This window comes from Mchenga conophoros, linkage group LG12, assembly GCF_057382185.1.
Source record: "Mchenga conophoros isolate Kocher_MC1m ecotype Shallow Benthic linkage group LG12, M_conophoros_male_GT1.1, whole genome shotgun sequence".
NCBI lineage: Eukaryota > Metazoa > Chordata > Actinopteri > Cichliformes > Cichlidae > Mchenga > Mchenga conophoros.
The window spans coordinates 792,815-1,037,449 of NC_140537.1; the positions used below are offsets into that span (position 1 = coordinate 792,815).

Here is a 244,635-nt window from a genome sequence, read left to right on the forward strand (position 1 = left end):
CCTTTAACATCTCCTTTGACTTTACAAATATGAATTTTGTCAGTGCTACCAGGTGAGTCTAGTTCAGTATTGCAGTTCAATGTTCAGTTGTGGAGCCCAACAAAGACAGCACTAAAGTATTTAGTAATCTTTGTTTGAAGAGCTGTCTACATGTGTGTTGTAGACTTGGAGAAGGTATTTGACTGCATCCTTTGCTATTTGGTGGCCTCACAATCTCATCTCCAGTTCCAGTTTGGTTTCGGGAGACAGACACTATCTCTACTTTTAAGATTAGGCTTCAAACTTTCCTTTTTGCTAAATCATATAGTTAGGGCTGGACCAGGTGACCCTGAATCCTCCCTTAGTTATGCTGCAATAGACGTAGGCTCCCGGGGATTCCCATGATGCTTTGAGTTTTTCCTTTCCAGTCACCTTTCTCACTCACTATGTGCTAACAGACCTCTCTGCATTGAATCATATCTGTTATTAACCTCTGTCTCTCTTCCACAGCATGTCTTTATCCTGTCTTCCTTCTCTCTCCCCAACCAATCACAGCAGATGGCCCCGCCCCTCCCTGAGCCTGGTTCTGCTGGAGGTTTCTTCCTGTTAAAAGGGAGTTTTTCCTTCCCACTGTTGCCAAAGTGCTTGTTCATAGGGGGTCATATGGTTGTTGGATTTTTCTTTGTATCTATGAAGCGCCTTGAGGCGACTTTTGTTGTGATTTGGCGCTATATAAATAAAACTGAATTGAATTGAATCTCTGCTTCTTGCAGATAATGTGATTCTGTGGCCTTCATCGGGTGGAGGCCTCCAGCTTGCACTGAAGTGTTCAGCATCAGGAATTAGAATTAGCACCACTAGCAGCTACTCCGCTCAACTCTCTCAGTTTCAGTCGTTCAGTAACCACCTCAGTGCAACATGGCCCCAAAGTCCTGTGACATCATTTGCAGGTGACACAAACAATAAAACAATAGATACATCAAGGCAATGACATTCTTGCTGCTAAACCAGTGGTAAATGTCAAAATGTGGTCATCGGACCACAGTTATGGTTCGTGTATAGCCATTATTGCTAGGTTTTAAAAAATGGTTGGCATCGCTCCCATGACTTATTCAGCGTTGCCACTTCCTGACCAGTCTGTTGCGACACTCTGTTGATGTGATGTTTTCATCTTGACTCAATTCGCTTTGAAACCTGGCTGAGTAGGAGCTAGTACCAGTAGGGCTGTATCGTCACTGATTTCTAGAATCGATTTGATCCACAATTCGATTCGATTTGAATTGGGGAAATTTTGCCTCAGACAGTCAGAAATATTATAATTCTGATCACTTATCAGTACATATCTATATTTTTATATCTATAAAAAGAAAGCTGACACTTGTGAGACTTTATCAAAGGTGTGAGCGTCACAGCAGACGCCTTTGTGTCAAAGTAACTGAGGATAAAACACAGAAAAACATGAAGGCGACTTTCGTGGCCTGGGATTTTATAGCAGATGACTTTAATAATATTGTGCAGTCAAAAACGAAGTGAAGCAGAGCAAAGTTACAGAGGTTTGATTAGAGACACAGCTGAGCATTTTGAAATTTTCCATAATTTTAAAAAGTTTAAATTTGTTCAGTATTGACAAACAAATGAGGCTTTCTTGTCAGAAGTAGACTGGTGGGTAATAAGTAGGGGTGGGATTGATTGTCGATTTAGAGAGAGAGAGAGCTCTACACAAAGTGTGATTTTATCGTGGTGGAAGCAAAACAGCAAAAGTCAGAGTGAATTCATAACAATGTTTATGTGAAGTGTAGTTTGGATCGTCTTTGGCTGCTGGTTCAGTCAATATTTTCTGGAGAGAGATAAAACCTGCAGCTTCAGAATCAGCGCAAAAAGGACATAAACACAAAGTGCCCACCGACGCTTCAAAATCAGTGAGCTGTCGGTTTCAGCCCCAATGGCGTGCCCGTGTCCTGCTCTCATTTACTGTTTTAGCTGTTTGGTGGTTGTAGAAATTTTGTGAGGTTTAACCTGAGATTCTGGCGTTTCGGGCAAAATAAATTTATATTTAAAAATCAATTCAGGATTTTAGTGAATCGATATCACGTTATCCAAGCTAGAATCGATTTTAATCGATAATCAAAACCCAGCCCTAAGTACCAGTACTACCACATTATGTTGAAAGCCTAAGAATCAGATTGATGTGTGTACGGTTTTTACTAAGCTAACTACCTTTAATTTAGTAAACTGTGTTGTAACTGATGAAACTGTGTCATACTCAGGCTCGGACATCTGATTGCTGCCTTTTAGAAGCTTTATTGCACAAGCATAAGCTAACACCAGTACAGTAACCGTGCCTTTACAGAAGCCAGGTAATCAACTGAAAGACACAAAATAAAACAACCATACAACATTTACAAAGCAACCCTATTAGTGACAGTACAGTTTGGTAATAGTCATATTTATAGCTTCAACACATTATTTAGTCAACAACTCACCAGCTCGGCTTCATCAGTCATAACAGCAATATCAATGAAAAGAAGATCCGGCAGGTAGGATCTATGAGCGGCTGTTAACATGTACCATCCCAGACTTACATAAATCACGTCTTAGATAAATTTGTCATTTAAAGCAAATATGGGTCTGGTTGACAATAAATCACAACAAAAGAAATTGGCATGCTAGAAATATGGGAAAAAACCCCACAATGTGAGAGCCGAGTAGGTACTCTGTGGAACCAGCTCCCAGTTTCGATTCATCCTCAAACAACAAGTTTTTTCCTTTTTGATAAAACATACAGCTAGGGTTGGATCAGGTGACTCTCTATTACAGCGGTCTCCAACCTCTTTTGTGCCACAGACCGGTTTAATGTCAGACAATATTTTCATGGACCAGCCTTTAAGATGTGGTGGATAAATACAACAAAATAAAATGACCAAGACAAAAACGGTGGTATTTTGTAAATATAATCATAAAAGCGAGTTCACTGTGTAACTGTGTAACTTTATTAGCAGCGTCCTCCTGAAATGCACCAACAACATTGACAGTAACATCCTCCTCTCTGCCGCTTAATGCTCTCTGCTCGCTATGGTAACGTGTAAATATTTCTTTCAAAACAAGACACACAACTACAACACGGGAAAGACCCAGGGAAACCGAGTTAATGATAAAAACCCTGAAAACCATCAATTTCACAGCCGAGCCTCAACTACTTCTTTTAGACATTCCCCACAGTTTCTCTATAAAGCACCGATACTGGTGGGAAATCACTGAACATTTGATCTGCACCTCATCAGTCAGGTGTAGCATGCGTTACTTTAAACTGTGATTGTAAGTGTGTTGTATGGGCTACAGATCTTAACCTGGGTCAACACACCTGAATCACATGATTAGTTCATTACCAGGCCTCTGGAGAACTTCAAGACATGTTGAGAAGGTAATTTATCCATTTAAATCAGCTGTGATGGATCAAGGAGACATCTAAAACCTGCAGGGACACCGGCCCTCGTGGACTGGGACTGGGGACCCCTGGGCTACAGTATTTAGTCTGCTCACCTTGTATGATTGGGCATCTGTCTGTTGGCAGCCTCTGAGATTGTTGTTTCCCTTGTTTCTTTGTTCTTTGGTTAAAATGTTTCTGGGAATGATTCTGGACTGCAGCAGGGCCACTAGTTCCCTTAGAGTGACAACAGCCTTTAAACGTTGCCTCCACTGCTTCAGGCTACAGCCTTGGGTCAGCTGGGGACTGGACCTCCACCTCATGGACCTCGTGGCAGCCATGGTCCCTTTAGCTGTCTTTATATGTATCACCAGTTCAATAATGCCTGCTGAGTCAACCTTGCAGAACAACAGTCCATGTCTGGGTTCGGTTGCCATAGTGCACCCATGGCCCCAGACTCTCCTGTACAGTTTCCCTGCATCCAGCCAGTTCTCCACCTGTGCAGAGATGAGACTCTGCAATCTGGACCAGCACTTCTTTGGCTGCGCTTGCTGTGGTTTTCAGCAGTCCCACAAACCTTGTATTGAACCCTTGTTGTGGAAGCTTCTGCTTTAGACTTCTGTCTCAGGCAAGCAGGATGCTGTTCCATCCCTCCTCTGGGACCAGGTTGATGACCACAGCACACAGGCAATTCTGCAGTTCCTGCAGGTGTCCAAATCTGCCATTAGCCTATGGCAGGCTAATAGCAGGCTAATAGGCTATTAGTTGTTATTGCTGACTGAAAGTTTCTCTGCCTCTTAGGCTTGGACTTCATATCTAGCAGGGTCTTGGCCTGGTTGGCATGTGAACATGTACACTACCAATCAAAAGTTTGGATACACCTTTTCATGACTGTTATAGCCACCCTTTGCAGCACTCCATCACTCTCCTTCTTGGTCAAATAGCCCTGACACAGCCTGGAGGTGTGTTTGGGGTCATTGTGCTGTTGAAAAAACCATTATACCTCCTCCTTCCTGCTTCATGGTGGAAACCATGCATATAGAGACCATCCTTTCACCCTTTCTGTTCTGCACACGGCAGGTGGAACCAAAGATCTCAGATTTGGACTCATCAGACCAAAGCACAGATGGTCTAATGTCCATTCCTCGTGTTTCTTGGCCCAAACAAATCTCTTCTGCTTGTTTCACCATAAAGGCCTGATTCACACAGTCTCCTCTGAACATGCAGAGATGTGTCTGCGACTGGAGCTCTGTGAGGCATTTATCTGGGCTCTAATCTGAGCTGCTGTTAACTTGTGATTTCTGAGGCTGGTGACTCGGATGAATGTATCCTCAGCAGCAGAGGGACTCTTCCTTTCCTGGGGCGTCCTCATGTGAGCCAGTTTCATTGTAGTCTTGATGGTTTTTGCGACTGGACACATTCAAAGTTTTAGCAATTTCCCAGACTGACTGACCTTCAGTTAAAGGTCATTACTTAAAGTAATGATGGACTGTTGTTTCTCTTTACTTAGCTGATTGGTTCTTGCCATAATATGAATTCTAACAGTTGTCAAATAAGCCTGTCAGCTCAGTACCAAGCTGACTTTTGCACAACGCAACTGATGGTCCCAACGTCATTAAGAAGGCAAGAAATTCCATAAATGAGCCCTGACAAGCACACCTGTGAGGTGAAGCCATTTCAGGTGACTACATCAGATTTTGAGACTTCTGGTCTGTTTCAGACCAGAAGTCTCAAAATCTGCTGGCCATCCAATAGATTTTTCTAAACACTGAAGAATCCATCGCCCACCTCTGGTGTCAGTGTTCTCTGGGCTTAGTGGAGCAGCCAACACAAGTGAATGACAAACCATGGAATGTGATCTTATTAGTAGGAGGTCACTAAGCACTAAAGGTGTTCAAAGCCTTTAAGCCTTGGGTTTCATAAATATTCTCCTCCTGTAGTTTCAAAGGTATAAATAAAAAAGAATGCTTTGGATTATGAGTGTGTAGATTTCTCAGCAGCATGCTCTAACTGAGGTTTCTGCGGAATTGTCTTTGCATATTTATTCTTTCCCTTACCACCAGAGAGGAGTTTGACACATTTGACCAAGAAAAACAAACGCCAAAAGTTATGTAGCTGTTAAATTTAGATTTCATTAAGGATCAAAAGATCAAGAGAAAGCACGACTTGTTTTGAAATGTAAACACAATTGAAAGTCAGATAGCAGATAACAAGATAAACACAATGCATGTGCAACATGTTAACATGTTGTAGCATTAGGCAGTGGAGTGCATGTGTAAAGTAGGTGGTTGAACCATATTAATGAGAAACCATGTTGATTTACAGCAACTGTTCCTGCAGCTCCAATTACCCTTACAAGAAATGAGGTGAACAGCAAATAGCTGGTCAAAATGCTTCTTTGTCAGCACAGCCAATTGACATTCCTGTTGTCAAAGTAACAAGTCAAGAGGAAACTGATGCATGTAGCAAGCATAACACTCTGTTCCCCTGGTAACGGTTGGTGTGGAGGCAGCTGTAGGCAATTCTCAATAATGACCAACTCTGTTTGAACTGCTTATGAGTGGGCTATTTTTGCTTACACTGAATAGCTTTGTGAGTGTAAGTATATATTGGGTAAAATTCCAAGTATATTTGGAATTTTACCCAATGTTTATATATGTGTAATAGTACTTCTACAAATGTGTGAAATATCCAAATAAGATTTCAAAGGTCAAAAATAAACTCAGACAGATGTTAGATTTTGCAGTTTTGTATGTGTTGTAAAACTCTCCAATATAACGGAGGATGCAAACATGAAAATACACTTTTAACAACCACAGTTTTGTATATTTTAGTCAAATATTCAAGGACTAGTGTTAACAACAAGTCTTTCCTGCCTCATTGGCATATTTTAACCTTATATTGGCTTACATCAGGATGCTACTGCTGTTTCTGGTCCATTGGAGTGAACATACAGCAGTATGTATCCATGTATTGGTGTTTTTCTAACTATTAGAGGGCTCTGGGCTACTTCTTGTCAATCAGTACATAAAGTTGTATACGTGTTATCAACACTAAAACAGGTAGGGTTTGAGCCATGTTAAAATGGGACAGGTAGCTGATGTGATACCACTGCAAATTAGGCTGATATGTTTTCTGTTGTGTGGCTGTGATGGATATCAAGTGTGTTGAACACCAATTAGAAGGCTGGAGGTTTGATTCTTGAGTCATCAGCGCACATGTGAAAGTGTAAAAACCGAGCTACTAAACCCAAAATACCCTCTCAATAAGTTCATGGGCATGTGATAAAGCATCTGCTTGCTTCTAAGAAACTGTATGATTGTAAAATAAGATGAAAAACACACTATAATATGTAAAGCTTTAGCGTGTGACTGACTATTGTTTCTGTTTGGGGTTTGCTGTAGACATTTGCTCTACTTTATTGCCTGTTGGTTTTATTATTTCTGCTACTGTCACAATACAACATGATACAACATCGCAGATGCAGCATTGCCCCCTGAACCTCTGCTCCAAACCTCACCTGCAGCTGAGCCACAAACCACACCCAGGGTGTGGGTACCAGGATGTGGACAGATGTCAGAAAACAACAGCCAATGCATCCTGCCCGCGTGCCAAGACCAAAAAGGAGGTGAGACGGTTCTTGTGGCTGGCTGGTTACCACCGCTGGTTTGTCACTGGATCTGTAGAGCTAACCAACCTCAAGCCCTACTGTGAAGTTGGTGGTGGTGAAGATGTTTTTGGCAGGACACAGCTAGTGCAACATGAAATCCACACTAAGTTCACTACCCTATAAGGAGATAAAGACACTGGTGACGGGAACATTGGAGAAAGGTGAGAGCCACTGCCCGTACTGGCACAAAAGAAAGATGGTCATTGGTGGCTGTGTTCATTATGGGAAGATGAATGCTGCTACTCACAAGAATGCATTCCTTCTCCTTAGGACAAAGGAAACTCTGAGCCACCTGACTAAAGGAGAGTTTTCCAAGCTTGTGCTTGCTGGAAGGTACTGGTAGGTAGAGATGAATTCTAGAGATGTGCAGAAATTGCAACCCTTCTGGGGGTTTGAGTTTGAACCTGTGCTTTTCCCCATGTAATGCCCCTGTAAGATTCTAGTGGTTCATGCAGCAGTGTTTGAGTGTCTAGTTAGCATACTCCCTTCTAGTATATTTATTTTATAGTATATTTGACACAATATACTCACTTGACTTTCCCTCATACATTTCAATTCAATTCAATTCAGTTTTATTTATATAGCGCCAAATCACAACAGAAGTCGCCTCAAGGCGCTTCATAGATACAGAGAAAAGCCCAACAATCATATGACCCCCTATGAGCAGCACTTTGGCGACAGTGGGAAGGAAAAACTCCCTTTTAACAGGAAGAAACCTCCGGCAGAACCAGGCTCGGGGAGGGGCGGGGCCATCTGCTGTGATTGGTTGGGGTGAGAGAAGGAAGACAGGATAAAGACATGCTGTGGAAGAGAATACCTACAGCATGTTCTAATCGCTCTAATAGGATATTATGGTCGACAGTATCGAACGCTGCACTTGAGGTCTAGCAGGACAAGCACAGAGATGAGTCCACTGTCAGAGGCCATAAGAAGATCATTTGTAACCTTCACTAAAGCTGTTTCTGTGCTGTGCTGAGCTCTGAAACCTGACTGAAACTGCTCTATGTTGGTACAGGGCATTGGAGATGATAACAGTGGGTGGATTATATTCTTAAACTTAGTTACAGCGCTTTCAGAAAGACATCTACTTTGATAAAGTCTACTCTCCACCGCTGTGTAATCAATTATTGTAAATGTAAATGTTATCAGGAAATGATCAGACAGGAGAGGGTTTTCAGCGAGCAGCGGCGAGAGAATTTAAGATTAACGAATCGATGGTTCGCAAATGGAGGAAGCTAGAAAACGAGCTCTGGCAGGTCAAGAAAACGCAGCTGAGTTTCTGTGGACATAAGGCGAGGTGGCCCGAGTTGGAGGAAAGACTCGAGCAAAGAACGAGCAGGAGAAGCGTTTCGACGGTCACCATTCGGCTAAAAGCGGTTTCACTAGCTGAAGAGATGAACATTGAACATTTCCAAGGAGGTCCGTCTTGGTGCTTTTGTTTTATGAAACGGTGCTATTTTTCCATCCGGACCAGGACTACGGTAGCGCAGCAACTTCCAGCGGATTATAAGGAAAAGCTGGCCATCTTCCGCTCCTACTGCAGCAAACACATCGGCGACAAAAACATCCAGCCCAGCCACATCACTAACATGGACGAGGTGCCGCTCACTTTTGACATCCCGGTGAGTCACACTGTGGAGAAGAAGGGGACCAGCACGGTAGCGATACGCACAACGGGGTATGAAAAGTCTTCTTTTACTGTTGTGCTTGGCTGCCATGCTAATGGACAGAAACTGCCGCCTATGGTGATTTTTAAGCGAAAGACTTTGCCTAAAGAGAAGTTTCCAGCAGAAATCATCATTAAGGCAAATGAAAAGGGCTGGATGGATGAGGAAATGATGAAAGACTGGCTGAGGGAGGTGTATGTAAGGAGACCAGGTGGTTTTTTCTACGCATCACCATCGCTCTTAATCTGTGACTCTATGCATCTCACAGCCGATGTGAAAAAACTAGTGAAACAAATGAACTGTGAGCTTGCTGTCATTCCGGGAGGCCTGACAAAGGAACTCCAGCCGCTGGACATCGGTGTGAACCGCCCGTTCAAAGTAAGGCTGCGAGCGGCCTGGGAGCGATGGATGACCGATGGAGACCAGTTTCACCAAGAGTGGAAGGCAGCGCCGGGCGAGTTACGCCACAATTTGCCAATGGATTGTAGATGTGTTGCATCTTCAAAAAATAAAAATACAATAACTGAGACTTACAATGAAGTATCGTTGCCACTGGTTTACTGAACCTTTCCTTCAGGGCATGTACAGAACATGTGCATCCATTTTCTACTGCCTCCTACAGGACACACTCTTCTTCCACTTCCTTACACATTAATGTAACACAGAACTAATACTGCCTCTCCTGGCATTACCATTGTACGACACACTCATTCTGTTTCTTTCAGAAGAATAACAGGAACTTAGGATGTAGGTATCTATGAATAATAACTATTATGCATACTCATATATTCATATAACCTACTAATTTCTTGCGATACCACAAGATGCTTGGGCTAACATGTCTGCTGGCACTGTTGTTCGAGCTTTCGCAAAAGCCGGCATCATTTCCGAGGAGCCGCACAGCACGGAAAGTGACTCTGACAGTGAAGAACGTGAACCTGGCATGTTTGATGGAGATTTAGCGCAGCTGTTCAATTCAGACGCAGAGGATGAGGACTTTGATGGGTTTGATTGATGATAAAAATGTGAGTACCAAACTTTGTTTTGCTCCTGCTTTATTTTTAAATACGCATACGGTACTTGTATGCGCCCTATGATCCAGTGCGCCTTATGTGTGTGTTAAATACAGTAATGGCACACATAACTGAGACTGCGCCTTTTAGTACAGTGCGTCTTATGGTCGTGAAAATACGGTATTTAGAATGACTCGGGGGTGTTGATTCATTTAAACTAACATAATCATCCTGCTGCAACCAGGTTTCTGTGAGGCAGAGTAAATCAATTTGTTGATCAATTATTAAGTCATGTACTAACAGAGACTTGGAGGAGAGAGACCTAATATTTAATAATCCACATTTCACTGTTTTACTCTTTGGTTCAGATGTGGATACTGTATTGTTCTTTCTTTGTAATTGTTTATGTTTAAGTTGTTTGTTTCTGGTTTTTAGTTTGTTTTTTGTCTTTTTGGAAGCTGACACAGTCTCTATGGAGATGGGTTTTTGGGGGGTAGCAGGAGGAGAGAAGCTGCAGAGAGGCGTGTAAGACTGCAACTCTGCTTCCTGGTCCCAACTCTGGATAGTCATATTTTGGGGGGGTTTAATAAATTTGTCCATATTTCTAGAAATGAGAGCTGCTCCATCCAAAGTGGGATGGATGCCGTCTCTCCTAACAAGACCAGGTTTCCTCCAGAAGGTTTGCCAATTATCTATGAAGACATGTACATGCTTATGTACATGTATAATATGTTCATAAGCATTCACATATTTGGAAGACATATTCCAGAGGTTATGGTGAGAGTGACTGAATCAAAGGTTAAACTGGCCCACTCCTACTGCAGTACACCAGGTTAGAGCTTTTTTTAGCCTTGCTGGACACTTTGTCCCTAGCTATGGTGAACTAACATCCCTTAATTCCTAATCTCAGCTAATGAAACACAGTAACGAGTGGTCTCATTTGAGCTTTTATATGCATCTCTGACACAACCTCCTGTTTTTGTTTTTGATTGGTTTTGTAAAATGTAGCATTTATTTACTTTCCAGCTCTTTGAAAATTTGCACAAAATGTTGAGGAAAAGCACAGAGTTTTATCTGGAGCTATCTGCAGCATGTACAAACTGATATTAATCTTTAATAGGGCTGTCAAAATTGAGAGCAAACAAAGCAACTTCTGTACAATGCTGTACGCCATCTTAGTTGAATTGGTCACATGACTGCATCATATGACTACAAATAATTCATCGTTTTCGAAAGCCTCCATCTTCGCTGTCCACACTGCGACGCGAAAACAACGTTTTCAAATGTCTCCACTTTGGAGAGCGTTTTCAAAAAGCTCAGTTTTCCTTGACCGAAAACGCCGTCTCTGTGTGGACGGAAGGCCAAAACGGAGAGAAAAGATGCGTTTTCAAGCAAAAACGTATTATGGACATGGCCTCAGTTAGGATTTTTGTTGTCTGTTTCAATTACTGCATGCTTTTGTTTGGTCATTTATGTGTCAGGCCACATCATGTGGGAGTGGAGGTGCTACTCTAGTCCAGCTGCCAACTATTTGGATTTGACTACAGTGGGAAGTTGACTGGTGTGGGTTTGGGACCCTTCATTTTCTCTACAAAGGGGGAAGAAAGTTGAAGACATGTACAGAGAGACAGGAAACAACGGGCTGTATAGCACAGCTGGAGCTTAGTTGTATGGAGTAAAGGACACTTTTAAAGGAAAGATTTTTAGCCTGGCCTGTCTGTTTATTAAAAAAAACTAAAATAAAATCAGGGTTTTATAGAAAAGAGAATACATTTTTAAATCAGGGCATATGTTGTGTTATTAATCAAAGACCTGGACTGGGAAGTGCATGTAAATGGCCTGTAAATGGTCTGTATTTGTATAGCGCTTTTCTAGTCCCTAAGGACCCCAAAGCGCTTTACACATCCATTCACACACACATTCACACACTGGTATGTAGGAAGCTGTGTGCTATGCGAGTCTAAGGTGGAAAAGCCTACTTCAAAACTGGGAGATGGCCCACCTGATGGATGCACCTAGAGCCTGGAGAGAGAGAGACTGAGAGTCGCTTTCCCAGGACCTAGCATGGAAACTCATTCCCCACAAACACAAGTCTATTAAGGAGGGTGGAAATGCTTTTGTAGGAAGATCTAAGACTAACATGTGATTGGTTATCCCCTGAATGGCTCACCATTTTCTGTCAGTAACCAGGCTGGTAACTCTGACTCCCAGCCCACTAGCCTGTAGCAAAAACACTTACAATTTTGATTATTTATTAATTTGTTTGCACCAACAAAGTTACTCTCAGCACTGTCTGTAGTGTGTCCTTGAAAACAAACAAACAGACGACAGAAAATAAAGTGAGAGCTACTTTCGGCTGCTGCTTTGCTATAAGGAGTCCCCGCACAAGTAACTCTGCATGCTTGATTTGAAAGAGTTTCACACCAGATGCATTTGGGTCTCTGGCTGGAATCAAACCAGAAACCTTTCCCTTAATATGTTTACAAATACATAATTGAAGGCACCAAAGGACAAACGTAGTGGCAGCCATGTCTGCATCACTATATATGCAGCACATGGACAGTTTCTAGCAAAACAGGGAAGAAATCCAGCAAAGACCTGACACACAACCCAAGAGATGCATATGTCAGTGGCAGGGAACTGTCAAGAAGCCAGATTTAAGGAAGGGAAAGTGGGAGAAAAGGCTTACCAGATTGGCCAAATTATCCAGGAACTGGACTAAAAATAAGTGGCAACCTGATGAAGTGATCCAAACTAGAAATGTTTGCTTCAAATCATCATGTATGGAGCAGGTTAGCAAAAATGTGCAATACAGGAGGCTGGTGGAGGTGGAGTCAGTGGTTGAACAAAAACTCTGCTTTCAATAATGTGTACATATTTACAACACCAGTGTTGGTCAAGTTACTTGAAAAAAGGAATCAGTAACTAGTTACTAATTACTCCCCCCAAAAAGGAATCCCGTTACTTTACTGATTACTTATTTTCAAAAGTAATTAATTCCTTAGTTACTTAGTTACTTTTTAAAAACACAATTTACAACCTGAAGAGGTGATAAAGTGATAGATCTTTCAGCCCAATTCTACTTTTTCTGCATAATCCATCATACAAAATGTAATCAAATGGAAAAGTCTCTTTTTTTAAACTTGTTTTATCAGTTTTAATCTTTTAACTTTATGCATCAAGCAAAAATTTAATTATATGCAACATTCTCTGACTTGAATTCAATTCAATTCATCCATCCATCCATCCATTCGCTTCCGCTTATCCTTTTCAGGGTCGCGGGGGGCGCTGGAGCCTATCCCAGCTATCATGGGGCGAGAGGCGGGGTACACCTGAATTCAATTCAATTCAATTTTATTTATATAGCGCCAAATCACAACAAAAGTTGCCTCAAGGCGCTTCATAGATACAGAGAAAAACCCAACAATCATATGACCCCCTATGAACAAGCACTTTGGCAACAGTGGGAAGGAAAAACTCCCTTTTAACAGGAAGAAACCTCCAGCAGAACCAGGCTCAGGGAGGGGTGGGGCCATCTGCTGTGATTGGTTGGGGTGAGAGAAGGAAGACAGGATAAAAGACATGCTGTAGAAGAGAGACAGAGGTTAATAACAGATATGATCCAATGCAGAGAGGTCTGTTAACACATAGTGAGTGAGAAAGGTGACTGGAAAGGAAAAACTCAATGCATCATGGGAATCCCCGGCAGCCTACGTCTATTGCAGCATAACTAAGGGAGGATTCAGGGTCACCTGGTCCAGCCCTAACTATATGCTTTAGCAAAAAGGAAAGTTTGAAGCCTAATCTTGAAAGTAGAGATAGTGTCTGTCTCCTGAATCCAAACTGGAAGCTGGTTCCACAGAAGAGGGGCCTGAAAACTGAAGGCTCTGCCTCCCATTCTACTTTTAAATACTCTAGGAACAACAAGTAGGCCTGCAGAGCGAGAGCGAAGTGCTCTAATAGGGTGATATGGTACTACAAGGTCATTAAGATAAGATGGGGCCTGATTATTTAAGACCTTGTGTCATGGTCGCTGTGTGGCAGGCAGGATGAGGACCCAAAATGCAAACTCACGGACTCAGGGGATAAACTCAAAATGCAGCTTTATTGCTGACAGGTGACAAACGAAAGCAGTGATACCAAAGCAATACAAAACTAAACTACACTGGGAAAAGCTAATGTAACATATACCAGAAGACACGGGGAGAACCACACACAGCATGAGGGAGAACGCGACGCCGAACAGAGGGAGACGCAGACAGAAATACACAGAGGGTTAACGAGGAAAGTGGGAACACACGGGGAACACAGCTGACACAGATAACCATAACGAGACAGGGCGGGTTGAACATAACACTGACGGGAGACGGGCAGAGTCAAACAGGAAGTACAGAGGTTCAGACAGGAGGAGAGAGAGCACGGGGAAAACACAGACATAACGGGCTGGGGAAACATGGAATAAAACATAAGGAGAGACGAGGGCTCACAGATACACAGAGGGGCACACAGGGGGTAAAAGCCACGAAGGGAAAACACTTAGGGAACAACACAACAGGGCAACTCAGAAAACATGGCCTAAATAGGGAACAAAATACAAACATACAAGAAAACTAAGAATACTGGGCCAACATGGCCCAGGACCACGACACCTTGTATGTGAGGAGCAGGATTTTGAATTCTGGATTTAACAGGAAGCCAAAACAGGAGAAATCTGCTCTCTCTTTCTAGTCCCTGTCAGGACTCTTGCTGCAGCATTTTGGATTAGCTGAAGGCTTTTCAGGGAGTTTTTAGGACATCCTGATAATAATGAATTACAGTCGTCCAGCCTGGAAGTAATAAATGCATGAACTAGTTTTTCAGCGTCACTCTGAGACAGGATATTTCTAACTTTAGAGATGTTGCACAAATGGAAGAACGCAGTCTTACATATTTGTTTAATATGTGCATTGAAGGACATGTCCTGGTCAAAAATGACTCCAAGGTTCCTCACAGCGTTACTGGAGGCCAAGGTAATGCCATCCAGAGTAAGAATCTGCTTAGATACCATATTTCTAAGATTTTCAGGGCCGAGTACAATAACCTCAGTTTGATCTGAATTAAGAAGCAGAAAGTTAGCGGCCATCCAGGTCTTTATGTCTTTAAGACATTCCTGCAGTTTAACTCATTGGTGTGTGTTATCTGGCTCCATGGACAGATAGAGCTGGGTGTCATCTGCATAGCAGTGTAAATGTATGCTATGTCTTCTAATGATGCTGCCTAAGGGAAGCATGTATAATGTAAACAGAATTGGTCCTAGCACTGAACCCTGTGCAGCAACAAAAAAGCAACATTTTACAACTTCAACCTAAAGCGCTCTATCTATGCAAGATAGCATGGGTGCTGTGTAGGAGTAAAGTCAGTTTCAGTCCACTTCACAAATAAATTTGTTTAACGTTTAAACTTATTTTCTGCACATTCCAGCACAGAAAATAAAATATTTTTTGTGTTTACACTCAGTCTTTCAAATAGATGCAAGTAAAACACAGCAGAAAATAAATAAAGTCAAAGACTCAGCGGTCCTGTTGCTCTATTTTCACCTGTAAAGCAGGAGTGGGGCAGGCGGAGGTTTACCCTGGTGCAGGTGTGCCGCGGTCAGTGGAAGAATCCGCGAGTTTCTCTGTGAGTTTCCCATTACGTCGTAGCTACTCGGTGCTTGTTGGAGGTTTAGGGGTTTTTTTGCTGTAAAAAGAAGTTTTCTTCCCACGCACAGCGGACACTAATGTTTTTGTCACTTTTTATGGGATCAAACTCAAAGTAAGGTCAGTACTTCCACGCTTTAAACGCTGCACGCTCATACTCTCTCCCATAATCGATATGTGATCCACTGTTGATCTGCACACAGCTGTTGTCACTAACGGCGCACTCACTTACGTCACTGTCGTGAGACATTCTCGCAAAAAATCACTGTTTTAGTAACGCAGTAACGCAGCGTTCCTACGGAAAAGTAACGGTAATCTAATTACCGTTTTTGCAATAGTAATCCCTTACTTTACTCGTTACTTGAAAAAAGTAATCAGATTACAGTAACGCGTTACTGCCCATCTCTGTACAACACAGAGGTAGGAACTGATGACCCACAACTTTTCATTTTAAATGCTTAAATGGTTCACATATACAGTAGACTGTGACAAAATCACATCATGTTAGGGTCATGTTTGATCTCTTTCAGACTGCATCTGATGCTGCAACTGCAAATGTGCCTCAAGTATTTTTCATAAAACCAAACAAACGTATTACACTTGCCACTTGGATTGTGTGTATTCTGGTGATTCTTAATTCCAAAGAAAATAAATGGACATTATCAGATCTGCTGTGGCAGTAGCCTAAGGCCTAACAGCACAAAACAATACAGCTCTGATTTACTCTGTGGTCCCCAATACCAGCACATACACAAAGAAGGCATTAATGCTCTCATGCATCTGTGCCAGAAGTTTAATTTGCATCTACATGATTTTAAAGGCCATAAAAATGTGATGCTGGTGATACAGTAAAATTGGAAATTGAAAGAGGAGTGAAGAAATTAATGCAGCATAAATGGATTGAGTCTGTTTGTACGAGGTATCAGTGTGCACAGAGTATGCATTCAACCAGCAGCCCATTCGACATGGCATTTATTTGTTGACAGTAAGGTTAAATAGTACGGTTCCTACGTTTTACTTATTTATACTTAATTTTAAAATGTCATTATAAGCTGTGTGGCAGGCCAGTATAGGACCCAAATTCAGGACTCTCAGACGGAAAACCTGACTGACTGACAGATGGATGGATGGGGAACAGGTGGGAACACAGCTGGGACTAATCTGACATAACGAGACGGAGGGGAACGAAAACTGATTACACTGAGCGCAGGACAAGGACTATCAAAATAAAACAGGAAACAAGAGACACGACAGATGAATGAACGTGAGTTTGACACAGTGACTGACAATGAAACACAGAGCTACAACCTAACAGAAGCTAAATGATCAAAAGTACAAGAAAAGCAAACATGACAAAAAAGGTATACACGAATGAAAAGAAAGTTACTGCATGACTTATAAATACAACCCAGGTCTTTGCTCTAAGGACTGTCACAGCCTCCCTATTTACTGCCTGCTTTAGGTAGGTGATCACTGATAAGACTGTGGAGCACTGCTTGTTTTCCCTTTCCTCGCTCGTCCCCTGAGATGCTAAATGCAGGGAAATGAGCAGCCAGAGCTGTATTTGATGTTCTAAGATTTGGGGAACAAATGGGAGCACTTTATCCTTGATGCACTCAGAGATTAACATGGCAAACATCAGACTTTGATGTATTAATGAAACATGTCTAAGTAGACAAATCCTGGTGGAAACATACATGCAAAACAATTTAACTTGTGGAACTTCTGCAATAATCGGTGCTGCTTTCATATTATCAGAACTATTCGGTGCATCTGGAAAGTATTCACAGCACTTCACTTCTGCTGCCTCCTGTCATGTTGCTGTCTTATTCCAGCATAAATTAAATTCATTTTTCACCTCTAAATTCTACACACGACACTCCATCATTACAGACCGAACTAAGTTTCATTCAATCATTAAAAATAAAACACAAAAACGTATACACAAGAATTCACCCCTTTTGCCATGACACTGAAAATTGGTGCATCCTGTTTCCACCGACCATTAGTCATGTTTCTTTAACTTGGAGTTCATCTCTGGTCAATTCTACCAAATGATGTGGTGAAATGCATACATCTCCATATATATAAGTTCCCATAGTTGCCACTGCATGTTAGAGCATAAACCAGTCCCAGTCTGTAGACCTCTGAGACAGGATTGTACAGAAACATTGTACAGCAGCACTGAAGGTCCCAGTGAGCACAGCGTCCCCCATCATCTGTAAATGGAATACGTTAGGAACCACCAGGACTCTTCCTAGAGCTGGCCGACTGGTCAGTCTGCACTTTGGAAGGACTGTAATCATCAAAGTCACCTAGAACCCAATGGTTACTCAGACAGAGCTTCAACATTGCTCTGTAGAGACAGCAGGACCTTCTAGAAGGACATCCTTGATGACAACCTGCTTCAGTGCTCTGGACTTGGGACTGGGGTGAAGGTGAAGAACACAGCCAACATTACAAAGACAATGTTGTCAAATGGCCGAACCAAAGCCCAGTCCGACTGAACATTTCTCAGAGACCTGAACATGGTGTGCACCGACACAGCAAATCTGCAATGGGAGCTTGAGAGGTCCTGCAAAGAAGAATGGCACAAACTCCCCCAAAATAGGTGTGCTGAGCTTAAAGGACCATACTCAAGAAGACTTGAGGCTCTAATTGCAACAAAGTATTGAGCAAAGGCTGTGAATATATGTGTACATGTTTTATTTTATTTATTTTGAGTAAATTTACAAGAATTTCAAGCAAACTTTTTTAAAACTTTGTCATTGGGAAATTTTGAGGTTAAAAGAGAATTAAATCTATTTTAAAATAAAGCTGTAACATGACAAAGTGGAACAAGTGAAGCTGCCTCCACATGCACTGTACTACACTGCAACAAGCCACATCCAGCCATTTCCCTCTGCAATAGATAAAAAATACCGGCTTTTTTGTCATTTACAATATACACCAGTTAGTGCATTAATACGATATGTATAAACAAACCCAAATCTAAAAGTATAAAATACAAAAAATCAAATATATACTAACTGTACAGGAAATAAATACACAAATATAGCAACAAAAAAAAAAGCATACATCATCATTCCAGAAATATTGCACTGCCTAAACGTTCAGTCATTTGAACAGTCCGGGAGCAGTAAATGTGCACTCAGTATAGTTGGATGAGAGGGTAAGCTGGCTTTTCTGTTCCTGATGCTTCTTTCTAGGCACAGGGAGAACAGTGTGTGGTGGGGCTGGGCGGACTCTCTGATGTTGTGGGCTCTGCTGAGACAACGTTAGGTCCTCACCACTCTCTGCAGTGATATCTCGGAAGACTGGAACTTCCAAACCAGACAGATATTCAGCAGATCATCTCTATGTTGCCACAGGAGAGAGTGGTGAGGGTCTGAGGAGAAGGTGTGCAGGAAGTACAGATGCTGCTGAGCCCATTTAACCAGTGACGATGTGTTTACTGACCCGTACAGACAATCAGTTATCTGCACCCCCATGAAAAGGCTGCTGACTACCTCCACAGCTCTGCTGTCAGCTAACGAGGGCTGAAACACTTCAGGACTATGTCTGAAGTTGATTATCATCTGTTTGATCTTCTTGATTTTCAGAATGAGATTTTTATCATTCCTCCCATCATTAACCACCTGTCTATAGGATAACTGTTGTCTCTAATGTCCCGTCCCCATCCCTGATGATGTCATTGAAAGCAGATGAGGTCTGTTGGTGAGGAAGCCTAGCAGCCAGTTAGAAATGGTGACGCTGAAACCCAGGAGATTCAGATTTCTCACCAGCTACTGTGGGATAGTACTCAAGTCCAAAAAATACATTTGTGTGTAAGTGAGCTCCTCCAGAAATGCCAAGCTCAGGTGAAGAGCAGAGGAAATTGTGTCCTCTGTGGAGCATTTTGGCCAGTAAAGCTCAGTCAGATTAGGTGCAGGTTAAAGACTGGCTTTTATTGCAAGGGTGTTGTTTGTTACTGCAAATCAGCAGAAAACACAGAGACACACAGAGAGCCTCCAGCCACGTGGTGGATTTGAACTCAGGTCCTTCTGGCTTTGAGGCAACAGTGCTAGCCACCGCACCAGCATGCTGATAGCTCAGAGTTTCAAACTAATTTTAATAGTAGACACAGCTAACCTAAGAAAATAGAAAACCCAGGTTTTAAATGATGAATTCATTGACAACAAGATCCCAAAGTTGGACTCCATCACTCTGTCCGTTGGAGTCACCTCGCCTGAAACTAATAGCTGTTAATAAGAAGAACATCATATCAACAGTCAAACATGGGACTGTTAGGACTGTTCTGCTGTTTCAGCATCTGGACAACTTGCTGTGGTTAATGGAACCATGTATTTTGCTCTCTGCCAAAAAGGAGAACAAGTGAGTCAGGAAGTTAGTGGGGGGTCAGAATTTGGGGTCATTGTGCAGTTCATTGTAGACTTTAAGTACTTCCCAGTGCTCAGAGGGCAACTGGAATGCATGGATACACATATACATGTAGTATATGTATACATGTAGTTAAATTATGTAGTTAAAATGTATTGATAAATCAGATATTCAAGATATTCAAAATAGTTTTAACTTCAAGCCTTACCTGTGTCCTCCACATATTCTAAGTTTCAAAAAGGACAGAATAAGGCCTGTTTCTTATTATAACAAGATATACAACAACTCCTGAAAAACAATGCTACACCATAATAACCCCAACTGTCATACTCAGCACTTTGTGGCTGAGTTGCTGTCATTCCCAATCACTTCAACTTTGTTATAAAACCCCTAACAGGAAATTTCACAATCGGTTAACTAATTGGAACGCGTGAATTTTGTCATTTTGGGAATATACTGGATGCCAGACAGATATAATATTAATCCATAGTGTGATAGCATGTGATGCAGAAAATTTCTCGTATCTGCCGCTGCTGCAGTGGAACTGAATTAGTCTGTTAGAGAAGGGGCTCTGTTGCCTGTCCATCCATACGAGATAACAGTTTGTTTGTATCAAGAAAACAAGATTTATACACCAAAACCAAAGCAAAACACAAAAATCAAGCAAAACACACCACAGGCTGGAAAGAAAAGCTGCGTAAAGTAACAAAGCGACTAATTTGTCTGTAAGAATCGTGGAGTCAGTGAAAAACAAAGAGAAAAACATAAAAACACAAATGCTGCTGCAACAAGCTGCCACTCCGCATGGCTCTGTGGTTACTATGGAAACTGAGCGCTCATGGGTTCAGCTTATATTTGAAAGGAAAATTCTCAGATACATTTAACAGCATTTTAATACAGTAAAGTCACAATGACAAAAACTTTCTATTGATAGTTACATTTAAGTTGGTTACATGGATCTGGATTCATCTGAAAAAAATCTACATATCCTTTCATAAAATAGCAAATTATGCATAATAAACACCGTTTATTATGTTCAAGAAATTAGATGAAGTTCCATCGAAGGCTATATGTTCACCTAGATGTCTTTTCCCCCCCTCCTTTCCTGTTTGGTTCTTTTGCCATCAGAATTATTGTATAAAGGCAAAGAAAGATGCCCAACGGATTTACTTTACCAAATGGACCATCCCAGCCTTGTCGTATTGGTCTATTTGATTCACCTTTGCTTTTATTGTTTATTTTATTTTATTTTCACTTGCTAAACACGGGACAAACTTGACTGGGGAAAAGAAAGAGGGAAAGAAAAACAGCGGGGAAGAGGGATGGTGATAAAGGGCAAAAAACAAAAACTAACAAAACAAACAGACAACAAATACATCTATCAATCACCTGGGTCACCTGTTGAGAAAGAAAAAAGAGAAAACAAGCAAAAAGAGAGCACCCTGGTGACACACCTTTACCCCGAGGGCCTGTATGTGTGGGTGATTGTGGTGGAGCGGGAAGAGGGAGGCAGCTCACCAAGACATCTCGATAGAGTTCTATTAAACATAATCAATTTCATTATAGCCATTTGTGTTGCCATGGCAGATTTAAGATGTTTTCAAAAATCTCTTCTGTTCTAGGGACTGCAGATCTACATGTCATGTTCACTTCATGTGCATTGTCAGCGATCTTAAAACTCTGCTGTCCATGTCGTCTTTGTTTTACTCATAATTCAAAACATTATAAAGGCTGATGTATGCAGTTATTGCACCGGGGGGGGGGGGGGGGGCAGCCAGTTCACAAGGCAGTGGCAGGGATGCTGTTTGGCACAGCTGGTAGACACCTGGGTTAGGGTTAGACACTAATTATGACTCTATATTTTATGCAGTAGTGTGTGTGTGTGTGGGGGTGTGTGTGTGTGTGTGTGTGTGGGGGGGGGGGTGTGTGTGTGTGTGTGTGTGTGAGTGTGGGGGTGTGTGTGTGTGTGAGTGTGGGGGTGTGTGTGTGAGAGAGTGTGTGTGTGTGTGTGTGTGAGTGTGTATGTGAGTGTGTGTGTGTGTGTGTGTGTGTATGTGAGTGTGTGTGAGTGTGTGTGTGTGTATGTGAGTGTGTGTGTGTGTGTGAGTGTGTGTGTGTGTGTATGTGAGTGTGTGTGTGAGTGTGTGTGTGTGTGTCTGTGTGTGTCTGTGTGTGTATGTGTGTGTGTGTGTGTGTCAGCAGGAGAGAAGATGACAGCTGGAGTTGTGCAGGCAGAAGTACAAACATTGTGTCAAATTAGCAATGAAGAGTTATCCTGAGCATTAGTGCCCAACAAAGGCGGCCAACCCATTTATCCAGCACAGACATTGGGGTAGGTGGTGGCAGAATTGGCCTCCATGCATCAGGAGCAGGAGGCAGCGCAGAGAAAACAGCTTCAGGTCTTTCAGGCCAAAGTCAAGAAGTGCTGGAAAACCTGCTGGCTCTGTGTGGTTCCACGTTTCAGCCGCCGTCACGTCCCCCTACCATCACACACTCATCAGATGGGAGAGCCTGACCACCTACATTCCTTTTTGGATACGTTTGAGGCCACAGTGGTGGCAAGCAAGTGGCCAGAAACTGAGTGGCCATTCCAGCTGCTACCCTTTGGTCTGATGAGGTGCAGACGGCGGTGCTAAGATTACCACCGGCAGCATGGGGGGCAACTTCACACACAACTTCAGGAGACACACACCCTCTTCCACTTTTAAGATTAGGCTTAAAACTTTTTTTTAATAAAGCATATAGTTATGGCTGGAGTTCAAAAAAGCCATTCCTCTGCAGATGATCTGTTAGCTGTTTGACAACTACTCTTTCAAGGATGTTTGATATGAAAGGAAGGTTGGAGATTGGCCTATAATTAGCTAAGACTGCTGGGTCTAGAGATGCCTTTTGAGTAAAGGTTTAACTACAGCCAGCTTGAAGGCCTGTGGTACATAGCTGATTATTAGAGATAGGCTGATCATATTTAAGATTGAAGCATTAATTAATGGCAGGACTTCTTTGAGCAGTTTTGTAGGAATGGGGTCTAAAAGACACATTGATGGTTTGGAGGAAGTAATTATTGAAGTTAACTCAGAAAGATCAATTGGAGAAAAAGAGTCTAACTTAACATCAATGGTACTAAGAGTAGCTGTAGATAATATTACATCTGTGGGATGATTACTGGTAATTTTTTCTGTAATGGTAAAAATGTTATTCGTAAAGAACATGCAACACCATACAGAGCAGGCTGTGATCCTGAGTCTTGACGCCAGAAAGGCATTTGACTCAGTTAGTTGGCAGTACCTATACAGAGTACTGCATAAATTTGGTTTTAATGATCTGGTGATAAACAGTGTAAAGGCATTATATGGCAATCCAACTGCAAGGCTGAAAATAATGGTTACATACAGTGGGGCAAAAAAGTATTTAGTCAGCCACCGATTGTGCAAGTTCCCCCACTTAAAATGATGACAGAGGTCAGTAATTTGCACCAGAGGTACACTTCAACTGTGAGAGACAGAATGTGAAAAAAAAATCCATGAATTCACATGGTAGGATTTGTAAAGAATTTATTCGTAAATCAGGGTGGAAAATAAGTATTTGGTCACCTCAAACAAGGAAAATCTCTGGCTCTCACAGACCCGTAACGTCTTCTGTAAGAAGCTTTTCTGTCCCCCACTCGTTACCTGTATGAATGGCACCTGTTTGAACTCATCATCTGTATAAAAGACACCTGTCCACAGCCTCAAACAGTCAGACTCCAAACTCTGCCATGGCCAAGACCAAAGAGCTTTCGAAGGACACCAGGAAAAGTATTGTAGACCTGCACCAGACTGGGAAGAGTGAATCTACAATAGGCAAGCAGCTTGGTGTGAAAAAATCAACTGTGGGAGCAATCATCAGAAAATGGAAGACATACAAGACCACTGATAATCTCCCTCGATCTGGGGCTCCACGCAAGATCTCATCCCGTGGGGTCAAAATGATCATGAGAACGGTGAGCAAAGATCCCAGAACCACACGGGGGGACCTGGTGAATGACCTGCAGAGAGCTGGGACCAAAGTAACAAAGGTCACCATCAGTAACACACTACAACGGCAGGGAATCAAATCCCGCAGTGCCAGACGTGTTCCGCTGCTGAAGCCAGTGCATGTCCAGGCCCGTCTGAAGTTTGCCAGAGAGCACATGGATGATACAGCAGAGGATTGGGAGAATGTCATGTGGTCAGATGAAACCAAAGTAGAACTTTTTGGTATAAACTCAACTCGTCGTGTTTGGAGGAAGAAGAATACTGAGTTGCATCCCAAGAACACCATACCTACTGTGAAGCATGGGGGTGGAAACATCATGCTATGGGGCTGTTTTTCTGCCAAGGGGACAGGACGACTGATCCGTGTTAAGGACAGAATGAATGGGGCCATGTATCGTGAGATTTTGAGCCAAAACCTCCTTCCATCAGTGAGAACTTTGAAGATGAAATGAGGCTGGGTCTTCCAACATGACAATGATCCAAAACACACCGCCCGGGCAACAAAGGAGTGGCTCCGTAAGAAGCATTTGAAAGTCCTGGAGTGGCCTAGCCAGTCTCCAGACGTCAACCCCATAGAAAATCTGTGGTGGGAGTTGAAAGTCCGTGTTGCTCGGCGACAGCCCCAAAACATCACTGCTCTCGAGAAGATCTGCATGGAGGAATGGGCCAAAATACCAGCTACTGTGTGTGCAAACCTGGTAAAGACCTATAGTAAACGTTTGACCTCTGTTATTGCCAACAAAGGTTATGTTACAAAGTATTGAGTTGTATTTTTGTTATTGACCAAATACTTATTTTCCACCCTGATTTACCAATAAATTCTTTACAAATCCTACCATGTGGATTCATGGATTTTTTTTTCACATTCTGTCTCTCACATTTGAAGTGTACCTCTGGTGCAAATTACTGACCTCTGTCATCATTTTAAGTGGGGGAACTTGCACAATCGGTGGCTGACTAAATACTTTTTTGCCCCACTGTAACTCAACATCTAAGACTGGAGAGAGGAGTGAGACAAGGCAGTGGTTGGTCTCCTCTCCTTAATATTCCTGGAGCTGCTAGTTCAACGCATGAGGCAAAACAGAAAAATCACAAGTATTACAATTAGCGATGTAGAACACAAACAAGCATGTTATGCTGATGATGTACTTTTATACTCCTGCTTGTCCTTGCCAGAGGTAATAAACTTAAAAACGTTGGCCCGATAACAGGATACAAACTGAACCTAAGCAAAACTGAAACCCTTCCCTATAATTATAGACTATCCAAAAAACTCAAACAAGCATACCCACTGAAATAATTAAATACCTGGGGGTAACACTTATTAAAGATATAAAAATACTAATAAGACTATTTGATAAAAACTACAACCATTTATATCAAAGAGTCAAAGATGGACTCACATCCCATGTTTGAGCATAAGCTCTATCTGGCAGATACAGATCTACAGGACTTCATGGTTAAAATAAGGAATCCACGGGTATAAAAGCCACAGTAAGGGTTTGGAAAATGGTGATAAAAGAAAATAAGCTGGAGAAGGAATTAAAATATTGAAATGGTGTGCATATGATTTGGAATTTACCAAATCAAATAGACTCTACTTTTAAGAACTGGATAGAAAAAGGAATCACATCAATATGTGGCATTGTAAAGGAAGATGAGTTTTCAAACTTTAAAGCAAAGTTCTTATTTGGAAAATCAAGAATATCATTTATCCACAAAGGACTGTCCTCTCCCCCTTCCTCTTCACCCTCTACACCACAGACTTGTCCACTGCACAGAGACCTCCATCTTCAGAAGTTTTCTGATGACTCTGCGGTGGTTGGATGCATCAGCAGGGGTGATGAAACAGAGTACCGGGCTCTGGTCGACTCCTTTGTCACGTGGTTCGAGCAGAATCATTTGTAGCTCAACGTGGCAAAGACCAAGGAACTGATCGTGGATGGGGCTGGACTCGGTTAAGGTGGTGTTGGAGAGGTGGATGTTGTCCAAGATAAAGACAATGTTGGATAATACCTCCCAACCACTGCATGACATGCTGGTCAGTAACAGGCGCACGTTCAGTGAGACACTGAGATTACCAAAAGTGCACCACTGAACGACACAGGAAATCATTCCTGCCTGTGGCCATCTCCCTGTACAACTCCTCCACTTAACACACTGTATACTGCAATAGATACACCCTTTTTACAGAAGAAGAATGGCAAGACATTTGTTCATGTCATTGGAAAAGCACTGAATCACATTTAGTGCTTTAGTGGAGCTCTGCTGTAAAAGTCTTACCTGTGTTTTTATTGCCCAGCTCTAAAGGCGCACTCTGATGATGGAGGCTCTGAATGGCTATGAAGCAGCACACCACTGCCATATGTTTTGGGACTGTAACGATATTAAAAATTACTGGAGAGATGTTCATAAAGTGATGCAAAACGCATAGTTAGGATAGGATACACACCCTCAGACATAAAGGGTATAGATATATACTTGGTGTGCTGCTGGCTGCAAGTAAAAAGGCGAGTGAATGCAGGATCCACCAACATTAAACAGCTGGACTGAAGTAACTCTAGAGATTTATAAGATGGAAAAGATGACATTTTTAGTGAATTTAGAGTGTGAGACATGTATGAAACACTGGGGACAATGGCGTCAGCTTCCCCTGCAGGAGGTTTTGCCCGCCCCACCGGATGTGGTTTTGCCCGGCCTGCCGGAGCCGTCTGCAGGGAGGAAGCAACGATCACGCCGCCGTCGCGTCACCCCACAGCCGGATGTTGGGACTTCAGAACTGCCGGCTGTGGTGAGTGAGAAGGACTCTTTTTCTGTGTTGGACTGTGGAACATTTTATTCAGGGGCTTTGTTTTGTGAGCAGATAACAAGGAGAATAGTTTATTGCCTGTTCATTCTCCTGCTCAGCTGTCTTTACCTCAGTTAGCTGCCCAGCAGCCACCAGCTCTGTTAGCTGCCCAGCAGCCACCAGCTCTGTTAGCTGCCCAGCAGCAACAAGCTCAGTTAGCTGCCCAGCAGCCACAAGCTCAGTTAGCTGCCCAGCAGCCACAAGCTCTGTTAGCTGCCCAGCAGCCACCAGCTCAGTTAGCTGCCCAGCAGCCACAATCTCAGTTAGCTTCCCAGCAGCCACAAGCTCAGTTAGCTGCCCACCGGCCACCAGCTCAGTTAGCTGCCCAGCGGCCACCAGCTCTGTTAGCTGCCCAGCAGCCACCAGCTCTGTTAGCTGCCCAGCAGCCACCAGCTCAGTTAGCTGCCCACCAGCCACAAGCTCAGTTAGCTGCCCACCAGCCACAAGCTCAGTCATCCTTTCTTTCACTAGCTTCAGCAGTGGCTTCGGCCTCAGATGCAGCTTCAGCCTCATCCTCCTCCTCGCCTGGTACTGCTGCTGGCATGCCGCCATCCAGCCTGCGTTTGGCGCCTCAACATCACCGGCCATTTTCTAGGCCGCTGGCTGATCATCATCGCCACCCTCCTGAACGGGATTGTCGCCGCCACCACCTTCCGCGTGGACGGTCCCCGGACTTCTGTTGCCGCCACCACCTTCCGCGTGGACGGCCTCCTGAACTGTTTGCACGCCGCCACTGCCTTCTTCATGGCCGGCCCCCTTGAACTGTCTCATCTTGGCCTTCTGTGCTATTGGCCCTGAACTATGTTTCGGATCTGCTCACCTCTGTGGTTTGTGAACATTTTGTTTGGGACTCTGGGGCCTCCATTTTGGTCCTGGTCTGGATATAGTGTGTGTTTGCCTCTGTTCCTCGTCATGTCGTCTGTGTTCATCCTCTGTGTTACCCTGTGTTTCTTGGTATGCTGTTCCTGATTTCAGGTTTGCTCTTTAGTTTTGCCCAGTTTAGGTTTATGTTCAGTTCTGCCCTCACCTTTGTTGTTTTTCACTGTAAATAAAGCTCCACTCGCATCTCCACTGCCATCTGCATCCTGGATCCGCATTCATTCAACCACACGACTGCTGCCCAGCCGTGACACTTCTTGATGTGATGTTCTTCTGTTTCCCTGGCTGCTGTGTCTGTGGGGATGGTGTTGGCTCTGTGTTGTAGCGTCCTGATGACACCCAGTTTATGCTCCAGTGGATGATGAGAGTCAAACCTTAAATACTGATCCGTATGCGTAGGTTTACCACAATATTTTACTACAGAGATTAGAACACACTTTTGGTATTAAAGGAACTGTGCTGCAGTGGTTTGTAACATATCTGATAGAGTCCAGTGTGGTTGCGTGTACAGTAAATGGGGAGTCTTTTTCCACAGTGTGTAGTTGTCATGGATCGCTGTGTGGCAGGCAGGAGGAGGACCCAAAATGCAAAAACTCACAGACACGGGGATGAACTCAAAAATCACAGCTTTAATGCTGGAGAGGCAGAACGTAGGAAATACAAAACTAAACTGGGAAAAGTAAATTAACACCCGGAGAGAGACACAGGGAAATCCACGCAGCATGAGGGAGAACGCGACACAGAACTGAGGGAGACGCAGACATAAATACACAGAGGGTTAACGAGGGAAGTGGGAGCACACAGGGAACACAGGTGACACTGATAATCATAACAAGACACGGCAGGAGTGAACGCAACACTGATGGGAGACGGGCAAAGTAAAACAGGAAGTACAGAGGTTCAGACAGGAGGAGAGAGAGAGCACGGGCATAGTAGGCTGGGGAAACATGGAATGAAACACAAGGAGGGGAGACGAGGGCTCACAGATACATAGAGGGGCACACAGGGGATAAAAGTCACAAGGGGAAAACGCATAAGGAACAACGTAACAGATCAACCCAGGAAGCATGGCCTAAATAAGGAACAAAATACAAAAATACAAGAAAACTAAGAATACTGGGCCAACATGGCCCAGGACCATGACAGTAGTACTGTTTACATTATACATGCTTCCCTTATGCAGTATCATAACAATTTCATTGCTATGTAGATGATACTCAGATTGATTGATTTATTAATCAATGAAGCCAGATAATACTGATCAGCTCGCTGAATCTTGACATCTAATTTCATTCTAAATTCAGACAAAACTGAGGTTATTGTCCTCTAACCTAAAATCTTGGAAACATAGTGTCCAATTGGATTCTTACGTTTGATGTCGTTACCTTGGTTTCAGCGATAACACTGATTAACCCGGGAGTCATTTTTGACCAGGACGGGTCGTTCAGTGTGAACACTGAGTAAATACAAGGTTACTTTCTTAGTGGGCTTCCCATGATGCAGTGTGTTTTTCCTTCATCTTTTTTTCATGTGTTTATACACCACTGCTGTGTTTGACTCGCAGTCATTTTAGCATTCTGTCTCATTGTCCCACAGTTTGCCTCGTTTCCTCTCTCCCTGTGCTCTCTTGTCTTTGCCCTCACAGTCAGTTGCTGCTCCTCCCTGAGTCTGATTTTGTCAGAGAGGTCTTCCTGTTAAAAGAGAGGTTTTGCTTCCCACTGTTGCCAAATGATTGCTCATAAGGGCTTGTCTGATTTTAATATTGGTGAGTCTCACAATATAAAGTGCCATGAGCCAACTGTTGCTGTGAATTGCTGCTATATATTGCATTAATTTTCTCCTAAAAATTTAACTTTGCGATGGCTTAGGGTTTGGGCTAACAGGCTAACAGCTTATTCAGTTCAGGGATATTAAGGGAAGCTGGAACCTATTGTAGTTGTCCCAGGGCAAAAGACATTGCACATCCTGGACCGGTCAGCAATACACTGCAGAACTGCATTATAGTGCAACTTGTCTAGGGCTGGAAGATACAAAACCAAATTATATTGACTGTGTTTTTACCGAAAGTGACCGTGTTGGGCAGACATCTCTGTTTACAAACGACTAAAAACAAGAATCGGCTTACATCTATACTTAGCTGCTATAATTCCTGAGTGGAGCTTCCATGTTGTTCCACTCTTAGAGGTGGTTGGTGGTCATCTAATTCCTTAACACTGACCAATACTGCAGCAGTGAGCTCAGCATTTTTATGCAGTTTATTGAAGTTCCAGCTGAGTTTGGAGCTGTGAATGTTAGACCACTACCAGGTGCTCTGTGTTCACTGGGAATGTTGGTCTCTGCACTGGGAGTATAAGCCTAGAGACGCTTACTGGAGGCTTCTCTTTGCTGTTGCAAAGGGAGCAACATTTTATATACAAATAAATATAATATATACAAATATAAAGTTTTGTTTTTACTGATTCACAAAAATATTCATTATAATCCATTCAAAACAAATCTGTGAAACCTCATAGAAGTATGGGTGTTTTGTTTTTTTTAAACTCAGAAACACGGTGGTCTCAACACACACACACACACACACACACACACACACACACACACACACACACACACACACACACACACACACACACACACACACACACACAAAAAACGGAAAAAACTCAAACAAGCATGAGGGTTTGTACAGGACTAATGGGAAAGGAAGCATAAAGTAAAGAAGGAAGGAAACTATTTCTTCCAGAGCTGAGAGGGAACGCATTCCGCTGCAAATCATCAACTTGGCCATGTAGAGTGTGAGAATTTTATCTGATTAAAGGTTTTTGACGTCATCCAAGTGGGCAGATGATGGCTAGATGGAAAATGTCTGAATCAACATCATAATAGGATGATAAGGAAATGGGCAAAATTAGTCTTCTTTGTTGAGGCCAATGCTGAATTGCTTCTTTGGGGATGTTTACAACACTGATACTAATCACACGTCAGTTATCAAGCCAAACATCCCGCCTCAGTGCCAATGTTTTTCAGCCTCACATGCAACTGCATGTCAACTGAGGGCTTTATCTTTCACTGTAAAGTCCAAGCACCACGTGCTCTAGATAAATAAATAACTAACTCTACACAGAAAAATCCATGAACAGCAGCACTTTAATTTATAGTTTTTTACAGACGCTAGGACACATTTCTCAATACTTAGGTCACGTTTGCAAAACTCCTCACACAGTGAGCACAACAGAAGTCTATGTGGGCTAAACTGAGGACCAGTTATCATTGTTTTGGCACAAAATGCATTCAATGACTACATCTCTCAAATTTCATGAATCATCTTCTCACTCAGACACAACAACTGCCAAAAATCTTTGTACGTACAGGACATTTTGCATGTGCTTACATACTGTTTTCAAAACTGTTAAACTTATGGCCAAAACAATAACACAATGCAAAACTTGAAAAGACAGCAAAATCCAACAGCAATATTTTATTGAAACATATTTTAAATCTAAAAATGCAGTTTAACCAGCCACAGCTGATTCTCATTGTAGATGAACATCTACACAGGTGTTACTCCTTCAATTTTTCAACTCCTTCAATTCTGGCAGCCAGAAGATTCTTTCCTAGGTGTGTTGCCCTGGATGACATGAGATGTGATGTGGATGAGAACCTGTGGCCAAATGGAGAAGACCGAGTAGATTAGCATTACTATTGTATGTGTATCAGTGGATGGTGTGTATACAAATTCTTGTATTTTGGGATTACTTAGTGCAAAAAGATAAAAATACATAAACAAATATTAACGAATTCTGCATGATGTCTGATTCATTCCAGTAACATATATTGAAATTATAAACAGAGATGTGTCCTTGTTTTACACAAGGAAACACTGTAATGCTACATGTTGTTAGTGTTTTTAGGTCATTGTTTTGTGGGTGACAAAGTGTGTTTGTCGGCTGTCAACCTTTGCTAGTGTTCTGGAAGAATGAGTTTATTTGAGACCTGAATAAAGTGTTTTGGTAGTTGTAGTGCATTTTGAATGTGAAATGAACTGCTTTGCCAAGCTGACGGTCAGTTAGGAGGATTGTGTGAAGAGTTTTGCAAAAGTGACCTAAGTATTGAGACATGTGTCCTAGCGTCTGTAAAAAACTGTAAGTTCACATGTCTTGAGTTCCGTCAGTGTGTTTCCTGTTTTACTTTCACAGTCTGTTCTATGTTAATGTTTCTAGTTTTGCTTTCCTTGCCTCGTCCTGCTTACTCTCAGCTGTGCTCTCCTCCTGTGGCTCATTCCCCCTCGTTATCCCTCAGTGTATTTAAGCCCCATGTTTCTCTTTGTCAGTGTTGCGTCCTCCCTCATAGCTGTGTGATTTTTCCCTGTGGCTCCTTGTGCTTTAGTTTTCCCAGTTTAGTTTATTTTGTATTGTTTTTCGTGTCCCACTTCATGCCAGCAATAAAGCTGTGTTTTTTGAGTTTACCTTTTGACTCTGTGAGTTTGCGTTTGGGTCCTACTCTTGCCTGCACACAGCCGTATTGTGACAAAACCTTACCCAAGCACGGTGTCTTTTACTGATGAGTTTTAACAAATCACTAGAAAAACATGATTCTGCACCTTGTTTGAGTCTTTTCTGCAACAACATCCAAGACTTTCAACAGATTTTCAAAGAAGTTCTGCCATGCTAAATTTACATCCTTTTTATTAATCGCTTCATGCAAGTCTTGAGCTCTCATCAGGTCGGTGAACATATTAATATCCTAATTTCATATTGATCTAATTTGTACAGCACATATTATGATCACTGAAATGTAATTTTCTGCTGTTGTAAGCAGTTCTAAATGTTCCTCCTTATATTGAGGCCGTAGTCAGGGATGTATACTTCACTAGTGGAAATACACTCATCTAGCCAAGTCTGTGAGACTGTGACGACCTCTGTGTAACACTGATGTAGCGCTAATGAATTAATACAGGCTAGGGATTGAGTGTAATTTTATGGTTATTATTAATCAGAAGATTTAGGGACGCCACTGGAGCTGATGGGCAGTAATTAATAAATACACACAACACAAAATGGTTTTGCAGGTACCATGTATTTAACCAAACCCCAAAAAAGAATAACAAGAAAAGAAAAACTTAAATAATCACTCCTGCTGCAGCTATCCAATTAATCAAAAACCCAGTGAGGGTACACAAAGACAACTAAACAGATTTGTCTGGCTTATACCAAGCAATACAGGTTCTCAAAAAACAGTTCCCCCATAAACACCACATGTTAATATCAAATCCACTGATCCACACTGAAGTCCATGAGTTTAATCTGAATGTCCATGAGAGATGTCCAAGCGCTATTGTCCATAAATGAAGGGAATGGTGTGTATGATTGCGGAAATCAGTGTATTTGGAAAATGGGGACAGAGCGTTGTCTTTGATAGCTTCCTACCCAACCGGTGGAAGCGTCAATTGCAGAATGTGTCCTGCTCCTAGCCGTTCATTGGCTCGCCATCCTTTTTCATACCCCAACAAGGTTCACCTGGCCAATTCCGTTCTGTTCAGTGCACAACAACATTATGGCTCTGGCTCACAGTAATCAGCATCTGCAACAGCTCTGTCACCTGGCTTGCCTCCACGCATCTCACGGGAGGAAGCCGGGACAGGCTTACTATGACCTACATGCCATCCGATTGGCTGAGCAAAGTCATGTGGTTGGAGTCATGCATTTGTGATGCGTTCAATGGCAGGAAATAAGTGCAGGAAATTACTCTGGGTTACACCTGCATTTGAACACTTGCTGTGTGATGGATGTTTACACCGAATATTACAAGCTTTGATATGAAGGAAACCCTTTTTGTAGAAAACAGTTATATTGATTTACCTGGGGAATAAGGGTACAGAAGGTCCCAATAATCACAGTGGCTTCCATCATGTGCAAAAATCACCAGGACTCTTGCTAGAGCTGGCCATCCAGCCAATCTGAACAATCGAATGCCTTCATCTCCTCCTCCTCAAAGGCTTCTTTAAATCACCTTCAAGCTGTCGAAAATGTGGCAAGACTCTTAACTCACAGTCATGAATTCCCACATATCACTCCGTCCGTTAGGTACAGATATCAGTTTGAAATCCTCACTCTTACTTTTATGGCCTGAGGAGGAGAGGCCATACCAGATGCTTAGATCCACTGATCGTCTGCAATTCCACGGACCTGTCTGAGAACAGTTTACCTCCCCCTCTATGCACCATTGACTCTGTGGCTTCTTTTGAAAAACGGCTGAAAGCTCATCTATTCAGACAGGCATTTGGGTAATGTTCTTGTGTAATATGTTGTTTCTGTCTGATGTATTTTTAAACTCCCTGTAAAGCATTATGTAATAGATTCCTGGCTTAAAAAAGTGCTATATAAATAAATTTTACTTACTAAAAGATGTGTGGCCATAAAAGATGGACATGGTCGGCAATAACACTCAAGTTGGCTGATGATACTCTAATAGTACCAAGGGCCCAAAGAAAGCCAAGAAAATATTCCACACACTATTACACCACCAGAAGCCTGAACCAGATGTATAAGGCACAGGGGATGCACGCTTTTATGCACTGTTCAAGTCTGACGGTGGCTGTTGGTGGTTGCATGCTCGGCTGTTTCTGTCTGCATGCCAAAGCATCCCTGAGCAAGATTCATTAGAGTGTGTGTGTGTGTGTGTGTGTGTGTGTGTGTGTGTGTGTGTGTGTCTGACGATTAGATAGAAAGCACTTAGATGTAGACAAGAGTGTGTGTTTGAATGGGTGAATGAGACAAATGTGGATAAAGTGTTTATCTGTGGGACCAGCTGTACAGGAAGTCTCTCTGTTTAACTAACCCTATTCTCTGATCCTATGGGTCTTACCCAGTAGGCAGTGCAGAGCTCAGATGGAGCTGATAAGAAACAGGAAGCCCTGAGTAGCCTTGCAGGCTCAGTCTCCATCAGCCATATCCGTTAACAGCAGCTCTCCTCTAGATCAGTGGTCTTGGAATATGACATTATTTAGTTCAGTGGCCTGGACAGTCGGCCCCAAGGGTCAGTTACTTAACTTAATTAATTAAATTCTGATTTTGTCCTGATCTTTGGGAAGAGAAAGGTTGGAGAGAGAACAGGCAGACCCACAGCTGAAGATGCATCTATCCCCATGAGCCATGCTGAAGATAAGAATCCAACACGGAAAACTTTGGAAATCTATAATCCACGACGGCACATGTGAGCGGAGAAAAAGCCAAAAAATACAAAACCAGTTAGCAAGTTCACAGTTTGGGCAGCGGTTGATTCCTCTGTCGTTGCACCTGTGAACTCCTTAGATCCAATCTGCTCATCTCGCAGAAGACAAAGGGAAAACTGATTTATATTTTACACCTGGTCATTCTTTCTACCTGCTCTTCTTCTGGACGTCACATCTTCTGTGATGACATCTGGTCTCACCTATTTTGACATCCAATCAAGCCTTACCATCCTCTCTCTAGCTATCTGGCTTCTCCACATACATGATTTAAAACACAGTTTATACTTTAAAATCAGTTTATCACATTTTCTTTCTTTATATGTTCTATATGATTTGTCATACATGTTTCATTTAGTTTATGCAACTTTACTTGAAATGAATCTGTGTAGGTCATTCTCACAAGGAGATTTTAACATGATCCATTTTTAATTCAAATACAGCGGAATACTTTCTCTCACATTTTCTCTTCCTGGCTCTGTTTGTCAGTCACAACATACACAATACAATTTATTTAATTAAATCATGTTTAAAAAATCTGACATTCTTTGAGATCATGTGTCTCTCTCTCTCTCTCTCTCTCTCTCTCTCTCTCTCTCTCTCTCTCTCTCTCTCTCTCTCTCTCTCTCTCTCTCTCTCACACACACTCACACACACACACTCACACACACTCACACACACACCAAGTGAGAAGTCTACACTATTATATTATTCAGTATATTGATTGAATTTACACCAGATTACATTCTGTTCAGCATTAACCAATTAAGCATAATTAACTATCAGCAAAATTGCATATTAATTATGGTTCTGGGTGCACCAATCTTAACACTTAATACCATTCCTCTTATTCAGACACAGACCGGCTGGAGACACATTTCTTTTTTATTTCTTTACATTCTTGCAGAAGAATGTAAAGAAATACATTCTTTGGCTGCAGAAGATCCATGCAGCCATGGATCTTCTGTGGATGGATCTTCTCTTGTCAAAACCAAGTGCTCAATTAAAGGAGAAAAGTACAATTTGTGCCAAATTCTGACCATCTACCATCTGAAGCTGCAGCAAATTTTAAGACTTATCAGACCATGCAATATCTTTGTCCAAACATCTAAATTATAGCCTCAGTTTTCAATTCTTAGCTAATAATGGTGGCACCCAAAGGTGTCTTCTGCTGCCGTAGCCCATCTGTTTAAAGGTTTCATGGTTCTTGTGCGTACGGAGATGGTCCTTCTGCTTGGTTGTAATAAGTGGATATTTGAGTTACTGTTGCCTTAATCTCAACTCAAAGAATTATCTTCTGACCTCCGTCATTGGGTGGCGCTGTCACTTGGTGGTCGCTCTTTCTGCCATAAAGTATCACTTCCTGTTACAACACACAGTGGTGTTTTTGTGTAGCTTATCTACGTAGCAATTTATTAAAAACTTATAGATAACTTCTTGTGTCATAGAGTAATCTTCATGTGCTTTTCTGTGTATTCACTCATTGTGTCTTTACTGTTTCGCTAGCCTAGCTTAGCTCATAGCTGACTCGCTAGCAGCATGGCCTCTTCACCTGTCCCTTCTGCACTTTCCTGCTCATTGTGTCAGATGTTTAGTTACTCCTCGGCCTCCTTTAGCAGTAATGATACTTGTAACAAAATTAGCATATTTGCAGCTCTGGAGGATTACTGAATTGGAGACTGTTTGTCGTAGGGCTAACACATAGAGACACAGACAACTATTCGCACTCACAATTAACCTATCCCCACCAAATGTGAATTCAGTAAAATTATAATTTTACGCTGGCAGTAATGACACCCGGTTACGCTAATCGGAGGTCACTAAAATCAATATTGAATCGGTGTGTACCTTTGCCAAAACAATGTGGGACTCTGTAGTTTTCTCTGGTCCCCTCCCCAATCAGACCAGGAGTGACATGTTTAGCCGCATGTTCTCCATAAATTGCTGGCTGTCTAATTTTTGCTAATTGGCAAACCTTCTGGAGGAAACCTGGTCTAGTTGGGACGATTGTGGCTCAAGAGTTGGGCGTTCGCCTTGTAATCAGAAGGTTGCTGGTTCGAGCCCCGGCTCCGTCGTTGTGTCCTTGGGCAAGACACTTCACCCGTTGCCTACTGGTGGTGGTCAGAGGGCCCGGTGGCGCCAGTGTCCGGCGCCTCTGTAAGTGCGCCCCAGGGTGGCTGTGGCTACAATGTAGCTGCCATCACCAGTGTGTGAATGTGTGGGTGTGTAAAGCGCTTTGGGGTCCTTAGGGACTAGTAAAGGTGTCATGAATCGCTGTGTGGCAGGCAAGCAGGAGTGGTGGACCCAAAATGCAGAACTCAGACACGGAAGTGAAACTTAAGGCGCAGCTTTATTGCTGGGAAAAACCTCGTACAAACTAAACTCACCAAAAGAAAACCAAAAGTCAGAACAGAGGAACCAAGGACTGAAACACTGGAAAGAAACACTAAACTGGAGCAGGAGACCAAACACTAGGGCCATAGAAGCAGAACACACAGCTAGTTGAGGGTACGACGCGACACTGACACAGAGAAACACAGGGCTTAAATACACAGACGGCAGTAATCAAGGGATGAGAGACAGGAGGGGAACACACCTGGGAGAAATCACAGCTGACGAGACTGACCACACTCACATATGACACAAACCTTCACAATAAAACAGGAAACTCAGACACATGGAACCAGACAAGACATTGAACTAAACAGACAGATTCACAAACAGATGGGGTGACACCATAGACAGAGACAGACTCAAAGGCAGACCAAATATAACACACAGAACTCAAACAATAATAATAATAATCATCATCATCATAAACTAGAAAATGATAACTAAAAGCGCTGGGTCACCGACCCAGGACCATAACAAAAGGGCTATACAAATACAGACCATTTTTTTGTTAGGAGAGCTGTGAAACTCAGAAACCAGTCTTACTTGTTATCATCTATCGTCCACCTGGGCCTTACACAGAGTTTCTGTCTGATTTCTCAGACTTTTTATCTGATTTAGTTCTGAGCTCAGATAAAATAATTATTGTGGGTGATTTTAACATCCATGTAGATGCTAAAAATGACAGCCTCAACATGGCATTTAATCTGTTATTAGACTCAATTGGCTTCTCTCAAAATGTAAAAGAACCCATCCACCACTTTAATCACACTCTAGATCTTGTTTTAACATATGGCATAGAAACTGAACATTTAACAGTGTTTCCTGAAAACCCTCTCCTGTCTGATCATTTCCTGATAACATTTACATTTACAATAATTGATTACACAGCGGTGGAGAGTAGACTTTATCAAAGTAGATGTCTTTCTGAAAGTGCTGTAACTAAGTTTAAGAATATAGTCCACCCACTGTTATCATCTCCAATGCCCTGTACCAACACAGAGCAGAGCAGCTATCTGAACACCAAACCAGACATGCACGAGGTTATGCAGGCTGAGTCGGAATGAGGCAGTCGTGTGGCAGCCACAGAATCAGACATGGCAGGACCACACGAGGCAGGACCAGACAAGGAAGGACCGGACAAGGCAGGACCGACGAGGTAGACGAGGGCGCATCAGGCAACGGTGCAGAAATCGCAGGTGGTTGCACTCCCTCAGACCCTCCAGCGGAGGCAGATGAAAGCTGCAGGAGGCCCTTTGGTCCCTCCAACGGAGACAGGCTGCTGAACGGGCCCCTCGGATCCTCCTGCGTGGTCCCTGGTACCTTCCAGCAGAGGCAGACACAAAACCAGCAGGGCACTGGCCCTGCCCAGGGATCCAGAATCACCTAAGGGCTGAAACCCAGCCTCTGGGGAGGCCCTGGAGGGAATAACTGTTTAAAAAACTGCCAGTTCACGAGAAACACCTGTGGTTGGAGTGAGACTTTCTCCCTGTATAGAATCAATGGGTGAGGATGGTGGCCGAATGGGTGGCAGAGCTGCGGGCTGAATAGCAGGCTCAGCTAGGGGCGACGGAACAATTCAATTCAATTCAATTTTATTTATATAGCGCCAAATCACAACAAAAGTCGCCTCAAGGCGCTTCATAGATACAGAGAAAAACCCAACAATCATATGACCCCTATGAGCAGCACTTTGGCAACAGTGGGAAGGAAAAACTCCCTTTTAACAGGAAGAAACCTCCGGCAGAACCAGGCTCAGGGAGGGGCGGGGCCATCTGCTGCGACCGGTTGGGGTGAGAGAAGGAAGACAGGATAAAGACATGCTGTGGAAGAGAGACGGAGGTTTTCAAATTGTCTAAGACCTAAACTACCATCTTTTCTGAAACCCAAATAAGTGTTTGTTGTCTAGACCAGTGTTTTCCATCCACTGTGCCATGGCACATATGTGTGCCGTGAGAAAGATTATCTGGTTTCACCTGATTGGTACTCTACCATATTTTAGATCTCACCCTGGGTCAAGATAAGATAAGATAAGATAACCTTTATTAGTCCCACACGTGGGAAATTTGTTTTGTCACAGCAGGAAGTGGACAGTGCAAAAGTTATGAGGCAAAAATTAGAATACAATAAGAATAAATACAGTACACAACTGTACAGAATAGAATAAAATAAAATACTATATACAGTAGAATAAAATAAAATAAATATACAATAAGATAAAAATAGAATACAAATACAAATACTATATACAACTGAGTAAAAATACAACGATGACAGAAAGGATTATTGCACTTAGTATTATTGCATATGTATGGATGTGTGTGCTTGATCAGTTAAAGTCTTTATTATGGAGTCTGACAGCAGTGGGGAGGAAAGACCTGCGAAATCTCTCCGTCCCACACCGTGGGTGCCGCAGTCTCCCACTGAAGGAGCTGCTCAGTGCTGTCACAGTCTGCTGCATGGGGTGGGAGATGTTGTCCATCAGGGATGACAGCTTAGCCGCCGTTCTCCTGTCACTCACCACCTCCACTGGGTCCAGAGGGCATCCTAGAACAGAGCTGGCCCTTCGGATCACCCTGTTCAGTCTCTTCCTGTCCCCAGCAGAGATGCTGCCGCCCCAGCAGACCACACCATAAAAGATAGCAGAAGCCACAACAGAGTCATAGAATTTCTTCAGGAGTGGGCCCTCCACTCCAAACGACCTGAGTCTCCGCAGCAGGTACAGCCTGCTCTGCCCTTTCCTGTAGAGGGCGTCTGAGTTATGAGTCCAGTCCAGTCTATTGTTCAGATGAACACCAAGGTACCTGTAGCTGTCCACAGCCTCAATGTCCATACCCTGGATGTTCAGTGGTTGCAGTGGAGAATGCTTGTGCCTGCGGAAGTCTACCACCAGCTCCTTGGTTTCACTGGCGTTGATCTGGAGGTAGTTCAGCTGGCACCAGTCCACAAAGTCTTGAGTCAGACCTCTGTACTCCTTGTCGTCCCCATCAGTGATGAGGCCGACTATTGCAGAGTCATCAAAGAACTTCTGCAGGAAGCACTGGGTGGAATTGTGGGAGGAGTCTGCAGTGTAGATGGTGAAGAGGAACGGAGCCAGAACCGTTCCCTGTGGGGCCCCCGTACTGCAGACGACCCTGTCCGACACACAGCCCTGAGTCCTCACATACTGTGGTCGGTCGGTGAGGTAGTCCAGGATCCAGGTAGTGAGGTGATGGTCCACTCCAGAGTTCACCAGCTTGTCCTTTAGAACCGAGGGAAGAATGGTGTTGAAGGCACTGGAGAAATCAAAGAACATGATTCTCACAGTGCTTCCAGCGGTCTCCAGGTGAGCGAGGGAACGATGTAGGAGGTGAATGACGGCATCATCCGCTCCAATGCCAGGCTGGTAGGCAAACTGAAGTGGGTCCAGTGATGAGCTTGTTAGGCGCCGAAGCTGAGCCAGGACCAACCGCTCCAGGGTCTTCATCAGGTGGGATGTCAGAGCCACCGGCCTGTAGCTGTTGAGGTCCTTGGGGCGTGAAGTCTTTGGCACTGGTACAACACAGGAGGTTTTCCAGAGCCGTGGGACTCTTTCCAGCCTCAGGCTCAGGTTGAAGAGGTGCTCCATCACCCCACACAGTTGGTCCGCGCAGGACCTGACGACCCTCGAGCTGATGCCATCTGGACCCGCTGCCTTCTTGCCATTAATCCTCCTCAGTTCCCTCCTAACCTGGGTGGTTGAGAGAGACAGGCTGGAGCCTTGTGTTGAGTGTGTATTGGATGCTGTTGTTGGGGGTGGGGAGGAGTCAGCAGGGTGAATAGAGGAGGTGTGAAGTGTCTGAGGTGGAGCAGCAGCAGTGGGGGTGGGTGAGTCTGCAGCCGATGTTGCAGACTGCCTCATGGCTGAATCAAATCTGTTGAAGAAATGATTCAGTTCATTTGCCCACCTCACATCCCTCCCAGGCAGAGAGTTCTGCTGTTTGTGGCCCGAGATGGTTCTGAGGCCTCTCCAGACTTCACCAACGTTGTTTTGTTGAAGCTGGTTCTCCATCTTCTGCCTGTAGCTCTCCTTCCCATTCCTTATCAGTCCCCTCAACTCTCTCTGCACCCTTTTCAACTCCTCTTTGTCTCTGGATTTGAAGGCCCTCCCCTTCTGCTTGAGGACGGTTTTAATTTCTGGGGTAATCCAAGGTTTGTTGTTGGAGAAACACCGTACAGTCCTGGTAGGTACAGTGTTATCCACACAGAAGTTTATATAGTCAGTAATGCATGTAGTAAGGCTGTCGATGTCCTCACCGTGGTCATCACAAATCACCTCCCACACAGTCGACTCAAAACAATCCTTAAGAGCCTCCTCACTCTCCTCTGACCATCTCTGCACTGTGCGGGTGGCTGGTGGCTCCCTGCGCACTAAGGGCTCATACACAGGGACAAGGTGCACCAGGTTGTGATCAGATCTGCCCAGGGGAGGGAGAGGTGATGAACTGTATGCCTCTTCTGCATTGGCATACAGTAAGTCCAGTGTTTTATTGACTCTGGTTGGGCAGGTCACATACTGGGTGAAGGTGGGCAGTGTGGAGTCCAGTGAGGCATGATTGAAGTCCCCTGATATTATGAGAAGGGCTCTCGGTGATTGTGTTTGCAGTCTGCTGACCACAGAGTGGAGAGAGTCACAGGCTGCATCCGCGTTGGCCGAGGGGGGGACATACGCTGTTATCGCGATAACATGCGAGAACTCCCGGGGCAGGTAGTACGGACGCATGCTAACGGCTAACAGCTCAATGTCTCTGCTGCAGAGTTGCTCTTTTACAGTGATGTAAAACACCCCTGAATCAAATGATTAGTTCATTACCAGGTCTCTGGAGAACTTCAGGAAATGTTGAGGAGGTCACTTAGCCATTTAAATTAGCTGTGTTGGATCAAGAACACATCTAAAACCTGCAGGACACCGTCCCGCGAGGCCTGGAGTTGGACAACCCTGCTCCAAGCGAACAGGCAGAACAATTACATTCTCTTCCACTAGAGGGAAGTACAACTTCTTGCTCCAATTAAATAGGTTGCCAACTGCCAGTAAAACAGAAGACAAAGAAGAAATTGCATAAAAGTCATCCTGTGAGTGAGACAACGCAGTGCTTATTAGCAGTAGATATTTGAAAAGAAAAAGTAGTCAATCTGACCTGGGTCCTGGAGAAAATTCCAAACTAGTGATGGGATTTCCGGCTCTTTTTGGAGAACCGGCTCTTTTGGTTCGGCTCATTAAAAAGAGCTGGCTCTTTCGGCTCCGAACCGGCTCTTCAAGTTATTTTGTTGCTTTAATTAATTAATTATTAACAATAATATAACATTATGCACGAAAGGAATTACTAATGTATTTATATATGTTTATATATAAAAATATGCGGTGGCCCCTAGAGACAAAGCACGTACAAACTCCAAAACACATTTCTAGCGTTAACTGAACTTCCACAACAGAGCTACCTAGATCATTAAATTACACAATCGAAAGCATGCGTGTATTGTTTGTGTATTTATACACAGGCACTCATATATATTCAAATAATTTAAAAAAATGTTTACCTGTTACTACCACACACCAAATCCGGTCGTTGGTACTTGCTGGCTTGTGTAGCCACTAGGTAACAAAAGCTCAACACTGCCCCTAGCATCCTGGAGGACTTCTGTTGTGTTTTGTATGTGTTTTGAGTTTTTATGTGCTTCTGAGTTTTTACGTGTTTTGAAGTTTTTACGTGTTTTGGAGTTTGGACGTGTTTTGTCTGTAGGGGCCACCGTAAATATACTTTTATTTATTCACTCCACATAAAATGTAATAAATAAATCATATAATACAAAAACCAACTATTTACATTTCAACTTTTAACTATTTACATTTTCAGCTTTTTCCTTTGAAAACAAATTTAAAGTGAAACAACACAAAACACTGCAAACCACAACACAATTAAATATAAATATGAAAAAATATAAAACAAAAAGAAGATGCACATTCTCTGTCATATGGACCTGCATGAATAAACTTTCTGAATCCTTTATCATCCGCATCTGAAAATAGTTGTGGATGATTACTATACCTTTCTAATGTGACGTTGTTGTCCCCGGCTCTCTTTCTCTCTCTCTGTCTCCCGCTCTGTTCCTGTGCTACTGCGAGCCTTGTGCTTTCCCAGTGCTAAGCACAAGGCTGACGTGCGGAGTGGAGTGGAAAAAAAGTGTGAGAGAGAGGGTGAGAGAAAGAAAAAAAACCCACGGCTCACGTCGTTCACTTCAAAAAGTTGGCTCTAAGAGCCGTTTCGTTCGCGACCGACGCATCACTATTCCAAACAGGATGAAGGCCCTAGCATGAGTAGTGGTCAAAAGAAGGCAAAAAAGATATACTGCGGACAAACTGAGCCAACTCTGCTGAACCTGGTGTGCGGGGAAAAATTATCAACATGCTTTTTGTGACATTTTTGTTTGCTGGTGTGCTGTGTGATTTTCCTAATGTGAAATATGTGTCGTGTCTCCAAAAGGTTGGGAAACACTGGTCTAAACTGAATCAAAAAGTAGAGGGAAAGAAAAGGAAAAGAAATAAGATCTCTTAAAAATATCATTAAACACAAAGCACTCAACTTGTTTTTTAATCACCTTTTAGCAGAAAACATTCAATTTCTTTCTTTTTGCATTGTATGTTGTAGGTCCCATAGAATATTATTTCCCATGTGTTCATATGCATTTGCCATAAAACCTGCCTAATGATAAGTTCTGTTACATCACTGGAATTTACTTCCGTTTGCTGCTTATCTCGTTTCACTAAACAACAGTAAGTCACTTCTTGTCCTCTTCTTTGTCAAAGAAACATATTGTCAGTCGGTATGATATCAAATAGTTTTATAACTTTAAATTTACTATGAAATGTGATAAACCTGCTCCATCATTGTCTTGTATTATTTGGCCTTTGAATGCTCATAAAGAATTCAATATCACTTTTTATTCTCATTATTCATTATTTGCATGTTATTAAACAAAACAATGTTGATGACATTTCAGACAAACCAAAAGTTTAATGACGTAGGATAAACTGTATTCCTATCACAACGTATACTCTAATTAAAATAATATCAACATTAACACTGGCTTATAAAGAATTCCCTATATTTGTATTATAAGTGATACGTGAGAAGTATTTGTAGGGTACAACTGAACTATTATTGTAGTAAAAGTATGCTTTAGAAATAATCATAACAAGAAAATACAAACTTATTATAAATTCAAAATTGAGAGAAATATGTAACATAATAGATGTTATAATTTACAAGAAATAAATTAAACACACTGCGTTCAATGTTCAGTCATCCTAAACAACCACATGCCAGGAGTCATTATAATAATATTACACACAGATTAAAAAAAATAACCCAGTGCTTAAGAATAAAATTGTTTTTGTTTGCTTTTTTTAACGAAATGATAAACAATAAATCAGTTCTTGCTGAAATGATTTTCCCCTGCGTACAACCTCAACAAGTAAGCTAGCAACCTTATCTATAGATCTCTTTATTAAACAGCCTGTAGAAAAGAGCTTATTTATGTTACTAAAAACCACGACTGTACTAATATAAATAAACCACTAACTAATTAATGAATGTCTCAACAATACGCCCTTAATAACAATAACTTACTTCTAATAACTTATTCTTGTTTGGCAAAAAACTTGGCCTTGGTGATCATGTGCTGTTGGGCTCCTGTCCAGATTTGTGTTTACGGACATCAGTTCATTGAAAGTGAGACAAGTGTCAAAAATATCAGGTCGCCTTTCTCTTCTCTTTGCAATTTATTTACAGCCTCAAAGGCGATGTAGACACACAGAATGAAAGAGAGCACAGAGGAGAACAGCAGGGATGCTGAAAGTAAGTAAATATGAATAAAGTATTGTTTTTACTACTTTGGGTTTTGGGGCTGAGTGTACTCTGTCATCTCACTTTCACTTTCACGTGTCTCTTTATGAACCAGAACAGTGTTTCAAAGGTAAGGACTCGTGAAATGTCATGTATGAGACGCTTGTATTGCAAGACACAGACAGGAAGTGTGAAGTGATTCTCTGCAATTATGCTTTTATACACATCTTTACACAGAAAATATTGTTTACTGCTATATTAAAGTTTCATAAAGAACCAGTAATAAAAATGCAACGTAAAGTACACATTATCAGTAAAAATATCTTTAGTATCTTTTCAGGTGGTGAATTAATTATATGAGGAATTTTTCAAATAAAATTATTTAAAAGAAAACAATCATTAGAAATCAGCATGATTAGAAAACTGATGGAGCATGATTTGTATGGAGGCTACCAGACTGCAGCAATGTTGTAATGGACTGAAAACCTTACAGTATCTGTAGCTCAAGATCAGTAGCTTATCACCTATTGATATAGATCGAGTCTATACCCCTGTAGCTCTGTTATATCCTTAAAGTGTTAAGATGACATTTAGGTTTACTACATGTATACACTGTTTTTAAAACTGCAAGGTAAAAATAGATCTCAACAACTCTGCTAGTAGTGCATGCCAATATAGTGTTAAATATGCCGTCTGTTTTGAATTATTCACAGTTATTAGTTAGAATGGTGTGAATAATAATAATAATAATAATAATAATAATAATAATAATAATAATAACAGATGCCTAGAAAAACCTCAAAGAACATTGTGGCCAAATATCATGAAACACCAATACAATCATTTACCTTTGTGTGGGGGAAAATCCAAGTGAGTGGTGCTTTGTGACTGTTACAGCTGTCCTGAGTTATAAGTCAAAACATCAAAGGACACAAAAACGAGTGTCTCATGATTAACACTGTGGGTCTACTGACAGCCACTGCAAAGTCTTTGGTCACATGTGCGATTCTCCATGGACTGTGTCAGCCTCTCATTATGCTGCTGAGAAGTTTGACCTAATGGAGTCTTCTCGTAGCTGACGATGCTTCCCAGAGTCACATTCTTCGCCGTGTGTGCGACGCTCAATGGTAATTCTGTAGTTTTTTCTGCACAAGAAGGATTCAAAATAAAGTAGAAAACGATGTCTTTCAATATGTTTGTTTTTCCTCTACAACTTTTACTTTAATTCCTCTCTTTCACCATTAAATCATACTCAGCAAAGTCATGGAGACCTCTGAAAGCAGGGGCTAAAGTTAAAACGCTATAACATGCAAAATAAATCAGGAAAATCTAATATGAAAGTCCTTCACTTGAGTGTTTGATGATGTGACTGCTGATTAACTCTGAAGTTTTCATTTCTTCTTAATTTCAGTAAGTAAACCAGTTTTGAGTCAGTAAGGTTTCATTTGAGATATAATTCCTGAAGTGTACATAGTTTTTATCCAAGGCAAAATTACACCAGAACATGCCACTGTCCAGAAGAGCTGACTACATAGTTTTTTACCTGAAAAAGTAGAACGCTACGAGGATCACAGCCCCCAGAACAGCTCCGACTATGACTCCAGTCAAAGCTGACACTCCTAGTCCACCTGTTTGGACGAGCACTCATTAGTGAAAACAAACACTGCACCAAAATATTGTTCATCAATGTCACACGTGTCATTAACATACATTTACAGGGTGTGTCTGATTTATCGGTTTTCTCAGGGTGGTCTTTATCCCCTCCTTTCAGAGTGAAATGCTCAGTGTTGAATGCTGGCAACAGCTGAAAAGTCCCATTTACACCAAAGTAATTGGCCACCACCTGTAAATGAGTCAGATTGTTGTTGTTATTAAGCTGCACAACACATTCCCAATACGAAGCCTGTTAGAGATCTTAGAGCTTCTTCTTACCTCATAGGTTCCTGCTTCAACATTTATCATGGTCATCAAAGAGAAATCTCCATTTCTATCACCATTGGCATCTATAGACACTTGGCCAGCAATTCCTGCAACCCATTATGAAGCAGCATTATTTGACTACAATCCCAGAAATGTAGAGGGAAAGATACCTCACTACCTCATAGTGCATGAAAAGGTTTTTGTTTTGTTTTCCTTTTTGGCATATTTGTCACGTTTACATCTTTCAGATCACAAAATAAATTGTAGTACTAAACAAAGATTTTAAATAATCTTCCCAGGAGTGACTAACCTACCAAAATTATTCCAAAAGTGCATCGACATCTCCTCCAGGAGGTCACAAAAGAACCTAGAACAACATCTAAGGAACTGCAGGCCTTCATTGCCTCACTTAAGGTCAGAGTTCATTATTCAACAAGACGCAGAGCAAAAATGGCATCCATGGGAGAGTTCCAAGGAGAAACCAAAAACAACACAAAGGCTCATCTCACCAACAAGTATCCTGATGATCCCCAACACGTTTGGGAAAATACTATGTGGACTGACAACCAATGTTCCCTCTGCTGGCACGTCTCTGTGTTGCGCACAAAAAAAAATCTAACCTGAACTGAAATTAAGATTAAAACTTTAACAATTCTGCTCTGCAGTGTTAGTCAGTGACTGGCTGCTCCCGTATGGGATCAGAACGATGCCACCTTATCCCACAGTCCAGCCAATGATGCGATTCACATTCTAATCAACGTGGTTGACAGGCTGTGACAGCGTCCTTATGTGCCGACACCGGTGTTTTAGCAAAGCGGCTGATGTGGAGTGAAGCCACGTTAATGACAACGTGTACAACCACTGGAGATGTGAGCAGGACAGACGGAACAACTGACGGACAAAGTGTGGACTTTATACCAGTTTTTAAATTGTGTTGATCGGCCACGTAAAACCAGAGTTATGATAAAAATATCTGCAATGTTTGTTTTTCTTCCTGAATACTGTCGTTGTTTATATTTACTGCAGGAAGAAACGGTAAAAACGGCGTTTTATAAGGAAAACGCTCGAAAGCCTGCGAGCAAAGACAACACCAAACCCCTCCCCCAGCCTGTGTGTCAGAACAATGAGGCGACTGCTGAGTGTTACAGGTGTTACAGCAGTGACACATCTGCTGCTGTCAGGCCTGCAGGTATCAGGCTGTTGTTCTCCTTCATCTCATAGTGGACAAAAATTATTTTTTGGAGCGGCACAAATAATTTGTGTGGCATCAGATTTGATGCAGAACAGCTGATTGTTCTGTAAATAGTTTGAAATGTTTGTTTAAAAAACGCTTTGGCTGCATTTTTAGGTAAAAGCTGCAAAAAACTCTGTTTGCAAAACTCAGTTACTTTTTTGAAGAAGTAACTATATAATTAATTGCCCAACATTGGTCATTATTTACTGTATTTGCAGACAGAGTTACAGACTCTCTCCCAGACCACAGACTCATAATACAAGTCAGAGCAAAAAAAATAAAAAAGAAGGTTGTGTTTTCAAAATTGGAGTTCAAGTTATTTTTACGTCCAATAGTGTTAACATGCTGCACAGGTCATGAACAAGATTTTTTTTGTAAGTGGGCTAAAGCAGTTAATTAAAAGTAGTCTAACATAAAGTTGGTTCAAAAACTGCTTCTCAGATTTGTTAGTTTTCTAGAGAGCAAATGATTTCAGAGCGATCATTATCATTTTGCACAGTACCTGCAGAGTCATCAGTCACTGTATTTTCTGTACAATGGTATATTAATGTCAGTGTTAATTCCACGTCAGCCTGATGTTTTTTTACTCCTTTGCATCAGTGGCATTTAAAAGTTCATTCTTCATTGCTCTTGTTTTGTCGATGTGCAGATGTTGCTTTAGAGTTAAGCAAATATGAAGTCTGCAAGTTTATATTTGATCATATACAAAATAACATCAGACTAAATGATGGTCACATAACACCATCTCGTGTGTTTACCTTCGAACGTTCTGTTCCACATACGTGAGGTGATCTCTGTTCCATTCTTCTTGCTGTACCCATTTTTCATGGCTTCATGCAAGGCGATGGTATACAGTAACAGGGCATCATGGAACCCCTCCACAAACATGTTGACCTGACATGAAACAAATTCATGAAGTGACTGTGCTGTTCACATAATCACGATGGCTTTTTAGGACAGATGTCACGATGCTTTGCATACATTTATCTTTTGAAGAACTGACAGAATATATTATCAATTTACTCAATATGCAAATGGTAAATGGACTGATTCTTATATAGAGCTTCTCTCCCACAGTACTCAAAGCTTAATACAACACACAACATTCACACAGCACTTTCTTCTTTGATTTTAAGTGCTTACTAAACTAACATTCATACTCCGATGGACACATCGGAGAGAAACTTAATGTCTTGCCCAAGGATAGTTGACATGCAGACTAGGGGGAGCCAGGGATCGAACCACGAACCTTCTGATCAGAATCTACCTTCTGAGATACAGCCAGACAAAGAGACTAAGTGTAAGTTTCTTGATGCGTGCACAATCATCCAGGTAAGTACATCCCAAAAAGTTGATTCTGTTCATCTGCATCTGTTTTCAGTGGGAAAAACGTTCCATCACTCATCCAAGTGACTTCTCCAGTGACTGAAACCAGCCCACTGAATGAACAGTGGACTATAGTTTCATTCGTTGTGCAAATGTCCTGTTTATAAGGTTGGAAACCTGCAGTCAGCTGAGACTAAAGAAGTCACCTGCATGAGTGTTGAAACGTTTTTCCCACTGAAAACATCCAATTATTTCTCTTGGTGGTTTTATTATGTAGTCTTAATCTACTTTTAGAACCTCTACAAAGTATCCCATTTTAGGAATTTTCTGTAGTTTAAATAGCACTGCGATGTAAAACACATTTGCTTCTGCTAGTCTCTGAAAGAAGTGGTACACACCATTGTATGAAATCTTGCTGCCCCTGGGGCTAAAACTGGGATTCTGACAGGCTCCATAAGTGAGTTAATTCCCACAGACTCCCATGATATCATGGTCCTTGGTCTTTGTCCAAGTATCTTTAGTTTTATTCTGGACTTATGTCTTAGAAAGTTATTAGATAATGAAGGTTCTAATTCCTAAATATGTTATTTTTACTGCATGTGTTTGTTATTTATAGTTCTTGATTTTTGCTGCTTTATTTTAGTTCCTCTTTTGTGTCCAGTCTGTCTCATCTCTGTGTTCCAGTCTCCAGTGTTGCTGATGGCCCGACAATCAGCTGCAGAAAAGAACAAAGTTATAACATACAAAGGTTGAAGTGAGAGTCCACTGCAGCCTGTCTGTACTGTTCATGTTGTATATTCTTCATGTGGCTTTTTTTGTTGTTGTCATTTTTGGCACAATTTGTTGTTTTTTTTTTACTTTTTCCCAATTTGAACTTCCCTAAAACCTCTGACATATATGGAAATAATGCTTGGGGTTTTACTCACCAGTTTGACGTTGTACTTGCTCTGAGGGGGTCGTCTAATTGTTGGGGTTATCTGTATTATTGTAGGATCTTTACCTAGACGGGTTTTTTGTTGTGGTTTGACACTATATAAATCAAACTGAATTGGAATAATCTTAACAGCAGTTTTAGTGTGAGCTAATATGCTAAACTGCTATTTTTAACACTAGTCATATATTATTCTAACCCTGGAAAAGTCCTGTAAGGTTCCAGTTATCACACATATTTTTTTAGTTCTGTTCACTTGACCCTCCAAAATCACTACCTAAACCATGAGGCAAACATATCAGCATTTACGCTCAGTTTTCTTATGCCGTACACTTCTTTATTTTAGTCTGATATTGATAGACATACTTACATTTTCACAGTCGTTGCAGTCATGAAGCCCTACTTTTTCAAAAGGCATTTTCATTTCTATGGAGAAGTTCTCAAACTCAGGCTTGACAGTTCTCAGAAGAGTCACAGTGTTCAGAGCAGCGTAGGCTTGCCTTGCATCGTTGTCGTATTCATCACCTCTCTTCCATGAGCCATTGCCTAGAATTTAAGTTTCCAGGGACAAAAAAAAACTACATTTACCAAATAATTTACAAATGTAATGCTTTGCTTGTTACATAGAGCATACATTTACACACAAACCCCATCAAATTAAACCTGTGAAGTAGAACTAAGAACTACTGAGTCTTTCTTTAATCGTTTCACATCTACTGATGCCTCACAAAGAAGAGAACTTGTGCTAGATCAATAAAATTGAATTAAAGTGAACTAAAGTAGTCTGCAATTATTCTAATTTGAATGAATTAAATGGGTAATGTCACTAATATCCATCCATCTATCCATTTTCTTCCACTAATCCAAGGCTGGGTCGCTTGGTCAGCGGCCTAAGCAGAGAAGCCCAGACCTCCCTCTTCCTGGCCACCTCCAGCTCGTCCGAGGGAACAACAAGGCATTCCCAGGCCAGCCAAGAGATACAATCTCTCCAGCCTGTCTTGGATCCCCCACAGGGCTTCCTCCTGTGAGACATGCCTGGACCACCTCAAACAGAAGGCACCCAGGAGGCATCCTTGTCAAATTTCCAAACCACCTCAACTAGTTCTTTTTGATGTGGAGTAGCAGCGGCTCCTCACCCTATCTCTAAGGGAGAGGTAACTCGTCCCTGACCCGGAGCCTCATGAATGCAACGACCACTTCGGACTAAATGATGTTGTTTTTGTGCTTTTTATCACACACACATTTACACATCAAGTTACTTTTTGCACAATGCTCCGTCTTTATGTAGTCCTGTGTTGATTGTCTGTTGTATGTAGCACCATGGCTTCGGAGGAACGCTTCACTGTGTACACATGGTTTTACTGACAATAAAGCCACTTGACTTGACTTGAGTGGGCACTCCATCATTTTCCGTCTGAGGACCATGGCCTCAGATTGGAGGTGCTGATTCTCATTCCCTCACGTATCCACGAGAGGATAAAGAGCTGGACCAGTATTCTCTGACGGGAAAGAAAACTGCATTGTTTCTCCTGTATCCGAGGTTCGACTAACAGACGTAATCTCCTTTCCAGCACCGTGACATAGACTTTCCCGGAGAGGCTGAAGAGTGTGATCAACGTATAGTTTCAGCACACCCTCCAGTCCGTCTTCTAAAAGATGGGAACCACCACCCTGGTCTGCCAGTCCAAAGGTACCACTCCTGATCGCCATCGTAGAGGTGTGTCAACCAAGACAGCTTTACAACGTCCAGTTGAAGTCAGCAGTGCTCCACCAGCACTTGTACCCCTCCTGAGTCGCCTGAGTTTGCCAGAAACTCTTCAAGGCAGTCCACAAGTCTTTTTCCATTGCCTCTCCAAACTCTTCCCACACCTGAGTTTTTGGTTCAGTCATTGCCCGAACTGTGTTCCTCTTGGCTTGTCAGTACCTGCCTCTGAAGTCCCACAGGCTAACCAAGCCCGATAGGACTCCTCCTTCGGCCCAATGGCTCCCTTCACCTTTGTCCACCTGGTTTGGCGATTACCACCACGCAGGCACCAACCACCTTACTTAACTGGTACACACTTTAACAAACCTTGACAGACAATGCCAGTGCTTTCTAATAATTATTTACCTTAAATATGTATGTTAGACACATTTAAGGTAATGGATGTTAACTTACCATAAGAAGAGGCATTAAAGAGTTCAACATTAAAGAATATGCATTTGCCAGTTGTCATCTGTCGTTTGTGTGCAGCCAGCATGATCTCTCTTATTTTTTCTGCTCCCATGCACATAATCACCACTGCAGAGAAAATCAGACAGAGACAAAAAGTCATTTAATAGGCTCATCAGTTTATTTGGACACAATAAGTTATGAAAAGGGAAAATTAATTTAGGTAAGCTTTAGTGTAATTTACGTTAAAAGATAACCCAAGCTCCACAAATAATAGTGAAAATAATAACAATTCAGTCGGATTCACAGTCGGGTGGGTGGTGTGGTTTTGCCACACTTGTATACATTTTTCACACAGTCATCAAATAATCGTAGTTCCTGACAGATTTTCATTCCAAGCACATCAGATATTTAATGCATGTAATTTACTGTGTAGCCAGTTACAATCTTTCTCGATGTGCAGGTTAGTGCTCCACAATAGCATCGAACCCCACATGTCCCAGATGTAATTCTTTTTTGAGGAGCATATCATGTTAATCAAATTCTAACACACATACCTCACATAGCTTCAAATGATGAAAAGAACCATCAAAGTGAAAACAGTAAGAAATTTACTACAAGCCTATCTCCAGCACAGCTGCTGATAATTATTACTGTAAGCATCAGGCCTGATGTGCACGTATACACAGAGCGCTCTGTGGACTATTTCCAACACAAAATGTAACCAGTGGATGTGTGGTGTGTAATCCTGGATGCACGTCACTCTGATTAGAGCCTGCAGATGGAGCAGATACTGGACCAGCTGCCGTCAGAGACAGCTGGCTAAAGCTAATCAGCTGATGGACTCCATGCAGTGTGCTGCTTTTGGGCCACATTGGCACAATCAGTGCTGTTACTTAAACTGTATATTTTCAGTTTAATCAGTCATGTTAGTCAGACACCGTCCTCACATCTGATGGAGCAGATAAGCTTTTAACTTAATCAAGCTGTCTGTACAGAGTGCATCATGACTCATATTTCATTTCAAAATGTGATTCGATCTTCAAGATTAAGAACTTACTGATCCTGCTGGGCTGCTTGATGTCGCTGCACAACAGACTAAGCATTTAGGTACACACTAATGAACTGTAAGGAAAAGATTCATTACAGCAGCCCAGCTTCTTCCATTTCTCAGTATTTGGTGTTCATATGGAGATGTGGACAGGGGCCAGCATGGTACCAGCTGAGCATGCCTGAGAACACATCCTAAAGAGGAAGGTGCTCAAGAGGTATGTTGATCAGATACTGAACTGCACAGCTGACTCATATCAACACAAACAACCAAGTTGTCTCCAGATGTACAAGCTCCTGTTTCTAAGATGGAGTTAATACACTACATAGATGAAACCTATATTTCGTAACCTTTATATACTTAATATAATGTGTTGGTTTACCACCTCAATCACTGCCAGGGGCTTGGACTGTAGAACAACCAGGAAAACACGCAACACATCAACTACACATTTAAATAGTGCTTTTCTACTCTTGCTGAGCACTCGGAGCATTAAGAAGCTGTGTACCGATGAAACACAGTCAAAGCTAGGTGCAGGTTCACTGTTCACTGTCTTTCTCAGGAACAACACTCCAAGACTCCTGCACTTAGGGACACACCTCACTTGCTTTTACTGTATGTAACTGTATCCACTGCCACTCATTGTCATTTGATCAACATTATTGGATTATTATTATAATTATTATTGGATGTTTCAAGTTCTGTTGAGTAGTGGACTTCTATAAAATTGAAACTGGTACTGGTGCTTTTCTCCAAAGCACCTTCTAGTAAAAGTCTTATTCGTCCAGTCTCACACGCTTTCATACCAGGACTTTAGTCTAAAACTAAAACAGCTGCACTGGAGGCAACTTATCTCTTGAAGGCAACTTCAGCATCTTGTCTCGGAGGAGCCAGCGATCCTTCTTTCACAACCAAAGTAGTTGCATTGTGCAGACCATTACAATGCAGAGTTTATATGAGTCCTACATTGTTTCACTTGTTATAAGAAGTACCAGCTGCTTGGTGGCCTGACACACTAATATGCCCTGAGAAAAAAGAGACATGTGTGTAAGCAGTAAACCATAACAAGCTGATTAGAGGACGTTTAAGTTTAAACACAACACAACTGTGTCTTTTTCCCTTTTGCTCTTTGGAAAAGCTGTGATGTCCGTGGCACGGGTAAGCACATGCTTTGGTAGACTGGTGCTGAAATGGGAGTCGTATATGTCAGTGCTAGAAATGGACCACACTACGTTTTTTACAGTTTGATTCACTGCAAGTCAGGATCAGTGCTGGATTTGTATTTTTCTCAAAAGAAGAAAGCTTTACACACATACAGTGTGGAGACATTATTGTAGCATCTTTAACTTCAAATATAAAACGTCTTGATCCTGTTGTGATTTGGTGCTGTACAAACTGAACTGAGACATGCTCAGGAGATGCTGGTTCTCTTTGGATGCACTTTCATGTGTAACTTAATCTCAGCGAATAGATGAACAAATACAGATGCAGCTTCTTCTCATCTGTCCACGCTGTCCAGTGCATTTGTTCAAGCTCCAAAACGAACTCTGGAGTTAAAGTTAAAGTGCAGAAAAAGTCACTAAACTATGAGTGAAACAGCAACAGCACTTTGTGAGCAAGTGTGCACACTTTATTCACACTTGTGGAATACTGATTTAATATAAAATTAAATTATTTTACATTTGACTGGTCTTCACACTCCAACACGCTGGGAGTCGGTGTTTCTCGAATGCCTTTGAAGTAAAAACTGACCACTTTTCAAATTGTAATTGTAAAATTTTTATTATTATTATTCAATTCAACAATGCAAAGTCCTCGAAAACTAGGAAAAAAAATTAATCAAATTAATAGAGTTCATATAAAGCACCCTGATTTGCATATTAATTGCAGGAATTTAAAGATAATCATCTGAAGAATTTAAGAAATCCATGTTAGTAAAGAGACTCCTCACTGCTCTGTAGACCGCAGAGCCTTTTCTGTTTACTTTAAATATTTAATGATCAAAATGAGTGAAGTGAGCCGAGGAGGAAAAAGTCAAATGTAACGAAGGATTTTGCTGGGTTGTATAAAAGGGTTTTTTTCCCCTCTGGTGTCCCAGTGATTAAAAATAAATAAACCAACAAACACATGGCTGCACAAACAAGGCTTGCAATTGAAAAACAGTAACCCCAGCGCCCCGTCTAATAAGGAAGATTCAGAGTCTCGCTGGAACATTCCTCACAACTCTGTCACTTAAACACACCTCCTGAAATATCCCTTGAGTCAGTGGGACAAACTTCACCTCAGTACTGCCAGCACTGTAGCACCCTTTAATTACACTGGGCTCTACACACTACTGGCCCTGTATATGCTCTGCAAGCCATTCCACGGGGCAGCGCTTGCAGCCAGCAATATTTCAAAACTTCTGGATTTTCCTTTTTGCTGGAGCGCTGATGCTCGTTACAAATGAACTCAGGAATGGGCCAGCACATGGAGCACTTACTGAGTGCCCACACTGTATTTCAGATGCCCTGTTTCGCCTGTTAGCTTTCGAAATATAACATAGTGAAAATGGGCAGAGGCAAATTGCAATGCCATTTCCATAAAACAACAAGCAGTGATGTTGGATGTGCTTGTCAGACAGGTGAACGGGATAAGGAAAAGAAAGGAGGGTGGAAATTAAATATGTATATGTAGGTCAGTTAAACAGAGTCCTTAAGATACAGAAATCAATATTTATTTCCTGACTAACTGTTTCTCCTTATTATTATAGTCCTGGGGTACATATCACTGTCTGAACCTTGCAGCCTGATTATCAAGTCACTTGTGGTCGCAGAGTCAAAGTGGATCTCGAGTCCTACCGGAGCCCTGGAGGAGTTCTGTCCTTCATACAGATTCAGGATCAGAGTGCAGGTCTCACATGGACTAACAGTGGAAATGAACCAATCACAAGAAAGGTGCTTTATTTTCAGTTTGTGTTAGAATCTTTATGATGTGATGTTACAAAATCATCTATAACAAATAGTTTGGGTTTTTTGTTTGCATATGTTGGGAGAAGCACATAGTTTTGAATTATTGGAGATAAATTATGAAAATTTCAGGGGCGGATCACGCCTCCAAACACGGCCCTTCCGTGTATTTTCTATATATGACCCGCACCCCCGGCCCAGTTCTACAAGCTGTTCGTTCGCGTTGATCCCCCCGTGTTCTCTCATTAGTACACGGGGGGATCTGCCAGGCCCGGGAGCTGCCGCCAGTCCCTATCGAGGACTTCGAACAACCGCAGCTCAATTCTTGATTAACCCTCTCAAGGCAGGTGTTGCCAATTTACAACAGTTAAAAACTAACAACCTGATTACCCCACATACATATTTTATGAGTTTTTTTTACTCAGAAGTACCACTGGAGGACTTGGTTGTGCATTAGCAACAAAAGGTTTAATTTGAGCATGAGAGCCATTTGCCTTTATATACTAAAACTAAGCTAAAACTAACCCCTGACCCTAACCCTACATCTTACATTGTAATTTTATTTGCATTTCAAACTGAGTATGAAACAATAAATTTTTTCAGATATCAGGAAAATCAAACTAAAGGATCAAATTCCAAATGACATCACCTCAAAAAACCAATCAAATCTGAGAAGCTGGATCGTCAGATTATAACGGGCAAAGCTGACGACAGCCTGAAACTGAAGCTGATAAACATGTGATTCACTGCCTTTAATATTCATGGTTTAAAAGCATAAATGAAGCCTTTAGAAAAATAATATTACTCTTCAAATCTGTGCTTCACGCTTCATTCAACATAGAAACATGACACCCAGCTTGACTTAAGGTTTTATTGTACAATATCAGCTCTGGGAATTTGGGACACGGTCTAAAGTAATAACCCAACATGTGGCTCTCAGTCAAACAGAGGAAACATATCAAATCTTTAAACTTTTACATTTGATGAAAATCTCATCTGTGTCTTATTTTTCAATGGCAACACATCTGAGAAAGCTGGAAGAGTATGAAGGAAACTGCATATGTCAACGTTTACCTGAAGTGGGTCTGAATCTAGTGTTGTATACCACAGCCACAGCTCTATCCATAATGCAATTACAAACACACAGGCACTGCTTTTTCCAGACCTGGTGGAGAGAAACTGATGGCTGATGACATATTATTAGTTGCCTACGGTAACCTGAACATGTAAAGAGGAGCAGATGGTGCCCAGGAGGAGTATTAATGTCATGGTAGTGTTTCAGTTTTTGTACTTCTCACCACCATTCCTAGAGGAACTGATGAGCTTGGACTGATGAGCTGAGACTGTAGTTAAGCTGTAACAGTGTATAAACCTTTTTACTCTAACAGTAAAGAAACATTATTTCCTTACTGTGTAGATGGATAAAAATACATAGTTAACATTTTTAGAAAAACACAAGAAACAATGTAGAACCAGGTTTGCAAGCTTTGTTTTAGAAAACACCTGTTCAGTCTCACGTGATAAAATATCTAACCATGGCGTAATTCCTATTAGCAACAAGAACAACAGGAGACACCCAGAGAGGAGGCAGCGTTTAGCATTTAGGATAATATTAGCATATGTTAATCACATAATTTAACACTGATAATTAATGTTATTGGTTACAGTTTTTTTCAGTCGCTAACAAGCGTTTGTCCAAACAGTTGTCACATTTGCAAAACTCTAAACACAATTAGCACAGGATCGGTCTGTTGTGGCCATACCATTCACACATTTCATGTCGTGTTCACCCAATATGCAGTCAGTGAACACATTTCCACAATGCTTACATTTTCTTAACAGACAAGCTATACCTCCCAACAAAATTATGGACTGTTTTTGTAGTATCTACGAATGTTAACACACAACATCCCACAATCGCAAAAACAATATTCCAAACCTTAGATACAGTATAAAAACCTCTGCCTCTGCAATGATATCAGTACAAAAACAATATCAATATCAAAAACATATCTCAGCTGATAATAAACAAACAATTGAATAATTGACACACAGCTGATTTATGTTGGGTAAATTGGGCCAACCACAGCTTCTTCCATTCTGGCTTAGACTCAGTGGGGTTTATAAGGCAAGACCTTGAGGAGTGATGTTTTTGGAAACAAAAAAAAGACAAACACTGTAATGTCTGATCGAGGAAGAGTAAGAGCAAGGGGCCCAGGGAGAAGAGCAGGCCCAAGGAGAGGGCAAGGTAGAGGTGTAAGAATGCGTGGTGGTGGCATTCCAAGGGCTGCAAGAACAGTAGTCAGTGATGAAATTCATGCCACTATCATTGACCATGTAATCAACCATGGTCTTTCACTAAGAGAGGCTGGTGAAAGAGTGCAGCCCAATTTGAGGCGGTCAACGGTTGCCTCCATTATACGCATCTTTCAACAAACCAACAGGTAAGTATTGCATTTTACATGGATTGTTTCTATTCTCACTTGACATGTCAATATTGTCATACAGTAATGCATATGTTGAATTTTTTGTCTTTCTAAAGAATGCAACGTCTTCCACCCTCTGGGGGAAGAGGAAAGCTCCTCAGTAATGATCAGGAGCTTGCCATTGTAGAAATGGTTACTGCAAATAATGCAATAAAACTGCGTGAAATTCAATTCAATTCAATTCAATTCAATTCAATTTTATTTATATAGCGCCAAATCACAACAAAAGTCGCCTCAAGGCGCTTCATAAATTCAAACTAGAATTGTGGCGGACCATGAGATATTTGACAATATCGATAGAATCAGCCTCACAACCATTACGCGGACATTGTCCAAACACAGAGTGCGGATGAAGCAGCTCTACACTGTTCCCTTTGAGAGGAACAGAGAGAGGGTCAAGGAGCTACGACGACAATATGTCCAGGTATAGTGTATATTCAATCCAATGTCCAGTTCTATAAGCTTTGCACTTTGCAAGTAGGTAACCTAAACAATACTAGGTTACAGTACAGTATGGTATACAGTACTAACATGACTTACATAAACTTTGTTTCAGAGAGTTATGGAATTGGAGGCCAACCAGGCCCCTCATGAATTCATAGACATTGATGAGGCAGGATTCAATCTGGCCAAAAGGCGTCGACGTGGACGAAATGTAATTGGAAAAAGGGCCACAGTTGATGTGCCAGGACAGAGAGGGGCAAACATTACCATGTGTGCAGCAATTGCAAATGCAGGATTACTCCTTCACAGATGTCAGGTTGGACCCTATAATACAGAGCGCTTGCTTGCCTTTCTCAATGATCTCCACCAGCGCCTGGTTCCAGAGCAGGGTCAGGAGGGTGAAAACATGAGGACCTTTGTAATTACCTGGGACAATGTGGCTTTCCATCACTCGCAAGCAATAACAACATGGTTTGAAGTCCACCCAAGACTGGTAAGTCTCTTCCTTCCACCCTATTCACCTTTCCTCAACCCCAGAGGAGTTCTTTTCTGCATGGAGGTGGAAGGTTTATGACCATCAGCCACATGACCAGATGTCCCTCCTTGAAGCCATGGATGCTGGCTCCAGGGACATCACAGTTGACGATTGCCAAGGGTGGATCCGACATACCAGGCGGTTTTATCCCAGGTGCATCGACTTGGCTGACATCAGATGTGATGTTGATGAAAACATGTGGCCTAACCCTGAAGATCGCAGAGATTAGATGCAAATTTTTTGCCTTTTTTTAGCCCCCCTCCCCCCCTTTTTATCTTGGCTTTTTGCTGTTGTTTTTTTGTTCAGAATGCTCTTGTGTGTTTCATGGATATTTTGTTCACTGTAAGCAATACTGTAAAACTTTCTCTGTCCTATCATACCGTGTTTCTACTGTACCTCCTGTAGTAAACAGTAAAGAAACAAAAACTTGTTTGCTTTTTACTGGAATGCTTTTGAATGTGAACATTACTGTACATGTGGACATACAGTTACCAACCAAGACATTTCTGGTGTCAAAATGGTGGATTGCATGTTTCGCATGCAAATACCTGTAAAACTGAAACATAAAAGTCTATGCAGTTTTTGTAATGTCAATAATAGCCAGTATTTTGAAACCTGGTGTACTTTGATTGACTGCATGTACCTTGTGAAGTGAAAACAAGTGTTATTCTTTGACAGACTAATTTCATTTTGAGTCAGATTCATAGTGTTTTTGTACAGTTAGTGTGTGCAGAGAAAGATGTGTTCTGTTTTGAAATGAAGAGTTAGTATATATTTAACAAAATGTATTTTTGAGAAGGAAATTATCCATTTGGCCAATTGTGTTTTGTAGGTGTGAGTCTGTGTTAAGAGTTTAGAAAAGTATCTGAAGTATGGGTAGGCGCTTGTTAGCGATTGAAAAAAACTGTAATATGTGCTCTCCTAACCAGTTTCACATAAATGAAACTCCTGCAGACAGGTTTGCTTGCCACATTTATTGGTTTACAAATTTTCAGTCTATTGAGGCTTCATCAGGTATAGGGTAAGGCAAACGTAAGGCTATAGGAAGCAACACCTGTAGAGCAGGTATTGCTTCCTGGATGGATGGATCATTTTTAAACTGTTGCAGTTTAAAAATGTTTAAAAAAGTTAGCTTGCACTTCATGTTGCATGAAGTGCAAGCTAACTTTGGGCGATACGTAAACATGTTCCAACAGAAAATCATCAGTTGCACATGCGCAGACTTTTTGATGGGCGGAGCAATGTAATCATGCACGGACTGATTTGCGCGTTTAGAACATAGAAAAAGTCCAAACATGGACGAACTAATTGCCAAATTGCACACTGGAGGAGAAGGCGCAGATAGAAATGGACTGTTACCTCAGCGAGGAGGTTGTAGACGGAGAAGACGATCCACTTGTTTGATGGAAAGTACATGAAAAACGTTGATGTCACACATGGCACAGGCTGTGTACACCAGCCACAAACACACCTTCAGAACACGTCTTCATCACCGCTGCTAATATTGTTAACCACCTGTGCACGCTGCTGAAACCTGATGAAGTAAACATGCTCGTTTGCCTGTCACAGAATTTTGTTTAGGGGGAATATTTGACCTTCTTTTCTTGTTTGTTTCAGTATTAATATAGATACTTTTTGGATTATGTATGTATGTATTTATTTATTTATTTGAGACACGCCGAATCGCACAAAAAACGTAGCTTTACGTCAGAGATTTCTTTTTATGATCGCTGCAAGAGACATTTTGATTTTTTATTTATTTGTTGTTTGGTCGAGTGTGTCATACAAACACTGGAACGACCTGTAAACACGTTAGTGGAAAAAAGAAGCCAGTTTCTGTCACAGCGGGACTGAACAGACTCACGCGCAGGCTCTGAATAGAGAACACAAGAGTCTTTATTTACAGCAACACCAGGTGATCTATTTACAAACTGGGGAAAGACGGGCTCCGGGGATCCGCACACGAACGGGGGACAAGACGCTGGAAGTCCACACACACTCCTAACTCCACACTCCGTCCACGCTCCACGCCTCACGCTCCTCTTCACACTCCACAGAAAACACAAAAGCTCACTCCAAACTTCACTCACTTCACTGTGTTACCTGAACTTCGCTCAGGTAACACAGGGGTTGGTCCAGGGAAGTCTATTCACAGAGACACGGAAGGATCACTACGGGTAGATCGCTAAGAAAACACGAGAGTAAGCTGAGCTGGGTTTACACTGACGAGAGTCGGCAACGGTCCAGCGACGAGAAGCACGGTGCTGCCATCTTATAAAGGGACTGGAACACTGTCGGGTGATGAGCCACAGGTGTGTGATTGCGACCAGGTGCGTGAGCCAAAGGCAGGAGCCCACAGGTGAGCTCCACCCAGGCGGAGGGAAAGAGAGGGAGGGAGAGAGCAGGAACAAAATCTAAACAAACACACATGTAGCCACGATGAGCCAACCAGGTAGACCAGGGGTCGGCAACCTTTCTGATGACGAGCGCATCTAAAATCTCCTCAGAGGTCAGTGTGCCATATGGTTGCATTAGCAATACATTTAATAATGCTCTATATTAACAGTTACGCACTATATAGAACCACTTTATAGAATCATATTTGTCCGCAGATGTTGGCAGCTGTCAGCGAATAGTTATCAGCTATTTGGAAACAAAAAAGACTTTTTAACCATAACAACAAATGAACTGTACAACAGAAAATACAAATGCTATTTATGGTCTCCTCACAACAATGATAAGAAAAATAAACTGGGCCAATATGGCATGTTTGTTATCTCTGAGTGGGAGACCATGTGATCTCTCCTCTCCCACTCAGAGACACAGGTCTCCCAGTGTCCAGCATTCAGAGGCTACCTGAGGAGTCGTGTGAGAGACAATCTGCTCACACAGACATGTAGAGCCAAATACTGTCAATAAGGCCTCTGCAATGTTCTGAAGACAGTTAAACTTGTCAGATAGTGACGTCCAGCAGGTGAACATGCAGCTCCATGAACACACACAGCTGTGGATTCCAGCTGCATCTGTAGTTCTGCAAACTTTGACACCACAGAGTCGAGGTTTTTATTTCAATCAGCTGCATTTTGATGTCATATTAACTCAGACAGTTAATGCGAGACAAATCCAGCTGCTCATTAAAGCTTCTGGTTTGATCAGAAAAGAAAACATTGGTCCAAACACCTGAAAGTCCCAAAAACACATAGTGAATTCTGTCTCGAGTCTACGGATGTATCCGTGTATCTCCGCGGTGCTGATGCTGCGCTGAGCGGAAAGCTCCTGAAGCTTTTGAAGTGTTGGAATGTAGAAAGCTAACAACGTCCCTCTCACCAGTAGCTAAGTTATTTTAACCCAATTACAAGTTGAATCTGGTAGTTGGGGTTGTTAGCTAAGATACCGTCATTAAGAAGCAGCACAACTAATGTGTCTATGCGAGCTGATTTGCGATGTGCACCGCTGGCGTGGCCATTTATTTTCTAATGCTCCTTCTCAGATTAACTCACTGCGTGTCGTGCGCAGGGCTGGACTGGGACAAAACATCACATAAATATTTAATAACAGCGAGACATTTTAAATGAGAATAAGAAAGTATATCTTTGTGCCCCCCTCTCCCTGTTAATGCCCTACCTGCCCCCCTGGCAAAACTTTGCTTGATCCGCCCCTGCACAGTTACCAGCTGTCAGCTACACAGAAAAGGATCCTGGTGTTATTTGTCTCTCAGAAACAGTTCATAACTTCAACTCTTTCATGTCACCTAAAAGGTAAACCAACTCTACTAACTAACATTATGAATAAAGTTCACTATCAGTAACTTCATAGCACCACCCAGCTGTAGAAACTCCATCATGCTAGCTAGCACGCAGTACGAAAAAGTCAGCACAACGAAAATAAACTCCACCTAAACTTGGTTCATATCTGACCCAGAGAGACTGCAGGTCATAACTTCTTACCTGAAGTTCAGTTCACCTGACACTCGGACCGGCGGCCGCCTCGCGTCTCTCCTCCTCCTGCCTCCCCTTTCTCTCATCCACCAGCTGGCCTCTGTGGAAGAGTTTTTTTTACACACTGGCCAGCATCTGGCCAATCCACCACCTCTCATTGTTTATTCCATTACAAAAAAAATCATCAGCCCATAAAATCGAAAAATCACCATCGGCCCACCGAGCAAATGCCCGGTATCCCGATGGCCAGTCCAGCTGTGGTCGTGCCATTTGTTAACCCTTCGTGTGCCGACTGTGGCACGTGTGCCCAGGGGTGCCGACCCCAGGGTAGACACAGGGACCCTGACAGTTTCTCTTTGTTTCCATTATTGTGGTTTTTATTTATATATAATGCTTTTTTTCTGAACATAGGCTGCTGCTGTTCTTTCTTTCTGTTATGAGTCTGAGTAAATGAATCTCTGCATTTGGGCACACTCTGAGGAGGAGGCTGTTAAAACAGTGCGTTTATTTACTTCTGTTGACTGCTTCTGTTAGCTTCAACCACAAACTTACTCATGGACAAATAAATAAATAAATGGCTCTTGTAAAAACTATCAACGATAGGGCGGCCTATCGTCGATATATTCGCCCAATCACCCAACCTTAGTGCAAGCACATCACAAGATATTGTGAAATATCAATATCTACAGCCTGAATCTCATACATTCTACAAGAGCCTGAGGTTATGGTTAGGTGTGGAATATACGGCTGGAACATTTGTTACCGCGGGAGTGTCATCCTAATCCATTTCATCCACAATCCGGCAGGTAGCATAGGAACGTGGAAGGTCACCTTTCGCGTTCCCATTGAATGCCTCGGGACGTGACAAATTGTCGGTATATTACGTGTCGTGAGTGAGAACGGGCTGAGGTCATGAGCTACCTCCACCAGCTGAGCCAAGGCAGCATGGATGCATGCTTTCATATGTTGCAACAGAATTTGAGACCAGACAATATTTCTTCGGTCATCTAACGGAAGTCTTCTAGCTAATGGAAGCACCTGTCATCTTATTACCTGATATGGGGGACAGGTAACATCTGAAAATAACACTAACTCTATTTTGAGTGATTTCATCAAAATGTACTAATTGGCTTTCATGAATAATAAAATGGGATTACCTGTGAGACAACTTTACACCTTGACTCTTACTGCTGAGCCGTACTGTTGGAATATATGCAGACTGTATTCTGATGCTATCAAAATAAGAACGGTCTGTTCTGAAAAGCACATCAAGCGTTGGTATGTTTATGCTGTTCTCCATTAAAAGTTAAGGTAAATTCACAACAAAAGCAGATTAAAGGTTATTAAAGGATAAACCGACCTTTATAAATATGGGTCTTTATAAATATAGTAAAAGAACACAAAACTCAAAATACCACAACACAAGAATCTGATTCTGTGGCTTTTCCAAGTAGAGACATGGATGTGAGGTGGTTGTAGCTTAGGAGGTAGAACAGATCATCTATAAATTAGAACAGCGGTCCCCAACCCCCGGGCCTCGGACCGGTACCGGTCCGTGAGTCGTTTGGTACCGGGCCGTGAGAGTTGAGGCTCAGGTGTGAAATGTCTGGTTTTCAGGGTTTTTATCGGTTTTCGGCGTTATTTTGTTATCGTTTTTATCGTTTACTCTGTTTTCCTGGGTCTTTTCACGTGTGCTATGAATAAATCTTCTTTTTTTCAGTACCGGTACTAGTTTTATTTTGTTATATTTATCCGCGACACCTCACGTGTCCGTGAAAATATTGTCGGGCATAAACTGGTCCGTGGCGCAAAAAAGGTTGGGGACCGCTGAATTAGAACATTGGTGATTTAATCCCTGGCTGCTACAGTCAGCATACCCAATGTCTTTGAGCAAGATCCTATCCCCAAGTTTCTCTCCAGTCCATCCAGAGAGGGATGTTGGAAAGTAAACCCTTAACCATAGAAAAACCTCATGAATGTGTGAAAGAGATATGTTGTATAAAGTGTTTTGAGTGCTCAGAACCAGCCATTTACCATTTACCAGTACTACAGATAAGAAGCTAATGACTCGGCAAATCCCTTTGAGTAAGAACTTTGCACTGGGAGAAAGAGCACCTTTTAACCGGAGCTCTCTGTCAAAACAAGCCTCAGTGAGGGCAGGTATTTGACATTTGAAAAGTTGCAGCATCAAACGAGAAAGCAGAGAGATAAGCACAGAGAGTCTAACCACTAACAGCACAAAGCACACACAAAAGTCTGTACTAGCTGAGGTCTTAATGCATCGATCATCCAGGTAAGGATATCCCAAAACTGGACGTGGTGTTTTCACAAAATGCTTTTCAGTAATGATGGGAAGTCCCCCAGCAGCCGGAGCTTATATCAGAATAACTAAGCTCAAAGTCACCATCACTCAAAAGGAAAGACTGAAGCTCGATTTTTAAAGTAGATGACTATCTCCTGGACACCTAAAGGCTTTGAATCCCATTTTATTTTTGGAAACTGCGAGAAATGCAGGACAGTATGAGGTCTTTAAGACATAACTGACCTGATCATTCAGGACTTGATACTGGATGGAGAAGGATTTTAAATTTAATTTGAGAGTAAGTCAGTAAAGAGAAGCTCATATGGGAGAAATATGAGCTCTCTTTTTAGTTCCTGTTAATATTCTGCCTGCTCTGCTATTAGAAAATGGCAACCAATACTACATTTGTCATGCGCCGCGGCGCGCGTGCACAAAAAGGATCCAGACGCAGACACCGCGCTAACAGAAAAGACACGTTATTGTAATAATGAAAGGCGACCCGGGAAAACTAGGGAGCAAAACAAGAAACTAAAAACCCAGGGAAACAATGACACGAGGCAGCCGGGATCGGGACCATGGGAGGGATAGAACGGGACCGTGGGAGGGAAGTGTGGCAGTCCGTGAGCAGGAAGTCCGTGGGGATAGCGAATAGGCCAGATGATGCACCGAGTGATCCAGTTGAGCCGGAGGACAGGCAGGTGGCAGACGCCGAGTAGAAACCACTGTGGGGGTGACTAACGGACTGGCGTGGAACATCCGTCAGCGCCGGGTTAAGTAGATCTTCGTGTAGTCACCGTGATGGAGAGCAGGTGCGCCAGTGATGGCCCAGCCCGGGGGTGTGGCTACCCGAGCATCACGCATTCCACAGACACAGGACCACGGACCATGACAACATTATTATTATTAAGGAGTTTCTATTACTGAATGATCCTATTAACGATTGTCATTGGCTTCACTCTGAGAGTCACTACTAAGCAGCATATTAATGATGCTACATTTGTGCACATTAATTGGATACAATGTGGTCAAATGTCTGTGTTTGTTGTATCTCCCCTGTCTGTTGTGATCAGTGCTGGGGTCGTCATGTGTTACACACATTACACAACACTGTTCTTCAAAGTAACGCAGTGTGTTACTTAATTACTACCAGGAGAAAATAATTCATTATGCTACTTGTTATAATAGTGTTGCATTTCTCCATAAGATGACCTGAAACACATTTAAATCCAAGGCTACAGTCCTACACAACAGCCTGTAACGTTGAGTTGTGTTGCGTGGTGGAGCGGAGGCGGCAAAACACCTAGCAGGCTAATCGGAAGAACACACACTCACGCTGGTATCGATAATCCACGGTGGTTCTTTAATACGCCTTCTTCAACAACCATATAAAAGCCCGGCTGAACGGCTGCGGCTCAACAACATAACGCCCAGCGTTCATACAACCCAAGCGTTGCAAATAAAACAAAAAAAGGTCTGGAGAAGAAAACATAAATCTGTCCCTCGTTAAGCACAAGCGTGAAGGCACGTGTCCTCATAATCCCGGAGCGAGAGAGAGAGACCAGTGGCACACACTGATGACACCATCAACCCTCGACTTGGGTGTCTTAAAGGGACACCACACCATAGTGGCTGTTACAAGCCCTGCCCTAATGAGGACACACACATGATTTTTCTCTCAGTATTTAGGTATGAACAAACACAAAGCAAAGATGAAAATCAGAACAAACTTTATCACCACAGTGACTCTAACTTAGAAAGAAGAACAGGTCGAAACAGAGGCTGCAGTCCAACTGCTCACCTGTTTGTCACCTGTTGAAGTTCAGGCTCTGGCTGCTGGGGTAGGGTCAGCATTCGCCCAATCTAACATCACTTGGCTAGCTTAGCATTAGCATGGCGTCTGTGCAGATAGATGCAGCTTGCACTTTACCGTCGCGTTCTCGTCCTTTTATGTAGTAAAATAACGTCCATATCCATGCTGTAGACTGCAACAGACTGAAACCAGCTGATTGTAGCTCGAGTGCATGTCACACTGATAAGCAGACTAACTGTTAACCCGAACTGAACTACTGCGATTCAGCTCTGCAAAACTGAGTCTCATCCCTACTGTTTATACAAGATATTTGGACATTATTAGTGTTTTAATAATGTAATAACTCACTATTTACCACAGACGTCATCATTTTCTTATTGCTGATCAAGCACCTCTGTGCTGTCAGGTGAAAGCAACACCATACAGCAAAAAATAACGAATAATATGTAATTATTATCAAGTTGACCTATTCCTGTTGGTGCCAGGACACCACTCTGGTTTGTTTGGGCCCATCCTGAGCCCTGGTGATATTTCGCAGTACAATAGTTGCTTTGCAGGCTGTAACGCTGCACTGTGACAGGCCAACAACACCATTTATAAGATCATGTTGGCAGTTGTTTTACACTGAAGTAGTTGTTCATCTTGAACAAGTTGTATAATATGCAACAGTCCATGTTTGTGGGCATTTCTGTTCTTCTGAACTCTCCATACAGAGTTTTGTGTAAAAACTGATCATTTCCTACAAACATGACTATGACATCATAACAGATGAGAGTAGCAACTGAGTGCCAGCACGGGGAAAAGCTGAGAGCTGTCACAGCATCATCAGACATGATGCCTCTCACTGGAAGCTAGTTAGGAAAGATTTACATTTCTTAGAAAAGCCTGCTGTTCACATTGGTTATTGATGTTTTTGTGTAGCCACACATGAAACATGGAGGAGCGTTCAGCTCTGCCCACTGCTCGGCTGTTGAATCCCATAAAATATCTCAAACTCATGTCTTGCTATCAAGTACCCTTAGCCTCTCGTCACCATTTAAAGTTTATCACAGGCAACTCTGTATGACACCGGCGCAGCTACTCTGATATGGTTCCACTTCCTCAGGGCTGTCATGACCACAGCAGCGGTGCCAACAACCTGCTTATCAGTATTTTAGCCTCGCGCTTTAAGCACATATCACATGGGTTCAAATGTGTTGAGTGAGTCCCTGGATTGATTACTGGGTGGCCCTATGATTTGCTGCGCTTCATTACCATGCTTTATTTACCAACAGTAATCCCACTGGTTTAAATGGTTTTGGCTTACTTTACTTTCCATTGGCAGTTTTTAATGGCTCCATGCAAAAACACCTCTGGACACACTCGCAGAGAAGAAGCTGTGTGACACAGTGATGAGCAGTGAAACACAGTGATACAGCAGCAAACAGAGCAATCGTGTAGAAATGACAGCATACACGATGCTAGTTGGCTGGTGTGGTTCAAGGTGAGTTGGAAATGTTCCTGGAGAGAAGAAGGAGTCCAGATTGTCAAGTGAGAAGCAACAAAACCATTAGACACGAGATGATGGACCATGCAGACAGCATGCAGGATGTTATGTAAGTCTGTCTAAGCAGTGGAGGCAGTGGGCGGGGTGAGGACAAACAAACACACACATGCCTATCACCACCGATAGCTTGTGGTACACGAGGGATGTTTGCTTGGATCTGAAAAGGAACAGGCTGAAAAATCGCGCATGTTTTCAGAGCTGTGAGGAATCACTGCAGAAGCAGCAGAGCTATATCTGACAGGGTTTCTCTCAGTTACAGGACAGCTTCCTTCTGTATTCATCTTAATTTTCTAAAAACACCAGAGATCTTTAAAAATCTGGGATTATGATTGGATACATTATTATAGATGTTACATTATTTACTGTAGATAGTGCCATGCAAAAGTATTCGACCTCTTTCTGATTGCTTAGTTTGTTGCATATTTATCACACATGATTCAGATGAAACAAATTTTAATAAGATAACATTGTTGGTTTTTAATAATGATTTCACTGTAAGATTAAACATATCAGATGGACTTTGAATAGGCCACTAAAAAACCTGTTTCTTAAAAACTATTCAGAGGAAGACACTCTGTGTGTGCTGCTGCAGGACATGAGTGAGCAAACTGACATTGTCCTAGAATTCATGGTTCCACTAATTACATCCAGATCCTGAAGCATGAAAGCAACCCCCGACCATCACACCACCACCACCATGTTGGACTGTTGGTGTGATGTTCCTGTTATGAAATGCTGTCTTAGTTTTACATCAGCAGTGATGTCCACAGACTATTTCCTCCAAAAATAATCAAACATCATCGTGAGATGAGCCGGCGTTTCTCCTGGAAATCGCCCGTCGATGCCGTTTCGCTGTCTCTTTCTTATTGTTGAATCACAGGCTTTGACATTAAAGGGGTGTGGCTAAGGAAATTAATAATGATAATGGATTGCATTTATATAGCGCTTTTCAAGGCACCCAAAGCGCTTTACAATTCCACTATTCATTCACTCTCACATTCACACACTGGTGGAGGCAGCTACAGTTGTAGCCACAGCTGCCCTGGGGCAGACTGACAGAAGCGAGGCTACCATATCGCACCATCGGCCCCTCTGGCCAACACCAGTAGGCGGTAGGGTAAATTGTCTTGCCCACGGACACAACGACCAGGACAGAGAGCCCGAAAATCGAACCTGCGACCTTCCGGTTACAGATGCGCTTCCCAACCCCCTGAGCCACGGTCGCCCCAAATTAAACCCAGGTCTTAAAAAATGATGTGGTTGATCACATGACTCATGATTTATCAAATTGGGGCTTAGGGCTGTTCGATATAACGATATATATCGGATGACGATATAAAAACGTCTGTCGTTTCATTTTACCCTATCGTTTGTTTCGTGGTGTCGCAAAATAAACTGTTTACGGCAATATTTGTTCATGGTTCTGATGTCGCTGTAGTTATTATTAGTTTCTTAAAGTTCTCTCTTTCTCTTATATTTAATATAACCACACTACGATGGACAAGCGCCTGTTTTTATGCGTTGTCGTTAGCAACAACGACAGTAACACCATCGCCTGTCCGCTTGTTTTCCACATAAACCTTTCACAATAAAGCTCAAGATCCTGTTGAGACTTTTCAAAATAAACTGAATCACGTGAAAGAATATGCAGAGAGTTTACGGATGAGAAGCAAAAAAGAGCCACCAGGTGCTAAAAAATAAACCTTAGACTCAAACGTTAGAACAGGCTTCTCCCCGCAGCACGCCGTGTAAGAAATACTCACGCAGCAGTTACAACTTATGTCTAAAATGTGTCGTTTCATGCATCGGTATGATAGATACACGAGATCCAGATACACGACGCCCAGCTGGAAACACTTCAGCTGCCCGAGATTCACAGAATTTACAGAAAATGTTACATTTTTGTGATTTATATCGTTATCGGACGATAGATGTTTTACAGCGGGATATGAGATTTTGGTCATATCGCACAGCCCTATTGGGGCAATTACTTTTTTTAATACACAGGACCAGGTGGGTTTTTTAAATCATCATTTAAAAACTGCATTTTAAATTTGTCTAATATTAAATTTGTTTGATGATCTGAAACATGGAAGTTTGAGAAATGTGCAAAAAAGTGAAAATGCTTTTCATTGTATTGTCTAGTATCATTTCTGAAGCACTGCCTTTTGTTATGTGAATAGTGTAGTAAGAGAACAGGACAGAACAGTGAATAAGAGAAAACATCTCTCACAGCTTCAGGTTGCTTATTGTGTCTGATAAAACATTTAGTTGATTCAGTGAGCTGTCAGTTAATCCCTGTGCATGAGCAGATCGTGCTGCTTTTGGTAATAATGCCATTTATTGCGTGTACTGAGAGGCTGCTGTGGAGGAGGAGATTAAAAGAGCCACAACACTGACCGAGTTCAGACTGCTGAAGCTGAAATGGGCTGAAACGTGAAACTTGGATAGTTGTTAATGTACAGACTGTGAATACTAGTGTGACAGTGCAGGTATATACTTGTACTTACATTTGCTGGCAGTGGCTAATTTAGCCCATTACGATTGTTGCATTCACTGAAATCTGCTGTAGAGGAGGACTATGAGTGCATGTACAAACTGATATGTCAGATAAATGCAGGCTTGTGAAGGGCACGTCAGTGTAGGGCTCATTGGTTTCATCAACTGAAACTCGCTGGCTTTCATACAGAACACAAACCATATATAGTCTACACCGAGCTATGAATGATGGTTAGCTGTCAGCCAAATCCAGTGACGATGAGCTAAAGTCAAGACTTATTTCAGCTGTCATTAAGCACACTGTAGACACCGTCTAATTAAAGAGTAAGGAAAGCTGCTTTACCTTCCATGTCACTGATGCTTCGCAGCAGCTCGTCAGTGTCCAGGGGTTTGTCATCAGTTAACACATAGCTTTCAATGTTATAGTTACTCATCAGATGGTATACTCCTTCTAACGTGAAGTAGCAGTTCCGCTGCTCCCGGTCGTCCTCGAAGACCAGCAGAGCGCTCCTCCAGGAGAAGTGTTCAAACATCGCCGTGAAAGTCTCTGCCATTTTCACGTATGGCGGGGCGATGCGAGTCAGGTGGGAGTATTCTTTGTTCTTGTTCGCGAAACCTGTGGCCAGGGCACCTGCCGAGATCACCGGGATGTTCCAGTGGGACGCCAGCCTTACCACTGCCGCAGCCTCGTACTCGCACACAGGACCCAGGATCAGGTCGGGCTTCTGTCCGCAAGACCTGTCCGCCAATGTGAAGAAAGCATCATAGAGGCAGTCGGAGTTTTCAAACTGGATGTTGAAGTTGAACCCGGAGTACTGACCCCCGTCTGCCTTCAGCCTCTTTTGTGCGTAACGGATCGCCGGTGCGACTCGTTCATATGAAAAAAGATAAGAATTATTTTGTGGCAAAAATACCAAAACATCTAAGTCCTCGGTCATGGTGTTTGTCATAACTGGGCTCAGGGCTACCAAGAAATAGACACATAGTGTTCTCAAATGTGGCATGGTAGCACTTCCTCTTCAAGACAGACAGCCAAAGACTTTTAGAGAAATATTCTTCCAATGTTCCTTCCCTCAAGTTGGCTCTCGGCAGCGCACATAGAGCTGCAAACAGAAAGCCCTCTGTCGTTAGTAAATGCCTTAATAGTAAATAACTGTATTTGTCTTTTGGAGAAGCCAATCTACCAGAATGGGTGTGTTTTATTCTGCATTTAGAGTCGCTTCCCAAGCTCCTGAACCTGTTCAAACTATTTTCTCAACAGTTGATCGTGCCAGGCTCGGAAATTCTTCCAGCTCAGTCAACAGCCATCATACACGCTGGCTCCGGCCTGGAGTTTAGAAGCGTCTTTTCAGGATTATTCATGCGTCATCGGAGCGCTGCCCACCTCCTTCTTAAAGCTACACGGCTCCCGAGCGCACAATGAGCCACTTCAACGTAGCGTGACTTAATGCGCTCCAGTTAATGCAGATGACGCTCTTTACTTTTTGTTGATCGAGCTCTAACCATCTGTAACACAGCTATAGATCATTTATTTAGACAGGGTTTAATTAACAACAACACAAGCCATCAAACTGCAGGTGTGCATGGACTCTGCAGTGACCAAGATCTCTGTATAGACATTTTCAGCATTAGTAGCAAATAAGTCGAAAGACTGGTGGAAAAATGTGACCAAAAATTAAAATTGTGATGTTGATGGTATACAAACGATTTAAATGAAGCCCTAAGTTCTTTATTTTTTTAAACCTTGGGAGTGAACTGGCAAAGAAATCATTTTAATCTCAGCAATGCATGCTGACACTGCCGACAAGCCTCTGGCAAAAACACCGTAAACAACAGTATAAACGACATATTACAAGTCATGTCTGTGAGAAACAGGAAGAAACCCAGCAAAGATCTGAGAGATGCATCCGACCCTCCAGTGGATCCATCTAACGTCACCGAGGCCTCATCAGAAATGGTCCCAGTCAAAGTGTGGTTGTCAAGAAGCCATTCTTAATGATACAGGGAGGAAAGGCTGAGGTGTGCCAAATTACTCCAGAGCAAGAAAAAACAAGATAAGGACAAACATAAAGCAGAGATGTGTTTCTGTCAGAGGGGTTAATGTGTGGAAGAGTTATGACAGTGATTTCAAAAGATCTAGTTCATTTTCCTTGTTTAAAAACATGTTTAAAAATAGAGCCATAATAATACTGAAACTCTTTTTTGTTTTGCTTTGATTATTGTTATGAAATGTGATTTATTATCTAAGGTGGAAGGTTTTTGTTTTGATTTTTGTTTGTTTTACTCTTTTGCTTCGAGCCCTGTGTATATGAGCTGCACGCTAAATGAGCTTTTGTTAAAAGGCTTGGCGTAATAAGCATCTTTTGATTAGCCTTGCCTCGTGCTTTCTTGCTTTGTGGTAGATCTTAATTCTGTATTCATTGATCTATTTGAATGCTAATCAAATAAAAACACATTTTAAAAAATCACTGGAAGGCCGCATGGAGTGGTGAATCCAGATTAGCCTTTTTGGATCCAAATCGCCATCAGTATGTTCAGAGGAGCTCAGGATGGAGCTACCACAGTGAGGGTCTACAGTCATCTGTGGAAAACAGTGGAGGCTCAGTCGTGGTTTGGGGCTGGGTTTCAAAGCCTCTGATTGGACAGTGATCCCAAAGATGCTATCAATGCAGTAACAGCATATCAAGGTAGAAAACACACAACAGAACATTATCAGTAATAGACTGGCCTGGTCCAGATCTCAAAATCATTGAATCAGTGTGCGATCATCTTGACAGAAAAGCTTTGAACGTCCTTCAAGAAGCCTCGAAAACTATTCCTGGAGACGACTTGGAGAAATTACAAGAAAGCTGCCAGAGAGAGTTCAGTCTGTGTTGAAGAATAACTGCAGCCATCCCCACAATGATTTGCCATTTTCCATTGTAGTGGTGAAGCCGTATGAAACAGATAAATTGTAAATAAAATAGTAGACAGGTAGAACAAGTGTGTGCACAGTGATGGAGTTCACGGCCTGTAGTAACAGCAGAGAGATCCAAGCGAACAGAGTGAGCGACTCCTGTGAATGAATAAACAAAGCAAACCAAAAAGCTTCAGCTTATAACCTCTGCACTTATCATGGCTCATTAACGTGTCACTAATGACCCGCCCGCTGACGCTGTCTAAAGACACCTTTTGTTTGCTGGCATTCAGACTGCAGTCTGCTGACGTTAGTGCTGATGCTTTCCACAGATTTTGCAACATTTAAAATCATTACATGGAAAATGATGTGAAAAGCATTATACAGAATGTAAAGAATAATTCTGCACATCTTTATTTATTGTACAAATTATACCAATTAGACCACTGCCTAGAAAAATTATGAAATTATGGTCATTAGGCTCAGCTCAGCACACATGCAATCTCATCTTTTACGTCTGGATTCATGTTTATTTTGAGAAGGCAGTCTGAGCAGACATCCTGCTGAACCTGCAGGCTCAGCTGTGCCTCTGCTCTTTTTGTTGTTGATCATTTCTGACATCAGAAATATACAGATGCAGTACTGAGTGCTGTGTGCATTGTGAAAGAAAACGGCCAATTAGATTTCCACGGCTGTGCGTTGATAAGCATGACTGCACTGACTCAGAGCACTGATTCAAGAATATCCAACACCTTCAGGATGAACATGAAAATCAGTTGTGGCCAAGTCCTAATTGCTCACGTGATGTTCCTGAAATGATTTCATGTGATACACATTCTAATTGTTTTATATGTTTTATGTTATATTTACTATTAGTTAAAGGCATCAAAATACAGTATATAGATGACATTTTGCCAGTGATCCATTGCACAGTTACACAGCCTGACCTCAGCGGTCTGCTTCATTAGTCTGGCCATAAATGTCTTTAAGATAAATAGATTAAAACAACTAAAGCTTGCTTTCCCGTGTTTTTCACATGCTGTCATAGCACTGATGTACTGAAGCAACAGTATCTCACACACAGAAGTGTGTGATTTTACTCCCCTCTGCTGGTCTTACACCTGGACACTGAAAATGCAGCCAATTTAAAAAGAAGTGATTTACTGTAACATTTAAATTCAGTGTTCAGAGATGCACTGCTTCACACTGTTGCCTCACAGAAGGCCTTTAGTTCAAGCCAGTTGGTTTTTCTGTGTGGAGTTTCATATGTACTCGATGTGCCTGCATTGGTGGTGGGTGTACTTTGGCAGAGAGAGAACTCCAAGGATCAGACAATCCCACTTCACAATGACGGGTTGGAGGAATTCCTTTTTAACTGGGAGAGAGTAGACAAAAGTAGACACGACGTGCAGCACTGGCATATAAAGGCAATGGTACTGAAATGAGGTTAGTGGGGGAAAAATGCTCAGTGCATCATGGGAAGTCTCCCACAGCCTGAGCCTCAGCCTGTGCTCTGAGACCAAACTGCTGGGATATACACCTACAGGGGGAAATAGTACCATCACAGTGGCTACGTCCACACTGGCCTGGATACATACGAAAACGGCATTTTCGTCTGAAAGCGCTCCGCGTCCACACTAGTGTTTTCAGTTGTTTTCACAGAGTTGTGCGTCCACATTGAAACGGCCAGAAAACACTTATGTTCCAGTCTTACGCATGCGTGAAACGCAAGAAGATTCGACCGGCCTCATTTCTGTCTGCCGCTTATTTACTTTCCTGAGTTTTTTAAATGGACTCACAATGAGGTGGAGTTGTTGCTGCGAGTAACACAAAAGTACAAAGTTGCAAAAGCGAGTGAGAATTAAAGAATTAGAAGAAAAGCTCTCTGGAGCAGACTGATATTAATCTTTAATAGGGCTGTCAGACAAAACAACTGCTGTATAATGCCCTCCGCTATCTTTGTTTAATTGGTCACATGACTGCATCACATGACTAACATGCGTCTCCGAAAGTCTCAGTTTTCACTGTCCACACTGCAACACGAAAGCACCGTCTTCAAATGTATTTGTTTTCGAGAGCGTTTTCCAAACGCTGCGTTTTCGGGGAAAACACCGTCTCAGTGTGGACGGGAGGCCAAAACGGAGAGAAAACGATGTGTTTTCAAACAAAAATGTATTAGTGTGGACGCAGCCTGTATCTGAATCAGCATGCTTTATTAATCCCTGGGAAAGTACGTGGTTACAGTTGCTCCAGACAGTAACTGTAACTGACTGAACATTAAATAATACAATATATTACATAGTTACAAAATATAAGAAATAGCTCTAATACATACAAATAGTTCAATTATAAATATCAAGAATATTACAGAGATATATAAGAATGGCATTTCGATGAAATAACTTCCTGTGTCGCCAAAAGTTGATTCGGTTCACCTGGACGTAGCGTTTTGTGGGAGAAACGTTTCGTCATCATCAGGTGACGTCTTCAGTCTCAGCTGACTGCAGGTTTCAACCTTATAAACAGGACATTTGCATTTGACTGAAACCAGCCGTGAAGGAACAATGGGCTGGGAGGGCAGTTCCTTCATCATAATTACGCAAATTCTCATGACCATTGATCAACAACCACTGATCAATGGCCATGAGTCCCATTCACAGAGAGTTGGGGAATGGCTGCAATCACAGCATTGTAAGATGGTGACAGATGGACCCTTAGGCCCCTCCTCCATTCAGAGATGGTCTTTCCCTTTTCACGTAAATGGCCTCCTTGACTCCGCGCTCAAACCAGCGTTCCTCCCTGTCCAGGATGTGTACATGTGGTCTTCCTGTCAGGTAATTAACAATCCAGGACACGGGAGAAGCATCCACCTGCATCGCTGTTAACTCATCACCCAGGAGGATCGGCCTGATGGTGTTAAAAGCACTGGAAAAGTCAAAAAACACGACCCTCACAGTGCTCGTCGGCTGGTCCAGGTGGGTGTAGGCACGATTGAGCAATAGATGATGGCGTCCTCAGCTCTGAGGTGGGGCGGGTAAGCGAATTGAAGGGGATCCTGATGTGGTCTGCCAATGGGTCAGAGCTGGTCCAGGATGAGTCTTTCCAGGGTCTTCATGATGTGGGAGGTCAGGGGCACAGGTCTGTAATCCTGGGAGGCACCGGGACGTGGCGTCTTCGGTACAGGGACGAGGCATGATGTCATTGGGACCCCCTGCAGACTCAGACTCAGCATAAACAGTTTATCCACTGGATCAGCTGCTGGAAGAAAAAAGAAGAAACACACAAAAAGAGAACAACACAGCAGGGAGACCACAGCAACAACCGAGATAAGTATAAGTATCAGTAACTAATAAAGTGTGATAAGTAAGGTGTGAAGACCTCTCAGCCCACTCATATGTGTTGTTGCTGTGTGCTGTTTTAAAGTGTGTTTAAAACACAGCAGGGCATGGTGCCTCCCCTGCACCCCAAGGCCCTGCTGTAACCATATCATTGTTCTGTAGTATGTCAGGGTTGTTCCAGATAGGCGAACGTTTGCATGAAGACTCCGTCATTGTTACAAACTCCCACCATGCTGTCAGAGAAGAGCTGATGTTGATGCTTTTAAAGCATCATGTCGTTTGATGTTTGAGCTGATAAATGGTCTGAAATCTCTGGATTAGTGCAAAGTTTTACATCTGCCCAGGGCTCATCTAAGAGGGTGTGTTTAAACCATCCTGAGATGAAGCCTGTGGGCTAAGAAGTGTTGTTGAAAGTTAGGCAGATCTAGTCCTTTGTCCTTGGTCCTTTGGGTAGAGATTTCCATGTGGCCAGATCGTCTTTTTCTTTCTCTAAAAGTGGGATGTGGTTTAATTTAGTTAAATCTGCAAGCTTAGGAGAGACATTAAATAATTAATATTTAATATTTCCAGATTGCAGTGGGGTAGAAGAAGAATTATGGAAGGAGAAATTAATCAGAAGAACTGCAGATTTTAACCAGTTTATTGAATAATCTGAAACTCTTGAAAAACAATTTATTAATACAATTACCTCAGAGAGATTGGTTTGTGAGTTTTGGAGAAAAAGCAACACATTATCTGCACAGAGACTGACTTTATGTTCTACATTCTTGCATCTGATGCCTTTCATTACTGCAGCCTGTCTAACTGCTGCTGCTAGTGGTTGGATAAAAACTGCAAACAGTGAAGGGGAGAGTGGGCATCCCTGCCTGGAGCCCCTCAGGAGACAGAAGCTGGAGGATGTTTGGTCGTTTGTTCTGACACGAGCTGTTGTTATATTTTTAACTAATTAATGAAAGAGGATCCAAAACCAAATTTGTGTAAAGTTGCAAATACAAATTTTCAGTTAACTCTGTCAAACGCTTTTTCTGCATCTAGAGACAATATTGTGGTTTTTACTGCATGAGTAGTCTATTAAATTAAGTAATCTACGTCTGTTTTTTGATGAGTGTCTGCCTTTTATGAAACCAGTTTCATCAGGAGGAATCTTCTTTAATCTCTTTGAGAGAACTTTGCAGATTATTTTGAGGTCTACATTAATAAGGGATATTGGACGATAGCTTGAGGGATATACAGTGTGTTGCTTATTCTTTCAGGGTCATATATTGTGTTCCCAGATAAATCTTTAACAGCACATATACTTGTTTTTTCTTTCTTTATTTTTAGCTGGTTAGCCAGAAATCGACCGGATTTATTACCATGTTCAAAATTCTGCAAGTGAAGTCTTTGTACTAAGAACTGTTTTTTTTATTAATGATTTCATTTAATTCTAGTTTTGTTTTGAGTGTTTTGTTCAGTATTTCCTGATCTTGACACGTAGGCTTCTTGTAAATATTTGATGGTTTTTCTAGTAGGGCTGGGTATCGTCACTGACTTCTAGAATCGATTCGATTCCGATTCACAAGGTCCCGAATCGATTTGATCCACGATTCGATTCGATTCGAGGAAATTTTGCCTCAGACAGTCAGAAATATTATAATTCAGATCATGCATCAGTACATTTCCATATTTATATATCTATAAAAAGGAAGCTGACACTTTCCAGACTTTATCAAAGGTGTGAGCATCACAGCAGAGGCCTTTGTGTCAAAGTAACTGAGGATAAAACACAGAAAAACATGAAGGTGACTTTCCTGGCCTGGAAAGAAACGAAAGAAAACCATTAATCAACATCTGAACATTACCTGATGTTGCTGAGGTGAAGAAGAGCAGAGTTACAGAGGTTTTAGAGACACAGCTGAGAGTTTTGCAATTTTGCATAATTTTAAAAACTTTAAATTTGTTCAGTATTGAACAGCAGAAATGAGGCTTTCTTTTCAGACGTAAGTAAAAGGAAAAAAAAACAGCGTCCGACAGCCTGTAAACAACGGTAGACTTGTGCGTAACAAGCAAGCGAATAATGCAGAAAACAGATTTTTAAGAAACTGTTCTTGAAGTACAGAGAGAGAGAGAGAGAGAGAGAGAGAGCTGTGCACAAAGTGTGATTTTATCCTGGTGGAAGCAAAACAGCAAAAGTCAGAGTGAATTCATGACGATGTTTATCTGTAGTTTGGATCTTCTTTTGCTGCTGGTTCAGTCAATACCGTTTGGAGAGAAATAAAACCTGCAGCTTCTGAATCAGCGCAAAAAGGGTGTAAACACAAAGCTCGACCCGCCGAAACACCGGAATCAGCGAGCTGTCGCCTTTCAGCCCCGACCGTGTCCGTGCCGTCGGGTGAGAAGGGCGACATCTCACTGATTCTGATCCGTCGGCGCTTTGTGTTTACGTCTTTGTGCAGAATCCGTGTTCCTGCTCTCGTTTACTGTTTTAGCTGTTTGGTGGTTGTTGGAAATTTGTGAGGTTTAACCTGAGATTCTGGCGTTTTGGGCAAAAAAAATTATATTAAAAAAGCGATTCTGTATGTATTATTGTAGGGTCTACCTTACAATAACACGCTCCCTGAGGCACCTGTTGTTGTGATTTGGTGCTGTATAAATAAAACTGAATTGAATTCCTAGAGAACAGATGCTGATGTTCCACACAGCTCATTATAGTCTAAATATAAAGTCCACTCTTTAAGCCTTCATCTTTGAGCAGTGATGTATTAAATCCCCAGTTTTTACGTGGTGTAGTATTCTTCTTATGTCTTAGTGTTAGAAATACAGGAGCATGATGGCTAGGGTGAATCTCAGTGTCTAAGATGTCACTGAGCAGTGAGCTGCTGATGGGAAATAATCCAGATGAGAGTAGGAGTGATGGACATGTGAGAAGAAAGAAAATTCCTTAATGTCGAGGTGAAGGAGTGCCATGCATCGCAAAGCCCAAAGTCGCTCATGGACTGTTTGATTATATTTGTGGACTGCTGACAGCGCTGAGGTTCTGCTGTGTTTCTTCATTTAGTCCCAGGCTGAGATCACCCCCAAGAACAAGGCTGCAATCTGGAAGAATGAGGGATCATCAACATTTGGGCCAATACATAACTTATTTGTGAAGTATCGATTTTTTAATGATCTAATCATTAAATATATAAATATATTTCACCTTTTAAAAGGACTCCTCCGTGAATCACTCCTCGAACACTTTCAGCCTTGCACTGGATGCTGCAATTGCAGGCTAAATTTCCAGTTGCTCCATTTTAGCTTTTATCTGTGTTTGTTCAAGGTCAAGAGCTAGCTTCTTGAAGCTGAACATCTTTAAAACAAAATAACTCATAACTGACTTCAGGAGGCACAGACAGGTCCACTCCCCTCTCATTATACATGGAGAACAGGTGGAGCTGTCTCCACCTTCAGGTTTCTGGGTACCAACATCTCAGCTGATCTCACCTGGACCCACACCTCCATCACCCTGGTGAAGAAGGCCCAGCAGCAGCTGCACGTCCTCCGTGTCCTCAGCAAGAACAACCTGCTGCTGCTGGCCTTCTACCGGAGCACGTGCTCTCCTACTAGCTGGGTGTGCCACAGCTGAGAACAGGACAGCTGCGCAGAGTGTAATTAACACTGACCAAAAAATGTATTGCCTGCCCTCTGCCACCCCTCGAGGCCATCATCAGATCTTCCTGTCTCAGGAAAACCAGGGCCATCACAGGTGACCCCTCGCACCCCACTCAGCACCTGTCTGACCCGCTGGCCTCTGGTTGGCCCCTCACATCAATCACCTCCCACACCAACAGACTCAAAAACAGCTTCTTCCTGTGGGCCATTCAGGCTGCTGACAAACATTTTGTGCACTTTAGCGCCCTCCAATGGTCAATGTCAGAAATAATCAAATCAAATCAAATCAAATCAAATCACTTTTTATTGTCACATCACATGTGCAGGCACACTGGCACAGCACATGCGAGTGAAATTCTTGTGTGCGAGCCCCACAAGCAACAGAGATGTGCAAACACAACAACACAAACGAGCAAAATACAAGAATGGCCAACCTGAAACTAATAAATATATGTACAATATATAATAGTGTATGCATTTCTGGATGTGTATACTAAATATTTTCCTACGTGTGTGTGTGTGTGTGTGTGTGTGTGTGTGTGTGTATACACATTTTTACAAATTAAATAGTAAAAAAATAAAATAAAATAATAATAATAATAATAATAAAATATATAAAATATACAGAGTGAGACATGTGCAAAACAAGTGGCATTTATATACAGTGTGGAGTGCATAATGTTAAAGTTCCAGTAGTGAAGCTGAGGTGTCTATGACGTGTTCAGCAGTCTGATGGCCTGGTGGAAGAAGCTATCTCTCAGTCTGCTGGTACGGGACCGGATGCTGCAGAACCTCCTTCCTGATGGAAGCAGTCTGAACAGTTTATGACTGGGGTGACTGGAGTCCTTGATGATCCTCCCCGCTTTCCTCAGGCAGCGCTTCCTGTAGATGTCTTGGAGGGAGGGAAGCTCACCTCCAATTATCCGTTCAGAGCACCGCACTACTCTCTGGAGAGCTTTGCAGTTGTAGGCGGTGCTGTTGCCATACCAGGTGGTGATGCATCCAGTGAGGATGCTCTCAATGGCACAGTGATAGAAGGTCCTGAGGATGCGGGGGCTCATGCCGAATCTTTTCAGTCTCCTGAGAAAGAAGAGGCGCTGCTGCGCCTTCTTCACTGTTTTGTTTGTGTGTACTGACCACGTAAGATCCTCAGCCAGATGTACGCCAAGGAACCGGAAGCTGCTCACTCTCTCCACAGCAGCGCCGTTGATGGTGATGGGGGTGTGTACTTCTCTGCACCTCCGGAAGTCCACTATCAACTCCTTTGTCTTTGCGACGTTGAGGGTGAGATGGTTGTCTTGACACCAGTGGGTCAGGGCGCTGACCTCCTCCCTGTAAGCCGTCTCATCACCGTTGGTGATAAGACCCACCACTGTAGTGTCGTCCGCAAACTTCACAATGATGTTGGAGTTGTTAGTGGCTGTGCAGTCGTAGGTGTAGAGGGAGTACAGGAGAGGGCTCAGTACACACCCCTGTGGAGCACCAGTGTTCAGTGTGACGGGGGATGAGGTGATGCTGCCCAGTCTGACCACTTGGCGTCTGTCAGACAGGAAGCTAAGGATCCAGCTGCAGAGGGAGCTGCTCAGTCCTAGATCCTGCAGTTTCCTGTCCAGCTTCGAGGGAACGATGGTATTGAATGCTGAGCTGTAATCTACAAACAGCATCCTCACATACGTGTCTCTCTTCTCCAGGTGTGACAGGGCAGTGTGTAGTGTCAGGGCTATGGCATCATCAGTGGACCTGTTGTGGCCGTATGCAAACTGTAGAGGGTCCAGTGAGTCGGGTAGTGCAGAGCAGATGAAGTCCCTGACCAGCTTCTCGAAGCATTTGCTTACGATGGGGGTCAGGGCTACAGGTCGCCAGTCGTTCAATGAGGAGATGGTGGAGGATTTGGGTACAGGGACGATGGTGGCCACATATATATATATATATATACACACACGTATACATATATATATATATATATAGGGATGGGTACCGGTGTCCGGTGCCATGGTGGCACCGGTTCTGACATAAACGGTAGTAACCAGACCGAAAAGCAGCGCACATTTCGGTGCTTTATTTCGGTGCTTTATTTTCCTGAGCTGTGATACACTTTGAATTCTAGCCAATCATTTTACGTTTCCAATGATAGTAGGCGGGTCCAGGTACGTACGTTCTTTTAGAGCAGAACTACAGATTAAAAATGCCCAAGGCTAAGCGGTCAAAGTCTGGCTGTACTTCACAGCAAAAGATGCAAACTCAGCAGCAACAAGTGCTTTAAGCTGATACTGTGATACTGTCAAAGGAGGTAACACCTCGAATCTGATGAAACACCTGGCGACGCATAGCGTTTTTTTTAAAAGCCGAAAAATGCGCCGTATTTGATAGCTTGCTGCGAGACCTCACACCGAGCACATCTACTGCGGGTGTGGTGCCTGTTATCGGACCGGAGTTAGCAACATCCCCCAAAAACCCGAAGAATAGAGTCCTGGCCCCTAGCCCTGCCAGTGTAGCAGAAATGATGAGGATGATGATGCAGCAGCAGCCGTTCTTCTCTGCGTGAGTAGCTTAATGTTGTTCGTGTGTAATTTACGTTGAGTAGGCTAACCACGTTATTACATTAATGCATGTAAGGTGAACTAGCAAACACCGTGGTAGTTTCATGCAGCTGTCTTCTTGTTTGATGGCAGATGCTCCCTTCACCCTGGCCAAAAAAGGCTAAAATGACCAAAGAAAAAGTGGAAAACAGCTAAACATGAGAGGTTTTTGGACAAAGTTTGTGTTTTTTCCATTGTTTAAGCACTGCTTCCAGCCAAGAGTGATACCATATATGCCCTCTAGCTGTATATACATGTGTATATATATATACATGTGTATATATATATACATGTGTATATACATGTATATATATATATACATATCTGTGTCCAGCACCGGAAAGATGGCTGCAGCACCGGATGGAGCCATTGTCCATATCGGCTACCTTCATACCCGATACCTGAACTCCTCCATTAATGGCAAAGAGCTCCCTCGTCTTGATGTCCATATAGGTGAATAGGTACAGAGGCATATAGTGTGGATGTATAAGCTGGAATGCTAGAGCCACAGTCACCTGCAAATTTTCTGTCAACATATCAACTTTATTTTAAAAAAGGAATGCCTTACAAATGTATTATTTCTGAGTGTTCAAAAGTTAATTTATTATAAATAAACTGAACTCTTCATTCGAAAAATCATAATTACGTATTATGCACCACAATAGTGTCCAGCCAATTATTAAATACAAAGATATTTTAAAAAGGCTAACCAAAAAGTCCAACCATCAAAATGTATAACTGCTTTTTTTAAACGTATCCGCTTGAACAGTAGAGCCTGTCAGGACTCCGTTTCCTTGTTTTTTACCATCACATTGCTCTGCTTGCGTATGAGGAGCTGGTTAGGCCCTTCATTAGTGGCTTTGATCATTTTCCAGGCATCATGGTGCATGAGTCCCTCCAGAGAACCGCCATTGATAGACAGGACTTCATCGCCAACCTCGATAAGTCCGGAAAGCTCTGCAGCTCCTCCTGTGTTAGACATGAACAGCAATTCAGACTCAGATAAAGCTCCTTATTTTACTCTGGTCTACTTATGATCTACACGCTGAAGATATATTCAAATTATAGCTATGATTTGAGAGATGGCCATTCACCTGGCTATAACCAATCGTCCCTGTCAGTGTCTGTTAGATTTAAGCCTCTGATTTCTCCACTAATATATGCATATCTCACAGACTCTCATTATTTGAATTAAGTCAAAGATTTGTGTTTAAATAAATAATAAAGGTACTTTCACACAGGATACACTGCAATCATTACTTTCAGTGTGGCCGTTCCAAGAAAACACGCATGCAGCTGTCATGGTCACTGAGGTCAAAGTTCAACAAATGTAAAGTTTGATTTTGTTGAACTTTCCAGCGTTCCATCTATTCATCCTCTTCTGTTTATCCTTATCATGGTCGCAGGGGGGTGGAGCCTATCCCAGCTATCATAGGGCGAGAGGCAGAGTAAACCCTGGACAGGTGACCAGTCTGTCACAGAAAGACAGACAACCATTCACACGAACATTTACACCTGTGGACAATCTAGAATCACCAGTTAACCCAACCCGACTGACTGCATGTCTGTGGACTGTGGGATGAAGCCGGAGAGAACCCGGGCAAACACGGGGAGAACGTGCACACAGACAACTGAATTCAGGACCTTCCTACTGTGAGGTAACCGTGCTAACCCAAGTGCCACAAATTTTAAGTTATGCAACAAATTTTGACCACAAGAGGAAAATGCTGTGGGGGAAACAAGTTTCCATCCAAACAGAAATGTCAATGCTGTTATAACAGTCACGTTGTTTGATTTAAGGCAGACACAGTGTAAACAGCTTAGATTTTGTGTTTCTCCCAGTAGCACTACAGCTATTAAAGCTCTTAAAGAAATTAGGGGTAAAGAAAATAAACTGATCTCACTGTGATGGCTGTGTTTACTTTCTCTTCTAATGCTCAAACACTGCACTGAAGTCGGCTTCAATCACTAACTTTTACTGAATGAACGAACACAAAGGTAGCGTCCACTCTGTGTCCCACTGATGAAAGTATCTGTGTCTGTGGCTAAAGACCCGGAAAAATATACGTTAAGTTTGTGCAAATGCAAGCAGAACTGCTGCTGTAGCTTCATGATTAAAGTCCCAAGAATTGCAGTGAGTGTGCCCTATCCCCTGATCCCTGCTGTTCATTACAAATGCACCTACAAAATAAGAGAATGACCTTTTTGGGATTTTTTTTTAAGAAAGCATGAATGAAACCAGGAAGGAGTGTACACTGAAACACAGGAGGTGGAACGACTTTAGTCATGTTCCCTGTGATTCACACCAGGCTGAATTTGTTTGCTAAGCTAGTTATCTATGTAGCATTATGTTTATGTTTGAGCCCGAAGGTTTATGTGATAAAATCTTTAACAAACAAGAATCAGTATTCATGTTAACATTATCGTCTGTGACACCAGCAGTTACAAAGACACAGTTTACGTCACATGGAAACCTTGTGTTCATTGTTAACAGCGGCACACACACTGTGACGTCACAGTGTGTGTGCATTTTGTCTGAGAAGAAAAAGTCACCTTTAAAGATGCGTTTGACAGTGAGAGGCCTGTCTCCGTGGCTCAAAGACCTGCCCCCCTCCAGACTGAAGCCCAGTCCAACAGAAGTATTATGAAGCTCCACTGTTACAGCACCATCTGGACTGACATCCACAGCTGAAAGACATCCCACACCAAGAAGGACAGAAGTTAGATATAAACCTAAGAGAGGATGCTGCTGCTGACCGCTGGACTTCAGCTGATTGCAGAAACCACACCACGGGCAGAGCTGTTTGCAAGGTTAATGTTTGTATTTAAAAGGGTCAAATGCTCTGACGAAAGAAGTACTCTAAGTCAGACAGCATCAGAGTGATTTAAAACCGACGTTACAGCCAATGAGAATATTACAGGAAGCTCTGTGTACCCACTGGAGATGGAAACCTACCTCCGCTACGCTCCAAAGACTTCTGGGTAGCCGAGGCTTGTCTGTCAGAGATACACTGCACACTGTCTTTGTCTCTGTGAATGACCACTAAGACCTGGTTGGACTGCTTGGCTTGATGAAGACAGGATCTAGCCTCTGCGTGTGTTTTACCCTCCAGACTGGTGCCATTTATGGATAAAATGCTGTCATCTCTTTGGATTGTACCTTCAAGACCAGCTGCACCTTTCGTGAAGACCCGATGAACCTGAGGACAAAAACATATTAATAATACATATCATTCAGTCATGTATTAAATACATTTATTATGTGTTCATTAAGCAGATGGGTCTCCTGAATTATTGGAGGATCATGGCCTTTACAAAACTGTGAGAGGTCACGGTGAGTTGGTGCAACAGTGACAGTTACTCACTGAGCAATATGTGACTGATTTCAGTCGATCACTGTTGCTCTCAGGTTAACCAGTCCTTTCTGCATCTGCCATGAACTAATAAAGTGCACTGATCAAACACAACATTATGACCACCTGCCTAATATTGTGTCAGTCCCCCTTTGCTGCCAAAACAGGGCTGAGCCATCAAGACTCCACTGGACCTGAAGCTGTGCTGTGGCACCAAAATGTTAGCAAAACATCCTGTAAGTCCTCAAAGGTCCTGTGAGTCCTCAAAGATCCTGTAAGTCCTCAAAGGTCCTGTAAGTCCTCAAAGGTCCTGTAAGTCCTCAAAGACCCTGTAAGTCCTCAAAGATCCTGTAAGTCCTCAAAGATCCTGTAAGTCCTCAAAGGTCCTGTAAGTCCTCAAAGATCCTGTGAGTCCTAAAACCTCCTGTAAGTCCTCGAAGACCCTGTGAGTCCTCAAAGATCCTGTAAGTCCTCAAAGATCCTGTAAGTCCTCAAAGGTCCTGTAAGTCCTCAAAGATCCTGTAAGTCCTCAAAGGTCCTGTAAGTCCTCAAAGGTCCTGTAAGTCCTCAAAGACCCTGTAAGTCCTCAAACGTCCTGTAAGTCCTCAAAGGTCCTGTGAGTCCTCAAAGATCCTGTAAGTCCTCAAAGGTCCTGTAAGTCCTCAAAGATCCTGTAAGTCCTCAAAGACCCTGTAAGTCCTCAAAGGTCCTGTGAGTCCTCAAAGACCCTGTAAGTCCTCAAAGATCCTGTAAGTCCTCAAACGTCCTGTAAAGCCTTAAAGGTCCTGTAAGTCCTCAAAGATCCTGCAAGCCCTTAAAGATCCTGTAAGTCCTCAAAGGTCCTGTGAGTCCTCAAAGATCCTGTAAGTCCTCAAAGGTCCTGTAAGTCCTCAAACGTCCTGTAAGTCCTCAAAGATCCTGTGAGTCCTAAAACCTCCTGTAAGTCCTCAAAGACCCTGTAAGTCCTTAAAGATCCTGTAAGTCCTCAAAGGTCCTGTAAGTCCTCAAAGGTCCTGTGAGTCCTCAAAGATCCTGTAAGTCCTCAAAGGTCCTGTAAGTCCTCAAAGACCCTGTAAGTCCTCAAAGGTCCTGTGAGTCCTCAAAGACCCTGTAAGTCCTCAAAGATCCTGTAAGTCCTCAAACGTCCTGTAAATCCTTAAAGGTCCTGTAAGTCCTCAAAGATCCTGCAAGCCCTTAAAGATCCTGTAAGTCCTCAAAGGTCCTGTAAGTCCTCAAAGGTCCTGTGAGTCCTCAAAGACCCTGTAAGTCCTCAAAGGTCCTGTAAGTCCTCAAACGTCCTGTAAGTCCTCAAAGATCCTGTGAGTCCTAAAACCTCCTGTAAGTCCTCAAAGACCCTGTAAGTCCTCAAAGACCCTGTGAGTCCTCAAAGATCCTGTAAGTCCTCAAAGGTCCTGTAAGTCCTCAAAGATCCCGTAAGTCCTCAAAGATCCTGTAAGTCCTCAAAGGTCCTGTAAGTCCTTAAAGGTCCTGTAAGTCCTCAAAGGTCCTGTAAGTCCTCAAAGATCCTGTAAGTCCTCAAAGGTCCTGTAAGTCCTCAAAGATCCTGTAAGTCCTCAAAGGTCCTGTAAGTTCTCAAACGTCCTGTGAGTCCTCAAACGTCCTGTAAGTCCTCAAAGGTCCTGTAAGTCCTCAAAGGTCCTGTAAGTCCTCAAACATCCTGTAAGTCCTTAAAGATCCTGTAAGTCCTTAAAGATCCTGTCAGTCCTCAAACGTCCTGTAAGTCCTCAAACGTCCTGTAAGTCCTCAAACGTCCTGTAAGTCCTTAAAGATCCTGTAAGTCCTCAAACGTCCTCTAAGTCCTTATAGATCCTGTAAGTCCTCAAACGTCCTCTAAGTCCTTATAGATCCTGTAAGTCCTCAAACGTCCTGTAAGTCCTAATAGATCCTGTAAGTCCTCAAATGTCTGCTGCTTGAAGTTTTGAAAGGCTTGTTGTGTTTTGTAATCTGAGCTGCTGGTAACCTTTGACCTCTGTAGCTGGTGACTCTAATGAACTTTCCCTCAGCAGAGTGGGCTTTGTCACACTGTTTGGTGCATTTTGCTCTTGAAGAAACTTTTCTTGAGATTTTCTGGACTAACTGAATCTTCATATCTTAGTGAGGCATTCAAGGCAAGTAAATGAATGTGCAAGAAAATGTGCTTTAAATTGTTGCAACAGTCACCGTACATTATTGTTTAAATCTGAAGGATGTGAATCTGAACAGAGATTCAACATCTTGTACTTACAGTTATGTCCTTTTGCTCGAGGTCAACTCCTCCAGCAATACTGAAACCAAGTCCTGAACCTTCTCCTTTACTCAGGACAACAAGACGAGTATTTCTGTTAGTCTGCAAAACACACAGAGAGACAAATAAAGAACACTCAAACTCAGCTGGACTCTGTATCTGCAGTGAGACATTACCTTGGTTTGCTGAAGCAGGGTTGATATGTAAGCTTTCGCTGTTAGTGAGGACAGCAGTGTTTCCAGTTTACACTGACTCACAGGTGAAGCCGACAGCTCCTCTAAACTGCAGAGAAAAAGCCATCGAATCAGGACATTTAATGTGTTTTTTTCACCCACATTTCACAGTTATGTTTGGAGCAAAGCAGCTGCTGTGATTTACAATGACTGGTTTAAAGTCTCACCTGATGGACCAGCCGAGCTGCCGGCCATGGGTCTCTCGGGTCCTCTGAGCAGTCTCTTCAGTGACTTCAGCCTCACTGTGGTTAACGCTGTTCAAATCTGCTTTCATTGGAGTTGCACAGGTTGGAAAGCTGTCAGTCACTGGGGCTATAGTGGACTGGGTGTCAGAGTCTGTTTTATCTGCATTGCTGCACCCTCCTGCAACGTCCTCTTTGCACAGTTTTTCCAGCTCAGGCATGCTGAGAGCCCTGAGCTGCCGTAACCTACTGTAGAGAAGTCTGCCATGTTTCTTGCGCAGCACTGGAGGAGTGTGTGGTGCAGCCCCATCTGGAGCTTTGTGAACTTCATTCTTAGAAGACTTACGAAGACGAAGAGAACAGGATGTGGCTGGAAGCAGATTTTCCACATAAGAGCTAAAACTCCTTTGCCGTGTCCGGAAGTCAACAGCATTAACCAGTTCCATATAACCTGCAATCCTTTGGTTCAGCGGGGCTCTATATGCCAGCGCATACGGCTGAGGATCACTGCTTTTCACCAGGGGCTTGTCAACATTAGCCAGATTCTCAAAGGATTTGATTTTATGTCGGACAGAGAAAGGACTGTAATCTGCAGACGAGGCAGTGTGTGCGGACAGGGTCTGTGTGGACAGGGTCCGTGTGGACAGGGTCTGTGTGGACAGTCTGGATGTGCTGGACTTCGCTGTCTCTTCTGTCTCCATAACTGTCACAGGTTTGAAACCTTTACTTGTTGAATGAGCTGCTGTAGAAGACAGTGAATGAAATGCTGTGTTGGTGACCGAGGCAGCTGTTCTTTCTTCTGCGGTGACAGTGGATGAATGCATTGCTGCTAATCGTGCATCTGTATCATTTCTGTGTTTATTTTCTTTTGAAACCTTTTTGTCTCTATGTGACATAGCTGCTGCTGCTGCTGACGATGATGATGATGATGATGAGGAAGACAGTCGCACTTCCATGAATGTCCTCTGAGTGGCAGGTCCATGTGATTCAGCTTTTGCTTCGTAACCTACGTGCATATCTTTTTTGGGCAGCTGCACAGTTTGCAAAGCTCCATCTGAATTTCCATGCTCAGTCATTATTTGCTTTGTGTCACCTGCTCCGGCCACAGCTAGGCCACTCCTGACATCAGGCTGGTTAGTGGGCTTCAAAATCCCAATGGTTACCACAGCTGCTGGATTTGTTGACTGTCTGAAGGAAGCCTTTGTATCTGCAGGGACTGGACTCCCCAACAGTTTTTGAAGAGGCTCCTCTGGGCTGTTCTTCTTTTTAATACTCAAACCTTTAAGTGTGGAAGGACCACTTTCAACCTGAAGTCTGAAGTTACTCCTCCACACAGGACTGTCTGAGTAACCGAGGTGTTTCAGCTTTGAGCTTGTCTTAGGTAAGGAGCGAGTGTCAGGCTTTAACGTATCTTTACACTGCACGACTTTGTGATTGTTGCTCACTGACGCTGACATTTTGGATAGCCTGGAGCCTGAGGGGTTGGATTCCACTGAATATGTTTGTGTGTCGTCACACCTCAGTAAATCTGATCTTTGGGAGACGTCTGCATGCAGATTTTCAGTGACGGAGTGGGCTGCTGGTGGAGCATGGTTTCTGTAAACGCTCGTGTGTCTGGATGCTGCACACGCTTTAACTCTGTCAAAGTGTGGCTCTGTAGCAGAAACAGGTGCTGTACTGTTAAGAAACTGGCATGGTGACCGTGTAGAAGAGACACCACCAATACCATCTGCCATGTTCTTTACCACTGCACTGCAGTCACTGTTTGAACCACTGACATCTGCAGTGGGATCCATGTGTTTACAACTAGGATTTGATTTTTCTGGACCTGATCCGCTGAAAACTGCAGAGCTGCCTTCTTTCTGTTGGTTCACACATTTATTCATCAGAAAGGCAGCACCCTTTTCATCTCTGGCTTCCAAAGGAGGCTTCTCACACAGGGCTGCACCATGTTGGCCTGGACAGCAGGTTTCAGGCTCATCACATGATATTTCCTCACTGGTGTCGTGGCTCACATCTGATAACACGTCGTCTACATTGACGATGGGCAAGTTACAGTCTGGTTGGATTGTGGCTTTTCCTAAATGTGTTCTTATTACTTGATCAGTCCCCCCCTGAACAGATTTGGCTGGATCCACTGTGGATCCATCACTGCTCTGTGACCACACAGTCCCTCCCGGGCTGAGCAGTCGATCTACAGCTGGCACAAGACATGAAAAGATCAGGATCGAATGAGAGGAGGTTGGTAACAACGAATAATTTACATTACATATTTTTTTAAATATGAAACCAGTGAATTGTAATTTATATGATATAATTTGATGTGTAAGTTTAATTATTTATGTGTACATATTAGTGATGCAACGGATCAAAAATCTCACAGTTTGGATCTGATCAATTTTCGGATCAGCAAAAAAAGAAAAAAGACAAAAATTTAACATTTACTTATTGAAGTATTTTTTGCCTGTTAAAAACATTCAACTCAAGACTCATTCCACGCAGTTATTAAAAAAAATTATGGTACAATATAGTGCAGTATAGGGCTTTGTATCTACCACTCAATTCAATTCAATTCAGTTTTATTTATAAAGCGCCAAATCACAACAACAGTCGCCTCAAGGTGCTTTATATTGTAAGGTAGACCCTACAATAATACACACCGCTCATTACATCGCACTCCGCTGCCCTGGAGCTCCACCCATTTGTAGTAGTTGGGCAACAGAAGATGCCTGGGACAGTTCAGCCATAACTTTAAACTTCTCCTGCTCATACATGCTTGGAATGATCTTGCCACTAAAGTGGACGCGCAACCGGATATCATAGCGTGGCTCAAGCACATTCATCATAGTTTAAACCCCTTGTTTTGCACAAAGGAATACGGCCTCCCGTCTGCAGCTAAACACCCCAGTAGCTTCTGTAATAGCTTTAGCCCGGTCGGGCTGGGCAGCAAAGGGCTGCTTAAATGCCACAAACTCCTCTGCTCCTCCACTTGGACCGCTAGCGCTGGCCATAGCTATCGCTTGACAGACCCACCACGCCACCATACACATACTTTTTTTTCTTCTTTTTCGAATCTTCGGACCACGTGCGTGCCGAACCGTGGAGTGGGATCGGTTCAGATTACGGATCAACCGCGATCCGCTGCACCACTATATAACATGTATCTATGTAATTCAGCCTGTTGCATGAGAGGTGAGGCGCCGTCATGAAGGTGAAGTGATTAAAGACCTTTTCTCATGTTAGCAGCGTGAAATGAACCCGAATGGATTTCTCTCTGATTTGAACCAATGACTCTATCAACTGTGTTATATTTGATACAGTCATTGCTGTGAACTGCTGACTCCTAACATACAGAGGGAATGCATACAGCCACACTGTACAATACTATTACATACGATACAGTGATATGCATCAAAAGGGTTGCATTATATTATAATCTACAATCTCATAAGGAAAGACTAAAGCTACTGTACACAGATGTATACTCAGCTGGTCAACTGCAGGACTTAGCTGGAGACATTGCTGTGGCTGATCCAGGAAGTCACATGATCGACTGCTCTCTCTTGTATTACACATGTTTGCACTTTAGTGTCTAACATGCAAAGATGTGAAGAAGTCTCTGTTTACCAGTTACAGAACTGAAACTGTCAGGAGCAGCGTATATGGACAGGTTATCATCAGAGGAAGTGACTTTTCCTCCTTTTTCCTTCGCCTGCTTATCAGTAATGTTGATCTATGATGACATGTTTACTCAGAGAGACATGATGACTTTAAAACAGACATGTGGAAAGACTCCCCATTTTAGTGCCCCACAGCAATCTCTGTGTTACATAAAGATTAATGTTACACTACGCCTAGTGTGAAGCTACAGGGCAAATCTAATATTGGTCATTAAAAGTAAAATATAAAGGTTAGTCACCGTGAACAGAGAGTCAGAGGCGTGCAGGTTGCTTTGGGGAGGAGAGAGCGGGGATGCTGATCCTACATCTGAGGTCAGCATTAAAGGAAAACACACAGCAGTCTATGTGAAAGCTTAAAGAGTAACACTACCTGGTGGCTTAGAAACAGCACTACACAGCAGTGTAAGCGCACATTCAAAGACACACACATATACGATTTAATCATGTCGTAACCATTAAGTGGAGACGGTTTTCCTCCCAGCAGCTGGAGGTTTGAGTCTAAGCTGATGGGCAGGCTGCAGAAAGTGAACGAGCAGTGTAGCGTGACAGAAGTGACATGTTCAGCTGCTTAGTGTAGCTGAGCATCTAATCAGGAATCCAGCCTGTATATTGTTAGTGCTTCTTCCCCAATGCAAAGACAACAACTGTGTGATGAGACGCAGACCACAGCAGCTATAAACATATTATTACTGCACTGAGGAAATGTAGAAAGGGTTGGGTGGAAGGAAGAGTCTAAAGCTCTGAGTAGCCAATGTTTGTTTTTATTCTCGTCTGACATTGGCCAATCAGCTGGGCAGTCCATATATACGGTTTTTAAATGGAGCTTTTCTATTTTCTCAAAGCTTTACACAACTAGGCTCTTTCATCCATTCACACAAAAACTTTTTCTATTTAACTGCTTTCTATCTAACATTCAGAGACATTCACACTCCGATGGATGCATCAGAGAGCAAGTTGGGTTTAGTATCCCGTCCAGTATATTCAGCAGGGATTGAACCACCAACCCTCCGATCAGTGTTGGGGAGTAACAGAGTACATGTACCGCCGTTACGTATTTAAAATACAAAATATGAGTAACTGTATTCCGTTACAGTTACTGTTTAAAAGGGTGGTATTTAGAATACAGTTACTTTGTTATAAATGGATTACATGGCAGTCCTCTGTAATTCTGGTCATTCCACGCTGCGCATTGCGGCTGGAAACCCAAACAAAACACGCGAGAAGAGGCTGTAAAAAGAAAACGCGTCCTGTTGGTGGCGTCAATCACACGATGGACCCGGAGCCAGCGCCAGCGCAACAGAGTTTCGGACTTGGAAGTTCCAACACCATTTCATATTCAAAGAAGAAAGGGATGGGCGAAATTTAACAGTGCAATGCAAAAAAAGAAGATGCTCTCCTCGCCAAAAACTCCACCTCCAACCTAACAAATCAAGTAAGTTATTTTTAAAAACTAACGTTAGCCTACTGCAAATATCTCATTTTAGTTGTGGTAGCTACCTGGGCTATGTGCCACTTCAGTAGCTTCGATGTGATATTGCTGTGATTTTAGCTAACATTGTTAGCTGACATCAGCTAACAATGTTAGCTGACGTTAGCTAAAGTTAGTTCATAGACTGTTAAACTTGATGGATAGCATTAACAACCTGCTAGCTTCAAATTATCGTGTGCAGTTCTGAAAGCAATCCCAAAATGATTAACAGTACGGTGGACATTAAGGTTGGGCGAGATTTAAAAATTTTCCAACCAACAATCGTCAGTCAAACAAATGATGATAACCAACATATTCGCGCAGGTGACTTGTTAGTGGGCGGAGTAATGTAATCATGCACGGACTGATTTGCGCATCTAGAACATAAATAGAAAGTTTTCCTTGTTGGAGTTTCTGTATTAACATTGCTCCTTTTTTGGATTATTCATTTATTTATTTGAGATGCACCAAATTGCACAAAAAACCTTAACTTTACCTCTGATATTTTTTTATGGTCGCTGGAAGTGACATTTTGGTTTTTAACTTATTTGTTGTTTGGTCGAGTGTCTAAGACATAAACACTGGAACACAGTTAAAGTGGAAGAAGAAGACAGTTTCTTTGTATCCCTACCAACCATTGCGGTTTCTTTATTTAAATTAAATGTTTTGTTTTTTCCTGAACATAGACTACTGCTGTTCTTTCATTCTGAGTTTGAGTAAATGAATCGCTGCATTTGTTCATGCCGTTAAAACATCACTATTATATTTCCCGTTGACTGCTTCTCTTGCCTTCAACCAACATTATTATTATACTTACTCATGGGCAAAAAAATTAAAAAATTCGTCTTGTAAACACAATCGGCGAAAGGCTCAACCTATTGTTGATAGTCGATATATTCGTCTAATCGCCCAACCTTAGTGGACATTAGGTAAGGCTGCACTTTTTGCAGTGATCTCGAATACAAAACTATTTCTTCATCAGTAATATTTTGTCTTTTGTTCGGTCTCTCTTTTTTTTTTTTCCAGAGGACGCATCCCAGGGTTATACGCAGTTTACCCAAAGCAAACACATCGGATCATGGTGATGAACAAAGTGGCAAAGACACAGCCTCTCCTCCTCTCAAACAAGCCATCCTTAGCACTCCAGCCATCAGCCAAAGGAGAGTAAATTCCTTGGTATTTGACTTCATAGTCAATGAAGTGCAGCCCTTTTCTACTGTTGAGAACACCTCATTCCGTAAGACGGTTGAAGGACTAAGTGGGGGCAGGAGTCCTGTTTGCAGAAAAACATTGATGACTCGTGTTGAGAAAACCTTTCCAAAAAATGAACGAAGCAATAACTGAAATTCTTCTACATACTCAAAATGTGTGCACAACAGCAGATATCTGGACTGCGCATCACAGAAGTTTCATTGGCATCACATGTCACTGGATCGAGTCAGACACATTGGATCACAGGTCTGCTGCACTGGCATGTGAGAGGATAAGAGGCCATCACATTTATGATGTTATTGCCGCCAAAATAAGTCAGGTTCATGCTGAATTCCATATCCGAGGCAAGGTTAGTGCTACAGTCACAGACAATAGGAGCAATTCTGTAAAAGCTTTCAATGAATATGGAGATTCAAAAACAGAAGATGATCTGGAAGACACAGGTGATGCACAATTTCATGATGTCACTACAGTACTTGAGGAGGAGCAAGAACACGAGGAGCTGAACTTCTTTTTGCCACCACACCATCGATGTGCTGCGCACACACTAAATCTCATTGCCACGACTGACCTTGATAAAGCTGCTTCACAGCAGGGTGTTTCCAGAAAATTATACAGGAGTGCAAAGGCAAAATGTGCAGCCATCTGGAATAAGGCTCATCACTCATCAGGTGCTTCTGAGGTAATTGAAGAAATTGCCCAAATGAGATGTGTTGTACCTTCAGTGACTAGGTGGAGCTCAGAGTACCATGCAATCGAGAAGCTAATGAATCTACCTGAAAGTCAGCTCAATGAAATCTGTGAACATCTGAAGGTGGCAAAACTGCATCCTCAAGAGACAGTGTTTCTCAAAGAGTATGCAGCCACTCTGAAACCGCTTGCCTACTCAGTCAACCTGCTCCAGGGGAAAAGAACTGCTACTTCGGATATGTGATTCCCACCCTTCTCAGTCTGAAAGCCAAGTTATCTGAAAAGTTGACACAAGTGCAATTTTCAACTCACATCCTCTTAGCGATCATCAAAGCAATTGACACTCGATTTGCAGCTGTATTAGCCTCCCATGAAGCAAGGATGGCAGATGATGAGAGAGAATCCACGAGAAGAACGATGGTCCAAGAGGCCCGTCTCCTCAACACAGAACCTTCTAATGACACCAGCACCACTGGACATGCCTCAGTGGGAAATGAGCCAGAAGATGATGACGACAACAGCTTCTTCAGTTTTCAGAGTACACAGGTGACCTGTTCTACAGCGGAGGATGAGGTACAGAGGTATCTTCAAGATTCAGATAAGACATTGACCTCATTAATGGGACATCCAGTGATCAGAGCCCTCTTCTTAAAACACAATACAACTCTGCCGTCAATTGCTCCGGTCGAGCGTCTCTTTAGCCACGGAGGACTCGTCTTCACCTGACACCATAACCGCATGACAGACAAACACTTTGAACAGGTGCTCTTGCTGCGTTACAACCGCCTTTACTGGACTGCAGACTAGGCGGAACAGATGTAGGTAGTCTGCTGAAACTATCCTGGTATTGTTCACAGATGGGGCTTGCAACCTCAGTATTTTGTAGTCTTTAGTATTTGTTTTTGGCATGCATTCAAAAAGCAGCACCTCATATGTTTACTGCAATTGTTCGCCAATTATTTGATTTTTGGGGCCATTTAAGGTTTTGAACCAAGCAGTTCAGCACTGACACCTCGGACAGTTCTTTGTTGCTTGCCTTTGTTAAATGGCCATAAGGTAATGTTGCTGAGTTGCATTAAAACATATATTGTCTTGTTTTAAAAATTATATCTAGGGTAAGGTTTAAAATGTAATTTCTCATTGTTACATTGAGTTTGAATATCTGAGTTGTATTGAAAAATCTTTTGTAATTTAAAATTTTTGGTGGAAGAATAATATTGACAGTAAATGCCAAAATAATATATTTTTCATTTTTGAGTATAATTTTATATATTGCCTTTTTTTGTCCTAATAAGAAAACAGTCATTGAAAATGCTGATATTTTTTCTCCTTGTGCCAGGCTACTTTTGATTTTAACTAAGTGATGTTGGTGACCATAACAGTAAATACTCTTCAATGGCAGATTTTATGTTTGTCTAATACTCTTCCACTTGTCAGCTTTATAAATAAAAAAATATTGTTAAGGAAAGATGGTGCTTTTTTATTATCTTTAAGAAGACAAAACAGCTTATACAAACATACCCAAGTCTTTGCTCCTCTACATTAAATATATTAAGTTGGGCTTAACAGCCAAATGGTAAAGAAAAACAAACAAGAATGTGCAGGATGTGATAGCGACATTTGTGTAGTTGTAAAAAGCATGACAATATATTAAGTAATCCAAAGTATTCAGAATACGTTACTCACATTGAGTAACTTAATGGAATACATTACAAAATACATTTTGGGGCATGTAATCTGTAATCTGTAGTGGAATACATTATAAAAGTGACCTTCCCAACACTGCCTCCGATCAATAAAAGGCCTGCTGCGACTCCACAATGAGGGACAATCCAGACTGGAGTCCCCTGTGCCTGTTTCACAGTGCTTTCAGCATCTTCTCCCTGACTCGACAGCATCAGGCTGTAATTTCTTGAAGCAGGTGAGCTGCTCATTTTCATCTATTCAGCTTTAGAATAAAGTCACACGGTGAGCGTCTTACCTGAGATCGGTCTCCTGATGTCCAAGGCCAGTGTCAGAGGAAGGCTGTGCATGAGTTCACAAATGTCCTGGTAGCTGGAGGAGCAAACTAGTTTATCTCCAATCTTGACGATCTCATCTCCGGGACGCAGCCTGCCTGCAGACTCCTGGGACCACAGTTAGAGAAACAAGCTCAGCCTTTACATGGAATATTTTTAATATCTTAAATCGTTTGATCCTTTAAAGAATCACCAGAAACTTCAAATATTCTTGTTCGTATTCAGTTTGCAGAGAAAATTTTGCATATATATTTGAATTTGTATCATCTTTGCTACAGCCATCATTTTTTTGCTTTGCAGTTTATTGCCAAAAACTGTGTTGTTGAATTTATTTTGTTTTTTGGGTGAACCCCCAACCCCCATCCCACTGGTGTAGGGTTGAAAGCAATCCCACGTACCCTTTCTGCTGCACCTCCAGGCTCCACCCCAGCGATCACCAGCTTCAGTGGTGATGACATAATCTCCAGTTCAAGCCCAAATGAATTCCCGTCGTTCCTTCTTAGGATCACCGTGTTAATGGGACAAATCCCTGCAAACTCACTGGCATCTTCCTTCTCATATAGCTGACTGGGGATCATGTCGGCAGCCACCGTGGGGTTTGTTCCTGTGCTGTGGGATGGGAGCTGGAATGGGGCCAAGGCCAGGGTGGGTTCATCCGTTTGGGATGTTTGCTGCTGGGGTAGGTTTGGTGCTTCAGTGCTCATAATGACCCTGTTCACTGCTTCAAGCTTGGGGGACTGCTTTGACTCCAACTGTCCGTGACTTTGATTTGGACAGTCCTCACTGCTGGTGGTCATATCAGTGAGCACAGAGCTGCTCGACACCCCTGCTGTGTGATCTAAAGGCTGGTGGATGAACATGAAGGTTAACTCACAACCAGGTGACTCTGACTTATTGGGAAAACCATCCTTACTTTGAGTGGAACTGTCACAGAGTGCTGTGGGTATATCTCTGCCTCCACTCTGCAAATCTCCACTATCTTCACCGACTAACACCGAGCTGCTAAATACACCTGCTGAATCACTCTGTGACACGTCACTGCAGGTAAAGGCTTCAGATTTTGTGGGTCTGTGGAAGGGCTCAATTTTTCTGCTGCTGGCTGAATTTTCTCCCTCGCTGAGGTCATCCTCGAAGCACTTCACCTGGCAGAGAAGTGGGCTGCGTGCTGTGGGGGGGCTGGACCATGTGATGGGCTGGCACACGGCCTCCACATGGTGACTGAGAGGTGCAGAGGTTTGGTCTTGGATGTTGTTGTACACACGGCCGTCTTCCACTTCTGTCAGAGATGGGCTGAATCCTGAAAATAAAGATGAACTTACAGCTAATTTTTACAAAACTGGATGCTGTGTAATTGTTTAAAGAGAGATGATAAATGCTTGGTCTCTAAAAAAATCTCATAAATGGTCGGTGGCATGTGTGGGGGCAGGGCTTGAGGCTCTTTCCTCTTGGATGCCCCGAGTGCCCTTTTCTTCTGGCTTTTTTGTTTTTTAATGTATGTGTGTGTGTGTGGAGTCGTGGCCGCTCCCCTCAACAGTAAAGTTTAACGATTAATCACAATTTTGCTAAATAAAAGGATCTGGCTTGCATCAGTCACATGATGACCTTTAACCAATGCTCACCCTTGAAAGCAGAGTGCACTGGTTACGAGCTGGGAACCAGTTTGCAAATACCATGCACATTTTCTGCCACCTGGGCGGTGCGGAGCTGTAAACAAATTAACTGGGAGACACAGAGTGATGCAACAAAAACCAGTAAGCAGGTGTACAGCGTACACTGTAGTATGTAGCACACAGGAGTATTAGCTCATTATGGACACGCTGGTCAGTTGCCTTTTGGCAACTGATGAAATGAGCGTGCTGTGTGTGCAACAGCTCGGCAAACATTACCTGTCCTTTTATTACCTGCACAGGTGTGCAGGTCACAGCTGCTAGCTGACTGGCTAAGACTCTCAGGGATCTGTAGCTCTGTGTCTCAGGGAACATATTTAGTTTTACAGTAAGTTACAGGGCTTTCCCTGACTTTGTGGAGGACTTATATTTCACTAATATACATATTCACATACAGTCAGGTCCATAAATATTGGGACATTGACACAACACTTTTGGCTCTATACACCACCACAATAGATTCCAAGTGAAACGAACAACATGTGCTTTAACTGGAGACTGTCAGCTTTTATTTGAAGGTATTTACATCCAAATCAGGTGAAAGGTGTAGGAATTACAACAGTTTGCATATGTGCCTCCCACTTGTTAAGGGACCAAAAGTAATGGGACAATTGGCTTCTTAGCTGTTCCATGGCCAGGTGTGTGTTATTCCCTCATTGTCCCAATTACAATGAGCAGATAAAAGGTCCAGAGTTCATTTGATACAATCCAGCACATTTTTATGTTTGTTGCAGATCAAATAGAGTTAGAAGGTAGGATCCCATTGTTCCTGTCTAGTTCCTAGTGGATATTATCATTTTATTATTAGCCTTAGCTTCTAGCCACTGTATTAATGGCAACAGCCACAGGTAATGTGATCACTGGTAACTCCTAATAGTTATGTTAACCTTTTAATACTTCAGTCGTGTTGTTTAGAGGTCAGTAAAGTTCTCATTTCATCAACTACTGTTCACATGTCAAGCGTGGTGGAAGCAAACTTTAAAGTTAAATCTGTGAAATATTCCTAAAACGTCTTCCTGGGATTTAATCAGTAACATTTTACCATGTGGTTTTGATGAGCAGTCAGCCTTGGAGGTAATGCAGCTCATCTGGTGGAGGACATCGTCACTATCTGAGCCCATCAACATGGATTCAGATGGGAATGAGTGGCTGGAAAGTTCCTGCAGGAAGTACTGAGACAACTCTGCCTCTGAACTCAGGGAGCCCTGTTTAAGAAACAACCAAATTGGACAGAAGTTGAAATGAAAGGAAGTTTAAAACTATTAAAATACATTTAACTCATTAACTGGGATGAAAGGGTGTATACTATAATTGTAAGATTTACTTTGTTACACTGATTAGCTGTTTATTTAAAACCCCAAGAAAGTTGATGAAACAAGAACCAACTACGGAAGGCCAGGAGTGACAAAATGAATAGATAAATACACCATTAATTAATAAAAAGAGTCATTAATTAATTAAACTTGGAACTAAATAAATAAATGCCTCAGAGGCATTCACACTATTGATTTCCTGTTTCTCTTTATTCTTTCTTCTACCTTATTCTAGTTGCTCAGACCTTTGCTGGTTAACTACTCCCTCAGTTTTCATCCGATTTTCACCATTCAAACTTTAAACTGTTCTGCTCCTTCTGCTAACGCCTACTCTTTTGGTGCTCATAACTTTTATACTTTTTGAAATATTAAGGGTTTTTTTGCAATTTTTTGGCACATTAAGATGACTAGGACAACATTACAAGTGTGGTCACTGATTTTGCTGTGTTTTAGCTCAGTGAGATGAGCAGAGCGGGAGGCCCGGGTTCGAATCCCGCCTATGGCAAAAAAAAAATTAAAAAAAATTCAGGTAACAGTTAAACCTTTTAAACTCTTTTCAGCAAAAATTCCAGATTCTTCAGCTGTTTTTTAGCAGAAACTACAGCTTTGTTACCTCTTTTCAGTGCAAAGTTCTGCTCCTTTCCCCTTTTCTGTAGAAAGTTCTGCTTCTTCACCTCTTTTCAGCAGATTTTTCAGCTTTTTGGCCTATTATCAGCAGAATTTCCAGTTTCTTCATCTCTTTTAGCAGAAAGTTCAACAACTTCACCTCTTTTCAGCACAAATCTCAGCCTCTTCTGCTCTTTTCAGCACAATTTTCAGTTTCTTTAAATCTTTTCAGCACAAATTTCAGTTTCTTCACCTCTTTTCAGCACAATTCAGCTTCTTCTGCACAGTGCACATTTTTTCTCTTATATCTTTCTTCGGGACTAGAATTGGTTTGGCTCAGTGGGATGAGCAGCTGAGATCCAGTGGCGAAGGTACGAATCCTACCTGTGGCAGTTGCCACATCTTCCGTGCTCACATGCACACTGCTTTCTTGACAGTCTGCGGTGTACCCTTTCAAATACAGCCATCTTCAGCAATTACTTCAGCTTTTTCAGCTCTTTTCAGCAGTTTGCTCAGCGTCTTCTGCACCCTGCAGATTTTTCTCTCATCATATGTTTGACTCAGTTGAGAACCAGTTTGGTTCAGAGAGATGAGCAGCCGTTCTCAAAGCGGGAGGGCCGGGTTTAAATCCCGGTAATAGCACCATTTTTTTCCCCAGTAGACAGTTTAACTTCTTTAACTCTTATCAGTAAAAACTTCAGCTAGTTCACCTCTTTTCAGCAGAAATTTTAGCTCCTTCACCTCTTTTAGGCTAAATGTTATGCTTTTTCACTTCTTTTCAGCACAAACTTCAGCTTCTTCAGCTCTTTTCAGCAGATAGTTCTGCTACTTCAGCTCTTTTCATTAGATTCCACTACACGGCATTCACACTGCATTTTCGCAGGAAATGCAACTTTTTCTAGTTACACTTTTATTCCATGCACAGCTGGTGTGGAGCACCTACAGTTTCATTGTACATGTAAAATAACAATAAAAGTCTATTCTATTCTATTCTATTCTATATGATTGTGTAAGAAGGTTGAAACTGAACCTATCAATGTAGCAACAAAACTAAATATATGTCTAAATGAAAACGTACCCTGCTGGCAGGCTCAAGGAACCTCTTCATGGTCCAGCTGAGAACAGGCGACCTGTCTTCCTGCATGTCCTTCACTGCTGGGCTGGTGTTCTTACAGGACACACCTACACATTAAAACCACAACAGACAAACCCAGACAAATACAGAATTCAGTGATGCCATCATTTTCACACGCCACACGGAGCAAGTTAGTGACCGTATTTCTAAGGTTTAACCTCAGCTTTATCTGAGTTTAGAGGGAGGACATTAAAGATCATCCAGGCCGTCATGTCTGGATTCATAGATAAATAACTGTATAACTGTATAACTGTATATCCCAGATTCTGTAAAGTTATTTATTTCATATTCTGTATAGTTTTTCATATTTATATCCTGTTCATAGCCTGTACATAGCTTGTACTCACTACAGCCTGTACATACTTATAGTTATAGAATATTCACAACATACCTCATACCGTGTACATTATAACATACCATAATAGACCCATTTCACTAATATACTTACATATCTATATTATTGCTAATATATATTGTAATATATCTATATCACTAAAGCACTTCTGGATGGATGCAAACTGCATTTCGTTGCCCTGTACCTGTGCATGTGCAATGACAATAAAGTTGAATTCTATTCTATTCTAAAACTGAGTATCAGCTGCACAGCAATGAGAGTGTGGTTTGTTGGATAGTTTATGTGTGGATGGGAACTGGGGGGTGCTGGTAACAAGAGGAGGCAAGCTCCTAAGAGGCCTGTAAGACTGTAGGACTGGGGTTTTATACAATCTCACCAATTTTTATAGAAAGAACTAAAAAATCCAAAGAGGTATAGATGCTGGGTCTCTCCTAATAAGAACAGGTTTTCCTCTGAACATTTAAGTTATCTATAAAAGTTACATCATTTTCTGGACAGCCGCCATTTGAAGACCTACATGTGGACATGCATATACACTACATATACATATATACTAGGGGACTAGAGGCTGATGCAGCCTTCAAAGTTGTTCCAGTGTCACCTGCTCTGGCCCCTGGAATACTTTGACCATGGTTGCTGGGACTCTAGTTTCACATTTCTAAGAGTAAAATCTTCCTAGCACATTTTGTTCTTTGGCAGGTATTTCACAGATTGGGGAAAATTAACTGGCAGAATCAATTTTCCCCAGAACTGAACAGGTTGGTGGGCACTTCTGTTTTTGACTACACTTCTTCCACAGTCACCTGCTGGGGCACAGCTGAGGAGGAAAGTGCAGTTAACCCCTAACACACAAACCTGCTGCTAGTGGTTTGGCTAACTGCTAAGCTATTAGCTACACTAAGCTAGCAAATCCCTAAGGACACAGTTAGTGAATATTTGCATGTGATTCTGAAGAAATGATGCTTTAATACAGCCCCTGTAAGTTACTATGAAATAAGTTTCAATGAGAAAATTTGCAGTTAATCAAGCTACACAGATTGACCTACAGAAAAACACCACAGTGCACCGTAACAAGAACAGGAAGTGATCTAATACCATGGCGAGACCAGGACTAAGTGAACAACATCAACCCTGTCTTGTCACAGTACAGTGTTCTTCATTGAAACCTTGTTACAAACCAAAGAAACAGTGCTCTTGCCTACACAGTAGTTAAACTAGAATAGTGTAGCAGGGCCATGTGTAAAATGATGGAGCTAACTAGTAAAATAGTTGATACAGTTAATTAAAATGTGAATGCTGGTACAGGTCAGACCTTGCGAATGAAATGAGTGCTTGTTCCTGCTCATTTTGTCCCTGTGAGTGGATCGAGTTATGATGTCATCCATCTCCTGCTCTGATACCTGAGGTGAGACAAAGAAACACAAAAAGATGCATTTTAGCATCAAGAAAGACAAACACATCCTAAAGCACCAACCTTCAGGAATCTACCAGAAACACAATAATTAGCACATGTGCCGACAATCCCATTTAACAGAATAAGGGGTTTTTGAATGAGGATGCACTACGATAAGAAGAAAAGCTGGTGGAGGCCGTCTGATGCTTTGGGCAAAGTGATAGTGGGAGACATTGGGTCATGCTACTCATGATGTTACTTTGACACGTACCACCAACTTGAGCATTGTTGCAGACCATGTATTATTTTATATTTGCATAGTGACTACTAATACCAATGACTAACAACGGGCCGTGTGGTCAGTTTCATGACCATTGATATGACCATCAACAACCATTGATTAATGGCCATGAGTCCCATTCACAGAGAGTTGGAGAATGGCTGCAATCACAGCATGTAAGATGGTGACAGATGTACCCTTAGGCCCCTCCTCGATTCAGAGATGGTCTTTCCCTTTTCATGTAAATGGCCTCCTTGACTCCGCCCTCAAACCAGCGCTCCCCCCTGTCCAGGATGTTACATCCTCATCATTGAAAGAGTGTCCACTGGCCTGTAGGTGTGCATAGACTGCAGAGTCCTGGCCTGACGAGGTAGCTCTTCTGTTTTGTGCCGTCCTCTTAGCCAGAGGTTGTTTGGTTTCCCCGATGTATAAATCCTGCCAATCCTCCTGCACACTATGTTACTCTGTTTGTGTCGGGGGACCCGATCCATGGGGTGGACCAGCATATTTTGGGGCTTAAAAGCCACAGAGACCCGGTGTTTAGAAAAAATGCGTCTCAACTGTTCCGATACTCCTGACACGTATGGGATCACTACAGGTTTTCACTTAGGCAGCGGTTGTCCTTCTCTCCTGGATCAGCTGGAGCTTTCTTGGGTTCAGGAAAGGTTTGAGTAGCCCATTAGTTTGAGGTGTTGACGAGGCTCCCGTGTGTCAATCCAATCGAGCATCTGTGGGATGTGCTGGACAAACAAACCCCAACTGACACCTTCAGGGGTCTAGTCGAGCCCATGGCCAAATACCTCAGGGCTGTGTGGCAGCAAAAGAGGGACCGACACAATATTAGGCAGGTCCTTATAATGTGATGCTTGATTAGTGTATATACAGAGCTAAAAAGAAACCTAGGATTGTGTTTATGGAACATAGACTGTGTTTTTGTCTGGGTGAATGAGACTCAATTTACTTTGAATTCTCAATTAAACTAGAAACTGGTGAGTAGATCCGGGCTATGTGATACATTTTTGGCTCAACAACCCCTGAATGTCATTGGAGGAGAGGAACATCATGAGGATCAAGACAGAGGATGCAGGAGCAACTTCATCCAGTAGCTTGAATCAAACCAACAGTTAAGGCGGTTTTACAGGAGGCTGAACTTTTTATTTAAAAGCAGATCAGGTCTTACCTTTGGATTAGGATGCCTGCTTACAATAAGAGTAATGGGCCCAGGCCCACACTCACTGAGGATGGCATAGGCCTCACTGAGAGCAGCGTGACGAAGGCTGACCGAGTCCACCTCAAGTATCTGATCTCCACGACTGGACAAAGGCACAGGTGTCAGCACAACTCTGAACGTTGTCTCCTCAAGATTCACACACACGTCAGTGAGTAGATTATCACAATTACTGAGAAATACTCTCATTAAAACACGTTTTACTCTTCTGATATTAGTAAAACTACAAATTTTTACCTGAGCCTGCCATCCATCTTGGCCACAGAGCCCAGAGCCAGGCTATGGATGTAGATACCAGGAGCAGCGTTCTCCAGGGTCAAACAGCACACTCCAATTCCAAGGCCCACACCGTGCTCTGCAGGGGGTTAAAGCCGTAGTAAGTCCCAAAGTCAAGAAAGCCTCTGATTGATGCAGCAGTGAAACTGCTGTGATCATACTGGAACATACACTCAACAAAAATATAAACGCAACACTTTTGTTTTTGCTCCCATTCCCCATGGGATGGACGTAGAGACCTAAAATTCATTCCAGATACACAATATAACCATCCCTCCCAAACAGTGGTCACAAATCAGTCCAAATGTGTGGTAGTGGGCACATCTGCTATATTGAGATAATCCATCCCACCTCACAGGTGTGCCACATCAGGATGCTGATCTGACATCATGAGTAGTGCACAGGTGTACCTCAGACTGCCCACAACAAAAGGCCACCCTGGAATGTGCAGTTTTGTCTCACAGCAAAATGCCACAGATGCCACAAGCAATGAGGGAGCGTGCAATTGGCATGCTGACAGCAGGAATGTCAACCAGATCTGTCGCCCGTGCATTGAATGTTCATTTCTCAACCATAAGCCGTCTCCACAGGCGTTTCAGAGAACATGGCAGCACATCCAACCGGCCTCACAACCGCAGACCTCGTGTAACCACACCAGCCCAGGACCTCCACATCCAGCAGGTTCACCTCCAAGATCGTCTGAGACCAGCCACCCAGACAGCTGCTGGAACAATTGGTTTGCACAACCAAACAATTTCTGCACAAACTGTCAGAAACCGTCTCAGGGACGCTCAACTGCATGCCCGTCGTCCTCATCGGGGTCTTGACCTGACTCCAGCTCGTCGCCGTAACAGACTTGTGTGGGCAAATGCTCACATTCGATGGCGTCTGGCACGTTGGAGAGGTGTGCGCTTCACGGATGAATCATGGTTCACATTGTTCAGGGCAGATGGCAGCTGAGAATGTCCCAGTTCTTGCATGGCCAGCATACTCACCGGACATGTCACCCATTGAGCATGTTCGGGATGTGCTTGACCGGCGTATACGACAGCGTGTACCAGTTCCCACGAATATCCAACAACCTCGCACAGCCATTGAAGTGGAGTGGACCAACATTCCACAGGCCACAATTGACAATCTGATAGACTCCATGCGACGATGTGTTGCACTGCATGAGGCAAATGGTGGTCACACCAGATACTGACCGGTTCTGGGTCCCCAGACCCCCAATAGCGCAAAAAACTGCACATTCCAGGGTGGCCTTTTGTTGTGGGCAGTCTGAGGTACACCTGTGCACTACTCATGATGTCAGATCAGCATCCTGATGTGGCACACCTGTGAGGTGGGATGGATTATCTCAATATAGCAGATGTGCCCACTACCACACATTTGGACTGATTTGTGACCACTGTTTGGGAGGGATGGTTATATTGTGTATCTGGAATGAATTTTAGGTCTCTACGTCCATCCCATGGGGAATGGGAGCAGTAACAAAGGTGTTGCGTTTATATTTTTGTTCAGTGTAAATCAATGCTTTGGTACTTTCACACAGCTGTGCTTGCTGCTACAGCTGGCCACGACACGCACAGACACACACACACACAGACACACACACAGACACGCACAGATACACACAGACACACACACAGACACGCACAGATACACACAGACACACACAGACACACACACAGACACGCACAGATACACACAGACACACACACATGGACACACACACAGACAAACAGACACACACACACACACACACACACAGACACACACAGACACACACAGACACGCACAGATACACACAGACACACACACATGGACACACACACAGACAAACAGACACACACACACACACACACACACACAGACACACACACAGACACACACAGATACACAAACAGACACGCACAGATACACACAGACACACACACAGACAAACAGACACACACACACACGCACAGACACACACACACACAGACATGCACAGATACACACACAGACACGCACAGACACACAGACACACACACAGACACACACACACACAGACACGCACAGATACACACACAGACACGCACAGACACACAGACACACGCACAGACACACACATACACAGACACGCACAGATACACACACAGACACGCACAGATACACACAGACACACACACAGACAAACAGACACACACACACACGCACAGACACACACACACACAGACACGCACAGATACACACACAGACACGCACAGACACACACACAGACACGCACGGATACACACAGACACACACACAGACACGCACAGATACACACAGACACACACACATGGACACACACACAGACAAACAGACACACACACACACAGATACACACAGACACACGCAGAGACACACACAGACACGCACACACACAGACACACACACATGGACACACACACAGACACACGCACAGACACACGCACAGACACACACAGACACACACGCAGACACACGCAGAGACGCACACACACATACGCAGACACACACAGAGACACACAGACACACACAGAGACGCACACACACACACAGACACACACACAGACACACACACAGACACACAGACACACGCAGAGACACGCAGACACACGCAGAGACGCACAGACACACACACACAGATACACACAGACACACGGAGACACGCACAGACACACACACGCAGACACACGCAGAGACGCACACACACACACAGACACGCACACAGACACACGCAGAGACGCACACACACACACAGACACACACACACACACACACACAGACACACACACAGACACACACAGAGACACACAGACACACGCACAGACACACACACACAGACACACACGCAGAGACGCACACACACACACAGACACACACACACACACACACACAGACACACACACAGACACACACACAGACACGCAGACACACACAGAGACGCACACACACACACAGAGACACACACACAGACACACACACAGAGACACACACACACACAGACACACACAGAGACACACAGACACACGCACAGACACACACACACAGACACACACGCAGACACACGCAGAGACGCACACACACACACAGACACACACACACACACACACACACACACAGACACACACACAGACACACACACAGACACGCAGACACACACAGAGACGCACACACACACACACAGACACACACACAGACACACACACAGAGACACACCATCTCAGTGGTAATAAGAAAATCATCCAGTGACACCTGAACTGGTTCCTGGGTTCAGTCACACCAGCTCACCTTTATTAAGTGTAACTTCCATGACAATGCAGTCCTTCGGACCTGGGCCAGGGCCTCTGCGTTCATCAGCTTCGTTGAAGCCTGATGGGACTGGTGTACTTCCACTGGTATGAGAGTTGGGTGAAGTGGAACGGCTGAGGAGGGTGGGGGTGGGACATGGTGTCAGGCTGGGGCTGCGCAGCCGTGTTCTAATGGTCAGCGTTACAACGCCTTTCTTAAGTTGCTGTTAATGAAGATGAAAGTGGAAATAAAAACGTCTTTAGTGACTGTGCTGAGTGTTTTCTGTTTGCGGACGTCAGCACCAGAAATTCAGTCTATGGTCTCGCCCTTCAGCTGTCCTCGTCAGTGTCAATGTCAACATGATGGGGACAAAATATGAAACAACACATCCAAAACTTACAATACATTTATGTGACATTTGTGTCATTTAGTGAAAGACAAACAGAACTGTCAGCAAGCAATGCAAAGGTTTAAACCTACAGCACCGAAACAATACATCAGCGTTTAAGAGATGACTGACATATTAATCAGCTTTTAGCTTTTGTCAGACACATTTCAGAAAATGCTGACACAACACTGAAAGGTTCACACTGTCTCCTTTAAGCTTTAACTGTTTAGTTGTTTGACAGCTGACTAATAAGTGGTTTAATATCAGGCGAGGCCTGCTCCGTTATTATTTCATGACAAATGCAGCAGACATAATATCAAAAGTTAACAGTGCTGAATTGTATTTTATAGCTTTTCACTATGAATTTGAATACAAAGCTCAACTGGATGCAGCTGCCAGACGGCCGTCTGTAGGTTGAAAACCAATCAGAGAACTTAAGGATACTTTAGAAGTGGTCAAATCAATAATCTGATATGTCCCCCCCCCCCACCCCCGACCCCTCACCCATGTCCCTCCATTTGCTGCCCTCCTCCCCAATGTTCCCTCTAATTTTTCATGTGTCTGAGCGAACACACAAACTCCCTGAGCGTCCCCTTGGACCACTGTGAGCAACAGCAGACGTGTGCACTGTGGTCACGCCAGCATCCAATCATCCAAGTTACATGTTTATTAAAATAATCAAATTACAGCATTTACATTTATGTTAGACGACTTTTAATTAACTGCTTTAGCCCACTTACAATGAAAATGTAAAAAATCTTGTTCATGACCTGTGTAGCATGTTAACACTATTGGAAGGAAAAATAACTTGAACTCCAATTTTGAAAACACAACTTTCTTTTTTATTTTTTTTTGCTCTGACTTGTATTATGAGTCTGTGGTCTGGGAGAGAGTCTGTAACTCTCTGTCTGCAAAATACAGTAAATAATGACCAATGTTGGGCAATTAATTATATAGTTACTTCTTCAAAAAAGTAACTGAGTAATGCAAACAACAAAGTTTTTTGCAGCTGTTTACCTAAAAATGCAGCCAAGGCATTTTTTAAACAAACATTTCAAACTATTTACAGAACAATCAGCTGTTCTGCATCAAATCTGATGCCACACAAATTATTTGTGCCGCTCCAAAAAATAATTTCTGTCCACTATGAGATGAAGGAGAACAACAGCCTGATACCTGCAGGCCTGACAGCAGCAGATGTGTCACTGCTGTAACACCTGTAACACTCAGCAGTCGCCTCATTGTTCTGACACACACAAAACTATTGACTACACTACACACTAACTACACACTAACTACACAAGATTTGCACTAAACGTCGCAAATCTCTCACATCTCAAACACACCGTCACTTCTAAAACTTCCCCCCGTTTCTTAACAACTAAATGCCATGTTTTGATTGGTCCACATGGTACATTTTTCGACCAATAGGAAAGGCTGGGAGTTTTGGTTTTGTTTTTGCTCACATGCTTTCGAGCGTTTTCCTTATAAAACGCCGTTTTTACCTGCAGTAAATATAAACAACGACAGTATTCAGGAAGAAAATCAAACATTGCAGATATTTTTATCATAACTCTGGTTTTACGTGGCCGATCAACACAATTTAAAAACTGGTATAAAGTCCACACTTTGTCCGTCAGTTGTTCGTCTGTCCTGCTCACATCTCCAATGGTTGTACACGTTGTCATTAACGTGGCTTCACTCCACATCAGCCGCTTTGCTAAAACACCGGTGTCGGCACATAAGGACGCTGTCACAGCCTGTCAACCACGTTGATCAGCTGCGTATATACGAATGTGAATCGCATCATTGGCTGGACTGTGGGATAAGGTGGCATCGTTCTGATCCCATACGGGAGCAGCCAGTCACTGACTAACATGCAGAACAGGATTGTTAAAGTTTTAATGTTAATTTCAGTTCAGGTTAGTTTTCTTTTTTGTGCGCAGAGACCTGCCAGCAGTGCGCAATTGCGCATGCGCGCAGCTTAGAGGGAACATTGCTCCTCCCCCTCTCTCCCTGTGTGTCCCTCACTCACCCCCCCCCCCCCCCCCCTCGATGTCCCTTGTCCCCTCCTTGCCCCCCCCTCACTCACCCATGCCACTCACTCCCCCGTTGGGAGTCCCCCCTCCTTCCCTTGGGGTGTAAAAACACACCCCTTACACTGGGTTGATGGCACTTTCTTCTTTTTGACTTGGATTGTTGGCTATTGGTAATTTTCTCAGTATTATTGTAGAGTCTATATTTTATAATACGAAGCACACTGAGGTCACTGTTTTGATTTACGTAAAACTGAATTGAATGAATTTCACCTTCTTTTGATGGCTTTCGTTGGTAAACCTAAAAATATAAAAACTGTATATAGATGGATAAAAATTTACAGACACCTTGAATATTACGATGTTAACATGTTTAAGATGTTATTTCTGAGACTGGTGGAATTTCATTTCTCATTGGTTTGCTGTTTGCTGGGTTGGTACCTGTTCACTGATTTATGAGCACGCCATTCAGTTTTTCTGTTGGGCTGCAACTTAACATTTATTCTTTAGATTTCCTTGAACTCTTACAGTTTTTACCGAATGCCTAAACACTAACTGTGAATCCTGTAGCACAATTTCTAAAACTAGTCAGACGTATAGCAAAACCACTCACTGAGTGTGCAAAACTAAAAGCACAAAAACTGCTTTGCACTCAGTTTGCAATTTTGTAACACACACTTTGCAAGACTGTAGGCACAATTCACTGCACAACACTCAATTTCCAAATTTCCAACACACTCCTAGCAAAAGTATACACATGTATGGCTATCATTAACACTAATTTGCCAACTGTCTGGCACACTTTCACATGTGAAAACTTTCTTAGATAATTCGTTCACTTTGCAATCAGCCTAAGCACTATAATCCAGGTAAGCTGTGTGTGCGGAGTACAATGGAGGGAGCAGAAAGAGTGAGAAGTAGAGGAGGCCGAGGAAGAGGACGTGGAGGTGAAGAAGTAGGATGAAGAGGACGACAAGGACAAGGAGGAGCAAGAGGAAGACGAGGAGGGGGCAGAGGAAGCATGTTCACTGCAGACCACGTAACCCATATAGTCATTATGGCGATTGCAAATAATCCTATACTTGGAAATAAACACTTGTGTTTGTTTTGATGTGTGTGAATAAACAGCAGTACTTGAAGTTTGGATCCCTCCATGCTTACGGATCTATGACAGAAGTATGAGCTCAAACTGACATAGCCTACCTTGTGCACAGGGAAGGCAAACGCCAGATGTGTTTTGTATTCATACCATCAGTGTGCAGTTGGCGCATTGTGTGCTTAGTAGATGATGGCTTGTGTGTACTGTTTGATACGGAAACACCATTTTTACAAAGGTGTGAAGAGTTAATCTAGCTGTGTTTGCTTTTGCAAGAGAACTACAATGTTTTGATGATTGGGTGACAGGTTGTTTTATTTGTGTGTAGAGTTTTGCTAAATTAGCCAATAGTTACATAACATGTGCTTAAGCAATCAGAAAAAACTGTAAGTTATGCAGAGGTCTTGGCCGACCCATCATTTCTTTATAAGATAAGATAAGATAACCTTTATTAGTCCCACACGTGGGAAATTTGTTAGGATACTAGCATATGAGGCCAGACTTTCAACTAATTTTTATTTTAAAGTGCTTTTGAGGCTTTATGAAGGTGTTCCAGGTGCTCTTTGAGAGTTTTTAAATCATTTTAAATCATTTCTGTCCAAACAAATGTTTTGTCACACTCAGTTTTAACGTTGCCAGCTAAAGTTTATTAGACCAGCGTTAACAGAAGCATGTGCGTGAGTGTGGAACTTATCAGCTGTGCTGGGATGATGTCTTTGGAAATGTGGACCAGGACTGAGAAAACAAACTAACAAAGGTGCATCCTGACAACAGGAAACAGCCAAAGAAATGTCAAGACTACAAGGGGAATTCCATAAATTTAGGATTTTCCTACTTGATATTCACTTTTGTTGTTCTGCTGAACAACAATTTCTTTCACAGAGGACAGTGTATGCTCTCACAGTGACCCCCAAATAAAAGGTGTAATATTGTGATGTCAGAGTTTCACGAACGCAGCTCTGTGCTGAAGACGGGCCTGTTCTGACCTGTCAGCTCATTCCATCAACTACAGAACAGCTACACTCTTTTATAAATACAACACCATGTCACAAAGTCTGCAAATGTCAAAAATCAACCGTTTTAGTAACACATTACATACTTTTAAAAATGGGGTTTTAACGATAATCTAAAAATCAGACAAATCTTTTGTTTGTAACTTTATAAGAGGACAAAACACATCAATGAGATTCACTACAGACAGGTTTTACAGACAGGCAGAGAGAGGGGCTCCTTATTATCATTAAGGGACAATGTCATGCAAATGAAGCACAGCAGCCTAACAACATGCACTAAAATAAGAAAAAGCAAAAATCCCTCATTTAAACTTTGTCGTAAAGTTTGGGAAAATGCAGAGGAGGTTTTTTTATAATAGTGTTCTTTGTCAATGACTCCTGCACTTTTAACAAATGTGAGCGAGTTAAAGTCACAGCGACAGGGCAGAGGACATTTGGGACGGGGTTTGAACGTCATTGTTCACCTGCTCTACTCACAGTCGCTTCGCTTCTGCTTTCGCTCACAGTATCCCACAGTAACACTCGGGTATCTAGTCATTTTGAAGTTGTACACCACGATAACTGTGTACAGAAGCAATCTACAAAAACTGCAATAGTTCAAGCAGATTACAGCATAATGTCAGCAGCTGGATACAGACGTCAGTGGCATTGGTGTAATTACTCTCACCACCATCAGGAGGAGACAACAGTTCAAGTTTAACATTCTTTACATTGTTGATGAAATATAAACGCTGAAAGCCAACCTTGAAGATTTGGATGGCCTGTTGGTGTGTGAGTCCTTGCAGAGACTCTCCGTTCACCTCCAGAATCTCGTCTCCTGTGTGGGGAGGCATAAAATCACCGTTAGTAGGTAATGATCTCTGCCAGGTGCTGTCAAGCTTTTCCTTCCAAGTCAGTAACACAGAATGAACAGGAAGTAATACCCTCCTTCAGCCGTCCATCAGCTGCCGCAGCACCGTGGGGGAATATTGTCCTGACAAAGATGCCCATCTGACCACGTGCTGAGTCCTGCCCACCAACAATACTGAACCCAAGGCCCTGTGGGAGTTGGAGTCAGGCAGAACAGCAGGAACCAAGGGTTCAGTGTTATCATCACAGCTTTTAGTAGTGACACATGACAGCGCACATTTAGATGTATCGCCATGCATAGGTTTCTTTTCTCCTTACATAGATATCAAGGTCGGTAGAAGTTCCTACCAGATATATTGAAAGTTGCAGTGAAAACATCATTAACAAAGTAAAGTGTGAATGTAAAATGTTTCAGTTGATAACAATGATGTAACACAGGTCAGAGGTCAGTCTCTACTACAGGATGACAGTCGACTGCACAATGTGGGTTTACTTTGAAAAGCTTATGGAAGTAAACACAGTCAGAAGATCCTGCAGCCACATACTGCAAAGGGCCTTTGTGACAAAGCACTGCTTATGGTTTTGGCTGCGGGCTAAACCCTGCCACCTGCTGTCCAGCCACAGGAAGACTTCACAACTCCACAAGCGAGTACGGAACAGAAGGGTTGAAAGTGAAGTCCACCAAACAGAGAGCAGTAGGCCTGACAGCACTGTTGTATCAGAATCAGAATCAGAATCAGAATACTTTATTGATCCCTGGGGGAAATTATTTTTTGTTACAGTGCTCCATTTTAAACCAACATTAAGACAAGACAGACAATACGCTAACTAAGAATAGTACAATATATACATATATATACATACATACATACATAAGTCACTCATAAATAAATAGTTGGAAAAGAAACATGTGTAGTTGTAGCAGCAAACAGTGTGTTAAGTGGATGCGTTGTACAGGGAGATGGCCACAGGCAGGAATGATTTCCTGTGTCGTTCAGTGGTGCTTTTCGGTAATCTCAGTCTCTCACTGAACGAGCTCCTGTGACTGACCAGCATGTCATGGAGTGGGTGGGAGGTGTTATCCAACATTGTCTTTATCTTGGACAGCATCCGCCTCTCCGACACCACCTTGAGGGAGTCCAGCTCCATCCCCACAACATTGCTGGCCTTACGGATCAGTTTATTAAGTCTGTTGGCATCTGCGACCCTCAGCCTGCTCCCCCAGCATGCAACAGCATAGAGGATCGCACTGGCCACAACAGACTCATAGAAAATCCTCAGCATTTTCTGGCAGATGTTGAAGGACCTCAGTCGCCTCAAAAAATAGAGACGACTCTGGCCCTTCCTGTAAAGTGCTGTGGTGTTTTTAGCCCAGTCCAGTTTATTGTCAATGTGTACTCCAAGGTATTTATAGTCCTCCACAATGTCAACACTGACCCCCTGGATTGAAACAGGGGTCAAGTGTTTCCTGGTCTTCCTGAAGTCCACGATCAGTTCCTTGGTCTTTGCCACGTTGAGCTGCAGATGATTCTGCTCACACCACGTGACAAAGGAGTCGACCACAGCCCGGGACTCTGTCTCATCATCCCTGCTGATGCATCCAACCACCGCAGAGTCATCAGAAAACTTCTGAAGATGGCAGGTCTCTGTGCAGTGGCTGAAGTCTGTGGTGTAGAGGGTGAAGAGGAAGGGGGAGAGGACAGTCCCCTGTGGTGCCCCTGTGTTGCTAATCACCTTGTCAGACACACACTGTGGGAGACGTACATATTGTGGTCTTCCTGTCAGGTAATCAACAATCCAGGACACCAGAGAAGCATCCACCTGCATCGCTGCTAACTTATCACCCAGGAGGGTCGGCCTGATGGTGTTGAAAGCACTGGAAAAGTCAAAAAACATGACCCTCACAGTGCTCGCCGGCTGGTCCAGATGGGTGTAGACACGATTGAGCAGGTAGATGATGGCGTCCTCTGTTCCGAGACGAGGTGTGGGTATGGGTGTGACTCTACTGTAGACGCGTCAAGCTACTAGATCAGTTTCACCAGCCCTGCCTCATATGAATTGGTACAACAGTGTCTCTAAGGTAAATGTACTTTTGCAAGCCTGCTGCAGTCTAAGATGGTCTGGATTTGCATGTGCATGCCTGTCCTCTTGGACAATGATAGCCTCTCGGTCCAAGAGGACAGCAAAAAGAAGACACTAACCCCAAGTTGCTCTCCGATGCATCCATGGGAGTGTGAATGTGTGTGACTGTTAGCTAGGAAGCACTGAAAAGCATAGAAGAAAATGCTTGTGTGAATGGGTGAATGTGGCATGTTGTACAATGTGCTTTGAGTGCTCTGGGGGCATAGACAAGAGATGTGTAAGAATCAGACAATCCAGCAACAACCAGAGAACCACAAAGGGCTTAAATACAAAGAGGGCCAACAAGGGAAGTTGAAACACACAGGGAACACCACTGGGAGGGAGACGGGCAGGAAGCAATACACTAAACACAGGACGTTAGACTTTCAAAGTAAAACAGGATGAACACGGGGAACAGAGACAGAACTAAACATACATGATAGACATGATAGACACAGGGAAAAAACTAATGACATGATTATTGATTTTAGGAAGTCCTCTTATAGCTCATCACCCACTATCATTAAAACTGCCAATGTTGGGATCGTTGAGAGTTATAAATATCTAGGTGTGGTACTTGACCATAAACTGTGTTTTGAATCTCATGCTGATGCCACTACTAAAAAAGTTCAACAAAGACTGTTCTTTTTAAGGAAAATAAGATCTTTTAATGTCTCATCTCAGATATTGTCCTTGTTTTATAGAAGTTTTATCGAATCTGTGATGTCCTTTTGTATCGCTGCCTGGTTTGGTAACCTGACGGTGAAGAACAAGAATCGGTTGGGACTTCTGGTAAAAACTGCTAGCGAAATTTCAGGGCGCTGGCAAGATGAACTTTTGGCCATTTACAATAGAAATGTGCTTAGAAAGGCTCATTCTATTATTAATTGTGTGAACCATCCACTTCACAGTGAGTTTGAGTTGTTGCCTTCCGGCCGCCGTTATAGAGTACCTGTGAGGACTCCAGGTCTCTTTTATCCCTACTGCGTCTTGTCTCCTTAATGGCAAATAATTGTCCTTGAACTTTCTATCATTATTATTGTTATTATTATTTTATAGTATTGTTCTGTTTATTGTTATCCTCCTGCTGCTAAACTAATTTCTCCATGTGGGACAATAAAGAAATTGAATTGAATTGGGAGGCACAAACAGCAACAGACTAAATGAACAAGAACTCACAACCAGAAATACAAATGATTAAAGCAGGAAGAATGAGGAAACTAAACAATGCTAAATGAGAACATAGGAAACCTAGAAACATGGGTCACAGACCCAGGACCATGACACAGGCTGGAACTGTATTTTTGTGTCCTTTGTTTGTACTTTAGGAGATTTGTAGTAAAAATAACACATTTTGGCATCAACGTAAAGAACAGCAGATGTAAAATGTAAACGTGAGGTCAGAGTTTAAATGTGAAATGATATTAGAATGTGATATTTACAGTCCCCATATGCCAGTATCATGTCCTAAATGTTGCCAATACCAACAAAGGCAGCAGAATGTATATCGTACAGCTATAACACGTAGTTTTAAACGACTGCTAATGACAGTCTGACAGTACACAGTTCCTGGGGTACAAGGTTTCTGTCAGTTTTCAACCAATAAATGATGAACCTTCAAGACCTTGGTGGATGTCAGTCAAATTTGAATGGATTGTTAACATGACAAGTAAAGAAATGGACTGGCACTTACAGTTTCTAGTGTTTCTGAAAGCTGATCTGTTATCAGCTTTCAAAATGCGGACACGTTCTCCAGCTGCACTTAAAAACTCACTTTAGTTGTTAGCGCAGTTCAGTTTCTCCAAGCTGTAACCGTGACAGCCTTTCTTCATTCAACGTGAGCGATCTGTGACACGACACATGATCAATGCTCAGCATCTAAAGCTTCATCCAGCTAACTGTTACACTGTAAACCTGGAGAAGTCAGCAGAACTTAAAACACCTGAGGTCACCGACTGCCTGAAGTTTTTTTTAAACTGATGAACTTAAAAGTAGAATTTTGTTTGACCCCCCCCCAGTTTAATCAGAATGAATGTTTTACCCAGAATATTATATCCCATATAAATGTTGCCTCTCAGGATCAACAGAAAAACATTCTCAGAGATTGAGGGATATCTTCCTAAATGTATATGGCATGGGAAGAAATCTAGACAAAAGATACAGATTTTACAACTGCCTACAGATGAGGGGGGGCAGGCGCTTCATAACCTTCTATATTATTACTGGGCTTGCCACGCACAAATAATCTCAGGGTGGTTCCTTTCTATACCAAGGCGAGCCACCAGTAGATACTTGGTGCTGTGACCCTCTTTCGCCTCTGTCTTTTATCTATTGGTCTGGCTGACCTTCCTCTTGGTGTCAGAAATCATTTTATTTTGATGCCTACATTTAAGGTTTGGCATGATATTGCTGCCCACATGGGAAGAAGAGGTTTCTCTAGTGCACTGCAGCCTCTAATTAGGAATAAAGCTTTCCCTCCAGGTATTGGCATTAGTATATTTGATGACTGCTCGAAGTTCAGCTTAGTGCAGAAGCATGGTCCAAACCTTTTAGATCTGCCAAGAAATTGTTTTCCTGTAACCGACTCCAGGAAAGCCGTTACAGATTCGTACACAGACTGCAGCGTACGCCAGAGTTTCTAAATAAAATTCATCCTCAGATTTCTCCTCTTTGTGTAAAGTGCAATACGGATGTGGGGACTTACTACCATTGCATATGGCAATGTCCTTTAGATTTTGGAAAAACATTGCTATAGAGCTTCGCTCAATCTTTCAGCAGACGATCCCACTGAACCCTGTGCTGTTCGTTCTGGGTCTGTCTATAGAAGGGCTCTCTGTGTCTTCTGTGCAGATGCTTTCGTTAGGTAAACTTTTACATTTAGCGAGGCGATGTGTACTGTTTCAATGGATTCAGAGACGGCGCCTCACTGTTACACAATGGTACAGAGAAACGTTCAAGGTGCTGCCAATGGAGCGCCTTAGTGCCATCATAAATTGTGATGCTAAAGTGATGCTAAAATAAACAATATGCTAAAGCATATAGTTAGGGCTGGACCAGGTGACCCTGAATCCTCCCTTAGTTATGCTGCAATAGACGTAGGCTGCCGGGGGATTCCCATGATGCATTGAGCAGAGGTGGGACCAAGTCATTGTTTTGCAAGTCTCAAGTAAGTCTCAAGTCTTTATCCTCAAGTCTCAAATCAAGTCTCAAGTAATGTCAGGCAAGTCAGAGTCGAGTCTCAAGTCACTGGTGTAAAAGTCCGAGTCAAGTCACAAGTCTGAAACTTTGAATTTCAAGTCCTTTCGAGTCATTCAAAAAAACGAAAAAAAGCATGTTGCAGTTATGCTAAATGTAAATATTAGACCATGTAATTTTTAAATCTGTGTTTTTCTCAACACATGACAAAATAGTGAACTTAGAAAATATACACAAATTGTGAAATTGCACCTCTTTAAAATGCAGCTCAATTAAACCTAGCTCCAAGAATAATTTTCACCGACAGTTCTGAGATAAGCTGCATGTTATTCTTGGATGCGGTTGTAGGACCGGCTTTAAAATCGCATGACAAAAATATCATACACATTAAAAAAAAACTGCATCACCAACGTAGCCTGGACAACATTTGCTAGTTAGATGAAGTCAGCTATCTCATCGTAGCATATTTATATGCATATTTATAATCATACGGTTCTTGGAGTGAGTGCACACACTCATGAAGTTTAGTAACTTCAGGTCACTGCAACAAGCCCAGGTACAGTTTACCGACGGATGGGTGCAGGACCTTGAAATGCACCGTGTAGAACGAAAGACCATCGTACGTATCATAAGTTTACCAGTCTCACAAATCGTCGTCATAAATACACATTCCTTAACCGTTTATTAATAGGACCTTTGAGCTCAACGGTAATTAATTAGTAGTAGAAATAATTTCTGGTAGCATCACAGAAATGTAGCAGTGACAATAATACTGTATGCTGTAATCGTACTGGACAATTAGTGATACAAACCTGTTTTATCCTGTGAATAAAAGTATATGTTTTTGTCAATGTATCATAATAACAGAAGCGAAACGCAATATTGTGTCAGGACAATTCACTATTTATGCACAATAAATAAAGGAGCATAGCGCGACAATTTCTGTTCAGCGCCAGACTTGCTTGTAACCTATATCACCAATTATGTTAAGAAAAATGACGTATTAACTACAACAGCAGACTGACCTTCGTGTAAATGCTTGGAGCAGACTAACCTGTGAGCTGGAGGGTTCTGGGACGTTATATTTGGTCTTAGAATGGCTGCAATCCAGTCGCCTCTTTGTTACTTCGGAAACATGGCTCGAACAATTTCTCTTCAACGACGTAATCCGATAACAACCGATCTCTTTACCCGTCGGCTTCCCGTGGCTGTCATGCGACCGGCTATTGCAGTTAATAATACAACAGCTTCTTGCTATTTTTGTGTTTCTTTTTATCGCTGTGTGACTGATTTTAATTGAAAGCCTGCGTGCGCTAGTACCTCTTGCCACGAGTTCCCAGAATCCTTTGCGGTTCTACCCGTGAATGACGTCACATTTTCAATCTCCATATAATATGCGTGTTAAATTTTATATTTGGGGTAAAATATCAAGTCTTTTCAAGTAAACCGGTTCAAGTCCAATTCAAGTCCCAAGTCATTGGTGTAAAAGTCCAAGTCAAGTCACAAGTCTTAGAACATTTTTTCAAGTCAAGTCTAAAGTCATAAAATTAATGACTCGAGTCTGACTCGAGTCCAAGTCATGTGACTCGAGTCCACACCTCTGGCATTGAGTTTTTCCTTTCCAGTCACCTTTCTCACTCACTATGTATTAACAGACCTCTCTGCATTGAATCATATCTGTTATTAACCTCTGTCTCTCTTCCACAGCATGTCTTTATCCTGTCTTCCTTCTCTCACCCCAACCAATCACAGCAAATGGCCCCGCCCCTCCCTGAGCCTGGTTCTGCTGGAGGTTTCTTCCTGTTAAAAGGGAGTTTTTCCTTCCCACTGTCGCCAAAGTGCTGCTCATAGGGGGTCATATGATTGTTGGGTTTTTCTCTGTATCTATGAAGCGCCTTGAGGCGACTTTTGTTGTGATTTGGCGCTATATAAATAAAACTGAATTGAATTGAATTGAATTGATGCATTCTGTAGGATATGGCGGCCTTTGCTTGATCACCTACCTCGTGACCTTGCTGTGCTATTACATAAAGGGGATCACATTTTGTTTTTAAACACAATAATTAATGTCTTTATTCACTTTTTTTCTCTCCCCTTTTTCTTTCTTTTTTCTTTCCCTTGACTTGAAATGTGGAATGCTGTACATATTCTGAGCCAGACATGTACATCTATAACTCATGTACCTGTATTTGTTTAGTTCTTCTCTTCTTATTATTTCTATTTGGCTGTGCTGATTTGTTGCTGTTTGTATTGTTCCAAAAAAATCAATAAATCATCGTTAAAAAAATAATGTTGAAGTTTATCAGAACTTCAATATTTTGATCAGTACCTTCTTGGTTAACATTGATACTCAAATCAGAAATGTTTTGTAGTCCAGCTATTACTTAACATAAATAAGAAAATGAAATTAAAAAAAAACAAAAAACAGAAAACACCTCGTCTGGACTCTGTAGGGTTCTAGTAGTAGTCTGTTTGACATTTTTCCAAGAGGCTGATAACAAGTCCAAAACAAGAATTCTAGCTTTCAAAAGGCTGCTTAATATTTCCCTGAACAAAAACACTGCGACATTGTTTCAGAAAGAGAAGAACTCAGCATTTGCTCTGAATGAGCAGCAAGATATTCCTCCAATAAATTTCAGCCATTTCTCTACATGATCAAACCACTTTCTCTTTGCTTTAACCAGCTCATGTCACTTCCCTAACAATTACTGAGCTTTTTTCATTAGTTCAGATTTTTTCTTTAGCTCCTTCATCTTAAATGTAAAAGATTAGACACTGTTATCTCCATATACAACGGAGAGCACTGCAGTAAAAACAAACTGTATGTATGTCAGACTAAACACACTGTCTACAGTTTAACATCTTAGCAGTCTGCCTCAGTTACCATGGTGAACTCAGTCAGCTGTTAGCTTATTAGCTGTTAGCTTACGGTGTCACTGAGTGAGAACTACTTTGCTTGTCACTAAAATGACTTGAAAAACAGAAATTTAAATAAAATAAGGACACTCACCGTGATCTAACAATGCTGTAACATGAATGAATGCAGAGTAATGTATGGACAGTGTTTCTACGCTTTCAATAAGATTTCAATCACATTTCAAAGGCAACAACTGCAGACAAGTAGATGCACCTCCACATCTGAGAGGAAATTAGCTCACTAATTAGAAACAAGAAATAAAAGATAAAAACCTAAATAATTATTTAAGTTTTTCAAATATCATCTTTATGTTTCATAAAGATGTGAAAGCAAACAAAAAACAACAACAATAATAATAACTGCAGGAAAATCTAAGTTTAAGAACCTGGGAGCAACTAATAAAAGACACAGAAATGTTACTTTTACCCCACTGTCTTAGATTAATTCAGGTATTAGATCAGACTAAAGACATATTATATGTTTGAGGACAAACGGACCCTGGGCGCAAAAGCTATTTGAGCTAGCTCTGAGACTGAGACATTTGTTATGTACATGTTTGCAGTGCCGGGAGGAGCTGCATCACCACCCACAGCTTTAGAAAGATGGACACTGAAGATTTTATTCTGAGCTGATTATAAATCAATGACCTAATCGCTGTTTCCGTCCTATACTGATGACTGAATCACCGTCAAAGTGCTCATGTTAAGTACACAAAGCAGCAAACTAATATCTAATTGTGATTTTATCCTGTGCATAAACTTCCACAAACCAGTTTGCTCCGAGTCAGAAACACATCCATCGTTTGTTGATGAAAATCTGCCAGAGAGCAGGTTAAGGTTTCAGTTACACTGGTAACTGACTCAGAGTTCAGGTCTCTTTCTGGAACAGTAAATCTGAGTTTCCTACATTTGGAACAGGACCCTGTACTATCTGGTTTATCCTGGTAACCTCAGGGTTAACCCTGGGTCTTCTCTAAGAAGAAGCTGATTTACTTCTTATTGGGATAAATCACCACGGTAACTTGTGCAGATTAGAGGTCAACACATAGAAAATCCCTCAGACCTCTCTGCAGGAGAATAGGAGGGGTTAAAGTTTTTAATTAGTGTCTGATGTCTTTGTTTTAATTGATAAACTTCAGCAATAAATATAATGTTTTTATATTTAATGCTTTTAAATCCTGAGACAGTACTCTGCAGCTAAGAGAAGAAAAACTAAAACTGTTGGGAACTGGGTTACTACGCAGCGAAAGGGTTACATGAAAGGATGCGGGACCTCTGGAGTCTTTGATACCCAACATCCAGACTGACGGTGAAACAAAGAGTAGCTCCGTGTTCCAGCCTTCCATAGAAGGAACTGCTAATCCCAACTAATGAGGTACAACACAAGTGCTACAGCAAAGGGGAACCAGGGCTTCAGGTCAGGGGGAGATGTCATCACTGTCACCTGTATTGGGTACCAAGCCCACGAGAGGTGCATTGAGTGCAAGAGAAGCTGACCTGGTGAAGCTGGAAAACTAGACCACAGTCAGGGAGGGTCCAGGTTTCTGACTACCAAGACTACGTGAAGTCCCCTCTGAAGGTCTACAAGAAGAAGTGAATGCAACATTACAGGCAGTCCTTACTGGGATCATCAGGGAAGCCAACAAGCTGATCTACAGCACAGCAGCAGGGATCACAAAGATGTTTGGCTTTAAGACGAACAGCAGCAAGGAGCAGTGCCCTCCATGGAGAAGGAGACTCGAGCTAATCTAGAATGAAGTTAGCCAACTATCAGAGCTGCAGAAAGGTGTGATAAAGAAAGGGACGCCTAAGAAGTACAGCAGGCTGTCCATACCCGAGGCCTTGAAAACTGCCAAGTAAATGCTCACAGCCTTAGACAGCAGCTTGAAGAGGTACACCAGAGAGTTACAATATGAGAACAGCCTCACATGAACTGGAGCCAGAGCAGACAGGAGAAGGATGCAACCCATAACAGCAATGCTCAGTGGCCACTGGATCTAAGAGCAGATCAAACCTCCCTGAACAAGATCCAGTGACCATCACAGTGGTCCATCCAAGAACGGGCCTCCAGTATGAAGAGTTGCACAGCTCCAGGCCCTGACATGGTTCACGCCTGCTGGTTGAAGTTGTCTGGCAGCACTCATATGAAAGAGAAGGGTGACACACCAGCTACTGATAGACAGAACAGTCGCCTGGGACTGTAAGACCAGACTGACCAACCCGTGCACTACCTGGACTGACTACAAGAGAGCCAGTAACTCAATGCCCCACACATGGATCCTGGAATGCTGAGAACTATACAAGATCAACAGGACCCTAAGAGCCTTCATCAGGAACTCAATGGGGATGTGGCGCACAACACTAGAGGCCAACTTCAAGCTCATATTTCACCACTAAGTGCGGGAGCTACCAAGGAGATGCTCTGTCCCCACTGCTGTTCTGCATAGGCCTGACCCCCCTCAGTGAGATCATCAACAAAACTGTCTACAGATACTGACTACGGAACGCAGCAGCTGTCAGCCACCTCCTGTACATGGATGACATCAAGCTGTATGCCAGGAGTGAAGGAGACATCGATTCACTGATCCACACCACCAGGATATACAGCAATGACATCGGGATGTCATTCGGACTGGAGAAGTGTAGTCAGATGATATCAAAGAGAGGGAAGGTAGTCAGAACTGAGAGGATCAACATTGCATACATCGAGGGCAGCTACAAGTACCTGGGGACCCTACAGGTAAGTAGGAAAACCGAAGAGGCCACGAAGAGGTCACTAAGAAAGCTGCAATCACCAAATACTTATACTTATATACTTATATAAAATAAGGCAAGTCCCGAGGAGTCCACTGAATGGTAAGAACCAGATAGAGGCGAACAGCATCTACTATTATAACCTGCTGGGATATAAGCTGGCTAAAGGAGGAGACAGAAACCACTGGCATCTAGACAAGGAAGGTCTTTACTATGCATGGAGGGCTTCACACCAACTCCAGCACCCTGAGGCTGTACCTGAGAGAGAGGAGAAGCAACCATCATGGACAAGCCAAACTGGCCAAACTGGCCAACACGTCAAACATTCAAACAGGCAAAGATACTGCACAGCAGGACGCTCCCAGGCCTCTGGTAGAGGGCCGAGCTTGAAGGATAGACCGCCCGCAGGCGCGAGAGGGGAATTAATAAATATATATGTTTGTGTGTGTGTGTTCTACTTTGTATAGTCTACATATTTTCTTCATCTGTCTTTTATAACATTATTGTTGTTCGTCTATGCTGCATCTATCCGTCTCTGTCCGCTCTGCTTCGGCTGTGCCAACTGTGGGAGCCCTTTCATTACTTACATCATTAAGAAGAAAGACAGCACAAGCAGATGCTAACAAATCATGTAAGGACACATTAACAGCAGAGAGATGGGTCTTTTCAGAGGCTCAAAGCTTTATTCATGTACACATGCCAAATGAGTGCACTTACCTTGCCCTGACCTTTCATTAATACTATACTGGAGATAATGGATGGCTGGGCCAGTCGCCATGGAGATTCCACTTGAACAGTGCTCAGGGAGCGAGCTGATTTCTTAATGATCTGATATTCCTGGAAATTGAATGAAGCAAAACAAAGTCTGACAAATAAATTTCCAAACAGTTATTTACATAGTGATGAGACCTTTCACTCAGTCTCTGACATAATTTGCATTTTCACACGTTAGGAAAATACCTTTTTTCCTGTTACACGTTACAGGTCTATGTTAATGTATATCTAGCTACACAACATTAAGAGGCTATCATTCTGATTTATTTTTCTCAGGTAAGCGCTCATGCCATTTTTCATCTAACACTGGGAGAAAGAACCTGCGACACTGACTGACCTGTCTCACTCCAGACGGGTCCAGCTGTTGAGGCAGGGAGTGTTTACGTCGGCCGGGCTTCTCCACCATTTCAAAGGAGCTCGTCCCATTAGCCACAAACAGCTCATCATCCTCACCCACTGATTCCAGGCGAGTGCTCCCTCCTAGGTCGAGAGAAACATTTAAAATCTTGTTGTTGTTGTTGTTGTTGTTACTGAGCAGTGTGTTTCTGTGAAACACTAACCCTGGGGTCGGCTGCACAGCTTCGTGGCTGTGGGGCCGCAGCAGGATCTTTGGGCTGTTTCCTCCTGACTTTGCTCTTCCAATTTCTCCAGGCTATCAACCTGCAAGGACACGCACACGCTCTTTGTAAGCAGCTATGAACATCTGACACTCCTTTGGCACCTACCAAGGAACACACAACAAATATTTGTTCAGACAGTAAAATACATTTTACTGATCTGCCAAAAAACTAAAGCTATTTCTGTGTTTCTGTTATTAGACTGTGGGACAGTAACACTCGACGCTCTAACACTTCAGTTCAAAGCTTTAACACTGTAAAGTGCAGCCGTCACCACAGATATTAAAAGCAGCACCGAGCGCACTCGCTGCGTGCTAAATCACCAGATTAATGATTTTTCTGCGACACTAATTTCATCTTTTTTGCAGCAGTGTTTAAGTTTACTGTTATATTTGGGGTTTCACTTCTGATTCTCAGGGTCCTGATTTAATTCAGTTCAATTTTGACTCAGACAGAAATATTATAATTATGATCGTGTATCTTGGACATGTGCTGTCGAAAGAACCTCTCTAAACCACAGCTGTCAAACTCCAGTCCTCGAGGGCCGCTGTTCTGAAACTTTTCCATCTGCTGCAACACACCTGAATACAATTAGCAGGTCATTAGCACGACTCAGTAGAACTGCCTGCGTGCTGAGGTGAAAGCCCTGACCCTACATACAAGTGTTGGGAGAAATTATATCCTGTTCATTCACTCATGAGCTGCTGTAACATTTGACTCTGGTAGCATTGACTACTGGAGTCACTACTAACTGACTCAGTGACATTCAAATTCATTTATAAGTTTCAAATCGTGTCTTCCTGGATGTTGGTTGATATTCTCCCTCACAGTGAAAATAAAACTACCATAAAACTTTTTATTCTAAGTGAGCAAACTTTCAAATTCAGCAAGAGGTCAAAAAACGATTTGTCTCACTTTACATATTATCTGTTTGTACCATGTAGGACTTGTGCAGACTGGTGCTACTGTTGGAAGTCTTGGTGTGAGCAGCCTGGGACAGGGATGAAGTGGAGCTGCAGGTGCTGACAAGGTCTGGCAGACTGGCGGATGGAAAAGGATCAAAGCCTACATCTGAATCCTCCTGCAAGGACAACAATGGATGTGTACATGCAAACCTTATTTTTTACAAAACCTTCAAAAATGCAGCCTACTACTGTCATACTAGTTTAAGGAGCTTGCAAAGAAAAGCATCTGGACTTCTTTAAGTTGCTTGAAGACGTTTCACCTCTCACATCTGAGAAGCTTCTTCAGGATCATTAGGGGGTCCATGTCCCTCTTGGGGGGGGACACTCCCACAGGGCTTAAATCTGGGACCCCGAAATTTCCTTTTCCCTTTCGGATTTCCTTACCTGGATGATTGAGCATGCATCAAGACATTTTAACCCACTTTGGCAAGGACTGCCTAAGCTAGTACATAAGTACAAACAAACAGCACGTAGGATGGCTGATTTCCTCCAGAAATGGAGGATCGTGTGCCTGGCGGGACTGTCGATCGAGGACGCTGAAGATATCTACCTATTCGGAACCATGATAACAGGGTTCTTGCTGATCGGAGCTGGCTTGGCCCTGATTTATTGGAGAATTAAGAAAGCGGAACCAGCTGTTCAAACCCCCACAAGGCTGCCCGCTGGGATTGAAACGATGGGACGAGGTGCGGCTTCTCAGAAAGGGCTCACTGAATGCAGCATGGTTAAGAGCTTGGAGGCGCTTACAGCCGCAGTGAATACTCAGAATAACACCTCTGAGCGTATGTTGGATTACATCAGGGAAGAATCCACTCGGAACAACATCTCTGGGCGGAAGCTGGATTACATCGCGGATCAGTTGGCTGCGGTCGTGAGATCTCAGAATCTGCTATGTGAGCAAAAAGAGTAACAAGACTACAGAATCGATGGCTAATAACATCACGGAGAAACTCGCAGCTATTAACGGGAGATTGAGAGACCAGTGTCGGAGTGTTAAAAACAGCTTGAAATTCTCCCGAGTTGTTTGCAAAAGAAAAATTACCATCATAATGCGGCTACCCCTTCGGCGCCAGCTGTGGGCTCAAGGCCGGAGCCGAACAACACCACCCTGATAACGACTGTGTTGAGTCTGTTCCTTCCCATTCCCTACAAGGCCACCTGGGTTGGCTGGAAGACTGTTTACTTAGCCTGGCAGGGCGAAGGACACTGTCTCAGCTGAACTATGGACACGCACACACATACATATACACTGATAAGCACTCACTCATCCCCCCTCCCCTTCCAATGCCTTCGATGCTTGTAGCCTCCTGGGAACACGAGGCGGGTCTTTGCCCGTGCAGTGGCAGGATGGCTGCTGTGTTGCCTGGGATTACTCCTTATCCCTTACCCAACCCTGTTGCTGGTCACGTGCTCTATAATGTTGTGCTGTGGACATTTATGTGCTTTCTGTGCAGAGGATTTTTTTTGTTTCCTGTTCTCACGCTGTCCTCTATAGCCCAGCATGAGCAGAGGTCTCTTTTTTTTCCTCTTGTACTTTCCCATTGTAGTGTATATTTCAGTGTTTTTTTTCTGTAATGCAACCGTTCTCTGACTTGTATCCCCGTGTGATGTCTGTGTTCTAATCGCTCTAATAGGATATTATGGTCGACAGTATCGAACGCTGCACTGAGGTCTAGCAGGACAAGCACAGAGATGAGTCCACTGTCAGAGGCCATAAGAAGATCATTTGTAACCTTCACTAAAGCTGTTTCTGTGCTGTGATGAGCTCTGAAACCTGACTGAAACTCTTCAAATAAACCTCTGCAGATGAACTGTTAGCTGTTTGACAACTACTCTTTCAAGGATGTTTGATATAAAGGAAGGTTGGAGATTGGCCTATAATTAGCTAAGACTGCTGGGTCTAGAGATGCTTTTTGAGTAAAGGTTTAACTACAGCCAGCTTGAAGGCCTGTGGTACATAGCTGATTATTAGAGATAGGTTGATCATATTTAAGATTGAAGAATTAATTAGTTACTTTAGTCTCAGTTTCACGTTTTGCCTTTTAATTATGTTATGGTTCTAGCCTCAATAAATGGCTCACTTTCTGTTCAAACTCACTCATGCCTCCAGTGTCTGTGTTTGTGCACTTACCCTACTGGCAACCACCAACTGGACCAGACCTGTAGCAGAGCGGAGGATATCAACAGCCTCCTGATGAGTAAGACCCACCAAAGACTGATTATTAATCATCAGTAACTCATCACCAGCATGAAGACGCCCATCCCTGTAAAACAGACACACACACACACACACACACACACAGAAGGGGGTTGGAGAGAGGTCAACAAATATAAACTAAACCATGTATTTTATACATTTTTCCTTCCTAACTTCACCTGTAAATGGCGCCTCCCTCCTCTATATGTGTAATGATGATGCCATGAGGGGAACGCTTGGAGCCACGCCCCCCTGTGATCTTTATGCCAAGGCCCTCCTGACCCTTCACCATGTGCATTTTCCAGATGTGGTTGGTATCTCTGGGCTACAAAAAAACACATGAAAAAACAAACAACTTATCACACAGAGTCAGATATAAATGTTACTACATACTAGATATATTATCAGTAATGTGCAAAAACATGAATTATGTAGAAAACAGAAGCAAAAATAAGCTAGCTACACACATTTTGCATGATATACAGGAATGACATACCAGTTGTTTCTCACAACACTGACCTACATGTTAAACCGCTATCCCATTACTCTCTTGCTTTCCTTGGAAATCTTTAATTAAACATGGACTAACTTACATGGACCGGCTGGTCATATGCAATCATGTGGTTAAGGTCCATTGAGGCACTGTTGATAAATCACCAAAAAAGCACCAGCTCTTCCCCTGCAAACGACTATATTTTCTGCCCTGCTGGTTGGTTGCTCCACATTGACAATGCACAGTGGCTTGCAAAAGTATTCGTCCCCCTTGAACTTTTCCACATTTTGTCCCATTACAGCCACAAACATGAATCAGTGTTATTGGACTTCCACATGAAAGACCAACACAAAGTGGTGCACACGTGAGAAGTGGAACGAAAATCATACATGATTCCAAACATTTTTTTACACATAAATAACTGAAAAGTGGGGTGTGCGTAATTATTCAGCCCCCTGAGTCAATACTTTGTAGAACCAGCTTTTGCTGCAGTTCCAGCTGCCAGACTTTTAGGGTCTGTCTCTGCCAGCTTTGCACATCTACAGACTGAAATCTTTGCCCATTCTTCTTTGCAAACAGCTCCAGCTCAGTCAGATTAGATGGACAGCGTTTGTGAACAGCAGTTTTCAGATCTTGCCACAGATTCAGACTCTGTGTGCCTTCCAGAGTGTTCTGGCATATGCACACATCCTCAGGCCATGAGAGGTCATACCTTCCCTTCCTGATTTATGGTACAGGAGGATTGTATCTGTATCTCTTTTAGTATAAGAGCCTTTTGTTTAGGTGGACCGCTGGACTCCTAGTACCAGCTTTTTAAGGAGGCGTTCACAGGGCCATATCTTGATACACACACATACACACAGATGGTACTCTTTGTTCACATGTATGCCTGTGTAAGACGTCATATGTTAATGAACCTATGCATATTCATGTAACCACGATAAAGAGCAGTGCTATGGGGGAGCTGACTGAGAGTGGCTGGGGTTTGAGCGGCAGGAACAGCGCTCGTCTCAGGCGTCTCCCTCGTGCACGAGGTCACACAAAGAGCTCGGGTGACTTTCGTTTTGCTGTTGCCATTGGAGTACAATTGTCTTGGCGTTCCAGCAATGGGTTTATGCTAGATGAACCTATCAACAGCTGCACCACAGTAGATTGTATTTGCTTCTCATTGAAACAGTTACTGAGTAAAACACGTTGGAAGCTTCTAACAGACGAGCATTGATCCGATTTGTCTCACCTGGCATAAATATTCACTGCAGGAAGAATCCATTTTGAACTCTAGCAGCTGACTGTAACACCTTAGCGGCTGGGGGGCAGCCTCGCCACCGTGTTGACGCTGGGGAGCAGCTCTGAGCTGAGAACAGTGGTCCGGGCTTTCCTTAGAAGGTGTGGGGAGGATGTGAGCTGAGTTATCTGGAGGACTAGTTTCTATATTCTCAGGATGAGAACTGTAGTCATGATAAGACCTCCGGACTTCTGAACTCGTACGCTGCCTGTCCTCTTGGTTGAAGGATGAGCGTGATATCACTCCAAATTTACGTGTGCGTCTGTAATTTGCAGAGCTGTCGGAGGACTCAGATGTGCTGCGACGCTGGTCTTCACAGTTGTCACTGGTGAGTGGGATACAAACACTTTCAGCTGCCTCGCAGGGAGGAAGAGGAGCCTTTCGCTTGACTCGCCGCAGCAGTATCAGGTAAATACAGCCTCCATTCCAGCACTGGTCAGTCAGGTAACTGTGAATAAGGCAAAGAAAAGATGAAATAAGATAAAGGTGTCATAAAATAAAGGCAGAACTATTTTAGGAGTACAGTCTTTGCACTTAGGTCAGTATTTCTACACTTTTCTACAATAAAATGCTTGATTTGTGTTTATATTCGTTGAAATATAGTAATGTGCATAAGTTTCAAAACACCAGCTCTCACACTGACACGCCTTCCTGTGAATCATTCAAACATAAAAAGGCTCCTGACTCAAGGAATGGACCAGTGTTTGTCTACACAGAGCAGACAAATTAATAACAACTATTTTAAATTGTTTTAAATCTTTGTTACAAGCACTTGTCACAAACACACATAACTGGTTGACATTTGTTTAGTTCATTTTATGCAAAATGCCAAAGATAACAGTTTGACAGTTTGGCATGAAATAGTATTTTTGAATTAGGAAAAGAAATCCATCAAAGACCTGACAGATGCATCTGACCCTTTAGTTTATTCTACTCTGTGGTTCACAGCAGAATGAAGGCTTCCACTTGGGTGGCCTCAGAATTTCATCTCTGCTTGTCGTTCTGTTGGCTTCATCAGGTGGAGCACAGCCGAGTATGAAGTGGCGGAAATGGGAATCAGCACCTCCAAGTCTGAGGTCGTGGTCCTCAGCCGGAAAAGGGTGGAGTGCCCACTCCCGGTCAGGGTCGAGTTACTGTCCCAAGTGGAGGAGTTTAAATATGTCTGGGTCTTGTCTTGTTCATGAGTGAGGGGAGAAGGCAGCAGGGGATCCACAGAGAGGTCTGTTGGTCTCTCACAGATACAGATGCTGTACCCATCCATCTTGGTGAGGACAGAGCTGAGTGTAAAAGCCAAGCTCTCAATTTACCGGTCGATCTACGTCCCTAGCCTCACCTATGGTCACGAGCTGTGGGTAGTGACCCAAAGAACGAGATCGCGGATACAACCGGCAGAAATGAGCTTCCTCTGAAGGGTGGCTGGCCTCTCCCTTAGCGATAGGGTGAGGAGTTCGGCCATTCAGGAGGGGATTAGAGTAAAGCCGCTGCTCCTCCACACCGAAAGGAGCCAGTTAACATAGTTAGGGCTTCTGATAAGGATGCCTCCTGGGTGAGGTGTTCCAGCCGTGTCCCATCGGGAGGAGGCCCCGGGGCCTTGGTGTTCCCCCGGATAAGCTAGAGGATTTGACCCTGTGACCTAGCCCTGCATAAGCAGAAGAATATGGATGGATGGATGAACTGAAAACAGATGGACAGCCATCAAGCTGTGACCAACAGGTCTTTGTAAGGCAGGATAAATTAATGTTGATCGATTATTAAATCATTTGCTAAGAAAAATAAAGGTAACATTAAAAAACATTGCCTCTTAAGCCCACCAGAAGTGTGGGAGCATATTTTAGATCTACAGCAGAAGCATGACTTAACCTCAGCGTGACAGAAGTTTGATGTAATCACCATGAACTGAGCAAAAGATAGACAGTCACTGTAAAACAAATGATTACACTACCAGACATTTCAAAGGAGCTTGCAAAGAAAAGCGTCTGGACTTCTTTAAGTTGCTTCAAGACGTTTCACCTCTCATCCGAGAAGCTTCTTCAGTTCTAATGTCAAATGGTGGAGAGTCCCAGATATAAACCTAGTGGGAGTTTCCCCCCACAGAGGGACAAAAGGACCCCCTGATGATCCTCTAATCGCCTGAGCCAAGGTGTGAAACTGGGCGTGGGTCACAATCAGCCAGAGTTTCGGGTGTGTTCATTGTGAAACCTGGCCCCACCTTATCATGCGAATTCCTGAGGTCAGATGGCCCAGGATGTGAGTGGGCGTTAAGGCGTCTGGGAAGGATCTCAAAACTGGATTATAGATGGCAGACAGTTGGTGTCGTAAACCCCCGCCTCTGTTCAAAGATGGTCGCTCACAGTGGACATAGATGGCTTCTTTCACTCCTCTTTCAAACCATCTGTCCTCTCTGTCCAAAATGTGAACATTGGCACCCTCGAAAGAGTGTCCTTTATCCTTAAGATGCAGATGGACTGCTGAGTCTTGTCCTGTGGAGGTGGCTCTTCTGTGTTGTGCCATGCGCTTGTGAAGTGGCTGTTTGGTCTCTCCAATGTAGAGGTCTGAGCATTCCTCGCTGCACTGTACAGCATACACCACATTGTTAAGTCTGTGTTTTGGAGTTTTGTCTTTCGGGTGAACCAGTTTGTGTCTGAGCGTGTTGCTGGGTCTGAAATACACTGGGATGTCATGCTTGGAGAAAACTCTCCTGAGTTTCTCTGATACACCGGCTACATAGGGGATGACAATGTTGTTGCGTCTGTCCTTCTTATCCTCCCTCGCTGGTGTCTGATCTTCTTTTCTGTGCCTCTTTGCTGACTTTAAGAACACCCATTTAGGATAGCCGCAGGTTTTGAGTGCTTCCTTTACATGTGTGTGTTCCTTCTTTTTCCTTCAGGCTTAGAGGGAACATGTTCTGCCCGGTGGTGTAGGGTCCTAATTACTCCAAGTTTGTGTTCCAAAGGGTGATGGGAGTCAAAGAGGAGGTACTGGTCCGTGTGTGTGGGCTTCCGGTAAACTTCGATGTTGAGGTTGCCGTTCTCTTCAATGTGGACAGCGCAGTCCAGGAAAGGCAAACAGTCGTCCTTTGTGTCTTCCCTGGTGAACTTGATGTTCTTATCCACAGCGTTGATGTGCGCAGTGAAGGATTCCACTTCTTGTGTCTTGATTTTGACCCAGGTGTCGTCCACATATCTGTACCAGTGGCTGGGTACTCTTCCTTTGAAAGAGCCAAGAGCCTTCCTTTCCACTTCCTCCATGTAAAGGTTGGCTACAATAGGTGACACAGGGGAGCCCATGGCACAGCCATGTGTTTGTCTGTAGAAGCCTTCGTTGTATTTGAAGTATGTAGTGGTGAGGCAGAGGTCTAACAGTGTGCAGGTCTGATTGGGTGTGAAGTTGGTCCTGTCCTCCAAGGAGCTGTCTTCTTGTAGTCGTTTTCTGACAGTCTCCATGGCCTCCGTGGTGGGTATGCAAGTGAAGAGAGAGACTACATCAAAGGACACCATGGTTTCATCTGGATCCAGGGTAAGTTTCTGGACCTTGTCGGTGAAGTCGGTGGAGTTCTTGATGTGGTGTGGGGTGTTCCCCACGAGAGGAGCAAGGATGGTAGCAAGGTGTTTAGCAATGTTGTAAGTGGCTGAGTTTATGCTACTGACTATGGGTCTGAGTGGGACAGCTTCCTTGTGGATCTTAGGAAGTCCATAGATGCAGGGTATGGCATCCCCTGGGTAAAGGCGGTGATATGTAAGGCGGTCAATAATTTTGTCCTTTTCAAAGTCTTGAAGGCAAGCTATAACTTTCTTTTTGTAGCTGCTTGTGGGGTCTCGCTTTAGGGCTTCGTAGGTATTGTTATCACTGAGGAGAGTAGTGATCTTTGTATGGTAATCTGTAGTGTTTAGGACCACGCTGCATCTTCCCTCATCAGCTGGTAAAATAATGATGTTGTGGTCTTTGCTCAGGGAGGCGACGGCCTTCTTTTCCTGTATTGTGAGGTTGGACGGAGGGACTTTGGCACTGGAGAGCGTGGCTGAGACTTTCATCCTGATTTGCTCTGCTTCTGTCTGTGATAATGTATTAATCCGTATGGCGGTTTCTGTGGCTGTGATGAGGTCCACTATGGGCAACTGTTGTGGAGAAATGGCAAAATTGAGTCCTTTGGCTAATACTCTCTTTTCAGGTTCAGTGAGAATCCTGTCTGAAAAGTTCTTTACCCATTTCTCCTGACTGTCTTCAGGTGTGTTTTCTTCTCTGAGTTGTGTAGGTTCAGGATGAGGAGTGTGTGTTTTTGAAAGCAAGGTGTGAAATTTCCTGCGTTGTCTTTCTTTTCCTTTAGAGTGTTGGGCCCGCTGAGCCTTGTCCACAAACTTGTAAACCTCTTCTAAGATTGGAGAGGGTAGAAGGGTTTCCAGTTCCTGCAGGGTCTGGCTGATCTTGATCTGGAGGGCATCTATGGTGAAATGGACCTGTCTTATCCTTTCACTTAAAAGGTGATTTTGTGCTCTCTGTAGAATCAAGTCTGCTCTGTATCCCCTGACAGTGGATCCAAGGCGTAGGCTCTTAGGAACAACTCTGCTTTGTGTTGTTCACATTTTGGACAGAGAGGACAGATGGTTTGAAAGAGGAGTGAAAGAAGCATCTATGTCCACTGTGAGCGACCATCTTTGAACAGAGGCGGGGGTTTACGACACCAACTGTCTGCCATCTATAATCCAGTTTTGAGATCCCTTCCCAGACGCCTTAACGCCCACTCACATCCTGGGCCATCTGACCTCAGGAATTCGCATGATAAGGTGGGGCCAGGTTTCACAATGAACTCACCCGAAACTCTGGCTGATTGGGACCCACACCCAGTTTCCCACCTTGGCTCAGGCGATTAGAGGATCATCAGGGGGTCCTTTTGTCCCTCTGTGGGGGGAAACTCCCACTAGGTTTATATCTGGGACTCTCCACCATTTGACATTAGAACTGAAGAAGCTTCTCGGATGAGAGGTGAAACGCCTTCAAGCAACTTAAAGAAGTCCAGACGCTTTTCTTTGCAAGCTCCTTTGACTACGATGACCTGGATGACTGAGAACCTTCACAGACATACCAGACATTTCTGTCCGCTGTACTTTCCAGACACAGATTGAAGCACTTTGTGCCAAAACACAGTGACAGACAGCTTTAGAGGGTTTATATATTTCTACAGGCTGGGCCATTTATATGGATACAGCGTAATAACATGGGAATAGTTGGTGATATTAAAGTCCTATTTGTGGCACAATAGTATATGTGAGGGGGCAAACTCCTCAAGATGGGTGGTGACCATGGTGGCCATTTAGAAGTCGGCCATCTTGGATACAACTTTTGTTTTTTCAATAGGAAGAGGGTCATGTGACACATCAAACTTATTGGTAATGTCACAAGAAAAACAATGTGTGCTTGGTTTCTGAAATTACGGATACTGGATGGCTGTGCTGGCATTTCTCCTGCGGTGTTGCTATCAGTGTGTGAAGAGTGGGAGAAGAGGGTTGCATTGACAATCCAACACAATGGGCAGCACATTGAACACATTTTATAAGTGGTCAGAAACTTGTAAATAACTCATGAAAGAATAAAGTTACGTTGAAACCAAGCACACCATTGTTTTTCTTGTGACATTACCAATAAGTGTGATGTGTCACATGGCCCTCTTCCTATTGAAAAAACAAAAGTTGTATCCAAGATGGCCGACTTCTAAATGGCCACCATGGTCACCACCCATCTTGAGGAGTTTGCCCCCTCACATATACTAATGTGCCACAAACAGGACTTTAATATCACCAACCACCAACCACCCCCATGTTATTACGCTGTATCCATATAAATGGCCCAGCCTGTGTGTATATATATATATATATATATATATATATATATATATATATATATATATATATATAAGCAAAGACTCACAGCCTTGGCCAGCCGCTTGAGGCAGGAGAATAAACCAGCTGTTCTCCACAGAACCAGCAAAGGTGTACTCTCAGTGGCAAGGGAACAATAAGAGAACAGCACCACCAAGGCTGGAGACGGAGCAATACTGGAAGAGCATATGGGAGAAGGATGCAACCCATAACGGCAATGCTCAGTGGCTAGAGGATCTAAGGGCAGACCACAGCGACCTCCCTGAACAGGGTCCAGTAACCATCACAGTGGCAGATATCCAAGAAAGGGTCTCCAGTATGAAGAGTTGGACAGCACCAGGGCCCGACATGGTTCACGCCTACTGGCTGAAGAAGCTGACTGCACTCCACGAGCGTCTGGCAGCACAAATGAACCAGCTGCTAGTTAACGAGAGACACCCGGAATGGCTAACTGAAGGCCGGACGGTCCTGATCCCCAAGGACCCCAAGAAGGGACCGGTCCCCTCCAACTACCGACCAATAACCTGCCTCAGTACTACATGGAAGCTCCTGTCAGGCATCATATCGGCTAAGATGAACAGGCACATGGGTCAATACATGAGCGGGACACAGAAAGGAATTGGCAAGAATACCAGAGGCGCAAAACACCAGCTACTGGTAGACAGAACAATCAGCCGAGACTGCAAGACCAGACTGACCAACCTGTGCACTGCCTGGATTGATTACAAGAAGGCCTATGACTCAATGCCCCACAGCTGGATACTGGAATGCCTAGAATTGTACAAGATCAATGGGACCCTAAGAGCCTTCATCAGGAACTCAATGGGGATGTGGCGTACAACACTAGAGGCCAACTCCAAGCCCATAGCACAAGTCACCATCAAGTGCGGGATCTACCAAGGAGATGCTCTGTCCCCACTGCTGTTCTGCATAGGCCTGAACCCCCTCAGTGAGATCATTAACAAGACTGGCTACGGATACTGACTACGGAACGGAGCAGTTGTCAGCCACCTCCTGTACATGGATGACATCAAGCTGTATGCCAAGAGTGAACGAGACATCGATTCACTGATCCACACTACCAGGCTATACAGCAATGACATTGGAATGTCGTTCGGACTGGAGAAGTGTAGCCGGATGGTAACAAAGAGAGGGAAGGTAGTCAGAACTGAGGGGATTGAACTACCAGAAGGCAACATTGCAGACATAGAGGACAGTTACAAGTACTTGGGGATCCCGCAGGCGAATGGGAACCATGAAGAGGCCGCTAGAAAAGCTGCAACCACCAAGTACCTGCAGAGGGTCAGGCAAGTCCTGAGGAGTCAGCTGAATGGTAAGAACAAGATCCGGGCCATCAACACGTACGCCCTACCCGTGATCAGGTACCCTGCTGGGGTAATAGGCTGGCCAAAGGAGGAGATAGAAGCCACTGACATAAAGACAAGAAAGCTCCTTACCATGCATGGAGGGTTTCACCCCAAGTCCAGCACCCTGAGGCTGTACGCTAAGCGGAAGGAAGGGGGCCGGGGACTGGTGAGTGTCAGCACCACAGTCCAGGATGAGACAACGAACATCCAAGAATACATTGGGAAGATGGCCCCAACTGACCGAGTGCTCAGTGAATACCTCAGGCAGCAGAAACCCAAGAAAGAGGAGGGAGACGAGGAACCATCATGGAAGGACAGGCCCCTGCACGGTATGTACCACCGGCAGATAGAGGAGGTGGCTGATATCCAGAAATCCTACCAGTGGCTGGACAAAGCTGGACTGAAAGACAGCACAGAGGCACTAATCATGGCAGCACAAGAACAAGCTCTGAGCACAAGATCCATAGAGGCTGGGGTCTATCACACCAGGCAAGACCCCAGGTGCAGGCTGTGTAAAGATGCCCCAGAGACAATCCAGCACATAACAGCAGGGTGCAAGATGCTAGCAGGCAAGGCATACATGGAACGCCATAACCAAGTGGCCGGCATAGTGTACAGGAACATCTGTGCCGAGTATAACCTGGAAGTCCCGAGGTCAAAATGGGAGATGCCCCCAAGGGTGGTGGAGAATGACCGAGCTAAGATCCTGTGGGACTTCCAGATACAGACGGACAAAATGGTGGTGGCTAACCAACCGGACATAGTGGTGGTAGACAAACAGAAGAAGACGGCCGTAGTGATCGATGTAGCGGTTCCGAATGACAGCAATATCAGGAAGAAGGAACACGAGAAGCTGGAGAAATACCAAGGGCTCAGAGAAGAGCTCGAGAGGATGTGGAGGGTGAAGGTAACGGTGGTCCCCGTGGTAATCGGAGCACTAGGTGCGGTGACTCCCAAGCTAGGCGAGTGGCTCCAGCAGATCCCGGGAACAACATCGGAGATCTCTGTCCAGAAGAGCGCAGTCCTGGGAACAGCTAAGATACTGCGCAGGACCCTCAAGCTCCCAGGCCTCTGGTAGAGGACCCGAGCTTGAAGGATAAACCGCCCGCAGGGGCGTGCTGGGTGTTTTTTATATATATATATATATATATATATATATATATATATATATATATATGAAGAGTAATACCAGCCGGCAGGTGTGGCAAGGCATCCAGCACCTAACCAACTATAAGCTCAATCTCGGAGCTGCGGACAGTGACCTGGAGCTGGCAGAGGAGCTGAATATCTTCTTTGCCCGCTTTGAGACCAGGGTACCGGAGGTATTGGAGCCACAGCAGCAACACGCCACCCATAGCAGCACCACCCTCACCCTGGAAGAGCACGAGGTGAGGCGCATGCTGCAGGCTGTTAACCCGAGGAAGGCGGCGGGTCCTGATGGTGTGCCAGGTCGAATATTGAGGGATTGTGCAGGACAGCTGGCTGGGATCTTCACCAGGATTTTCAACAAATCCCTCGCACAGGCGACTGTCCCACTCTGCCTGAAGTCCTCCACCATAGTCCCCTTGCCTAAGAAGCCCCACATCACCGGCCTGAATGACTACAGACCGGTGGCACTCACCCCAGTGGTAATGAAATGCTTTGAGAAGCTGGTCCGCAGACACATCACAGCAGCCCTGCCCCGCAGCCTGGATCCACACCAGTTTGCCTACAGAGCAAACCGATCCACGGAAGACGCTGTAGCCACAGCACTCCATGCTGCATTAACTCACCTGGAAGAGCATGGTAGCTATGTGCGGATGCTCTTCGTGGATTACTGCTCAGCTTTTAACACCATCCTTCCACACAAACTGGTGGCCAAGCTACAAGACCTGGGGCTTCCATACAGCACCTGCATGTGGATCAATAGCTTCCTCTCGGGCCGTAGACAGAGAGTCAGAGTTGGCCATCACACATCCTCAGCCCTGAGTCTCAGCACTGGCTCACCCCAGGGCTGTGTGCTCAGTCCACTGCTCTACTCTCTCTACACACACGACTGCACTCCTCGCCACCACAGCAACATCTTTGTGAAATTTGCAGATGACACCACAGTGGTGGGGCTCATTTCCAAGGGAGACGAGTCTACGTACAGAGACGAGGTGGAGCAGCTGACGTCATGGTGTAAGGCCAATAACCTCCTCCTCAACACTTCAAAAACCAAAGAACTCATAATAGACTTCAGAAGGAAAAAGGCAGAGATCCAACCACTATTCATAAATGGGGACTGTGTAGAAAGGGTGGCAAGCTTCCGCTTCCTGGGAGTCAATATAGAGGAGAACCTTTCCTGGAGTGTGAACACCTCCGAGCTGCTGAAAAAGGCCCAACAGAGACTGTACTTCCTGAGAATTCTCAGGAGGAATAACATCACACAGAGACTGCTGGTGTCCTTCTACAGAGCCACCATTGAGAGTGTTCTAACTTACTGCATATGCATCTGGTACACTAGCTGCACAGGGGCTCAGAGGAAAGCACTCCAAGGGATCATTAACACCGCCCAAAAGATCACTGGCTGCCCTCTCCCCACACTGGAAGTTCTACAAAACGCCCACTGTTTTAAAAAGGCCCAAAACATCATAAAAGACACCTCACATCCTGGCCACTCCCTGTTCGAACTGTTGCCCTCAGGCAGACGGTACAGGGCAATCAGAGCAAGGACTAATAGACTCAAACACAGCTGTTATCCAACTGCAATAACACATCTGAATACTACAAAAAAATGTCCATCACGCCACTCTGGTGTTAATCTATGCACGGTCTGAAGCATGTGTGTGGGAACGTATGTGAATGTTTTACTGTTATATCTTATTAGTATTTTAAGTATTCTATCTATTTTATTTATTGAATTTTATTGTTTTATTTATATTTTGATATTGCTAGGGATGATGCAATGATCGGGGACCATTCTTAATTTCGTTGTTCTCATGACAATGACAATAAAGTTTCTGATTCTGATTCTGATATATACATATATATATATATATATGTGCTCACACTCTCTTCATCACTGTAGAGCACTTGGGTATAGAGAGGACTTCAAGCTGCCCCAGTCCAAATCATGAGCCTTGTGCCACTGTGCTTGGAGCTCTCTGATCACTCTGTTGGGTCAGACTGTGGCATTGCAGCAAACTGTCAAAACGTCTGCTCTGACAGAGCTGCTCACACTTGTTAATGATCATAATCCAATTTTATGTTTTATGTGTTTTATTTATTTATTTTGCTGTTTTCTGTTATTCTATTGTTTTAACTTACTTTCTGTACAGCACTTTGTTCCTGTGCTGGGTATTTTAAAGTGCTTTATAAATAAAATTGGATAGGATTGGAATGATCATAATGATGAATGATGGTTATCAATGCCTGTGTCTTCAGTGTATTTGCTGTGGAGGTAATGAGTGTTATTTACTTTTCACAGATCTTCACTCATATATCAGGTTTTATTAATCTTACCTGGCTCCACTGACATCTACTCCCACCATTAGCTGCCCATTCAGTGACAGCAGTTCATCTCTCAGTTTGATCCCACCACAACGAGCTGCTGGGCTCCTCTTCCTCACCTCCGTCACCCAGATGCAGCCCACATCCATGATGGGGCTCTGATCCCTCCTGCTCCTCGGGCCTCCCTTCTTTCTTCCCTTTGGGTCTCCAAAAATAGGGATGTTTCCAAAGCTAAGGCCGAAGTCCGCAGCATCCCCCTCATCCTTACTGAGGGAAACCGTATGAAGCTCAACATCTAACGCCTCACTGTATGAGGCCCGGCTGGCTGATGGAGCTGTGTCCCCCTCCATGAAGTTGAAATGAATGTACTCCACCAACTTCTGAATAGCAGCCAGACAGAGGGACGTGTCCTCCACATGTCCTCCACCACTAACAGTGCTGCACACACTCTCCCCATCCCCGTTCTGGTATGAGTCAGGATCCAGCCGCTGCAGAGAGAAGAAGAGTCACCAATCAGGAAACAGACGTTAGTTTTCAACAAATACACATTAATTCTGTTCCTCACAGGCCACTTTTAATTTTTCCTTCTTTCTTTTTTAATCTTGTCCTGTCAGCAGCTTCAGAACTGTGATGTGAATGCACGGAGCACGCTTTGCTCCTGCAAGAACAGCTATACAGTATCTCGATCAGGGGTGTCAAACTCGCGGCCCCCGGGCCACTTGCGGCCCGTACACTGATGTGGAGAAACATAATGCAGTTTGTCTTTGAAGTGACTGTTTGTTAGGGAGGAAAATCAAAAGCACAACATGACTGACTATGAAGACGACACGAGCAGAGAGCACAAACCTGCTGAGGCTGTCGGTGACAGTCGCACACTGTGTGCACTTATTTATTCTGTTCTATACAAACACAACGTGCGCGCACACAGAGGACCAGTGTGTTTGGAAGGCTTCAGCTAAGTTTGCAGTTTTGTCTGATACAAGATTTGAAATTTAAAAAACAAACGAAACATTTTAGGAAATATTTGTTTGTTTGTTTTGTCCTAGCTGAACACTAACGTGTGAGACGACAGCGCCAGCAGCGGCTCTCCGCTCGTTTCAGTTTGACCCCCTGATCTACTGGCTCCTCTTGTTTATGGGAATCCTTTATCTGTTTGTTTATTCATTTCTGTTGGTCTTATTTCAAATATTACATTGAATGTGCTAGTATGTGCTAGCATGTGCTATCACCAACAGCTTCACTGTAACAGACAAAAACAAACAGCAGCTGGGAGAGACACACGACTCAACAGTCCTCTGATGGTGTGCACTGAAGTGGAGGGCATGCTCACGTAGGAGCACGTCATGAAGTCTCACTCCACCTTTTGGTAGAAAAAGACGTTGGTTTTGTTTTTATTACACCAAATGAAAGCAGATGTTGCTTCTAGAAGCAACCGTACGGAGCCGTGCGTCCTCCTGGGATCAAACCAGGGATCTTTCACTTGGTAGGTGAAACTACAAAACCATCAAACTTTGTTCAGTAAAAATGGAAAAAACGACGCTTGTGCAGCCAGAACAAAGCGCACAATGTTGAGTTGTCTGGGCATTAATGAGGTTGTGGTGGGAAATGTGTCATCGTTAGTCTTGTTTGTTTGTAATGTAGACACACTGTTGTTTTTCTGTCAGTGCGACTGTTGCTGTGATTCGGTGCTGTATAAATCAAACTGAATTCATCTGAATGACATTTTAATAATTAAATGAATTGTGCATGTTTTACTCCCCGTGAGTATTTGTCTCCGAGCTCTCTGATTGCTCTGCCCAGCCCAGGGTCACCACAGAGCAGTGAACGACTTTTCTGTGTATCGTTGTCTTTCCCTCATCTGCTGTCAGGCCATGTCTTTAACAGGTTTGCATCCTGCCTGTCTGACTTCTTGGTGTGATGCATGTCCTCCCACTCAGAGGTTGGGATTTAAGGTGGAATCAGGTAACATCAATGAGAGCATGCAGCATTATCTTATGTGGAGAGACTGGTCAGTACCGTGTAACCAGAGGAGCTGTCCTGACTTAGATCATCATCCTGCTGTGACCTCGTGCTGTGAGCCCCACGCCAATCCTCCAGCAGTGACAGAATGCTTATGGCGTTGTCCTGAGTGATAGGCATCCTGGCATCTCCCCTTGTCCTTCACCAGGCGCCACTCTGATGCTTCCAATGATCAGTGTAGGAGCAGGAACCAGTCTGGGACGGCTGCCCCGAACCCATCTCTCAGAGAGAGCAGTGCAGAGACAGTGTGGCGGAGATGTGAACCAGGGTGGATGTCATCACTGACAGGACACGTCTGGTGTGGGTCTGCAGCACGAGACAGAAACAGTGTGATACAGACTTTAATACACACACAGATAATGTTTGTTTTTCCTGAGTCATCGAGCTCGTCAGTCATTCCTGCCGCACACGTCTGTGCTCTCTGATGCTTCACATGGTAACAGTGCACCAAACAGAGCCTGGAGGGTAAAGAGCTCAGAGTTTTACGATGTACAGCACCAACCAATCAAAAAGCACTGTGCACGATCATTTCCAAAGTACATATAAAATAAATAGCTCAACGTAATGCTAGCCTACTGCTGTTCAGGCTTCAGTGCAGCTATGCCATGTTGGTGGCTGTTATAGAACCGTTTATATTGAGCAGCTAAACAGGAAGAGGTCTGCTCCACGTCATCACAACTGAAACGTAACAAAACAAAAGAGCCGCGCTGCGTACAGAGGCAGAGGAACAGTTACTAGGACTAACTAGCACTACACGCTGAAAACAACCTGGTCTTTGTGACTGCGACACAGGAACCTGCTGACTTCATCGTCTCACAGAAAGAGTTTGTAGAATAAAGAGCAGCGATACGACAGGCTGTGTGTATTTATAGTTCGGATTGAAACTGTGCAGAGAATTCAGATTTTCACCGTGTTATGTGGGACATTCAAATCTTATGACTGAAGACTGAGTCTTGATGCTGTTAGCGAAGCAGTCAGATGCAGGATATGCACGAGATCAACAGCAATGAAATGATTGTGATATTTCACACACAGTGACCTGGGTGATCAAACTGACTTCAGCTCAGCCAGCAGGATCTTCAGGGGCCCGTTCACAACAAGCTGCTCCCGAGGACTCTGGGCTGACACTGCATGTGCACACTTAAAGCTAAGCGTAGCCACATTTGTGGCAGATATAGACAAAAACGCAGGCTACCATGAGACCACGCTGTAATGACTATGTAGAGCCTGGGCTTCAAATAAACTGCTGGGCTTTGTGGCACCATCTGCGTCTGCTATTCCTGTACACACAAACAGTGCCTGCCCTGTCCTGGCCTGAGCTGAACCGTGGGCTGGAACAACTACTTTAAACGTCCCGGGGTGAGGGTATAGTACAGGGTGTATGCTCTGAGGAGACAAACTGCAGTTACAGTCTTGGACTCCTCACTGACTGACAGAAAGCCAAAAACCATACAGGATGGGTTTCATTTGCTTTTGCACTTCAACAAACAGATGACATTTTCACTTGTTCAATAAAGGACAAAGATAAGTGATGGAGTTTAAGACTCAGTTAACAAATGACAAACAAATGCATTAGTTCCTTTGTCAGATCATCACAGACTTACCAGCTCTGCTTCCAGCAAGTGCAGAAACGTAGCAGCTCCTGGGCATTCACAGGATCCTTCAGTGCATCCAGTGTATGTGAGCACAGGAAGCCTGAAAACAAACGCAGCTGTATCTATTTGTGCTGACATCACATCTGCATTTGTCTACAATAAGCCCGTGTGATAGGCTACGAAGGGTTTGTAATCTCCAGACTGAAGTTTGAGAAGAGAACAGGATCATCTGCTGACACACTTCAGCTCAATAACAACAGCATTAACATGACATTTCCAGTAATGACCTAAATCCTCCTAAATGGAGCACTCCCCCCCCCCATAATCTCTGGCTCAGTGCTCCACACACGTAGCAGGACGATGCTGCCCATCTACAGGACTGCTGGCTCAGCACCCACAGTCAAACTGGTGAAGCTGACTCCACATCAGGCCTGTTGCACACATGTCAGTGATCATTAGACGTGATAAAGGAAGCAGCTGGTGATGATGACCTCATAGAAGGAGCCTCAGCTCTGCATGAAGCACACTCAGAGCTGTGGGAACATTCAGCTCACAGAAACATCTCTGTGGGCGTGGAGGTGTGTGCTGATGACAGCGGTTACTCGTTGTGTACTTGGGAAAGTCGCACGTTGTTCTCACTGCACTGTATGTTTCATTAATCCTTAGAGGCATCGGTCAGCCATCTTGGTAATGCCAATGGGCATCTATATATCAGCTTAGCAGGCCCATCCCATCTAATGAATGAGAAAGAGCCATGACAGTAATGTCACTGGTACATAAATGATAAGAGCTGCTTATAAAGTTAAAACTATGTCTCTCCCAGACGCTTCAGTTCTACTCTCCATCAGCTGGGAGCTCTACCAGTGTGAGTGTCACACAGCTGAAGACTCTTTGGTACCTGGTCTGGTTCTTATATAACACTTTTCTACTCTCTCACAGCACTTTGTACAGCTAGCACACACTCTCACACTATGATGGCTGCATCAGGAGCAGCTTGGGCTTAGTACCTGTGGCGTACCCAGGGATCAAACCACCAGCCTTCCTGATTGCAGATGACCTCCTCTGCCTCCCGAGCCACCCTGCTGGGTTACACAAAGCTGCACTTCTGTCGTTGCAGTATTTTCCTACAGATTTCTGTTCAGTTTATTCCTCTTTCATTTCTTAGCTAACCTACAACAAATATCTACTGTGGAATATTTTTAATTTCTAGAGGTTTGTGCATCGTCACAGTTCTATGACTGTGGGTGCTGTGATACGACCACAGTCTCAGTAAAAGTAAAGTAAAGTAAAGTGTGCATGTTAGTCCCCATAGGGAAATAGTTCCTCTGCATTTAACCCATTCACCCAGTGAAGCAGTGGGCAGCCGCCAGTGCAGCGCCCGGGGAGCAGTGTGTAGGGACGGTACCTTGCTCAGGGGTACCTCAGGGTAGCCGTTCAGTGGAGTCGAACCCCCGACCTTCCGATCATGGGGCCACCACTCTACCTACTGAGCTATCCCTGCCCATATCCTGATATATGATATTTCTCCTCCCGATAACCACATAGATCACTAAATAGAGCATCTTCTGTCAGTTCTGTGAATCTCAGCAGCTCGACCTGTGTGAATGTTTCAGCTGGGAGTCAATGCATGACACTGTAACGGCCGCCATTTTCTTTGTATTTCTTACACGGCGTGCTGCGGGGAAAAGCCTGTTCTAATGTTTGAGGTTTATTTGGAGCACCTGACGGCTCGTTTTGCCTCTCGTCTGTAAACTCTCTCCACGCTCTGTCACGTGACTCTTGCGTAGGTGGTAGAGGTTTGTCATGTTTGAGTGGGGGTGGGGCCACTTTGTGCAGGTTCAGGTTTGTGTCAGACGTTTCATAACCAAACCATGTCCATGCTACAGAGGCAGCCCTCGTTCAGGAGTAAGGTCCTGGATGCGTTTGGACCGGTCCTTCTGTTTGGAGCTAACTGGTTCTGCCTCGTCTTCACTGGTCATGCTGGGATCCTCTGTGCCTGCATCCACGTGTCGACCATCCAAACCATGAAAACATTGCTGTAAGCAGTTTATTTTGTGACACCACGAAAAAGTATAATTTGATCGTCATCTCACACGGCCCCAGGCAGAAACACTCCATACCTCACAATAGATACAGCATGAGGATATTCAGAGTAAGCTAGAAGCAGCTTGAAGTGACTGTTGTTGTGAACTGGTGCCATAGAAAGAAAACTGAACTGAAATCAAGTCTGGGATCATTCTTTGAATTTGACAGTTCTTTTCTAAGCTACAGGCGGTTACACTAAGACTTGGATGGATCAATAAGCTACTTTCTAATTAAACTGCTGAGAACATTTACAGAACAGCTGATATTACTCTTCATTTGAGTCTCCAGTGAGATACCCACAGTGGGGTTCAGAGGAGAAGTCTGAAATGTGCTCATTAATGGAGTCGAGCTGAGCTCAGTATTATTCAGACTGTTGGTTGAAGCATTCTTTCTGTCCATCTATAGTTTGGCAACAGGGATTAGTTGGTTCTGTGTTCCAGGCTGACCTACATGCTTCACCCACCCCCACAGCCCACTCTTCGTCCAGGCACCATATGGCCAAAGATTAGAAACAGCCTCATTTCAGTGGATCTAAAGTGCCACATTGTTACAGACTACAGGACAAACCCACAGTATCACTGTAATCTGGAGCACACGCAGCTATGACACTATGGCAGGTCTCTGACTGTCTTCCAGGATACCCATAATTCAGTGCTGCTCTGTGTGGTCTGCCAGTTCAGTTTCTTCATCGGGCACTTCACTCATATATTAAATAGTCTGTGCACACATGGACCCGAAGTTTGAATTAGATGAAAAACATAGTTTTTCTTCTGGATTTAACTTCTCTGTTGTTCTCCACTACTGTTATATTGTTGGAAGTGCCATATTAAAATAAACAGAGGCCAGAGGTCGCAGCGGCAGCAGTCCACACATCCTAGGCCACCTCCTGCACCTGGGAACCAAGGCGTTCCCAAACCAGCGGCGAGACATCATCTCTCATGCTCAGAACACCTCAGCTCAGAGGCACCAGGAGATGAACCACCTTAACTGGCTTCTTTAATGAGGAGCAGCTCTACTCTGAGCTCCTCCTGAAGTTCTTCAACCTACCTCTAAGGGAGACCCAGCAACAACAACAGTCACCTCAAGGTGATTTATACTGTAAGGTAGACCCTACAAAAACCCCAACAACCATATGGCCTCCTATGAGCAAGCCACCCACTACCCATTGGCCATACGTGATGGTAGGAACACAGCAAGTAAATTTACAGGTTCCCTCTGCACGTTCTTCAGTAGGCTGGTAGAACATCTGCATCACTGCAGGTGCTAACAAGACCCCAAGATACTTAAACTCCACTGAAGGCAGCGGCTTGTCCATGCACAGAATGGCCACAGCATAGATGAGGCCTCTGCTCCCCCCAAACCCAAGCAGCCACAGGAAACAATCACTGCATGTCGCTTATTCACAGACTAGTGAGGAGGAAGCAACACAACACAAGTGTCAACACTTCAGGGCCAAAATAATCAACACAACAAAGCTGAGCTCTGACGCCCACACACGGAGAAAAGAACCACGACACAGTCCCAGCTGCTTGTCCTATTCAAAGGCAGGAGAAAACGATTCATTGCGAGTGACGGCTGCTCACCCCTACCCACTCCACTTCCTCCACTGTGACACAGCACCTCAGCCGGCTTTATGGGAAGCGTGTGAACCTCTCAGCGCTCCAGGCAGGCTGGTCCTTCAGCCAATAGTCGATATATTCGTCCAATCGCCCAACCTTAGTGTAGCTTCCCCTGGGTATAACTAGTGTTATGGGGTCTGGTCATTAAAGTCGACTGTGTAAGACAGTCTATCAGCCTCTTCATGTAAACACTTCCTGGGTCTCGTTTCAGGAGCTTGTAAGTATTTTTCTCACTGCGCAGTGACAAAATGTTCTCATGACAGTCTTTCTGGTTTAAACTGTGCATCTACCCTTGTCTGCTGGAAGGATGATGATGTTGTTGTCATTATTAATTGATGTGAGTGCCTTCCTCTCCTCCATGCTGATGTTGGATGCTGGGGGCTTTGCATTGCTGAGACAGGCCCACGTTTGTCTCTGCGTCACAGCAACGTTCAGCCCTTTGGCGAGGATGTTTTTCTCTGCTTGGCTGAGCTGTCTGCCAGATGCATTTTTCACCCACTTGTCCACATCCTCGGTGTGGCATCCTTATCCTTTCTGCTCACTGAGGACACTCAATGAGTGTTTCAATGCACAACAAGTAGGTCAAACTTCCTTTGCTGCCTGGTCTTAGAGTTTTCATGCTGTGCACGACAAGCCCTCTCAGAGAATTCAAGCACCTTTTAAAGAGTAAGATAAGATAAGATAACCTTTATTAGTCCCACACGTGGGAAATTTGTTTTGTCACAGCAGGAAGTGGACAGTGCAAAAGTTATGAGGCAAAAATTAGAATACAATAAGAATAAATACAGTACACAACTGTACAGAATAGAATAAAATAAAATACTATATACAGTAGAATAAAATAAAATAAATATACAATAAGATAAAAATAGAATACAAATACAAATACTATATACAACTGAGTAAAAATACAACGATGACAGAAAGGAGCACAGTAAGCACACCCAGAGATGTAACCACATTAAGCCAGTATTAAAATCCCTTTATGAACTAACAGAAGGACTTTAAAGGCGTGTTGAACTGGGAACCAGTAGAGCATCTCAGTGATCTGGCCCCCTGGTACAGCTCTGACTTGCTCACTGACTATAACCTGATTAGACTTCTTAGGTCAGCAGTTTGTGTGTGTGTGTTAACTTACACTGACATTCAGTTAGTTGTAGTTCCCTTTCTTATTTTTTAGCTTCAGCTCTGAAATAAAGCACACAGCACAGGACACAGTGTGTTTGGCTACACAGGGCCACTGGAACATGCGGGGATTACAGATATTTATTGTTTCAGGCCACGCTGAGCTGCTGTCAGCAGTTTATGTGAGCTGTGTGGGGCCCGAGCAGAGCAGGCTGCGTCTGTGTACAACTGCAGCTATATTAACCTCCTGTAATCATACAAAAAGCCTTCTATACACATCACTCCATTGTGACAAAATGCTTCAACTTGTTACAAAGTTATGAACATAAAAAAGTAAAACTATGACATGTATATAGTATATATGTAGTATAGTATGACACGGACGGGCAGGAGAAAGAAAAGGCATGTCTCTGTTTATGTCCAGAGCCCAGACTTGAACATCCCTGAGAGACCTGACAATAACTGTGCACTGATGCTCTTCACCCACCCTGACGGAGGCTGAGAGGTTCTGCAAAGATAAATGGGAGAGACTGCTCAAAGATATGCGTGCCAAGCTCGTAGCATCATCCTCGAAAAGACTTAAAGCTGCAACTGCAGTCAAAGGTGTGAAGCCTCAGCTACACGTCATTTTTAAATATGATTTTTAATAAATGTGCAAGAATTTCAACAAACCTTCTTCACTTTGTGACTATGGGACTGTATCGAATATTCAAGTAAAAAGTTTAATTCCATTATGGAATAACTGTTAATGAGCTGCATGATATTGCCACATAATAAAACTGAAACATGTTTTTTCCGAGGGATGTTGCATCTTTGGCTTTCTAAGCAGCTGCTTATAGCCTGTGTATCTACATCAGTAATATGTCACATGAAAGGAAGTAAATGGCCTGTATTTGTATAGCACTCTTCACACTACATTCAGTCATCCACCCATTCACACACACACACACTGGTGATGGCAGCTACATTGTAGCCACAGCCACCCTGGGGCGCACTGACAGAGGCGAGGCTGCCGGACACTGGTGCCACCGGGCCCTCTGACCACCACCAGTAGGCAAACATGGGGTTAGTATCTTGCCCAAGATGCCAAGGATATCTGGCATGCAGCCAGGAGGCAGCCTGGGATCGAACCACCGACCTTCTGATTAGTGGCTGACCTGCTCTGCCACCTGCCACCCACATCCGTAAGTATCCATATTTCCTTACATATCAGCAGCTGCTGGTGTCTCGCCCTCCGTGGCAGGGCTGTGTCATATCACTGAGTCATTCACGTGCTTCGTATGACAAGAAGGGCAAACGGTGCAGGGAGAGCGACTGATATTGCAGGATGTCAGTGACTGTGTCAGCACTACACAACAATGTGATTGGTCAGATGTTCATACACATCCAAAACATCGTACCATTGAACTTGATGTGAAAAAATAAATGCAGCAAATTCGTCCTGCGTAACGATTCATTCAGTGTGAACGGCTGCTTCACGATGAGTCAAAAGAAACACAAAAACATTCGCACAGATTTCACTGCTGATTATTAGAGATAGGTTTATCATATTTAAGATCGAAGCATTAATTAATGGCAGGACTTCTTTGAGCAGTTTTGTAGGAATGGGGTCTAAAAGACACATTGATGGTTTGGAGGAAGTAATTATTGAAGTTAACTCAGAAAGATCAATTGGAGAAAAAGAGTCTAACTTAACATCAATGGTACTAAGAGTAGCTGTAGATAATATTACATCTGTGGGATGATTATTGGTCATTTTTTTCTCTAAGGATAAAAATTTTATTTGTCAAAAAGTTCATGAAGTCATTACTAGTTAACGTTAAAGGGATGGTTGGCTCAACAGAGCTCTGACTGTTTGTCAGCCTGGCTACAGAGCTGAAGAGAAACCTGGGGTTGTTCTTATTTACTTCAATCAGTGATGAATAGTGTTGGGTAAGTTACTTTAAAATAGTAACTTAGTTACATTACTAGTTACTTCTCTCAAAAGTAACTCAGTTACTTCAAGTTACTCGTTACTTTCAAAGTAACTAGTTACTAGGGAAAGTAACTTTGGTTTTACTCAGAATTCTCTTGTTAATGTGTTGCTTCCATAACTTTGCCAGTCTTCTAGCTTGCTTACTTGCCACAGTGCACTGTGCCACCTACCAATAGAAAGAAAAAGATAATGTGCATATTTCCACGAGAGAAATCCCACGCCTGGACCGTCATTGACCGCTGCCATGATTCTAGCCTACGTCACAGCGTCATGTGCGCCTTTTACATCCAACACAAAAACTGCAGTCGTGGTGCTTTCGATTGTACTCAGAACTCGGAAATTCTGCCTTCTGAATAGGAAGATGTAGGTAACAGCAGACTGCAGATGAGCTGCATACAGGGCTGGACTGGGACAGAAAATTGGCCCGGACATTTTGACTAGAGACCGGCCCACCATTATAGGAAAAATCATAAAGCCTTTGAATGAAAATAAACACTGTTGTGACAGTGATGTACACTGTTCTGATGGTATATATGCATCAATCTATCAATCGTTTGTTGTAAGATTCAGATAATTATTTTTTAAAAGCTAGACATTTTAAATGAGAATAAGAAAGAAAAGTATTTCTTTGTGCCCCCCTCTCCCTGTTAATGCCCTACATGCCCCCCTGGCCACACTTTGCTAGACCCGCCCCTGCACAGTTACCAGCTGTCAGCTACCTAAAAAAGGATCCTGGTGTTATTTGTCTCTCAGAAACAGTTCATAACTTCAACTCATCCATGTCACCTAAAAGGTAAACCTGTTTCTCCATCACAGCTCTGATGGTTCAGTAAGGACATCTCCTGGTTTCATCTTCATGTTTCCCTCTCACCAGATAACCAAACCATATCATGACCAGCAGCTTTACAGCTGTGGCTCCAGCAAACATCAGCTGATACTAGAAATTAATATTAAATAAATTCTAACAACAGCTGATCAAGCTTAAACGTGCTGCTGTTGTTTAGCGCGACATCCGCTGGTTTCCTCTTTCGGCGCAAAGTGGGCGATAAACAAACAAGAGAGCTGATCAGCTGATCATTGATCAGTTTCATGATTGAAGTAGAAACGGGAGAGGGAGGGGGAGAATGAGAGGAGAGGCAGCTGTGCAGCAAAGACACAGAATAACTCCAGCTTTGTGCCTTTTTCATTGCAGCTGAATTACGGGACAAACTGTTCCTTTTCACCTCAATAAGAAACGCGTAATATTTTCTCTGAATACCAGACGGGACGGTTGGCAACTCTAATAACTTATGAACAAAATAAAGTTCAACATCATTAACTTCATAGCACCACCCAGCTGTATAGAAACTCCGTCATGCTAGCTAGCACGCAGTACGGAAAAGGTCAGAATAACGAAAATAAACTCCACCTACACTTGGTTTATATCTGACCCAGAGAGACTGCAGGTCATAACTTCTTACCTGAAGTTCAGTTCACACTTGGACCGGCGGCCACCTCGGGTCTCTTTTCCTTCTGCGTCCCCTTTCCTTCATCCACCTGCTGGCCTCCACCACTTGCTAATGTTACTGAATCTGTGGAAACTACGCGATGCCACCAAACGAAGTAACGAGTAACGACCCTATCTAAATCCCAGTAACGAGTAACGCGTTCCTGATTTTGGCATAATAACTAGTTACCGTGCTCGTTACCACAATAATAACGTAGTTACTGTAACGCGTTACTTAATAACGTGTTAGTCCGAACACTGGTGATGAATAGTAAGATGTTCTGGCTTTGCGGAGTGCTTTCTTATAAAGCAGCAAACTATTTCTCCAGGCTAAATGATGATCCTCTAAATTTGTGACACGCCATTTCCTCTCCAGATTACGAGTCATCTGCATTAGTGTACGTGTTTGAGAATTATACCACGGAGTCAGGTACTTCTGATTTGAGGCCTTAGTTTTCACAGGAGCTACAGTATCCAGAGTCGTACGCAGCCAAGATGTAATATTATAAACAATATAACTGAGAGAAAAGAGACTTGTGTTTTCTTACAGGGGGATTTATTCGTCCTTCAACATTTATGTGAACCAGTAATGGTTCTTAGACTTGTACACTTGTTCGAACTTGCATTCTAACCTAGAGGCAACCAGGTTTCTGTTCCTCGAGTTTGGACTGGTGCAAACTTAACAACACACACAAGTCTCCATGTCAAACCTTTATACAATAATCACATGTGTAGCTGCATACACAAAGCTTTTATCTGCAGCAGTTATTCACTTGTTCATACTGGTTACTAATAGATCCCTTCCTGGCTCAAATCAGTTAAGCAATGGGAATATTTCTTGCTTCCCATGTAGGGCTCTACGGTTGCACTGGCGCTCGAACGGCTGGTTGCACCGGTGTGACCTAGGATTTCTTTAGTCGCATGCCAAAATATTTTTTTATGTGAAGGTCACTTGGTGTTCACTCTCTCTGTGGTAGAGTATCACTTCCTGTTCCTGCTCAAACACAGTGGTGTTTCTGAGTAGCTTATCTGCTTAGCAATTTAATTAAAAACTTTTAAATACATTCTTTTTTCATAGTATAATCTTCACGTGCTTCATCTGAAGCACACTTTCTGAGTACTCACTACCTAATTTATAGCCAAAGTATTCACTCACTGTCTCTGTACTGTTTTGCTAGCTTAGCTTAGCTCGTAGCCGACTCGTTAGCACCATGGCTACTTCACCTGTCCCTCCTGCACTTTCTTGCTCATTGTGTCAGATGCAATGGCGTGTCCAGCGGGGTGGCCTAGGGGGGCACAGGCCACCCCCCCAACCAGACTGGCCACCCCAGGTGCCACCCCAAAGGCAAAACAATACAATTCAATCAAATATCAAATGTCCGATTATGTTTTCACGGTGAAGCTCAGATATCCGAGTGTAAGTGAATGCAGCATCGGCTTCTGCGCTATGTGCATCACGTTAGCAAAGGTAGGAGAGCCAAGCACGAAAGATGGCACCGCAGGAAACAATTTTTCGGTGAAAGAAAATGAGGACAGAATAAATGTCCCGGTATGTAATATTAAGTTTGTTGAGTTTAGTAAACTTCGGTGAAATTAGAATACCAAGGAAAAAAATAACACTTAAAGAATTATTGCAGCTGTGGAATATTTCAGACAGTATGCTACAGAGGGGAGCTAACATAAGAGTTATGAGTTATAAGATATAATCTAAGTCGTAACATTGCTGTATGGAGCTGCAGATTTGGTTGCAGGTTAACATAGCTGGACTGGCCATCGGGCATACCGGGCATATGCCCGGTGACTTATTTTTTATTTTTATTTTGTAAGGGCATGAACAATGAGAGGTGGTGGATTGGCCAGATGCAGGTCCATGTGTAAAAATGACTCAGTTGTTTGGTGGTGGCTATGGCGGGGCTTCCACAGAGGCCAGCAGGTGGATGAGGGAAGGGGAGGCAGGAGGAGAGACCCGAAGCAGCCGCCGGTCCGAGTGTCAGGTGAACTGAACTTCAGGTAAGAAGTTATGAGCTGCAGTCTATCTGGGTCAGATATGAACTAAGTTTAGGTGGAGTTTATTTTTGTTGTGCTGACTTTTTACCGTCAGTTGCAATAACTCATACTGCCCGAGCTAGCATGACGGAGTTTCTGTACAGCTGTTCAGTTGCTATGATGTTACTGATAGTGAACTTTATTTTATTCATAAGGTTAGTTAGTAGAGTTGCCAACGGCTCCTTAAAAATGGAATGGTCCCTCATTCAGAGAAAATATTACACGTTTCGTATTGAGCTGAGAAGAGACGCAGTTTGTCCCGGACTTTAGCTAGAATGGAAAAAGACACAAAGCTGGATTTATTCTGTCTTTATGCTGCACAGCTGCCTCTTCTTCTCTCGTTCTCTCCCCCCCTCCCTCTCCTGTTGCTACTTCAATCATGAAACTGATCAATGATCAGCTGATCGGCTTTTCTCTCTTGTTTGTTTATCGCCCACTTTGTGCCAGAAAGAGGAAACCAGCAGATGTCGCGCTAAACAACAGCAGCACGTTTCAGCTTGATCAGCTGTTGTTAGAATTTATTTAATATTAATTTCCAGTATCAGCTGATGTTTGCTGGAGCCACAGCTGTAAAGCTGCTGGTCATGATGTCGGTTTGGATATGTGGTGAGAGGGAAACATGAAGATGAAACCAGGAGATGCCCTTACTGGATCATCAGAGCTGAACAGGTGATGGAGAAACAGGTTTACCTTTTAGGTGACATGAATGAGTTGAAGGGAAGTTACGAACTGTTTCTGAGAGACAAATAACACCAGGATCCTTTTTTACGTAGCTGACAGCTGGTAACTGTGCAGGGGCGGGTCTAGCAAAGTTATGCCAGGGGGCCAGGTAGGGAATTAACAGGGAGAGGTGGGGCACAAAGAAATACTTTTCTTTCTTATTCTCATTTAAAATATCTCGCTTTTATTAAATAATTATCTAAATCTTACAACCAAAGTTTTTATCTGATGTAAAATGTATAGAAATCATACATATACCAACAAGACTGTACATCACTGTCACAACAGCATTTGTTTTCATTCAAAGGCTTTATGGCTTTAATACCTGGTGGGCCGGTCTGTAGTCAAAATGCCCGATTTTCTGTCCCGGTCCAGCCCTGCAGGTTAATACTGGCAGTGTCACCATGCCAGCTGACTGTATTTCATCGTCAGCCAGTGTTGTTCTTTATCAATATTACCAAAGTTTACCATAAGGCAGCATAGAAAGTATTTACTTGCTTTCAGGTTTTATTCAAATGTTAGTCTTTTCAGTTGTTTCCCCACTTTTTTCCTGTTTCAAAATCAAACACCAGTTTGTGAGAAGATTATCTTCTTTTTTTAAATAGGCAGATAAAGTTTTGCATTGGCTAATTTGTCAATTGTTTGTTACAAATGTTCGTATTTTAATATTCAAAAATGTTTTTGCCCAAAACATATGTGCACTACATGTCAGTAAAAATACTATGCAAATATTGCTGTCCTTGAATGCTGAGTAAACACTGACAAAGCACTGATTGTATCTCTTGTACTTTATCAACGCAGTATCTAAAAACTTTGCACCGTAGTGGTTAAAATCTCATTCTAATAAGAGTTAAAAGCGCATTCGGTTATTAGGTTTATAGGATTATTGAATTATGGTTAATGGTTGGTAGAATTTTTTTTTTAAACATTATCTGCCAATTACATCTGCCACCCTTCTCCAAATCTGTGCCCCCTACCTGGCCCCCCCAACAAAAATTTTCTAGACACGCCACTGGTCAGATGTTTAGTTACTCCTCGGCCTCCTTTAGCAGTAATGATATCTCTAACAAATGTAGCATATTTGCAGCTCTGGAAGCCAGGATTACTGAATTGTAGACTCGGCTTCGCACCCTTCATTCACCCGTAGCTAGCCAGGCCCCTGTAGCTGGTGCAGCCGAAGATAGCGTAGGCCCCACTAGCTGTTCCCCGGCAGACCCCAAGCAGCTGGGGAAAGAGGGCGGCTGGGTGACGGTGAGGAGGAAGCATAGTCCTAAACAGAAGCCCCAGGTACACCACCAACCTGTTCATGTGTCTAACCGACACACCCGCCGGGGGTCAAACTCTGGTAATTGGTGATTCTGTTCTCAGACATGTGAAGCTAGAGACACCGGCAACCATAGTCAATTGTCTTCCAGGGGCCAGAGCAGGTGACATTGAAGGAAATTTAAAACTGCTGGCTAAGGGTAAACGTAAATTCAGTAAAATCATAATTCACGTCAGCAGTAATGACACCCGGTTACGCCAATCGGAGGTCACTAAAATCACTATTGAATCGGTGTGCAACTTTGCCAAAACAATGTCGGACTCTGTAGTTTTCTCTGGTCCCCTCCCCAATCAGACCAGGAGTGACATGTTTAGCCGCATGTTCTCCTTAAATTGCTGGCTGTCTGAGTGGTGTCCCAGAAACGATGTGTTCTTCATAGATAATTGGCAAACCTTCTGGAGGAAACCTGGTCTTGTTAGGAGAGACGGCATCCATCCCACTTTGGATGGAGCAGCTCTCATTTCTAGAAATATGGACAAATTTATTAAACCCCCCCCAAAATATGACTATCCAGAGTTGGGACCAGGAAGCAGAGTTGCAGTCTTACACGCCTCTCTGCAGCTTCTCTCCTCCTGCTACCCCCCAAAAACCCATCTCCATAGAGACTGTGTCAGCTCCCAAACAGAAAAAAAAAAAGAGTTGAAAAACTGTCTAAAGTCTTTCATCTTTAATAAAATGATCAGCGTTCTGCTCTACCAGGTGTAACAATTGAGTTTAACATCCAGGCATCCATGAAAACGGAATTTATGACATTTAACGGAGTTAGAAGTTAGCAGGGAGTTAGCTCGCTAGCTTCTATCTAAATACAATATAGCATGTCCTGACTGCGGGGTTTTGGAAACAGATTCAAACGTACAGCTCTGTTATCACTTCCAGCGTAAATGAAGACAGGAAACTAAACAGCAGTGACGTTTGTAGGGTTACTGAAGTTGGGCTAGCTGGTATATAATGATGTGCTACGTGACCGCTAGCGACACAGCTATGTTAGCATAATATAAACAAGCTAACTTTTTTCCACTCGATAAAAGTTAACGTGAGTGTTCTCGGTGGTCAGGAACAAATGTAATCGCATGGCGGGATGCTGTAAAAGGACCAAACTTCAGCCAGGAGAACAACTGAGATAATCCATCCACAATACGAGGTTAGTCATTCATATACTGCTGCATGGGCTGGGCTGTAGTTACATCCTAAGGTTTTAAAAACTGAGCTTAAATAAATGATTAGCGGTAATAAAAGCCGAGGGAGGTCAACAGTGATCACTCACTATTTTAGGAGCTTTTTGAGATTAAATAGAAGAAAATACATAACATTAAACATGTTAACAACACAAAAGCCATATTAAACGTAGAATACTTTAGGCCCGGAAGTAGGATTCGTCACATCATCACTTAACAATCAGATTAATCAACCAAAGACTCAGACAGACTTTTAATTCATTTGAAAGCCTGATGCTTAGCCTCATCCACCCCAGCTGTAAAACTCGGAAAATCAAACTGGCTTCTCTCAAAATGTAAAAGAACCCACCCACCACTTTAATCACACTCTAGATCTTGTTTTAACATATGGCATAGAAACTGAACATTTAACAGTGTTTCTTGAAAACCCTCTCCTATGGAAGAAATATAGTATCATCAGAATTCAAGTATTTTTAGACATTGAATTTATGACACTGAATTTTTATCCTCCAAATTTCCCTGCAAAAATATTCACCTGCAAAAATTCACCTGCAAAAAATTCACCTGCAAAAATTCACCTGCAAAAAATTCACCTGCAAAAAATTCACCTGCAAAAATTCACCTGCAAAAAATTCACCTGCAAAAAATTCACCTGCAAAAATTCAACTGCAAAAGTGATGAACTTTAATGACCCAAGCCAGAGCAATCAGCACCAGATCGAGTCGAGTGGCTCTCGGCCAATTAAATTACGCTGTTTGATCACATGACACCGTTAGCCAGCAGTGTGTCTCCTAAAAGAGAGCTGTTTAGAGGTGAGTGATTAAGTTTTTCTCCTAAATAGAGATCATTACAGAACGCCTAGTCCTACTTAAAATCCCATTTATTTTTATTTTATCATCTACTCGAACTAAGGAAAACGTTTGACTAACTCAAAGACAATTTCCACGCCTCCCCTGCCTGACTGCAGAGGCAGTTTTGAATTTAGGAACAGCAAGATGGAAGCGGCAAACCCTGGCGATTCTCCGGTAAGTATATTGTTTTTTATCTTCAAGTTTGTCTTTTGAAACGTTAATTTTATTTAAATCCGTTGCTCACGTATAAAGTACACAGACGGGGTCTTTGCTCAACTCGTCTGAGGCGTGTCTCACTAAGCGCTACATGCTAGCATCCTGCTAACCGAGCTACCCTTTACATGCTGTGCTTTAGAAAATAGGATACTCGTTAAAAAATACTCCGCAGATATTGATAGATAGACGAACACTGCAAATATAATGTTGTAAACGAAAACGGCCTTTGGTGAAGGGGTAAAATACACCATGAATAGAGCCATAGATTGAATGGCTGCCATGGTTGCAGAACGGCCTGATTTAATGACAAGAATGGGGAAGAGTGAGGCGAAGTGAACCAAAGCCACAAAACACGGTCAGACAAGGCGGCAAAAGGGCAGTGATCTGTCCGTCAGTATGAAGTTGGTGTGTGCTTTGGTGAACAAAAACTCCAGACCGGTAGCAGGAAGGTGGGAGACTCGTGTTTCACTGGAATAGTGGTGAATTAAAACATCCTTTGTTGGGGACATTTAGGTGTAAATGCATCCATACAGGTGAGACAGAGGCAGACCAGACAGTGAAGAAAACAAGGCAAACATTAGAAATATTAAAACGGAAATATAGGATTAATATAACATACAATTGGGGAAAATGTAAGGAACACAATGTAAATGATATTGTAAAGTCATTAAAACAGCATACTCTGATTAAAAGAAACAGATAATTGGGGAGGATGATGATGATAATAATAATAATAATAATAATAATAATAATAATAATAAAATAAAAAAATGTACAAGATGGGTATGTATACTTGTAGCCAGAACTTAACAACTATAAAGTTGTAGCATGCCAGTACCTTACCCCATCCATTATATCCACACTTTCAGAAAAGGATATGGTCAATATCGTTACAAATACTATCTAAACTTAAACTGGATATCCCCTCTGCTTCTTCTGCTTCTCGTATACACCCTCAGGGTTTGTGATCAGCCAGCGGCTGATATGATCATTAATCCTGTAAAATAATATTCTTTCGGTTTATGAATCTGTTTGCATGGATTTCTTAATCTGTTTCCACTGTTAGCAGAAGTTGTGCATGCAGTTTTGGTGTGCTGCTCTCCAAGACTACAAGCTGCGTTAAAGTTGGAAGTAACTGGCCGATGTTCCACTGTTGAAGATCAGCTGTGCCCATTTGTTGCACATTGTGGGTATGGAGAAGTTGAGGCCCTTGCAGGCTACCCACAATTTCCCCAAACTGAGCGATTATACATCTTGCTTCCATATTTGTATCTTGTGTCACTAAAAATAATTTTATTTTAATTTTATACATTGATTAATGACCTGCAGAATCTCCTTATCATATTAAGTGATTCATAATTGTCACTTTATGCTTTCTCCATCTTGAAAGTGATGACATCCTTGCATTACATCCTTTAGGTTCATTTTCTGCAGGCAGGTTTCTGACAGAACAGGCAGATTTACACTATAACATGCACCGTTCTATAGATGGACACATAAAGAAATGAAAAATTACATGTATGTGCTAACTTTCTAAACACTGTTACATTAATGATTAAGTAGATAAAACATTTATGTCAGCCTTGGCTCATAGTTCATTTAAAGACAAGAACTTTGTGTGTGTTTCAGGTCCTGCACTCTCAAAGACTGAATGAACCAGCATTGCAGCCATGGGTCACTGTGAGCATCACAGGGAAGGTTGAAGCCGCCCACTGCAGCTGTAAGGCCGGAGTCACGGAGACCTGCACCCATGTCACTGCTCTTCTGTTTAATGTAGAAGCAACAGTGATCTGTGGCACAAGGACTGTTACAGATGAACCTGCATACTGGGTTTTGCTGGGTAATATGACCAAGATACAGCCAGAGGTTGGCCATAAGATAGACTTATCCTCTTCAGCTGCCCAAAAAAAGGCTCTTGATCAGAACAAACAGACCATCTGTAGTGACAGGTAAAAGGAGCCGTCCTCAAAAAAGAAAAATCCCACCTGCTACTGTGGAGGAGTTGTCACTGCTATAATGCCATCATGTTTTATCTAGGGGTCTAGATTTATGCCTATAGTGCACTGCCATGTAAATAATTTGCATTTACTGAATGAGTATCACTGTTCAAAAATTGAATAAAGAAACAAACTAATTTTTGCCTTCTTTTTTTTTTTTATTAAAACCACTTTATAGAACATCACATCAGTTACAATGTAGAATCCATGTCACTGGAGAATTTTGATTCAATAAACAGTAAAAAGGTGAGCTGTGAAGACCAAGGACAAGTGCAGCTCACAGGTTTTCTATCCAAGGAATCCCAGAAGATTGCATGGTGTCATTGCCCAGCAGTTGTTCGCAGGACATATGGACTCAACCTCAACAATCCCTCACACTGAGCAGCATGAAGTGACAGTGCAGAGGAAAAACTCCCCTTTAACAAGAAGAAACCTCCAGCAGAACCCGGTTCAGTACCAGCAGCCATCTGGGTTTGGAGGAGAGAGAGAGACACAGAACTACCAAAAGTATTTTTTTTTTATGTGATTGACTGTTGTTGTAATTCAAGCCCTGAGTGTAGAGCAGGTAAGATATAAAGTTGCATCCTAAATTCCATGCAGAGTGTTTAGTTTATGACTTTTTCACCTGGTCATTTCTTGATGAACAGATGGTCTTTTAGGGTTGACCAAGCTGGTACCTTGACTCTGTTCTCTGCAAGATGTTGCAAAAAACAAAATCATATGGAGACAATATTGGACACAAAATATATAACAATTTAGTTAAATGTAGCATTAACTCATAAGTCTTGCTAAAGTAAACCTTGTATTCTGATTCATCACAGCAGCAGTTCAGTTGGATGATGTCAGTAACTGCAGCAAGTGTCTTGCTGACTGAATAATTACATCTTGCATAATCTGAAACAAACACATAAAGACAGAAACAATTTATAAATTAACGTTTGATAAAATCTAAGAATTAATCATTTATTAGATACCAATATGAATATGTCTACCATAAAACTTGTGTGGAGCGAAGTTACATTCAATCAAGATGGTCTGGCATGCTACAACTTTGTAGTTGTTAAGTTCTGGCTACAAGTATACATACCCATCTTGTACATGTTCTTTAACATTATTATTATTATTATTATTATTATCATCAAAATCATCATCATCATCATCCTCCTCCCCAATTATCTGTTTCTTTTAATCAGAGTATGCTGTTTTAATGACTTTACAATATCATTTACATTGTGTTCCTTACATTTTCCCCAATTGTATGTTATATTAATCCTATATTTCCGTTTTAATATTTCTAATGTTTGCCTTGTTTTCTTCACTGTCTGGTCTGCCTCTGTCTCACCTGTATGGATGCATTTACACCTAAATGTCCCCAACAAAGGATGTTTTAATTCACCACTATTCCAGTGAAACACGAGTCTCCCACCTTCCTGCTACCGGTCTGGAGTTTTTGTTCACCAAAGCACACACCAACTTCATACTGACGGACAGATCACTGCCCTTTTGCCGCCTTGTCTGACCGTGTTTTGTGGCTTTGGTTCACTTCGCCTCACTCTTCCCCATTCTTGTCATTAAATCAGGCCGTTCTGCAACCATGGCAGCCATTCAATCTATGGCTCTATTCATGGTGTATTTTACCCCTTCACCAAAGGCCGTTTTCGTTTACAACATTATATTTGCAGTGTTCGTCTATCTATCAATATCTGCGGAGTATTTTTTAACGAGTATCCTATTTTCTAAAGCACAGCATGTAAAGGGTAGCTCGGTTAGCAGGATGCTAGCATGTAGCGCTTAGTGAGACACGCCTCAGACGAGTTGAGCAAAGACCCCGTCTGTGTACTTTATACGTGAGCAACGGATTTAAATAAAATTAACGTTTCAAAAGACAAACTTGAAGATAAAAAACAATATACTTACCGGAGAATCGCCAGGGTTTGCCGCTTCCATCTTGCTGTTCCTAAATTCAAAACTGCCTCTGCAGTCAGGCAGGGGAGGCGTGGAAATTGTCTTTGAGTTAGTCAAACGTTTTCCTTAGTTCGAGTAGATGATAAAATAAAAATAAATGGGATTTTAAGTAGGACTAGGCGTTCTGTAATGATCTCTATTTAGGAGAAAAACTTAATCACTCACCTCTAAACAGCTCTCTTTTAGGAGACACACTGCTGGCTAACGGTGTCATGTGATCAAACAGCGTAATTTAATTGGCCGAGAGCCACTCGACTCGATCTGGTGCTGATTGCTCTGGCTTGGGTCATTAAAGTTCATCACTTTTGCAGTTGAATTTTTGCAGGTGAATTTTTTGCAGGTGAATTTTTTGCAGGTGAATTTTTTGCAGGTGAATTTTTTGCAGGTGAATTTTTGCAGGTGAATTTTTTGCAGGTGAATTTTTTGCAGGTGAATATTTTTGCAGGGAAATTTGGAGGCAAGGCAAGGCAAGGCAAGTTTATTTGTATAGCACAATTCAACAACAAGGTGATTCAAAGTGCTTTACAGAGACATTAGAAACAAGAACAAATAAAAAGCATGATTTAAAATTGATTAAAACAAGCAAATAAACTAACTAACTAATTAACAAACAAACAAACAAACAAACAAACAAACAAACAAAACAGTATATAAAATCAAAACAGATAAAATCAGAACAGTAGATAAAATCAGTAGTTAAATGTAAGTTTTGAAATTTAAGCTTAAAGTGTGGATTTGGTGCTTTATTCAAATGCAGCTGAGAACAGGTGAGTCTTCAACCTGGATTTAAATAAACTGAGTGTTTCAGCTGATCTGAGGCTTTCTGGGAGTTTGTTCCAGATATAAGGAGCATAAAAGCTGAATGCAGCTTCTCCGTGTCTGGTTCTGACTCTGGGAACTGATAAAAGACCGGATCCAGATGACCTGAGGGATCTGGAAGGTTCATACTGGGTCAGGAGGTCACTGATGTATTTTGGTCCTAAACCATTCAGAGCTTTATAGGCCAGCATCAGAACTTTAAAGTCTATCCTCTGACGGACAGGCAGCCAGTGTAAAGACCTCAGAGCTGGACTGATGTGGTCCACTTTTTTGGTCTTAGTGAGGACTCGAGCAGCAGAGTTCTGAATGAGCTGTAGTTGTCTGACTGATTTTTTAGGTAGACCTGTAAAGATGCTGTTACAGTAATCAAGCCTACTAAAGATGAATGCATGGACTAGTTTTTCCAGGTCCTGTTGAGACATCAGATCTTTTATCCTTGAAATATTCTTGAGGTGATAGTAAGCTGACTTTGTTATTGTCTTAATGTGTTTTTCTAAGTTTAGGTCTGCATCCATCACTACACCCAAATTTCTCGCCTGGTTTGTGGTTTTTAGATGTATAGATTGAAGTTCTCTGGTGACCTGTAATCGTTTTTCTTTGGCGCCAAAGACTATTACCTCAGTTTTGTTTTTGTTTAGCTGGAGAAAATTGTGGCACAACCAGTCATTGATTTCCTCAATGCATTTACCAAGAGCCTGTACAGGGCCTCGGTCTCCTGGTGACATTGTGATATATATTTGTGTGTCATCTGCATAGCTGTGATAGTTTATTTTGTTGTTCTTTACAATCTGTGCCAGTGGGAGCATGTAGATGTTAAACAGAAGGGGTCCCAAGATGGAACCTTGGGGAACTCCACATGTGATACTTGTCTGCTCAGATGTGAAGTTACCTATTGATACAAAGTATTTCCTGTTTTCTAAGTATGTTTTGAACCAGTTTAGTACAGTTCCTGAAAGACCTGTCCAGTTCTCCAGTCGTTTGAGTAATATGTTGTGGTCAACTGTATCAAATGCTGCACTGAGATCCAGTAAAACTAGGACTGACATTTTTCCACTGTCTGTATTCAGACATATGTCATTAAACACTTTGGTCAGAGCAGTTTCAGTGCTGTGGTTCTGTCTAAAACCTGACTGGAAGGCATCGTAGCAATTATTCTGTTTTAAGAAGTAACTGAGCTGTTGAGAAACTGCTTTTTCAATGATCTTACTTAAAAACGGGAGATTTGAGATCGGCCTGTAGTTGTTCATTTGTGTCTTGTCAAGATTGTCCTTTTTCAGTATAGGTTTGATTACAGCAGTTTTTAGTGATTCTGGAAACACACCTGATAATAAAGAAAAGTTGACGATCTGTAACAGGTCTGACTCTAAAGTCTTTGAGACCTTTTTGAAAAAACTTGTTGGCAGGACATCTAAACAGCAGGAGGAGGAGTTCAGTTGACCTAAGATGTCCTCCAGGTCTTTGCTGTTAATAGGTTGAAACTGTTTCATGGTGTTTAAACAGTTTTTTGGTGGACACAGTACATATCCTGGATCTGCTGTTGATGTACCAATTGCTTGTCTAATTTTTTGGATTTTTTCAGTGAAGAATTTGGCAAAGTCATTGCAGGCCATGGTCGAATGAAGTTCAGCTGCCACTGACACAGGAGGGTTTGTTAGCCTGTCAACTGTAGAAAATAAGACCCGAGCATTATGGCTGTTTTTAGTGATGATGTCAGAGAAGTAGGACCTCCTTGCATTCCTCAGTTGTAAATTATAATTGTGAAGTTTCTCTTTATAAATGTCATAATGAACCTGGAGGTTTGTTTTTCTCCATCTGCGCTCAGCTTTCCTACACTCTCTTTTTTCATTTTTCACCAGTGTGGAGTTTCTCCATGGAGACTTTTTCCTTCCAGAGATAACCTTCACCTTAATGGGAGCAATAGTGTCCATTACATTTAACATGTTAGCATTGAAGCTATTGACGAGCTCATTGACTGAACCTCTGGACAGGTCAGGTGTTAATGGGAAGACCTGGTTAAAAATTGCACTACTGTGTTCAGTTATACACCGTTTTGTGATCACTGTTGTTGATATATTTGTGTGGGCTGAGATTTTACTTTCAAAGAAAACACAGTAATGATCAGACAGGCCCACATCAGACACAGTAACCTTTGAAATGCTCAGGCCTTTGGAGATCAGTAGGTCAAGAGTGTGTCCTCTATTATGTGTGGCCTCTGTTACATGCTGAGTCAGCCCAAAGTTGCCCAGAGTGTTACTCAGGTCTTTAGTCCCTTTGTCCTGAGGGTTGTCCACATGAATGTTAAAATCCCCAACAATAATTACACAGTCAAAATCAACACAGATCACAGACAGCAGTTCACTGAGGTCATTAAAAAAGTCTGTGCAGTATTTGGGAGGCCTGTAAACATTAAGAAACACAACTTTGGATGGGGCCTTCAGCTGTAAAGCCACATATTCAAAAGACTGAAAACTTCCAGGAGATAGCTGCTTACATTGAAATGATTCATTAAATAAGACAGCAACCCCTCCTCCTCTCCTGCTCGCCCTGACCTCACTGATAAAACTGTAGTTAGGAGGGGTCGTCTCGATGAGAACAGCTCCACTGTTACTTTGGTCCAACCAAGTTTCAGTTAAAAACATAAAATCAAGGCTGTGCTCAGTGATTAAATCATTAATTAAAAATGTTTTCCCAGCTAGAGATCTAATGTTTAATAAAGCCAACTTAAGTGTTTTAGAGGTATTACTTGTCCCCTCGTGTTTGGGAGCAGTCTGTGGCACACAAGGTATGTTTACTATGTTTAAAGATCTTTTAGAGTGCAGCTCTCTGTGTTTTGACCAGGCCACATGTCTCCTGTCACCTAAAAGTACAGAAATTTTAAAACCTTCTAGTAAACAGGGTCCCAGCTTCTCCTGGGAAAAGTCATCACTGCCATAATCCTCACAGCCCGGACCCTTCACACATCACGCATCAGACTGCGGAGACAGGGCATGAAGAGGAACTAAGGGGGGCGAGGCTGGGCAATGTGACTTCGATTGCTCTGTTGAGGGTGGGGCTCGATGGCGAACCTTTGGCCGCTCTGGTGGGGGGTTTATGGGGGACAAAAAGGGATTGGAACGGGGGGTAGATCTGAGCCCAGCATTGACCCGCTCCATCATCACCTCAGTGAATTTCAGGTGTGGGGAGGAGGGAGAAAGGGAGGGGGAGGAGGGTGATGGCCTGTCAGGGGTTTGGGGGACTGGGGAAGGTCGTGGTCCCTTGTCCTGGTCGTTGGTGTTGTTGAGAGAGTTGGAGGCAAATAGGGACCCCTCTTCTTGCCTTAGATGTCTCTCCTTTCTGAGGCTCTTCCTCAGATGCCATGGATGTCTCTCCTTTCTGAGGCTCTTCCCGGGTGGGGGCAAATGGAGCTCCTCTTCAAGGTTTCTGCTGGGCTTTGTCTGTTCTTGGAGTTCTGTTTGTTCCTCTTTATGAGATAACTCCTTGTTTATCTCAGCCTTGGCACCAAGCACGGATGGATGACGTATGAAATAAAACAAGTTGGAGGTGAACAGTTTCACCCCTGACTTGTTAAAATTAAATCCATTTGCTTTGAACAGATGCCTGCGTTCCCAAAAAATATTAAAGTTGTCGATAAAGTGCACTGAGTGGTCAGCACATGCTGATATAAGCCATTTATTCAGTGTAAACAACCTGCTGAATCTCTCGTCTCCTCCTCTGACCGGCGGTACAGGTCCACTGATGAATACAGCTGCATTCAGAGAGTTTACAGTATTTAATAATCCAGTAAAGTCCCGTTTCAGAACCTCCGACTGTTGTTTGGACACATCGTTTGACCCTGTATGCAGAACAATGTTTGTCACAGTTGGATATTCATCTGCAATTTGAAGAATTCTCTCCTTCAGGTTGTTGACCATATCGTTAGGAAAGCAGTGTCATAAATTCAATGTCTAAAAATACTTGAATTCTGATGATACTATATTTCTTCCATACTCTCCTGTCTGATCATTTCCTGATTACATTTACAATAATTGATTACACAGCAGTGGAGAGTAGACTTTATCACAGTAGATGTCTTTCTGAAAGCGCTGTAACTAAGTTTAAGAATATAATCCACCCGCTGTTATCATCTTCAATGCCCTGTACCAACATAGAGCAGTTTCAGTCAGGTTGCAGAGCTCATCACAGCACAGAAACAGCTTTAGTGAAGGTTACAAATGATCTTCTTATGGCCTCTGACAGTGGACTCATCTCTGTGCTTGTCCTGCTAGACCTCAGTGCAGCGTTCGATACTGTCGACCATAATATCCTATTAGAGCGATTAGAACATGCTGTAGGTATTACAGGTACTGCACTGCAGTGGTTTGTATCATATCTATCTAATAGACTCCAGTTTGTGCATGTAAATGGAGAGTCCTCTTCACACACTGAGGTTAATTATGGAGTTCCACAGGGTTCAGTGCTAGGACCAATTCTGTTTACATTATACATGCTTCCCTTAGGCAGCATCATTAGAAGACATAGCATACATTTACACTGCTATGCTGATGACACCCAGCTCTATCTGTGCATGAAGCCAGATAACACACACCAATGAGTTAAACTGCAGGAATGTCTTAAAGACATAAAGACCTGGATGGCTGCTAACTTTCTGCTTCTTAATTCAGATCAAACTGAGGTTATTGTACTCGGCCCTGAAAATCTTAGAAATATGGTATCTAAGCAGATTCTTCCTCTGGATGGCATTACCTTGGCCTCCAGTAACGCTGTGAGGAACCTTGGAATCATTTTTGACCAGGACATGTCCTTCAACGCACATATTAAACAAATATGTAAGACTGCTTTCTAGTGCTGTTCGATATAACAATATATATCGGATGATGATATAAAAACGTCTATCGTTTCATTTTACGCTATCGTTTGTTTCGTGGTGTTGCAAAATAAACTGTTTACGCCAATATTTTTTCATCGTTTTGATGATCATTGTAGTGGCTATATTAATTTCCTAAAGTTCTCTCTTTCTCTTATATTTAATATAACCACACTACAAGGTGGTTTGGGAAAATAAATTAAAAGTATTTAGCTGAAGTGTATTTTTTTTATGTTAGTTCTTTTTTTTAAACTTGTAGTTCTAAATTGAAATCCTAGAGTATTTAAAAGTAGAATGGGAGGCAGAGCCTTCAGTTTTCAGGCCCCTCTTCTGTGGAACCAGCTTCCAGTTTGGATTCGGGAGACAGACACTATCTCTACTTTCAAGATTAGGCTTCAAACTTTCCTTTTTGCTAAAGCATATAGTTAGGGCTGGACCAGGTGACCCTGAATCCTCCCTTAGTTATGCTGCAATAGATGTAGGCTGCCGGGGATTCCCATGATGCATTGAGTTTTTCCTTTCCAGTCACCTTTCTCACTCACTATGTGTTAACAGACCTCTCTGCATTGAATCATATCTGTTATTAACCTCTGTCTCTCTTCCACAGCATGTCTTTATCCTGTCTTCCTTCTCTCACCCCAACCAATCACAGCAGATGGCCCCGCCCCTCCCTGAGCCTGGTTCTACCGGAGGTTTCTTCCTGTTAAAAGGGAGTTTTTCCTTCCCACTGTCACCAAAGTGCTTGCTCATAGGGGGTCATGTGATTGTTGGGTTTATGTCTGTGTGTATTATTGTAGGGTCGACCTTACAATGTAAAGCTCCTTGAGGCGACTGTTGTTGTGATTTGGCGCTGTATAAATACAATTGAATTGAATTGAATTACAGCAGTGTAACTGAGACCACAGGGCACAGAACTACTAACTCTGAAAGAAGTACAGTAAGCAGCGCACTGTGTGAAGTCATGTATGTAAACTTCAAGTTTAGCCTTTTGATGGTTGTCAGGATGAGTTTTAGAGCCTGTTAACCCAGAGTCACCCCAACTGATCCATTATGGTCAATTCTGATACCAAAAAATGACTTGAGATCAGGAGAGCAGCTGACCCTGCTGTTAGGAATTTGAGGCTCGTCTTACTTGATTTCTGGTTCTGCTGCTTCTGTGCTGAGCTCTCATTACCAATGCAGCTCAGGCTGTTTCCTCTACACCGTGACAGGGAAGCAGCTGAGGTACAGACAGGCTTTATTTAACCCTTCTGTTATGTTGTGGGTCCAACTGACTGTTTTGATATTTGAAAAACATTTTAAAAAATGGTTCAAATTGCTTTTTTAACATGAAACTTATTTTGCTTTGCTAAAAAACTGTGATCAACATATAAATGGTCCATCTGACATATCTGTAACCCTGCAGGTTCATATTACATAGATACGGTTCGAGTCAGTTTGACCTGGCAGTCAAAGTGGAGGCTAACGGGGTGAGCCATATTTCACTTCAAACACACAACTGACTTACTGACCTCATGTGTAAAGTGATGTTATGACGTTTGATGGGAACCTTTTCTGCTCTCCGGCCAGCTCCAACCACACTGAATGTACACTCAGCAGGAAATGAGCAGAGTACATAAGGACTCTGCAGCCTGTCAGTTTATTACCAAACGGGCAGCAGAAGTAAAAAGCTGAGAGCCCAGCAGGCTCTGGAGCTTTGATCACAGGGTGGGAGATTCGTCTGAGGAGGATGTGGCTGAAGAACATCTTGAAGTCTCAGGATTCAGATTATGAACCAAATGAGGAAACTGCTGTTCATATCTAGGGATGGGTATCGTTTAGGTTTTATCCGATACCGGTGCCAAACCGGTACTTTTGAAACGGTGCCGGTGCTCAAACGGTGCTCAAACCGGTGCTTAAAGAATGGAGAACACAAAATTGGTCCAAAAACCTCTCATGTTCAGCTGTTTTTGTAAAAAGATAACAACGTTAGCCTTTTCTGCAGCTAGAGGGCATATATGGTATCACTCTTGGCTGGAAGCAGTGCTTAAACAATGGAAAAAACACAAACTTTGTCCAAAAACCTCTCATGTTTAGCTGTTTTCCACTTTTTCTTTGGTCATTTTAGCCTTTTTGGCCAGGGTGAAGGGAGTATCTGCCATCAAACAAGAGGACAGCCGCATGTAGCTATGATGATGTTTGCTAGTTCACCTTACATGCATTAACGTAATAACGTGGTTAGCCTACTCAACGTAAATTACACACGAACAACATTAAGCTACTCACGCAGAGAAGAACGGCTGCTGCTGCATCATCATCCTCATCATTTCTTCTACACTGGCAGGGCTAGGGGCCAGGACTCTCCTCTTCGGGTTTTTGGGGGATGTTGCATAACAGGCAACCCACCTGCAGTAGATGTGCTCGGTGTGAGGTCTCGCAGCAAGCTATCAAATACGGCGCATTTCTGGGCATTTAAAAAAACGCTATGCGTCGCCAGGTGTTTCATCAGATTTGAGGAGTTACCTCCTTTGACAGTATCACAGTATCAGCTTAAAGCACTTGTTGCTGCTGAGTTTGCATCTTTTGCTGTGAAGTACAGCCAGACTTTTGACCGCTTCGCCTTGGGCATTTTTAATCTGTAGCTCTGCTCTAAAAGAACGTACGTACCTGGCCCCGCCTACTATCCTCGGAAACGTAAAATGATTGGCTAGAAGTGTATCACAGCTCAGGAAAAAAAAGCACTGAAATAAAGCACCGAAATGTGCGCTGCTTTTCGGTCTGGTTACTACTGTTTATGTCAGAACCGGTGCCATCATGGCACCGGACACCGGTACCCATCCCTATTCATATCCCTCCAAGGACAACAATATTATCAAAAAATGGTTAAATATTGTGATCTTCATCCTGAGATACACATCAGCCAAAAGTGCACGAAACACAATAACAAACGGTGCCAAGTCCCACTAGTGTGGCAGTGACTCGTGTGACAGAGCTCGGTACAGAAAGTCATTCTGAAAACAGCTAATCTGAAGAGACGGTGTATCTGAAGGAGAACTGACAGGATGCATGTTTGCGAGTCCTGGCTGGGTCTGTGAGTCAGCAGCCAGTCTGTGGGATGCAGAACACGTCTCTGGAGACTTTGTATTTTCTCTCAGTAATCTGATTTGAAAATTGAGATATGAATGTTCAACACGCTTACAGCTATTATTACTACATTTTAGAAAAGTCAATATCATGGAAAACATTCTGTTTTGTATGCAGGACTTTTCAATGTACATTAAAAATGTTTAAATACTCATTTTTTTTTTATGAAAAAACGAGTTATATAGCAGCATTGAACCATGATCTGTGAGCTACATTGCATTAAATATTGATTGAAATGTTAGTAATGGATTAATCATGACATATAAACACTGTTTATGGGAATATTTGGGTGTCTGACACTTTTGGACGACTAACAATGACGTGTGTCAAACTGACCCACACATATCATTGTTGTACCTGAGAACAGGAGGGTCAGCAGAAGTACAGTACTTGTGTTAAAAAATCTGAAATCTTGAACAAGCGTGCAGGCTGTGAAATGTACTCACAGTCAGAAAGTGAAAAGCAGCTTTTCTGAAGATGTTTCTACTACTTTGTCCAAAGCTAACTGAGCCTTGTGCTACTAATAATAAGAACAAAATAATATATTTAGTGCATTAGTACAACATTAGTTGTAGTGAATCAATCAGTTTCTGCTGTGAGCTTCACTGTGAGCCGTCGTCCTGCTCTAACCTGCAGTGTTTTCATGCACCCTGTAAATAACACACAGTTTGTACACACTTCAGGTTCATATGATATTTTGCATCATATACTGATCCAGTATATAGTATATTAAAGGTCGCTCTCATGTAAGCTTTAGATTTCAGATCGCATTGAACAGCCCTCGCCTTCAAACCGAACCGCTCTCCCTCCCACCCCTTCCTGTATTTCTCCTTTCAAAAACACTTCTGGATTGTTCTGCCCCACTTTAACTCTTAGTACAGCGCTACAACTGATGCATAAATTAAATGTTTTTTCATCATTTTGACGCCACGCACTGGTGTGAAATAAAACCTGCCTCAAACTTCTTAAAAGAAAAATAACAAGCTTGTTCTGATAATCTGACGTAGAACAGATACTGGAGTCTTTATGCTGATGTGCTGATTGATGCATCAGACCAGAACTTAAAGATCCTGTTTCCTGATCCATGTTTTATTACCGGCTGTGGAAATCGTGTATGTCACTGTTCTCTCTGCTACTGCTAAATAATGTTTTCTGTATATCCACAAACAGCACATATCCACAGACTGCATATATCCACAGACCACATATATCCACAGACCGCACATGTCCACAGACAGCATATATCCACAGACCACATATATCCACAGACCGCACATGTCCACAGACCTCATATATCCACAGACCGCACATGTCCACAGACTGCATATATCCACAGACCACAGATATCCACAGACCGCACATGTCCACAGACAGCATATATCCACAGACCGCACATGTCCACAGACAGCATATATCCACAGACCACAGATATCCACAGACCGCACATGTCCACAGACAGCATATATCCACAAACAGCACATATCCACAGATCGCACATGTCCACAGACCGCACATGTCCACAGACCGCATATATCCACAGACCGCACATGTCCACAGACCTCATATATCCACAGACCGCACATGTCCACAGACTGCATATATCCACAGACCACATATATCCACAGACCGCACATGTCCACAGACAGCATATATCCACAGACCGCACATGTCCACAGACAGCATATATCCACAGACCGCATATATCCACAGACCGCACATGTCCACAGACCGCACATGTCCACAGACCGCATATATCCACAGACCGCACATGTCCACAGACAGCACATATCCACAGACCGCACATGTCCACAGACAGCATATATCCACAGACCGCACATGTCCACAGACCGCATATATCCACAGACCGCACATGTCCACAGACAGCACATGTCCACAGACCGCACATGTCCACAGACCGCATATATCCACAGACCGCACATGTCCACAGATCTCATATATCCACAGACCGCACATGTCCACAGACCGCACATGTCCACAGACCGCATATATCCACTGACCGCACATGTCCACAGACAGCACATGTCCACAGACCGCACATGTCCACAGACCGCATATATCCACAGACCTCACATGTCCACAGACAGCATATATCCACAGACCGCACATGTCCACAGACCGCATATATCCACAGACAGCACATGTCCACAGACAGCACATTTCCACAGACCGCACATGTCCACAGACAGCATATATCCACAGACCTCATATATCCACAGACCTCACATATCCACTTTCACCTGCATACACAGTTTCTTGGTAAATCGATGTCTCCTTGGCCTGGTTCCTTCTTATCTGTGTGTTTATGTGTAAAAACCACATCCAGTCTAGCCTACGCTCTCCCAACAATATACAAATGCTTGTCCCCTGAGTCAGAACACAATTAAAAAACAACAACATTTAAATATGGCTGTGTTTCTGGAATAATCCACAGAATAAACTGAAATGGTCAGAAATAGTTACAATGTGGGACTTTAGTTGTATTTATATGAGTGAGAGAAAAGCTCCTCTGGTTAGTGTGACTGCTTATAATGTCATTGTTGCATATTATTCCTGTGTCTGTGTGGAATATTGCATTTGTTATATTGTTATGTATCGTATTTATGTGCTGCCCTCTTGGAAACTTTGATCTGGATAAATAAAGGACAACAATAAAAATAACAGAAGATTCTATGCACTGTTACCAAGTACTTGTATTTTGTTACTTTCGACCTCTGTTACGACACAGTTCAATTTCAATTCACAGCAAGTACAGCTGTCTCAAGGCGTTTACATACAGACACACACAAAGTCACTCTAATTTGGAACCTGGGAAAAACATCCATATTATCTGCAGTATCAGTACCAGGACCAGGTATTGCAGAGTATTTGTGTTTTTTTTCCTAGTGAAGCCCACGATGTGTCCTCTCATACATCAGTGAGACATCAGAGACATGAGACATGTAGCAGTGAAATGTGTTTGGATGGTTTCGTATACAACATGTTCATAATCATACTGTACATATTTCACATGCTCTGTTCAACTAAGTACTTGTGTGGCTCGTGAGGGTGGTAGGCTGTGAATGTTGGATGGCAGTCTCTACACTGAAAAGAAATCACATTACTTCTTAATGAGGTCATTTTAAAGCTGGAGCCAAAAGAGCTTGAAAGCAACAGTGAATGGAGCTGAGAGAGCAGAGAGAACTTTAAGGAATCACTCGGTGTGTCTGACAGACTGATGGTCGGTAAACACATCAGAGACATTCACGCTTTGTGCTTTTAAATTATAAGTTCAAGAAGAAGAAAAACAACACACACACACACACACACACACACACGGTGCTGTTGTTGAGGTTATATAGTTTAACCTTCTGCTGACATGTATCTAGATACACTACTACTACTACTAATAATAATAATAATAATAATAATAATAATAACAATAATAATAATAACAATAACAATAATAATGCATTAACACCAAACTTTTTCTAAAGAAAACGTTGCTGGTCAGATTGGTTGGTTATGATTAGTTAGTATCTGAAAGTCTTCAGTAACGTGACTTATTTAGTTCACAGCTGTCCGTATAATGCGTAATAAAGTGAAGCGCTCAGACGGTCCAGAGCTGTGCAGCCAAGCGGATACTGCTGATGCTCGCTGTTTTCCAGCGTGTCCCTATTCTGTGAAAGCGACACACTCGCAAAGGCTCAGTCACTGCTGTGTTACCGTCCACGTCTCTAAACGCGTACTCAGTGCGAAGATAACGCAGAGCTACTGTACCTGCGGGCTACACCGTGTTCCTCTAAGGCTTCCACTTCCAGCTCGAACAATCCTCCGTGTTTTCAGCGGGTTTTTTCCTTTTTAAAGAGAGATGAAAGGCGCGCTTCACAGAGCGCCTGTGTGCAGGAATAAAGTGGCGCAAAGCTTCTGAAGAAAAGCGGCTCCAAACTTCAGAAGTCCCGATATCCTCTCCGGGAACACCGAGGAAAAAAAACACAGAGACAAAGTCAAACTTCAGCCTGCTGAGCCACAGTCACGGGTGGTTTGGGTTCGGGTTGAACTGTCACTCGGCCGCCCCACTCCCCACTGCACACGGAGGGTGGAGTCACGTCCAGATTTGTTGAGGTGGTTCTTTTGCGCCCAGCTCCTCCCCCCGTGGGCTCCCCAACACTACGTGTTGTGATGTGCTGTCCATCACATCGTGTGATAACTCTACAGTAGTAATAATACTATGGTCTGTCAAACTGACCTCCCAACTCTCCCAACTTGAACTTGTTACAACATGAAGCAGGAATTAGCAGATGTTAGCATGCTGCTCGGTGTTTCCACTCTGGCTGTCTCCAAGTTCAAATGGAACCAGCCGTACTGTATACGTGACTGTGCTTATTCATCCTGGTTACTATGATGCCACACACATGGACATCTCTCTAACATTGTAACCTTTGTTCTTCACCTCCTTTAGTGCACTGGTAGACCTGGGCTTTCTTCTTCTCAAACAGCACACTCTCACATATATATTCAACATACAACCATGTTAAAATCATTTACAGGACCCTACAGAGTACAGAAAAGTACAAAAAAACACCTTAATGCATCCTTGGGATAAGGCGATATAGGTGGCCTGTGTTGCATCTCAAATGATGCATTTCATGTCAGTACAATTAGAAAAAAGACTTGAAATCATACGAGTTGTTGGAAGGGTTGCCAGGCGAAGCCTCTTCTGTCTAAAGTCAGTGTGGTAGCACAGCTTAGGTTTGCAAAGCTGCAAAATGAACAACAAAACACTTAGAACAATATCCTTCAGACAGACGATACCAAAGTGAAGACGTCTGGCGGCGTGCAGAGGACCACTTTTAAATATCACCACAAACTGTGAAGCACAGTGGTGGAGGCGTGGTGATCTGGGCACCTTTCAATCACTGAGTGGAGCATGAAGTGTGGACCATCTGTCAAATGTGCGTCCATCTGTCTGACAGTTAAAGCTTGGCTCTAATTGGGTCGTGCAACAGGACGATGATCCCAAGCACAGCTGAAAAAGAAAAGAGTCAAGCTGCTGCAAAGGCCCATTCCAGACCTCAGCCCCACTGAAACACTTTGGTGGGACCTTCAGAGAGAGCACAAATGTCCATAACTGAATACCCACACAGAGCACTGAACTGGGGCAATGTTATAAAGAAAGCCAAAATGTTGGGGACTGATAAAGTCATACAGTAAATGATTAGTTCAACTGAAGGTGCTTCCACCGGGCCATCAAGGTGGGTGATTGGTGTCCTCAGGTAAACACATGGCTCTGCAGCAGTCAGCCTAGATTGAGCCCCATGAGTTTTTTGAATATTCTTTATTGTCATTGTCACAGGTACAATGAAATTGAAAGATGTCTCTGGTCAGTGCAACATCACAAAAGATAAATACTTAAAAACTATAATGATAGGATATAAAAGATAGAAATACATATAAAATACAGTATTCTCATACCGTAGATACACCCAAGCAATCCAGGCCTAAGGCCCCATACAGACACTCAACATACGACCTAGTTGATATATCACTCAATCAATTTGTTAGCGCATCCAACAAAACATGTCTGAAAGCATTCCAACATCAAGGGCACAAATGACTACAGGGGCAATGAAAGTCATCTACTTTTAGTAGCATTGAGACATGATATTGCAATTGGGTAGAAACTGTGTTCTACCAGTTGTGCCCTTTCATTTCACTTAGCAGTGCCTTTCTTGTTTTATGCTTATTGATACTAAGACGTGTCTGGTGCACGTCATCATTATTTAGTAGGACCTGCTGTTCCAACATGTAGAACAATAGGTCATATATGGTGACGTATCAACCCTGCCTCTGGTTCCAAGCTCCTACTGAGTTTATTAAGGCGGCCATCTTTTTAACATGTTGCAGTGCTTTGCATTTTCCTTTTTTTGGCACAAACAAGCCCCTGAAAATAATCACTGGTCACTGTCGGACTGCATTCATCCAATCACATTTACTTTCATTATTATTAGTTACCACTATTCCTCGGTCTTCATTACACTATGTTAGCACCACCAGGTAGCACACTATGTTTCAGCTAGCCAGACTTCACTAACCCTTCAAACACTCTGTCTTTATTTATGTCTGAAGTGATAGCAGAGCTGTTTTAGTCTCTGATGTCTGAACATGGTATGTCCTCTTCAGATGGAAACTGCTTTATGAGTGTTTGCTATTAAATGTATTTGAAAAATGGGGTTAAAGACTGCAGCTGTTCATCTGGATGAAGAGTTTTCATGACTCATCCAGGTGACTCTCAGCTGACTGCAGGTTTACACAACAGTACATTTGGTTATTGACTGAAACTAGCACCACTGATGAACAATGGACTGGGAGGTCAGTACCAGGGCCACTGATATGCCACACCCACACAGATGATGTGGACAAGTGGGTGAAAAGAAGTGACAGACAACACATTCAAGAATTCACAGAGAGTTGGGGAATGGCTGCAATCACAGCATGTAAGATGGTGACAGATGTACCTTTAGGCCCCTCCTCCATTCAGAGATGGTCTTTCCCTTTTCACGTAAATGGCCTCCTTGACTCCGCCCTCAAACCAGCGTTCCTCCCTGTCCAGGATGATACATCCTCATCATTGAAAGAGTGTCCACTGGCCTGTAGGTGTGCATAGACTGCAGAGTCCTGGCCCGACGAGGTGGCTCTGCTGTGTTGTGCCGTCCTCTTAGCCAGAGGTTCTTTGGTTTCCCCGATGTATAAATCCTGGCAATCCTCCTGCACTTAACAGCGTACACTATGTTACTCTGTTTGATACTCTGGATCCTTATCGGAGCACGTTTTGGGGTTTGAAAGTCAAAGAGATGAGATTTTGTCTCAACTATTCTGATACTCCTGACACGTACTCCTGGATCGGCTGGAGCTTTTTTTAGGAGCCTTTCCAGCTTTGACAAACATCCAGCTAGGATAGCCACATTTACTCAGGGCCTTCTTGATGTTCTTCTGCCTCCCTGGCTGCTGTGTCTGTGCGGATGGTGTTCGCTCTGTGTTGTAGTGTCCTGATGACCCCCAGTTTGTGCTCCAGTGGATGGATGGATGTATAGATACACACTAACACATGAGCATACACAAATAAAACCATTTCCAGCACGTAAACCACAGCAACAACAAACTACATGCTCTTTTTTGCAGAATGTATATTGGATGTGTTTTATACGTTGCCCCACACTTCCACACAGTATGTCCTGTAAGGTAGTATAATAGAACAATAGAGAGTATATAATGACGTTTGATGTGAGTCAAACCTTAGATACTGATCCGTATGTGTAGGTTTACGGTACACGTCAGCTTTAGATGTCCCCCATTACTGATGGAAATCTCACAGTCTAAGAAGGCTAACCTGCCCCTTTTCATATCCTCCCTGGTGAATCTGATGTGTCGGTCCACAGAGTTAATGTGATCTGTGAAATGTGGTACGTCCTGAGATTTGATTTTCAGCCGGGTGTCATCCACATATCTGAACCAATGGCTTGGAGGTGTTCCAGGGTAGATTAGCAGAGCTCTCTTTTCCACTTCTTCCATGTTCAAATTGGCCACGATGGGTGAAACTGGGAGCCCACGGCACACCCATGTTTCCGTCTGTAGAACTGACCCTTGTATGTGAAACAGGTGTAATGAAGACACAGTTCAAACACACTTGGTGGATGCTGAGAGCGGTCCTGTTGCTGAGGTTGGGGTCTAATCTCTTACGGACTACCTCCAATGCTTCCGTGACTGGGATGCAAATGAAGAGAGATGTAACGTCGTACGAGACCATGGTTTCATCTGCCTCCATGATGACATCTCTCACCTTCTCAACAAAATCCAAAGTGTTCTGGATGTGGTGTTCAGAGCTGCCTATCAATGGGTCAGGATCGAAGCCAGAAACTAAGAGATGTTACAAGTGACAGAGCTGATCATACAGGCTTTAAAGGAGGTCTTAAAGGTGCACCCTGTTTATGTTTTTTTAGTTAACTATACAGACTTGGTGTAGATTCCCCTGGGTGTGACTTGTGGTCTGAGGTCTGGTCAGTAAAGTCAACTGCTTAAGACAATCTATCACCCTTTTCCTGTGACCACTACCTGGGTCTTGTTTCAAGGGTTCATATTTTAGTATTTTATAGTATTTTTGTCACTGAGCTAAATTTTCTCATGAAGGTCTGTGTGGTTTAGCAAACCAACACCTGCTGTAGACTGCTGGATGGTGCTGTTGTTGTCCTTACTAAGCGGTGTAAGTACCTTCCTCTCCTCCATGCTGATATTGGATGCTGGGGACTTTTCTTTGCTGAGACAGGCCGACATTTTCATCCACAGTTGCTCTGCTTTCACATCTGCGGTGTTGTTGTTTTGAATTTCTGACTCTGTGGCTGTGATCAGTTACACAATCTGAGCATCATAGCAAAGTTCAGCCCTTTTGCAAGGATATTTTTCTCTGCTTGAGTGAGTTGTTGACAGTTTTTCTCTCTCTTACATGTCCACATCCTCCATGTGACATATCAGTGACCTTATGGCCAATAGTTAGTCAGTGGTCCTAGTTTAGGTCATTTTACAAATGTCCTGTTTATAAGGTTGGAAACCTGCAGTCAGCTGAGACTGAAGAAGTCACCTGATGATGACGAAGCGTTTCTCCCACTGAAAACAGATGAACAGAATCAACTTTCTGGGATTTCCTTACCCGGATGATTGAGCGTGCGTGAAGGCATACCTCCATCTAAGTTTTCTTATAGATTTTTTTTCTTCAGTCCATTTTTGGTCAACTTTTGTACCCTGGGAAAGACAGGCGAACTCCCTCACAAACAGTATGAAGAATAGGTATAACAGAGCTACTCTACAGGGCAAATGGTACAATAGCGCCATTTATTGGTCTTTTTAGGGTACTGCTTCATAGGAAACTTCAACATCTGCTGATTTTAATTCCATCCATTCTCTTCAAACACTCTTCTTGTCTAAAATAGTGGCAGGGGTTTGGACCTTAACCCAGCTGTCATCAGTCCAACCTGAGACAGTTGCCAGTCAAAAGGTAAGGGTTATAATTTTATTTTATTTGTAGTTTTTAAATCCTAGCACCAGAATAAATTAAACCCAGCTATAGCCGGGCGGGTGCCAACTGACAAAAATCTCGGCAGAAGTTCTTGAGAGAAGAGGCTGAATAGTTTAGGTGGGAACAGTAGGTTATATAAGACCAGACTGTTGTTTATTTTTTATGAATGTTTGCTGATAATTCATGTCCCTCTGCATGTGGGGTGGTCACCTACTAACTGGAAGGTTGGTGGTTTGATCCTAGTCTGCTGCCAAATATCCTTGGGCAAAGACATTAACCGCATGTTGCATCTCTGATGTATCAATCAGAGTGTGGATGTTAGACAGGAAGTGTGTAGGAAAAAGTGACAACTAGTGTAGAGCGCTGTGAGTGCTCAGATAGAGCAGAAAAGTGTATCCAGTCCATTTACCATATGTGGGATTGATTTTAGCTCTGCTCTTAATTCGCCTCGGGTCCTTCTGAAAAACTGATCCAGCTGAATGTGGATCCATGTCTAATGGACCTTTAAACATGCAGTCATACATCCCTTACTTAAGAAACCTGGCCTTGATAGTTCTGTTATGTCGAATTTTAGACCTTTCTCCAAGCTTCCCTTTTTAAGCAAGATCTTGGAGAGGATTGTACATACCCAGCTGTTAGACTACTTGAATGACTCGCAGCTGTCTGAAATCTTTCAATCCGGTTTTAAGCCCTTTCACAGTACGGAGACAGCTCTTGTTAAAGCTATGAATGACATTCTTGTTGCGACTGATTGTGGTAAATATGCTGCGCTTGTCTTATTGGACATGACAGCTGCATTTGACACAGTGGACCACGACCTGCTGATCTCCCGCTTACACCACTGTGTGGGAATTTCTGATTTGGCATTGTCGTGAATAAAATCATAACTTTCCGAAAGGAGTTTTTGTGTTAAGCTGGGGTTGGCCGCGTCCTCTGTGGCCCCTCTGCTTTGGGGTGTCCCCCAGGGATCTATCCTCGGGCCCTTATTTTTCTCGCTGTATTTACTCGCTCTTGGTGCGATTTTTCGTAAACACGGAGTGTCATTTCATTTGTATGCCGATGACTGCCAGCTTTACTTACCTTTTAGTCATTTGGATACCTCCCCATGTCAATCTCTACTTGACTGTCTTAGCGATGTCAAATCATGGATGGCAAATAACTTTCTAAATTTTAATGATCAAAAACAGAATTTTATTTGGCCCGCATCGTTCTACTGATTCTCCAGATGTTGATTTTGGTGATTTGACCTCCCATTTGAAAAGTTCAATCAGTGATCTTGGTGTTAAATTTGATTCCGCACTTACCTTCGATGGTCATGTAAATGTTAAAATCAGCTTTTTATCACCTCAGACGCCTGTCGAAGGTCAAGCCTTTTCTTTTCAAAAGCAATTTGGAAACTCTTATTCATGCTTTTATCACCTCACGTCTGGACTATTGTGATTTCCTTTTAATTGGGCTTGGGTTGGGCACTTTGTCAAGCCTGCAGTTAGTGCAAAATGCAGCAGCACGATTTTTAACCGGTAGTAGAAAATTCGATCACATCACTCCGGTCCTGGCTTCTTTACATTGGCTTCCCATTTGATTTAGGGTTCGTTTTAAAGTCCTTTTATTGGTTTTTAAATCTTTAAATTGTCTGGCTCCTGTATGCTTATCTGATTTGCTGAAGTCACATGTTCCTACTCGCTCGCTCCGTTCAGCTGAGCAGCTGTTGCTGTCGGTTCCTAAGTCGCGGCTGAAATGCAGAGGAGACCGATGCTTTGGAATAACCCTCCCCTCCATATTAGACAAGTGTCATCAGTGCAGGTCTTTAAGTCCAGATTGAAAACCTACTTTTATTCCCTGGCTTTTAGGAAACTGACACCTTTCTTATTAATTTATTGTATTTTAACTTTGTTGTTTTGATTTGTGTTGTTCAGCACTTTGGTCTGCCTGGTGTGTTTTTTTTAAAGTGCTATACAAATAAACGATGATGATGAACTGGTATCGCTCTTTCATGTCAGACGGGCCACAGCAGGTGAAGATGAACTCTGTCTTCTCTGACACGGCGTTTAGCACCTTTACACTCATGACTGTACTAGCTCCCAGCCAAATCAATATGTTGTGAAACTCTCAAGAATTACTAGCAGACCATCCTCACACAGGCAGACGGCATTATAACAGATCTGCATGCTCTGCATTCTGAGTATGTTTTATTAAAGTTCGGGCAACGGTACACAGCTTTTCTATGTCAGCACGACCAGTACAAGCACTCATTCCTTCCCTGTTAGTTAAGATGATTAATGGACACAGAGCACGAGAGGAACAGGTCCAGAATAACTAATTTGGTTCTTTAATCATGTTTATCTTGTGGTTCCACTTGGGAACAAGTGTATTTTTAATGTACTTATTTGTTTTCATGAATCTGTGTATGTATTTAGATTTTGTTATTATATGGAGGAGTCCAGTGGGTCTGTCCAAGCATGAGCCTTTTAGCCAGCTGGTGTGGCGTTCAGACTAAGTTAAAGGTGGGTCGCTTGGTATCCAGCAGGACTGTGGTACCAAACCCATCCAGCAGGTTTGGTACCACAGTCTCCGCTCGGCGCCATATTAGACAGACGCTGGTGCGGAAGGTGGGGAAGGGGAGGAGGACTCCTCCTGATAAGGGTACTAACCTATACGCAAAATACTTATGGTTGACAAGTACTTGGGTGAACGTAGTCCCAGACTTGCTGCTTTCGTAGTTGTTGAGCACACTCGCCGGCAGAAATGACTTCGTTGACTCAGAGGAGTTCGGGCCTCGTGCAGAGGCGGACCGAAGCCTCGCGTAACGCCGCTGAGAAAGACCGACCGTCCGGCCAAGAAGACCACGGGCCCCGGCGAGCGGAGGATCAGGACGATGATGATACCGGAGACTCCAAAGAAACACGTCTTACACTGATGGAAGAAGTGTTGCTGTTAGGACTGAAGGACCGAGAGGTAATGGCAGATAAACTGCGCCTTAACGCTGTAGCAAATAAGCTAAATGTTATCGCTCGGCTAACGTTAGCTGTAGTCTCCAAACAGCTCTATGTAAGTTAGCATCCCTGCTTGCTACAATGCTAGCTGTAGCTAACAACAGTTGCTGTCTTCAGTCTGCAGCGAGATAGCTAATGTCTGGTGCTACACGATTATGAGAAGAAATGATATTTTCCAGTAGTTCAGCAGTAATGGTCGGAGAATAAGTGCGGCGATCCTGGCGTTGATGTTAGTAGCTCCAAGCTAACACAATGAGTAAGAAGAATAAACGGAATGGAGTCAAAGTAAAAAACTGTTTACAGGAGTGTTTGATTATAACTAATACAAAGTGCTACAGTACCAGTGAAAGGTGTGTTTAGATGTATCGATGATTTGCTGTCACTGAACTACGAACAGCAAGCAAAGTGAAATCCACCGATAAATCTAAAATCCTCGAGTACGGATTCAGTCCCGTTCACATAACATTAGGAATGCAACTAAAACGGAGTCATTCAACCTCCAAATTTAACAGGAAACTTGTGTCAGTTTAAACAAAATTACAAACCATGTTTGCTCGTTTTAACTTTGACGTCAGCAACACAAACAACTGTTTTTTCTTCTGTAGAGAGTAAATGCAGCAGCTTCAGTAGCCAAATGGCTGATGGAGAGTTTCAGGTACACAACAAGACTCCAGTTTATCACAAATTTGGCTGAGAAATGAAGACGGATGAGTTTCAGTGGGTGACCAAACATTATTCCTTCAGATCCATGTTGATAAAGTAGAGCGTGGTCCTCTCTCACCCATGCCACGGCTGTGGGACTCTGCTTTGATGACAAGTTGCTGCTGATTGGTTGTTAACAGAACTGATAATCTGATATTCAGGTCATCTAGAATTGAAATTGTCAACAATACTGAGACAAACGGTGCTGTGTTTGCCTCCTCCAGCTGACAGACAGACCAGCACTCAGTCCCTCCCTCACTGACTGAAGTAGTTTACATTCACAGCACTGAACAACTTCAGGAGGAATGTCAGAGGTCAGAAAAGCTCTGCTGCAACAACAACTGTTAAATAATGATCATAAAAGTTAGCCTGGGTGGTGCACACATTAAAATGAGCCATTTACTCAGTTTTCAGTCGTGTGACCGACTCACAACCCTGGTGGCCAAAACATGATTCCACTGTGATGCTAACAGTGAACAACGATGACATTTGTGGTCCATATTCTGCCTCAGAAGTGTCAAAGTGTCTCCCAGAGCTCACTCAGCTTACACTGCTGTCAGTACGGACACATGCATATATGTTCTGTCAGGATCGGTGAGTAACTCTGTGGGAGGTGAGGAACAAGACATTTTTGATCGTCAAAGCAAAAGTAAGCGCACAGCTTACTCCCCTCCAGATCCAGAGCTCTTTGGAGCACGTTATCACGTCTCTGTATGTCGCTGCGTTCCTCTTTCCCTCGACTCTGATTGGTCTTCCAGTTCTTGCTGCTAGAAAGCATCTCCACAGCATGATGCTGCCACCACCATGGGCAGCACCTGTAAGGAAGTGATGAGGGACGCCTGGTTTCCTCCAGACATGACGCTTGTCTTTCAGGCCAAAGAGTTCAATCTGTGTTTCATCAGACTTTTGTTTCTCATGGTCTGAGAGTCCCTCAGGTGACAAACTGCAAGCGCCTGTCATGTGCTGCTCAGATTAGCCAGCTCTAAGAAGTGTTTCCAAACTCCTGTTTATAGATGATGTTACTGTACTCTGGGACCTTCAGTGCCAGAAGTCTTTTTTTGTACCCTTCCCCTGATCTATGCCTCGATACAGTCCTGGTTTACACACGTTCTTGGACTTGATGGCTGGGTTTGTGCTCTGACTTGTGCTGTTACCTATGGGAGCTTATGTAGACAGCTGTGTGCCTTTCCCAATCATGTACAGTCAACTGAATTTACCACAAACAGGATGCAGTTCGATTCTCCCACCTCCCTTTATGGGGAGTTTGCATGTTCTCCCGTGGTTGCGTGGGTTCTCTCCAGGCTCTCCAGCTCCGCCCTCCATCCAAAGACATGCAGTTAGTGGGGTTGAGTTAGTTGGTGCCCTTAGGTGTGGATGTGAGTGTGAATGGTTGTCTGTCTCTGTGTGTTAGCCCTGTGACACACTCATACAATTCAGTTTTATTTATATAGCGCCAAATCACAACAAAAGTCGCCTCAAGGCGCCCCAAGTACCTGCAATGATTTGGTACTGAGCTCGTCGGCTTCTGGCACTCTTTGACAACCTGGATTGTGACGATGTGTCCCATTGCACAGGGCTACACCTCATTCTGGAATGACTGCATTTCATCAGGGCTGCGAGGGTGCATGCTGATCGAGCTGGCCCTGCGAGGACGCCTTCAGCTGGAGGCCTGTGGCATGAGGAGGAAAGGTCTGCTGGCCAGGAAGGTACGACACGGTTATGTTTAAGCTTTCACTGTGTACACAAGCTGTTTCCCGTTTAGACATCGTCACCCTGCTGGTGTATTAGTGTCATGGTGTCACGGCGTGTAGTGAAGGCCTGCACAGGAACAATCATCTTTAACAGACGTGTAATATCAGCTGTTCATGTCCAAGCACACACCTAAAATCTCATGTTGTTACAGTTTTGTATCTTCTAATCAGTTTTTATTGCATTGAAGATGTTCTTTGTTTTTAATTCAGTTTCATTTCAGTTCAGTTTGGATTCATTCAAAATGTTTAGTTTTTATTAGTTATTAGTCTTTTTAACCCTTTAAAGCCGGTCAGAGCAGCACGCTCCGTTTTGCGTAACTATTTTTAATCCCAGTAGAACTGCAACCACGCAAGCTAGCGCAATAATTTTTTTCATAAGAAACCGGAGGAGTTGTACTGACATCTTATGCCATCAGCTTGTCCTCGGTCACGGTTTCCTTCCACATAAAGCTTTGCAAAAATTTCATAAAAAACACTTGCAGGAACAAAAACATAATATTCCAGAAACACGCTTTGCCGATCCGATCAGCTGTTCATAGCACTTCCTACATTGGAATAGACGTCAGCGCGAACTATCACATGTCCGCCATCACCTGCCCGGAACCGGAAGTGACGTCATTTTTCGCGGAAATGTCGTTTTTTTACCTTCAGGGCCTCATGAGCCTATACTGGTGTTTTTAAAAGTTATGTTTGACTTTATGACTTTCTGTGTCGTTTCTGGGATGCTTAGGACTCAGATTGCACTGCTGGAAATAGTTTATTTTGATGCATATGCCATTTTCTTTGCAAATTTGCATGATAATATTTATTTTTGGTTTTCCTGCAGTATATAAAAATTGGTGTATTTCAAAAACAAAACTATGAAGACACTCAAAATAAATTTCCTGTGGTTGGAAATAGGGCTGGGCGATATGACCCAAAATTCATATCTCGATATTTTTTTAGCTGGATGGCGATATAAGATATATATCTCGATTTATTTATTTATTAATTTTTTTAAAGCCATAAGTTAAGAACAAAAAGAGAGTTCTTAGTCGCACTGTGTCCCAGATGTCACACGGGCACTTTTATTTACATACAGCGTAGATGTACATGAAGAAATTACTCAAAAATAAATTATCAGCATTTATTAAATAATCATGGTCCATAAATAAAAGAAAACAATGTTGTTTTTGTGCATAACAAAAAGCTCACAATTGTGCAGTCAAAATGTAAACTAATAGACGCTGAGCGTAATAACAAAGAGACAGATTTCACAGCTGCACCACGTCTCTGAACAGGAGCCATTTGTGGTCCTTATACACACACAGTACGGTAATATTACGTTGAAGCACAGCACGTATCACTCCGCGAGGCTCCTCCTCGGTAGCTGTAATCCTCCGACAATCCATCAAGCAGTGCAGCTCCGTAGCTTAGCAAAGTCATATTAAAACATTTTTTGACAGATTGCTGAGCGCTGTGTACCACATAAAATCGGTTCGCGGTCAGTAGGCACAACCAGAATTCATACATAAGGCGCGCTGTCGATTTTTGAGAAAATGAAAGGATTTTAGGCCGTGCAGCCCCTCCGGGCTGCATGTCGTTAGCGCAGTTAGCTCGTTAGCGCGGTTAGCTCGCTAACACGTTGACGCCGCCCAGCCCCACGCACGGTAACTCGCTAACGGAGATTTTCCGCTTTCATCTTGTCATTGCCTGCAGGTGAAGCTATGGGGGAGGCGGAGTTGTGTTTAGTGAAGGAGAGGCGAGGCCGAGTAACCTTGCGTAGAGACAAAAGTGGACGAAAGAGAGGCAAACCTGCGGCTCCACAAGTATAATTATAACGTAACATAGACTATATCGATATAAACGATATTGTCACATCTTATATCTCGTATGAAAATATATCGATATTTAAAAAAAAAACTCGATAAATCGCCCAGCCCTAGTTGGAAATAATTTTGTGCAACTTTTTTGTATTTACGGTTAGGGCTGCTCAATTAATCGAATTTTAATCTCGATTACGATCTGGGCTTTCAACGATCATTAAAAATGACTGATTATTAGCCCCTCCCTCATGCTTTACTCTCGCGCTGCTCCGTGTGGCAAATCGAACGCACCTCTCTGCATTTCGAACACGTGTCACAACAATTGAGGACCCGAGGGAAGCACGTGGCTACTGTCGCTACCCGATCCGTACCACGCATATGCAAATCTTACGTCACTTCCTCTCTTTGCCAACATTGCGACAGTTAAGAGTGACACGGTTAGCGCCCAGTTAGCTCCTAGCATTTCTCAACAGCTCTGCCTCCTTTTCGACTGCCGGGACATTTAAACTATGGATAATCCGTTTACAAACAAATTCATGCTTTTCTCGTCCCCCGATTAAACAACAGCGCTGTAAAAGAAGAAGAATGGCGCCTAATTACAGACTTACTAATACTGACTTAGTAATATGACACGTGAAGATTCAGCAGCCCGATTAAGTGTTTACTGACAATTGACAGTGATAGCGGACATAATCATCGCTGTTCCATCAATCCTCTCTACACAGACGAGCATAAACGCACTCTACTATCACTAAATCAAATTTAACACGCGTTTGTAATGACGCTAGTTCATTTTACAATAGGGTTCATTCGCTCGGTCAGCAGGTGGCGGTATCCTTGTACACTGGGGAGTAAACTGCCATTAAACGAAGAGAAGAAGAAGAAAAATCTGCACATGCGCGGTACGGATCGGGGAGTCCTGATCTGTAACTATCGTTTTATTTTTCGTTTTTGTCTACATTACATTGAAATGTTTCATTACTGCAAACAATTTAAAAGATACTTATTATTCTTAACAGATACTCTGACCCGTAACTAGCGTAAAATGCTTCAGCCGGGAGGAGACACCTTTCACACATGCGTAGTACCGATCAGGTTTCCGGTACGGATCGGGTAGTGACAGCTCTGACGTCCACTTGTTTGTTTTCCACATAAACCTTTTACGGTAAAGCTGAAGATCCTGTTGAGATTTTTCAAAATAAACTGAATCACGTGAAAGAGTACGCAGAGTGTTTACGGATGAGAAGTGAAAGAGCCGTCAGGTGCTAAAACATAAACCTTCGACTCAAACATTAGAACAGGCTTTTCCCCGCAGCACGCCGTGTAATGAATACAAAGCAAATGCGGCTGTTACAGTTTCATGCATCGGTCAAAACACTCGACTCCAGCTACACGGCGCCCGGCTGAAACACTTCACACAGGTCGAGCTGCCCGAGATTCACCGAACTGACAGAAAATGTAAGCGTTTTGTGATATATGTGGTTGTCGGGACGATGAATGTCCTATTTCGGGATATAACATTTTGGTCATATGGCACAGCCCTAGGTATTACAATAAACCACAACTTAAAGTTTTACTAATAATGCGCTAATAAAAGGTTTCACCAAACTAGCAAATACTAAAACTGAGCATCGTTTTATTTTATTTTGATGTTAATTTTTGATAACAAAACATCAAGCTGAGATTTGATGTGTTTCTCAACAATGATGCTCCATCTGGTGGCTGCTTAGGACACAACCATTTATCATAATTGAGAATAAAATTTTAACAGATTAACTGACTAGTAAGTCTGGTACTGACTAGTGACAGCAGCGACGATGACTAGTCCCACACATGCCTAGTTGTTTGTATTTTCCCATATGGAAAAGATATTTATAAATCTTATAAAGTTTGTTCGGTCTTGTATGAAACTTGTATGAAAAGCATACAAGAGTGAAAACTACGGAAGCGTAGAGCTGCCACCCAGGCAAAAGAAAAATACAAGTGTATCACGTTATAACGTGAAAGGTTTATTGTTCTAACAAGATACTTTTCACGTTTGTACAACATAATATCACGTTCGTACAATATAAATATTATATTGTACAAACAGGAAAAGTATCTTGTTAGAACAATAAACCTTTCACGTTATAACGTGATACACTTGTATTTTTCTTTTGCCTGGGTGGCAGCTCTACGCTTCCGTAGAAAACAGATATAAGATCCCTTGAAAAATTATATAATGAAACTTGTATGTTTTGTATACTTCCTAAAAAAAATTATATGAAAGTAATGAGAAAGTGGCCACTTTCATGAGTAAATCATATGTTTTTACTATTTCTTTTCCATATGGGTTAGTTCACTCGGTGCTGTTTCACGTCGTGTCAGTCTTTACTATAATAATCTGCTCCCACTTTGTTGGTAAGGACTTTTTCATGGTTCAGCAAAGCCTGGATTAACTTCAGGATTCTTTCAGGGTTAAGAACATTTCCACGCTCTGCCTGCTCTGATTCTGGATGCATTTGCAGGTGATTTGCAAGTCAGATGCTCCTACAGGTGATGTGCTCCTGGACGAAGCTCTCAAACACATCAAAGACACTCAGCCACCAGAGACTGTGCAGAGCTGGATCGAGCTGCTCAGCGGTGAGTTCAGCTGTCCTGCTGCTGTGGGCTCTCCCACTGCACTGTGTGCTTCCTCACTGTGTTTCCAAGTGACTCTTAGCAAAACACTGTGTCTGCAGGTAAAGTGTAGTTAGAGTGTGAGTGCTGTGATGTGTGCACTGTGAAGCAGGTAAATAACAGTCTTCCTGAATAGGTTGACAGGCATGTTGTTGTAACAACCAGTCCACCGACAACTTTAAAGAACCGGCATCTCCAATCACACCAAACTGTCTACAGTTTATTGAGCTAAAGGTTCATTGAGGCCTTTGCTGTACTGGCGCTGATGCGGTTTTCCTGTTGTCTGTGGTGTAGGCGTAGCTGAGCTGGTTATGCTGGCGTGTGACGGCACTAACGCTCTCTGTTCTGTTGGCTCCTTGTAGGAGAGACGTGGAACCCGTTGAAGCTTCATTACCAGCTGAGGAACGTCCGTGAACGGCTGGCCAAAAACTTGGTGGAAAAAGGTGTCCTGACTACGGAGAAGCAGAACTTTTTGCTGTTTGACATGACGACACATCCCCTGACCAACAACAACATCAAACAGCGCCTCATTAAGAAGGTGCAGGAGGCTGTGCTGGACAAGTGGGTGAATGATCCTCATCGAATGGACAAGCGGCTCCTGGCTCTCATCTTCTTAGCCCATTCCTCTGATGTTCTGGAAAATGCCTTTGCCCCCTTGTTAGATGATCAGTATGACCTCGCCATGAAGAGAGTGCGGCAGCTGCTGGAACTGGAGCCAGAAGGGGAGAGCATGAAGGCCAACACCAACGAGCTGCTATGGGCTGTGGTGGCTGCTTTCACTAAATGAGGGAACAGCAGGCAGTGGTGTTGACGTGACAGTGGGGGTGAAAATTACTCCTGACCCTGACATTTTGACTTTAGTGACTTCTGGTACCAGACGCCTGGATTTTGTGGCATGGGCTGCCCTGTTTCCTCTTTCTGTTTCTTTTCCTTCCTGATGATTCTCTTTGATGATGCTCCATGACCCTGTCTCTACCCTGCATCAGTTATGTGTTCACTTTCATAAAAACTAGCTGTGGTTAAATGCCACGTCACATGAAGTGCTTGCTGATGGTATGGGTAGGCCTGAAATCACTGATTCATATCCTGTTTTTCTTTTTTTAAGAGTGTGGTACAGATGTCACAGGTTATCAACAATGATGTACATGTGCACAGCAGCAGGAAAGTAAAAGGTTAGATGAGCTGGAGTCTAATTTATTGGGAGTAACATCTGTACTGGTCCACTCTGTGACTGTGGGCCACCATCAGATTGAGTTCCAGATGTTTGCTCAGTTGTTGGGACACTAACTCCTGTTTGGTTTGGCTCTGTTGTGCTGCTGGCATAGTTAGAAGTGAGTCACTGAAAACCGGTATAAATTTGATCGTGATGATGAAACCTCTCCTACAATACCAGTGTGGCCACCGTCGAGGCACGAGCACGGACCCGTACATGATGGAGCGAGCCTTGCATCATCAACGCACCCAGTGACGGACGATGCTGTAGCACTGAAGCTATCCTGGCTCCATGTTCTTACTAACCCACAGGGTTTTGTTTTCATTTGACACCAGTCTGTAGCTCTGTAACGTCACTGGTTTGTATGGTCGTTTACATGTTGGGAATGAAGAAGTAAAACTTGATGTATAGCTCGCTCACACTTGGACCAGGCTTTTGACTAGAGAAGTGCAATTTCAGCTCCAATTTTGAACAACTTTGAGAACCCATGATGATAATAAACCAAGTTCCTCTCTGGTTTGCAAAAACGCTGGCATCAAGTGTTGAGAAGCCAAAAGTCATTTCCCATCAGGCTGTGGCAGTTTCCAGTTCAACGCAGAACAACATCAGACACCATAAAAGCAGCTAAGTGCTGTCGGCCTGGGGCGGCGCGCCCGTGTCGTCGTTAGCGCTGTGGTGTCTCGTGGTTGGCTGAGGCCTTTTGTGTGGACTTTGCATGCGCTCCCTGTGCTGCATGGGTTTGCTCCAGCTAGTCCTCCCACAGTCAAGACATGCATGCTTGGGTAAATGGTCATTCTAAGGTGGTCATGGAGATGATGTGCATGAAGTGTACAGAATAAAGTCCTGTGTGTATGTGTGGTTGGTAAAGACTAGAGCTATACAGCTGTGAGCGGTCTCGCTGTTCGTGGAGGAGTTCCTGTGGGATTAACACGGCCGATCGTGGACCAGGGTACGCTCCTGCAGAAGGTGCTTTGGATTTGAGCTTCTGTCGTTTCTGTGCTGATCAAAGGAGAAATGTTCTCAAAAGTAGTTGAACAAAAACAGTTCTGAATTATTTGCAATGAAAACAGATTTTGGTGCAGGACTAATATCAGCCCTATAAGGAGTTTGGAAAGAGCTGATGACCTTCACAGACACACACCGGCTAATGTTAGCACGCCAGGGTTAAAGCAGCAGGTGGTGGGACAGCGCCTTTTTACTCTGTTTACTAAGGATCAAATGTTCCACTTTGATAGAGAACAAACTCAGCATCAGTGACAGCTACAGTTGGTACGTTCCCAACTACAATGACACATTTCAGTGAGACATGGTGCTGAATGCAGGCTCCTCCTCCAGAATGTGCTCACGCTGCCTGGTCTTGGGTGCATAAAATAAAAGTGTTCACTGAGTGAAACGAGCTCCGTCTGATGACTCATAATCCACCTCTTCTCCAGTACAGGGAAACTCCAGGAACCTCCAAACACAGCAAAGTCCCAAACTGACTGTTTACGTTACTCTGATGCGATGTACTGTCTGCACCACACAAGCTCAGTCTGGGAACCTGGACACTCCGTCTAATCGAGAACGTCATCTGAAACGTAAGCAGGTTCCTTCACCAGTAACAACCACGGCACACCAAAAACAAAAGGCCTTAAGAACTGCACAAACTGATTGCATCATGTTCATCGATGTGTATCTTTAATGCCATTATTTCTTCTTGGAAGCAGTTTTCAGTTTAAATGAGTATGAACCGTACCACTATCAGTGGAAAGAGTGTGGGTCTGTGATCTCAGTGAACCCACTCAAGATGTGCCCAGGAGTTCTGAGGTTATTTTAACTTGGTCGACTAATCCCATTGTGAAGTCAGAGGGTTAATCAGTAAAGTGTAACCTACAGTATGTAAATCAGAAGCTCTGTGTTTACATCTTTGCCCACTGTGGTTCTCAGTGGAGCCGATGTAGCCGTTGTCTCTACGTTTTAGCTGAACTCCTCAGATTGATCCGTCTGTTGGATAGCTGGGTACACGTCAGGCTGTCAGAAGAATCGAACCTCACATTCTCCTATTGATGTGTTTGAATTAGGCATAAGTTTATGGTTCACTGTCAAAATGTACAAAGCCTTTTCCCCATGAACGTGATGAAGGATGTTGCTTAATTAGGATGGCCTTCTTCTTTTCCATATCTAACAAGAGAAGAGACATCAGGAGGCTTGTGCATAAGGCATGACATGTTGCAGCAAAGTGATGTGTGCTCTCTAAATAAAGGGACCTCCAGTCTGTGTACTGTCCTGAAAACAGATCCAAGAACAGCCAGATCATAACGTGTGACTTCGATGTTTAAACCAAACTCTGTGCTTGTGTGAGCTGTGTAGCACTAATCTGTCAGGCCAGCTTCAATTCCAATGAAAATGATTGAACAGAAGTCACAGACACACCCACTCATGGTTTTTGTTGTTATTTGTTTGCAACACAGTGAATTCAGTCAGAATAAATGCAACTTTTATACAAAGTCCACCAAATGATGGATGACACAGCTGGGCACAGATGTGTGGTGCAGCCTGCTGTAGCGTACTGATAAACACAGCTTCACCAAACACTAGTGAAGTCTTACAGGGACGTTTAGGTTTGAACGTAAACACCAGGTAGAGTGAGCTGTGTCACCCTGTCGGTGGGTCGACACACTGATACACTACCCTGCATTCAGCACTCTGTCACCACAAACCTGAATAGTAAATGGAACAGTTCTTTCAAAGCGCTTCACACTCATTCATACAAGCACTATTTGCTCTTTCTGTGTGTGTTAAACGTCACACACTTTGTACACTCACGGACGCTCTGGAGAGCAACGTTTTAGCTCAAAGTGTGATGTGGGCTGAATGTTACTTTAGTTTGTTTAGTGATGATTCACTTCTCACCTCGTACATCGACTCTAAACTGCTTAAGAGGAGGTTCTGTTCAAGGTTACAGGTGTGATTGAACAGGTATACAATCACAGCTCACTGACCAATCAGCCTGGAGAATAGCACCACCAGTCCTGGAGGAGCCATGCTGTGGCTGCCTGTGCTCAGAAGAGGACATCAACATTACCTTCATTTAGCTTCATGTGGCTTATAATTTGAAAAAAAGGAAATTGGAGTTCTGGACAGTCACAAACATGCCTCCTAATCAGTGTACAAACATCTAAATACATATAATGAAAGAACAACACAAAAATCAGCATCATCCCAGCACTTTGCATGTTTGTTAGTCGACACTGAGTGAAACAACGTAGTCACTGCAGGTCCAACAACACAACTGAGTGACCCTGGGGATGTTAGCCATCCTCCTTATTAAGACCTCTGGTTAGTGTTACCAAAGTGCATTTATACAACGTAGCTGATATTTAATGGGGGGAGTTAATGGAGAATCAACTTAAACTGGCTTCTTGTCAAAAATCACGACTCATGAAAGCACAGCGAGAGGAAACGCTTCGTGTGCCTTCAGCTGGTGATGAGCAGCGGTCAGTCTGGGACGGCTGCGTCTTTTACCTGTGACAAAGTGAACAGAAACACACGTCATAGCTCCTTACATCCACTCGTATGCACTGTTTGTGACTTTTTTTGAAATGGGACATAACTGTGTTTGACCTTTTGTGTTACTACTGTTACTTCTTTTGCAGATATTAGCTGCTTCCAACATTACAGGTTATATTAAATACAGTTTATGTTCAAAACGTCGAATCATGAAACAGGGACAAAACGTAGAAAAGGAATCGTAAGTGTTCTTTGTGCAGACACAAACCTTAAACTTACTCAATTCCTTTGACCTTCAGCTCATCTCGAACTCGGCTGAGATACTCGGGGTCGGGGTATCCGTAGCTGTAACACAGTCACAGGAAAATAAGTGCTGCCTTATATTCTTACTGTTGCACGTCATTAACTGCTGTCTACTCTTGTCCTTGATTGTGGTACGCTCGCCTCTATCCTCTCACCACCCAGCAGCAGATGGCTGCCTGGTTCTGCTGGTGTCTGAAACGTCCAGCATGTTGTTCATAAGGCTGTCTGGCTGTAAGGTGGGCTAATATGTAAGGTGTCTAACTTAAATGACATAGAAAGCACCTGGTAAACTAGCACTAACAAACCAAACTGAACTACAGCCAGTTTCACCTGTGATGAAAACTAATAATGAGCCTGAGACATTAACACAGACTGATGTAAAATAAAGGAATCGATACACGCTAGTTCTCTTTGCAAGGGAAGAACTGTTCGGAGGCAAAAACCTGCTGACATGCACTCATCAGTACATTTGTAAGGGGACGTCCACACCGCAGGTGCCGTCCAGAGACCGCAGCATGGACATGAAAGTAAGCGACTTCAAGCAACAGTGAACAAAAGAACCACCGATGTGGTAAATAAAGTGTGATCTCTGCAACCGGTGCTTGAAATGTTCACTAGCGATGCTTCCTGTGTGGACGCCCCTTAACCCTTGTATGGTGTTCGGGTCTGTGAGACCCGTGTTCAGTTTTTTTCAAAAGAAAAATTTAACAATTATTTTTTCACGTGTAAATGTGTTGTGTCTTTCCACTCACTCCACTTGATTATAACTGATTTATTTATAACATTTTATATAAAAGAAAAACGAGAAGCACATTAATTCATAAATGTGATCTAACAAAGGTAAAGGGAAAAAATTAACCATGTTTGCTGTTCATATGTCTTGTAATTGGGATGAAGTAAACATCTGTTGAGTAATTTAACATAAAATTGTTTGATAGTGTTAATTTGGAAAGCCAAAACTGTAGCGGGTCCACCAGACCCATGAACACTGGCTGAGTAACAAAAATACGAACACCACACAAGGGTTAAATATAGAAGAGACTGAGGGTACAATCAATCCAAAATGATCGATCAATGAGCTGCAGTGTTGCCATTGTCCTTACTGAGTCGGTCCTCCATGTGTTGAGGTTTTGTGGTGGATATCGTTCCATGTGACTGTATTGTTTCTGCCACTGGTAGTGGAGCGTCCGATGGTGAAAATGAGTCTCTGATCGAAGGCTCGCCTCAGCAGGCCCAGCACCATCCTGCCCTCCGGGGAGTCTGGAAGGTAGGCGGTCCGGGATGCTCCTTCATATGGTTGACCTGGGCTGGGATGCTCCTCCTGCAGACAGACAGAAAAGGTTTCTCTGCTTTATCTAACTTGCCTAGACTCAATGTGGATTTGGCTCTCAGGTAGCTGTAGTTTGCAGTTGCTTTCTTTATTACTCTTTATAAAAGTAAAGCTTATATGTGCTGAGAAATTCTTAAAATTATGCACACAAGACAGAAGTTGTGAGTCTCACACGAATGAACCCACCCGTGTGCTTCATGTACACTCAGCTAGGACACAGGAGTACGACCTCCAAAACACCTCTTTGAGTTTTTGTTTGATGTGACAAATATTTAATATTGCGCGCCCTTCCTAACACAGCCCTCCCAGTTCTCCAGGCTGGTGACATCAGGAGCACACTGGGTCCTGCTCTGATCAAAGAGTTCACGTTGACACGAGTCCGTGTTGGATTTTGATCTTTCACCGTGTAATTACTGAATTTAGTACAGACCACTGTTTTACTGAAAAATGTAATGTGATTCCAGTAACATGAACTTTGTGACACATTACACCCAACACTGACCGTATAACAGTGGCAATAAATCAAGCTTTGCCGCACAGACGAGGTGATAACACCTCGATAAGACCAGTATCTGAGGTGTCAACAACACAACTTCAAAAGCTGCAGAGTTTGTCACCCCTGCAGGATCAGACGGGGCCGACGCTGTGACCAATGCTGCCTGATGCTCATGGCAGCAGACATGCCTGCTGTAGGGTTTTCTTTACAGTACAATATAAAGCACCTCCAGGTGATTCTTGTAGCGATTTGGTTCTATATAAATAAAATTAAATACAACAAGTTACATTTTGTCAGTGAACTAGCCAAAGCCATAATTCACTGACACGTGAACTAGGGCAATGGAAAGCTACATGACTGACTGCTCACTACAACACAACAACACAACCAAGAGGGTCATGCAATTGGACAAACACGCCCACTGCAAGAGTCACACAGGATCAAATCTGGTGCAGGTACTGATAAGAGTAGTAGAAGGGTCACCAGGACCAGGTGGTGACAGGAGCTAGACTCAGGCTATCTATCTATCAGGTATCTTGTTTTAGATTCAGATTGCTCCGTGAGACGATTTCAAGGTCACCTGACATTAGTACAGCAAAATAAAAACAGACGATTAAATAAAGTAAACAGAGTCACAACTCCAAAACTAATCAAGGTACCAAGAGACTAGGACCAAGTTATAATGGCGGGTATGCAGTTCTGAACAGATGAATGTTGACATGTGATTTAAAGGAGAAGTGGTGTGGTGCTCTGGTGGAAGTGCAGCCCAGAGTTTTGTGGTAGTGAGGTGAGCAGATGGAACATGATGATGATGATGTGAAACCTAGATGCTGCAGACTGGGGTCATGAAAGGGTAACAAAAACACACACACACTAAAAGTTAAGTTTTAGCCTATGCCTTAGTCTTATTTCTGTGTTTAATAATTATGAGTCTGACCGGGTCAAACATGTCTGCCTGAAACCAGGAAGCAGATCACAGAGAAAATGACCTTGTATCTGCACTCTTACCTTTTGAATGCCACGTGGAATATAATAGTGGATGACTATTGTTCCATACTTCTCATAACCAGGCAAAGGTGAAGTGTTTTTGGTGACCTCCATAGTGCCTCCATCAGGCTGTGTCCCCTTTAGAGTGCCATATAACTCCCCACAGGTGGGACAGACTGGCTTGTATACAAAAGCTTTCTCCAGACAGTCGCTGCAGAAAGAGTGCTTGCACCGCAGTGTCTTTTTCTTATTTCTGACTATTGTTTCCATACAGATGGGGCAGGATTCATCATCAGGATCTTTGTGTGCCGATGAAGACGCTGAGATTCTGTTGCTCAGACTGTCTGTTGGAGTTTTGCTGACCAGACGCTTGGTTGAACGATTTTTCCAAAGAAACTCCTTAAATTCAGCTATGTGTGGAAAAGGTCCCATGACTGTTAGTTTATTGTTGCTTGGTTCAAAGATGAGAGTTGGGAATTTTCTCTGCAGCTTGTTCTGCTCGTGTAGATCCCCAGGGACAGATATGATGTGCAGGTCAGACGCAACTCTCTGGTAAAATGTGATGAACCTCTGCCTGACAAAGGCAGCTTGGCGGAACGAGTCGCTCTGTGGTCTGAAAGTAATCCGTGCAGTGATGTCAGACTGTGGTACAGGGACCAGTGAACAGTTTCCAAGAATTTTTCCAAGTTTTTCGTCACATTTTTTATTAATGTAGTCCATAACAACCCGAGACACTTCCACAGATTTGACATGAGTGGAAGCGTGATGACTGTGCTGACCTGTCCGTCCATGTGTAGCAGTACTGTGATGATCGGTCGCTCTTTGGCATCTTCTTACAAGTTTGTGCAGCTGTTCAAAGGTTCCTTTCACTCTGTAACAGGAACCCTTCTTCTCATAGGAGTAACAATCCTTCCTGCTTTCAACAATGTTCTTTAATGTTCCCTTATCTTTAAAAGGAGTTTCATCAATGCTGAGAATGATGTCTGTGAAAAACTGCAACGAGACAGGACAGCTTTAGTTATTTGATCATCAATGCCATTAAAATGCACTACATTATAATAAAGCTCAGAATATTGAGTCAAGAACTGTGTCCATACCAGAGCTGCCACGTTAGACAAACAAATAGAAACACAATAGAATAGAATAGCCTGTTATTGTCACAAAATTCTTGGTGCTCCACACCAGCTGTGCACGACATATAGGACAACAGGAATAACCATAACCACCCTTAACCCACACATGCACTGATAACACAGTCCCACCCCCCATTCTCCTCTATGAATGTCCATCCATCCATCCATCTTCATCCGCTTTGTCCGGGGCCGGGTCGCGGGGGCAGCAGCCTAAGCAAAGAGGCCCAGACCTCCCTCTCCCCAGCCACCTCCTCCAGCTTATCCGGGGGAATACCAAGGCGTTCCCAGGCCAGCCGAGAGATATAATGATAGTATGAATGTGCAATACTAAATTCTATGTGCAACAACCTGAACTGTATATACAAACATTATTTATTTACATATTTACTTTTTTTTTTTTTTACACCGGATTGTATATTTGTACATTTTATATATATTTTTAATACTGCTGCAGAACTGTGCACCCCGCCCCCATGTTTGCACTGAGTAGGAGATGCTCTGTATCTCATTGTACAACTGTATAGTGACAATAAAGGCATTCTATTCTATTCTATTCTAATCTACTCTACTTTATTCTATTCTACATAACAAACAAGAGGAATATTCCACTGCGTTAGGGTCAGGAAGATCTCTAAGTATTATCATTAATGATGATGATGATTATGATTCATGTTATGAAGAATAGTGCCATCTGAAGCTCAGTGTTTGACACAGAGTTCACTCACATGTGCTGCACCAGTGTACCTACACATGTGATGTGCAGGTACAATAGAAATGATTTGATTTGAGAGTTCAAACTCACTGCTGTAATAACTAATAATGATTAATATAATAACTATAATATTGGCCATATCACATTTACACTGACTTTAGTCTCATGAACAACATTAACTAATTGTTATTTACTAGCTAATCTTTGTTCAGTACAGATATGAAGCCCAACAATCATGTTTTACAGTCCTGTGGTCTCAGCCTCAGATACTTATTAAATCACACAAAGCTCATGTAGAAACAAACAAACAAACGAACAAAACATTTTCTCCTTCTTTTCTGTCAACCACAGGTTTCCAGCTATCATGGTTGCTAGGCAACCTGGGCAGCGCGACGGAGGCTAGACCGTCCCACTTCACAAGCCTCACACTTCCGGCCTTAGCGGTCTTTGAGTATGCGGCCCTTGAGGACCGTTGAGGCTGCATACTTTAAGGCTGCAGACCCTGAATGGGGATTCAGCCGAAGTCTCCTTAAATTCAGGGAAATGTAGGACGCATTTGACGGCCGCATTTCGAGCAACCTTCGTCGCGTCGCTGTGACGTAATCGGCCTTAAAATGCGGCCTTTAAGGCTGCAGACCCTGAACTGGGATACAGCCAAAGTACCGTAGCACGAGTGGAAGAGCTCAGAGCAGAAATGTGCTCGTATTAATCAGAGATTCACAGCTTGATAGGTAGGGTGTTTTGTCAGAACACCGGAAGTCGTATTAAACAGCGGTGTGAGCGCCGTATCGCAGTTAACTCTGTTAACGCTGTTTTGTATAAGCTGGTTAAAGAAGAGAAAGCAGCGCACTCTAACCCTACGTGCTGCCAGAGCAACTGCGCAGATACGGTGCAGGCTACACTGCGCAAACCGGACCGCCGTAAAAACGTTGTTGTGCTTCCTTAGCTGTACATGAGAACAGAAGCACCTACCTCTGCTCTGCTGATCGCGGACATTGCAGCTGTCTGTGGACTCGGCGCAGACCCGACCCTCGCCTGCTTTCACTTTCAGCCTTTGTTCATCACGTGATCAAACTGGAAACAACTTTTTTTAACCTTGAATTTTTTTTCAAAACTTTATTTGAAACTGTAACGTGAACAGTCAGTCATTCCAGTTCAGCTTGTACAGTCGAGATACAGGACAAATCAGCGCAACAATAAGCAGTACACTGAAAATAAGAAGGGTAAATAAATAAATACAGGGAAAAAAGAGGGACGTGACAGACTTCATAATAGCTTTGTACTTGAAAATTGTATCTGTGACAGCTCATTTGTTGAAAATTTCGGAATGAATTTCAATCAATTTATTTGAAGTTGATTTAAGAGAGTTTAAGTAATATTCCATTTCAATCAAAAACAAATGGGTTGAGTTTTGAAATTAAACAAATGAGTTACACTTTCAGGTTTAGTTTTACAAAAGGTAAATTTTCTATCAGTGTCACAGAATCTTGAAATGTTGTTTGTTTATTTGTTTATTTATAAGGAACCCCATTAGCTTCCACAACAGTGGTTGCTAGTCTTCCTGGGGCCCAAGCCATCAAATATCTCCAAATAAAATGTTACAACAATTAGATCTACAGTAAAGTTTTACAATACTGAAATGTAAACATGTGAATATTAAAAATTATATAAAAGCAGAAAACCAAAACAAAACACTCAAACAAAATACACAATTTCCATTACAAGTGATATTACCCTCTACAATTTTTACAAATACATTAAAAACTGCCTAAATAGGCTTTTAGGTGATTTTTAAAATTATGAATTGAAGCCAATTCTCTTATTGCCTCAGGCAACTTATTCCACTGAAACGATGCTCTGAATATAACAGAGTTTTTCAAAAAGTTACTTTTAACACGAGGAATTACTAAATTGTGGTTGGTTGAGAATCGTGTGGCATGATTATGAATTTCATCTGGATACTGCAACTGAGCACAAAAAAAATGTTGTGTATATGTTATGTTTTAAAATGTTATGTAGTATTTTCCTGTTGTAAATGTAATTCTCTTATTTTGTTTGTGATACAAAATCTAAAAGGAATAAGCCTTGCCTTATCCCAGTTGATATTTTCAAAAATAGCATTCCAAAAAAACTTCCTTCTTGGAGTTATTTTCTTCGCATTATACAAACATTCTCTAATATGTTTATTGGTGCATTTCTTGCTTAAGAGATCAATACCATTTATATAAAGAGTGTTAACGGATGCATGTGGTGTGTTCTGTTTTTTGTAGCCTTTCATTAAATCAATCAGTCCACTAGGAACGGACTTTATTACTGAACTAAAATCTTTAAATTTGATAGGGAATGTTTTTTTCAGTAATAAAGTCATTATAACTAAGTAGTTGGCCTTCAACGTCAAATAAGTCTTTTAAATAGATTATCTTTTTATCAATCCAATTCTGCAAATAAAGTGATTTGTTCCTTTTAGTGATACATTCATTATTCCAGATAATAGATCTATGTGGAGAAAAGTTATGTGAACAACATCGTTTCCAAGCTGTTTTTAACTGGTAACTTTGATATACTGTAATTACAAGACAATAAGAACTGTAGACCTCCAACATTCCTAAAAATGTTATGTGGCATGAAATGCCATAATGATCCAGGAGATTTTAAGCATTCTTTTAGCCATTTCACCTTAAATGTATAGTTCAGGTCCATGAAGTCCAGAAGGCCAAAACCACCTTTATTTTTAGTTCCACAAAGCAATGATTTTTCAGATGATGGTGCTTATTCTTCCATACAAAGTTAACAAAATATTTTTACACATGGAATCATACACATTAACGGAAAGGGCTGGATACACAAATCTGGAAACACCTCCAGTCAAAAGGATTCTACCAAAAATTGATAGGTCTCTTTGGAGCCATAAGTTCAACATAGTTTTAGTTTTTTCCATCCTGGGAGAGAAATTGAGTTGTTGACGCTCCGTGTCATTCTTACAGACATGAATACCAAGGTATCTAACACAGTTTTTGACAGGAATATCGTATAAAGATTTGACTTTTGATTGGTACAAAAATAAAATTTCACATTTAGACTTATTTTTAATCCAGAGGCAGTTGAGAATTAGTCTATTAATGAAATAGCCTTTTCAATCTGATCTTTGTTTTTTAAGAATAAAACAGTGTCATCTGCTAGTTGAGTCAGTCTGATTTCTTTACCCATAACAGATAAACCTAATTACTGGGCTATTCAAAATGTGTAATGAAAGTAGTTCAGCCACAATCAAAAATAAAAAGGGTGAAATTGGGCAACCCTGGCGAACAGATCTCATGACTGGAAATCTTAGTAGTATTTGGATATAGTATAACACAACTGTCAATATTTTTATAAAACATTTTGATAGTTGACACAAAGTGTGGACCAAAACCAAAAGTTTTCAGTGCTTTAAATAAGAAATAATGTTCTACCGTATCGAAAGCTTTATAAAAATCAAGAAACACAATAAGGGAACCATTATTTATATTGTCAGGGTAGTGTAATAGGTCAAAAATAAGCCTTATGTTTGAACTGATATGGCGGTTGGTCATAAATCCGGTTTGCGTTTCAGCTATGATCTCATCAAGATTTTTTTTTTTAATCTTTTGGCATAGACCAATGAGATGATCTTAAAATCTATGTTCAAAAGTGTGATACGCCTCCAATTTTCTATAGAAGATCTTTATCAGGTTTAGGAATTAAAGTTATAATACCCTGTTTCATGCTTGTGGACATTTCTTTTCTATCACGGCATTCCTTAAATAATTCTAATAAAGGATCAACAATGATATCCGAGAAATGTAAATAAAATTCCACTGATAAACCATCTTTGCCTGGAGATTTGCCCTTTTTCATTGATCGAAGTGCCTCTGAAATTTCTGATTTTGTTATGGGACGTTCACAATTAGTTTTAAAGTTTTCTGAGATTGTTGGTGCAAAATTTTTAACTGACTCGATAAATCTATCGCAATCATTGACATTACAATTTGATTTGTATATATCATTGTAGAATGAACCAACATGTTTTGAGATATCTAAATGATTAGTGGTTATGTTATTATCAATCTTAAGGGCAGATATATTGTTTCTTCTTTGGTTTCGTTTCTCAAGAGCACAAAAGTAACAAGAATTTCTTTCACCTTGTTCTAGCCATTTTGCTTTGGACTTTATAAAAGCCCCTGTAGCCACACTGTTACAAAAAACATCTTAAAAAAAACGGTAATATTCCGGCAGCTATTTTACTACCGTAAAATAACAGAAAATAACTTCCTCATAAAAATACGGTTATTTCCAGTAATGACAATACAGTTTGTTGCGCTAATTTTACATGGGATCTTGCCTTTTCAAGTAATCTTAAACATTAAATTAGGAACATGTTAATGTGATTAGACAATGAAATTATCTATAAATAGGAAAAAAAAACAAATCCTAAAAAAACAGTAATATTCCAGCAGCTGAGGCGCCAAAATACTACCGTAAAATAACAGAAAATAACTTTCTCATGAAAATACAGTTAGTTTCAGTAATGAAAATAGAGTTTGTTGCGCTAATTTTACATGGGATTAGACCTTTTCAACGTGCGTTTAGACATCAAATTCGGAAACATTTTAACGTGATCAAACAATGAAATTACCTATAAACAAGGTCAATGAATGTGGCAATATGAATCATAATACGTAAATGTACAGAAATATACAGTTGGTTTAAATGATAATGGATTGCATGCCCTGGGACAGACTGACAGAGGCGAGGCTGCCATATGGCACCATTGGCCCCTCTGGCCATCACCAGTAGGTGGTGAAGAGTGTTGAGCACGGACACAATACCAAGAGTGCCCGAGCCGGGGCTCGAACCGGCAACCTTCTAATCACAAGGCAAACTACCAACTCTTGAGCCACGATCGCCCTAAATAGCAATGATAATAATACTTATGTGATGTAACACACGCTTATAGGAATCATGTTATATACTTTTCCATAGCATTACATTTGAATTCAACAGTTCAATCTTTCAAATAACGGACAGATATTTGTGAAATCATGATACATTTGTGAATGTATTTTAACAACTGTTACGGATTCAAATATTGGGGATGGACACAAGAGGAAAAACCACAATAACAACACTGGTCCGGTCGGGTTGAGTCAAACGATGATTTTAATGATCACACGCGTGGGAGATGGACACCGTACGCAGACAGCCTCAGATCTCAAAATGGTGGAGCATTGATCAAACTCTTATAGCCTCTAGTGGCCCCCACCTAATCATAAAAGCCTAAACATTCACATGCTTTCTCTCACACGGCGCCTGAGCTACGACCTTGGCTCCCTGTTTATCTGCTCCTGCTGAGATGGGGCAGAAAACTCCAGCATGTTCTGTTCTCTTCTAATCAGACAAATAAGACAATAACTCTCTGCGAACAGTATTTCTTATAACTCAGCAGTATAATGCATCATAAAACAATATCATTCATTCACAATAAATCAGCAGTCTAATATAATGCAAATCAGTTTAACAAATGTAATAGTTATCAGCTTCTTCTAATTCAGGAGAATAATGCAAACTAAAACTACATAATAATTCACAATCTTTAATTAGGGGTCTAACGTGGCATAAAATAATATTATAATCTCACACAATCTAAATATGCATATGTACAGACAGATACATTTAATAATCATGAAAATTATGTTTTATTGCATTACAGTGATTTAACGTTAATTTACATTTGAAATGTGAAATCAGTCTATTTACGTAACTTTAATGATATTCTAGAAGAACAGAACAAAACTGTAAAATGCACAGTACAATACTTTTATATTAGGATGTTTTCCTACAGTGCTGCCATACCCGCGACCTTGTGGTTGTTAGTTCACATTCATTGGCCGATGCTTAGCGTCATGTTATTATGTGTCCCAACATCCAATGGCATGTCACATTGTTTTCATGGCCACACCCTCACCCCAGGTGCAGAGGCCTATTTCTTTTCAGGAATGTTGTGAATACTTTGAGATTTATATTAATTGCAATTCCTACCTCTACATTTATTTTTTAAAATATATAATTAGCACAGCGTGGCCGTGCAATGTTTTATATGTTTTTTATGTTTTTATTCCTATTAATTATATTTTCACTTGTTACCTCTGAATTATTGAATCAGACCTGGATGACATGAAATTTTCAGCAAAATTATAATTCAAATACTCCTTTAATTATTGATTATTCTCATTAATTTTTGATCATTTTATATATTTTTCCATAGTATTACATTTGAATTTAACAGATCATTCTCTCACATAACAGACAAATATTTGTGAAATTATGATACATTTCTGAATGTATTTTTACAATCTAAATATGCACATGTACAAAACAATATATTTAAAAAACAAGTAAATTGTGTTTTACTATATTTACAGTGATGTTATGTTGTTTTACCTTTGACATGTAAAATCACATTCTACTTATGTAAATTTAATGATATTCTAGAAAGACAGTACAAAACTGTAAAATATACAGTAAGATACTTTGACATTACTATTTTTTGGAACAGTGCATGTTTTTCTTTTCTTTTCTTTTTTTTTCTTAAGAAGAAAAAGTAATTTTTTAGACTATTAGTTTAACTAGCTTCAAACATTGAACCTCTAGCTAACTTATAGCTAACTGTTTGGCTAACTGTTTAGCTAGTGCTAAATAAGATGTCCCAGTAAATATAAGTCGTAAACAGACTGTTACTTGGCATCAGCGCTGCTAATACCGCATAATTCAGGTTTTAGAGCAACATCTGCTTCCATTCTGACAACGTTTTCATGGAACTCTGATCTTTTCAGTAAAACAATGCCAACCATACTAAGCAAAACTGGCCTTGCTACAGAACTTTGTTTTTCCTTTCTTTCTTTTTTTTTTAAATAATGAGATCATATTTTTTGCACAGTTTGAAATGAAATGATAATTATTAGAATGACATCATTTATTAAAGTTATTAATTTAAACTCTTCCATACTGCTATGCTACTGTCTGCAGGGTATAGCTGTAGCCATTTTCTTTCATGCTCACAAATGGACCCACAAACACACAGCTCATATTTCTAATCACTGGACGTAATCTAAACTCGTACCTCACGCAATTAGGTCAGCACCATTACCTCCAGTGTGAGCTTCACATTTCCTTTTTTTTTTTTTTTTTTGCCTGTCCCGTTTGGCTCTTTTGCATCAGAATTGTTGTCTAAAGGCAAAGAAAGATGCCCAACGGATTTACTTTACCAAACTGACCATCCCAGCCTTGCCGTAATGGTCCATTTGATTCACCTTTTATTGTTTATTTTATTTTCACTTACTGAATACGGGACAGACTTGACTGGAGGAAAGAAGGGGAGAAAGAAAGAGGGAAAGAGAAACAGCTGAGAAGAGGGACGGGGGAGAAGGGCAAAAACCAAAAACCAACAGAACGGGCAGAGAAAAAAAAATGCATATATCAATCACCTGGATCACCTGCTGAGAAAGAAAAAAGAAAACAAGCAGAAGAGAACAAGAGTAATAGAATAAACAACATCACAATGATATATGTGAATATAACAGTAAATACTAAATATTAAACATTATTGTGCAGCACATAAGATCAACAGAACACAGTGTGCTTTGAGGTAGGAGCCAAAAAGGGTGTAGTTTGTGGGTGTGATCACCCGTGTTGTACACCTGTGAGCATGGACGCGCTTGTTTTTAAAAGGTTCCTTCATGTAATGATCTGCTAGAGGGTGTGGGGGGGGCCACAGCCCCGTCCTCCAGGGCATGAAGCAGGTATGGAGGAGATCAAAACTCCAGACATCCAGAGGCCCCCAGAACACAAGAGACCAAGGAAGACCAACAGAGGGGCAGCCGCGCCACTGTCCCGGAAAGAGCTGAGGAGAGTCCCAGATGAGGGCTCACTCAGCAGCCGCGGAGCAGAAGCCAGGGGGAGTTGCAGTGACGTGCCCGTGAGCTCCGCCGGCAGCCAGCTGTGCCTGAGTGACCGAGCCCCAGGCAGAGAGGCTGGGGGCACCCCACCTCCGAAGTGGCCCGAGCGAGCCCCAGGCTCCAGGCCCCGATAAGCGGCCGCCAAGGAGTGAGCCGGTGTGTACCTGGACGCCATCCCCAGACACAAAGAACCACCAACGCACCGATGTCTGAGGGAGTCCGCCACTGGCAGGGGAAGTGGTGGTGGGGGGAGATAGGCCTCCAAACCTTGGAGGGCCTGAGATGTCCCCAGAGAGGTGGCGTCTGATACCCAACCTGACATATAGACTAGAGATGGCACAATACCACTTTTTTATGTCCGATACCGATACCATAAATTTGGATATCTGCCGATACCGATATGAATCCGATATAGTGTTTTTTAATCAACAAAACTGTTTTTTAATATCTTGCTGCATTTTGTATAAGTTCATACTCAAGTTTAAAACAACAACTACACTAAAGCTATTCTGTTACTCCTGTATGCAAAAAAAATTTTCATAGTTCAGCAATACTGATCAATCTAATAAACTTAAACCTGCACCATCCTCCCTATTCTGGTATTTTAAAGAGTACTTAGCGTAAATATTAAGCAACCTAACTAATAGGGTTCCAACTCCCAGCAACAACAAAAATAAATAAATAAAAAATAGGGAACCACCCCTCACGCTCCACCTCATGATGCTTAATCGACGTAATCAACCTTAATTTGATGCAGTGTGAAAAAAAAATGCACAGAAATCAATTATTTTTCAAGAAATATTAAATAGATTCAACATCTTTCTTCAACAAAATTGCAGACTGCACAGATGGTACCTTCCCAAAGGAAAAAGTACTATAGCTTACTAGGGTATATTAGACTTAATAGTCACTATATACAGTAATGGACTTCTATTCATTTTACATCAAATTAAAACTTTGGATGTCAGATAATTATTTATTAAAAGCTCGACATTTTAAATGAAAATAAGAAAGAAAAGTATGTCTTTGTGCCCCCTTTTCCCTGTTAATGCCCTATCGGCCCCCCTGGCTAAACTTTAGTAGATCCGCCCCTGCACAGTTACCAGCGTCAGCTACGTAGAAAAAGATCCTCGAGTAGAAAGTAATAATAAATAAATTCTAACAACAGCTGATCAAGCTTAAACATTCTGCTGTTGTTCAGCCGCTGGTTTCCTCTTTCTGGTGCAAAGTGGGCCAAAAGCAAACAAGAGACGATCAGCTGATCATTAAGCAGTTTCATGATTGAAGTAGCAGCAAGAAGAGGCAGTCGCTCCATATATCGCTTGTTAAGCTTAACGCAGGAATGCTTTACATTCAGAGATGGACTTACACACTTGCTTTACTTCTCTCGGGGATAACTTTGTCGGAGATGAAATGCCGGGTTGCTAGCGAAGCTCCACATGCGATCCAGACCACCGACAGGTCCCGCATGCCACAGCCGCTCTATCACGTGATGCATACTGCTCCGACGTGCTAACGTTCTGAGGTGAGTTATGGCGTGTTGCAAGTTTTGTGAGGTGCTTTCGTGATATTTAATGGATCGGATTACATTTTTTATTTTTCTCCGATATCCGATCCAGTAATTTAGGTCAGTATCGGACCGATACCGATACGTAATATCGGATCGGTCCATCTCTAATATAGACACAGACATACAGGCACACACAGATACAAACATCCATTCCCACCCTCATGCTCTCATATGCACTCACTCCACACTCAACCAACATGGAGACAGACATAAAGAGACGCTGTACACACGATCACACTCCCCAAGCGCACTCTACAAACCGGGTCTAGGTACCCTTGCCCCTGGAGGGGGGAACTGCACCCAGACCCAGGTGGTGTTACCCTTTTCCCTGCAGTGGGGGGAGGCAGACCGCCCCGACTCCGCAGCAGCAGGGAGGCCCCACCCTCCAGACCGCAGTCGGACGGCCAACTCCTCCTCCTAGCCCCCCCCCCGGCTCCAGCAGGTCGCAGAGAACGGGGGTGAGAGTTCATGTGCATGTTAATGTATGCATTATCTATTTCTTCCTTTAGTCTTTTCAATTTAATTTCTTAATAATCTGAAAGAGCATCTTTCTTCATGAATATGTTTAATTCATTCATAATACTGATTTCTTTAGAGTCATTTGTTTGTTTGTTTTATTTCTTTGCTGCGCCTTACTGCTGCTTCTCTTACCTTGATTTGAAAAATACCCATTTTAGTGTGTGATTCATATTGGTATCCCCAAATATTCTGCAGTTTTTTCCACTATATTACAAAATGTATCATCACTCAATAAATAATTATTTAGCTTCCAAAAACCACGTAGATTACTTTGACTTTGTTTATTGCCAACTACGTGAATTGTGATCAGTTTATGGAGCAAAATCATGAGAAGATTCTGAAACAGAATGCAAACATGAAGAAGATATTAACCACAAGTCAGTTCTGGATTGTAGAGATCTATTTGCATTGCTCCAGGTAAAATCTTCTGTATCAGAGAATCTCCATACGTCTATATCTGCAAGTTGTTCACAGAAAAACGCAGTGCTTTTAAATTGTGAGTGTTGAGATGTTCTTATTGGTACTCTATCTATAAGATCGTCTGGAGCATCATTATAATCTCCTCTAAGAATCATGTGGGCTCCCTTGTATTTTGATTTTAAGAATCAAGTTTCTCAGATAATTGTATGCACATAGATTTGGCCTGATTTGTGTTTTTATGACTGTATAAATTACAGATTATAAAGAAGGTGTTGTCCAATTTGAAAACCAGAATAATGCATCTGCATTCATCTGAAGACAATGACTCAATAATGTTACCTTTAAAGTTGTTAAGCAGAATGGCTACTGTTGGGTCTGTGCTTCCACAGGCCCCGCTGGTTTAGACACTTATTCCCCTTAATGACAAGGAAGCAAGACGAACAGCGATTTTACTTGCGCAAGGGAGGATCTCAGAGCAGCCCTTCTGCCCTCCGTCTTAGACCACTTCGAAGAACTGGCCTCCGCTTGCCGCCTTTTATTGAAAACAGTTAGAGTACACACAAGCACCACCCATTGTAAACCCCCCTATGGTTATAAAAGATAAGGTACCGTGTGTATGTGTGTGCACGTGTAAGCACGTGTGTGTTTGTGTGACCTCCTGCTCACCAAAAGGATCATACAAGCAGGAAACTTACTAAGCAAGAAAACAGAACCCTCACATAGGATGTGCCTATAATAAACACTACAGCCTCCCCCACCAACAGGCTGGGGAGGGCAATAGAAACAAAGGAATGTCTTTGATCATGCTGTTTGAACTAAGACTTAAAAATTTAAGTAACACAATGATAACATTTAACAATTTAAACCTAACAGCTACGCCTGCCGAATGTTGAGAGGCATAGCACAAATAACAGTGATCACCCCACCCTGCTTTCCAAAATTTTACATCATTATCACACGAATGAGTTTCTTGTAGAAAATCAAATCAGAATTTTTCTGTCTACAGAAAATGAAAATGGACTTTCTTTTGGTACTGTCATGAATACCTTGAGCTTTAAGGGATAGCATTTTTAAGCCTGCCATAAGGGAAGAAGGGAACGAATAAAGTGAACTGGATGTCTATTAAATTAACTAGAAACTTATAAGGTGCTAAGGTATAAACACCTAAAGAAGATACTCTCAAAAGGGAACACTAAGTTTTGAGTACCTACGTAAAATTCTTCAGACTTTTTTTCTTTGTTTTTTTTCCAATGAAGTGACCCAAACGCTGAAGCAAATTAACATTTATACTCCTATAAAAGTTTGTGTTTAACTACTCACAACGTAAAACGCAAACAAGTCCAAACATTACCATAATAATGTTTGTCAAATATTCGTACGACTAACTTGGAGGTATGAAAAGTTTTATAGAAAATATAAAGAGGTTATTGTTGGTTGTAAACATATTACCGAATGAACCTGAGGTATTTCAAATAAAAAAAGAATCATAATGTACATGTGTCACAAAATTATTAAACACTGAACAGTAACATTGTGAGCCTGAGGTAGTTGAAATACCTGTTAATGTTAGGGAACTTACAAAGGGAACTTAAGGTACATCTTGCGATTCTTGTAGTAATCTCTTCTTTATGCCGTGTGTCTTACACCATCAATGATGGCCATTCCACACTTTGTGTGGGAAGGTGCGCATGGTGCACTGTATGATGATGGGGCGTGAGCTGTTTTCATCTGTTGTTCGACCAACTTTGTGAACAGTCTCTATCATGGACTCGAATTTGTTTTTTTCCTCTGGGATGATCAGGGCGATTATATCCATCACCTCTTTTCTTACATCCTCGTTACTATGCTGTGGGAGATTCAGCAAACACAGGTTCCACAGCTGACTATATCTATGCGTATAGTCAGGAACTCGTCCCTGACCCAGAGTGGGCTCTCCACCCTTTTCCGGCTGAGGACCATAGTGTCAGATTTGGAGGTGCTGATTCTCATTTCTGCTGCTTCACACTCGGCTGCAAACTGCTCCGGTTCTAGATTGTGGCTGGGTGGCTGTGGCTACAATGTAGCTTACCATCACCAGTGTGTGAATGTGTGCGTGAATGGGTGGATGACTGGATATGTAAAGCGCTTTGGGGTCCTTAGGGACTAGAAAAGCGCTATATAAATACAGGCCATTTACCATTTACCATTTAGATTTCCTCTTAATACTTGGAGTACATAACATAGTGAAATATATTTTTTAAGTAAAACATAGATTCTTGAGGATTTAATCTTCACTTAATTACCTTAGAACAGATCAACTGATGATCTCAAACAGAAGGCAGAATTTCCTCAGTGAACATTTTTCTTCTTCACATCTTTATTCATGAGGTTTGAAGAATTCTGGGGGGAATTAAAATCCTGCTCTTTTCTTTTGTTTTAATGGAAACTCTCTGGACTCGAGCTTTTTGTTGATGCCCCCCTACTGCTGCTCTCTGAGGTGCAGTTTCTCTCAAACAATCATATTGACTTACATGCATTATCATAGTGAGCTTAAACATTGTGCAGTGTTATTGATTGCTATGCATTAGCTAAGCAGCCTCAGTGTTCTCCAGGGCTGTGGGTTAAAATGTGTCAGACTTTTCTTTCTTCTATAAGCTGCTCTCTTTATAACTTCAAAGGGTTTTAATAAAATTTCGATTGAGTTCACATAAATATAATAAAGAGAATATTATTAAGTAAAACACATGGATAAGTGCATATCATTGTAGCAAGTACATAAGCTAAAATAATTTAAGTTGGTTATGAGTAGTTGGGCTAATTCAGAAGATATCAGATTCGGCTCTAGGAGGTGAGTGAAGTACAATAAACATACAACCACAGATATTGGGATTACAGTTATTATTTATAGTGAAAATAAAGTGCAATTACCAAATACCAATATTTACAAATTCTGCAGACAGGAAAAGATAAAACATAATTCAAGCTTGTAAAATATCCGCTGCACAGCGGTGCAGCAACCTCGTCCAACCTCTGGCAAACAATGTCCATAAAGTTTATTTCATGATTGATATAAGTCCAACGCGTATGACAGTCTAGACAGGTTGAAATTGGAAGTATGATGATCAGCACTAAGATTCCAAGACTGAAATCTTGGAAGTGAGATTTAGGGGACTGAAAACCAAGAGGGGAGAGTGTAGGCCGCAGCAGCCTCCTACCAGACCGCAGGAAGTTGTAGCTGGGGTTCTGGCTCGTTGGGCCTAGCTCGCCATCCAAAGTAGTGGTGTCGCTGTGGTCTCTCCAGGGCACCACTAGCCTGCACATTCACTACGTGCGATGTCACATACGAACCCCACGCATCTACCCGCGGCGGTATCAAAATATTGTTGCTTCCATGGCCTGTATTGGTAAATGGCCTGTATTTATATAGCGCTTTTCTAGTCCCTAAGGACCCCAAAGCGCTTTACATATCCAGTCATCCACCCATTCACACACACATTCACACACTGGTGATGGCAGCTACATTGTAGCCACAGCCACCCTGGGGCGCACTGACAGAGGCGAGGCTGCCGGACACTGGCGCCACCGGGCCCTCTGACCACCACCAGTAGGCAACGGGTGAAGTGTCTTGCCCAAGGACACACGACCGAGACTGTCCAAGCCGGGGCTCGAACCGGCAACCTTCCGATTACAAGGCGAACTCCCAACTCTTGAGCCATGATCGCCCCATATCGCCCCTTCCATCCGCTAACGCCTCTCCCCCGCGTCGTTTCGAGGCGACAACCCGGAAGGCATATAATAGTGCCTCGCGAATAGGATTGGTCACAACAGGCACGTGCAGCCTCGCGGCGTGGCGTGCGTCATGACGCGTCACGATGCCTTCACGGACACGCTCCGGTTGGAATTTAAGATTCCGATTTAGTTATACATGCAGTTCTTTTTATTTTTATGTGGGTTACATCCTCCCCGCCTTAACCATGCACGTCCCGTCGCATGTTAAACGCTAGACAACGTGAACAGACGAAGGACGGCTAGCATCATGGCCCAATGCATTGGAAAGACTATGCAACATCGTTTGGACAACGGAAATCAGAGGATTGCCACGAGTGAAATAGTGAAGTCGGTCAGGTGGTGCTCTTTGTCGTTGTGAACGTCTTAGCCCGTCACCTATGTCAGTGTCTTGCTCAATAACACTAGACTCTTCAGGAGAATCTTCAACAGCAACGACAGGAATGTCGACAAGTATGTCTCCATTTCCAGGTAAGTTTTCAGGTAAGCTATTTCTGTTTTCAGGGTGACTTTCAACAAGTTCAAGTAGGATGTCTTCCACATCAGAGTCAGATTGCTCACCACCAGACTCCACTGCTGGAGGAAGAACACTGGACACAGAGGCTGGTTCTCCTTGCACTTCCACTTCAACTGAAGGATCCAAAATCAATGGTCCTAGGCTCCCACCGTCAGATGAATCTGGAAAATGATTCTGTTTTTCCACAGTGAAGTGCAACGTTGGAGGATTAACATACAATGAAACCAAGCTTCCTGTGTCCTCATCCTCAACCAGAGGTTCTGTGAAGGAATTTAAATCCGGGTTCTGCTGCCGAGTTCTTGGTCTGTGAGGAAGTGATTGCTCTGGTGATTCCAAGTTAACCTCACTGTCCGTGAGGAAGTCGCATGGAAGGAGGAGGTCGCGGTGAAGGGTCCGCATAGGTCCATCGCTGTTCTCAGGTTTTACCTTATAGACCGGGAGGTCCCCAGCCCGATGGACAACCACATAAATTTCTTCCTCCCATTTATCTGAAAGTTTATGCTTCCCTCGAAGGCGGATGTTCCTCACAAGCACACGATCACCTGGTTCCAGTGCGGATGGTATCACACGGTTGTCAAAGCGTGCTTTATTTCGGTCGGCAGCCTTTGTAGCGTTACTGGAGGCAATGCTGAAACTTTCCTCCAATCTTGATTTGAGTGATTTAATGTACTGTGAGTGACTCTTTTGCTTAGATTCCCGCAGTGGCAGATTGAACACCAGGTCCACAGGTAAACGAGGTGTTCTACCGAACATGAGTTCGTAAGGAGTAAATCCTGTAACCTCGTTCCTGGTGCAATTATAGGCGTGAACCAGCGGTTTCACATGCTCTTTCCACCTTGTTTTTTGTTTTGTTTCCAAAGTCCCCAACATTGCCAGCAACGTCCTATTAAATCGCTCCACTGGATTTCCCCTTGGATGGTAAGGGGTTTTACGGCTCTTCCGAATGCCTGCAAACTCACACAATTCTTTTATTAGTCTCGACTCAAAATCTTGCCCTTGGTCGGTATGAATTCGCTCAGGAATGCCATAGTAAGTGATATAATTCTCCCATAGACACTTCGCCACAGTTCTTGCCTTTTGATTGGGTGTTGGGATGGCAACAGCGAATTTAGTGAAATGGTCAGTCAGGACTAAGATATCACGAGTGCCACTAGTGTCAGGTTCAAGAGCAAGGAAATCCATACACAAGAGCTCAAGTGGTCGCGATGTTTTTATGCTGACAAGTGGAGCAGCTTTTTCTGGCAAGGCTTTTCGGCGCACACAGCGGCCACAAGTCTTGATCTTCTGCTCAACATCCTTTGCCATTTTGGGCCAGTAGAATCTCGTACGGACAAGGTCGAGTGTACGTTCAATCCCCATATGGCCCATGTCCTCATGGAGACTTTTCAGGACTGATGGGCGCAGCTCCTCTGGAAGGACAAGCTGGTATAAAAGGTCTTCATTGTCCTGTCTCCTCCTGTACAGAACTCCATCTACCAGCTCCAACCTGGACCACTCTCTGAGCAGGAACGGAAGTTCAGGGAGCTCAGCTCTGGCTGTTGGTGGAATCCTCTCTCCCGTCTCAAGCTGGTGAATAAGCTCTCGAATACAGGGATCTGAGTGTTGTTTCTCTTTGATGTTAAGAGTAGAAACGACAGGCAGCTGGTGAAGGTCCTCGGAACAGTAACTGTCAGAGATGGTATCCACTTGAACTGACAAAGACTCGACAAGTGTGAGGCCAACCTCACTGCAGTCACCCGGCCGTGTGGCTCTGACCAGATGACTTTGGCAGATTGCCTTCACAATCTCTTCTGGGAGGACATCAGACTCAGCTGTGTGTTGAGAAATGAACTGACGGATGAGTTCATGGTCATTAGAAACTTCATCATTGGAGCAGGGGTAAGGTCGCCGCGAAAGCGCATCAGCGTCGCAATTTTGTTTGCCAGCTCTGTACAGGAGTTTAAAGGAGTATGTTGACAATGCAGCCAACCAACGGTGTCCAGTAGCGTCCAGTTTAGCTGTTGTCAAAACGTAGGTCAGTGGATTACTGTCCGTAACCACTGTAAAATCTGCTCCGTACAGGTAATCTTGGAATTTCTCGGTCACACTCCATTTAAGGGCGAGGAATTCCAACTTATGGGCTGGATAACGGCTCTCACTCTGCGACAATCCGCGACTAGCATAGGCTATGACCCGGAGTTTCTCCTCTTGCTCCTGATACAACACAGCTCCAAGTCCGGTCACACTCGCATCGGTGTGCAGAATGTATGGGCGAGACGGGTCTGCAAACCCAAGGACCGGGGCAGTTGTAAGATTCTCAATCAGGGTCTCAAATGCAACTTGACAGTTGGTATTCCACCTCTCACCAAAGGGTTGATTTGGCCCGTAGGTGGATGTCTTGCGAGCTTTCAGGGTCTTTGATCTTTGAACCGGAGGATATCCACGAGTCAGGTCATTGAGTGGTTTGGCAATGAAGGAATAGTCTTTTATAAACCGGCGGTAATAGCCAGCGAAGCCCAGAAAATATCTCAATTGTTTCAGAGTTTGTGGAACCGGCCATGTCTTGATGGTCTCTATCTTCTCTGGATCTGTTTGAACTCCTTCCTCAGAGACAATATGACCCAAGTATTTAACAGATTTTTGGAAGAATCGACATTTCTCCGGTGCCAGTTTCAGCCCATATTCCTTCAACCGGTTCAGGACTCTCAGCAGCCTTCGTTTGTGTTCCTCAAGAGTGTCCGAATAGATGATTAAGTCATCCAGGAAAACGAGCACTTCCTTTAGGTGAAGGTCCCCCATGCATCGCTCCATCAAGCGCTGAAAGGTGCTTGGGGCGTTGGTAACACCTTGAGGCATTTGGTTAAACTCCCAGAACCCAAGAGGAGTCACAAAAGCAGTCTTTGCCTTGTCTTCCTCCTCCATCTGGATCTGGTAGTAACCGGACTTCAGGTCGAGTACTGAAAACCACTTAGAACCAGTGAGTACTGAAAAGGATTCCTCCAAATTAGGTAAGGGGTATGCATCCTTGATGGTTTGAAGGTTTAGTTTCCGGTAGTCTATGCACAGCCGGACCTCACCGTTCTTCTTCCTGACCACCACGATAGGCGAAGCAAAAGGAGACGATGATTCCCTTATAATGCCAGCTTCCAGAAGCTCACGCAGGTGACGGCGGACAGCTTCGAAATCTTGTGGATGGATTGGCCGGGCACGTTGCTTGAATGGTGTATTGTCATGGAGTGGAATATGATGTTTGACAGCTGATGTACATCCAAAATCCAAGTCATGATGCGAAAAGACCTCTGAGATGTCATTCAGCTTGCCTATGACTCGCGTCCTCCATTCAGGTGACAGTGGGGAATTACCAAAATCAAAATTCAGGCTGGTGATAGTGTTCCTGACTGGAAGATGGGTCACGCGATGTTCAGACAAGATGCAGTGGTAGGTTTCCAAATCCGCAATGACACTGTGAGGTGGAATGAAGGTATCTTGCTCCGACTCATTTGTAATAACCACGGGAACCTTGTATGGAGAAAGAGCTGGGAAGTTGATGAGACAACTGCTGACACACAAACCACCAGGTGGAAGCAGGATGCTGTAGGAGAACACTCTGGCTAAACAATGGGGTGGAAACTTTGGCAGAGCCCTGGATGACAATAGTACGGCCGGCCGGAACACACACTGGAGCTTTGCTTAGTAGCCTCACAATTCCAATGTTGCCATTCTCCTTCTGCTTGTGTGACAGCTGTAGTGTTTTCAACACCGCTCTGTACCCGTGAGTGCTAGGCTGATAGCTTGGATGCTGGTTAAGATACTGTTCATACAGTGGTTCCAGGGTATTCATCCCAATTAGCACAATAGCGGGGACGTCAGGGTGTGCGTCTGGAACAACTAGAGCCAATGTTGTTACTTCATATTCTTTACCAACAAAATCTCTGGGGAACTTGACGGAAATCTCAATGTATCCAAGATATGGAATGGTTTGACCCGCAGCACCTTCCACTTGGAGAAGATCATGGAGTGGTTGAATTTGTTGTTCATGAAGATGATTGTTGTAAAAGGATACAGGTATTGTGGTTACCTGTGATCCTGTATCAAGCAGGCATTGCTGTGGATGGCCTGCTAGGTTCACCTCTGTTGTGCACCTTGACCCAACCAACCCATGAGGTAACATTGTGGTTGCCTTCGGACGAGTGTGTAGGTCTACACAGTGAACAATTTCCTCCTTGTTCCTTTCCTTCTTTGCGAGACAATGTGGGTCCTGCACAGTTCCTGTACGTCCCATTACAGAAACTGTATCTAGTTTAAATGTCCAGTTGATGAATTCCGCTTCTGCCATTTTGGTTTCCTTTCACTGAACTGTTTGCGTTTTGCATTGACCAATGCGGGATTGGGTCTGTTCTCACACTGTGGTCTAATGTGTCCATCTTCCCCACACCTGAAACAGAAACCAGGCTTGGGGTTAGGTGATACATTCCCCTGTGTATCCGTTCTTTGCTTCGGGTGCTGCTTTGGAACAGGAGTACAGGACTGGTGAGACTGGGAGGCAGTTAAGACGGCAAGTTGCTTTTGTATCTCCGCCATCTCCTGGCTGGTTCGCCACTAATTTGTCTTATGTAGCAAGTACATGAGCTAAAATAATTTAAGTTGGTTATGAGTAGTTGGGCTAATTCAGAAGATATCAGATTCGGCTCTAGGAGGTGAGTGAAGTACAATAAACATACAACCACAGATATTGTGATTACAGTTATTATTTATAGTGAAAATAAAGTGCAATTACCAAATACCAATATTTACAAATTCTGCAGACAGGAAAAGATAAAACATAATTCAAGCTTGTAAAATATCCGCTGCACAGCGGTGCAGCAACCTCGTCCAACCTCTGGCAAACAATGTCCATAAAGTTTATTTCATGATTGATATAAGTCCAACGCGTATGACAGTCTAGACAGGTTGAAATTGGAAGTATGATGATCAGCACTAAGATTCCAAGACTGAAATCTTGGAAGTGAGATTTAGGGGACTGAAAACCAAGAGGGGAGAGTGTAGGCCGCAGCAGCCTCCTACCAGACCGCAGGAAGTTGTAGCTGGGGTTCTGGCTCGTTGGGCCTAGCTCGCCATCCAAAGTAGTGGTGTCGCTGTGGTCTCTCCAGGGCACCACTAGCCTGCACATTCACTACGTGCGATGTCACATACGAACCCCACGCATCTACCCGCGGCGGTATCAAAATACTGTTGCTTCCATCCGCTAACGCCTCTCCCCCGCGTCGTTTCGAGGCGACAACCCGGAAGGCATATAATAGTGCCTCGCGAATAGGATTGGTCACAACAGGCACGTGCAGCCTCGCGGCGTGGCGTGCGTCATGACGCGTCACGATGCCTTCACGGACACGCTCCGGTTGGAATTTAAGATTCCGATTTAGTTATAGATGCAGTTCTTTTTGTTTTTATGTGGGTTACATCATGCAACAGGAGGACATTCTGTTGTGTTGTATGACACAAGTGAACCGTGGATATCAGAAGCAGAGGCATACAAGAGTGCACGCAGCAGAATAATATATACAGTGTAGAAAGATCTGAAAAAAGGAAACCAACATTTAACAATATGCAGGCCAGTGCAGACAAAACAAGCTCAAAACAAATATGTCCATAAGATTAGACAGAAGATGAGTGTCAGAGCCACAGTCCAGGAGGAAACGCCAACGCCCACAAACACATCAGGCTCCTGAGATGCCTCATATATGCACACAGTCAGTCTTTGTTTTCCTTCAAGCTTGGCTGAAATGTCCTGCCAAACACTTTCTGGAGAAGTTTTATGGCCAGGTGAGACAAAGGCTGTTTGACCACAATAACTACAGGTGTGTAAAGGTGAGGCTTTCTAAGAGCACTGTACGAACCAATGGCTGTGTCCCAATTAAGAGACCGCACGCTTGGAGTACGTGCAGTACGCGTATTACGGACGGTGCGTACTATAAGTGCGGGAAGTGCGGAAGTGCGAGGCCTGTGAAATGGGCCAAGGACAGGTTGAATATGTCTACCCGTCGTTGCGCTGTTCAGGTTGCCTAGCAACCATGACACTAACCGCGAGAAACGTTTCATACGGCTTTGTGTGACAGAAATGAAGGAGAAAAATGTTTTTTGGTCATTCATTTTTTTCATGACATCGCTTTGATTAGTTGAGTATCTGAGGCTGAGACCACGGGACTGTAAAACATGACTGTTGGGCTTCATTTCTGCACTGAACAGTCATTTCAACATTAGCTAGTGTGGCGAGACGAGGTTGGGATATAAAGTAAGTACTCTTCAGTTTTAAAGAACGACAACGCCACCCTGGGAATTTCACCCAGAGAATACTGGAAATGACACTAAATCACCAAAAAGGCACTTAGGTTCGCTATACTCAATCCAGAGACGAGGTTCAATAATAAACAAATTGACAATTTATTGGTAATTATTTAAAACACCGAATAAAAACATAATCATAAATATTCAAATACAAATATGCTTAAAAAGGTATTCAGAGCTGAGGCTTACCAGTGGAGGGGCAGGGATGCCACACACAACTAAAGAAAGAAAACACACCAAAACACAAGTGCAACACACTATCACACACTCACACTAATAAACTAGACAAGGCAGGTGTGTACACTCAAGGGACCCCACCACCAAGGCACCCTAGTCTCCTCCACGTCGGCACTCCGCATCTGAATAAAAGAAACAAAGAAAATGTTAATATATTACAACAAACTAATGTGTAGCACCGGGGGATAACCCAACTGCAGGACCACACTGGTGATCTACAGCTAGAAAAAGGGCCTCCCACCAGTGGTGTAACAGAAAATCCAAACTACAAATCAAAAAGCAATAAAACAACATACAATCTGAATAAAACTCTAAAATCTGGAGCAAACGGAATCGCCGTACTGCTCCAACTTGCCGTCCACACGACGATAAGTTAACAGTCAATCAATATGCACGCCAGCTGACTCCGATAACCGGCATGCATATGGCCGTTGTCCACGCCGACGTCCACTGTAAAAGCTGACAGCAGCAGGGAAAGAAATCTCACAACGGGAACAGACGGTAAAAGCACAGCAAGGCAAAACAGCAGCACTTCAGTTCGCGTAGCTTGGCGCAAAACTAAGGCCCACACTTCCTGCGAAACATAATAAATAATTACTATAAAAGAACAATAGAAGGCAGAGAGCGTAACAAAAGTTGATTACGTACCAAATAAGCCGGGTCACAGAACGTAAGCAGAATAGCTCAGAGGAGGCTTCTATAGCTACGACCAGCCGCGATGGAGGCTTCAGAAGAATAACCCGCAAATGATCTCCACCACACCGAGGGGAAGTCAGGTGACCAAAAAGGAGATCACAGGCAAGCGACGCAGAGACACTCAAATGGCCACTATTTATACCAGCGCCCCCTAATGGGCCAGGCTGAAAGTGGGTTGGACCGAAGGATAACATTCATCCTGCCACATTCGTAAATAACAATTAGTTAATGTTGTTCATGAGACTAAAATCATCTCTCTGTGGTAATGTAAATATAATATGGCCAATATTATATGTGTTGTCAGATTATAATGATATATATATATATATATATATTACAGGATATATTACAGCAGCGGTCTCCAACCTTTTTGCACCACGGACCGGTTTATGCCCAACAATATTTTCACGGACCGGCCTTTAAGGTGTCGCGGATAAATACAACAAAATAAAACTAGTACTGGTACCGAAAAAAAGAAGATTTATTCATAACCAGTGTTGGGAAGGTTACTTTTAAAATGTATTCCATTACAGATTACAGAATACATGCCCCAATATGTATTCTGTAACGTATTCCGTTACGTTACTCTCATCGAGTAACGTAACGGAATACTTTGGATTACTTAATATGTTATCATGCTTTTTACAACTACAGTACTTGAATGTACTATTGCTGTGATTTATTACTGTAAGTGAAGGTCCGCGACTCCGAACTGTAGTAAAGGGACCTCTGACTAATACGGCAGGGTCCCTGTCGGCTCGTAGCCGAAAAATAGCTTTACTTTGTTGTGTGGGTCAACTTTTCTTGCGAGAGACAGAGAGAGGCGTTGAAAGGCTGCTCCAACGGAACTTATTGTTTTCGGAGGAAAACACGAACACGGTGTACAGTCGAGTCTTAATAGCTTACTTACAACTGGGCTCGTCAGGCTCTCTTCTTGGCTGCAGTGGTTATTATTATATTTACATGCTTCCAGTTCGATCACAACTCATACTTTTCCACTCCCCTTTTTCTCCCTCCCTCGCTCACAGACACATTAACGTGTATGGCAGTCCATTCTCCCTGCAGCACGGACTACACTGCCCATGATGCTACATTCTTTAGGGCCATGCCTGTAGCATTCTGCCTGTTAGCTTAGCACAACAACAACAACAACGAAAAGGCCTCTCTCACCCAGGAAACACACAGTCGCAGAGAGAGAGAGAGGGCGTCGCCCTGTAACCATGGCAACCGTAACGCTGCCGCCTGGAACAGCAGCACATAGCTGTCAAACAAAACCCAAACAGTCCTGACCCGCGACAATATGAAACAGGAAAGTACCGCAGTGTAATCCATTTATTTCAACAAAGTAACTGTATTCTAAATACCACCTTTTTGAACGGTAACTGTAACGGAATACAGTTACTCATATTTTGTATTTTAAATACGTAACGGCGGTACATGTATTCCTTTACTCTAACTCTAACCCTAACCCTAACCCTTCATAACACACGTGAAAAGACCCAGAAAAACCCGGTAAACGATAAAAACGATAACAAAATAACGCTGAAAACCGATAAAAACCCTGAAAACTATACATTTCACACATGAGCCTCAACTCTCGCGGCCCGGTACCAAACAACTCACGGACCGGTACCGGTCCGAGGCCCGGGGGTTGGGGACCACTGTATTACAGGATATATTGCAGCAGTGAGCTTGAACTCTGTGTCAAAGATTCAAGTTGCATTTATTTATATTTCCTATCACTTTAAATCTTCACTCAAAGACGAGTATCTTTGACAGTGCATATATAGATGTGTTATACATAAGAGACAAATATTGTTCGTTTAACATGTTGTCATTACTAAATTTGGCTCAATGCTTACATACATGTGTAAAAAGAAAATGTACGAGCTGTGATAGCTGTGTCTGATAGAATGAAGAGTAGACTGATATATGAAATATTCCTTTATTGGGTGAGAAAATCAGACCATGTCATAACTGCTGTAAGTCACACAGAATAGATATCAGAGCCTTAAACAGGCTGACGTCTGCTAAATGGGTCAAACTGGGCAGAAAGTACACAAACACATAACATCCTTATAGAATATGATGTAACACTATAGATCAACTTAGCTCAGAATATATAAAGCATATAAACAGTTACAGCAATATGATGCAACAAACACAGCAGCTACTGATCCAAAATACTCAAAGCTTCATAGAACTGAAACCAACATTTATTTTTAGCTCCATTCTGCTGCTGATACAGACTTTAGGTTTCTGAACATTGAACTTGTTGCTGCCTTTCATAGTGTGTAACTTGAAGGCCCTGAGTACTCTGAGTACTTTCTCCCACACTGGAAACACTGGGATGATAACATTATTTGAACATTACCTAATAAGACTGATTCAGCACAGACAGTTATGTTAAACTTTCCTAGCAGTCCTTCACAAACAGGGAACAGTCTGTCTATTCTCTCCATCTGTCAGCTGCTGCTGGCTCTTCCTCCTCCTCTTCTTCACACACTGCTGAGTTTGTCCTGGTGGATCATCAGGGGTGCAAAGCCTCACAGATGATGTGCAGCAGTGGCTCCCTCAGTCTGTCCTCACTCTGGACACTTGCAGTTGTCACACATGGAAATCAAATGTGTGATAAGCTGCAGGATTCAAACACAAGTGTAACTTATAAACACATGTTCATACTTTTATTCCACAATCAGAGAGAAAGAAACAGAGAGAGAGTGCAGGACAGACAGACAGGTGACAGTCTCAGGTGTACACACTGCTACACAACAGCACAGAGAAGCAGGATTTAGTGTTTGTGTTATTACGAGTGTAAACAAGAAGAGTTCCAGATGGTGCAGTGAACACATGTGTGACTGCTGTGATTAAAGCATCTTTCTTTCAGCTTAACGAGTGAACCAGCTCGAAGTCAGCTCGTTCAAACACACGTTAAAGTGCGTTTGGCTCGACACCACCGAACAGAGGCAGCAATATAACACAGCTAAAAAAAAGCCAAACACCATTACAAAAAGAAGGTAGAAGAACACTTCTCCAACTCCAACCCCCGACGCATGTGGCAAGGACTCCAGACCATTACAGACTACAGGACCACCAAACCCTGCCCCGCATCCTCTGATGTCTCCTTCCTCAACGAGCTCAACAACTTTTATGCTCGTTTTGAGCGAGGGAACCCCACAACCACAACCAAAGCAGACGTGACGCCAGACCAGCAAGCTCTGACTCTCTCCCCCACCGATGTAGGAGCGGTGCTGAGCAGGATCAATGTCCACAAGGCTGCAGGTCCTGATGGCATCCCCGGGCGTGTTCTCAGAGCGTGTTCTGGGGAGCTTGCAGGAGTGCTCACAGACATATTCAACCTGTCCTTGGCCCACGCTGTGGTACCGGCCTGCTTCAAATCCACCTCCATCGTCCCGATACCCAAAAACTCCAACCCATCTTGCCTCAATGATTACCGCCCAGTAGCACTCACCCCCATCATCACTAAGTGCTTAGAGCAGCTGGTCCTAGCACACTTCAAATCCTGTCTCCCCCCCACCCTGGACCCCCACCAATTCGCATACCGTCAGAACAGGAGCACAGAGGATGCAGTCTCCATCGCACTGCACTCTGTCCTCTCACACCTGGACAACAACAACACCTACGCCAGAATGCTGTTTATAGACTTCAGTTCAGCGTTCAATACAACCTGCTGCTTAACACCGAGAAGACCAAGGAGCTCATCGTGGACTACAGGAGGAATGCTGACCCACATCCACCCATCCACATTAAGGGGACGGCTGTGGAGCGTGTGAGCAGCTTCAAGTTCCTGGGAGTCCACATCTCCGAGGATCTCACCTGGACGACCAACTGCTCCAAGCTGGTCAAGAAGGCTCACCAGCGCCTCTTCTTCTTGAGGACTCTGAGGAAGAACCACCTGTCCTCAGACATCCTGTTGAACTTCTATCGTTGCACCATCGAGAGCATCCTGACCAACTGTATAACAGTCTGGTACGGGAACTGCTCTGCCTCGGACCGGAAGGCGTTGCAGAGGGTCGTGAAAACTGCCCAGCGCATCGCCGGAGCACCACTTCCTGCCATAAAGGACATCTACAGGAAGCGGTGTCTGAAAAGGGCTGGGAAAATCATCAAAGACCCCAGTCACCCATCACATGGACTCTTCACCCTCCTGCCCTCTGGGAGGCGCCACAGGAGCCTCCGGACTAAGACCACCAGGTACCGGAACAGCTTCTTCCCCACAGCTGTCAGACTCCTGAACTCTGCCTCCTGACATCTGACCCACGTTAACACATGGACTGAACATACACACACCCACAATGGACAACTGTACCCTCAAACACGCAATAATAACATGGACTGAACCACCACTCACAACCACCAGCACTTTATATAGCCTCTTAACTGCACTACTGTATAGTTCTGTGTAAATAATCATACGATAATTTTTAATTCTACAACTGTTTACAACTTGCATATTTCATATTTCTGTATAGTTTTCATGTTTATATCCTGTTCATAGCCTGTACATACTTATAGTTATAGCATATTCATAACATACCTTCATACCGTGTACATTATAACATACCGTAATAGACCCATTTCTGTAATATACTTACATATCTATATTATTGCTAATATATATTGTAATATATCTATATCATGGCTAAAGCACTTCTGGATGGATGCAAACTGCATTTCTGAGTCGGGAGCAACCCTCAGCACAAATGAAAACTAAGCCATCACTTTCTGGGCTATACTGAGACGGGGATGCCGGCACAACTACCGGCACGGCAGACAGCGCAGCGGGGGATGAGGAGGAGTTTACACCTGCATCACGAACAAAATAAGGCTTCATCAGATTAACATGACACACACGACGCTTTCTCCTACGGTCTGGGGTACCTATAACATAATCTGTGTCACTCAGTTTCTCTTGAACAGCATAGGGCCCACAGAACTTTGCCTGGAGAGAGAATCCAGGAACGGGTAGGAGAGTCAACACTTTGTCACCCACTTCAAATTTTCTCTGCACGGACTTTTTATCAAATTTTCTTTTCATTTTTTCCTGAGACGCGGAAAGACCCTCGCGTGCAATTTCGCATGCTTTATGCAGACACTCCCTAAATCAACTTACGTAATCTAATACGTTCTGCTCGGGGGTAGCTGTGTCGGACAGATATTTCTCTTTAAGCAGCCGCAGGGGACCACGCACTGTGTGTCCAAACACCAGCTCTGCGGGACTGAAACCCGTGGACTCCTGCACACTCTCTCTCACCGCTAGAAGGAGAAGTGGCGGACCTTCGTCCCACTCTCTTCCTGACTCGAGGCAGAACTTCCTCATGGCTTCTTCATAGCATGGCTTTTAAAGTTTGGTGGAAACGCTCAAGCGCACCCTGTGATTCGGGATGATACGCACTGGATTTTTGATGCTTGATGTACAGCGATTTTAAGACCTGAGCGAAAATCTTGGACATGAAGTTAGACCCTTGGTCCGTTTGAACTGATTTAGGCAAGTGGAGAAAAAGTTTACTAATGCTCTGACGATGGATTTGACTTTGATAGTGCGTAACGGAATAGCCTCAGGGAAGCGTGTGGCGGCGCACATCAAAGTCAAGATGTACTGATGTCCTGACTTTGTTTTTGGAAGTGGACCTACACAATCAATGATTATGTGCTCAGATGGTTCCCCTAAAGCCGGGATTGGATGCAATGGAGCGGGAGGAATAACCTGATTGGGTTTTCCACTGACCTGGCAAATGTGGCAAGAACAGCAGTACTTGGTCACATCAGACTTCAAACCTGGCCAAAAAAAAGTGACGCAGAATACGATGGTAAGTTTTCCTAATTCCTAAATGTCCAGAGAAACTGTCATGTGCGAGGCTGAGTACTTGGGGTCGGAATTTTTGCGGTACAACCACTTGTTGAAATACGTTCCAGCCAAGATCACTAGATGAGGGAGGATGCCATTTGCGCATTAACACATCATTTTCAATGCTGTAGACATGGGGATTCTGATTGCTGGAATTTGCGGCGAGTAAACATTTGGCCAAAGTCGGGTCATTCTGTTGCGCATGAATAAAATCTGTTTTGTTTACCTCAAAAGATAGGTCAGGTGTAGCGGTTAGCATTTTATCAGACACACATTTTTCAGCTTTTTCCACAGGCAGTTCAGCTTTCTCAGGAACAGCTTCAGAACATAGTAAAGAGTCAGACAAGTCAACATCACCATATTTGCGCTTGTGGGCGCACGTGACAACACAGGCAGGAAAAACAGAGGGCAGACTGTCAGCAGCAGGCTCAGAAACAAAAACAAAATCATCGATGGGGTTTTCAATTACTTCAAGGATTGGGAAAACTTTTCCATTTGCTAGATCATTCCCCAGAATCATAGTAACCCCCTGCACGGGCAAGCGAGCGCGCACCCCAACTGTTACCGGGCCCGAAACGAGAGGCGACTGTAGGAAAACTCTGTGCAGCGGAGCTCGTAACACACTCATTTTCACTCCCCACACGAGAGCATCAGCACCACAAAACGAGTTACTTGAAAAAGGCAACGCACTTTCCAAAATGAGAGACTGGGCAGCCCCAGTGTTGCGCAAAATTACAATCGGCACGCAATCCTCCTCTATTCCAGTCAGTGAGGCGAACCCTTGTGAAATGAAAGGTCGGTAACTGCTGTCAAGACTGTCATTTCCTGGTTCATCACTGACGGGATTAGGAGTAGAAACCAACTGAACAAAACCAATGCTTTTTGGCTTTTTCCATGTGTGAGTTTGCTCTGGAGCGACGGACAATTGGCAATGAGATGGCCAGTATCATGGCAATAAAAGCATTCTCGGACAGTCATGGGAGCCTGATCAGGGCGTGTTTGACGCTTAGGAGAAACCCTCAAACTCCTCGCAGGTTTAGACAATGGAGCACATTCACGGCACACAGCTGGAAACGTAACGCGATGGGTCAACACAAACTCATCTGCGAGAACAGCAGCTTTAGACAACGAATCCACCTTTTGCTCATTGAGATATACAACAACATTCTCTGGAAGACACGTTTTGAATTCCTCCAGTAGGACCAATTCTCTCAGCTGAGCAAAGTCCTTCACTTTACTTGCAACTATCCACTTATCAAACAAGAGTCTTCTCCCTGGCAAACTCTACATGTGTTTGGTTGTCAGACTTTTCACACGACCGAAACCTCTGGCGATATGCCTCTGGAACTAGCTCATAAGCCCTTAAAATAGTGGATTTCACAATTTCATAATCCAGGCTGTCATCAATAGACAAGCTCGCACACACTTCCTGTGCTTTCCCCACCAATTTACACTGCAGCAACAAACTCCACACATCCTTGGGCCATTTCAAAGTGGTTGCGATGCGTTCAAAGGCATTAAAGTAAGAGTCAACCTCACTTTCTCTGAAAGGTGGCACTAAAGCAATTTGCCTGCTTGCATCAAATTGGTCAGAGGAGAATGAATCAGAAGGTTTACTCACAATTTTACTCACCGGGGTAGAGGTAACATTGCGTTGTCGGGAAGGATCCAGCTCCATAGCCCTTATGCGGAGATGCATAAGCTCAACTTCTTTGGCTTTAGCCTCAAGCTCCACCTCTTTCAGGCGAAGGGCGAGCCTAAGATCCTCACTAACCAATCCTGTTAATTGTCCGGCTGGGCTAACGTTTGGGATCTGAATGGCAGCAAGAGCCTCCGCCCCTGGCGTCATCTGTCCACTGGCAGCTTGTGGGATGGTTGCAGCAGCTTCTGCCCCCGCATCCACCACCAAACCTCCAGTCGCCTCAACCGGCCGAGGTTTCGACTTTGCAAATACCCCCTTATCCACCAGCTGTGCTGTTAGGCACTGCTTAATTTCTGCCTTTTTAGCATGTAAAGGCACACTAACATTAAACAACTTTGCCACCAACAACAAATCTGCCTTTGAGCATTGATCCAACTTATCTATGGTGGGTTGCAGTGCAAAATCATCCACGTCAAAAGTCATTGTGACTAGATCACCCCCAACACTACAAGAAAACTGCCAACCAAAAACTGCAGACAACCCAAAAACACAATGACCAAAAAGAAAAGAGCGGACGAGCCCCCACTTTACGCCCCAGTCTAGGGGTACAGGAACGCAACATAAGTTTGAAAAGATTGCCCCGCCCTGGTCCCCAAAACCATACACAGAGGGAAAACCAATTTCTTAGTGAACGGTGGTTTATTTTTCTACACTGCAAAATGAAGCTCCGGGGTGAACAAAGGCCAAAATAACAAACAAAACAAGCTAAGTCAGGAGGAGGTGCTATCTAAAACCCTATGTGAAATCAAAAACCAAACAAAAGACAAGCGCTACACCTAACTCCCTACTGAGATAAACAGGAGAAAAACAGTGCAAGGGAAAACAATAAGGCAGCTCACCCCTTCTGTTCCAGTGCTATTTACAATGAAAACTAATGTACACACTATATACAGAACTCAGAAAGTCGCAAAAGTCACAGGCACCAATGTCACAGGTTTTGGAGGCCGGGGTCAGGTTGGACCCAGTATTTTGAGTTTTATTATGTTTTGGTTTTAGTTTGCATCGGGGATTGTTTTCTTGTTCTCTTGTTGTGTTTATGATGATGATTATGATGTTTATTATTAGAGTTCCATGTTTCTGTTTATCTGGGTTTAAGATGCGGGTTTAGTTTCATATGTCATTTCCTGTCTGTCTCTCGATGTCGAGCCTGCGTGTGATGTTTTATTGTGAAGGTCTGCGTCTCATGTGAGTGTGTTCAGTTTTACCTCTGTCTCGTCTTATTGATTGTTCCCAGCTGTGTCCACCACCTGTGTGTAATTCCCGTGTTTCTCTGTGTGTATTTAAGTCGTGTCCTCCGTCATTGTAGTTGCTGGTCCGTCTGTGTAACCACCGTGTCTCGCTCGTGTGTTCTCCCTGCTGTCCATCTCCTCTGCTCGTTCTCATTCTTGTCCAGGTTTGTGCTCTGTAGTTTAGTTGTTTCCAGTCTAGTTTAGTTCGTGCTCCATTTGCTGTTTGTCCATATTTATTTCGTGTTCAATAAACCACCTTCACTTCTCCACTACTGCCTGCGATTGGATCCTCATTTATTATTTTCACACAGCTCTCCTCACTCGCCGTGACAGAGACCACATGACCAGGGGACCAATCAGCAGCCGTCAGCTCATCCACTCAGGGACCTGCAAAGACTTAAAGACATGGACAAAGAAACAGTCACCAAAACAGATTATGGCCAGGGCCATAACAGTTGCCCTGTACCTGTGACATGTGCAGTGACAATAAAGTTGAATTCTATTCTATTCTAACATTAACAGTGCAGTGGATCCTGCTTGTGCCGTGATATTCAGGACTGCAAACCGAGCAGCATCACTGACTTTCAGCTTGTTGTGTTTGTGGATATATGACTGACTTTAATTATCCATAAAATCATCACATTCTCTGTAGGATTAAGGTCGACTATTGAATGGCGTATATTTGAAAGTAAAGGCTTTAAAACCAAGTAAGTACAAACATCACTAATGTTTGTAACTTTGCCGACATGTGGCCAACATTAATGTTTTAATGTTCTTCATTATTAAACATTCGCACATAAATAAGTGACATCATATTCAGTACTTACTTTAAAAAGTTCACTCTTTGGCTGCTCCGCTTCTGCCGTCTGCGGCAAAATTATCCACACCCACCGCCGCGCTATGAAGTCTGGGATATATGGGACCACCACGAAGCTTTTTTTGTTTTTTTTTTTGTTTTATTAGCAAAATCAACATACAAACAAAATGCACCATATATTACACATTCAGAGAATAGACATTGCTTACATATTAGCAACTTTCATACCTAGGAAAAAGAAGATATAAAGATGGGGTCATTTAATTTAACAGATTATTAACTCACTAAATCAAAATCTTCCAAAAAGGAAACAAAAAAGCAGCCTTTTTCTTTTTAACTAAAGTCAAAGATTTAACCAACAGGTTTAGGTGGTTTCTCCAATAAGCTAGTGTTGGCTTGGTCTTAAAAAAAACCCACATTTATGTATAAATTGCTTGCACAAGATTAATAACACATTAACACCATAATTAGCTTTCTTTTCTTTCAAAAACACTCCAAACAATATCATATTTAAGGTAAATGGGGTAATTTGAATCCCACTGGAATAAAGCCAGGTATGAAAATCCAACCAGAATATTTGTATAAAATTGCACAAAAAGAATCGATGGTTCAAATCCTCTTCTGTTTCACAAAATACACAATTACCAGTTTCTATTCTGAATCTATCAAGAGTCTTCCCCAAAAAATTGGAAGAAATTAACTGTAAGCCCATCTGGACCAGGGGATTTATTAAGCGCCATTTTCTTAACAGATGCATCTAACTCTTCAATTCTAAAGTCAGATTCACAAAATTCCTTAAATGATTCATCAATTTTAGGGATCAGATTATCTATTTGATCAAAAAAGACATCACAATCTGCTCGGGAGAACTGTGAGGAGTATAAATTGGAATAGAATGTATAAATTTCATTCTCCAAAATTTTAGGGTCGTCACATTCAATGCCATCAATTAACAGGGAAGATATAAAATTTCTTTTCTGTCTGCTCTTTTCTAAATTAAAAAAATATGAAGAATTTCTTTCCCCCTCCTCAATCCACTTGGCCTGTGAACGCACAAAAGGATATTTAGATCATCTTTACTACAGCAATAAGTAATTTCTTGGAATAATTTACATTCATATTCTCTTTGCTTTTGACTTATGTTTTTACTGAACTGAATACTAAATTCTCTAATTTTGAATTTAATGAATTCCCATTTACTGATATATCCTACAATTAAATGATCAGCCATAATATCTTTTATAATTTTTTTGACTATGTTGCAGTAGTCTTCATTTTGTAAAAGTTTGGCATTGAACTTCCAATAAGTTCTTTTATTTGATTGTCTAATTTCCAATTCTAAGCATCGTTCAATAAAGCAATGATCAGAAAGAGGTGCATTTGACATCACAACGTTTACAGTGCGGTTAAGAATGTTGTCCTCTCCTCAGGAGCTCCCTCTGCAGGAGGGGGAGATACAGGAGAGGTGGAGGAAGATCTCAGCCTGGGTGTTTATTGTCTTATGTAGTCTGGAAGATGAGTGGATGGTGGGGTGGGTGCAGTTTTCTCTGTGGTGGGGTTGGGTGGACTGTCCCGGGCTCTGTGGGGCCGGGCGGCGCTGCTGCACTGGGCCCCGGTCTGGATGGGCCTGGGCCCCCTTTCCCTGGCGGGTCGCGGAGTATGGGGGTGCCTACTGGGGTCAGTGGGGGAGCTGGCCCCAGGGAGGGGTCACTTGCCCCTCCCTTCCTTCCCTCCCCATCTCCAGCTGCCTCCCTCTTCCCGCTCCACCACAACCACCCACACATGCAGGGCCTTGGAGTAGGGGTATGTCACCAGGGTGCAGAGGAGGCTACCCCCCCCCCCCCCCCCCCCTCTGTCCCCTTCTGGCTGCCTCTGCCTCAATTTTATCCCACAACTTAGACATTCACATTACTCACACTCTCATTACACATACATATAGGATCTTGGGGGTGGGCACGATACACGGAGTCCAAATTACCATCAGGGTGTACACCCCACCCCTGGCATCGTTGCCCACCTCTCAATTTTAAATACACGTAGACATTGAGGGCTAGCAGGAGGGACCATGCGCTTACCTGCTGCTCTCTGGCAGGTAGCTCCATGCCCTCCTGGGTTTTAAATGCACCTTAGAACACACATGCATCAACACTACAATGAGCGGGTGGAGGGAGGTTTGGAGTCTTCTCTCACCCCCATTCTCTGCGACCTGCTGGAGCGGGGGGGCTAGGAGGAGGAGTTGGCCGTCCGACTGCGGTCTGGAGTGTGGAGCCTCCCTGCTGCTGCGGAGTCGGGGCGGTCTGCCTCCCCCCACTGCAGGGAAAAGGGAAACACCACCTGGGTCTGGGTGCAGTTCCCCCCTCCAGGGGCGGGGGTACCTAGACCCGGTTTGTAGAGTACGCTTGGGGAGTGTGATCGTGTGTACAGCGTCTCTTTATGTCTGTCTCCACGTTGGTTGAGTGTGGAGTAAGTGCATATGAGAGCATGAGGGTGGGAATGGATGTTTGTGTCTGTGTGTGCCTGTATTTCTGTGTCTATATGTCAGGTTGGGTGTCAGGCGCCACCTCTCTGGGGACATCTCAGGCCCTCCAAGGTTTGGAGGCCTATCTTCCCCTACCACCACTTCCCCTGCCAGTGGCGGACCCCCTCAGACGTCGGTGCGTTGGTGGTTCTTTGTGTCCGGGGATGGGCGTCCAGGTACACACCGGCTCACTCCTTGGCGGCCGCTTATCGGGGCCTGGAGCCTGGGGCTCGCTCGGGCCACTTCGGAGGTGGGGTGCCCTCGGCCTCTCTGCCTGGGGCTCGGTCACTCAGGCACGGCTGGCTGCCGGCGGAGCTCACGGGCGCGTCACTGCAACCCCCCCTGGCTTCTGCTCCGTGGCTGCTGAGTGAGCCCTCATCTGGGACTCTCCTCAGCTCTTTCTGGGACAGTGGCGCGGCTGCCCCTCTGTTGGTCTTCCTTGGTCTCTTGTGTTCTGGGGGCCTCTGGATGTCTGGAGTTTTGATCTCCTCCACACCTGCTTCATGCCCTGGAGGACGGGGCTGTGGCCCCCCCACACCCTCTAGCAGATCATTACATGAAGGAACCTTTTAAAAACAAGCGCGTCCATGCTCACAGGTGTACACACGGGTGATCACACCCACAAACTACACCCTTTTTGGCTCCTACCTCAAAGCACACTGTGTTCTGTTGATCTTATGTGCTGCACAATAATGTTTAACATTTAGTATTTACTGTCATATTCACATATATCATTGTGATGTTGTTTATTCTATTACTCTTGTTCTCTTCTGCTTGTTTTCCTTTTTCTTTCTCAGCAGGTGATCCAGGTGATCGATATATGCATTTTTTTTTCTTCTTTTTTTTCTGCTCATTCTGTTGGTTTTTGTTTTTTGCCCTTCTCCCCCGTCCCTCTTCTCAGCTGTTTCTCTTTCCTCCAGTCAAGTCTGTCCCGTATTCAGTAAGTGAAAATAAAATAAACAATAAAAGGTGAATCAAATGGACCATTACGGCAAGGCTGGGATGGTCAGTTTGGTAAAGTAAATCCGTTGGGCATCTTTCTTTGCCTTTAGACAACAATTCTGATGCAAAAGAGCCAAACGGGACAGGCAAAAAAAGAAAAAAAAAAAAAGAATGTTGTCACTTCCTAGCCAATAGTCTATTCTAGACTTACACGCTCCATTTGGTTTAACCTCCTAAGACCCAAACTCTTCCACGGCAGCATTTTTAATTTCTCTTTGATATTTGGGCACATTGGGGCCCGATGAATGTAAAAACAAAGAATTACCAGATTTTTTTTTAACCTTATTTTTATTTTTAAGAAAAATAAGAGCCATATATGAGGATATTCATTTAAAATTTTGATAGAACAGTAGCAGTATAATGTACTCGTAAGTGGATATCAGGCCCATGTAGAGCAAAATTGAGTATTTTGGTCTAAATAACCCAAAATATGATGTCCACATATGTGGACGACAGGTCCTAGGAGGTTAAACCAGGAAAAGTTCTTAAATCCTGGATTTCTTACTCTCCAAATATCTGTCAAATTGTTGTTTATCAAAAAATCTATAATTAGGTTATTTTTTTGTGGTCTACCTGTCCTTGAGGGCCATCTATCTGTCCATTCATCAGGAGTTGTATTCCAATCACCACCCATTAAAATGTATTCCGTAGAGCAGGGGTCAGCAACCTTTAACACCCAAAGAGCCATTTGGATGCGATTTCCACGCAAAAGAAAACACTGGGAGCCGCAAATACTTTTTGACATCTAAAATGAAGATAACACTGTATATATTGTTTTTTTTACCTTTATGCTTTGTGTGAACAACTAAGGTGTGTTGCTTAAATCCATGAAGTGCTACAGAGAAAATTGCATTTTATTTATGCAATGAACACATTTTGAACTCCTAAAGAAATATAACAAAAGGAAAGACACACAGCTGAACTAAAAGGATCCAGCAAACAAAAACTGTTGTGAGCCGCCACCCTCATATCGCCTTTGGGCTTTTGGAGCCTTGACCTGACTTTTAAAAAATAATTGGAAAAAAGATATATATAAAAAAAACTATAAAAAATGAAAAATAGATATTTGCAGAATTCTGCCTAAATATGTATTTTACCTGGTTAATATGTGTGGCGGGGCATGGTCTGCAGCGCTGCTGCAGACGCACCTGAGCGGCACCCGCGATCACGCCTCGCCGCCTTAACGTCTGTGCCATCTATGCTGTTGTGTTGGTGTGTGTTGGGCTGTGAGCTTTAACACTGGCTGTATGCGTACAGCAACCGTGTGTGAAAAGTGGTCAATAAAGAGATGCTGAAAAGCGTGTTCATGCAAACACCGTCGGGTCTGCTGTGATATGTTTACAACGGGACTTCTGCTCCTGAACCTCTGCGCACAGCGTCTGCAAATCGGAGTTGTACGAAGTCACATTCATCTTTACGCAGGACTGTAAGCTGTCGTCTGTGAGGCGTGAGCACTGTTTGTTTTTAACATAGTTCACGGTGGAGAACAGCTGCTGACATAATGTGGATCCGAAGATCCATAATTGACCTACCTGGGGTTGAAAGTCTCGATAAATGCACGGCGTTTTGGCGGGTACACCGGCTTCTGCCAGTGTGATGCTTATTTTGAGCGATCAAAAACTAATAGAATATAATTTTATATTTATATTTCAATATCACAGTAATCTTCCAATTTAGAACTACAAGTTAAAAAAGAACTAACATAAATAAAATACACTTCAGCTAATTACTTAAAAAAATAATTTATTTTCCCAAACCACGCGGAGCCGCACTAAAAGGTCTAAGGAGCGGCTCCGGAGCCGCAGGTTGCCGACCCCTGCCGTAGGGTATCGACCTTTAAGTTCAAAAATATTCAAAGTTATATCTTCTAACATAATTTTATTATGGCTTTCATTATTATATCCATAAATGTTGACTAAAATGAAAAACAAACTTTCAACTCTCATTACAGCAATCAACCAATGACCATTCAAGTCAGTCCGTTGTATTACAAGATCCCCAGGAAAGTTATTGAATAAAATCGCTACATCCCCCGACCTCGTTGAGCCATGGCTGAACAGGATTTTGCTACCCCATTGGTTTGACCAAAAAGATACATCACTATCAGATAAATGAGTCTCTTGTAGAAAAATACAGTTTGATTTTTTACCTCTGTAGTACAAAAATAAGGCTTTTCTTTTAACAGATTCTCTTAAACCCCTAACATTTAAAGAACCAAAACAAATGTTAACATTCAACATGAACTATAGACAGAATATCACTCACCACGTGAGAAAAAGAAGAAAAAAAAGTACTAAATGCTGAGCTCCTCAGACCGCGAACAAGTTTCCACTATTTCAGTTTTTGTCATTTTTAGTTCTCCTGTCTTTCCTCAACTTTGCGTCCATCAATGAAGGCATGTGGACCACGAAAGTAGGCTCGTTTACCCGCACGTCTTGCTTCCTCCACCAGAGGCCATAGGCGCTGTCGATCTTGTATGTCCTCCTGCGGCAACATCTCTGCGAAGCTGATGCCGTCTTGCTTGCAGGTTGAAGAATCTTTGGTGCGCCTCCACAATTCTTCTTTAATTCGCCTCTGTGTGAATAGAATAATGATGTTTCTGTTTCTGCCATCAACTCGTTTCCCTAAGTGATGGACAATATCAACGGCCTCTTCTAAGTTCGAGTCAGGGGCAATCTTCTGGAGCGTTTGCAAAACCTTCACTCTAATGTTTTCATCTTTGTCTTCCTTCACCCCTTTCAGCTTTAAGCACCACCTCATTCGGTAGCGCTCTTGTTCTTTCACTCTTCTTTTCAAGTCTTCATTTTCTTTAAGCAGCTGTTCATTCGCATTTACCAGTTTAACAACTTTCAGTTTGCAATCGACTATCTCTGCAGCATTAAACTCTACAGCCTTAATCAAGCTGGCAACCATAGCTGCACTTTGTCTGTTTTGTTCCTTGATATCTTCCAGTTGTACTTCAAATTTCTTCTTCCCAGAATGGCTTCAAAAATAGTTTTATTGGAGATATCATCTTCCTTCTCTGAAGATTTTGTTCTCTTCTCCTCTGGCGGTTGTTTTGATGGAGTTGGCGGCGCCAAGTCTGCTCCCCGTTCTCGCTTGTTTAGGCCCACGTTAGCAGCTTCAGTGTTAGCATAGCCATGGTCACTGACTTTAGCATGCAAAGACGTCTTAACATTGGGGTTTGACGGCACAAATGGCAGCTTTGCATTCTTAATAACCTTTTGGGCATCCATAGGTATAATTCGAGTGGAAGGAGAATAAAGTTACTTAGCAAATTTTGCGGTCTTTCGGAGCTCCTGAAAAAACACAACTGTTCAAGCCGCCATCTTGGTGCCCCCCCACCACCACGAAGTGTGCACTGGACCACGCTTGATATTTGGGGAAATCGACCGCGCATTTGGAGTACACTTCGAATTGGGACAGACTTCGTCGCGTCGTGGTGACGTAATAGGTCTCAAAATGCGTACTCCAAGCGTGCGGTCTCTGAATTGGGACACAGTCATTGGCCGTGTCCCAATTCAGGGGAAGGATGCTTAAAATGCCATATTTGGATGCAATGACGTCACAGCGATGCGACGAGGGCTGTCCGAATTCGAAGAGCACTCAAAATGTGGAGACAAATGCGTCCTACTTTTCCCCAAATTTTAAGGATGGGTCCGATGTATCCTTCGTGTCCTACTATATCCCAGGATTCATTGCGGGTCATAGAGGAGATTTGTTTCTGATAACGATGCAGGAGAGGAAAACACTTTCAAATGTAAGTATATGAACATCTGGTTGTACAAAAGTTAAATTGTTATAGCGGTCGTGTTGTTAAGCTTTGGGCATCTGCATAGACATGTTTCTTTTATTGAAAATAACCGTAAACCAGCTTGTATCGCGGGTCCCGCGGTTTTTCATGTAATGCCGCTTACATACAGCTAATTTAGATTTTTTGAATTGGTGACATGTTGTGGGGAACAAAGACCAAACGGCTTAATTTATTAAAACGAGGAGAAAACGATCACCTCTTTACTGGGGTGAAGAATTGGGCCGCTACGGCGTGGAGGTACAAGAATAAATCAATGTACACATCATATTCATATGAGTGCGGTCCTATTAACCCTCATGCTGTACAGCAGCGGTCCCCAACCTTTTTGCGCCACAGGCCGGTTTATGTCAGACACGGAGCCTTTAAGGTGTCGCGGATAAATACAACCACATAAAATGATCCGACCAAGACAAAAACTGTGGTATTTTGTAAATATACTAATAAACGTGAATGTACTGAGTAATTGTGTAACTTTATTAGCAGCGTCCTCCTGAAAATGCGCCAACATTGAGAGTAACGTCCTCCTCTCTGCCGCTTAATGTTCTCTGGTCGCTATGGTAACGTGTAAATATTTCTTTCAAAATAAGACACACAACTACAACAAGGGAAAGACCCAGGGAAACCGAGTTAACGATAATAACCCTGAAAACCATAAATTTGACTCTCGTGGCCCGGTACCAAACGACTCACGGACCGCTGCTGTGCAGAACCTGTGATGTCCAGACGGCGTTCCTCTGCTGTGAAAACTTTTGGGTTTAGGGATTAACATGGTTGCCATGGTTTCCTTTCTTGTCTTATTTGTTGTGTGTGATCAGGACAATTCTGGAGAAGATGGGCCTGCAGGGGAAAGTCACCCGCTTGCAGGCCAGAAGACATGAGATAAGTTCAAAAAATACAAAGTACGTCTGTGTGTTATCAAGAAGATGATTCTTAAGAACACAAGTTAATAAATGTGCAATTACTAAGAGTTGTTGTGGTGTTTTTATTTGCCTGCTGTCATCTTTGATTTCCTCTGCCTTTAGGATTGCAAGTATCCAGGCTCAGGAGAGGGGTCAGTGGAAGCCCACTGCTGTGCTTGGCCCTGGTTTGCCGTCATGGATGAGGGCAAACCCACTAAGCCTCCTGTCCTAATGTCCTCTCTCCCTGAGGACACTCCAGGGCCAAGCACAGCAGTGTGTGACCAAAACGACAGTGATGACGAAGCGGCTCAGCCACCTACGACAGGGAGGAAGAGGAGAAGAGATGATGAGCTGCTAGACCTCATCAGAGAGGACATGAGGCAGCAAAGAGAGGCTGAGGAGAGGAGAGCAGGGGGAGGATGGACCGACTGTTTCACTTCTAGAAAGATCAGTTCCCAAATTACTTATGTACTGAGAAATGCATTT

At 42.9% G+C, this 244,635-nt stretch overlaps 4 protein-coding genes across 8 annotated transcripts; 1 reads left to right on the forward strand and 3 right to left on the reverse strand.

Moving 5' to 3' along the window:
* Positions 1–43,541: 43,541 nt before the first annotated feature.
* npr3 (natriuretic peptide receptor 3) lies at positions 43,542–73,511 on the reverse strand. Its single transcript, XM_085293216.1, has 9 exons — positions 73,339–73,511; positions 72,498–73,257; positions 52,602–52,724; positions 50,814–50,989; positions 48,945–49,080; positions 46,965–47,059; positions 46,743–46,875; positions 46,576–46,660; positions 43,542–46,177 (listed from the first exon to the last, which is right to left on the reverse strand). Exons 2-9 carry the CDS (start codon positions 73,156–73,158, stop codon positions 46,066–46,068), a joined length of 1,521 nt encoding a protein of 506 aa, XP_085149342.1. The 5' UTR covers positions 73,159–73,257; positions 73,339–73,511; the 3' UTR covers positions 43,542–46,065.
* Positions 73,512–84,995: 11,484 nt separating this feature from the next.
* pdzd2 (PDZ domain containing 2) lies at positions 84,996–179,720 on the reverse strand. 4 transcript variants are annotated; one of them, XM_085293217.1, is made up of 27 exons: positions 179,420–179,720; positions 148,262–148,352; positions 146,655–146,963; positions 144,651–145,126; positions 133,880–134,375; positions 132,329–132,474; positions 132,084–132,216; positions 129,925–130,068; positions 128,931–129,030; positions 128,708–128,850; positions 128,314–128,433; positions 116,685–116,799; positions 116,505–116,578; positions 111,229–111,451; positions 107,893–108,010; positions 107,608–107,740; positions 106,067–106,154; positions 104,343–104,446; positions 102,388–102,550; positions 100,077–100,975; positions 99,642–99,786; positions 90,596–92,810; positions 90,372–90,477; positions 90,196–90,297; positions 87,554–87,797; positions 87,151–87,285; positions 84,996–85,566 (listed from the first exon to the last, which is right to left on the reverse strand). In XM_085293217.1, the coding sequence occupies exons 3-27, from the start codon at positions 146,775–146,777 to the stop codon at positions 85,376–85,378; spliced, it is 6,936 nt and encodes a 2,311-aa protein (XP_085149343.1). In that variant the 5' UTR covers positions 146,778–146,963; positions 148,262–148,352; positions 179,420–179,720; the 3' UTR covers positions 84,996–85,375. The 4 variants fall into 4 exon arrangements, 3 of the variants coding, with proteins under 3 accessions (XP_085149343.1, XP_085149344.1, XP_085149345.1); XM_085293218.1 differs by lacking the exon at positions 179,420–179,720 and having other exon boundaries at positions 148,262–148,485; XR_014894566.1 differs by lacking the exons at positions 84,996–85,566; positions 87,151–87,285 and having other exon boundaries at positions 87,657–87,797; positions 90,196–90,477.
* A 7,546-nt stretch (positions 179,721–187,266) lies between these two features.
* On the forward strand, positions 187,267–198,121 carry golph3a (golgi phosphoprotein 3a). Its single transcript, XM_085293224.1, has 4 exons — positions 187,267–187,664; positions 189,979–190,110; positions 194,468–194,582; positions 194,981–198,121. The coding sequence occupies exons 1-4, from the start codon at positions 187,455–187,457 to the stop codon at positions 195,403–195,405; spliced, it is 882 nt and encodes a 293-aa protein (XP_085149350.1). The 5' UTR covers positions 187,267–187,454; the 3' UTR covers positions 195,406–198,121.
* Positions 198,122–198,247: 126 nt separating this feature from the next.
* On the reverse strand, positions 198,248–205,363 carry LOC146561835 (E3 ubiquitin-protein ligase DTX3L). 2 transcript variants are annotated; one of them, XM_085293223.1, is made up of 5 exons: positions 205,254–205,363; positions 202,458–203,429; positions 200,727–200,944; positions 199,600–199,665; positions 198,248–199,335 (listed from the first exon to the last, which is right to left on the reverse strand). In XM_085293223.1, exons 1-5 carry the CDS (start codon positions 205,275–205,277, stop codon positions 199,332–199,334), a joined length of 1,284 nt encoding a protein of 427 aa, XP_085149349.1. In that variant the 5' UTR covers positions 205,278–205,363; the 3' UTR covers positions 198,248–199,331. The 2 variants fall into 2 exon arrangements, with proteins under 2 accessions (XP_085149349.1, XP_085149348.1); XM_085293222.1 differs by having other exon boundaries at positions 199,589–199,665.
* Positions 205,364–244,635: the final 39,272 nt, after the last annotated feature.

Excerpts from the sequence above, each read along its gene's own strand:
- pdzd2 (XM_085293217.1), bottom strand. The coding sequence starts at position 146,777 with ATGCCTATCACTCAGGACAACGCCATAAGCATTCTGTCACTGCTGGAG. Across the intron at positions 128,851-128,930 it reads GCTGTGCAGCCGACCCCAGG|GAGGGAGCACTCGCCTGGAA; the intron begins GTTAGTGTTTCA and ends CTCTCGACCTAG. Across the intron at positions 104,447-106,066 it reads GCACTCATTTCATTCGCAAG|GTGTGTCCTGTAAGAACACC; the intron begins GTCTGACCTGTA and ends TTTAATGTGTAG.
- LOC146561835 (XM_085293223.1), bottom strand. The coding sequence starts at position 205,277 with ATGTCCGCGATCAGCAGAGCAGAG. Across the intron at positions 200,945-202,457 it reads TTCCACGTGGCATTCAAAAG|GAGGAGCATCCCAGCCCAGG; the intron begins GTAAGAGTGCAG and ends GTCTGTCTGCAG. Across the intron at positions 199,666-200,726 it reads ACACATGGAGGACCGACTCA|CTACGGATACCCCGACCCCG; the intron begins GTAAGGACAATG and ends ACTGTGTTACAG.
- npr3 (XM_085293216.1), bottom strand. The coding sequence starts at position 73,158 with ATGCCACATTTGAGAACACTATGTGTCTATTTCTTGGTAGCCCTGAGC. Across the intron at positions 52,725-72,497 it reads AAGCATCAGTGACATGGAAG|TGGTGATTATGTGCATGGGA; the intron begins GTAAAGCAGCTT and ends TTTTCTCTGCAG. Across the intron at positions 47,060-48,944 it reads GTGGAACAGAACGTTCGAAG|GAATTGCTGGCCAAGTGTCT; the intron begins GTAAACACACGA and ends AATGGGTTGCAG.
- golph3a (XM_085293224.1), top strand. The coding sequence starts at position 187,455 with ATGACTTCGTTGACTCAGAGGAGTTCGGGCCTCGTGCAGAGGCGGACC. Across the intron at positions 187,665-189,978 it reads TAGGACTGAAGGACCGAGAG|GGCTACACCTCATTCTGGAA; the intron begins GTAATGGCAGAT and ends CCCATTGCACAG. Across the intron at positions 190,111-194,467 it reads AAGGTCTGCTGGCCAGGAAG|GTGATTTGCAAGTCAGATGC; the intron begins GTACGACACGGT and ends ATGCATTTGCAG.